Here is a 232,381-nt window from a genome sequence, read left to right on the forward strand (position 1 = left end):
GATACAAACAGGGCCTCAGGTTCAGTTCTCTTTCCATTATGCCATACTGCTCTCGGACTATCAGTAGTCCAATTTCCTGATGCATATCAACTCATGAAATTTCTTATTTAAAAAAATCATGGCAGGACTATGATGTATTTCTTGAAGCGTGGGTGATTTCATGTATATATTGCCTTGAACTTTCTGAACAAATCTCTTAATGTCTCTTAGACCCTTGGCAAAATAGAGTTGCTAGCATTGAATTTCTTGCAAAGCAACCTGAGACTTGAGGAAATAATCTATCTTGCCATTGTCACCTTCCTTTATCTTTTAAGGGCTGCACTGAAATTTAGCATTGTATAAAAAATTAGATGGAGCAAAAGATCACTCTGTATCTATACCTTGATATATCTTATCCTGGAAAAACAGACTTCTCTGGTGGGGCTTCCCCTTTGCAGGAAAATGAATGGCACACAGTGGGTGCTTAATAAATGAATGTTGATTGATTAATTGATAAAGAATTACTTTGCCAAGATTTTAGCTGATAGATTGGGTCAGGCCAGAAGAGTAAGGTGACTCTCAGATTCTCTTGAGAAAATAATATGTATTTGACAAGCAATAATATGACCTGCTGGGCAGCTGGGTGGTGAAGTGAATAGACCATGTTGTCTGAGGTCAAATTTAACCTTAGATACTAACTGTGTGACTTTGGGCAAGTCATTTTACCCAGTTTGCCTCAATTCCCTCATCTGTAAAATGAGTTAGGGAAGGGAATGGCAGACCACTTCAATTTTGCTGAGAAACTCATGAATGGGGTCATGAAGAATCAGACATAAATGAAAAAAAAACTAAACACCAAAAAATGGAACCTGTTAACATGTTGTGGCTATTATTTAGTGGGACAGGTTTGTAATGTCTAAAAAAATCATATATTATTGATTCATCTGTGCATGAACATTGGTTGCTCTCTTCTCCCCAGTGTATCTATCTTTCTCCAGATATTTGTTTATTTATTGCAAAATTGCTTATAAAGAGAAAAGGCATGATCTGTATACTGCCCTCATGAAAAGGACTTATTTGAAAACATTAAATGGCTAATGGAATCCACAAGGAGAAAATTGTTTCTGGTCTCTAATTAAGGGAAAGGGGCCATTTCTGACTGGTTGACAAGACTGGTGAAGGGGGGGGGAATATCATGGGGCTCATCTGTCATGGGGACATTGAAAGGATAAGATCTAAAATTTTAAGAAAAAAAGATTCTTGATATACAGCCAGACTGAGACGCCTGTCACATTGTGTACCCACAGGACACACATCCCAAAGTTTGTCTTCATTAATTAAAAGGATAAACCAGGAATTCCAAAGAGATAGTGATGAAGAGTATAAGAAAGATTACTCAGTGTATATGACAGTTGATTGGGAGGCCAATAACCTCCTGTCATTTTGTCAAAGGCATGGTTTGCCCAAAATTGATATTATATAAATTAAAAAGAAACAATGGATAAGTAAATCATTGGTGGGCAACCCATCTATATTTTCTCATTTGGTACCCTTATTGTCCATAGTCTTCCAGGGATCCGACAAAGAGTATATCTCCAGTGTGCTGGCTACCATTCTGAGGCTATCTTTTACTCCTAAGAGATTCCCAGAAATTTTAGTTTAAAAAGGGCTTTGGGACCATCTAGGCCAGTTACAAACAAAAAAAGATGTATCCAGTGTACTCAGTCACTGAATTCCTATAAAAAGGGGCATCCACTACTTTCTGAGGCAGCTCATTCCATTTTGGAAAGGTCTGTTTGTCAAAAAAAAAATCTGCAAATGATTCATAAAGGTTACTTTTTTTTCCTTTTCCTTTTTTGGTGCCACATCCCTCTGTTACTTTTTATTCTCCCCTCAGGGAACAAGGAGAACAAGTCTTCACTTTTTTATTTAGTTGTTATATTTTTCTGCACCAGAGCTGTGTAGGTAATTTCTCTCCACCAATATAGATTGACACCTAATTAGCGCATAATATTCTCAGAAAGTTGCTATTCAATTTCAGAAGATGATGAAATCCTTAATTTAGATCGGAAGAAGGTCTGAGTGATCATTACATCCAAGTCTCTCATTTTATACACAGTAAACTTTGTGTTTATCTTATCACATAGTTGCAAAACTATGACTGAAAACCAAATCTAATGATTTTCTACTATACATTGTAACACTAAGCTACTCTTAAGATTGTGTCTAGGAAACATATTTTTTTTGAATGGCCTCAGTTTGTAGTAATTTTCATCTTAGAAGTGTAGTAAATGGTTTGTGATGAAGCCTCTAGTTAGAAAGCAAAAACACTCCAATTATGAACTGGGATATGATGGAAAGACAGAGTTCTTAACCCTGCTAAAAGAAAGACCTTTCCCATTTGGCTCTCAGACCTTGTTCCAAGAACCATCAGACAAGGTAAAGAAAGAGTCAATCACAAGAAGCAAGCTTAGATGTCCCAAATACAATGTTTGATAGAATTAAAAATAATGGATATGGAATTAGGGAAGTGATAGGGTAAGGACCCCCATTACCCCACGTCTGTGTTTTTGTCTTAGTGTTTGGAGCAAAAGCCAAGATAAAAATTAGTCATCAACTTGTCCATTTAGTGGTCACCTCTTGTGGTTTCCTGTGGAGGTTTTATTTTAGAAGAAGAGTTCTACAGCTGTTGCTGCCATTAGTCAACAGGGTGGTTGGTGTTGCTTTCGGAGGGTGTGTGGGAATAGGGAGGGAAAAGGGAGCTGCCTTCTTCCTTTCCCCATCTCTCTTTCTCTCAAGAGGACCTCAAAATTCCCACTCTACTGGGAGAAACCCTATTTCCAGTCCTGACCTTTAATTCATTTCCTCTCTTTCCAAGCTGAGAAGAAATACAGCTCCCAGTTTTGTTTTGATGATATCAAAAATTCTTCTTTCACCTGAGGACCCTTCAAATCCTCCAAGATAATTTTCCATAAACCTTTTCCTCATGGTTCCTTTAAAAAAATTTTTTTTTAGGTTTTTTTTTGCAAGGCAAATGGAGTTAAGTGACTTGCCCAAGGCCACACAGTTAGGTAATTATTAAATGTCTGAGGTCCCATTTGAACTCAGGTACTCCTGACTTCAGGGCTGGTGCTCTATCCACTGTACCACCTAGCCACCCCTATCACAGTTTCTTTTTACCAGTCCTTGAATTGATGTTTTATTCATAGATTGAATAAGGATTGGAATGGATGATCTCGGGAGTTTCTTCTTGCTTTGAGATCCTATCAGTCTATAAGTCATGGCCATCAAGAGTCAAAAAGGCAAGTGGGGAGGGGCAGCTGGGGCAAACCAGATAGAGCACCAGGCCTGGAGCAAGGAGGACCTGAGTTCAAATTCAGCTTCAGATATTCCACATTTACCAACTCTGGACTTGGACAAGTCATTTAACTCCAGTTGCCTCATACTCACAAAAAGGGGACAAAGAGTCAATTATTTTAGGATTTAACTCAACTGACAAATGACACAAAGTAGAACAGAATGGAAAAGAAAGAGTACTATTTTTTTTCAAGTTAGGGTATTAACTTAGGATGACATTTATTATTATATAATATAAGTTCCTTTAATTAATGAATGAAAAATAATTAAGTGATTATGGAGCAAGGTCTGGGAATACAAACAGTTAGGCAAGACAGGGAGTCAGGATGGTGGAATAAGAAGAAGAACAGTGGGCTCACCTCAGTAAGTCCCCAGATATTTAGAAAATACATCAGAAAGATTGATTAAAGTAGAAATTCAAGGGGAAAAAGTAATAATAAACCATTTCCCAGGTCCACAAAAAGAGACAAAGGAGTCTGTGGACACTATGGATGACATCTGGTCAGGAGCCCAATGAGCAGTCCTATACCTATGGACTGAGAGAGGACAGAGACAATGTACAAGAGTAAGAAGAATCCCCAAACACATTACTGGAGTACCCCAACCTGAAGCTGAGAGAATAGCCCAGGGAAGGGGTATTGGTGGGACTTCTTTTATAAGTGAATAAATCATGATGGCTCTTTGACTCAGGAGGATAAGAAAAGGCTTAAATTTTAATTCACAGGTTACTGCAAAATGTTTACACATTTCTTTAGGAAAACAGCAAGAAAACAGAAAGGGAGTTTCAGTAGAAGTAGTAAAATTAAGTTAAAGAAGAAATAACCCCAAGCTGGGTTGGTGAGAACATCAAGGATAGTTAAGGAGGAAAGAGAAACAGGAACAAGATGGTAGCTGGGCTTAGATCAGTTTGGATCCAGTATGGAGAAGAAGGTGGGCAGAACTCTCTATAGGAAGCCTAGCCCACAACCAGGAGTCAGGGGGAGGAGGGGGGCGGGTTAAAGACTGACATCAGGCTTACATCTTAGAAGGCTAAGAGCCAGACCGGTGGAGGAGGGGTAGGAGAATGGGACTGAAGTTACTTTCTATTATCTTAGTGAATTTACATTTGAAAAGAGGGTTAGACTAAACATTGGGGAGGAAGTCAGAGGCCCACAGAAGATGCCAGACCAGCATGACAATAGTTCCCCAATATTGCAGGAAAGGCTAGACAACATTTCTCTAATATTTTTCCTTCATCATACCTTGCCAACTGTAGCTTTGTTGTTCACCTTCCAATCCTGAGTCATAAATCCAGGGAAGGATAAAGAGGGGACTTGTTGAAGCCTGCCCCCCCCAAAATTATCAGTCCAAGAATTCCAGATTAAAAAAAAGAATTCCAGATAAAAAGGAACCCCTGTGGGACTGTCACTTCAAATCAGTGGAGATTTCCTAGTAGCCAAGTAAAGCAGAAACTTCAAAGTATGTGAAGTATAGGCCTAAAACTCACATTCAAATCTTGAAACTTTTAAATCTCAGAACAGAGAGGATGACCAGTAGACAATTCACAGAGCAATGAAAGCTTTCAGGTCCCCAGCCTGAGATGTTATAGAGATCCTGGAATAATGGAATACTCAATATCCCCAAGAAAGCAGCAGCAGAACTAGTCCAGACTTCTGTCCTCCAGAAGTGGTCAGAGACTGGACTTAAGGTGAAGTTCATAGTAAGAGAGAAGACTGGAAGAAGGAAGAAACAAAAAAGAATTCCACTATTAAAAAAAGATATTATAGTAATAGAGATACTCAAGACACTAGCCCAGAAAAGGATATTCCCAAACATCTACAAGCAAAACCTCATAGAAAAAAACATAGCTTAGGTACAAATTTAGTTATAATTCCTATAAAAAAATGAGACTTTTTTAAAGCATTTAATTTTTTTACTAAATGAAAGGAGTGCTAGAAGAAAAAAGTAAAGGAAATGAGAGCTATGGAATAAAGATTTTGAAAGGAAAAAACTTCCACAGAATCTGAATGTATACTATGTTCACTTTTTTTTTTGAACTTCTTATGTTTTTCCTTCCTTCCTTTTCCTTCTTTTCTCATGGTTTTCTTTTTCCCCCTTAGTCCTAATTTCTCTTACACAAAATGTTAATATGTAAATACATTAAACACAAAGGTACATGAACAACTTTACTAGACTGTTTGCCACTAAGGGGAAGGGGGAAGGAAGGGAGGGTGGTAGAAAAATGTATAACTTATAAATTTCCAAATGAATGAATGCTGAAGAACTTTAAAAATTAAAAAAAGAAATAAATTAAAAAATAAAAAATCCATCTAAATGGATTTTGAAAGGAAATTGACAGTTCAGCACTGAAAAAATGAATTGACTGAATAGAAACCAATGACTCCATGAGGCAATAAGAAATGTTGAAACAAAGGGAAATGACTTAAAAAATTAGAAAGTATAGCAAAAACAACTGACTTGGATAGCAGATCAAGGAGAGAAAATGTAAAGGCTATTGGACTACCTAAAAACTACCACTAAAAAAAAGAATCTAGATAAAGTATTTCAAGAAATCATAAAAGAAAACCACCCAGATCTCTTAAGGAAAAGTAAAAATTGGGAAAAAAAACCCACACCAATTAACTCAGAAAGAAATCCTAAAGGAAGGAGGAAGGGAGGAAGGAAGGCAGGAAGGAAGGAAGAAGGAAGGAAGGAAGAAGGAAGGAAGGAAGGAAGGAAGGAAGGAAGGAAGGAGAAAGGAGAGGAAAGGAAAGGAGAAGAAAAGAGGAGAAGAAAGGAAAGGAACCAGTAAAGAAAGGTGGGGGAAAAAGAAGGGAAGGAAAGAGAAGAGAAAGGAAGGGAAGAAGGGAAAGAAGGAGGATGTTTATTGTGTATACTATGTTTTAAGTTTTGGCTAAATATTTTAGTGATATTATCTCATCTAATCTTCACAACATCCTCAGAGAGGAAGGAACCATTATTATTCTCATTTTACAGATGGGGGGAAAATGAGGCAGATAGGGGCCAAATGACTTTCCCAGGATTACACAGCTAGTAAGTGTCTGAGGTCAAATTTGAACTCAGGATTTCCTCATTCCATACCCCAAACTCTATTCACTGCTCCCCTTTACTGCTTCTAGAAAGAGTTTCCTATTGTATTGCTCTTATGGGTTCTTGATCTTTCATGGGAACTGGGCATCAAGGATGGATTTAGAAGAGACTCCTTCCAGCACCTGCTCTACTGAGTAGCACAATGAGAATTGGCATCCCCAAGCCCCCAGGACTTAGCACATAGTGGGTTTTTTGAAGGAATTTAAAAAGTAGACAACCTAGTCAATACATCACTACCCTGCCATGCTGAAAACTAGATGCATTCTTCCTCTTCCCCAAATTTCCCAATCAAATCACCCTTTAGATCTGACACAATACTAACAACCACCCAGAAGCTGGGAAGTCTGTGATAGAAAACTTCACTTTGGATGACTTCTCCAAATCAGATCAATATGAATTTAATTATTCAGACCCAGTCACTCTGGATCTTTGCACTTGAATGGATGAGACCATGGGAATGAACCCATGAATTAGAAACCACTTCATTTTTCAGAATGAGAAAGTAAAATGTAAAACCAAAAACCAAAAACCACCACCACCAGCTCTTAAGTGGAATTTCTTCTGGCCCTGAACAATTCAATTGGGAGCCAGAGATCAAGGGAAGAGAAACTGTCATAAGTGTTTTCTACCCATCAGAGAAATTCCAGATATTGAGAGGGACCAAAGTCCATCTGGTTTTGGGGACTTTAGCATCTCTTCTGCAGACTTTGTAAATTTCTGGATTTTTTTTCAAGATCTGACAAAACAAACAAAAAAGAAATGCCTTCTGGTTCCATCTTGCTCTGTGTAGCCTAACATTAAAATGACCTTCACAATGCTCTCCAGTTCTAAGATTCTTCTATGATTTTGTTGGCTTCATTACTGAGGTTCTTCATTAAAAAGTAACCTCACCTAGAGATGCTCAAACATGGTAAATATTCCATTGGCTCTGTGATTTGAATCAAATTGCTTATTTCCTCCAAACAAGCAGATTGTGACATTCTCTTCTGTCCATCCTGTGTAACTCTTAAACCTGTCTTTCATGGGTTCACCACTGGTGGTCTAGTCAATGGACTGTAGCCATCTTCAAGTTCTCTTGACATCCTAAGGATCCAGGGGACACTTTGCTGTCCATAAGTCACTGCTCACCCTTTCCACATATTTTCTTCCTATCACATGTTTCCTTGATGCCATGTGCCCTTTTCCTTTATTATGACCCATATATTTTAATTAAATTTAAATTTATTTATTCTCAAATTTAGTTGATTCTGAACTAAAATACTAAAAAATTCACTACACAATAGAACATACAGAAAATAATTTATAAACTGGGGATCTTGATTTCATACTATTTGCATTAAGATATTTAAAATAGTAAAATATGATTATGAATTATGATAGATGATAAGAAAATAAACATGTAATATAATGAAATTATAAAAATAATACATATGTATAATCAACAAAATAATTTATAATACATGCATATATATGAGTAAATACATATAAAAGTATAAATTAGACCCTTTATTTTCAGAACTATCCTATTTATCTATGCCTCCTTCTGAATTTTCTTCTGCTCCTTTTTTATTTAAAAAAAAGTTCCTTTTTTTCTTCACTATTTCATTCTCTTCCTCCCTATACCTTCCTCAATTAAAACTAAGGTAAAGAAAAAAATAGAGCTTTGTAACAAATCTGTAGAGTAGTCAAACAAGACAAATTCATACAAGGACCATGTCGAAATGTGACCTCTTTCTGAGCACTGAGTCTACTGCTTCTGTTTCAATAGGTGGGTAACATGCTTCATCAAAGGGTTGTCTGGAGACTTGACTGGCCATTACTTTAATCAGTGCTCTTAAGACTTTCACAGTTGGTTTTCTTTACAATGTTGATGTCTTTGTGTAACAAGGGCTTGGAGCTTGCACAGTGGGCATTGGACTGTTCAGCTAATTAGAGTTCTTCATATGAAGGTATCTAGGGACCCTGCCTCTGGGAAAGTCTTGATGCATAGAATGGAATTTCTTTGGAAAGACTATGGAGAATGAATAAACATTTTGTATCTGGTTCCAATTCACTGACCATGTGTTTGGGAGAAACCTTTTAAAATTTGCTGCTTACCTGGATCTGGAGGGATTGTTTACAAAAAAATTTTGAGTAAGCTTCTTTGGACATCTTTCTGATCTCTGGTGATGTAATGCCTTTGCATTTTGACACAATTTGGTCCCTGACTTCTGCATTTGTACTTTTCTGTTTTAGGTAAATGACATTAACCCATAGATCAGGAGAGGGAAGTACAGAAATCTGGGAGTTAAGATTTTGAATTGAATTTTGCAGCCAATCCACCATGAATGTCCTGAGGAGCAAAGAGTGGCTTTCAGGAGTGACTATTAGGAAATAATCCAGGAAAACTACTCAGAAAATTTATCTAGCAGTTAGGCCATAGTATCAGGACATGAACTCTAAGAGGTGAATATTTTGTGTGGACTATAGTAAGAGTGAGTCTTCTTTCTCTAGAGACTGAGATGGTGAAGAGAGTGTGTCCTTAAGGTATTGGGGAAAATATTTGTGCTGTGTTCTTCAAGTAAATATTCTTTTCTAAAGCTAATTGGTATTAACTGACTAAGTGGGACTAGAACTTAAGTCACCAATACTCACATTGAGGAACATAGCTAGTGGAGGCCAAGCCAATGACAATAGAGAAAAGATGACCTAAATCCTACAAAGTACCCTAGACATCTGAGGGCAGATGCGACTGGCTTGGCTCTGTGAAAGCCAAACCCAACTGACTGTACTTGTATGAGCTGTTTTCCTACTTCTTTCCACTTCACTTTGCAAGTTTAGAATACTCAGGATTTTTGAATATCTTTTCCTCCATAATTTCTCTCAAAAACAATTCATTAAAGGACATATTTCATTCAGATAGACCCTGAATATAGATTGAAGATATTTTCCCTTATTTTTTGGTTTGGTTGCTTGTTTTGGGGGGCTGGTGGCAGTGGTATGTTTTTTCACAGCATGACTTGGTTGGCTGGTTCTTGTCTTTATCAAAGAAGACCCAAATGACATCACTATGTTAGAGATGAGTTTCAGTGTGTCCAACTGTGGCTGAACAGACAAATATGAGCTTGGAATGCTCTGCTACAGGTTAGTCACAAATAGTCCATTTCTTTCACGGCATGTCTTACATGGAAATGTATTTTGCATAGCTACTTATGTATAACACATATTGGATTGCTTGCCTTCTCAGTGGGGGAAGGGGTGAGAGAAGAAATGAGGAAGAAGAATGGAGGAGAAAATTTGGAACTCAAAGTTTGAAAAAATGCTAAAATTGTTTTTGCTTATAATTGGGAAAAATAAAATATTAAATAAAAAAAGAGTAAATCCATTTTATTCATATACCACAGTGTTTGTCCCTTCCTCATTATGATGAGCATTTCCACTGGATTTTAATTCTTTTCTGTTCTTTTTAGAATTGGAAGTGGTCTTAAGGCCTTGTTCCTTTGTATTCCCACTACTTTGTCGAGTATCTGGCACATAGTAAGCTCTAGATACCTAGATACATACTTTTTGATTATCTCTCTCTCTCTCTCTCTCTCTCTCTCTCTCTCTCTCTCTCTCTCTCTCTCTCTCTCTTTAAGTTTTTGCAAGGCACTGGGGTTAAGTGGCTTGCCCAAGGCCACACAACTAGGTAATTATTAAGTGTCTAAGTGTCTGAGACCAGATTTGAACTCAGTTACTCTTGACTTCAAGGCTGGTGCTCTGTCCACTGTACCACCTAGCTGCCCCCTATTGATTGATATCTCTTAAATTAACCCCTCCTTTGACAGATTAGAATCCGAAGAGCTTGAGAGGTGAAGTAACATACATAAAAGCATAAATAGAATTCATAGCAGAGCCAAAATTAGAATTTAGGGATGCTGACCTTTCTATATCAGGTCTACCTGAAAACTCTGTAAATATTTGCCTTATCACTAGGGGTTAGTGCTCACCCAGAGGATGACTCAGACCAGGATGATGGTTTAAGAATTTCCAGCCTCTCCCCAAGAAGACCAACCCTGAACCCTTGGCATCAAAGATTTTTTCACCCTAATCCCAGAGATCAAGGCCCAAAGAATCAGTTTGACAATAAAAATATCTTGCTTGAATCTGGATAACCTGATTGGTGGGATTCTAGGAGTCCAAAGCAAGGGTAACCTTTCAGAGGCACATCTCATGTCTCCAATTAGAACACTCAGCCAGAGTTTAAGGGTGACTAAACAACCTAGAATCCAATTTTCCCTGGAGGAAATGGGGTAGGTATGCAAACTGTCTATCTTTTTTTTTAACTTCCTTGGAATTGAGACAATAAGATTAAACATATGACAAATATGAAGTCTTACACCTATGGGGAGCATTCCCCACTGCCATATCTTATCCATTTGTTCACTATTTAGTGTTGCTTGTTCATATGTCTGGCTTCCTATCCCTGTAACCTATTACCAAAACCACCCTACTATGACTTGTCTTGGGAATCACTTGATTTCTAATTGGATTACACTTTTCCCAGAAATTTAATCAAAGCAACCTCCTGCCTTTTATTTATCCTGGAACAGGGCACCATGACTAATGATCCCTGTAAACACTGACCTCTTTTCCTCATGCCCGATTCTCCTGAATTAAAGCACTGCTGGGCAAGGTCTGAAATCTAGACATTTCCCGATTTGCAGAACCAGTAGACTGGAGGTATTGTTTGGGATTTGGGTCAACTTGGCTATGGTAATAGCCACAAGATTTATTACAACCCTAGTGAAGTATTGTCACCCCCATTTTACAGATGAGAAAACAAAGGCTTAGGTTGATACTGTGGAAAGTGTGCTGGGTTTGGGCTTAGAGGACCTGGGTTTCAGTCCTTGCTTTGGCACTTTCTACTTATGCGATCATGGAGAAGTCATATTGTTAACTCTTTAGGCTTTCTCTCCTCATCTGGAAAATGAGTTGGTTGGAGCAGAGTGCTATTATCCATCAATGTTGCAAATACTGAAGAAATCAGATGGAATATTATTGTGAAATAAGAAATGTAGAAAAAGATGAGAGATTCAAAAAATCTTGAAGAGCAGAAGGAAACTGATGCAAATTTGAAGTGATTAGAACCAGGAGATCAATGTATAAAGTAACAAGACCAATGTATAAAGTAACAAAATAGATCTGAAAGCTGATAAGAGGTTTAATTAGGGTAAGAACCATTTTTTTTTTATCTCCGAAGAACAGGTGATGAAGCATTTCATTCCTATAGAGAGGTCATGGAGTCTAAGTGGAAAACGAGACAAACATTTTTAGAATGTGGTCACAGTAATGGTTCTTTTTGCTTTTTCTTCTTCTTTTTCAATAGATTGTAAGCTCCTTAAAGATACAAACTGTCTTTTGCCTCTTTTTGTGTCCCTAACATATAGTGAAGATCCTGGTGCATAGAAGTTCCTTAACAAATGTTTATTAATTTTTAAAATGTACATTGATTTAATTGATGTATCATTTATTATTAATTTGTTGATTGTTAAAAGATTCTTTTTTCTTTTGCAAGGTTTTAATTGAGGATTGAGGGTTTGAGAGGGCAGGAAACAATCTTTTAAAATACACAGAATAGAGAACAGAACAGAAAAAGAGAACCAAACTTAATGAGGACAGAAAGAAGCACCAAAAAAACAGGACAATTTTGGAAGTGTAGAATTTATTATATACTTTTTAAAAAACAAAACAAATATGAGATAAAGATTCATGTATTCACAAGTCTACTTTTGCTATTCTATATTTTTGAAACACTTTTATAATATTTTTCATAAATTCAGAATTTTAAAAAAATTAAATTTTAATGATGAAATTGGAATTAATGGCTTTTAAGATCCTTTACTTGGATGCTAAAGGGTGCTTTTCTAGCCCTTATCTGATAGGTTACTGTGGATATCAAATGAGGTCATCTACCCCCAGAGCTTCATGACTGCCAGGTGTTGCTCCTGTTATTGTTGCTGCTTTTATTGCTGTACCCTAAGTCTTCTTAACTCTTGGCTATGCCTGCTGATCTTTCAGCTCTATCCTTGCACCCAATTTCATTCATCAGTCAGTTAACTAGCATTTACTACACACCAATTCTGTATTAGCATTGAGCTAAGTGCTAGGGATACAAAGAAAATCAAAAACAAATCCATGCTCTCATACATACATGGAGGAGACAGTATACAAACAGTTAGGCATAAAATATATATATATATATATATATACATACATATATATATATATATATATATATATATATGTATGTATGGGGTGAATCTCAGAGGGGTCTAATTTTTGCCCTCTGGCCATTCTCTGAATTAGAAATAGCCTTCTAAAATTTGTTATTCTATTTTTTTTCTCCCTCTATTTACTGTCTTTCTTTTATCCCCATTCTCCATTTAGCTTCTATTTTATGACTCAATCAGTAATTAATCTTCTTGTTTCTTTCCCTGGGTGAAGCCCCAGACACACTTGCTTTAGTTATGACTCTTTTAGATAATTTTAACAGTCATATGATTTTAACAATAGAGCTGGAAGGGCCATGATGGATGACCTCCTCCAACTCTGTCATTTTCCATACATGGTAAAACACTTTATGTAAGCCACGTAGTAAGTCATGGAGCATGCCAGGGTTCAAATCCAGGTCCTCCATAACTTGGCCCACTATACTATATTATCTCAAAACTTTATAGAGTAAAAGCCATAACTAGGCCACACTTTAAATATTAATGTCAGGTTTAGAAATATTCAAAGGGCTGGTTTTATTTGCTAAAATAAATCTAACATTTCTCAAATGGAATAAGGATGATGCTGATGCTGATAATGGTGATGATGATGGCTATGATGATGATGATGATGATGATGATGATGATGATGGGAGTGAGGATAATGCTGATAATGGTGATGATGATGATGATGATGGGAGTGAGGATAATGCTGATAAGGGTGATGATGATGGCTATGATGATGATGATGATGATGGGAGTGAGGATAATGATGATAATGATGATGATGATCATGATAGCTTAGATTTTTATATCACTTGAAGGTTTGTAAAGCACTTAACAAATGTTATCCCATTTTATCCTCACATCAACCCAGGGTTTTAAAGGCTCCTATCATTCCCATTATGCATGTCCTGGGGGAGGGGTACAGTCTCCTGACCTAGAGTCAAGAAAACCAGAATTCAAATTCTGCCTCATAACCTTACTAGCTCTGTGACTCTGGATAAGTCACTGAAACCTCTATTTACCTTTCTTTCCTTATTTGTAAAGTAAGGATAATAATAACGTCTATCTTTTATTAATGATAATGATAATTATCTAATAGAATTTTGATGAGGATGTTTGTAAACTGCTTACATATTAGCTGCTATGTTAATGGTAGTTTTTAAGGGACATGCCCAAGGATTTGTAGCTCAAGAGTGGTCATCATTGTCCATTTCTCTTTTTATGTCTTTATTAGAATGAAAATAAAAAAGTGACTATGGTATCAGTAAGCAAGCAAATAAAATGGTGGACCTCTTTCTAGTGTTTCTGGAAAGTCTTTTACTCAAAGCACTTGGAAAATGAGGAATTCTTTGATTTCTTATTTTGTATGCACCATGAGTTTATTCACCATATCTAAATATAGTATGAAGTAGTTTCCATTGAATTAATCTCCAAAAAAAATTAGTTTTTCTCTGTTATTTGGGAAGCTGCAAAATTGTTATTTTCAACCATACTTTCAATAATTTTCATTGTACACCAATCTTCAATTATCCCCTTCTTCTCCTCCCTATAGATGGGAATGAAAGAATGTCCTTCAGCATCTCAGGCCCAAACCTATCATCTTTGCTCTATAATAGTATACAAACATTTATTAAGCACTAGTTCAAATCTGGCCTCAGACCCTTACAAGCTATGTGACTCTGTGCAAGTCAATTCATCCTGTTTGCCTCAGTTACCTTATCTATAAAATGAGCTGGAGAAGGAAATGGCAAACCACTCCAGTAGCTTAGCCAAGAAAACCCCAAACAGGGTCATGAAGAGTAGAACACAGCTGAAATGACTGAATAACAACAGGAAAATCTCTCTTCTCTTTTTCTCTGTCTCTATTTCTCGGCCTCTCTCTCCCTTCTTTGGTTCTCTGTTTTTGTCTATTTTTCTTTCTGTCTCTGTTTCTCTCTTTTCTCTCTTTGTCTCTTTTTCTACCAGTCTCTATGTGTGTGTCTCTGTCTCTTTGTCTTTCTCTCCCCCACCCCCTTACCCTTGCAGGCTTCTCAGTTTTTGACTTCACTGCCTCCTGTCATCCCCATCCAGTGGACATTAGTTATAAGGAAGTTTACATCTCTCCCTTCCAGGTTTCCTCCTGTTTCCTTTACTGCTTCCTCCATGCACAGTTTAGAAGTTAACTGTGATTTTAATTGCATAGAGATTCAGAGAAACCAAAACATAAAACATAAAACTTCCAGTCTTGGAGTGATTCCATCAGTCGGTAAAAGCCAGCAAAGTCTCAAAGTCTCAAAGTCTCAAAGTCTCTCTCTCTCTCTCTCTCTGTCTTTCTCTCTGTGTCTCTGTCTCTCTCTCTGTGTCTCTGTCTCTGTCTCTGTCTCTCTTCAAATACCTCCAGTTTCTGTTTCTCATTCGCCCCTCTTTGAAGGCTACACAATCCAGGGATGGCATGCATTCTCCACACACTTGTATGAAATTCAGCTACAATTTTTTGAGGTCAAATTTTCACCCTTGTACTTCTAGGGGAGGTCTCGCCTTCTCTAGGAAACTCCACCACCTTTCCCAAACCACCACAACCTGGAAGCAGCAGCAATCCAAAGCACCCACCCTTAGTCATCATCTGCTCCTAAGCTCTCAGCAGTTTCTGAAAAAGTTGGTTCTAAGAATCATAAGTGTATAAATCTAGACCTGGAAAGGATCCTGAGACTACTGATTCTAACATCTTCACTTTACAGATGAAGAAACTGAGACTAAGGAAAGAATTAAGATAAAAGATTTGTAGGATCTTAGATTCTGACTTAGCTAGAAGACATATCAAAGACTTTCTAGTGCAGAGGTGTCAAACTCAACTACAAATAGGGATGCCACCAAACTACACATAAGGATCCTTGTTGGCCACATATTAACTTAGAAAACTATGTATATATTGTCTAGGTTCTATTGTATTTTACAGTCCATTAGGGAAATCAATATGTAAGGGTAGAAGGTCTCATTGGTGATAAACAGAGTACAAGAGGACAAGAGACCCTATCTCCCAGGAGAATGATGCATGTGGGTGTGGGGGGATGGATTAGGAAAGCAGCTGATGAGAATGGAACTTTTCCCAGAGTCAAGGGAATTCTACAAGGTCCAGATGGACTGATTTTTTAATTCAAATTTGATTCAAAATCCCACAAAACTGTCATTTTCCTTTAATTTTTTCCAAATACACATAATTTTCAACATTCATCTTTTTGTAAACTTTTGAGTTTCACATTTTTCTACTTCCCTCCCTCTTCTTCCCCCTTCCCCAGACAGTGAGCAATATGATATAGGTTGTATATGTAAAATCCTTTTAATATATTTCCATATTTAGTCATGTTATGAAAGAAGAATTAGAACTAAAATAAAAAATCAAGAGAATGAAAAATTATATAACAAAATTTTAAAAGTGAACTCGGTATGTTCTGGTCTGCATTTAGACTCCATATTTCTCTCTCTGGATATGAATGGCATTGCCCAACACAAGTCTTTAGGATTGTCTTTTATTGTTATATTGCTGAAGGGATCTGAGTCCATCATAGTTCTTCATCACACACTGTTGCTGTTAAAGTTTTCAGTGTTCGCCTATTCTGCTCATTTCACTCAGCATCAGTTAATGTAAGTCTTTCCAGTACTTTCTGAAATCCACCTACTCATGATTTCTTATAGAATGATAGTTCTCCATTATTTTCACATAACACAATTTGTTCAATCATTACCCAACTGATGGGCATCTCCTCAATTTCCAATTCTTTGTTATCATAAAAAAGAGCTGATATAAATATTTTTGCCCATGAGGGTTCTTTTCCCTTTATTATGATCTCTTTGGGATACAGACCTAGCAGTGATATTTCTAGATTAAAGATAGTTTTATAGCCCTTTGGGCACAGTTCCGAATTGCCCTCCAGAATGGTTGGATCAGTTCACAACTCCACTAACAATGCATTAGTGTCCCAGTTTTCCCACATCCCCCTGACATTGATCATTTTCCTTTTTCATCATATTAGTCAATCTGATAGGTATGAGGTGGTGCCTCAGAGTTATTTAATTTGTATTTCTCTAATCAATAATGATTTAGATAAGCTTTGTGCAGTGGCAGTATTGTAGCCAAAAGACTATAAAGAGCTTTAATTTCTTCCTCTGAAAACAGTCTGTTCACATCTTTTGATCATTTATCAATTGGGGAAAGACTTGTCTTTTAAACATTTGGATCAGTTCTCCACTCACAGAAGTGAGTCCTTTATCAGAAATGTTGACTGTAAAAAGCATTTTTCAGTTTTCTACAGTCCTCTTAATTTTGGTAGCATTCGATTTGTTTGTGCAAAACCTTTTTAATTTAGTGTAGTCACAATTGTTCACTTTGCATTTTATAATGTTCTCTATCTCTTCTCCTTCTAAAAGCTGTCATTTTTCAAAGCATTTTTCCCACTTGAATTTTTGATGTAGAGAATGCAGAGTGCAAGAAGGGAAGAGAAAAGCATTTTCTCCCCTTCTGCCTTCCAATTCTTGCTCTGCAAGTTGCCTTGCAGGCTCATGACTCAAACTGGCCAGAGACTGTGTCCAGAACAACCTGAAAATTCTCATAGGAGAAATACAAAGGAGTCAGCTTCTCCCAGAAGCAACTCTCTGGCAGTGAGTTAGGGACCATTGATAGCCATCATAGATTGGGGACCAATTTAGGAGAATTGGATTGATGATAATGGAATGCAGATGGAATGGGAAGAATCCCTGAGATATTACAATTGGTCTTAGTTTTACTAACTAAACTTCATAATGGGGGGCGGCTAGGTGGTTCAGTGGATAGAGCACTGGCCTTGGAGTCCAGAGAAGAGTTCAAATCCGGCTTCAGACACTTAATAATTACCTAGCTGTGTGGCCTTGGGTAATCCACTTAACCCCATTGCCATGCAAAAACCTAAAAAAAACCAAACTTCATAATAACATTGTCTAAATCAAATCACTTACCTTTCTGTGCCTCAGTTTCTCCACTGTAAAATGGGGGGATGGAAAGGACAGTCTCTGAGGTACCTCACATCCATGATTCTCTAATTTAATAATCTGAAAACTTAATCCCATTTAGCTTTAAAATCCAAACTTTTCACCCGGGCATATTAGCTTAAATGAACTAGCAACTTTTCTCAGTTTCATTCTTTCATCTCCCAATCTCCATGAACATGTTTGCCTCCATATTTGGAACACCTCCCCTCTCCATGAATCAATGTTGAAATTCTTTTTTCCCTACATCATCCAATTCAGGAGTTACCTCCTCTCTGAAAACCTTTTCAGGATTAAAGATTTAGAACTATAAGGGATATTAAAAATCATCTTTCTCAATCTTCTCATTGATTTTACAGATGGGGAAACTGAGGCCCAATGATGTGACAGGATTTGCCAAAGATGGTAAGTGGTAGGGCCAGAATTCAGACTCATGTCCTCAGATTCTAGTCCCAGAAGTTTTTCACTCTATTATCCTTTTTCTTTCCTGCCATCTCTCCTCTCCTGAGCCCAGATGAAAATGACCTCTCCCATTTAATATTTTTCCGAAATATTTAGCGTGGATATTTCTTTTGCTATTGTCCTGTTCTGCCCGGTATAGCAGTTATTTGTGTGACTGACTTCTCCCTTCCATGAGCTAGCTCTTTGTAGGCAAGAATTGTGGGTTTTTTCCCCATTTTCAAGTCTTCCCCAGCCCCTAGTCTAGAGCCTACTACATTCAAGACCCTTCTTACTTTGCTGAATTGAGTCTAATTGAACTCTATGTCCCCTTCATTGAAGTCAGGAGGGAGCTTCAAATGGGGAAATGAAAGCAAGCTTATGTGAAGAGACTTTTCCAAGTGAACTTTTAACTGGGATGAGGGCCCTTGAGACACTTGACAGCCCCTCCTTCACTGAACAGACTGTTGTGCAAGCCTGGAAAATGTCTTGGCCCTGAGAGATAGACCTGGGGGAATTCCAGGACAGCCAGTCATGCAGAAAGAGAAAAGAAACACATTCTAGAGGAAAATAGGTGTGTGCCTGTCCTCCTAACTTCAGTTCTCCTCTCCCCCCACCCTTGGTTTTCTCAGACACCTTTCAAAGAACCGAAACCCAATTGACTCCAGTAACAAATGGGAAAATTTTTAAGATTTTCCTTAACTCATCTGATCTATGATAAAGATGAATGATCAAATAGGGTTGATTCATCTAACTGAAGAAATTATTCTGGCTCTAAAATTAGTGAAATTTGGAAGTCTGAGAATAGTCTTTTCTGATCTATTCCATTACTCTTTTTTTTGGATGACCAAACTGGCCTAGGAGTGAGAACTTCTGGTGTGGAGTGGCAATTCTCCTGATCTGAAGCACAATCTGGGGAAAGCCACTTTTAACTTTCCCTTTTTGACTTGGGGGCAGTGCAGTGACATGGAGACAGGCCTGGCTTTGACTCCTGCCTTTGTTTCTTGGCAACTATGAAATACCGGACAATTTGCTTCACTCCTATGTATATCAGTGTTTATAGGATCATAAATTTAGAGCCGGAAGGGACCTTTGGTGCCTTAAGTATAACTCCTTTATTTTACAGTTGAGAAAAAAGGAAAAAATTAGGTGACTTGTCCAAGTTCATGTAGGTAGTAGACATCAGAGTTGGAACTTAAACCTTGGATTCTCTGATCCCAGAGCCAGGACTCCTTCCAGTGTACCACACTGACCCACCCATCTTCTGAGTTTAGGGAGCCTGAAAGTCCTTCCAACTTTGATAATAATGTTTGTCATTCATTTTTGAAGAAGATCACATCAGGGAGGTGGTGCTATGACTAGCAAGTGAATTGGATTTGAGGAGGGGCAGGGTGGGGGGGTGCCGTGCCAAGTTATCAGCCTCACTTTCTTCTCTGGAGCCAGATATGAATCAGGATGACTGGAGATGACCCTGGATGTGAGGCAATCAGGGTTAAGCAACTTGCCCAAGGTCGCACAGTTAGTAAGAGTCAGGTCTCTGAGATGGGATTCAAACTCCCTTCCTCTTGACTCCAAGGCTAGTGCTCTGTCCACTGCACCAGCCTGCTGCCCTTCCAATGACGACATCTTGTGATTCAATGGAGATTACCCAATAGGAGGGGAGAATTCATTAACTTTCATTGATCTCTGAGAAGAAAACAAACACTAACTTCCTAGATTAAAAACTTCTGGAAGGCAGAGATCCTGGGATCTTGGATCTGAGGATCATGTCATAAAATCTTGTGGGAGAGATATTCCAAATGATTTCTTCGATTCAGGTGGTGGATTCCAGGACAGTCTAACAGTGGTGCTGGGAAAGCTTCCATGGATGGGGGGGGGGGGTGTGATAAAGACGGGAAGATGACGGTCTGGGCTGCAAGTGCTGGTAAGTAAGGGTAGGAGGGGAATGGGAAGTAGATGGACTAGCTTAACTAAATATTCTGGCTAACTTAAGTTCAATTATTTTTATATTTTTCAATTCAATTAAAAATCAACCTTTATTGAGCTCTACTATATATCAAACACCATTCCAAGCACTGGGGACACACACAAAAAAGGCAAAAGACTGTCCCTGCCTCCAAGGAGTTTGCAATCTAATGGAGAAGGAAATTTTTTTTCTGTATTAGGATAAATAGGAAATAAAAGAGGGTAGGCACTAGAATTTAGAGGAGTTGGGGACAGTTTCTTAAGGAAAAAAAAGAAAAGAAAAAAAGACTTTAAAAAAAGTCAGGGAGGTCAGTAATCAGAGGGGGAGAGGGACAATCTTCCAGTCATGGGGGGTAGTCAGAGAAAATGCCTGGAGTTGAGAGGTTGAGTGTCCTGTTTGGGGAATAGATAAGAGGTCAGTGTCAATGGCCTGAAGACGACATGTTAGGGAGTTAGTCTAAAGGATTTTAACATTTTTCAGCGACACCTAAACTCTGGCACCCAGGATAAAGTCCCAGCTGCACTACTTGTCTAGATACAGGGCTTTGCAAACCTTAAAGAGCTATCCAAATGCTATCTAGCTACATGTCTGGTCTTCCATGATCTCCTTTCAGTATTTCCTATAGTGTCTTAGCATAGCATTTGGCATAAATATCAAATCCTTAATAAAAACCCAGTACATTTTGTTTATTATCACATTTCTCTTCCTGTAAATTTCTACAACAGTTCCTATTTGTAAAGTCTTTCACCATCTCCTCTGGTCCCAGGGGTCCAAGCCAGATAAGAGGACTCTGTCAACTCTCTTGTTCCTGAATTGGGCAAGAGTTGATGAATGATCCCTACACTGGAGCTGCTTATCAGTTTAACAGGTTGCAGTTCATTGACTTACAAAGAGAACTGGTTTCCTGTCTGTATGTCTGTACCCGGAAAGAGAAGTACCCAGAATGTTTGGTACCTATCATGCCGGGCTCTCAATTTTTGAAAGCTGTTCTTTGTGGTTTACCTCTCTTCTGGGGGAAGGCGAAGAGAAGAGTACCTCATCAGTCCTTGGAGACTATCTGATTTCCTCTTATGACTTCCCCTTTCAAATAGCATACATCACAGTAGTCATCCTGTTGAAGGAGATAGACCACAGATTGAGAGCTAGTAGAGACCTTAGAGATAATCTGTTCCAATCTTTTATTTTTAAGTGAAGAAACTTTGAAGTCTAATGAGCTCAAGGGACCAAAGACATAGAGATATGATAAATTAGAGGTGGGATTTGAATCTGGGTCTTTTGGTTCCAAATGCAGGCACTTTCTATTCATCAGACTTCTTATCCCATGGGTTGGACAACCTATCCAAAAGCCAAACCTTATTTATTCAGAGAAAAGCACATGAGTAGGATACCAACTTTATTTCTACCCATTCACATTCTTCCTTTAAATCTAAGTAAAGGAAGCGACAGAATTAAGAGTTGAAACTTGAATTCCCTTATAAAGATGATCTGGGCAGACACAATGGTACATGTGAAAAGACTATAGACTTGGAAATAGAACACCTGAGTTTTTATCTTGCATCTGCTCCTTATTTCCTGTGTGATCTTGGCAGGAGTGTGCTGGTAAATGTTTGATAACTAGCTCTCCAAGAAAAAAATATAAATGATACTCTTTTAAGTTTAATCCACATTTTTTCCCCTTGCCATCCAAGTCTAAACAATCAATAAAGCAATAAATCAAACTCTGATTTATAGCAAAGATTTCCAAGAGGTAAATCCTGTCTATGAAAATCTAATGATCAGCTTGTAAAGTCCGTTCAAATTGCCTCCAGCACACCTCTGAACTTTGTGAAAATCTCTTACTTTACCCAGACTTTAGTTTCTTCATCTCTAAAATAATTAAGGTCAGCTAGGTGACCTCTAAATATAAGACCTCATGATCTCCTTTTCTTGTTAAAGTTGCTGATCACAGGAAGCATAATATGAGGATCACTTGATGTTGCTGTTGTTTGTCCTTCATTCTTGATGAAGTCTCATCAGGGAGGTGATGCCATGGCTAGTGATTTGGATTTGAGTGGGGCTGGGGGGCTGTGCTAAGTCACCAACCTCACTTTCTCCTCTGTATTTATTCATCTGGATCCAGTGGCCGGATATAAATCAGGATGACTGGAGATGGCCCTGAATGTGAAGCAATAAGGATTAAATCACTTGCCCAGGGTCACACAGCTAGTGTCAAATGTCTGAGGTCAGATTTGAATTCAGGTCCTTCTGACTCCAGAGCTGATGCTTTATCCCCTGCACCACCAAACAGAGCTAGTGATGGCTTAGCTTAACTGGAATGAACTTAGGGACCTTCTAGTCCAGACCTTCACTGTACAAATGAGGGAACTGAGATCCAGAGATATTCAGTTTCTTCCTCAGGGAACAAAAAGGCTTTGAAGGCCTGTTCCTATGAACTTTTCCCAGCACATAATGCTTTCTCCCAAGATGGCAACTCTCAGTGTGAAAGCTACTAAAAAACTCCTTTTCAGGGGCAGCTAGGTGGCACAGTGGATAGATCACCAACCTTGGAGTCAGGAGGATCTGAGTTCAAATGTGGCCTCAGACACTTAATAATGACCCAGCTGTGTGGCCTTGGGCAAGCCACTTCACCCCATTGCCTTGCAAAAACCAACCAAACAAAACAGAACCCAAACAAATAAACAACCCCCCCAAAACCTCCTTTTAAGTCCAACTGAAAATATAAAGGAATAATTATTTATCTATTTTAATGTATTTTTAACTTGTTCTCATTTCTTAGGCCTAATCCCTTTTTAAGGTAAATACATGAAGGATAAAGAACAAAAGTTAAGCCCTTAGGGAAATGGATTAAAGGTGGTAATCAAAGAGAACAAAAAATAGCTCTGGTCCAGTTAATACTCATTCCCTTTCCTATTCTGTGAAGAGATGAGAGTAAAGTCCCTGTCTCAAGTCAACCACCCATAACTTTTATTTATTTATTTTTTATGTTTTGCAAGGCAATGGGGTGAAGTGGCTTGCTCAAGGCCACACAGCTGGGTCATTATTAAGTGTCTGAGGCCAGATTTAAACTCAGGTCCTCCTGACTCCAGGGCCGGTGCTCTATCCACTGTGCCACCTAGCTGCTTCTCACCCATAACTTTTATAAATATATTCCACAATATCTTTTGAAGGAATAACATATTTTAGTCAAATTTAGCATATAGTGTCATACTGTATCTCGAGGTTGATTTGTGATGTTTGAAATTGAGAAGCAAAATGGGAGACAGAACGTTTCCAAATAAGCAAATGGTCTTTTTTTCCCCAAGATTTTAATAATTGTAATATGTGAATGAGAAATGTAGGATTAGACTAGTAGAACCAGATTTGTGCATGGGGCCAGTGTTAGCACAAATCTGAAGGCAGCACAAATGATAGATACCTAGTCCTGAGAGGTAAAATAGAGTAAAAGAAAAAACACTGAACTTGGGAGCTGGGAGACATTGTTTCAAACCTTGCCACTGGTGTCTATGTGCGGTGCAACTGGGAATAAGTCATAAGTCAGAGATTTAGGTCTGGAAGAGACTGACAAGGCCAATCTCATTTTACAAATGAGGAAACAAGTAGGTAAAGTGACTTGCCTATGAGCACACAGTGTTTAAGGTGGAATTTGAACTCATGTCTTCCTGACTCCAAACCCAGTGCTCTATCCATCCTATCACTGATCTCAACATCTAGGAGTCTCAGTTTCCTTTTCTTTAAAATGAGAAAAAAATAGTACCTGCTATTCATATATCCCCAGTTTGTGAGCTTTTAATGAGAAAATGTAGGTAAAGAGCTGGAGAAAGCTTCAAGCTATAAATGTCAACTATCTGTTGCTTGGGAAGGCACATAAGGATCTGGCAATAATCCAAAAGAAACATCAATTTTCCATTCCTAAATTAATTATATGCAGCTTAAAAGACAAAGAGAGTCCAGGTATAAGACTATCTTTTATGCTGTGACTGCAGCTGAGTATTTTAGGAAGGCAAGTAAGAGATCCAGGTGAACCCTTCCTTTCTTGGGGTGGGGGTCAGTTCTGGGGAGTCTGATTAACAGGGTGGCTTTCTTTCTGTGTCTATATTTGGTACTCCTATTTTGTGTGTCCCTGGAGAAAGTCTTGTGTCTTGCTATAAGACAGGGGAAGCATTATCATCCTGGAGGACCAGGCAGTAGTGACTCTGATTTCTCTCTCTCTCTCTCTCTCTCTCTTGCTGTTTCTGTCTCTCTGTCTCTTTCTCTGTTTCTTTCTCTGTGTGTCTGTTTCCTTCTCTCTATCTCTGTCACTCTGCTTCTTTCTGTTTCTCTCTGTCTCTCTCTCCATATATATGTATATGTATATGTATATGTATATGTATATGTATATGTATATGTATGTATATATATATATATATATATATGTATGGATACATATGGATATATACATGCAATAGCATCGATCCTCTAGAGAACACCATCTACACCAGGGAATGTCTGCATTGAAAAACACAGGGCAATGAGAGTCAGTGGGTTGAGTGACAAGGAAACCCCCACTTATAGAACTTGGCTTTCCACCAGTAGTGAGCATAAAAGAAACATCATTTTTACTCCAGAGTAGATAAAGTGTGTGTGTGTGAGGATGATGTACCCTAAGGATTCTGCTCTTCGTATGCACTTAATGATCCAATGATGTTAGCATTAGATAAGCATAGCATAAAGTCCCAGAGGTCTCAAGTGGGGGCTAAAATACACACACACACACACACACACACACAGAAAATCACAAAATTAGGAATTCACATTTATTGATGAGATATATATATATACATAAAAGATACAACACTTAGTGAAATATTGGATCTGCTGATTATTTCCAGTATACAAAGAATGTCCAGTTGTTTTATACAAGAAAAGTTACAGAAATCAGTCCTCATATTAAGAAATCTTGGAAAACTAATGGGGAAAATAGAAAACCTCAAGTACCCAAAGATATCCTTAGTCAAGAAGGCTACACTGCCTAGGAAACAGCCTCTGGGTTAGTTGAAGTTTTATTGTCTGCATTCATGTGTCTTTGAGAACTAATTGCTAGCCAATCTGTACAGCATATCACTTCTGATCTTCAACAAGCATTTGGGATCTAAGGGAAAATTCTATCCTCTCTTATATTCTGCATGTATAAGAAATGTCCCTGGAAAAACCCATCTAATTGCTGCTTCCACCTTCCCTCCCCACCCCCCAGCAGTAAGCATTTAACACTTGGGCTTTAGCAAAAATTGGAAAAAAAAGAAGAGGAATGCTATGTATATAAGCAGATGTTTGGAACTGAAACATCTGTCCCCCTTCTCCACCTCGTGGCCTCCCTCCACCCCATTCCTAGAAGCCAAAGCTCATTCACTTCAGGTGAATTTCATCTTCCACCGGGGAAATCTCTTGAATTCCTTTTCATTGGAATAAAGAGAGCATCCCTTATGTGGAACACTTAGTTCTGCATTTTCTCCCTCTGAATGGGTATTCCAGATCTATTCTTATAGATGCAGCGATTGCATACATCTCACAGTCTACTTTTCTGTGAACAAAACTCATCTGTAAATATAATCCGACCCACTCAGACCAGCCAAGCAAATACATTCTTTTGGCCACAGTCTTGTCACATATTTGGGTTTTGTGCATTTTCTTATTTCCTGTCTCAATAACATAGTCTCATTTTGCATTTGCATTTGTGCTTTTGTTGCTGTCTTTTTCAAAGACAGTTTGTGCAGAGTGATCTCCCCAGAAGGTTCAAGAGTGCAGTCTGGGGTTCAAAGGGGAAGGAGGCAGATTTGTGCTTTTAGAGGAGTTGTACTATGTGGAAGATTATTCTTTCCATTCTGAGACAGCATCTTTCCTATACTCTGAAACCAGCTAACAACCAGATAGAGTTCTGGACCATGCGTCTTGGAGTCCTGGTCATTACATGCTAAGTTGGGTTGATACCACAGCCACAACTAGTGGTTATGACATCCAAGTCAATCAAAATGATGCATATCCTCAAATGAACTACAGGAAAATAGGTTCCAAGACATCAAGAGGTATAGTGAGGAGTTAACCTGATATGCAGAGGAGTAGGAGAATGTGGGCTACATGGGAATTATCTAGTTTAACAAATTATTCTTGCTAATGAGTTTACCTGCTGCCAAAGGAGTGAAAGTATTGTTAAAATGGAAATATAGCCGATTTTTCAAATCAAACATTTATAATGACTTTAGTATTTCAGTGCCTGGAGTCATGAGTCTGATTCTTCCACTATTTACATTGGAGCTTTCTTTGAATATCATTTTTCCTAAGGATCCACTATGCCAAGGGAGCTTGAATTGTAGATTGATGAATGCAATTGTTCCATACCTGCATAAATTGATCATTGTGAAAAGCCCACACCGATGTTCTCAGTGTGTTAGATAAATATGGTAAGGTTTTTCACTAAGACAATGGAAAAGTTCACATTTGCACATCAACATCCACCAGCACCCCAAAAAACAGACATGCAACTTTTGATAGGAGAGCAGCAATATAAAGAGTTTCCTATATACAAAGGAATTGATTGGGTATAGGATTTTGAACATTAACAGCATAAAGTCTCCATTGGCATATTCTTTGATTATGATCTCATTACCAAGTGGGAGAAAGGAAGATAATATTTCACTATAAGGTAGAAAAGAAAAAAAAAGAGCTTCAAGCTATGGGTCGACATTTCTACTCCATTTCGATGCACAAATTCTCTTTCCCCTACCCCCAAATTAAATTAAATTACTTAAAGTACAGCTATACAACATTTCACTGAAATTACACACAGATACCTACATTATGTCTATGCAAAGTACAAGGAGGCACTGTCCTTCATTCATGAACAAGATGTGGGCACTGCTAAAAAAATTAAAAACCAACTAAACAAACAGACAAAGATAACAACGTATCAGCAGTTGCTATCTGAACTCAGAAAGGCAACCAATATGTCCTACACCAGAGGAGAGAACATTAGGTTTGTCTGCTGAGTAAAGAGGAGAATGGGAAAATGTACATGGATCCCAATGATCATCCAGTAGGTGACCATTTTGCTCAGAGAATCCTTGGCTGGAAACATTGGACTTAGAACCAATGTCAGAGCCTGAGTGTTTGGAACATCACCCCCATCCCAAAACCTCTTTTATTTCTTAGTAAACCATTCTTGGTTTGCCTCTAGGAGAAGAAAATATGGTTATTTACATGGGCTCAGATTCTGTCCTGAGTTGCTTCTAAAGTATCCCAAAGGATTCTCCCTACCTATCCTCTCATCCCCTCCAATGAGATAATGGTTCTTTATAGTTGTGCTCTTACTTATTCCCTGGCCAAACGTGCTTGGTTCACAAAATAATGAGAAGTGGAAACAATATTGATCTACTTATCAGAAATAAATTACAAAACTCCCTGATTCTATTCTGCATCCACCATGTTTCATTCCCTACATGTGAAACTTCTCCCAAGTCAAGTTTGTTTTAATATTAAGCAATTAAAAAAATGAGGGGATAAAGGGTGTGAGAAAGGGAAGTTCTGATATGGAATTCTTATTGCACCAACCTCATTAATATGACCTTGGCCTTTGGGATTTTTACCTGGGATCAGAAGGGCAAGAGTAAGAAGTAAAGGATCAGCACCATTTATTAAAACTAGGTCAAGTTCATTTAAAAATTCCACTGCTATGGAATTGGTATTTTCACATATTCTATTGAAGATGGCAGCATCTACTGCTCATTCAGCAGGTACTTCGTTCTAAAGTTCTCTTCCACCCCATCCCCACCCCACTCCCCCCTGTAATTTTATGCTAAGAATTATTTGAATTACTGTAAAATGTCATAAGAAAACTGTGTTCTGTTTGTAAGATTCCTTTTTCATTTATGGTCATATAGAAAATATCAGCATATGAAAATATCTGTGTCTGTAAATTACAGATACTAAATAGTTTTAACTCTGTCTACACTGTAGTTCTTTGTGGTTTCCAGAAAACAGGTATAAACTCATAAAATCACTACTAAAAAGCTAAAGTGACATAAGTATATAATATCCAAAAAAGCATAAATATATTCTATAAATAATGATGAATAGCAGGGTAGAAAGCATAAGATGACGAATGTGTTAAGACAGGAAGCTGGATGAAGCTGGTGGGTCCTGGGGTCATGGATTTAAGAGATAGAAGGAACTTTGGAGATTAGCTAGTCTGACTCTCATTTTATAGATGAGGAAACTGAATCTCAGAGGGATTAAACTACCCAAGGTCATACAGTACAAGAGTTGAGATTGGAATCTCAGTTCTTCTGACTGCCAATCTGAGCCATGAAATTGATGGATCTTAGGACTACAATACTGATGAGCATGGGTCAAGAATTGCCCATAAAAACATATATTCTTTACTGGAAAGTCAGATTAGAATGGACTGACAGCAAAAGTCAAATTTTAAACACATGCTATAAGTTGTCTCCCCTGAACTATAGAAAACAAATGGAAAAAGCATGATATAAAAATACCCACAAAGGTAGGATTCCTTATATATACAAAGATCTGCAGGTGTCTCTATTAGACAATGTACATTCTGTTCCTTATTTTCAAGAGAAAATGTCATTGCTTTCCAATGAGGGTGAAGGTTGGGAAATGCATTAAAGTGATTTCAAAATAAACCTAGATTCTATTGTCAGATTTATAAGAAAAATAATTTCTTTTTTTTTTGAATAATAGATATTCAACGAGCAGTTTTTCCTGGTTATATACTTAAAGGGCTCAGGGTTCAGGCATAACAACTCCCAAAGTTGAGATGATTTTATGTCAACAGTTGGTCTGTTCATTCCTTCTCTGAGAAAGGCAACAGACATTTTTGAGGTCCCTGGTCTTGTTGTGACGTAAAAGAGCCAACGTCCCAGAGGACTTGGATTGTGACTGCACCGCCACCATCTCCCATCAGAGAGATGAACTGTAGCAACAGTTGTTAGCTTCGGGCAACCCTTTTGGGAAAGGAAGAAGTCCTTCCTGAATAAGGGGATGTGTTTCTGGAAGCTGGCCTTGCTGTGTGCTATGGTTAACCTGGCTTGCAGCTACCTGACTGGACTCTACTGAACCAGCAATGTTCTTGCTCTGTTTGTTTGTTTGTTGTTTCTTTTTCTAGTAACTGATTTCATCTCTCACACAAAGAAGGAACCTACCCAAGAAGATGGAGGAGTTGAGAATAGGAGAACTAAATACTGGAGGAGGAGGCAATGGGAAAGTGGGACAAAAGGAGGAAAAGGGAACCGTAGAAAAGACCCGTCGATAATTTTTCAAAATATTCTTTAGAGTAAATGCGATCCTGCTATTGTGGGGAAGACCCTTCCTATCTTGATGAGTTGAGAAATGCTCTTTATCATCTTGTTTTCAAGAAATTTAATTTTGTGTTTTAATGACTTCAACTTTAAATCACGTACAAAAAGCTCCTAATGAAGAAAACTCAGGAAAAAGAAAACAATGTCTTGTGTCCTGTGTTTCCCTGTGATATAATTTAGATCAGAACTGCATATAGCTTAGGACAACTAAGACTTTGTCCCAGGGTGATAACCTATGATGATGGGAGTGGAGAGATGTTTCTCCTTCATAGCAATCTTCTGGATTTCTATCTAGTATGAATACCATCATGCTCCCTCACCTGATCCCATCACTGTCCCTCTTCTTTCTCTAATGCTGCTTTCCTTACTGTCAGGCCAATAGAGGAGTAGATTTGACCAGGGCAGACTGAATGCATCCCAAGGCTGAGCCTAGGGGTCCTCACAATATGGGGTCAACAGCACCCAAGGTATACCAGCCTCCTTATCAGAGGGCATAGAATCTCTGTCTTTCTCCAACAAAACAAAATGGCTTTGGGCCACATCTGGAATTCCTGGATACTGCTCTGATTATATAATGACTTAGTCATCTTCAAGAACCAGGGAGGCTCTTGGATAAAATCCTAAAACTTTACCTTTCCTATATACATCAGTGTTTTGATGAAGCCTGAAGACAATTAAAATAAAGTATCACATTGTAGATGTAGGACACCCTGGGACAAAGTCCTGATTTCTCAATGCTAAGTTTTAAACTATCTGTGCTCAATACAGATCTATTCCTATGGAGAAACAAAAAAGACTCACATTTGGGATACCTCCCATGAAACTCCAATTTTTCTAAGTCATCCTTTTCATGATGATTCTCCAGACAATTAAACAGAACCACAATACAAACCTCCCCAGACAAAAGAGCAGAGCCCTGGACTCTCAAGCTATTGAGACCTGCTTTTAAATGTGAATTTACAGAGGCTGGGATGTGTTTATCTGTGAATCAGCACTTAAAGGAGACAGAGAGAGCAAGAGATGCTCACAAACAACCCATCTCATTGTGTAAGCCTTGGTCACAGTTTCATAAGGGTTTTCAAGTCTTCTTGCAAAAGGCTCCTTGTATTCCCAGACCCAATTGGCAATTAGTACTGTTTTGAAAAAATGGTTTGTTTGGGGCATTAAAAGTGGGTTGTGTTGCTACAACAGGAGTGATGTAAGAGCCACAAGAGGCGGAAAATGCCTCCAAGCCCCTTACCATGACAGTAGCACATTCACATGATTCACAGGGTCAGTCACTGAGGGCAGGAAGGTCCTCTAAAGGATGTCTAGATCAACTTCCCTTCTTTTACATATGAGGAAACTGCAGAGAAATGAAATTACTCTCTCAGGGTTCCACAGCTCATAATAATCAGGAGTGGGATTTTAAATCCAAGTCTTCCTGGTGGGGAAACCACCTTCTTTCTCCTATACCACACTGACTTCTAGAAATGAGGGACTTTGGTGAAAGAAGAAATGAGTTTGTGTGCCCAAACCTGGGGCCATTGAATGGCATTCAGCACCGTCCCCCCATCCCCACTCCATCAGGTTATGAAATGCATAAGAAGTCAAACATAAAAGAGTGAGTGTAGCAGAGCTGGAGAGATGGATTGTCAGAGAGAACCTCAATTTGAAAGTGGCTCTGCCACTTACTAATTATAAGACCTTGTCAAAGTCGCCCCCTCCCCCCATTTCTGGATTTCAGTCATCTCAACTGTAAAATAATAGAATTGGATTCAGTGATTTCCAAGGTATGTTTCAATTCTAAGTCCTGTGATTTCTAGGGAAAAGATTTTTCTTAAATCTGTGTTTTTAGTGCAAAGATGCTAAACTTGAAGTCCATTTCAATCATAAATATTTTGATCCCTATTTCCATATAATTAGTTTTATCTGTACTCCTATTTATTTTATTTACTGTATTTAAAAATGTTATTCTGAGGAAGGGTCCTGAGCACCAGTCACACACACACACACACACACACACACACACACACACACACACACAGAGCAACATATTTTTTTTTAAAATGGACCCCTCCAGATATAAATCCTGCTATATTTTGTCTTCTTGGGGTGCTTCTCATTTAAACCATTAGGAAAAGTATCTATGACAGTGAAGTTTTTTTAAGTAAGAAAAAAGGGATTGTTATACTTAAATATTTGTGCTATGATATAAATAAAATGCTCTCAAGTTTCTGCCTTGTGATATGGTTTTATGTCAACAGCAGCACTAATTCAAATGGCCAGTGGCCAAATTATATCTCAAGAAACAATGTTGATCTGTGTGTGTGTACTGGAATTAGGATGTTATGGAATGGGGAAAGGGGGTTTCAAGCAGGCGGTGATGTTTCCTAAGGAAGCAAATGAGAAATGTTGACTTTTTTTTAGAAGTTGATACATAAAAAAATAACCAAAGAGAAATATAAGAACTGGACTTGTAATTCTATCAATATAGAGTATTCCTTGTTTAGGAAACTCTCTCCACCACTACAGGTTGGCCTTCTCTCTGCAACTTATGGTTTTAAAGAGTTGACTCCAGGACAGAAAGGTTAAGTCATTTGACCAAGGCTCCCATAGCCAGTAGGTGTCAGAGGTGGGACTTGAACCCAGTTCCTGGATAGATCAGATCACCTCTCAAATGAACCCCCGCCACAGACACACACACACAAATCTCATTTTCTTGGTTCCAGTATTGCATATCTAAGCATATCCAAGTCTTATTTTTTTAGGGTTCCATAAGATAGAGATTATAAAGATAAATTAAGTCAAAGTCTACCTACAAATATCTTCCCCAGAATGCCCTTCTTGTTCCATGTTTTTGTTCCAACCATTCTGACTCTTAGACTAGTTAACGGAACAAGGAATACTGTCTTAGTAACCAAAATTCTAATTTCAGCTTTCCTTCTTGGTTTGAAGTGAGTTTGGTCAAATGAGAAGCAAACTGGTGCCACAGAGTCTTATGTGGATGAAACTGAAGAGTAGGTCAGGGAAGTTACCTCTCTGGGGTGTGACTTCTAGACTCTCATTTTAGTTCAAATCAACCCAAAGCCAAAACGGTTTATTTTCTATTCCTTAAATTTTAGAAAGTTAACAGAGAGGTAATTACCAGGTTTTGGCTACTGGGAAAGAGGCAAAAGCAACAATACACTTTCACATCAACTTTTTAGTTGGGGGGAGATATTCTGGGATTTTATATGGAGGGAGGTGGCAAGGAAGGTTAAGCTCTGGCCAAAGAGGAGTTTCTCATGTGCTATCTGGTAACTTTTCAAATTTAATTAGTTTTTCTTGTGCATTTGATACTAAGTTCAGCCATTCAAATCACTTAATCTAAGCTACTCAAGGTAATAATAACACTTTCCCTACAAAAAGTGCTTTGGATGCCCCTAGAGTTCAGGACCCTGGGACAAAGGCCCCACATCACCCCTCCCTAGTCACGGTTCTGAGAAAGATTCTTTCAGAACACTACTGAATCTGTTTGGGCTTATTGCTCTGATTCAGAAGATGAGATTGGCCCCTGAAGAACCTGAGTTAGTGGATGATTGGGAGTAGAATTTGAAGCCTCTAGTGTAGAAATACTAGCAGTACGAAGCATGTTATTTTAAAAAAACATTGATGAAAATGGTGTTTCTTTTATGAATATACCAACTTAAGAGCAACAGCACATTCATAAGTAGCTCATCATAAGACTGATCTTTAGTGATCTAATGAATCTACAATGCTCTCAGAGAATGCATTGGGCATGCCCATGGTCTTTAGTCTTTTTCTCTTATAAACAAAACAACACAAAAAATTACCAGCCTTCCTTTGGAATTTGAAAGATAATGGAAGGGATCTTAGGGGTCAGTTAGTCCAACCCCCTCAATTTCTGCAATATCCTTCATTTCTAGAATCTAAGCTGGGCATCCAGCTAACTGGGTCATTCCTTAAGAACAGTATCTTCCGTAAGACTTCTTGGGTTCCTGGCTCCTATTTAGGCTAGAATGTACAGGGCATATGGGTACTCTTGTGTCAGTAATAGTAATACTAACATTCATACTCATGCCCAAATTCATAAATGTACAATATTATGCTATACTACTACTACTACTACTACTACTACTACTACTACTACTACTACTACTACTACTACTACTACTACTACTTCTTCTTCTACTGATTGGGAAAATCCAGCTTGATCTAAGAAAGAGACTGAAATAATAGATTGTTTTGGGGGGGTTAAAATTTCTTTTTCAGACAGCTAAGCTTCAGACTAAGTCTATGCACTTATGGGAAAGTATAGAATAGGAACCATTATCCACACAGTTCAGTTCTGCAACATCTGAGACAACAGTTGTTGGTTTCAATGATCTGAGTAATTGCTCCACTTTTCTGCTATCTTTTGAAGGTGTAGACATGGACTTGATGGCTTGGAACAAATAACTACCTTAACTAAGGTGGAAAAAATGGTGATCTCATATAATGGGCTTATCTCTTCCTTCTCACAGTAATACAATTCACATTTTCAAAAAAGCAGCTGAGTTTAGGTTCAAACTGAGCTTCAGACTGGGGGAAAAAAAAGCAAGAGGAGGCATTTAAGTGAGTTTGTTTTTCACCATCTCCATCCTCTACCTCCCTGACCCACTTCACAGATGGCTGAGAAGAAATTTGCATGACAGTTAAAGAGAAAAGTGGCAACAACATTTAGCTGTTCTAGAACTGACTTGGTTCACTATTCTATGAATAAGTGTTTTGGATTTGAAGCAATAGTATAATGCTGAATCTGGAGTAAAATGAATTCAATACTTTCTCTGCTGCTTAATAGTCGCTTAACCTAGTTAGACTCCAGTTTCCTCTTCTGCAAAATGAGGATAGGACTACGAGATTCCTTTTAGCTCTAGAAATTAGAGTTTTTGAAAAAGATTAAATATAACATTAATATACCTTGAAATGCCACAAGTTTCCACAATGACTTTGTATATATATGAATCTCAATAGCAAAATTATAAACATCCTAGATGGAGAGACCATAAAGTGGGCATGAATTCTGAATCTGTTTCTTCTTATGGCACATTATGTTGGGCTAGATGAAGCATGATGAAGAAAAAAGATGAGGTCTGAAAAATAGGGTGACCTGGTAGAAATCCAGATAATGTGGAGAAGAGAGAATATGAAGGAAGGAAACTTGCAAGAAAAATACTAGCAAGCAAACTTCTCAAGTGGCATCCTGAAACGTTCAACTTACACCCCTACCCTTCTGCCAATGAACATTTTCACATAGTTTACAAATAAGAAGCTGAGTCTTAATAAATCTTCCCCTTAGAGTATTTCCTAGCTAGAGCCTTCACAATGCAACCAAGGACTCTTGGGAGATCTGTCTGATTATTGTTAACCCTGTCATGTGAATAGTCTTAGCCATCTCCCTTGCTCATGAGACAGAAATGCTAGATCTGTCTGGTCCTAACAATCCTTTGGCTCATTAAGTCTCTTCCATTCCAAGGAAAATGAACCATTTTATATGAAAGAAAAAAGTATTGTTTAATACTGCTCCTTAGTATGACAGTGACTCTGCTCTAAGAAATAAACACAACCAGAATCCAGTATTCCTTTTGAGGGAATTAACTATCTCCTTTAGAAGAGAGAAGCTACAGAAAAGAGAGATGCAGAGAGGGAAGACAGATGGGTGGCCAAGATGCCCATCACAATAGAATGTTGACTTTGATAATTGCTTTGTTGGTTCTTTGAATATCTTCACCCTTGGAATCACATTTTTTATTTCCTTTCAGATAACTTCTATGTGATGTTCAAAAGTCATAGATCTTTCTGGAAGCTTAATGGGCCAGGTTCTTTGGTGATTTACTATCAAGTCCTTAGCAAATGCTAACTAGAAATTTTGGGGCAATACTGTAAGCTTAAAAGGTATTAACGAAGGAGGGAACTTAAAAAAGAGTTAGTCAAATCTAATTTTGTGCTCTACTCTAAGATAATAGTAACTATACATGGACTTTCTTCAAACTTCCATAGCATCAAAACGACTTCATAGATAGACATGGCGAGGAAATTTTCTTCTTTGTCACCCTCAAGATTTAAGGCTAAATGGATGAAACTACCAGAAATACAAGTTGGTACGTTTTTTTCCTCTATGGGATATTTTACATTCTAATTTTTTTGGTCCCCTGATTCAAAAGAAGTATGGTGGCAGAAATCATTGGTATGGGCTCACATAATTTCTTTAAATTAAATGTACTGTGTAGATTTTTAGACATTCAGTATAAGTATCCATCCCTTTTTATCTTATATGAATACTACATGGTTATAAAGGCTTCACCTGCAAAGGGATTTGATCATTTTTTTTATTGTTGTGCATCCTGAATTTCTTAGACTGTTGTGGAAAAAGTAGGGGACATGTCCCCATTGTTTGGAGTCCAAAGAATAATTCAATTTCGGTAGAAACCCAAATTACAACCTCAATTCAGGAGAATGTAACTTCCTTGGGATCAGGGACTCTTTCATTTTTGCCTCTGCATTCCTCATACCTAGTATAATAGAGCCTTGCCCAAAGTAGGAATTAATAAATGTTTGTTGAATTAAATAAAATAATGTTACTGTATATGATGAGGAGAGTGAAGCCAACTGTAAACATAGGCCAAACAATCACAATGAAATTCATTATCACAGTCAGAGGCAAAAATAGATTTCAACAAATCATCTTATTCTTGAAGCTAGATAATATTTACATTGACTGTGTCTTTGACATCTGATAAATAAAGCATCTGCAGCAGCACTGGGCAAATATTATTTCTTAATCAATGGTTAAGTTATTCAATAGAAAAAGAAACCTTACAATTAGAATGGCACAGTATTTTGTATTGTTTAAGTAATTACTATGGATGTCCTTTAAGGGAGGAAGGGGAGATTTGGATCTGTGATTTCATAAGCATGGGGAGATCCCATCGAAGAAACATCCCTTACCAAAGAAAATTGGTCATTGTCCTGGATCTTATACAATGAGGGTATTGTAACTATGAGCTGTTTTTTTAAAATTTCTTTAAATTTTGAAATTCTTGAGCATGAATAACTATAGTGTAGGTCTTAGAGGTCCAGCTTTTGGAGTCAGGAAAACCTGGGCTAAAATCTTGTCTCTGGCACTTACTGGCTATGTGACAGAGGACAAGTTGTTTAACCTCTCTATGCCTATACAACTCTATAAGACTGCAAGTTACAGAGAAGTTGCCATTCTAGATAGGTGATGGGAAATGCCTTCCAGGAAATGGAGGAATTCATGAATCTGGATCTAAAAAAACATTATTGTTAGAGGAACACAAGGGGATAGAAAATGTGAGTGTTTGGGATCAACTTTCTTGAATCTAGTTCCCTCTAAAGTCTTTTTTTAAAAAATGATTTCCAAAACACTTAATTTAAAGGGCACCTAGAAAACAAATGATCAGCATTCCCAGCAGTAGATGCTTGCTTTGAGTCAAACATTGTAAAACTTGGAAGAGGATTTTCAATTAGACGAGCTTGCTGGTAGTATCTCTAGTGCATCCCAAGAGGAAACATGGAAAATACTTTTAAGTCGGTAGCACATCCTAATTTCTTTGTGTCCTGAATCCCTGCAGTTCTCTGCACTGGCTTCACCATATTTTCACATTCTCTGTAGAAAGAACATTCCCATTCTTTCTACAGCTTGGGGGGTGGGGTGGGGAGACATCAGTGAGAGGGCATCTTTAATGCAAACCGATTCTTCCAGTTGCCTCCATCCAAACAGTCATATAACGGAGAGAGTTAAATGGTTATGGCCAGTTATTTGGCAAAGACACTGCCCTGTGCTTACAAAGGCTGCTTTATGACACCTCCTCCTAACCTCAGTTAACAAATTAAGTAAGCATATTTATATATCTCTTTTTAAGGGATGTTTTTTGTTTATCTTTACATCATCTTTTACCATTGGATAACTTCGGAGAGTTTATTCAAGGTGGAGCTCGGAGTCTGTTTCTGCACTCTAGTGATCCCGCTTCCAGGGCTCTTCCTCACCATGGCAGTCTGCTGACTTTCCATTGGTTGCCAGTATGACCTGAAAATAGTGAGCATTAACATCCAACTTACACGTCAGCAAACAAAGATTATGAATGGGACATGAGAAGAAGAAGAAGAAGAGTGCTTCAGCCATCATCACCAGTGGGAGAGGACATGCCCCCCCCCCAAGGGGTTTTTAAAAACATTGGTACATTCATGAGGATAAGGCTTTGGAAACCATTCATTGAGCTTTGTGTGACTAAAGGGAGAGGGGTATCAAACTAAACACACCTATCAACAGAACACTCGGGGAAAATGTTGCTACACACGACCACAGGAAATGCATAGTGAACTGCACAGCTATCTCTAATCATCCATGGGAAAGGTTCAGATGCAATTAGGTCAGCTGTAGTTTCTGTTACTTTCAGATTCAGTTTTAGTGAATGAATTATATCTCTGTTTCAAATGAGATTATGTTTATAAGGTGCTTTACAAATCTTAATATAAATGTTAGTTGTTAATGTCATTATTATTTGTGTCATAAACCCAGTTAAACAAATGCAAATGCACACATATACACATACACACAAAACTTTTGTAAGTGAGGTATATGAGATAGAGAGAGTAGTCTAAAAAGAGCAATACATGTGTTCAAGTCCTGCCTCTGACACATAACATCTCAGATGCCTAAGACAACTCTCTAAGACTATAAGTTATGCTGATCTGCATTGGTAGAAAGAATTCCCTTCATGGATGAAATAATGAATCCAGACCTTCAAAAATTACTTGCGCAGTATGGCCTCAGACAACTTTGTCAGACTGAAAAATTCAAAGGAGGTACCAATATTCATTGCCCAAGAGTTTCTTAACAGGCAATTTCTTAAACCAGTGAAATCACCGGTTTGCTCGACAGATTAGCCAAATTACTGGATGGACAGATAGATCAAATGAAGGATGCACATACATGTATACATATGTGATTGGTGATTTTGTCACTGTGGACATCCTCCATCTATGCACATCATAATCCATCTATTAATTTAGTAGACATGTGCTAGGAAGCTCAAGGTACAGTAGAGGTAGGAAGTTGAACCCAGGTCTTTTTGATAAGCTCAGCACTTTATACACAACACCACACTTTTTTAGATAAACATACATCTAGACATAAATACATCTCTACACAGATACATATATATATATGTGTATATATATATATATATATATATATATATATCATCTATTTTGAGTTGCAGCATGAAATTTTGGTAGATCGACTCAACTAAAGGACTTTTCACTGTTTTAGGAGAGGAGCTAGAAAAATCTACTCCTTAAAATAAGACAAATACCAAAGGGTTGTTCCTTTGAAGATATTCAATAAAGTCATATTCCCTTGGGAATGGATGACTGCATTTTCAAAAAGCTTAGACCAACACAAACTGAACCTTTACCAAGGGAGACTATCTTTCAGCTATACAGTCCTAAGAATACGTCCATTTTTCCTAGCTTACCTTCCATCTTTTTGTCCTCAACTTCATGGGGGAACCTTAAACCCAGGACTGATATTCGACAAGATGGAGAGACTGGATTTATGGAGGCATTGGGACATGGAGACATGACAAAATGCACCAGGATTTGAAACATATTTGATCTTCTCAAACAAGTGGAAGTGAGATGCATGCAAAAAGGAGACATGCTGGGAGCTAAATGCCAAACTAAACTTTTCACAAACTGAGTAAATGAAATGTGATCTCTGTCCCCTCCCCCAAACCATCTTGCCCATGCTCAAACAGTACATACAAATAGCTCATGCAAATATGGATTCCCCTCCCTAAAGATGAACTAGTTGGCAGGGAAAGAAAAGATTACAAACTCTAATGTGAGACACATGCATTAACATAAGGAAACCAAGATGGTATGATCATGCATTTGTTAGTATTTTGATCAGAGTCACAGCAAAATTGCTTTCCCGTTAGCGTAATGATGAAGAATTGTTTCATTCTTTGAATTTATTTTCCCAGATCCTGGCAGGATGCTTGCTTTGTATTAGGTGCTTAATTTATACTAATTGATTGATTGAAAAAGGACAGGGCTTCTAAGGCCTGCCCAGAAAACTTGCCTTTTTGTTGCCAGTCTGAATATGCCTATTTGGCCTTTAATGACGAATCAGACCAAGGACAGTAAAGAACCCGGAAAGGACCAGAAGGAGTCGATGTGGGTGGGAAGTTGTTCTTGCAATGAGTTTCAAGTGTTTCAAGTTGGGACCAGGAATGTAGCTCCTTTAGTGTTCTTCATTCTTTTCTGAATTTACAGTTAGGTTGGAGATATCTCCATTCTGATGAGCAAAAAATCAAGGGGAACGATGAGAAGTTATTGAAGAAATGCTTCTCAGCAATGTTGAGAAATCCCTAGGAAAATGACTGCATGGAAGAAAGTTCAAAGGAAGAAGCAAATGTGGACCAGACGATGTGGACTGATAGAACTATCTCTCTTCATCTTTGCCACTCTGCTCACTCCATTTGACAAACATGACACATGGTGAATTAGCTTGACTTTTCCACTCTCAAACAATGGTTGAATGTCAATGACTTTTCAGTCCAGAATCCTGAATTTAGAGATGAGTTCTGGGAGAAAATGCTTATCTTTAAGTCACTTCCTCTGAGAATATGGGTAAGTTAATTTTTTTGTGTTTAAGTTTTTCCATCTGTAAAATGGGGACAATGAGGCCTCCAGTACTAACCTCCTAGGATTGTCTTGAGGCTCATATGAGCCTCTATACTTTGCACTATATATAAAGCACCCTGGAGACTTTAAAGCACTATTAAAATGTGGCACAATGGTTGGAGCACCAGATTTGGATTCAGGAAGACCTGAATTCAAATCCAGCCTCAGACGCGTTCTAGTTTTATGACTTTGGTCGAGTTGCTTAACCTCTATCTGCCTCAGTTTCCTAATCTGGAAAATGGGAATAAGACTAGTACCTGCCTCCCAGGTGAGGATAAAATGAGATAGTATTTTGAAAGACTTAAAGATCTTACATAAATGCTTGAAATCATTATGTTAATTGTTTAGCGTAATATTTGCTGAATTCTGCAGAAAACTGGTAATAAGACATAAGCAGTTCATTTTTTTTAAATTTCAGTCATCTTAGCAGCTTAACCATTTAGAGTACCAGCCAACTCACTAGATATTTTGAACACTGAATCTGCAAATGATTTATTTACCAAGTAAAATGTTTGCTATGTTCATAGTGTTTTAAAGTTTGCAAAAGACCTTGTATCTCATTGGATCCTCACAAGAAGTCCATGAAAAATACTAGCGTTTCATCTGTATTTCAAAGTTGGATAAACTGGGGTACAGGGTGGATAATTGGTTTGATCATGATCTCATAACTATTAAGTTCTGGATTTGAACTCAGGACTTTCTGATTGAAGTCCAAAACTCTTCCCACTACTTGAATGAAACTGTTTTGCTGAAGTAATCATTGTAATAATCAGAAGTCTATTCTCCAGTAGTATGTAAGGTCCTAAAGGGAGTGATTCTTCCTCATTTAATTTTTGTATCCTGCATACTTAATTTGACTCCCACACATAGTGCTTGTTAGATTGAACTGGAATGGTGATGCACTATTGGAGATTAAAGGAACAATTTCCAAATGAACTTCTCAAAGTGTTAGAGCACAATACCCATCGAGTTCCAAATATTCAGAGTGGTTTATGTCTTTCCTTAAAGGAAAAGATAGAGAAATAAGTCTCATGGATTTACAAGTGGAAGGGACATAGACCTTCATCTAATTCTTTTATAAATGAAGAAACTGAGGCTCAGAGCAATCAAGAAATTAGCCCAAAGTCATACAGGTAGTCAGGATTTGAACTCATCTCCTCCAAATTTAAATACAAACTCATGTGGATACCCCTTTCCTAGAATTTGTCATTTTTAATGAAATTCATAAAACATTTTGGTAATAATATTCAGGGACTGACATTCTTGTTTCATTTTGATTGCTAAGAAGAGAAATTCATGGAGATTTTATTTCAGCCATTCTTGAGAGTTGGAATATGAGATCCTAGAGAGTGAACAAAGAAATAGAGGCACTCAGTGGCAGATTTGCTAAGTTGAATGATTGCCACATTCATTCATCTGAAATCTTGTCTTTCTTCTCTCCTGCCTTCCTTATCTTCCTGTCCTTCCTTTCTTCCCACCTTCCTTCCCTTTCTCCTCTTTTTGTCCCTCTCCTTCTCCTTTCTTCTATACTTCTTTTCCTTTTTTTATGGTAGTAAGTGGAAATTTCAATAGGTCCGGGGAAAACCGGAACATTCAGTCAACAGAAGTTTGAAAAAAAATTCCTTTCTTCGGTTTCACTTGTGTTTCAAAATGTCTGTTTCTGTCTCATTAGAGGAAGTTCCAATCTTCACCAACTGTCAGACAAAACTTTCTTTGTCAGCCTTCCAGACCAAAACCATCTGAGTAGTTTTCAGGGGGTTAAGATGCATCTTTGATTTACGATCCATAGACACCATAAGAACATAGTGAAGGGATGGGATGATAGAATAATAGATTTGGACATGGAAGGGCCTTGGAATTCCAGTTCATTCTTCTTATTTTACAGAGGGGAAGTCTGAGGCCCAGAGCAATAAAGTGAATGGCCCAAAGTCAAAGAGGTAGTAAGTGCTAAAATTTCAATCTAGGTCCTCTGATTCCCGTAATGGCATATTTTCCACTACACTTCACTATTTTGTTTTGATTCCAAGAATACAGGCCATTTGGAAACTTGGTCTCTTAGTAAGTAAGTAAGATGTGATCAATCAACCAGAAATGCATAACTCAGGAAAATGGAGCTACTTCTACAGTACTATCAGTCCCTCCAGTTGAAGTTCCATAGCTTCTTTTTTGGGAAGACATGAGGAAAACTTTCCCTGGAAGAAGTTTATATAGATACATCATCAGTGCGCCATGAATTCAAATGAGCATTGGAATGGCTTCTGACAAGGTCTGGAAAAGTCTTTTCAATTATACACTTGAGTTGACCCCTTGTCCATCTGCCAGGGATGTTCCAAGTTTGCTCTGCTCTGATCATGACATTGACCCCAGGAGTAGACATTAGTTACAGCAAGGACCAAACAGAGTCAATTGAGTTTTTCTACTTAAATATTAACTGGATTAGGAGGTAAATACAAAATACACATGCTGCATGGAAGATGGAACTGGGCATGTGGTGAATTGTTTTGTGTTTCTATAAAATACTGTCATAGATGAGGGTCTTAAAGAAAAAGAAGGTAGTTTTTGGTGAGAAAACTTTTCCTTGCTCCAGGTAAAAGGAGGCCACCAGGGTCATGTTCACACATGCCAAAATGAGCTAATATTTTACTTGGCAAATGGCTATTACTCAATATTTTACCATTGAACAATATAGAGCAAGGGGGGTGAAGCTTGTGTTCTATAACTGAATGGGCAACCTACAATTTTGGCTTGGTTTTGAATTGTAAAATAGGATAATTTAAAAAAAATACAACTAGAAACCCCAAAGGCTCACTTTGGGATGCCTTCAAAACAACTGGTCAAATTGAAGTGGGAAGAATGGGTGAAGAAGTAATTACTGGAGGTAAAGGAAGTCTCTTGTTTATATTTCCCCTCCATTGAGCAGCAAATCTTTCTAAATAGAATCATTAAGGACATCTAGGTGGGGAAACCAAGCTATTGGTATATATCATACAAATATGATATACCCAAAGGACTGAGTTTTAGACTTTGATTTTGGCATCTTGGAGAAACTTAAGTTACTCTGTGATCTTTGGGAAACCAATTTAGAAAATACATGCAAGTCGATGGGTTTCTTTTTTAAAGGAAAGGGAGCATGCATTATTTAGATACATGTCTCAATATCCAGAAATGGGAAAGGTACCTTGCACTCATCTACTATGACAGAGTTGTGTGCTGAGTAAACACACTGATTGGAGTTGTTTTCCCTATGGTTTTTCATGTCATCATAAATTGATTGAGTCTTGGTCATTTCTATGTCTTCATTCCCGCGATGCTGTGAGTCGATGCTGTCCAACTCTGCCTTAGACAGGTGGTAGACGATGCCAGCCCCAAAAGAATCCCCTACAACATTGACAGAAGTTCTCATTCGATCCCTGGGGTTAAAGAAAGAAAAAAGGGAAAAAGATGAAATTGAGGAATAATGGAAATAACTTTTAAACACAAGGAGCTGGGCTTCACAAATCCCTTTCCTTGCAGTTAATATTTCCTTTTGGTTACAAACATTGTTTAGAAAGCACAGACTTTGAATGACTTTTGCTAAGCTATTTTACCCCTTTAGTGTCTTTGCAAAAACAAGCCACCTGTGGAATTCTTTTTTTTTTTTAATTTTTGTATTTGCAAAGCAGTGGGGTTAAGTGGTTTGCCCAAGGTCACACAGCTAAGGAAGTGTTGACTGTATAAATCTGGATTTGAACTCAGGTCCTCCTGACTCCAAGGCCCACACTCTATCCACTTTGCCACCTAATTGCCCCTTGAATTTTTTTAAATCCCCAGCAGAGCCTTTTGAGAGTACTACCCTGAAATTCCTCTAAGTCCTGTGAGTGTCTGAACCTTGGAATCAAGCTATTTTGGCCATGCTAGCTGGGTTGATTAAAGAGCTAAATACAAGAACAGTTCATCTAAATCCTAAAGATGAGTTTTGTGCTCCCCATTGCAGCCTCAATTCCAAGTCTTTCCTTCTTCTTCAAGTCTCCTCTCTTCACCACATAACATATTATCAGAATTTAAAATTGGTTTTGAAGTGATCCATACCCAGTGGCTAGTGTCCAGTAAAAGAATGGAGAAATAAAGTACCTTCCCAGCCCACTAAATGGAATTCCAAAGTAGGACAAAACCAGAAAATGCATCCATTCCAATTAGTCTATAATCTATTTGACAAGGAACCATTCAACTTTTGCTCAAAGATTTCTGAGGAGAAGCTCACTGCCTCCTGTGACAACCCAGCAACTCAATCCACTTTGAGATCCCATTCATTGCTGGGATGTTATTTTTTCCCCTTATATCAAATCAAAATTTGCATCTTTTCAGTTTCCCCCCTCTTATTCCCAGTTCTACCCTCTGGGCCCAAATGCAATTCTATTCCCTCTTATTTATTGATCTTAAAATACTTGAGTTGGTTCTCTTGTTTCCATAAGTCTTCTCTTCTTCAGTGGAAACATTCCTGAGTCATTGAGAACTCTCAGCTGGCTTTAATTTCAGACCCTTCCCCATGTTCTTTCCTTTTCTTTGGATTCTCATGAACTTTTCCATAGTTTTCCAATAACAATACTATAACCCAGATGTGATCAAAACAGACCAGAGAAAATGGCAGGGTGATCCTGTTGGCTTTCTTGGTTAAGATCATACCCTCATAGTTAGCTTGGAAGGCACCAAAATCTACCAGGTCTTCTTCAGGCCCAAATTGTCTGGGTCGGAAAAACTCAGCTCCCCGCTCCTCATTGCATTCTCACATTGCAGCCCTGCCTTATTATATGTAATGAGCCATCTCTTAGCTCCCTACAGAGTTCAGTTCAGGTACCCCCCCCCCCCCAACTCCAATTCTTCCTGCTTTTCCTCTCACCAATTACTTCGTATTTCTTTTAAAACATTTGATCTTGGAGCATACCATCTGTATCCAGAGAAACAACTGTGGAGTTTGAACGAAGACCAAGGACTATTAACTTTAATTTAGAAAAAAAATACTGATATCTTATTGTCTGATCTTGCTATCTCCTATACTTTGTGTTTCTTCCTTAAGGATATGATTTCTCTCTCATCACACTCAATTTGGATCAATGTATACCATGGAAACAATGTAAAGACTGGCAAATTGCCTTCTGTGGGGGGGGAGGGAAGTAAGATTGGGGGGAAAATTGTAAAACTCAAAATAAATAAAATCTTTAAAAAATAAAAATAAAAACAAAAACATTTGATCTTCACCAATCTGTATCTATGCTGTTTCTTTGTGGACAGGGACCCTTTCATGCTTTGTCTTTATTTTTCTTAGTATTGTGCCTTGCAAATATTTGGAACCTAATGTAATTTAAGGGTATAGAACCTTGTAGAAGATATATATATATGTAATTTTTTTTTAGATTTTGCAAGGCAATAGGGTTAAGTGGTTTGCCCAAGGCCACATAGCTAGGTAATTATTAAGTGTCTGAGGTCGAATTTGAACCCAGGTACTCCTGACTCCAAGGCCAGTGCTCTATCCACTGAGCCACCTAGCCACCCCCGAACCTTGTAGAATTTAACTGAGGTCTTGTCTTTCTGGTGCATTTATGGGTCAGGCCAATCCAAATATTTGCTTCCCTACTCTTCTGTGAGCTAGGGAGCCAAAGCTATCAAAGCTTCTTGTTTTCTATAAAGCTGAGGTTTTTCTTTTTTCTTTTTTTTACTGAGATCTATCATGCCCACATCCTTCACAAGAGAGGCTGGCAAAATTCCCACAATGTCCCACACTTACATAAAATTCCCAGGATTAGCAGATGGTCACTGTCCCTGACCCTCTTCTTTACAGTTACGAATAAGAAAGTTAAAAGGGGAATGTTTGACTGCCCTCTGAACTTATCCACAAGTAGAAATTTAAGGATTTTTTAGCAGTGGTAAGAATTGTAAAATTTTATTTTTTGCAAGAAAACTGTCTCAATGGACCAGTTCCTAAGTTTTGAGAAAGGATGGGAAAGCAAAGGGTGATGTCATTCATAGTTTTCTAAAGCCTGTTCTGACTTGTTGACCTCAGAAAGAAATTCTTCAGAGACATTACAGGATATTGTAATGGCTCTGTATTTCTTTTCATCAAATAATCTTAAACTTCCCAAGTAGAGTCATGAATGACACCCTTGGGTTAAAATATAATTTGGCTTGCCAAAAAAAGAAGGTGGAAATTAAAGGATGCCAATATAGCTCTGGAATGTTTTAAATTTAGTAGAGCTATTTGAGAAGATATGTCTGCCCATCTAGGTCTAAGAGAGAGACAGGAACAAAAAGAGAGAGGGGAGAGAGAGCAGCAGAGAGAGAGAGAGAGAGAGAGAGAGAGAGAGAGAGAGAGAGAGAGAGAGAGACAGACAGAGAGAGAGACAGAGAGACAGAGAGAGACAGAGACAGAGACAGAGAGATAGAAAGAAACAGAGACAGAGAGAGAGAGACAGAGACAGAGAGAGACAGAGACAGGAGGGGGGAGAGGGGAGAGAGAGAGAGAGAGAGAGAGAGAGAGAGAGAGAGAGAGAGAGAGAGAGAGAGAGAGAGAGAGAGAAACACCCAGGCTTTCCGGCAGGAAGGAGAGGTGGGAAGGAAATTGGGCTCTCACTTTCCCATCTTACAGTTAGAATGTTTCTGCATCTGGCAGGCAAACGTCTGCAGCATTTGCAGATCCTGATGCTGATCCTGATAAGAAAGAATAGAGAAGCAGGGCACTCTATCCTTAGAGAAGAAAAAAACCCCATAAAATTGTGCCTGAATTTTATCAAAGCTTCTAATTCAGTGAAAATTGCAAGGTGAAGACAAGAAGACCTGGGTTCAAGCCTTACCTCAGATACTAGCTTTTTGGTATTGGGCAACTCACTTAACCTCTCTGGGTCTCAATTTCTATCTGTTAAATCAGTATTTTGGACTTAATGACCTCTAAAGATCCTTTCCAGTTCTCCATCAATGATTCTGGGGTTTCATTCTGGAGGACAGAAGCAGGAGGGATAGGTCCCTTGCCAAGAGACAAACAAAGGCTTGATATGAAGGTCACCCTAACAATGAGAGAGCATTGATGGGATGCATTGGGAGGTCCATGAAGGTCTTCCAACAGAGACTGGACACTCACTGATGGCATTCTGCCAAAGTCTGAAATGCTCTGATTCTCTTCACTCTGTTCTTCAGAAAGTTGGCCCTAGAGGAGCTATGATGGATTCACCTTCATGCAACACACACACACACACACACACACACACACACACACAGAGGAAATAAGCTTTTTTTACCTTGGTCTTTTTATTTTGGGGTATGGTTGGAGGTGAGATATTGGCTTAGCTATGGGGAACCTGGGGGAGAGAGCAGCAGGAAGGAAGACAGGAAGGAAGGTGGAGGAGAAGGGGATGTCTTCATGACCTGGTGCTAAAGAAAGCATGCCCCTCAGATGCAGACCTGGATAGTCTAATGCTGAGACAGTCACTCCCACTGTGAGTGCTGACTGTTTTCTTTGACAACTCTGACCTTTAGCAGCACCTTTAGTGATCATTTTAATATTTAATATTAATATTAATGTGGGGCATTGTGGGAATTTTGCCAGCCTCTCTTGTGAAGGATGTGGGCATGATAGATCTCAGTAAAAAAAAAGAAAAAAGAAAAACCTCAGCTTTATAGAAAACAAGAAGCTTTGATAGCTTTGGCTCCCTAGCTCACAGAAGAGTAGGGAAGCAAATACTTCCATTGGCCTGACCCATAAATGCACCCAAAAGACAAGACCTCAGTTAAATTCTACAAGGTTCTATACCCTTAAATTACATTAGGTTCCAAATGAGAGGGTTCAGTAAGTATATTTTGTCTAAGAGGCTCTGAACTCTTTAAAGTAGAATTTTCATTAATTAATTATTCAATCAATCCATGTCATCCATCCATCCATCCATCCATCCATCCATCCATCCATCCATCATCTATCCATCTATCCCTTCATCATTCATTCATTAATTCATTCAATCATCCATCCCTTTCTTCATTCATTCACTTACTATTTCTTTCATTTGTCCATCTGTTTCTTCATTTATTCACTCATCTATCCATCCATCCATCCATCCATCCATCCATCCATCCATCCATCCATCCATCCATCTGTTTATTTATTCATTCATCTCTTCACTCATTCACTCATTCATTCAGCTAGGTGACCCAATAGATAGAGCATTGGCCTTGTAATTAGGAGGATGGGAGTTCAAATCCAACCTCAAACACTTGCCACTGACTAGCTATGTGACCTTGGACAAGTCACTTAACCCTGACTGACTCCCATCCAGGACCCTCTCCAGTCATCCTGATTCCTGTTTGGTCACTTGACCCAAATGACGCTGGAGGAGAAAGTAAGATTGATCATTTAGCATAGCCTCTTCTCACTCAATTCCAATTCACTTGTTTGTCATGGAATCACCTCCCTTATTGTCATTGTCTTCTTCAAGAATGAAGGCCAAACATCATTCATTCACTCAGCAGGGCCAGATGCTGAGGACATGAAGACAGAAAAGAAAAACATCCTGTCCTCATAAACTTACTGTGGATCAAGGGATGAAGGTGCAGGAGCAGGGAGAATGCAACAGAAATGAAAATAAGTCAATATAAAATATAGAAAAAGGCCACTTCAGGTGTGGGACACACGCAGTTGGGTGGTAGAGTTGGTGAGCAAAACTTTGAGTGAAGCTAGGGATTATTATCCCAGGTGAAGGGGAGTATATTTTAGAAATGGAAGGGAATTGATTTTCCCTCCAAAGAAGGACTACTTTGAGCAAAGCTTGGCTCATCTCAGAGGAGATTGTGGTCCAGGTTAGTCTAACTGATCTGAAAGATGCTTTTGAGCTCTTGGGATTCTGTGATTCTGATTCCAGCCCCTCTGCCCCACCATAGGCAAAGGCAAAAAAAAAAGATCTAATCAAGAGAGTGAAATCACTCTTTTGTGTTTAAATTTAAAAAAAAAGGTTGTAGATGCCTGACTTTTGTAGCACTTCCCACCCTAGGTCACAAGAAGTAGCTAATGATAGAGTGTGTATGAGTACTGAGCTTGGCCTAGTAAAACCTGAGTTCAAACACTGACTGGTGTGGCTCTAGACACATTTCTCAACTTTCCTCAGCCTCAGTTTCCTCCATTGTAAAATGGTGATAATGATAGTGCATACCTCCCAGGGTTGTTGTGAGGATCCAAGGAGACAATGTTTGTAAAATGTTTTGCAAACTTTAAACCTTCCTACATGCATGTACCTATGCATGGATATGAATGCATCTATGGATAGATTTCTCACCCGCTGACATCATGGCTCTCTTAGATTAAGCTTTCACTTGAAATCTCATCGGCTTGGCTTGAAGATGGCTTTGATGCTCCATATCTCCTCAGTCCCCTCAGCTGCCTGGCCTCCCACCCCCTCCCATCAGAGAGCTAGAGTGGGGAGCAGTAAACTCCCAAACTTCTCTCTATAGAGATTTCAGAATTTTCCATAACTCTTCATTTCCCATCAACTGCTTTGTTTGACTTCAGCTTCAGGTTGAGGCGGGTACCCTCAAGGCAAGATATCACCCTTATGATGTCATTGGTCCTCTTCTAGAACAAAGCACCCCCCCCCCAATAAGAGCTTCTCAGGGACAGTAGATAGAGCACAGGCCCTGGAGTCAGGAGGACATGACCTCAGACACTTGAAAAATTGCCCAGCTGTGTGACCTTGGGCAAGTCACTTAACTCTATTGCCTTCAATAAAAAATAAAAAAATTTAAAAATAATGCATACAAGCTTCTCATCTCCTTTCTGCTTTTTTTTTGTATTGTCTTTCCCCATTAGATACTAAGTTCTTTGAAAGTAGGAAGGAACTTTCTTTTGCATTTTCATATTTGACACTGGTACAGAGACTGCTATTCTCCTTGCCTCCTTCCCACTCTCTCTCTCTCTCTCTCTCTCTCTCTGTCTCTGTCTCTATGTCTCTCTCTCTTTCTCTTTCTCTGTCTCTCTCTCTTCTCTCTGTCTCTCTCTCTCTCTCTCTCTGTCTCTCTCTCTTCTCTCTCTGTCTCTCTCTGTCTCTCTATCTCTCTCTCTGTCCCCCACTCCCCTCTACCAGTCTCTCTCTCAGTCTGCCTCCTCTGTCTTCCTCTCTCCCCACCCCCATCTTGATCTCCCTCTTTCTATATTTATATATATGTAAACATACAAACCAAATGTGTCCAGACACACAAGCAGACACCTGTGGGTAGGTACACATATAGACATATAACATGTATGTACTGACATGTGCAGATACTCAGACTCCTCATAGCCAGTTCCCATACAAATGCTTGGATCTGAGAATCAACTCTAGCTTGGAGGTTTTATCCATTCTGCATATCCACGGACTTGGACAGTTTTCAGGCCTCCAGACCCAGGGCCTCTGCAGTGACATTTACAGACCTCCTGAGCCACCCCATTGAAAAGCCTCCAGGGCTTGGCAGGCACGAGTAAAAACTGGATGGTTTCCAGTGGTTGGCAAATAACGTGGCACCATTAAATGTCACTGCAGGATTTTGTTTAGTTTTAAATTGAAAAATTTCTAGAGTTATAAAAGCTTGGAAACTGTGTCCGAGAAGGGGGGGGGATCCTTTTCTTTTCCTCTCTACATTATCCTTTTTTCCCTTTAGATCATCTCTGTCTGGAACCAGGTCCTTGAACTGCTTGGTTCTGAAAGTTGTCCTTTCTCACAGTGGCTTCCTGGTCACTACCGATGAGCCCAGCAACCCCTCGGCCCAGGCCTCACAAGTCCCTGCCAATGTTTCCCCCCGCTGCCTAGAAAGAATGTGGCTCTGGTTACTAATTCAAAGAAGACTGTCCCAGTTCCAAGCCCCTGTAATAATTCACTAGTACTGCTTTTTTTCCCTTCTCTCTTAACATTGGCCTCCACTTTATTGCTTCATAACCACCCCTCACCCCTAGGTTTCTGGGTCTGAGAGGTGACAATAATCTTCCAGAGTTCCTGGGATTCAATTCTAGAGCCAGAAGAATGGACTTCGAAAGTCGTCTAGTTCATTTCTTCATTTACAGATGGGTACGCTGAGGTCCAGGGAGAGTAGATTATCATGTCATGCAGCTAGTGTCATAGATTGGATTAGAACCCAGGTTCTCTGACACCAGAGTCAGGGCTCCGTCTGTCCCAGTTCTCTGCCTTCAAATTCAAAAAGTATTATTATCCTTTTACAAATGAAGCTGCTTTAACTTGGAGAGAAAGTGATTTACCCAAGGTCACACATCTGGGAAGTGAGAGAGGGACAGTACAACCCAGGTATCCTCAGGCTGGGTTCAAAGATCCAGAGAGGCTAGGACAAAAGTCATCTGATCTCTATGGATCTTGCCCATTCAGTCACAGCCATTTGTTTTTCCTATATAATTCAACTCAGATTCAAGTTAATAATCACAGATCCTGCCACCTTCTCAATTATTTTTTGGGTTTTTTTTTGTGTGGTTAAGTGACTTGTCCAAGGTCACACAGTAAGTATCAAGAGTCCATGAACCTTAGCCCTTCAAGGACTTGGGATCCTAAGCCCAGGATTCAAATCCTCACTCTGCCACTTAGTGGTTAATGGAAATAAAGATTTTCCCCCTGATCCCCTAAGATCAATCCAAGGACCAGTGTAAGATCTCCTGGTTTTTCATTGTAATCAATCCACAAGTATCTGTTATGTGCCCCCACAGCCAGGCACAGTTCCAGGCACAGAGACAAAAGTGATATAATCCCTACCCTCCAGAGGCTTCTAATCAGAAGACAAGGACTTTCTGCTGAGCTGGGGAAGAAGACAGAGGGGCATTTCCTCCAATACTCTTAACCTTTTTTTGGGGGCAAGGTAATGGGGTTAAGTGACTTATCCAAAGCCACCCAGATAGCTAGGTATCAAATGCCTGAGACCAGAATTGAACTCAGGTCCTCCTGACTCCAGGGTCAGTGCTCTACTCACTGTACCACCTAGCCGCCACCTCCAATACTCTTTACTTTAAGACAACTTTAGTTATACAACTTTTCTTTTTGTTTCAACCCCCTTGCCTCCCCACCCCCCCATTCTCAAAAAGACAACCAAGAAGCATGACTTAGAACCTCATGTGGTGTTTCAAATGGATTTGCAAGTATCTTAGATCTAATCCCCTGGGCTCTGCTTCTGATTAAGAGAAAAGCAAGGAATTAGATAAAATTCTAAGCCATGACAGAAGCAGAGATTCCAAGCTGGAAGGGACCTTTGGAAGTCATTTTATCCAGTCTCTTCATTTCATAGATGAGGAAATGAGTCTCAGGGAAGTCAGGCAACTTGCCAAAAGGCACGCGATAGCAATTATAATGCCTTTGTATAACACTTTAGGGTTGGTAAAGAATTGTACAGACATTAAGTAGGTGTTATTATCCATATGAAGAGCAACTAGTTGGTACAATGGGAAGAGCACCTGACCTCAAGCCATGAAGACTCATCTTCCTGAGTTCAAATCTGACCTCAGACCCTTTCTATCTGTGTGACTCCTGGGCAAGACACTTAATTGTTTGCCTCAGTTTCCTCATCTATATAACGAACTAGAGAAGGAAATGGCAAAACCATTCCAGCATCTTTGCCAAAAAAAAAAAATGAGTTGAACATGACTGAAATGACACAACCACCACCACCATCACCACTACCACTATCTCCAGATGAGGAAACTGAGGTTATTAAATGACTTGGCCAGAGTCACCCAATTAGTAAGTATCTGAGACTAGATTGAAACTCAGGACTCCTTGACTCCAGTCCAGAACTCTATTCACCTAGCGCCTTTTCTTTGAGGCCAAGGCCAGAGCATTTTTTTTCATTAGACCATGTTGCCCTTAAAATAACTCTACAACCTTCAAAGCTTTTCTAAATACCTTATCTCTTTCATGAACTTTAGAGATCACTCACCCCAGCCACCTCATTTTACAGAGGGAAAACTGAGGCCCAGAGAGGGGAGACCACTTTCCCAATGTCATTCAATTCAATTCAGGAATTTATTAAAATGCCTTCCATGTTCAAAGCACTGTTGATACTGGAGATTACAAAGGCAAAAAACACACTGTGCTCCTTAGGTAGCAATATGGTCCAATGGAAAGGACCCTAGCTCTGAAGTCAGAAGACCTGGTTAAGATACCTTTTCTGACATTTATCACCTGTGTGACCTTTTGCAAGTCATTCAATCTCTAGGCCTCAGTTTCCATATCTGTAAAACAAAGAGGCCAGACTAGATGGTCTCTTTGGCATCTTCCAGTTCTAGGTCCATATAGGATCTTATACTCTCTCTTAAGGAATTCATGACTGCTCCTGGAGCCTTTAGGACCTTTAGTTAGTCAATTGGAATTTACTCAGTCATGAGTTAGATGTAGGATTCAACATTCATATAAATCCATGAGTACAAAATAAATACATAGAGGAAGGGCTACAGAAAATTTAGGGATACAGTCTAACTCAGCAGGTGAGTGGTAGAGTTCCTAAAATCCTTCCAAATGATGGAATATAGAGATACTTACAAGAGCCAGTCAACAGCCACAAGTAGACTGATGTCCTGTGTCGGGAGACCCACGGCCGTTAGAATGAGAAGCATGGTGACCAGCCCAGCACTGGGGATACTGGCAGCTCCCACACTGGCCAGGGTGGCTGTAAGGCTGTAGAAACAAAGAGAGGTTGTGACACATGGAAGATAAACCTGTCTTCAACTTCTTTCTGCTCTGGGGTCATTTGCCCCCTCTGGTCCCCACCTCTCAAACACAACTTACCAGCCTAAAGGAATCAGGGGTAGCTCTAGAGACCAGAACTCAAATCTTGCTTATCAGTCCATCCAACACTAACCAGCTGTGTGAACTTGCCATCTCGGAGCTTAACTTTCCTCATCAGTAAAGTAAGGGACTTGGACTCAGTGGCTAGTAATGATGATGGTTATGATCATCACCAGAGCTGGCATTTATATGACCCTTGAAGGTTTGCAAAGTGCTTTACTTATAATCTGTGTTTGTTTTTGAGTATTTAATCCTCACAACTATCAGGGAAGGAAGATGCTATGAATATTATTTCAATTTTAAAGCTTAGAAGGGTCTGTTAAGTGGTGAATTGCATAGAATGTGGGGCCTGGAGTCAAGAAACTCTTCTTGAATTCAAATCTGGTCTCAGACATTTGTGTGACCTTGTATAAGTCATTTCATTCTGTTTGCCTCAGTTTCTTCATCTATAAAATGAGCAAACCATTCCAATATCTTTGCTAAGAAAATCCCAAATGGGGTCACAAAGAATCAGAATGACTGAAAAATACCTGAATAACAAACCCAGATAAAGAAATGGGGAAGCAAAGGTTATATGATTTTTTTGACCCTAAGTCCAGGACTCTATAGATTCCTAACTCTTTCTGACTCTCAGGTTGCTACTCACTCCTCTGAAGTCAATGACCCTAACTAGGAGAACATCCTACACATTAACAGCAACACTGTATGATGATCAACTATGATAGACTGAATTCTTTTCAGTAATACAATGATCAAAGACAGTTCTAAAAGACCTGCAATGAAATATGCCATCCACATCCAGAGAAAGAACTATGGAGTCTGTACATAGACCAAAGAATGCTATTTTCTTTTTTTTTAATTAAAGATTTTATTTATTTTGAGTTTTACAATTTTCTCCCCAATCTTACTTCCCCCCCCACAGAAGGAAATTTGCCAGTCTTTACATTGTTTCCATGTTGTACATTGATCCAAATTGAATGTGATGAGAAATCATATCCTTAAGGAAGAAACATAAAGTATAAGAGATAGCAAGATCAGACAATAAGATATCAGTTTTTTTTCTAAATTAAAGGGAATAGTTCTTGAACTCTGTTCAAACTCCACAATTCTTTCTCATTGCAGACAGCCCCAAATTGTTCCTGCTTGTTGCACTGATGGAATGAGTGAGTCCATCAAGGCTGATCATCGCCCCTGTGTTGCTGTTAGAGTGTACAGTGGTTTTCTGGTTCTGCTCATCTCACTCAGCATCAGTTAACAAAGCATACTATTTTCACCTTTATAAATTTGTTTTCTGCTTTTTCCTTCTTGTAGTTTTTCTCCCTATATTCTGATTGTCTTTCTCAGTGCGACTAATATGAAGGTATGTGTAACCTGATTGGACGTGTATGACTTAAATCATATTACTTGCTATCCTAGGGTGGGAGGACAGAAGGGTAGGAGGTAGAAAACTTAATAAAAATGAATGTTAAAAACTTTTAAAATATAATCGAAAATAAATAAAAATTAAAATCTATGACCCTAAGAATCATTCCCTCTCCATGCTTTAGTTTTCTTATCTACAAATAAGGGATCATTCTTGATCTGAATCCTATTTTTCCATAATCCTAAGCAATATCCCCTCTCCCTGCCTTACTATTCTCATCTGTTTACAGATCTGTTTATTCACTTCAGTGAGTTCTTGGACTCTGTGACCTCTGAGTTCTTTCCAGTCTAAATTTTTGGTCCTTGTTATCCTGTCGCAGTCAAGGAAATGGGGAGGGGGGGCTATAATCCAACCCCTAGGAAAGTTTACATAGATTCTCCTGAGCTCTCCTCCCCAAACTCTTAAATTCAGGGGGAGAATATCTCCTTCCCATACCTTTTCCTACTGAAACTTGTCCTGGAGTATGTGATGAAGGCCCAAAGATTCCAGAGCCAACATCAACATAAGGATCCACAATGCTGAGTTTCCATCCTCATTAGATTGGACAAGAAGAAGACAGAGCCTGCAGATGCAGACAACATTCTAGACACTTCGGACATTCCATGATTGTAATGGAAAAGGCATTATTCTAAGGGAGCCAGACAAGAAATGATATAGAATTAAAATGGGGGACTTTCTTTCTGAAGCATCTCCCATAATTGGTTTCCAATTAGCAATGTCCTGGGCACACCCAGATCTGTTATGGAAGTCTCTGTCTGGGAAGGAGGAAGGAAGGCCGAGGCTCCAAGCCAGTCACCCTTTGGGGAAATCTGGACATGAGCCATTCTGGCTAGTTTCTGAGGAGTCACAAAAGATGGATTTTTTTTTCTGCCCCAGTTTCCATTAATCAATGCGTCACTTCTAGGGAAGTGATGTTTCAAAAGAAAAAAATCAACTACTTCCAGCTGCCTTTATCAGGAAGTGAGGAGTGGGGATGCCCCTGTGGATAGTTAAATACTAGCATTAACCAAACCATCCAGAGGCCTATAAAATCATCTAAACTGGTCTACTCTAAATTTTACTGGGGAATCTTTGGCGTACCAGACTCACAATTTAGATATGGCATCTATTAATCTTACTGTTTCCCATGCCTGGGTCTAGAGATCTCTAGTCTTCATGGGCAGATGAAAAAACTGTGCTTCAGATCCAGACATCTTGGTGAGTCTCACTTTGTTGAACCCTAATTTTAAGCTCCAGAAAATCAGAGAAAAAGAGTTCTCTGTCTTTTCACTTGACCTGATTAGAAAGTTGAGCAGGGGAATCTTTTTGAAATGCCAATAGTTTTGGCAGTCACCATTGTCACATGGGTAATCAGTCTTATGAGTCATTTTATCCTCATTTTTTTTGCCCTGGAAGCAAACAGCTTTTTAAGGGCACCATTTCTTGATGTCTAATCTCGAGTTCATCAATTCTGTATATTTAAAATGGACAGTGACCTTAGGGTTGGAGTTGGGGGTTTGCATTCCTCTTTTTTTTTTTTGTAAGGCAAATGGGGTTAAGTGGCTTGCCCAAGGCCACATAGCTAGGTAATTATTAAGTGTCTGAGGCCGGATTTGAACCCAGGTACTCCTGACTCCAGGGCCGGTGCTTTATCCACTAGGCCACCTAGCCGCCTCTGCATTCCTCTCTTGACCCATTCTTTGACTCTTGCTGCCTGGAGAACTGGGAATTTTTGTGTCTGAGAATCAACAAAGAGACTGACCCTTTGTTAGGCACTTGATCCATTTTAGGTATCACACTAAATGATTTACAAATCTGATTATTTCATGAGAGATAAGGAACATAAACTACCCCCCCTTAATTAGCATCATAAAGTTGGGCCTCAGTTAAGATAAGACATTGTCCCATAGGATGGAAAGTGTGATTCTGGGACATCAGAGAATCACTGCTGAGAAGTCTGATAAATGTGGGACAGCTCAACCTAGCATGACATCCAGTAGTTTCTCATCTTAACTAATGGTTTTGGTTAAATGGGAGTTCATTTCTGTTTAATTAATCAATTAATCAATCCAAAACAAGAAGTTAATTCAACCAATGGTTTCTATGTTAGTGAAAGTCCAAAAGGACTGTTGGTGTCTCCAATTTGAGTATCTTTGGGTAAAACCCTCATCACTCCACTTTAGTTAGTACACCTAAGAATTGAGAGCTCCTGCATACTACAAATACAGTTCCTAATAGTTTGTATAGAGATCAATTTTGTTGTTATACAGTTGTTTTAGTCATGACTGACTTTCTGCGATTCCATTTGGCGTTTTCTTGGTAAAGATACTAGAGTGGTTTGCCATTTTCTTCTCCAGCTCATTTTTACAGATGAAGCAACTTTGAGGCAAATAAGGCTAAGTGACTTGTTCAGGATCACACAATCATAAGCATCTGAGGTCACATTTGAAGGTTAAATGACTTGCCCAGGGTCCCACAGCTAGTTATCTGTGGTCATAGTTGAACTCAGGTTTTCCTGATTCCAGGTCCACCACTCTTATCCACTGTGACACCTAGCTGCACATAGAGATCTGTAGTTTATTACAATTATCAATGTTATTTTCTTGTTATGTAGATTATTTTTATGATTATTAGTTTTGTTGATACCATCATTATTGAATCTTGTTTGTATACTTCTCTAGAAATTATCATTATTTTCTCACAATAATCCCATGAAGTAGATAGTGGGAATATTTTTAGCTCAACTTTTCCAGGTAAGAAACCTGAGAGGAAGAGATTTGCCCTAGGACAAGACTACATCTTGAATCTACTAAGTATTCCAACTTCTATCTAACCCTTGTTTTATCAACATTACTTCCTCCAATAAGGCAGTAAAGAACTATGTTTCCCTGTAAAGATAAATGTATGAATCTAGATTTAGCTATGACCCAGAAGTTCCTGTTTTCTTTCTCTTATTACTTATTAAGCAATTAATATTACTCTTATTACTTATTAAAAGTATTAAGTTTCTCTAGTTTTCTTACCATACATAACTACTACACAACTCGGTCCTTTGGAGTTCATTAGACAACTCTTCAGTCCCTTTAAATGGAGTACAAAATGGAGGTGCCTTGAAGCAAGGGGAACTGAGGGCAGGGTTCTTTTTAGAATTTTGTTTGAGAAATAATAATTTTAAATTTATACTATTGACTTAATTCTTTATAATGTGGTAAAAGATCACATTAGGATAATTTCTATAATTAAAGAAGACTTGCATTCTTTTGCTCACATATCACATGCAATTTAAAGAGAAATTCAAATTCATCGCTCATCAGGCTTACAACAAGGACTCAATTAGGGATTTGCCCAGGATATCAATTTGGTTGTTGGGGAGGTGGGGGGAGGGAAGGGTCCTACCCAAACTTCTCTCATTTGGGATGGCCATTCATTATGACCTTCCAAATCAAATTTTGAAAGGTGGGAATTTGAAGCAAGTTACCAAAATGGCAAATTAACATAAATTATGATCAAGTAACATTTTAAGATTGGAAGCTTAATGAACCGAAGGATGTTCAAATATTTTTGTTTGGGAATACAAGGGCTATGAGGCTTTGTGACTCAAAGTCCGAGTAGGGGTGGAGTTGTCTGTCCTCTAAATAAAAAGTTGATCAGCAACTGGATTTTAATCCTGTGGTAGGGTTTCTAAAGTGAATATCTGTGGCTTCCCGAATATTTCCTTTCCAAAATAGTTTTTTCTTTTATAATCCCAAGATGTTATATAATGAGAAAGAGTTTTATTATTGAGGGGAAGTGGAGCACTATGCTAAGAGTTTTACAAATGCTCTCATTTGATTTCTTTGAGTAAGTGTGTGTGAGAATGCAAGGATTTTATAAGTCATTGGAAAAATTACTTGGATATGTTTGATTTTCTCAAAATAATTTTGAGCTAGAAGGGACCTTGGAGGTCTTCGAGTCCAACATTTTACATATGAGGAAACTGAAACTTGGAAAGGTTTGTGATTAGGATTATAGATCTAGGATTAGAAGGGGAAATGCCATCATGGATGGTGAAAGTGAGACTCAGAGAGACAAAACATGGCTAATTCAAGGTCACATTGGTAGCATCGTGGTGCCCTATGATAGTGTGCCATCATTCTTTACATTGTACCATGCTCCTCTCTGTTTCTCTCTATCTTTCTCTGTCTCTCTCTTGTTATTGTGGACTGAAGGGTCTACAAAGTTCTTTCTCAGGATAGTCCTGAAGTAGATGATAGATAATGAAAATATTATTTTCTCCATTTGAAAAATGAGAAAAATGAAGTCCAGAGATACAGTGACTTACCTACAATCATAGAGCAAATATCAGAGCCTGTATTACAAGACCCCATTGATCTCTCATTGGCCTACTATTTATCTCCCTAAATGCTCGTGCCTTCCCTTTGAGATTGCCTCCAGGTCTAGGCTATACTGGCAGTCTTGGGAACCTCTTGAGGGCAAGGATACTGGCTTCACCTTTTTTGGTTTCCTTAGTGTTTATCACTGACCCTGGCTTAAGTAAGACTTAATAACTTGATTCAAGTCTGTAAGGGATGGAAACAACTGTACAGAAAAATGACAGAAACAAGACAGGTCAAGTGGTCAGACAGAAACAAGAGGTCAAGTGAATTGTGTGGATTTGGGATGACTGTGAACTTCCAGTGCTTACATAGTTTTAAATATTATTTCATGAAATTTTACAAAATGCAGAATTTTGTTTCCTACCCCTTTGTTTACATTCTTGTTCTGGCATTTGGGAGCTATATGACCGTAAATAAGATATTTAACTTTGCAAACTTCAGTTTGCTCAAAGGCAAAATGGATGATGGGAGCAGGCAGAGGGAAGTGACTAGATAATCTCTCAGAATCCCATGAATATCCATCACATTTATAGGGTGTTCAATAAAAATATGGAATGATGTTGGTGACAGTGATGATATGGTACAAAATCTGGAATTTTTTAAAGATGAAATATACCAGTGCTAGTTACATGAGAATCTGGGCTATTTTTCATGCTAAGCAACTGGATTAATCTTGAAATAAATTGAAACACTGGCCATTGAATTAGTCATTCAATTGGCATAAAGCTTTCTGAAATAAGGGAAGGATTACCACCATCTTGATAATAGCTTCATGATTTCCAGCCTTTAACATCTTGGGATTGTGGAGTTTTATGACTATCCAGTAATTGAAACCAGTTTATTAGACCCAAGAGATCTGGGCAGAAAGCTGACCAGATGGACTCTCTTCCTCAAAGAGGACCCTCTTAAAAAACTACCCCTTAAATTTAGGCAAGGCCTGCCAGGGAGGAGACTCATCAGTCCTATGAGGGAAATCAGAGCCAGATGAAAGACAGAAAGATTAACATCAAGGCATCTGATACTTTCTGGGGTTTGACCAATGGGCTGAGAGACACCAGTGATCAGATATCCACCAGAGGGGCCCAGTTCATTCTTTCAACCCTAGGATAATGCCCTGTCCCAGCTGCTCATTTCTATTTATAAGAATAAAATAGGAACAAAATGAGAACATGGTTAGCAATGTTTGACTACAAGAAGATGTTAGTTCTTAAAAATGTCTGGATGTTTGAATTCACAGGCTATGTTGAGTCAACTTTTCCTGTGGTGTGAATACCATATGCTTTGCTACTGTTTTCCTCACTCACATACCCTTAAACTTAGGAGGCCATCTCTTTCAACTTCTTGCATTTTACAGATAACCCTTCAGTATGAGAAAGTGTTTAGAAAATATTCAATGAATTAACACCCAAATCAAAGGTCAGTATTGCTGGGCAGTTTTTAAGTTTAAAGAGAATAAATTTTCAAATGACCTTATCAGAGTATCTGAGAAGTAGTATGGTATAGTTTAGGAATTTCCTTTTTTTTCCTTATTCTAAGAATCATTTTCACAGAGAGAGAACACCTAAGAGAGGATCTTCTCCTTCACCATCTTGGCTCTGCCCCCTCTAAGAAGCATTTTCAACAGCCATAACAAAAATGTGTGGTGAACCCCCAGGGTGATTTAATGTTTTGCTATTCTTCAATTGTTTCAATTGTGTTCAGCTGTTTATGATTCTCTTTGGTGATTTCTTGAAAAAGGATTTGTGGGGGGGCGGGAAGGGAGGCTGGGGGGGGAATTGTAAAATTCAAAACCTTACAAAAAATGATAGGTAGAAACTACTATTGTTTATAATTGGGAAACAAATAAAATATTAATGGAAAAGATACTGAAGTAGTTTGCCATTTCCTTCACCAGCTCACTTTATAGACAAGTAAGTGAGACAAACAGGGTTAAGTGACTTGCCCAGGGTCTCACAGATAGTAAGTGTCTGAGGCTAGAATTGAACTCTAGAAGATATCTTCCTGATTCTAGGCATAATGTTCTATCCTTTGTGTCACCCAACACCCAATTAAATATATTACTGATGATATTCATAAGCAATTACTTACTATTAAAATCTTTATTTAGTATGAACCACTTGAACCATTATTGTCAATGTGGATCATGAATCTTACTCTTAGCTTCTAAGAATCAGGAAGAATTGAAGTCCTGTCTTACTACTCATCCTAAATTTGTGACCTGAGCAGTCTCGCTCTGCCTTAGACCACTCCCTAGGACTTTTCCAATGAGTCCTAGATGACTTGTGATTTGTTTTGGTGTAAGGTGTTATCTCTGTTGACAAAAAATCATTGGTCCTTCCTGTATGTATCTTCACCACCAACAATGGTACCTTGCAAACTTATAAAAGTTTGTTGAATTGACTATATCATGGCACCCAGAACATTTTCCTTTCATATTTCATTATTTCTGACATAACTCCTTGATTCTTTTGACCTTTATTGTCCATCTGACCATTGTTCTTTTCAGCCTTGACTATAATAGATCGTCGTTAGGAAACTTTAATTTCTATTCATTTCTTCTATTAAGGTATTAATTACTCCAATAAGGGAACTTAAGCAAAAGCAAAAGAAACTTTCTCAGAACAAGTTACCCACCTCACAGTTACAATCTGTCCACCATCCAGGACCACCCCATTCATCTGGGCAATAAAGATGGCTGCTACGGCTTCATATAAAGCTGTCCCATCCATGTTAATGGTTGCTCCAACTGGGAGAACAAATCTGGTCACACGCTTATCAATCCCCAGATTTTCTTCCAGGCAACGAAAAGTGACAGGCAATGTACCGGCACTGAGAGACAAACAGAGAGAGAGAGAGAGAGAGAGAGAGAGAGAGAGAGAGAGAGAGAGAGACATATATTACAAAACTCTTTAAGAAAATAGAATGAGGCAGTAGTTTTATTTATCCCATGCATTTTAAAGGTTAGTCAGTAGTCAACAAAGTCATCTAATGCATTTTCTTTATTTCACAGTTGAGGAAACTGAGGCTCAGAGAAATTAAATGACTTCTCCAAGATCACACTGTTGTTAGTGGCAAAGTCAGGATTTGAACCTCAGTCCTTTGACTCTAATATACTATACTGCTTCTACTATGCTGTTTCCATCTTGGCTCTTTTTACTTTTGTTCAAGTCATGTGCCGTGTTTGGAATATGAAGTGCTAAATTCAGCAGAAGAGCCAAGTCTAAATTTTTTGTTTTTGTTTTTGTTTTGCAAGGCAATGGGGTTAAGTGACTTGCTCAAGGTCACACAGTTAGGCAATTATTAAGTGTCTGAGGTCACATTTGAACTCAGATCCTCCTGACTCCAGGGCTGGTACTCTATCCACTGTGCCACCTAGCTGCCCTTGAGGTCTAAAATTGATTTTAAACCTTTAACATATCAGCTACCAGAAATTAAAAAAAATATATTTCTGTTTGCTTTGAATTTTCATGATATATGTCAAACTCCATTGGCTCCCTTTTCCCCAGAATCTACATTGCCATCTGGATATCTCACCTGATGACATTTTGATGCACAATGAAAATCTATTTGTTTCAAAAATAAATGCTTTCCTGATTTAATTGGGTTGTATTCCTCGGGGCAGAAGAGAATCTAGTCTAGATGACATCATGGAGGCAGGGAGATTTTTCTAATGATCCCAGACTCCAGGGTAGAAAGGCTATGTATGTTCCATGGGAATGACAGAGCAGGTCAGTCCCAGGCCCTGGGAGCAGCCCCAGGACTGGCTGTTGAGATACTGAGGACACTGGACAAAGATGAGAATCGAAGCTGAGTGGATGAGCTGGCGAGAGCAGCAATACACTGGGGGAGACTGAAAGATGATTCAGCTCACTATTTCAGTGGGCTTAGACCCATCCATCATTAAGCATGCGATCTATCTCTCTCCTCATACACCCAATGGCATGACTTCACACCCTTCCCTCCCAGAGCTGAGATTATGATTTCATGACCCATTTGGGGAAATGAAGATTCCTGAGGACTTTTGGATAGATTCCTTAAATAGAAACTTTGTATTATCAAATGTTTTACTAAAAGGTTTCCAGGGGCCAGAAGAAGCATTCCCATATGGATGGAGAGCAGGGAATGACATAGGAAATGTCTCCAAGAGCAAATTACATGGAAAACAGTGCAGGTGGCTGGGGTCATGCTTTGCCTCAGGACTCCATCATTTTCTGCTTTTAGGCTTTTAGCGGGCATTACAATGACTATATAACCAAAAAAATAGGGAATTAAAAAAAATCCCAGATGCAAACAAACAAATTGACAAAACCTTTGCATTTTTTGTCTCCATCCCTTCAGAGGAACTGGACTTGTGATTTCATCAGGTTATATAGGAAACTCCCTATTAAAAAAACAAAAAAACAGAACTCCTATGGATGCAGAACAGCACTTAATTTATAGCTTCCAGTTATGCAGAGACCTAGAGATTAAGAGGTTCTTAACCTGGGATCTATGAACTTAAAAACATATAGAAATATAAAATATGGGTTAAAAACTCTTAAGTACAAATATATATTATGTTTATACAGTCCTAAATTCATGTTAAATATATTTAATAAAAGATATAAATCTAAAATATTTAAATTTTTTTTATTATAGGCACACATATATTTTTGGCTATATATTTACATGTACATATTTATAAAATTTTTAAATATAAAATATTTTAAGATTTTCATAATATACATAAATATTTATATATTGTTTATATAATTATTTATGTTACATATTAAATATATAAATTTATTCATAAAATATATAAACATAAAATATTTGCTAAAATTATAAGATATACTATCTTGATCACTGCGTTTCAATATAATTGGTTTCCTTTGTAATCCAGTGTATTTTCTTTTGTGCCCTTAAAAACCTGATTCTCAGAGAAAACTTACTGACTCAGTGGATAGAGCACTGGCCCTGGAGTTAGGTTCAACTCCAATTTCAGATACTAACAAGCTATGTGATTCTGGTCAAGTCACTTAACCCAGATTGCCTTGCAAAACAGAAAACAAAAAAAAAATCTTTATTTTGAGAAGAGCTTTATAGATCTCACCAAAAGGCCAAAAGAGTTTAGGATATATAAAATGATTAGAAATTGGCCTGAGAGACTTGTCTGGAACACTGAGCATTTAGGTGACCTATTGATGGTCATACTATCTATGGGTAGCAAAGGTATTTGATTTGCCCTTATGGGCAGCTATTTATTATACTACCCTGGTTCTCTGTTATCATGTGAAAAATAATAATTAACATTTATGGGGTGCTAAAATATTTCATATATATTTGAATCCTACAAGGACATATGAGATAGATAAAGATAGATTAAGAATCTAGGGGTAGCTAGGTGGGACAGTGGATTGACCCTGGAGTCAGGACCTGAGTTCAAATCCAGCCTTAGACACAATAATTACCTAGCTGTGTGACCTTGGGTAAGTCACTTAACCCCATTGCCTTGCCCCCCCCAACCAAAACAAATAAAAAAGAAGAGTTGAAGTAAGATAAGGAATATGAGATTATGATCTTAGGTCACAGATTATGAAATAGAATATATATTTTAGAGGCCACCTAGTGTAGAACCCTCCTTTTACAAATTAGTCAACTGAGTCACAAAGATGTCCTGAGTAGAAGATCAAGGATTGGAACTCAGCCCCTCATCTTAGGTTCCATGTTCTGTCCACTTATACTGCACTACTTTTCCCCAAAATATTTTTTGTGGAAAAAATTTCTCTCTTCTAACAATGTATCTGGACTTGGACCATCTTAGACTTCAGCTTGGTTGCAAAGGCAGAATTAAGCTTGAGGATAGAATTCCTAATGATCATAAGTGTTTACAAGGAGGATGTCTTTAGACAGTGGGCTCTTTTTCATTAGAGATCTTTAGTCATAGGCTGGATGATCATTTCTCAGATATAATCAAGTGGGGATTTTTTTTTTTTTTGGTGGGAGAATGACCTGAGCTGGAAAGGCTTTGAGGTCCCTTCTAATTCTGAACTCCAGTGATTCTTTAAGAATAAACTTAAGAATTAGAACTGGCCCCAAATGGGGAAAGATGGAGTATCTCTCCTTGGAAGTCTTCAAACAAAAGCTAGATGACCATGTGCTGGATGTATTATAAGAACATCTTGTCTAGGTGTAGGTTGGACTTCATGGTCCTTTCCTATGCTGAGATTCCAGGACTAATCACTGCATCCTTTGAGAAGATGAAGGATGCTTCTGAGGAAGGCAGTGGGGAAAGTACTCACTTTGGAGTTCATGGGCTTGGGGTGAAATTTTATATCTAGTGCCTAAGATGTGGGCAAGTCACATGTCTCCCCTAGTTTACCATCCCTTTATCTGTAAAATGAGAGGGTTAGACTAAATCGTCTTTGAGTTCCTGCTACTCCAAATATATGATTCTGGGATAATCTTCTAATTGATCTTAATGCATCTGCCAAGCCAGCTGGGAGGTTTTGCTACTTTCCTGACTTCTTAGGAGTCTCAGGAGTCAGTATATCCCTGTTTGTCTATGTTTTAGATGCCATTATAAAGGTCCATTTAGAGCTATTTCATAATGGAAAGCCTTATCCTTGAAACCTGGCCTAATTAGAATAGAGATAATTTTCTTCTATCTGTCTCTTGCTATTTTAATGAGATATTATCTTATTTCTGCAACACTCCACCCCCCACACATACACACAGTGCATATACACAAACACATAACCCATGAGAAAAAAGCTAAATGCAATCATGCAGAATGACTATCCAGAGATGGCCTCACAGCAGTGAGATTCTGAAAATATATAAGCCTGGGATCACTCAAGGACCCATTGGTATCCATTAATTCTCATTACTTCACTCACTGGTACATAGTGTCACCCAAGGGCTATGTGATGATTCAATGGACTTTGGCAAATGAGAGGTAAGGAATCAAGAGCTCTCATCTCTAAACTGGGCAAATTTAATTGAGGGAAGAAAGAAAAGAAAAAAAAATCAGTTCAAATGAGCATTTGGATGCCTTTAGCTCTTTTCTGTATTGAAGGCTTTGTGTGAGTTTAAAGAATCTCAGAATAGGGCCATTTATTTGTATCCATACATGACGGAAGAGCCGTTCTACAGAATAGCCAACAAATAGGTCTCTAACTGTTGTTTGCAGACCTCCACTGATGGATTCCAGCCTTCTGAAGAAGCCCATTTCACCTTTGACAGTAAATCTAAATTGATTTATTTATTTTTCATTTCTACTGATTACTCTTGGTTCTGAGCCCTGTAGGACTAAAGTGAGTCAGCTTAACCTTCATCTACTAGCCTGCCCCTCCCATAACTGAAGTCAGCTATTTTGTCTTTCCTATTTTCTCTTCTCCAGGGGGAAATCATGCCCAGTTTCTATATATGGAACAGTTGAAATTCTTTACCATTCCATTTCCTGCTCCAAGTTAAAAAAAAAACAAACAACAGACCATCATCCAAATGACTCCCATAGCAGGGGTGCCGTGTTGCTAATGTCTTCATGTTGTTGGGTATTCTCTCTCCCAATTTCTTTGGACAATACTGATTTTAGAAGGTCATTTCTGGTTTTCCATTCTTGTGATGTCCTTTCTGCAAAGCAGTCTACTCTCATTGAGAAAAAACAGTCAACCATACTTGATTTCCCGCTCCAGGATACAAATTGCTGAAGTGTAAAGGACACTGATCTGATTGTCTGAAAGCTTGTTTCTTTCCCCTGTGACTCTGAGGTTTAAATCCCGATGGATTGATGCTCAGTAATTTCTGACACAATAGTTTCCTCACAAGGAAACTCTAGCCAAATTCCAACTTTTTTATGAAGACATGACTGCAATGGAAACAGTGAATGATTTGGGAGTTAAAGGAACGGACTTCTCATCCTGGTTCTGTGGAACTTTGGGTAAGTTACTCCATCACTCTGAGCCTCAGTTTTTTCCTTTATAAACTATGAGACTATTGGAGCAGAGAGCATCTGCTCTAATTCCAGATCTAATTCTAGGACAGAATATGTTTGCATCATAGACCTAGGCCAATGTGTCCATTTTTACAGAAGAGGAGATTGAAGCTCAGAAAGATGATTTGACCTATTTAAGGTCCCGCAGATAATGAACACAACTAGCTTCAAAGCTTCTCTTTCTATTGTACAACTCTTTAGAAGTCCTTTTACATCTTTGAAAATCAATTAGTTTCCTCATTTGGAAAATCCCACGTCCCCTCCCTCACAAGACTATTTGGAGGATCTAATGAGAAAACTTATGTAAAGGACAGCTCTTAAAGGGGGTATTATCAATCACAGCTATGATGATGGTGGTAACGTTAATAACAATGAATCATTGCTTTATCCCCAAAAGTAATATCAGAGAAAAGGGCAAGAAATGACTGGGATCTGTGAATCAAAGAATCATTAACCAAAAGATGGTTCCTTGGAGCTACTAATTTCCTTTCAAAGGCATAACTAGAATCTTTATGGTTAGAGACATTAAGGCATATTGAAAGAAGGAAAAAAAAGGCCCAAGACATTCCTCTATTCATTTGGAACAAACAGCACAGTTTTAGATATTCAGTGTTCCATGGGCAGTGTTTCATGTTCTATTGCAGCCTTCTATTACCCCCGATCCCAAACTCCATTGATTTCAGTTTGATGGATTTATAAGAATGAAATCAGAACCAGGCTTGCTAAGCAGTTACCATTCTTGTCAAGATCTTGTGAAGGTACTGAATGATTGTCTTCCAAGTTAGTTAAGGAAAAGTCAAATGGCATCTTCTCTGGTTCACAAACTGGGGAAACTTGAACTAGACTACAAGCTTCAGTTCAGCTCTCTGTGATTTGAGTAATTAAATAATGCTGGGCCATAGAATTCTCTTCTTTACTTGCCTCTATACCTATCCTATTTTGTGATTTATCATAGATTTAGATTTGGAATGGATTCTAGAGGTGATCTCATCAAATACTCTCATTTTACAAAGGAGGAAATACAGGTCCATGGAGGTAATGTGACATCTAAGGGCACATAAATAGTAGGTGGTCTGACTGGGATTTTAACTCAACTGAATTTCTGTAGACCTACATACATCAGCAAGGAAAAATCAGCTGTGCCAGGCCTAATAGCATCACCATTTTGGAAACCCCTGGCAAAGCAAATACCTGGCAATTTAAAATACAAAATCCAACAGACAAAATGATTGACAGATTGCTTTCCTTTCATCCCCAGGAGTTCGGTTGGATTTCTTCCACTTCAGATTTGTCTGGTAATTGAAGGAAGAGCCTCTCTTCTATTAATGTCATACATACCCATGAGAAACTTGTTCTGGCTGCAAATTGGAAGTTCACATGGAGTTCAGAGAGTCCATCAGGAGGCAAACTAGTGGATAGATTCCCATTTGTCTTCAAGAGATGTCTAAATGTGTCAGCCCTGTCTCTTTATAAACTTGGAATCTGTTCTCCTGCTTTGGAAAGATCAGTCTTCACAAAGTCAAAGCAATGGGCATTCTTAACCAAGAATTTTTTTAAAAGATGAATTTAGGGAGTTTCAGAGTTAAGAAAAATAACGTTTCATGATTGGCTTTTGGAAGACTTTTTTTTTTAAAATAGGGACATGACCCAATAATTCCATTGTTGTCTCTGACAGTATTAGCGAAAACAACAAAGGAGAGCTGTCTGTTCAAAGTTTTCACGGTAGTGTTATTTTTAATTGCAAAGTCCTGGAAGCCACCAGAAAAGTCCAGAAGCAGGGAACTGTTTAACTAAATTGTGGAACTTCAATGTCATGGAATTTCATAATGTAATGAAGACCAGTACACACATGAAGAATACAAAGGACTCAGTATGGAACAGTATGTGAAATAATGCAAAGGAAAAAGAAAATGAGGAGTTTGGAACATATAGTTTTGATAGACATTTAAAAGCAAATGAGAACTTGTATGGGGTTATATTTTTCTTGCCTTTTCACTGACTGGGGAAGGAAGAGGGAGAAGGATAATTTGGAATTGAAAAAAAAGGAATAAAATCTGTGGTTTTTTAAAATAATTAAGTGAATGAAAATGAATGGACTAATAACAAAAAAAATTCACATAGGGACTTGTAGGGAAAGACTGAAAAGTTTTCAGGATATAGCTTATAGCTCCTCTCTGCTCAAATCAATCAATCAATCAAAAAATATGGAGTTTTAAATATATAATTAGAGATGGAATGAAACCTATGATTTCTTTATATAGCATGAATCATTTCTCTGGGTCAAAAAAGAACACAAGCTAAAAGCTGGTGGAAAAGATTGGTCATTCTGAAAGATATTATACAAAAGAAAGGTTGCTGTACAATCGATTATTTTAAATCTAAATCATTGCCAAACAAGTAGTTTGCTGATATTCAATGCTGCTTGTCATGAAACAATTTATAAATTCAAAAGGGTGATAAAATGAGAGACAGAGACAGAAACAGATAGAGAAAAAGGGTAGAGAGCTATATGGGAGAGCCAAGCAGTCCAAGTGAACGTTACAATTTCACTTAGAAATCTTGGTAAGAATTGAATATGGAGGGGGCAGCCAGGTGGCGCAGTGAATAGAGCACCGGCCTTGGAGTCAGGAGTACCTGGGTTCAAATCCGACCTCAGACACTCACTAATTACCTAGCTGTGTGGCCTTGGGCAAGCCACTTAACCCCATTGCCTTGAAAAATCTAAAAAAAAAAGAATTGAATATGGAAATATTATGGTCTCATATTGTGTAAAATATTAACAAAAAACTATTATCCAGAATTCATTTCTTTCTGGCGAACATTTCCTAGAAACATGCCTAAAAAGAAAGCAAAGCAGAGTGTAGATAGGGATGGTTTTGAAGTCAGGAAGACTTTGGTTTGAATTTTGTCTCAAACTCTACTACCTGTGTGACCATGGGTAAGTCACCTAAATTCTTTGATCCTCAGGCGAGTGTCAAAGATTCTTTACTAAGTTGGAGATAGTGACTCATATTGGAGTTGGATTTGACGATCCTTGTGATTTTGATTTTTATCAATGAGGGAGGGAATTCTTACATCAAAAGAACTCACAGACACTTAACTTATTCAAGAAATTGTGGATCCCTCAAAATAGCCAAAGGCCTTTGGTCTGAATCCTTGCTCAGTTCCCTTTTTACAAAACTTTCTTCTGTAATAAGAACTCTGATGAGATTTTATGACAAAAGATTGAAGAACTAGGAGAAGCCAGGGACACAGAGGTCAGGGAAAGGGACAGAAGGAGAAAGAGAAATAACTTCTTGTATCCTCTACCTGGAAGCTGTGCCCAGGGCTGTGATCCAGGCCTGAAAAATGCCAGCAAAAAAGGAGAAAGGGTTCTTCCTGGTCACCACAAAGTAAAGCAAAGGGAGGAAGATGCCTCCGTGGATGATGAGACCCACAATCACAGTGACCATGTACATCCCCAGTTGCCTGGCAACCACTTCCAAGTCCTTGATGGCGATGATTTTTCCACAAATGAGGCAGGCAATACCCAGGGGAGAATACCTACAGAACAGAAAAGATAAGGGAAAACACATTGAATAAAATACATCATGGAATTCAGCTCCTCAGATGGGTTCCCAGGATCCTGGTGCCCTTAGAGACAAATAATTTTACTCATATGACCGGCTCTTCTGGATACTATTACTATACCACAATAATAGCTAGCATTTGTGGAGTGTCTAAAAGTGTGCAGAGCACCTTACAAACATCGCATTTTTCATTCTACAATAGCCCCATGAGATAAATGCTATTATTGTCCTCATTTTACAGATGAAGAAACTGAGGTAGACCAAGATTAAGTGACTTCATCAGTCTCCAAGTTAATGACAGAATTCACATTCAGGCTGCCCTACTACTACTACTATTAATAGTTGATATTTATATTGTATATTATGGCTTGTATAGCATTTTACATATTGTTCATTATTAATTAATTTTACTATTACTATTGTGATTTGTCCACCGAGTTTAGAAAAAATAATGTACACATACCCCAAGCACAGGCTTTTATGAGTAAATAAGAATTATAGGTCACATTTATATTTTTTAACAAAACACTTTCCCGACAAAAACTCTATAATTATATACCTATAAGTGTAAAATCCTATATATGTATATATATATATGTTTAGGTGTAGTGATATTTGCACATCTATATGTGATATATAAGTGCACATGTATGTCTAGTCTATATCTATATATATCTATATCCAACATCCATTTATCTATTTATCTATTGTCTTTCTATTTGGGTCTCTCTCTCTCTCTCTCTCTCTCTCTCTCTCTCTCTCTCTCTATCTATCTATCTACCTAGCTATTTGTCTATCTACCAATCTCTCTATTATTTGATCCTCATAATAACCCTGGATGTTACTTGGTACTACTACTGTCCCATTTTACAGATGAGAAAACTGAGGCAGAGAGGCTAAATGACTTTCCCAGGGTCTACAAGTAGTAAGTGTCTAAGGCAGGATTTAAATTTGGGTCTTCCTAATTCTTAATCCAGCTTCCTGTGTTCTCCCACTGGTCGCCTCTAAGCTATTAGACTGTTAAAAGAGCTATTGATTGAAGAGACATTATTTATGCCTTGGGCTGACTTTCTAAATTAGGTCCTTGAGGACTTAGGTGTTCTTGCTTTTATAATGGAATTTTACAATAAAGTCTTCTTCCAGAATTCAGTAGAAGGAAAAAGTTATCACTGTTTCATGGAGGGAATAGAAGATTGGGAGTTAAAAAGAGAAAATATCAGTTTCTAGCTTTGTAATGGCATCTACTATGACTTGGGGAAGGAGGCTTCTTTCTCTGGTCTTTTGGTCCCTGCACTATAAAATTTGAAATGGGTCACGTCTCAACAGAGTTCACTCACTCTCTCTCTCTCTCTCTCTCTCTCTCTCTCTCTCTCTCTCTCTTTCTCTCTCTGTTTCTGTGTCTCTGTCTGTCTCTCTATCTCTGTCTCTGTCTTTCTGTCTCTCTTTCTCTCTCTCTCTCTCTCTCTCTCTCTCTCTCTCTCTCTCTCTCTCTCTCTGCCCTTTCTGTTTCTGTCTCGCCTCTCTCTTTCTCTCTGTCTCAGTCTATCTCTGTCTCTCTGTCTTTCTCTGTGTGTCTCTCTCTGTCTCTGTGACTCTCTCTCTCTGTCTCTCTGTCTTTCTCTCTCTGTGTCTTTGTCTGTCTGTCTCTCTCTCTCTCTGTATCTGTCTTTCTGTCTCTCCATCTCTGTCTCTGTCTCTGTCTCTGTCTCTCTCTCTCTCTCTCTCCCTTTCTTTCTATCTCTCTGTCTGTCTGTCTGTATCTGCCTCTTGCTCCTTGGAAGAGAGGTGGTAGTTGAACCTAAGCATAACAACAAACACAATAAAGTCATCTTTCTTTGGAATAAATGAGTCATAAAGACAAAAAAATTAGAGCTGGGAAGGACCTCAGAACATCACACATATTATAACCAGAAGGCACCGCATCTAGTCCCAGGTCTTATTTTACAGGAGCAGAAATGGGTATTCCTGATCGGGCAGAGCCAGGATTAGAATTTATTGAACTGAAATCTCTTAAAATCAAATTCAATGCTTTTTAAAAATAATCTTTGTGATCCCAGTGCTCAGCCCAATGTGTTACACACAGTGAGTACATTAAATGGCAAATGGATGAATGAATCTTCATCTCTTGATTTCTAGCCCAATAGTCATTGTATTTGGCAGTCTATAGAGGAGGGGCTAACAGAACAAGTGAATAGCCTGAATGAGATAACACTTTATTACTTCAAAGTCTGGTGATAGTATAATTGAGACATAATTCAGTGAAAAGAAGTATATATGAATCATCATTTGTGACTAGAACATTATGTCTAAAAATATAAGTGGTTTTGTTGATTGGAACCAGTTATAGATTCTCATTCCAAGTAAACTATTCCTATGTATTTATAAAATGGGGATCAGAGCATCTCCCTTTTCAATCTTGAACTGTTATGGGGATTAAATGATATAAGATATGAAAAGTTCTTTGCAAACCAAAGAGTTCCAAAAATGCTAGCCATAATTATCCTTTGTTATTAATTAATTAATTATATTATTATTGTGATTTTTGCATCCTACTCCAAAGACAGGCTTTTATGAGTAACGGATTTTAACAAATCGCATTTATGTTTTTTCTAATAAACATTTTCTTGAAAACAACTCTAGGAGATAGGTAGCACAAGATTATCTTCACTTTATAGATGAGGAAACTGAAATTCAAAGGTTGTGTTTTAACTATGGTCACAAAACTTACAAGAGTTGGTAGACCAAGCAGCTGCCTCCATGATATAATTGAAAGGCCATTGAATAGATTGCTCTGGCCCAAAACATGATACCCCTTTTCTATAGTGGTGCCTGAAATTTCACCATTAGGGATTTATTCCTTTGAGTCCATAGAGAAGTGCCATGTATTAATTTGTACTAATCACAAGCAAAACTTTTCCTAGTAATTATGATAGTCACTTATGAGCTAGACCTACTTCTAACCCAGTTTTGTAGACATTTTTTAGGCTTTTTTTGCAAGGCAATGGGGTTAAGTGGCTTGCCCAAGGCCACACAGCTAGGTAATTATGAAGTGTCGGAGGCTGGATTTGAACTCAGGAACTCCTGACTCCAGGGCCTGTGCTCTATCCACTGCGCCACCTAGCTGCCCCAATCTTGCATATTTCTATAGACAGATGCTGCCCTTTCCTTTCTTTTCTTTCTTTTTTTCTGTGTCTGTGTGGGGCAATCTGGTTAAATGACTTGCCCAAGGCCACACAGCTAGTAAGTATCTGAAGCCAAATTTGAACTCAGGTCCCACTGACTGCAGAACCAGAGCTCTATCCACTTCTTCACCTAGCTGCCCTACCCTTTATTTTCAAACATATCTCCAAGTTTTAAGCCGAGTCTACAGAACATGGAAGGTATGTGATAAACGTATATGTGGTTTCAAACTGGAGATAGCTATATAGGCTTCAGCGAATGAAGCTATCTAGTAATTTTAATCTTCATTTTCCATTCTCCAGGCACACAGGCACCAACAATATCCCCCATAGATCACTGTCAATGTCTCAAGGGCAAGGGCTTAGAAATTGTAAATAACCCAGTTGGATATACTTTCTGGTAAAGCAAAAGAGCATTTATCCTTATGAACATAAATAGTCAATTCTTTCCCAAATATCACTTGCCCTTTTAAAAATAATGGGCAGATCTACACACAAGAACTGTTTGGAGCCCCCGTTTGCTCTCCTTTCCCTTTGCCACAAACCAGGGATGAGCCATTCAGTCAAAGGGGAGAAAACAGTTTCAGGGACACAATGGCTCTTCTTCAGCACACATGTCAATAGTGAGACTAAATTGATCTGTATAAGGCAGCAGATTATGGGTTGGGGATGATACTCTGGACCTGCTCACCGGGAAAATGAGGGCTAGAATTCTCTTTGGAGAGCAGAAGATGAGGGCCTAAAAACCACTCATTATAATTAATTCTGGCATCAGTGGACCTTTGTTAACCAAAACTATCCTGTCCCTGAGGAAAGAAGTAGTCTCAGAGCTGAGGGCCAGGATGGAAAACAGGAGGACAATTATTATACAGATCTGTAGAATCTTTTTTTTAAAATTTCATTTCTCTATGAGGGATGGGGGTGAATTGGGGAGATGGGCAGGGAAACAACTCCCTTTGGTCTTGGGTAATTGAGTACTCCACCAAGAATTACTATTGAACTCATTAGCTATGTGACCTTGGACAACCTTAGACAACATTCTCAGGCCTCAGTGATCTCATCTATGCAAAGATGGCATTGGACTCAGTATCTTCTGGCATCTCTTTGAGGTCCAACGCTATAATCTGATGCCTCTATGTCATTTTCTCTTTCTGGGCCTCAGTTTTATAATCTGTAAAATGGCACTGCAAAAACCATTTTCCTTTAGCTTAGGTTTGACAATGTTACAAACTTCTCCAGCAAATTTCTGTTGCATCTAGGATCAAGTCTAAAACCCTCCATTTATCTTTTAAAGGTCTTAACTGTAATCTCTCTTTTAGCCATCTTGGACATTATTGCTCCCCTAATCTGGGGTCTTGACAAAGTGACCTTCTCACATGCAGCCCTCTATTCCTACTTGATGCTTTTGAACTGACTGTCCCTCGTGTCTGGAATGCTCCCACTCCCTATCCACACCTCTTCCTTCCAAATTCTACTCAGGGGCTATTTTTTACATGAAACTTTTCATGATTCCTCAATCCATGTTATTCCCTAACTAGCCTGTATTTATTCTCTTTATTTTATTCTGTCTCTACTTAACTTGACCCCGAATAGATTGTAAGCTCTTTGAGGATAGGATTGATTTCATTTTTTAATACCCATCCCCTCATATAGGGCAGGCGTATAGTAGGCATTTAACTCCTTGGTGATGTTTTGGGTTTTTTTTTAGGGTTTTTTGGGGGGGTTAAGTGGCTTGCCCAAGGCCATACAGCTAGGTAATTATTAAATGTCTGAGACTGCATTTGAACCCAGGTACTCCTGATTTCAGGGTTGGTGCTTTATCCACTGACCCACCTAGCCGCCCCTCCTTGGTGATGCTTTGATTGATGATGTGCATATAAATGAAATCATGGATCTTTGAATGGTTCAAATTTTTGCAGAAGTTATTCTGTTAGAAATGCTAACAGATAATAATGTCTGCCTGTTCAGAAGCATTCACGCTATTACTGTGAATTTGTGTTCTTCTGAGGAGTTCTGATTAGGCTCAGAAGGTTCTGAATGGATTGTTTTGATGTGTAACTGTTGGTTGAATTCCAGTCCTTCTCAAAAAATGAATACCTGGAGCTTCAGCTTCATCTGGGAGAGTGAACAACCAGTCTCCCAGATCCAGAGAGTCCCTTATTTGCTAAACAATATTGTTGAGACTGAGTTGACCACTATTTTATGGGGTTTTTAAGTGGATCATGAACATGGCAGACAAAATCTTCCATCTTAATGCTTGGAGCAGGTATGACTGCTGTCCATCCAACCAGACAGCAAAGGTGGTTCCTCCCCCTGATGAGACTAACAGGGCAGTTAGAGATAACTGATATCAAACCCAATGAAGAGCATATGTACAAAGTCCAAGATTGGCATGGTACACCAGTGGCCTGGGCCCCCTGGGAGACAGGATCTCATGGAGAACATGTGTCTCCCTTCCCACTGTGAATTTCTAGACTAGATTTCACAATCATTGGCTCCTATATGCACAAATCCAGTCCAATAAACATTTTTAACTTCATGTCAAATGAAAAGTATTGCATTTAAATTTAAATTGAAAACATTTTAAAATTTTAATTAGAAACAGTCTCTGCCCTAAAGGAGCATACATTCTCCTGCAAACGGTGGAGGCAGAAACATAACATGCGAATGGGTATTTACATGATAATATGGAGAGAATAATAAGATCTGGAATGAAACAGAGAATATTTCCCAAGGAAGAACAAAGACTTGAACCCCTGAGAAAGCTGGGATGCTCAGTGGTAGAGGTGAGGAGAGTTGGCAAAAATGCACAACTGTTCAAAGGGATGGTGTCAAGAAATGGAGTTTGAGGCTTGGGAAGGAATCAGTAGAATCATTTGGCTGGCACATGAAGGGCATGAAGAGAAGTAATATAAGGCAAGACTGGAAAGGGAGGTGTCAAACTGTCATAGGTGAAAATGCAAATAAAATGAAGATTTTACTTATCCTTCAAAGATGGAGATTTAACCTCTGAATTTGAATTTTTTACTTTGTAAAATAAGAAAATAGCACAAGATCAGGGGAGTGTAACCTTTTTTGGTGTCAGAGAAAAGACCTCTTTCTCAAGCAATGTTTTTAAATGCATAAAATAAAATACGTAGGACTTCTAAGGAAAGCAATTACATGAAAATATAATTATTGCCTTATCTCTAAAACATAGATACTAGGTTAGGAAGTTCTGAACTAGATCTCTCTAAAACCTAAAAACATTGAATGTGGAATCACAGGACTGGTTCAGATCCTGGCTTTGCCAATTGCTATAAAATGTTGGACAAGCTTTTTTTTTTTCTTTCTCATTTGCAAAGTGAGGGTGTTGGACTATATGACCTGTAAGACTTCAAAAATCTCCAAATCTGTTATCTCTTTCAACTTTGAAGTGTTTAGGCTCTTTTTACTTTTGTTTCTATTAACTTGCCAGTGGCGTCAGGTATCATCTTAGCTTTTTTGCATATCTCCATTCTTAATTTTACTGGTTGAGTTCCATGATTGATCCCAAGGGACATGAGACAGGAACTGTCTCAGTTTTCTCATACTCAAAACAAGTTCACTCTTTAGTCTCTGAAAGCAGAAATACTGGGTACTTTATCTGCTATCTTTGCAATATGATTGTGTTTTTCCTGGCAAGTCTGCAAAGAAGAATTTTTATCTGTTTCCTTAAGGGGTCAAGTCTCCTTTGGAGAATTCTCCTTTGCTTTGGCATGTTCCTTTTCTCTTAGGTGTGATCCAACATCCTCCAGAAATTCTCTGCTTTCCATCTACCTTTGGCCCAGTCTTGCTTGACTTTTTCCATGAATGATTTGAATGAAAACAAAGAAGGCATGTTTATCAATTCTTCCAGCTGGGAGGGAAAGCTAATGAGTTGGATGACAGCATCAGTATAAAAAAGATTCAGCAAGCTGGAATAATGGAACAACTCTATTTATTCCTACTTCATGTCATCTTATGAAAGTATTTCCTTTTGATTAAAAACATAAACTACTACTACATAAGGGAATGTGGCTAAGTAGGCTTAGGGGCTTAATTCTCCAGGCTACATTATGATGTGATAGCAAAAAAGCCAATTCAATCCTAGTCTATGCTTACTCTGAGACAGTTTCCAGAAACAGGGAGATAATAACTGTTTGTACCCTTTGCACAATAAAAGACAAGGAGTGGGTTCTAAAATCACGTCCTGTGGAAAATGAAAAAGTGGTATGTGTATTTGGAAGAAAGTATTGGGGGGGTAGGGGGACATGATTGATATGTTAAAATAGTTCAGGGCGATTGGAATGAGAGATTAGGATCATAGATTTACAGTCGGAAGTGACCTAGTCCCTCATTTTACAAGAAGAAAAACTGAGGCTGAGAAAAGTTAAGGGTTACATAGCTAGTGAGTTATTGGAGGCAAGATTGGAATTCCTGTCTTCCTAGCTTGAAGACAAATCAGGCAAAAATCCAATTCTCCATGACTTTCACCCATGGCTCCTCATGCTTGGCCCCAAGCTATAAAGAATTAGAATGAATTAGAACTGTCAAAAATACATAATGGATAACCTATATCAGATTACTTGTTATGCTGGGTAGGGGGAGGGAAAGGAGAGATGGAGAAAGCTTGACAAAAAAAGCTATTTTTAAATATAATTGAACAAATAAATAATTATTTGAAGAGGAGAAAAATGTAATGGAATGACTCTAGAATGAGTAAATTTCCTTTCCCTGGATGAAGTTGTGGGGGCCACATTTTTATTTGTTGTTCCAACTAAATATCAGCTCCCTGAAGGCAAGAATTGCTGGATTGTCTTCCTTTGTATCCCTAGTACATAGTAAAATGGCCTACACATGATAGAAACTTTAATAAATGCTTATTGAAACAAATGGAAGAAAGTAAGTTAAAGGTCAACAGTTATCTCAGCTCCATTTGGAAATTATCTTTTTAATCTCGCTCCCAAGTTGATTTGTCTGCCAGCTAGGGTCTCTATGTGGGATTAGGGTTGAAAAGGTTTTCACCCCAACTCCACTCAGCCCTTTGTGATATTGTTAAAGCATATCCTCAAGGATGATTTGAAGGGGGACTGATCAATGATTCATGAATATAAATGAAGTCAAAAATTTTGGATCACAACTCAAATTGCTTCACCTGAGGGAGCCACAGAAAGAGAAATTAGTTCAAAACAGACTTTAAAAGGAATAAGGACTTTGATTATTAGCTGACTAGGTGTGGTTGGCTGGGATTTGTATCCCCCAAGAGTTAAAGTTTCCACTATTGATTTCAACTATAGAGCCAACAGACTGTCATAATCTCTTTGGCTATCATATAAATCAATTTAGTAGTAAATTGAAAAGGTCCATGTAGATAGAGTTGGGGCTAGAAGTTTGTCCAGTTTCACATCAAGCAAAATTGCTGTACTCTTTACATATTTAACCCTAAACTATATGACTGATCATCAGAGATTTCATAAAGGTGACTTTTGCATTGGATAAGATCAGACTAAGGCCCCCTTTTGCCTTTCATCTTCTTCCATTATAATCAGGTGAATCTGCCCTTATATTTCTGGAAGAACCAAATATAAATCAGATGTGAAGCAAGTCACACTTACCACATAATCATGGTCACTAACTTCATAACAATTTCATTCAGGATGTTGAAAAAATCGACCATCAGCTTGGCCTGGTCTCCCATCTTTCCCATGGCAATGCCAAAAGCAATGAAGAAACCTATCAAACCTGTTGAATGAATCACATCACATGAAAGGACATATGACAAAGAAAGCATTTTATCCCTGTTATTGCCACTTCAGATGCTGAAGCAGGGCTAGGATGGAGCCAGCTTTAACCAGATCAGAAGAGGTGAATACTAAATTTTTAATGAGGATATTTACATCTCAAAAACTGGCAAATTCTACGAATCATCACTTGATTTATTGTTTCATTGATTTCAACACTAAAGGTAGAGAAAATATTAATAATGCAAATTAAACTAAAATGTATCATGCATATGTATGTACACATCCATACCTCTATCTCTATCTCTATCTCTGTACCTGTACCTGTACCTGTACCTGTATCTGTATCTGTATCTGTATCTGTATCTGTATCTGTATCTGTATCTGTATCTGTATCTGTATCTGTATCTTTATCTGTATCTATATCTTTATCTATATCTATATCTGTAACACACACACATGTGCATCTGCTGTAAAGAGTCTATTGTGAAAAACCGCTGCTCCAGACAGTCTGTTATCAAACACCCCTGTCTGTAAGGGATGATTTAGTTCAAAACTTGCACGTTAAAGACAAAGTAACCAATGGCCAGAGAGTTTCGGTGGTTTGTTGGGGCTAATTTTATGCCACTCTCCTTCCCATTTTTTCCCATTCCAATCAAAGCAATTAGCTAGTTATTCATTGAATATTCATATATATGCTTCTGACTTTGTGGACCTCAATACCATTCCTCTGCCTGGGTATCATCATTTCACTTCCAACCTTTGCGCTCTCGATTTTTAGATGTGTTTTGTTTATTTTATTTATTGATATCTTTTCATTATGTGTTTATCTTCTTTTTTGATTGATATTTTGTTTCCATTTATATGTTATGAAAACTGTCAACATTTATTCACTTGCATATTTATAATACACATTTTTCTACCACCCTCCTCCCCTTATCAGCAAACAGTCTGGTAATAATTGTACATGTTGTGTGTTTATCTTCTTCCGAGGAAAGTTCTTTGAGGGCAGGAACTGTCTTTATTTTTGCTTATATCTGCATCCTTAGTGATTAGCTAGCATCTGGTTCATAGTACATTCTTTTTTTTTTTTAAGGTTTTTGCTAGTCAAATGGGGTTAAGTGGCTTGCCCAAGGCCACACAGCTGGGTAATTATTAAGTGTCTGAGGTCGCATTTGAACTCAAGTCCTCCTGCCTCCAGGGCCGGTGCTCTATCCACTGTACCACCTAGCCACCCCCTTCATAGTACATTCTTAAGGAAAAGCTAATTTTACTTGGAACTCAAAGTTCTATCTCCCACCACCATGCCTTTCTACCAGTTGGTTGCTATGTCTGCTTGGAATGCTTTCACTTCCTTTTCACCTCTGTCTTTTAGAATCACTAGATTTTTGGAACATAGCTGAGGAACCATTTCTGCATGATAACTTTTTGATATTTCCCTAGTTATTTATCTTCTCTTTTCCTCTCAAAACGATCACTTTGACTATGTTTGATATTTCCTATTCTTCATATGCATTGTATCTCCCCAGTAGAATGCAAGCTCCCTGAGAACAGGACCACCGTCATTTTTATACATTACTCAACACATTGACTGGCACACAACAGGCACTCAATACATATTTATTGAACTGAATTACCTAAGAACCCAAATGTTCTTGGAACCATAAATTTAGAGGTTGGAGGGAATAGCAGCCATGAAATGTAATCTCATTTTAGAGATGAATGAAACTGGGCATAAAGATAGAGACTTTCAAAGAGTCGCTGATTAATAAATGAGAGGGTTTTGAATCCAGACTCTCTGACTCCCAATTCACCTCTCTCTTTTCCTTGTATCACATTGTTTAGAGAATTATAGCTTATGAGTCTATGTTGTTGCTGAACTGCTTCAGTTGTGTCCAATTCTTGGAGACCCCATTTGGGTTTTTTTTTTTAACCAGATACTAGAGTGGTTTGCCATTTCCTTATTCAGTTCATTTTACAGATGAGGACATTGAGGCAAACAGGGCAAAGTGACTTGCCCAGGATCACACATTTAAGAAAGTGTCTGAGGTCAAATTTGAACTCAGAAAGATGAGACTTCCTGACTCCCAGGTCTGAAACTCTCCCTATAGTACCACCTAAACCTATAATAATCATTTAAAAAACTGCATTACATTTCACAATAGAAATGCCTTTTCCCTGGATAGCTATACTTCTCCTTAACATTTTCCATATGAGCAAGATTGGGATGTAAACCACTATCAGAATTGTTAAGCAGCTGAGTTCATTTTCCTTGAAATCTGAAGGTTAGCTAGACCCTTTTCTTCTCCTCCCTGCCTATGAAATAATTTGTAATAGAAATCCATATAATCATGGCTTAATCAAGGAAAGGTTTGTTGGGACTTGGGGGTTAGATTGCAAATGTTAAAACCTGCCCTGCAGTATGGGAGAGTAGTGGGGAGCCAGCCAACAGATGTTCTCAATGAAGTCATATGACATCATTGGAGTGGAGCCAAACAGGACCTTAGAGATCATTTAGGCCCACCCTTTCATTTTACACCCAAATAACTGAGGTCAAGAGAGCTCAGGGGAAGGCTAGGATCAAAACTCTAGAGCTAGAAAGATCTCAAAAAACATTTAGGCCAAATTCCTTCATTTTATAGATGAATAAACTGAGGCTGGGGAGGCACAGCAATTTGTCCAAAGTTTCACATTGTAGAGCTGACTTTAGATTTGACTCTTCCAGCTTCAAATTCCGGGTAATGTGTCTACCATTTCTGTTGTTGAACACTATTCCAAGACCATGATTTTCTTTAGCTTCTTATAAGGGCATCCTGTGGTATCTCTGGCTATCTCAAAACCTGATGTGGAATTATTAATAAAATCCATTTTCATTCTTCTTTTGATACTAGCTCAAGCCTCATTGTGAAATTAAACAAATATTACTAAAGAATTCAAGGCTGTCTTTGGTCTACATATACAAATCAGTTTGTATAGATTTTAAACAAAAGTTTTCCTTCCTTCCTTCCTTCCTTCCTTCCCCCCTCCTTCCTCCCTTCCTCCCTTCCCTCCCTCCCTCCCTCCCTCCCTCCTTCCTTCCTTCCTTCCTTCCTCCCTCCCTCCCTCCCTCCCTCCCTCCCTTCCTTCCTTCCTTCCTTCCTTCCTTCCTTCCTTCCTTCCTTTCTTCCTTCCTCTCTCCATTTCTTTCTTCCCTTCCTTCCTTCTTCCCTTTCCTAAATAAGAAAATAATTGGCTTGACTCCATTTTTTTTCATGTTTTGACTGGTTGGTTGAGGTTTATGTATATATAACAGTTTTGCTCTCAGGTAACTTGGATTAATATCATTTCTCTAATACTAGTTCTCTGCCCCTAACCCTCCACTCTTCTTTTTTCCACCATCATCACCATTTCCATCATATCATACATGGAACAATCTCAATTGCCTTGGCATCTCTTAACATTGTTGGGGGATAAGAAATTTCTCATAAAGAGTAAAACACAAGTGCTTTAGGACACAAGCATAACCCAATGCTTACATTTGCTAACTTGATCATTAACAATTCTTATGGGGTACCCTGGCAGTAGAGCTAACTGAGTGCCTCCAAGCCACCAGGAGAGAGTGACTGGCCTAGTAAAGTTCTAGACTTTGCAAATTTGTAAACTTCCCATCAAACAGATTTCAAAACAGATATGTCCAGATGTAGGATTAGGAAGCATCAAGCCCAGATAATTTCAGACGTCATCAAGAGAGGCCTTGTGCCCAAGCTTATGTCCTCTGACCTGGCAAGATCCCAACCAGAGGACCAGGTTGAGTTCTGAGAGCCATTTTAGGTTATAAGTAAGCTGGAGAGCATACTGAACAACAGGATGGCGAATGGCTCAAGATCATTCCCATAGGGGAGAAGCAGATGAAGGAACACATGATGTTAAACCTAGAGAGTAGAAGACCTAGTGAAGGAGTTTCTAACTTTTTGTGTGTCACGAACCCCAATGACAATGCACCCTCTCTCAGAATAATCTTTTGAAACATTTGAAAGAAATGTGAAATTCCAGTAAGAGGTTGGAGAAAGTAAAGACATCACTCTGCTCCCCTTCCAGCTTTAGAGACCCTCTTCAATCTACTCTACCCAGGTTAAGAGCTCTCCACTTAGGAGGACATGAGGGCTACTGCCAAGAGTTCAAAGGGATGCAATAAGAAAGAAGGATGTGACTTTTTTCTTTTGGACCCCACAAAGGAGGAGGAGGAGTAATGGGTAGAAATTGCAAAGAAGAAAATTTAGGCTTGGCAAAAGGAAAAAATAAGTGGAGTGGATTGCTTCAGGAGGTAATAGAGATCTGTGGGCAATGTTTGGCTCCCACTTGTTGGTAATGGCACAGCATAGTGAAAAGAGGACTGAATTTGAAGTCAGAGCACTTGGGTTCAAATCCTGGCTCTTCTATGCTTAAGTAGGGTGGCTTTGGGTACATCACTTATATGTCTCTGACCTCAGTTTCCTCACTTGTTAAATGAGAAGATTGGACAAGATGACTTCCAAGTTCTACAGGGGGAATATGGGTTGGCTTGTGAGCTTTCTCTCAACTGTGAGAATCTGCAATAGCTTTGGAAGAAAACACTGTGGGAAAAATGTTGGGTTTATTCATATTGGAAATCCCAGCAGAAGTCTTCTTCAACTCCCCAGGGGAAAGTGAAATCAAAGGTCAGAGATTCCCTCTTCAGGAATGGTAGGAAGCTTGGGCACCTTTTAGTTCTCAGAGGTGATTTGTGGGATCTTTGGTGGCTGATCTATAGAGAAGTTTGAGGTAAAAAGAGTGGGTGCTCAAGAACCAGGATTCTACCTCCTTTATTGTGGGGACTTACCCTGGGATCTTTCCCAGTCTAAAAAAGAGCAAAAGAAGGAAGAAGAGAACAGGAGAAGAGGAGGGGAGAGGAGGAGAGAGGAGGGGGGAGAGGAGGAGGAAGAGGAGGGGGAGAGGAGAGGAGGGAAGGGGAGAGAAGGGAAGGGGAGGGGAGGGGAGAGGAGGAGAGAGAGGAGAGAAGGGGAGAGGATCGGAGAGGAAAGGAGGGGAAGGGGGAGAGGAGGGGGAGAGGAGGGGAGAGAAGGGAGGAAGGGGGGAGAGGAGAGGAGGGAAGGGGAGAGGAGGGGAGAGGAAGGGAGAGAGGAGAGGAGGAAGAGAAGAGAGGAGAGGAAAAGCATGTGGCAATCTTCCAAAGACAGGGCTAGGAAAGAACCGGGCTTTCTCCTGGGATTTCTAAATGGGAAATCTCTCAGGAGGCTGCTTGTGGTTTTCCCCAAGTTTTACACTGCCCTTGGAAAATAATCCAAAGCTTCTCATTTCCCTCTGTAAACATGGCATAATCCACTGGTCTCCTCTGTATGGGGGCCTGACTGATTTGAGCAATTCATCTCCAGATCTGACCCGAGGGCCAAGTCTTATGTGAATGAACTTGTGTTGCAACTCAACAGGCCCCCTCAAGGTCAGGTGGCTTCCCAGAAACTGCAGGGTTGGATGACAGCTCTGGAAACCTCTTGGGTGATTCATTCCCAAGGCTTGACCCCTTTCTCCATAAGACTGCATCTCCTCTGGGCTGTGTGGAAAACTGTTTGGGGCATTCTTGCAAATGGCCGAGTATTTCACAGAGTAGGGGCGTCCTGGTTCCACAGAGAATGGCCCGAGAAGGGCATGGAGACCCCAGCTGGGGAGCAGACCAGCTGTTTGATGGTGGGGACATAGATGTTGCTGGTCAAATGTCCTTGCCAATAGAGGAAAATTTCATCCTCTCCTCCTATTTGCTTTTATTTGTGGTCAATATTATTTATGGGGTAGAAAGAGCTCAGGGTTTGGAACCAACAACCTAGGTTTGAATCCAAACTTTCCATTGTTAACTGTGTGGCCTCAGATAAATCACTACATTGTTCTATGTTTCAGCTGCCCTGATTTGTCAAATAAGGGGGTTGGGGTAGATGAACTTTTAGGTCCCATCCAGTTCAGAATCCTATTATTCTTCCTGTTTGCCTCAGTTTCCTCTACGACTAAATGGCTAATAAGTTGTTGTGAGGATCAAATAAGACAATATTTGTAAAGCATTGGACACAGTGCCTGGCTCATCCTTCCTTCTCATTGTAGCAGGTCCTGTTTCTAGAATACTTGGTTTTCTAACTTTCCTAATTTCTTTGCATCTTAGTTTCCTCCTATAAAATGGGATAAAGCTTTTAGGAAAGTTAGAAAACTTAAAGTATTCTAGAAGCAGGACCTGTTACAATGAGAAGGAAGGATGAGCCAGGCACTGTGTCCAATGCTTTACAAATATTGTCTTATTTGATCCTCACAACAACTTATTAGCCATTTAGTCGTAGAGGAAACTGAGGCAAACAGGAAGGACTTACCCTAGGTAAGTCTCAATCTCTCTGTAGCTCTGTGAAATGGGTTTAATAGCAACTTTGGGTTGTTGTGAAGATCAAATAAGGTCACCTAAGTAAAGTGCTTTGCTACCCTTAAAAAGTAAAATAAACAGGAAGAATAGATGGCAGAAGCAGATACTGAACCAGAGGGATGACTGGACAAAGAATGAAATAATCCCTTCCTGCAAGAAGCCTCCCAAGGACCTACATGGCAAATCTTATTATTTACCATATTAAGTATTATTTTTCCCATTTCTATAAAATAGAAAGTAAGCTGAGGCTTAGGGGCAAATGGTGATTTGCCCAAATTCCCAAAGCCAGGAAATGTTAGAGGCAGGATTTGAACCCAGGTTTTCCTATCTCTAAGTCTAATATGTTATAGTCATCATCACACTGGCTTCCCTTTCCTCTTCCTGTTGAAAAAGTCAATTTAATAAAGCCACAATATTGGAGGGATGCAAATAGAAAAGGCCAAGGGCTCCCAAAGAATCCAAACCTTCTCCAAAAGTCCTAAAAATCAGGCTATGGTTCTGGGAAAGGTACAATATTATAATCAGTATAATCAACATAATGTGTAAGCCATGTCATCATTCCTTTGATGCCATGGTCTTCTTTGCTTACAAAGGACAACAAAGGTGGCCAAGCAAGAAAATAGTCATATAATATTAGGGGGAAGGGGATTCCTACCTAAGACATTCATCCCATCCTTAAACTCCAAGCCTTTCTTAATAATCAGCTGTGTTTCCTCAGGGACCTCCGTTTTACTGTCATTCAGCAGGGAGATGATGGAGCTGGTGGCATTAGCTTCATCACTGGCCTTGGGGGCAGCCATCACTTTCTTGGTCACTGTTTGGATCTGAGGGAATGAAAAAAAGAAAAAGATAATTGTAAACCCTAAGGAGGTTCATTTCACAAGTTTTGTAAAGAAAACCAAGTAACTTCCCCACCCTCCCTCCTCCTCCTCATAGTATGGGAGAGGGATTGCACTAGAGCTTCTCAATGTTTTTTTGTCATGGATCCTGGTGACGATCTGTAGAAACCTTTGGGATCCTCTTCAGAATAATGATTTTAAATGTTTAGAATGCATAAGATTTCAAAGGGAACCAATTATTCTGAAATACAATTATCAAGAGCTTTTGAAAAAAACACAGGTTTGTGGATTCTGGGGCAAGAATTTCTGGATAATGTGGAGATCGTGACCATCAGATGTTCACCATCAATGTTTCCCTTACACACACACACACACACACACACACACACACACACACACACAATCATACACACACACACACACACACACACACACACACACACACACACATATATATATATATATATATATATATATATATATATACATTCTGTTATTACAGCTACCAAGGCTAGTTCTGAATCTTCCCCTTCTCCTGCCAACTAGATATAAGATGGAAAACTGCTTTCTTAACTGGATTGGATCCATTTTCCCAGGCTTCTCAGTGAGCTGCTCCCAGTGCTCCCACTAAAAGGTGGTGTCCAGTTCCACATTCCTTAAGTATCCCTCCTGTTACTCCAGGAAAGGGTCAGATCCTGCCACTGATCCTTACTAGTTGGGGGAATATGAGCAAATCACCAGTTTCCCTAACCCTTAGCTCTCTTATCTATAAAATTATACTTTGTTGTCATTACAGAGTCAGTTGTGTTTGACTTTTCACATCCCCATTTGGGATTTTCTTGGCAAAGAAATTTGATATTTTCTTTTCCAGTTCATTTTACAGATAAGGAAACTAAGGCAAACAGGGTGAGGTCACTTGCCTGGGGTCACAGAGCTAGGAAGTGTCTGAGGCTGGATTTGAACTCAGGTCTTCCCCAAAACAGGTTCACTTTTCTATCCATTAAGCCACCTAGCAAGTCAAAGTGCTTACCTCAAAGTCATTATTATGACACCAGCTCTAGAGAACTCTCTTGAGAAATTCCTATGGTTTAAGTCTTAATTATAGTTTAGTTTGTGATCAACATGTATGGGCCCTTCTTGATATTAGGTACAATAGAGAAAAGAAGTAAAAGAAGTGAGAACAATGTTAGAGGGAAACTGAGAAACCAAATAAGGACAAACTCCAAGTTTAGCCTAGCATACAGTCGCCGCTTAATAAATGTTTATTGCATCATATCAGACGTCATCTTGAGATGAGAGATTCCCTTCCCTGAAACCATTCTGGCTTCCTGTTGAGTTTGCCTCTAGAACTGAATCAGCTTTAGGGGATTTCTCCCTCTGAAGGTTCTCCAATCTTTGCCTCAGCTTGGGGTCTCTGAGATGAGGCAGCAAACATTTCAATGTCCCTCCAGACACACCACTGTACCAAGAAGATGCCCTCTGCTAGAATCCAATAACTTCACGTGTGCCCTTACCTCCACCCTTCCAATCCATCTTCAACCCTTGGGACTTGTATTCCAAGGAATACAAAAATTGCCAAGCATGTCCTGCTCCTTCCCTAGGGGACACTATAAGACTTGAGACCTTTTATTTAAGTGATCGTGTATATTGGGATCCTGACCTCAGAAGAGGGTTCCAGTGATGCAGAGGTCAATGGGGTTAATCCTCTAACTTATAAGGTGGAACAGTCCTCTTTCATACTAGCCAGCTATTTTGCAAACACAGGCCACAGGTCAAAAGGGAGACCGGGGTCCAAGACAGTGTTTATGTCAAAACAAAAACACCTTCTTTCCCATCCCACACTCCCTTACTGGGAAAAGCACCAAACAAGTCAAAGTTTATGCCTGACTAAGAGTGGGTGATGAGTGTCTCCTTCATGCCGTAGGATATCCCAGAATAAGGATAGGAGTTAGTGTGAAGAGGAGGAGAACCCAGACATGTCCTTGTCTACTCCTTCCCCTGCCTCCACAACCGGCTGCCCCATCCAGTTCCAGGCACCACCATCCCAGGGCCCATTTAATCTGCAAAAGACCTAAGAATGGCTCTGGCAAGCCAAGAAGCCTTGGTAGGGTAAACCAAGCTATATGGCTGCCCACTAATTGCCTGGCTCTGCCTGTTTTTGCCCAGAAAGATAAACCTGCCTGAGTTGAGGGGGATTGACTGGAATCCCTCTGACACACTCCGTATTGTGGCTACCAACAAAGTGATGGGCACTTGAAAATATCTCCGCTCAGATGACAGTGCTTCTGTGGGCAATCAAATAAAAAAGATCAGAGATCTACAGCTGGGAGGGACCTCAGAGGACTTCTAACTCAATTGCCCATTTTACAGATGAGAAAATTGAAGGTAGGGTGGTGAAGGTCACATAGAGTACTCTTAAAAGTTTGCAAAGTGCTTTATTGTATATATGTATACATACATATTAAGTCACTTGAGCCTCATGGCAACCCTGTAAAATAGGCGCCTCAGATATCCACATTTTACAGATAAGGAAATTCAAGGTCAGACACATAAAGTGTCTTTTGCCAGTCACACAGCTAGGTGAGCATCAGAGGCAAGATTTGAACTCAGGTCTTCCTCCCAGTTCAGCATTCCAGACACTCTCATATTCTACTTTTCATTGAAAGGGTATTGAAGGAAAAAAGTGCCTACAGTTGGTACAGAACATGGGACCATCATGACCTTTAGAAGAGGAGATTGGGGAGCTCATAGGGAAGTGACCAGTGGGTCAAGAAAAGGAAAGGAGGGAGGGTTGGAGGGAAGGAAGGGGACAGAGACAGAGACAGACAGAGAGAAGGGAGAGACAGAGCAAGACAGAGAGAGAAAGAAACAAAAAGAGTCAGAGAAACAGAGAGACAGAGACAAGGAGACAGAGTCAATGAGCAAAGAAACACAAAGAGAGACAGGGAGAGTTAGTTATCAAATATATATATATATATATATATACACACACACACACAAAACACATATATGGAGACAGACAAAGACAGAGAGACAGACAAAGAGACAGAGATAGACAGGGAGACAGAGACAATCATGAAAAAGAGCATAAGAAATAGAGACAGAGACAGAGAGACGGACAATCACAGAAAGAGCACAAGAAATAGAAAGATAGAGACAGACAGACAGACAGAGAGACAGAGACAGACAGGGAAACAGAGACAATCACAGAAAGAACACAAGAAACAGAAAGGAAACCCAGCCAACCAGCCAGTCAGAGAGAGAGAGAGAGAGAGAGAGAGAGAGAGAGAGAGAGAGACAGAGAAACAGAGAGAGAGTCAGAGATAGAGTGACAAAGAGAGAGAGAGTCAGAGAGAGACAGAGTCAGACAGACAGACAGACAGAGACAGAGATGGAGGGAGAGAGGGAGAGGAAGTGCAACATAGATCATCCCTTGATTTTTCCTTATCAGAACCCCAGAGACAACTTCTCTTTACCTACGAAGGTCAAAGTCTTTGGGGAAAAGCAGTACTTTCAGGTACCTGCTGGAAGCATGCTTGGACGAGGTTTTCAGGGAATAGGTTTCGGATAAGGTCAAGAAAGGCATCCAAGCTGGATACTTCATCATTCTTCTTTCCGGGTCCCAGCTGCTTCTTCAGTTTAGGGTTCCCTGGGTGGATGGCTAAGACCAAAATGACTCCTAGGATGGCAGCAATGATGGTGGTAGACATATAGTAGACCATGGCTCTTGTCCCCAGTCGGCCACTGGCTTTAGCATCTAAGCCGGATAGGCCTAGAGAAAAACAAGAAATAGAGTTAGAGAACTGCAACCTAATCTATCTCTAGTTATCTGTCCTTGACTATGACATTTCCCAAGAGTAGACAGTGATCATTTGTATATGAATCAAGTCTGGGAGGAAAAATGAATGCTTTGGATCACAGAGACAGAATTAAAAAAAGATTTTGGCAGAATAATGGATTTAATCAAAGTGAAATTTAGCACCCAAACTATATCAAGTCCTCCTCTAGAGACCAACCCCAGAAATACAAGATGGGGAAGATGGCTCCACAAAAGTTCACGTGAAAAAGATCTGGAGTTCTAAGAGGACTATGTTTACTATGCATCAACAGTCTTACCTGGAAGCTACAAAAGCTACTATGGTTTTAGTCTTCATTAAGGGGTATCAGATTTAAGGCTGGGAGGCCCTAGTGCAGTTATACCCTTCCTTCCTTCCCTATTCAGAAAGCACTGGTAGCATTGTTTTTAGGAATGGTATCGACAGTAGTGGAGCTACTAAGGAAGGGAATCCATGATGGTGAAGGACCTTAAGACCATGCCATATGAGATCCAGTTGTATGATGGAGGTAGGTGTAGCTGGGAGAGATTGAGAGAGAACACAAGTTCTGTTCAAGTATCTGAAGATAGATGTCTGGTGGAATTTGGATTACCCTCAAAACGGGAGGTCAGGAGCAATCGTACCAATTGGAGCTGTACAAAATTAGAATGAGCTCAGCAGTTAGTAGGCAGAATCTTGTTGGAAGTCTTTGAGAGGCTCTAGATGCTTTCTTCCCAGAGGAGAGTCCTCTACAGGTATGGTTTGGGACAGGTGTACTCTATGAACCCACCTGTGATGCAGACATCTTTCTTCTGGGTATGACTTCACTAGTTGCACAATTTGACCTATAGCTCTGAGATGTCCCATTTCACAGAACCACTGAATGCAGTGGATCAGCCAAGTGATGTGGCTAGAATAGAGTCCCTGGCTACCATAAAGAAGACTTGAGCTCAAATGCATCCTCAGATAGTTGTATGACCCTGAGCAGATCACTTCACCCTGTTTATCTCAGTTTCCTCATTTGTCAAATGAACTGGAGAAGGGAATGGCAAACCACTCCAGTATCTTTGCCAAGAGAACCTCAAATGGGGTCATGAAAGTTGGACACAACTGAAAGGACAATACAATAAACTGAACATAGGACCCAGTGGTCCCCTATTCTCACTCATTCATTACACAGATGAGGAAATCAAGACCCAGAACATGGGAACGTCCAGTCTCTTATAACCCATGTCTTGAGATTGGTAGGATGAGAGAGCATCTTTCTAGTTGATCCAATATTCATGAATCTGAGATTTTCTTTCAGATTTCTCCTTTCATTTTTTGCTACTTGATTCAGTTTTCACCTGTGTTGGCAAATTGGCTTGTCTATCCTTCTATCTGAGGGAAGTCAGGTTGGGAGTTCAAACTATGACTCTGGAACTTTTACCTGTGTGACTTTGGGCAAATCATATCATCTGCCTGGGATTCAGTTTCTTCATCTATAAAATGAGGGGACTGGAGGTCCCTTCCATCTCTAAATCAGATTTCTATGTTAGTGTAAGATTTGAAAAATATTTACAAATACTATCCCACTTGATCCTCCCGATAAACTCTTGGAGGTAATAATAATGATAATAATAATAATAATAATTAACATTTATGGAATGCTTATGGTGAATGCTAAGTACTTTATAATTAGTATCTCATTTAATCCTCACAGCAATCTTGGTGCTATTATGACCTTCATTTTATAGACGAGGAAATTGAGGTAGATAGAAGTTAAGTGACTTTCCCAGGGTCACACTGCTACTAAGTGTCAAGAGGCCAGATTTGACGTTAAGTGCTTCTGACTGGAGGCCCAGCACTCTGTCCACCAAACCATCTAGATCTTTGATCATGTGAACTGCAATTGGGAGCAAGTGATGTTATTTTTATTTCCTAAATGAAGCAATGATCATCCAGTAGGGCAGATCCTTGTCCGCCACCTACTCAGACCAGATCTGTTTCCCTGACAAAGATAGTCAATATAAGAGAAACATTATTTTTTTAAATTTTTTTAACCTTATTTATTTAAGGCAGTGGGGTTGAGTGACTTGCCCAAGGTCACACAACTGGATAATTTTTAAGTGTCTGAGGTCAAATTTGAATTCAGGTCCTCCTGACTCTGGGGCTGGTACTCTATCTACTATGCCATCTAGCTGCCCCTTAAAAGAAACATTATTAACTGGCCGGTTACAACATTTGAATTAAATTCAGATCTTCAGCTGGTGATAAATGAGTGACTGGACCAGAACTAGAGTCCACGTGTCTGTCTCCCAGATTTATATCCCAGTCATCTCACCTGTAATTAAGCTGGAGATGATTAAAGGGAGAATGAGCATCTTTAACATCCTCATTAGGATATCTCCCGGGAATGCTATTAACATGACCACATCAGGATGGATGGGGGATGCCAAACGAAGAAGACCTCCACATACAGCTCCCAGGATGACACCTGCAAGGAAAAAGGAAGAAGAAATGAAAAAAGCTTTTATTCCCCCAAAGATTGCATTGCAAAATGTCCTGGTTCTCCTTCATCTTGCCTTGTTGTGATGGAGAGGACAGTATGTACAACCAAAACCCCAGGAGGAAACCTGCCTCATTAGTGCTTGTGGTCCAAAAGAAGCCAAATTCTCTTGTTTTAATCACTCTGGAAACCAAGGTTGAGAGAATCATGCAGAGTGTGTTCAAAAAGTATTTCTGCTAAGCAGTTATTATTCATAAATCCCAGAGATTGGAGGAGAGACAAATGCAGCTGTCATCTCCACCTCCACCATCCACCTCAAAGCAAAGAGAGGGAGCTGGGGAAACAAAAGGGAAATTATTTTTATTATTTCTCCATATTTTAACCATGTAGCAGTAAAGGCTGGGTTATAAGGAGTTGTAAAACACTGTCTCCGGAATTAGAGGACCTGAGTCTGAATCCCATGTTCAATATTTAAGAGCTGCGAGTTCCTTGGCAATCTGCTTCCCTCAGTTTCCTCCTTGTACAATGAAGGGATTGCACTAGATGATCTGAAGTCCTTCCCTACATCTCTGATCTTATGCTGATGATCTTTATAGATACTTTTTGAGTATTTTTAAATTTGCAAAGTAAGTTGCAAACATGATCTCATTTGAGATCACACACACACACACACACACACACGTGTGTGTACATGCTTATATTAATATTGCTTCCAAACCACCAAACCACACTGGTTCAAAAAAAAGATCATACTTTCTTCTTCATGGCCTTCTGAGGTAGAATATTCATCTATGTAGAAATGCATGTGTTTGTGTGCATATATGCTTGGCTATATGAATTCGCACAAACTTATAGAGGGAAAGAAAGAGACAGACATAAGGAGAGAGAGAAATAGAAAGAAGGCAAGAAAGGAAGGCATGTATAATAAAGAGGGAGGGGTCATAATTATGATTTCATTGCTATAAGGAGCTTCTTAAATGGAAATGCCCTCCATCAACCAAAACCAATATGACCCAGTAAGTACTTATTAAATTCTGACTGTATACAAGATACTATTCAAGAGACTGAGAATACAAGGCAAATGGAGAATTGTTTCTCCTCTCAAGGAACACTTATAATTGAAATTCATTTTCCCAATGAAGAAATTGAGGTCCAAAGAACTGAAGTTGCCTATCTATGGCAAATAGGTGGCATTTAAACCCATATCCTGGGACTCCAAAGTTGGGGTTTGACTTTCCACTGTGCTGCTTTCTTGATATCATGGGATGAAGTGGTATATAGCATGTGAAAAGATAATCACCAAGGTGATTATTTGAAGGAGGGAGCACTCATGGGAACGGGATCAGACAGAGTTTTCTATGGGTTCTGGAGCTGAGTCCTGAAGGAATCAAAGGGATCTCAGAGGTGCAGTGAATGTGGACATCCTGGACTGAGGCAGATCAGCAGCTGGGCAGTAATTTAGCCTCTTGGAGAAAACTTACTCAGGGTCACACCCCCACTATGTGCAAGGGACAGGCTTGAACCCAGCTCCTGCAGATTCCCCTCTTTCCACTATGTCCTGTTCTCTCTCCCTCTTTTACATCAAACCAGATTTTGTGAGTACCTGTTTGTGACTGGTGGGGTTGGGGAAAATGAATTTTGTTTATAAATTATTAAGTTGTTATTTTGGAAATAATTTGGGGGTGCCGGCATATTATGAGCCACACTTAGACATTTGGAAATAGGACTTCCCACAAACATCCAGTTAACCACCTAACATCAGAAACCACAAGAGTAGTCTGGCTGCTCTCCATGGTCAAAAAGCTCCGGCAGCAACCTCAAGAGAGGAGGTCCTAACACATTGACTTTAGAAAGGAGTTCCAAGGGGGCAGCTAGGTGGCACAGTGGATAAAGCACCGGCCTTGGATTCAGGAGTACCTGGGTTCAAATCTGGTCTCAGACACTTAATAATTACCTAGCTGTGTGGCCTTGGGCAAACCACTTAACCCCATTTGCCTTGCAAAAAAAAAAAAACCTAAAAAAAATAAGAAAGGAGTTCCAAGTCTACTGGTGATGTCCAGAACCTGAGAGGTAGAGGGAGCAGACATTCAAAGACCTTTAATTATATTCTCTTCCCTAGTCCCTTTCAATCTGAAAACTGGAAAATCCCACTTGTTCAGAGATGCAGGTAGTCCTCAGTGACCCATGATAAATCCACCCACGGGGACAAATCCAATGTCATCGTACTGAGTGAACTCATCAGAGAAAGTTGAATAGCTGTTCCCCAAACTCCTGGCCAAGGTGGCCCAGAGTAGCTGAGCTTCAGGAGGGCCAAGGAACAGATGGATGTGTTGGGCAGAACTTCCTAAGGTGGGAAATGAAACAGATGGAGAAGTTATACAAGGGCTTATTCTGGGGGACAGCAAGCATCAGCAGCCAGTGGGAGCTGATATAAGGCCATTTGCCCTGAGGTTCTCAATCCATGTTGACTAATCAAGTCCTGGTCTCCTTCTTTCTTTCTTTTTTGTTTTCATGAGGCAACAGGGTTAAGTTACTTGCCGAAGGTCACACAGCTAGTAAGTATCAAGTATCTGAGGCCACATTTGAACTCAGTCCACTGGGCCATCTAGCTGCCCCATTAATAGACTCAATGGAAAAGAACCAATTTTCATACATTTAGAGTTGGAAGGGACTTCAAAAGCCATCTAATCCAACCTCCTTATTTTACAAATGAAGAAACTGAGGCCAAGAGACAAAAAATTGATTGCTTATGGATCATACAACCAGTAAGTTATGGGATTGAATTTGGACCCAAAGGAGCTGAGAGATGGTCAAGTCCAAACCCCTCATTTTATAGATGAGGTAACTGAAACCTGGGAAGAATAAATAGTACCTTGTTCAAAGTCTCATAGGTGGTAGTCAAAAAAGGGAAGTGACCCTAAGTCCACAGATTCACTTTATCCAATTAAGACTTGACTTTGCTGCTCTAATCATCTAGTTTCCACCTGGTTACCTGAAGAGGGATAGATGGTTGTTTCAAAGGTGCATCTTCCTCAATGGGTTAGTCCCCATTTGGTAAGATGACAAGCTTATTCATGTTCATATCCTGTTTGCAGAAGGGTAGAGAGGACTTTGGCATCTCTCCCAGGGAATACCAGTATCTTTCAACAGTGGGCTTCTGCTGTTTCTCTGAGGTTTGCTGATTATTTTTAAAAAATAATTTGTGGAAGGAGCCAAAAGAATCTCATTATGAATGGATACATATTGGTATTTCAATATAGCTAGTTCTCTGCTAGCTGAAAAACTGGAAGTTGGACTTCATGATCTTGATATCTTAAGTTTTATTTTACTTCGAAAAGTAATATGTATTTTAGTCAAGTAAAAGTCTCATTACATTAGAATAGTCATCAAAGGGAATTACCTTTGCCATCTAGGTTTTGCTTCTTAATATCAGCACTACTCTATGACCATCAAGAAGATGTGATTTAACCCACTGCAAAAATGAACCCACAAATGATTACAATGAATTATGCCAGCTTCTTACCAAGCATTTCACATATTAAATTCCATGAATATTATTTAGATTTTTTTATTCAAGTCTTGGTTTTTCTTTTTTTGGACTTGGTTTAATACATTTAATACATTACATAATGCTTCTATTAAGGTTGTAAGAGAAAATTAAACTACAAAGGAATCTCCTTTTTTTTTTTTTTTTTTAGTTTTTGCAAGGCAATGGGGTTAAGTGGCTTGTCCAAGTCCACACAACTAGGTAATTATTAAGTGTCTGAGACCAGATTTGAACTCAGGTCCTCCTGACTCCAGGGCCGGTGCTCTATCCACTGCACCACCTAGCCGCCCCCAAAGGAATCTTTCTAAGCTACAGAATCAATGACAGTATTTTGAATTGTTCCAAAAGGACATTGGGTGACCATCCCTAATTTAGAGAGGAGCCATGGCTAAGAATAACTGTATGGTGAAAATATATGGCTACATATTGGTATTTCAATGAGTCAGTGATTTCATGGAGGTGGACACTTCCTCCAACAGGAAGAAATAGTGGCCCTTTTTTGACTGCCAAACCATTGGATTCTTGTCTACACCCTTCTAGGATGCTTCCATGAGGCATCAGGGACAGGGACCTGACATGCTAGGGAATAGACTTGCATATTTGGACATGGTGTAGATAGCAATGGAGTACATGGGACTATGCATTGATTGTTCCTTCTTCTTGTTTATGCAACTGGGCTGCCTCTTTTTACTCCTAACCATTCACTTCTGGGGTGACATTTCTTCTTCTCTCTCTCTTGCACAATTCTTGATGGGGAACAACATACAGGGCCTATTCCTGATTATCACATGCCTTTCCAGTACCCTTTGGGTGGCTCAAAATTTTAAAACATGTGCATAATATAATATGATTTCAGCATTTCAGGAAATGCCACATATGGAGAATTAAAGAGATTTGAGAGGAAATGTTTTTGAAATAATGATACAGGATGAAGAAAGAATTATCATAACAGAAAAAGACACAGTAATAACAGACAAAATATACATACACATAAACACACACAAAGGAACGTACAAACCCAATATAAACAAATAGCAACACATGAAAAGAATTTATAATAGGAAAAAAATTAGATGGCAACAAGAAAACAGATGAGATGCTTTTGTCATTTTTTTAATGTTAATGAACACTTTATAAAAATTGTAAGATGTCAACCAGGTAGGAGAACAAAATAACTGCCAGTTTGGAAGTGAGCAGACATATTTTGGGTCAGGTGAAACCTTTCATACCCCTGAAATCAGATCAAGTAGAAAATGTCTTCTTCATCTTTTGGCACAGGCAGCCCCATTCCCTAGGGAGAAATCTGAAGCATGAACAGATGGGACGTAGGAGCCGCCAGAGACTCACATCAATTCATTTTGAGTCAATCCAACAAGACTGAATAAAAGGACTACTCTATATGCCAATCTTTATTTTAGGGATAAAAATAAAATATTTAGGGATAAAAATAAAAGGCAAATACCCCTTATTCTCCAGGAATTGTGCCATCCCTGGGGAAAGGAAAAGAAAAATGAATCTCTACCTGTCCTCATGAAATTTATATTATACTGTACCCCTTAGAGCTAGAACCTCTAACTTGGAATCTGGAACTTAGGATTAGATGCATCTATGTGTATGTATATATAAATATATTATATATATATATATCAAATATATATTCACATTGTATGTATACACATGGACATATATATCTGTATATAGTGGTATATGTGTGCATTTATAATATTATATAATATGTGATCACACTTCATTACTATATATCATATGATTATTTTATTGCCTTTTATTATTAAATTATTAATTATATTATTATATAATATAACATCCTATTATTATATCACATAAATATTAATTCAGTGTTATGATTCATGATATATCATATATTATCATAAATATTTCATTGATACCCGATATACATTTATATATAAACATACATTTCTGTATCTATAGTCAAATTTATAGACTTCTCAGAATAATTTTTTTAAATTTCTAAAATAAAATACAGAAGATAGCAACATAAATGAATTATATTGAAATACTATTACCAATGTATGTATACATGGATAAATAATATAGCTGGGGTGGCTAGCTGGTGCAGTGGATAAAGCACCGGCTCTGGAGTCAGGAGGACCTGAGTTCAAATCTAGCCACAGACACTTAATAATGACCTAGCTATGTGACCTTGGGCAAGTCACTTAACCCCCCATTGCCTTGCAAAAAACCCCCTAAAACTAATATATATATCTATATATATATATCAACAATAGTTATAAAACATGTGTGTATACAGTGTATACTGTATTGTCAATATAATTTGTTTCTTTTGCAAGTCTCTATTTCCTTTTCTATATTTAGAAACATTATTCTAAGATCAATTAAGCTTAACTACACTTTAGAAGTGTCCATTACACACAAAATATTAAAAAATCTCACCATCAGCATCATTCTTCCCCTTGCTGATGAGGAAACTGAGTTACAGAGAGGTCAAGAGATCTGCACTCAGTCACAATGTTAGCAAGTCACAGAGCTGGCATTTAAACCCCAGAGCTCAGAATAAAAGAGCTCACCTACAAAATGGGTTATTTTCCACTATTATTATCTGCTTCTTATGAATGAGGAAACTGAAGTTAAGGAGTTTAAGTGGTGTGCCCAACATCACCATCTGAGATAGGTTTTGAATTCAGTTTTTCCTTTAGACATGGCGACTAAAGCTCTAGCCCTGCGTGTCAGTGATACCTCAGTTTAAAATGAATCTGATATTTTCGAGATGTGTGACCCTGGGCAAGTCGCTTCACCTCTGCCTGCTTCAGTTTCTCCCTCTGTAAATCAGGGACGATGATAATAGCATCTATGGCCCTCTCCCTGGGGTAGCTATTGTGATTATGGTTGTTGTTCCTGACCCCAAAGTCAGTTCTGTATATTCTATTCTCCCTACTTGCTAGGAATATAGGGTGGGAAGCATTGAACCTGGAATCAGGAGGATTTGAGTTCAACTCCTGCCTAAGACAGTAGCTGTGGGACCACAGAAGCAAGTCACTTCATCTGTATCTGCCTCAATCTCCTCATCTGTAAAATGGGGTCATAATAACCCCGACTCCCGGGGTTGTTGTGAGGAACAAATGAAAGAATAAGTATAAAGTGCTTGGCACTGGTATACAGTAGATGCTATATAAATGCTGGTCATTGTCGTTGTTGTTGCTATGACAGTCTCATGGGTGGTTAATCCTTCTCTGGACTAGTCCTCCCCCTTTCTGTAATCAGTTCTCTTTCTTTCAGAGAGGGCCACATAAGAAGGGGTGGGGGGGTTGTACCCAAGACTTACCAAATACTGTCAGAGAAAGTAGAAGGTTCTTCCCAAGACTGTCCCATATCTTCAGACACAGGTTTCTACGTTTGGGTTCTTCAGAGCTCAGGTGACTCTCATGCATCCGCACTTCTACTTGCTTGGGCATATTGTTGGCACTGGAAGAGAAATGGAGAAATTAGATGGTGGAATGACCAAAGAGACCAGGGACCAATGGGTACAAAGGGGAGGAAGAACCACTCTCTTTTTTTCCCTCTCAACCAGACATAAGCAAGAGCCTCACCTTAGGTGCCAGGGCATCCCCTAACTCATTAGGACCCAACTCACTTTCAATACTACCATTCAAAATTGTTTTTTTTTTAAATAAAAGTAATGGTCCTCAATTTAAATGGCATCCATGGTATATGAGCTCAGGAAAGAAAGCAAGGAAATGAGTATTTATTAAGTGGCTACTGTGTGCCAAGCACTTTACAAATATTTTCTCATTTAATAATAGTAATTAATTAGAAAATGATAGCAAGCAATTTAATAATAACATTTAATAATAATAGCAAGTAATTTAATGATAGTAATTTAAAAATAATAATATTTATATAATGCTTGCTATGTGCTAGGCCCGTGCTAAGCACTTTATAAATATTATCTCATTTGATCCTCACAATAACCTAGGAGGGAGGTGTTTTTATTATCCCCATTTTATGGATGAGGAAACTGAGGTGGACAGGATTTGTCTAGGATTACCCAGCTAGCAAGTGTCTGGAACAGGATTTGAACTCAGTCAGGTCTTCCTGTCTCCAAGCCCAGGGCCCTATCCAAGGTGCTAGTTGCCCCAGTACCACTTAGCTTGGGTCTAGGGATCCAAAGACAAAAACTAGTCATCCCCTGACTCCCAAAGTTTACATTTTCCTGGAGAGAAGCATTGCACACACATAAATACCAATGAAATTTTTGCAATGTATTTCTGGAAAGCACTAGCCGGCGGGTGGATCTTCAGGAAGGGCCTCTTGTAGGAGGTGGCCATACTGAAGGGAGACAGCAGGCCTGGCATGGGGACCGCTTTGCAAAGGTACAGAGGTGGGATTCTATAACTACAATGGACCAGAAATGTATAGTGTCCACTTTGAGGATTTCGACTTTTGTGCTTCACGACAAAAACTAAAAAATACTATCCTGCAATGAGCAGCTGTTCAAAAAGCAGCCCCCGGTCAGCCCTTCCAATGACTCTAGCCTCTTCCATAGTCTGTCTTCCATCTCCAGATGCCAGGAACTACCTTTGCTCAGGTAGTTACTACTCTCCCTCCTCATCTCTACCTCCAGGCTTCCTTCAAGTCCTAGCTAAAGTCCCAAGCAGCGAGTGGCAAAGAGGATAGAGCACTGGTCTTAGTTAGAGTCAGGAGGATGGCAATTCTAATACAACCTCAAACACTTGCCACTTGTGACTTTAGGCAAGTCATTTAATCCTGATTGCCTCCCATCCAGGGCATCCTGGTTCCTATCTGGCCACTGGACCCAGCTCTGGAGGAAAAAGTGAGGCTGGGCACTAAGCACAGTCCCACTCACTCAAATCCAACTCATGTGCTTGTCATGGCCCTACTTCCTGACATCCATGAGACTATAACAGCAACAGATGATGCAGTGCTTAGAGCATTGGCCGAGGAGTGAGGAGGACCTGAGTTCAAATCCAACCTCAGGCACTTAATAATTGCCTAGCTGTGTGACCTTGGGCAAGTCATTTAACCCCAATTACCTTAAGAATGAAGGACAACCATCAGCAGCAGCTAGAACCCTACCTTTGATAAGAAACCTTTCCTCATCCCCCTTAATTTTGATTCTCTTCAATTCACCCAGTCTTTAACTTGTTTGTGGGGACAGTTTGGTGGCTCGGTAAATAGAAAGCTGAGTTTAGAGTCAGGAAGATCTGAGTTCAAATCCCTTTAGCCCATTTGCCTTAATTTCCTCAACTGTCAAATCTGCTGGAGAAAGAAATGGCAAGCCACCCCAACATCTTAGTCAGGAAAAATCTCAAATGGAGTGTCAAAGAGTCAGATATGACTGAAAAATGACTTAACAGCAATAATAAATAGCTTATTTATACATAGTTAATTACAAGCTGCCTCCTCTATGAGATCAGGAGTTAGTGGAGGAAGGAACTGTCCTGAAACTTTTGGGGGTATCCCCAACACTTCATACAATGCCTGAATGATTGACTCCACCAACACAATGATGCATGGTTACACAGCTGCTCTTATAATGGAAAACTTTGAACCAGGCTATGATTTGCTCAATCTTGAGCTTCTGTGTTGCATTATTTTAACAGCTGAGTCCATTGGGAAATCACAGTATGTTTCTTCTTCTTTTTAATCCATGTCCTATGACTCATTTATTTTAACTGAAAGTTTGTTCGCAAGCAAAACTCATTTTGCAAAACATCCTTTAAAACTCCAAAGAGAAGGGGGCTGGGAGGAGGGAGCCCAGGCTGCTGCTTAGTTTGAGACTATTTATGGCTGAGCTCTAAGATTCTGCTTTTTATTACTATTCAAAGATTCCCCCTTTACCAGGAACCTCTAATAATAGGTTTATTAGATGCAGTGTCTGTTCCAGATTTCTTGCTCAAATACTCCACTCCCCCCACTGTATGCTCATTTCCTCTATCATTCCTCCAATCAGGGAAGTTGAGAAAAAAGAAAAGTAAAAGAAAAAAGGGGAATCCATCAGCAACTGATGGACTTACCCAGTGAGAGGCAAGTGGGAATTACCCACTCCCCGTCATCATCTCCCAACATCCCATAAAACTTTCCCATCTTGTAGACCTACAGCCTGGGGATGTAAGGGAGGATGGAGTTGTTGGGTCTGGCCTCATGGTTCTGTCCCAGAAAAAGTCCCAGTGAGAAAGGGGCCTGGAATGTCAAAGAGAAAAGCAGTGAAGAAGGAAGGGGGATTTGCCCACCCTGGGAAAATTGAGGGCAATTGTCAGTCGGGGAAAGGAATTCTGAAAACTCTCTATGAGAGCATGTATCCAAATAATGGAACTTCTACAGTTATAAACTTTCATCTGAAGCAATTTTTCCTCCTCCCTAAAGAATCCCCTTTAAGGATTTATAAGGGACCACTATTTTGTTAATTTTGGCTGATTGGCAACTATGGGATACCTAGAGTTTCTTGCCCTGTTTCTGTCCTTTGAAAGGATTCAACTGTCTCCTTGACCCTCTAAAACTAAACTCATGAATGTCTAATATGAGATGTCAAACAATTTTCTTGCTCTGAGAGCTGCCTGAACCAGATCAAAATATAATTGGGAAATGTATAGCAAAATTAATAGAAATAAGTGCATTGGATAGAGCATTGGCCCTGGAGTCAGGAGGACCTGAGTTCAAATCTGCCCTCAGACATTTAATAATTACTTAACTGTGTGACCTTGGGCAAGTCATTTAACCCCAGTGCCTTAAATAAATAAAATTTAAAAATGCCTAAAAATTAATAGAAATATAATAAAATATAGATAAGGATAATTTGTAGTTTTCCAAGTCAATCTGATGTTTTTGTCCTTCATTCTCAAAGAAGAAGACCATGACAACATCCGTGATATTTATGTACAGTTTGATGATCTCTATTAGTTCTGTGTGGGGCAAATAAAGTTTGATCCCACTGCAAGATTTCCTAGATACCCCCTTTCTAAACTCACTTCTATGATCTTGGGCATTGACATCAAGCAGGGGTGACATCTCTAGGCTATTATTGCTCATAAGAGACCTGATTTGTGGATCCAAAAACATCCTCCTCATTAAATAAATCAAGATCTAGCTCCTTCCAACTCCCACCACCTTCGTTATATTTCTGTAAGTATACTTAATGAATCTTTTTTACCCAACACTAGTTGAATCTTATAGGAACTATTCTCCTTGTGGGCATGGGTTGGATCATTTTTTGTCATCTAGTACTGTGCCATTAGAATGTCATAGGAAAAGACTCAATCTAATTACTTTGCCCCGTGGTTATGTACCAATAGCATCATTTTCTTTTAATCAGGGAACATAGGTGCCTAGCACTCATGGTAGGGGGGGGGAGGAAACAGACATCAGTCAACCAATCAATAAAGATTTATTGAACAATTAGTTTTTTCCAGAAACTGCCCTAAGTTCTGCAGTTACCTTCTAACCCCCAAGAAGCTTGCATTCTAACTGGGGAGTTAGATTCAGTCAGAAGACCTAGGGACCAATTCCTACTCTGTAATGACTTGTATGATGATGGGGAAGTCACTTCATTTCTTTCTTTTTTTTTTTTTGCTATTTTATTTTTCCAATTACATGCTTTGAAAGTTTTTCAACATTCACCCACTTGAATATTTTTAAGTTACACATTTTTCTACCACCCTCCCTTCCCAATCTTTCCTCTCAGTAGTGAATAGCCTAGCAAAAGTTGTCCATGTTCATTTGTATTTAATATATTTACATATTAGTCATTTTGAGTATGAGGAATTAGGACTAAGGGTAAAGAAAGAAAACCATGGAATTTGAAGGAGAAAAAGGTTTTAAAAAATGACTTCATTTCCTTGACCTGAATTTTCTCATCTTAAAAATGAAAGTATTAAACTAGATAACTCTAAATGCTCCTTTCATCTGAAAAGCTAAGGTCTTTGGATTATTTGAAAGCTCTAGAAGGGGAAATTCTGAGGTGGAAAATAACACAGGACCCATAGTTACATCTAGAGTTCCTAACTATACCTCTTAGGCAAACTGGGGACCAAAATATTTACAAAAATGATTTCACATCATTGAGGGTGGGGAGGAGAGGGAGAGTACTTGGTAAACATCAGCATGTCCTATACAAATATGCCCATATAAATGTAAGGGGCAGTCAGGTGGCGTCATAGTGGATGAGAGCACCAGGATTGGAGTCAGGAGAACTCATTTTCTGGGCAAGTCACTTAACCCTTTTTGCCTCAGTTTCTTTATCCATAAAAATGAGCTAGAAAAGGAAATGGCAAACTACTCCCTACCCCAAATAGAGTCACAAAAAAGTCAGACACAACTGAACAACAATACACATCAAATGGAATATGATTGTGCAATAACAAATAAAAAATAGGCCCTACCAGAGAAGTATAGGAAGACTAATATGAATGGATGTGTAGTAAAAGAAGTAGAACCAGAGTAATATAACCCTGGAGTAATATAAATGATACCAGTGCTAAAAAGCAGCAAAGTTCTGTACTGACCCATCTTAGTCTAGGAGAACACATAAAGGAGCATACCATCCTTGTCTCTTTATTTTATTTTATTTTTTTAGGTTTTTGCAAGGCAAATGGGGTTAAGTGGCTTGGCCAAGGCCACACAGCTAGGTAATTATTAAGTGTCTGAGACAGGATTTGAACCCAAGTACTCCTGACTCCAGGGCTGGTGCTTTATCCACTATGCCACCTATCCGCCCCTGCCCTTGTCTCTTTAAAGAGGTGGTAACCCATGGGTTTGCAATGGTGCATACACTGTTAAACATAGTTTTGGTGTATACAACTCTTGCTAAACTGTTTTTCTTTTTCCACAAGGTGATGAATATCAGTAAAGGATTGCAGTATTTTTTAAAAAGGCACAAATAAAAGTATTTTAAGGCAATAGAATTCAGATCTCCCCATTTATCTACACTAGGGGTGGGGGGAATAATTTTTCAGCCAAGGGCATTTTGCATATTTATAACATCATTTGTGGGTCATACAAATTATCAGTTTAAAAATTTGCCTAAAAAAATTGCCTGCTATATTTGGTCAAAACTTAATTAATTCACCCTTAAAAGCACCTAGATTTATTGAATTTTGAGTCCTACTGTGGTTGCCTTGGCAGCCCCAGACCAAATGATCTCACAGGCTTTATATGACCCACAAGTCAGACATCTGCTGTCCCTGGTCTACATAAAGTCTTCCCCTTCCCTCCCAGTTTTCTCTGTTAGGCTAATTCACTTAAAAAACCCCATTGTTCCCATGCAAGAGGTTCTTAGGATCATAGATCTAAAGCTAAACATGACCTTAGGAACTGTCTAGTTCAATACTCTCATTTTTACAGATAAGGAAACAGAGATCCAGAGAGATTAAGCAAATTGTCCAGTTATAGGTAGCAAGAGACAAAGGCAGGATTTGAACCCACATCCTTTAATTCCTTAGCCTTTGCTTTAGCCCACAGCACCAGAAGGTTTTGCTCAGATGTAAATCTTACTATTCTTTGCCAGAGTTCAAGGTAAATGAAAGGACCTCCAACAGAGGTTCCTCTTAAGAAGAAAGACTAAAAAAGAGATGAGGTAAGAGGTGGGAGAAGCAGAGAAAGGAGAAAGAGAAGGGGGAAGAGGAGGAAGGAAAGGAGAGGGGGAGGAGAGGAAAAAAGAAGGAAAGAGAAGGAAAGGGAAGGAGAGGAAAAGAAGGGAAGAGGAGGAAGAAGAGGAGAGGAGAAGTGGAAAAAGGAAGAAGAGAAAGGGCAAGGAGGAAAAGAAGGAAGAGGAAGAAGCTACCGTTAGGCCAGAGCTATCACTTTGAACAGTCAATGAAAAACAGGAAGGGAAGCAGGGGTAACATGGGGTCAAGGGCCACTGCCCACTTCACCTGCTTCCAGACTGCTATGATTGCCCTTTCAGGCCCAAAGAACTTCGCCCCAGGTACTCCCTGCAGACATCAGTCCAATGGCTGGTCCTTGGGCTCCACCCAGTTCCCTTCATTGACTCATGCTCAGCCAAGCTTTCTGCAGAATATCAAAAACGGATCTGGTTTGGGACAAGGACCAAGTCACTTGACTGACGGGGTCAGTTCTGGTGCTCCTATGGCTCCACATCTAAGGACCAGACTCTCCAAAACCTTTGAAACCTGCCCCTGCAGCCAGAGAATTGTGTGTTTACCTTTGGGAAGGGAACAGTAAACTTGGATGAAATCCTGTTTGTCCCAGCCAGGTTCTGAAAAGAGGAGGTAGGTCTGGAGGTCCTTCTCTTTGCCCCCAGAGCTTTGGAACCCTTCCCTCCCCACCCCCCACCTCACCTCTGATAGAGGAAGAGATACTCCCTTCTTGGCAAGGACTAAAAAAGCAGCTTAATTAGCAGTTCTCCCCTGCACCTGGCAGATGGCAAGCTAAAAAGACAGTGGCTGGAACCCTCTAGGTATGTTAGTCACACCCCATCATTCTTGTTCTCAAGTTAAATCCTCTCCTTTCACCAAGTTAAGCAAATGGAGCTAATAAAATGCCTTATTTCCCCCTTTCAGGAGGAAGTGTCCTATTCTTGCTTATAAAATCCATTTTTCTTACAAAGTTGGGTTGAAATCTGGTCACAGATTTGTTATCACTAAGAACAAAGTGAAGTCAATCGGGAGGGCCTTTGTAGGAGGAGGAAGAAGATGAGGAGGAAAAGGAGGGAGAAAGGAAAAGGAGAAATGGAGGGAGAGAAAGGAGAGGAAAAGGGAGAAGAGGGGAGTTGAGGAAGGGGTGGAGGAAAAGTAAAAAAAGGAGGAAAAAGAGAAGAAAGAAGGGGGGAAGAGAAGGAAACCAGCTATGAGGTCTCAGGGATACCAAAAAGACCTGCCTGTTCCCCAAATGCCTCTCTCCTGTTTCACTGAAGCCTGGAGTTTATTATTAGAGTTTCATTTTCTGATAATACTGTGGAGAAATCATAGAAATTTGAAGTTGGAACAGACTTCAGAATCTAATCCAATCTGTACAAAACAAGAAACTCCCTTTGCAACCATCCCAACCATCATCCAGGCTCTACCTGAAGACCTGAATGAGGGAGCTTGCATGCCCTTTGGAAGCAGCCCATCCCATTTGGACAGCTCCAGTTCTTCCCAATTCTTTCCCTTTTCTTGTTCAATTATGCCTAACTGGTCTTCAGTAACTCCATAAACGAACTAAATTTCAATAAACAAAGGTTTACTAGGGACATCCTCCAAGACCCATGTATTTTAGATAAAACATGATCCCTGCCCTGAGGAAACTTACAGTCCAAATGGTGTCACAGTTACAAACACAAAATAATGAAGGCTAGGTACTACAAAGTGTTTGGCGATCTCCACAACGGGAAAGGGAATCATAATGTTAGCCCTGGAAGGGACTTACAACAATAATTTTCTACATTAATAGCTTTGTCAAATGGACATTCAGGCTCTCCTCAAAGGAGAGTACCAAATACTGTGCTTAATGCTTTGTACAAATTTTATCTCATTTGAGCCTCACAACAACTCTGAGGTAAGTACCATTATTATTCCCAGTTTATAGTTGAGGAAATTGAGGCACACAGGTGAAGTGACTTGCCCAGGGTCACAAAACTAGTATGTATATGAGACTGGGTTTGAATTTAGGTCTCCCTGATTTCAGGTTCCACTGTGACATCAGCTACCATAGAGAGGGGGAGGGAGAACCCTCAACTTTTGAAGACTTTGGGATAGATTTAATCTTTAGGAAGTTCTCCTTTATCTCAGGCTTAATACAACTCCTATTTCTGCCCTCTGGAGCAATAGTGAATAGTCTTTAAAGATGATGATTCACCACCCAACAATAAATTCTCAGCCCAACCAAGAGTTTGAAAAGCAACCAACTGGACAGAACTCTGAGGGAAAGAGAAAGTTTTCATTCTTCAGCCCTATGCATCATGTATGGACTCATCAAAGCTGAGTCTTTAGTATGGTTAGCAATGGTGAAGCACTTGGTAGCTGCCTTCATCCTGTTTTTTGTGATCTTGGTCTTTAGAGATGGAAGAAGCTATAGAAGTCATTTAATCCAATCCCCTTATTTTACAGATAAGGAGACTGAAGTCCAGGTAAAAGATAATATCCAAAGTCACACAACATCAGAGATGGACCTAAGCCTCTCAAGTCCTATCAGATCTCTTTATATCCAGCTATCAATGAATTCCAATCTGATCTCCAATCAAATTATTCCTCTCCTTAGACTATTCCTGTTTTCAGAAAACAGCTACAGAAATTCTCAAAATACTTTCTAGATAATAGAGCTATTCCAAATGAACTTGGTTCATTTTATTGTTTAGGGACATCAATAGAAAGTAATGGAAAGTGACTTGGATTTGGAGTAAAGGGACCCTATCTGATTTTCCCTCCCTGTTTGCAAGTCAGATTTATTAAGCATGTACTCTGTGCCAAGAGACAGTTGGGTGCATAGCATGTCAGACTTGGAGTTAGGAAAATCTGAGTTCAAATCTGACCTCAGCTATGTGATGGTAGTCATTTCATTCTGTTTGCCTCAGTTTCCTCATCAGTAAAATGAACTGGAGAAGCTGCTCCAATATCTATGTCAAGGAAACCCCAAATGGGGGCATGAAGAGTTGGACACAACTGCAAAAACTCAACACCATTTGCCAGACATTTTACTCAAAGGAATTAAAAGAAAGGCAAAAATAGTCCTTGACCTCAAGGAGTTTCATTCTCATGGAAGAAATGATTTGCTAATGAGTAGGAATATCCTTGTCCCACTCCTAATTTTTTCTTTATTGCTAGGTTTGTGGAAGTTTGCTTGAACCATTTAATAATAATAATTGCTCAAAGATCAATTTGTTTTTTGAATTGTGGAAGTTTGGTTGGGCCATTTAATGATAATAATTGATTAATGATCAATTTGTTTTTTGAAAAGTGACTTTGATATGCTAATTTATAGTTCTCACAACTGATCTAAACAGAGCCATCCAACTAAGAGAGAACATTCTATTTCTCAGCATAAATAAACTCTGGGTTTAGAAACCAGAAGATCTGGGTTCAAATCCCAACTCTGCTACTTACTGCCTATGAGACCTTTCTGGATCTCAGTTTCTTCAACTATAAAATGAAGAGAGTGGAAGAATGTACTCCAAGGACCTTTCAAAGTTTTGAGCCAGGATCTTATTTTTGAACTATGAAAGAACTGATTAAACAAATAATTTCTTTTTCTCATACTATTAGTTTATCAGGATTATTTGATAAAGAATTTCACAAATGCTTTTTAATGTGGAAAAAGTATTATAAAGTCATTTTATGATGAATCTACATATATATATATTTGTAAGTATATATATTTTAATAGAAAATTGGTAGTTAATTTCATGTTTGACAGAGTAAGAACAGTGGCTCTAGAGTCAGGGTTCTGAGTTCAGATCTGACTTCTGATGTATGTATGCCATCTGTGTGAGCATAGGTAAATCACTTAATCTTCCTAGGCCCAGTTTCTACATCTGTAAAATTCTATGCACCCAAATGCCTCCTGGCACAGAGTACATGCTTCATAAATCTGACTTCACCAACATAATGAAAGAACTCTAGAGGATGGTGCACAGTTTAAAAGTTTTAGTGAGAAAGATTTATTTGAAAGAAATGATTATATTAACTAGAGTTTGATTTCTTCACTGACTGAGCAAATTGATCAACATCTTGTCCTTCAGATTGTACCATATCAAAACTTCATTATTTGTAGAGTTCTCTTTTTTCTCCTAAAGTAGCTGCAATCATGACTGGATCCTTCTGGTCCTACTGTTTTTGCTATCTATGGAAATTGGTTCAGCCCTCAATTGGAAATTCTCAAAAAGTTGAAAAGTACTTCCCCATCCCCATTAGCAAGTCTCTTAGAATAGAAAATAAAAATCCAAACAGAGTGTGATGGGAGTGTGGTATTTCTTATGCTGGAAAGCAGCCAGAACTCCATCTTACCATCCAATCCCTGCCAAAAGCAACCAATGAGTCCAGAGAGCACAAATTGTCAAGGTCTGTTTTTTTTTTAATGGACTTTCTGTGGATTTTCCAGGAGGACCACAACCCCCAAATATTCCCAAAGTGGTAAAATAATGTGTCAACTATTGGTTATCGATGCCACTTCCTGTCTGAGTGGTTAGGCTGGAAGCTGTCCCATCCAAGAACTGTGAATAGCAGTTGGATCCTAGTTAACTTGGAAATGTCTTATGAGTTCCCCATTGGGATTGGATTCTTCTTCCATTGCTGAACTATCATCCAGAATCCTAAAATAATTTAAAGGACCTAGAGCATTATGGCGGAAGAGAAGTAGACCAAGAGAGGTCCAAGTTTACTTAACCTTTGTATTGTTCTCAATCAATCATTAAACGTCAATTAAATGCTTAGTCTATGCCAGTTACCATGCTAATCGTTGAGTATTCAAATAAAGATTGGAAGGAAAAAAAATCCAGTTCCTTCTTCCAGGAAGCTCATAATCTAATGGGACTGGGTACAAACCAAGGAGGCAGGAAAGAGTCATAAAAAGGTCATTACATCTGGAGTTGAGAGTTTGGGTTCTGCCACTTTCTATTCATGAGACCCTGGCATCACACTTTTTCAAGTCCTCATTTCCTCAACTGTAAAATCAAGATTTTAACTATAGAACATGTCTGTCACAAAATAAATGTTTGTTGATTGATTAATATGGATCATGGATTTAGAACTGAAATGGATGTAGGAGGTCTTTTTGATCCATTTTTACAGATGACAAAACCAAGCACAGGGGTGTGCCACTTACCCAGTGTGTCACATAGATATTGGGATAGTCAGGATTTGAACCCAACTGCCCTGTCTACAAAGTAGGGCTGTTTCTATTATGCCAAAATGATAATTGCTACTTCCCTGCCTGCCTCACAATATAGCAATTCAACTTGGCCAGGACTGTTAGGAAGAAGGGTGTTGACAAAGAGAAGTCTTGGGACCAGGTATATTTGACCCATAATAACTACCTTCCTTTTGGCCTCTCTTTTTCCATATTTCATATTTTTTCCTAGTTGATACTTTCCTAACTCCATCATTTAATCTGTGGTTTATTATGGAATTTTTCCTATGTGTCAGAACAAGGAGTCGGGAGCACGGAGAAGTCAAATACCTCGGGGCTCCCACATCAGTATCATGTGGCATCTCCATCATGAATCACTTTGCTGCTGCTATGGGGCCATTTACATCTGCACACAAACTTTTCCAGTCATATGTGGGAAAATATAAAAGCAGAGCAATTGTGATCTCACCTTCCCCCCCTGGGTGGAGGGAAAGGCATTCATGAGTGTGATGCCTGGATACTGGGAAGGAGGAATCATCAATGACTTTGCATATCATTGGAAGCAGAGCAAGGCTTTCATCATTTCCTCTGCCTGTCTGTAGCTCCTGGCCTTAGGGACAGAATCCTCTGGAGCAATGACTCAACATGTACTAACCTACCAAGCTTTGACTCAGGTCATTGGATTTGCCTCTTCTAGCCTCAAAAAGGAAGACTGGGGAACAGTACCTAGTCACAGCATCTCTGGAGAGGGAAGGAGCATTTTGTCCAGTAAAATGATGCCTATAAAACCTTATATGTTCTAGAAATATGAATTATTATTATTATTATTATTATTATTGGTGTTCACCTTAATCTTCTTATGTTAGTTCAATGGAGTTCAGATAGAACTGCTCTTGGGACAGGTGGCCCTCTTATTCTTCTCTGATATTCTGTGAACTCATGGACAGATGGATGCAATGACTTTCTGTTATGAAGAAGAGTGAGATGTAAGCCCTGATTCTATAGAATATAGTGCTTTTGCATCACTGGCACTTTGCATTCAGAAGGAAATTAATGAATGATTGTTGATCCATCCCATAAGTTGATTGATGGTAGGTTCACAGAAAGCATCTACAAACTCAAAGAGAAACAGGACTACTAAACCATACATATACACAGATCTCCAAAGGTCAACTATTGACTCAGAAAATCACAAATTAACGTTATCTACATTTTATTACATTTTTATTATTCTGTTAGATTTAAATTAAATTTCCATTTGCATTTTATTCTAGTTCAGTATCTTTGAGTGTTTTGGCTATATAGTCAACATTTCTAATCCACATAGCCATACCACTAGCAGACAGGATGATGAGAGTAATAGATGGAGATGTAAATATATAAACACACACACACACACACACACACACACACACACATATATATATATACATATATGGATATATACACATTTATGGATATATCCATATACACACTCATAAAGATGTCCCTACATAGAGATATAGATATCTCTAATTCTTTTCCCAAATGCATTGATTTTGTTTTGCTAATCCTCGGTGCAAAGTTTTCCAAAATTCTTACTGCAGTTTTAAGCTTTAAAAGCTCTAAGTATTATTGTCTGATCTTGCTATCTCTTATACTTTGTGTTTCTTCCTTAAGAATATGATTTTTCTCTCTCATCACATTCAATTTGGATCAATGTATACCATGGAAACAATGTAAAGACTGGCAAATTGCTTTCTGAGGGGTGGGGTGGGGGGAGGGAAGTAAAATTGGGGGAAAATTGTAAAACTCAAAATAAATAAAATCTTTAATTAAGAAAAGCTCTAAGTAGCTTGATGATTGTTGATACTTTTTTTACTTAAAGATGTCAATTGTTTACAAATCAATGCTATTGTTGTTACTATTACTGTTGCTGAACTAGGCCATAAGACACATTTTTTCCGAGTTTTAGTAGTAATCACTGACAGATATCTAATATTTGATTCAGTGCAATTTCATACATATTTTCAATCACCAATTTTGTGAAAAAGCCTGTGTAGGGAGCTGGGTGCTGAGGATACAATAGATCAAAGTAATTCAGGATTGTCCTCAAGGATCTTTCCTCTTATGAGGATATTAAAGGAAGCAAACAGTAATTTTAAGCTAGGGAAAACAAATAATAATTAGTGCAAGGGGAGAATCATTTTATGAGAGAACTCATTGATTTAGACTTGGAAGGCAACTTAGAGTCCAGAATCATAGGCAACTAAGTGACTCTGTGGGTAGAAGCTAGACCTGGAGTTAGGAAGACCTGTATTCTAATCTTGCCTCAGATACTAGATAGATGAATGACCTGGATAAATCCTTTAAATACTGTTTGCCTCAGAATTCTCATCTATATAATATGAGTAATAATAGCACTCTCCTCCCAGGGTTGTTATGAGGATGAAATAAGATAATATTTGTAAAGTCCTATATAAATGCTAGCTATTTTGATTATCTCGGACCAGCTCTCTCATTTTACAAAAAGAAAATGAGGCTGAGAGTAGTTAAGTCACTTTCTCAAGGACACACAAGCCATAAGTCCATAATTTGGACTCTTCTCTAACTTCAAATTTAGTGGTTTTTCCACTGCATTAAATGACTTTTTCCCAGGGAAGCTAGGTGATAAAGTGGATAGAGGGATGAGTCTGGAGCCAGGAAGACCTGAGTTCAAATTTGATCTTCACATTTACTAGTTGTCTGGCCCTGGGCAAGTCACTTGACCCTGTTTGCCTCGGAAAATTGAGCTGGAGAAGGAGCTGGGATCCTGAAGGGCGAGACATGATTGAACAACAGAAAAGACCACAAAAATGGTGACACCTGAGCTTTTCAAGGAAGCCTTTACTAATTCTAGTTTTCTATGCAACATGTTCAACAACAAGGCCTTGGGAAATCACACAACAAACCAGTGGAAAATTAACATTTAATTGATACTTTTTTGAAGAAACCAGAGACACTTTTTGGCAACCTCACAGAAATCTGACCTTTCAAGAATAAACATATTCTCAGATAGCAGTTTGATAGAATTAGTTTTAAGGAGAGAGAAATGATGAAATAAAATGGCAGTTGGTATGTCACACAGGTAGTTATAAAATATGATCAGTCCCAGAAGATGCCTTCTAGTATATTAGGTGGAGTCACAGAGTCCACTTAGGATCAACATCTCAGAATTGGAAGGAGACATTTCAGAAGTTATCTGGTCTAAATCGCACCAGTCAAGAAATACCATCTACACTAAAACATGATAAATGGTTGTCTGACTTTCACTTAAAGACCACTAGTACAATTCAAAAGCGGTCACCCATAAACAGGGCCATTTTGAGGGTATCTTTGTAAATTTATATACTATTAAAAATACCCTATCTCTCCTTCAGAATAGCCTGGAAAGATTTGCATTGAGAGAAGTGAGAACAATCAGAAGACCCTTTTACACACCAACAGTAACATTGGGTGATGATCCATGATGATGGACTTGGTTATAATAATCAAAGACAATTCTATAAAATTTGTGATGGAAAATATCATCCATATCCAGAGAAGGAACTGTGGAGTTTAATACAGACCAAAGCTTACGATCTTCAATTTTTAAATGTTGCATTCAGTATTATGCTTTTTTTCCCCTCTAATTTTTTTGTTCTGATTTGATTCTTCTTTCACAACATTATTAATATGAATAGTCAATATGTTAAAAAAATACACTATCCCCAACAGAAATTCATGTGTTCATGGGTTCTTCTTGTCATATTGAAATGTTTGAATTAGTTGATAATTAAGTTCATATAAAAAAGACAATTATTTAAAGACCAGTAGAAAATAGAATGATACTTCTACCATGATCAATGTTATTACTGATGGTTGCTTTTATTATTGGAAATGGAAACATGCTATAATAAGCATTTACTATGCTTAATATACAATACTGACATAGTATAGTATATATTATATCCATACACATACATGCATATTCACATGTGTATATATACATGCTAGTGATAAAAAGAAAAAGCAAAAAAGTCCTACCCTTAAAAAGCTTGTGTGAATGGAGTCAATGTATAAATGAAAAGGTAAATAGAATGTAATCATCATCATGACAAATAACATCTTTAAGCACTTTCAAGGGAAGCTAGGTGACTCTGTGGATGGAACACAGGGCTTGAAACCAAGAAGATTTAGCTTCATGAGTTCAAATCTAGCCTCATACACCTATTGGCACCACTTATCAATGTTTGCCTCAGTTTTTTCATCTATAAGATGACCTGAAAAAGGAAATGAAACCACTCCAGTGTCTGCCAAGAAAATCCAAAATGAGTTAATGGAGAGTTTGAAACATCTGAAAATGGGATGTAATTTACAAAGTGCTTTGGAAAACTTAAATGCAAATGCTATTATTATTATTATTATGCATATTTTCACATGAAATACACGATGATGAAGTTTGTTCTTCATTTTCAAAGAAGACCATGACATGAGGGAGGTGATCCATGACTTGCATGTGAATTGGATTTGGGTGAGGGTTGCTGTGTTAAGTCACCAACCTCACTTTGTCCTCTGGAACCATCTAGATCTAGTGGCCAGATATGAATCAAGAGGACTGGAGCTGACCTTGGATGTGAAGCAGTCAGGGTTAATCGACTTGCTCAAGAACACACAGCTAGTAAGTGTTTGAGGTCAGATTTGAACTCAGGTCCTCCTGACTCTGGCCTGGCTCTGTGCCACTTCGATGTCCTATACATATATTAATATAAAACAAACACTTAGACATAGATAGATAGATAGATAGATAGATAGATAGATAGATAGATGGATAGTTGAATCTTGCACTACCAGTGAAAGTCTATTTCTCTATCAGTATTAGAGTCAGGAAAACCCCAAATGGATTCACAAAGAATCAGACACAACTGAAATGACTGAACAACAACAAAATTAAGTACTTAAAATATATCCTACTTAATTCTTATAATAATCTTGTTCATTGGTGCTGTTATCTTTATTTTTATATATGAGGCAACTGAGGCTGAGAGACGTTAACTGGCTTGCCTAGGATTGCACAACTAGATGAAGGCAGAATTTGAATTCAGGTTAAGCCCAACACTATGCACTCTGCCTTTCTTAGTAGGAATACATCCACACCTACCTCATCTCAGAAAACTGTTTTCCTTCTGTGTAGTACTGACAGGGTCCAAAGGTGCAAGACCAAATTTCAGCAGACTCTCCTATTAACCTTGTAGCCAAGATGGTAAGACAAAGATATCAAAACTCTGGTAAGTGGAAATGGAGCTGGTTGAATAATAGCTGGACCCAAAAAGCACTCATTAATGAGTTGATGACAACTTGGAAAAGGTCTATAATGGAGTGTTCCAGGGATCTGTGTTGCTGTTTAATAGTCTTGCCAAAGATTTGGATAAAAAGGAATGTCCAGCTTCTCTGATTTACAGATGATATATAGGTAGATATGAGAGCCAATATGTTTGATAGAATCTCCAAGGAGTTTGGGAACATTATCATCTAATGATGACAATTGATAGGATGAAATAAATCTGATAAAAGGTTGAAAACTGAATCTACAATGAGATGAGAAGATATAGATAGAAAAAGATCTGGAGGTTTTAGTGGAACTGCTCAGTCTCATAGGAGTCAATAATAGATTTGATTTTTCTAATCATAGCAAACATGATTTGTGTGTGTGCAGGTGTATTCATATAGATATATATACATGTATTTATATGTGTGTACACATATAAATCTTAGTTTCATTAACACATATTTACTTTCTAGAATGAGAGTAGTGATTTTCCTTCTGTACTCTGCACAATAATTAGCAGATAATTACACTGAATTTCAGCAGATTGAATTTAATAAAGAAAAATGTAAATCATATAGGAGGGGTTTTTCCAAAAGAAGAACATCACAAGATGGTGGAGAGTGGTTAAATGTCAATTCAACTGAAGAATTTCTCATGTGTTATAAGATTCCAAGTTCAGTGGTAATCAATAGTGTGTGATTTGGCAGCTTAAAAAGGCTCAAAAACTAAGGCCACATTGAGAGTAATGTAGAGACTAAGTCTGATTCTAGAACCATCCTCTGCTGAGTAAAGAAGGGGGAAGGGAATAAGTATTTATTAAGCTCCTACTATGGGCCAGAAAGTGTGCTAAGTACTTTACAAATATTATTTCATTTGATCCTCACAACAATCTTGAAAAGAGATGCTATTGTTACATCCATTTTTGCATTAAGAAACATGAACCCAGATAGATGGTAATTTGCCCAGGTTCACATAGGTATTATATGTCCGAAGCTGGATTTGAACTTACAACTCTAGGTCCAGTATGCTATTCATTGTGACATCAGGAAGGGCAGGAAGGAAGGAAGGAAGGAAAGAAGGAAGAAGGGAGGGAGGGAGGAAGAAAGGAAGGGAGGAAGGAAGGAAGAAGGGAGGGAGGTAATGGAAGGAAAGGAGAAAGGAAGCAAGAAAGGAAGGAAAGAAGGATGGAAAGAAAGAAGGAAGAAAAGAAAAAAGAAGGGAGAGAGGGAGGGAGGAAGGAAAAAAGGGAGGGAGGAAGGAAAAAAGGGAGGGAGGAAAGGATGAAGGAAAAGAAAGAAAGAAAGAAAGAAAGAAAAAAGGAAAGAAGGAAAGAAAGAAAGAGGAGGGAGAGAGGAAGGAAGGGAAGGATGGAATGAAGGAGGGAAAGAGGGAAAGAAATGGAGGGAAGAAAAAAGAAGGGAAGGAAAAATGGAGAAAGAGACAGACAGAGACAGAAACAGAGAGAAAGAGACAGAGGAGGAGGAGGAACAGAAAAGAAAGAAGGAAGGGAGGAAGGAAGGAAGAATACAAGGATTTTGGCTAGTTATTCTGGAAGACCAAAAACTCCTTTAGAGATTATGCATATTTTAATACCCAAGGATTTTCTCCTTCCTCGATGTAGGAAACTTTATCCAGGTAAGCTAATAGAAAACCATCTCATTTAACTGTCTCATTTTAAAGATGAAGAAAGTGAGGTTCAGAGGAACAAGGTCTTTTTGTATGTTTAAGGTCCCATGCATAGTAAACATCAGAATCAGGATCTGAACTCACAACCACACACCACAGAGCCAATTCTCTCTACTGTTACTTGCATATATTTTTATAAAGTTGAGGGAATATTTTGAGGTTCATAGAGGTTGTGTCTTGTTCAGGATCGTGTAACTGGAAAAGGTACAAGGCAGAATTTGAGTTTCTATCTACCTGACTCTAAGTTGAGTTGGATGATATAATGGTTTTAGAGTCAAAAAGACCCCAGTTCAAATCCTGCCCAAGATCTTTATTAGCTGTGTAACTCTGAGCAAATCATTTAACCTTTTCCATCCTTGGTTTCTCCCTCTATAAAATGGGAATAATAATAGCACCTACTTCCTGGGTTATTATGAGGAACAAATGAAACTATACATACATATATATATATATATATATATATATATATATATATATATGTCTCTCTCTATATATACATAAAACATTTGAGGACATTAGAGGGCTATTATATAAATGAATATTAGCTATTTTATGTCCAACTTTTTATCTGCTCTGATGCATTGTTTCATTTCATAAGGATATATGACCAAAGGCCTGTATTACTTTGCTTGATAATAGACTGACTACAATGCATATGGAAAAGGTAAGGATTTTTATCATATACTAATAATAATCATTATAATTAGTAAAAGTACCTTCATTTTTTTAATAATAACACAAGTATGGTCCTAAGAAAAGACTACCTAAAATTAAATTAGAAAAATGGTATTTATTACCCCTTTCCCTTGTCCCCACTTCCTAGACCTCCAGAGGACTGTGGGCTAACCAAAACTATGATTAGGTTTACCCAAATCATCACACAGATTCAACCCACTGATGGAATATTAGTGAAGAAGCAAACTTTCAGACCACTAAATGACCACATGTATCATTGGAGTATGAGCACCACAAGAATGGAAGAAACTTCCACATCCATAAACCAGAATAGAGATGAGTTGGTTGGCTGGCTGCCAGTGTCAACTACAATGGAGCTATTGTGGTATAAAGATGAAGAATGAGGCATTGGCTAACCCCTCTTTTCTGCCTCCTGCTTTAAAGGCTACAAGAAGCTTAAACAATTGTGTGCTAAATACTCTACTGAATCATACTTTTAGTCACTGGAGAATGGCTATTACTCATATCATGGATTTAGAGCTGGAAGAGATCTTAGGAGAGCAGCTGGTTCAACCCTTTCATTTTTCAGAAAGGGAAACTGATGATGGTAGAAGTTCAATAACTTGCTCAAAGTCAATACAGTCAGAATTCAAACCCAGGTCTTTGGATTCTTTTCAGCTGCAGGAACCTGAACAAGACACAACCTTTGTGTATCTCGAACAACTCCTTCAACTTCCTGAAATTTGGAGGCAAGGTGCTCTTTCCATCGAGCCACACCAAAATCCTGATGGCAAATTAGATTCCTCTAGAATCCAAACTCATGGCACATTTTCGGATCATCCTGGCTCCAGGCCAGTGATCCATTCACTGTACCACCTAGCAGTCTTTCATGGCATATTCTCAATGTGAACATGAGACTACCTTATCCTCTCTCTGAAACTCCTAAATGACTTTTGAGAACAGATGAGGTAGGATCACCAAACAAATATTTGTAAATGGAATTGAATGCGACTTTCAAAGGGAATCAATACTATACAAACAAGCCTGGAAAACATTCCTGGTACATCAATGAAAATTAAATCTGTGTTCCCATTCTATCAAGCTCTCTCCAAAGAAGAGGTCACATTTTTGGCTTCTCCAGGACATAGGGCTGGAATTAGCATAGGATCAAAGTGTTTCTTATTCTTGGGAGGGAGCACGCTATAATAATGCTATGATAATGAAAAAGTATATAATGCTCTAAAAATTTCAAAACATTGTTGTCTCATTTGATTCTCATAATAATTGAACTGTAGGTGCTCAATAGCACTTTACCACAATAGCACATATGGGGAAACAGAGACTCAAAGATGTTAAAGGGACTTGCCCAGAGTTATAGAGTTGGGAAGTGCCTGAGGCAGAATTGGAATTCAGCTCTTCTGGACTCCAAGTCCAGCAGTCAAACTACTACCCCTCCTAGCTGCCTAAGGCACAATGCATTTCAGGTATTTCTATGTCTAAGTTATATCTCAAATGAAAGTCAAGACATTTCTTGTTTCTCATTCATTAGAGATGAAAAGTGAGGGATTTGGAGGGTTATGTTCATTGGCCAGGCAGATATCCCCCTCTTATCTCCCATCTGAGAAGATTCAGTCATTTGAAAGATGTCTTTTGTCCTTTTCTGTGTCTTATGGCCTCTTTAAAGTTCTCTATAAATCTATCAGGCATTGTTATTTTTATGTCTGCTTCTTTTTAAAACAACATTCTTCCAGGAATGGGATATGTCTGTGAGTCATAAAATGCAAGAAGAAGTAAAGTTGGGGTCACCCACAGGGTGATAAGCAAGATCATGGTGGATGGGAGTAGATTGTAACCATTTGCAAAACCAAAATTGAGGATGTGATCAGCAGTCCATGAAATGTCTAAAGATGCAGACCTCCCTCCATGTTGGTTATGAATCTGATGGAGGATACAGCAGAGAACATGAGGAAGATATGCAAAGGATGGGCAAGCACAAATGAGCACTCTAGTCCACACAAGCACTCACCCCAGTATCGACATATTTGATGTATCAAGTAAAACATATAAACAAAGACAGGGGAAAGAGATGGTGGCCAGGATGTTGAGAGGAGGGAAATTAGCTCAGCTTCTGTGATACAAATGGATTCAGCAAATCTCTAAGCACAACCAAGAGCACAATATAAACAATGACCACAGTCATGTAAATAAAAATGCTATTAAAATACACCAGAATTAATATTAAATGTGGAGTCCAATCTTGGTTCCATTACTCTAATGATGGCAGTACTTTCTTCTGATAGCACAAGGGTGGGAACTACATAGGCAGAATGCTCCATACACTGTCATCTAAACTGCTACTGTGATTTATTTTGCTTGACTATTTTTCCTTTATACAAGGGGGAGTTTGAATAGAAAGGGAGCTTTGAAAAGTGACAATGGTTTAAGAAATTAAAAACATTAAATAAAATATTTTTTAAAATCATAGATATTGAACTGTAGGAACCTTAGAAGTTATCCAGTTCAATCCACTATTTTTATTATAGCAAGTGACTCCAAATCACCCAATTCCTCATCTAGTAATGAGGTGGTGCAGGGGATAAGAGCTCTGAAATGGAGTCAGGAAGTCTTGAATTCAAGTCTGACCTCAAGCATTTATAAATTGTATGACTTTGGGCAAGTCATTTAATCTCAGTTTTTCATCTGTTAAGAAAAGGATAATAATAGTACTTTCTTTCCAGGATTGTGGTGAGGATCAAATGAGATGATGTTTCTAAGGTGCCCTGAAATCCTCAAAGTGTAATACAAATGCTAGTTATATTATTCTTATTCAAAAGGATCAGGTAGTGGCTTCAGAGTGAAAGGACATCAATGAAAAGTTAAATATTTTACTTCTTTGAATTACAGACTTATGCCAAAGCACCCTTGTCACTGGGAGCCTTCCTTAGTCCTAATTAATACAAGAGACAAGTTTAATATCCAAGTCCTCTAGAGTTCTGAGCTCCAGAAAATGCCAGGTCATATTCTGCTCTTGGTTAATCTTGCTCAGTTCTAGGATCTGGAAATAGAGAACAGAGTTGGAGCTCAAGCTTAGTTCTCATAACTTATTGGATGACTTGGGTGAATTTAATAACCTCTCTGTGCCTCCAGTTTCCCCATGTGCAAAGTGGAACTGAAATAGAATGGGTGCCACATCATTCACCTCAAGATCCCTTCTCCAACTCTTAAGCCCACCCCCAGCTTCTCAGTAGTTGGCTCCTCCAAAAGGACAGCTATGGCTGCTCAAAGAGCTAGGGGACGCAGACAGTCACCAACTTGCAATATTTCTGGTAAGATAGAGGACCACAGGGTATTACCAACTGCCTGTATACCAATACCCTGTATCCTCTGGCCTGCGGTACCTTACCACCTGTCTGGCTGATACCCCCTCCATACCTCTGTCACTGTGATACACATGTCACAATACCCCAAGGAATCTTGGGTCTAGACATCCATATTGTAACTGAACTCTCCAATGTGCTGACTGTCCTAATTAGAATGTGAGCTTTTTGAAAATAGGGTCGGTCGTAATTTTGTCGGTATATCTCTTGAGGTCTTCTCTCCAGTCTCCAGTCATACCTTCTTTTCCTAGGTGCTACTAGCCCTTTGGACTTCAGGCTCTAAGAGGTAACTCCACCTTATCTTACCCAACCCTAGTCCACCCACTACTTCTCCACAACACTCTGTCTGAACAATTTCTCATCTCCCCCTCAAATGAACCTTGGACTCCACCCCTGGGGTGGATAGGCAAATCTTGGTCTTATCTTTTCTGGAACCAGGCTTTCATGACATCTCTACACCCTGCCATGGAAAGACTCCCCATCACCTTTCCAGCTTAGCTTCTCACTCCCCTTTAGGTATTGCCTTTCATCACTAGAATGTTAACACCTAGAGGAAAGGCATTGTTCCATTGTATTTTTAACTCTAGCCAGTACTTAGGACAGTGCCTACCCGTAAGTAAAATTTTGCTTTTGGTCATTGGTCCTATCTGCGAATGACGGAGAAAAAACAACTTCCTCTTTCATCTATCTGTCTGTCTATATTTCTATTATTCAACATATATTGATTATCTGTCTCTTTATTAGTAATCAGTTATCTCTCCATCTCTCTATTATCTATCTGTATCTCTAAACCACCTCTCTCTAGCATCTCTTTATCACTATCATCTCTTTCTTTCATTTATCTGGACTTCTCTATCATCTTTCTCTTTCTCTATCTAATAGACCTATCTAAATGAACCAGCATCATGGTGATGGGTCACAGATGAAGTTCCTCTTTGAAATTCAGTTTATATTATACACAAAAAACCTTCTCTCAGGGACTGTATTGATATCTCAGCTTGCAATGCTGAAAATGTGAAGGTCCTTCATTGCAACAGAGTTTTGGTCTCCCCAAAAATATTCAGATCTAATTACAAGACCAAGTGGGAACATGTGTTTTTAATGTTTTTTTTAAATTTTTGATATGCATTTTCTATCACTTTCATTTCTGAATATATTCCTTCTGCTTTGCCTCCCAAGAGAGCCATGCTTTGTAATAAAAATTAAAAAAGGAAAGGGGAATAAAAGAAGTTCATGAAATGTACCAACATATCCATGGATCCTGACAAACTCTAGACGGGAAAGTGTGACTTTTTAAAAGAAATACCAAGATAAGAATTTGACTGGGAAGCTAGGTCACATCATGTACAGTTCTAAAACTCTGGTCATGATGTCCCAGTGTAGGGAATGACTCATTGAGACTCTGGGCTCTGAACCCATGGATTTCTCTTCCACTGGCTCTCTCTCTCTCTCTCTCTCTCTCTCTCTCTCTCTTTCTAGGTTTTTGCAAGGCAAATGAGGTTAAGTGTGCCCAAGGCCACACAACTAGGTAATTATTAAGTGTCTGAGGCTGGATTTGAACTCAGGTACCCCTGACTCCCATGCTCTATCCACTGCCACCTAGCTGCCCCTGCTTTCTCTTTTTATGTCTGAGTAACTTGGGACATCCCTGGGGCAGGGAGACGTACACACACACTCTTCAGCCTCCCATGGGCAGCCAAGGAATTGGATTAACCAGGGCCAACATCTCTCTCTGTCCAATAGAGAGAAAAGCAGGAATTCTTTTGCTTTATACTTATTTTTCCAAATTGAGCTTTGAATGCCAGAATGTATTTTAAATATAGAAATACATGAATAGGTGGGTGGCCAACAGAGGCCCCATATGCTAAGCCATCTCTTATTAATATTTTTACCCAGAATACTCATACACTTACATGGTCATTCTTGGTGTACAAAGCCCTCTCAATTTTAAAGTTGCCACACCTAATAAATTTTGCTTAAAAACCAGACTTCCAATTACAGGTTTTCTATAAAACACTCCATAAAATGGAAAGTCTCTGGTCCCACTTTACCAACTCAACCTTCCCTTTTCTCCCTCCTCTAATACAGCTTTCCAATATGAGCGTTTCTTGAATCCCAGCCAAAAGTCTTGCCCTATTTTTCTGCTAATCCATTATTTATTCATGATTCCTTCTCCAAGTGCTACAGGCAAAATCTAGGATATACACCAAGGGTCACAAAGTCCCAGGGATCAAAAAGTCTCTGCAACTCCTATATGACCTAGCACAAAGTATTCCAGGTCAGGCAGTCTTAATTTCAGAACCTTCCCTTCCCTTATGCTTCTTTTTTTGCAAGTTTTAGCATTCTTAATTTGAAAATCTATAGGTTTCAACATGTCCACTACCATTACATATAGAGAATGTATGTTTTCCTAGATCCATGAACACATTCTGAAGTTGTGTTTGACAGTGATTACAATAGTTACAGGGGCACAAAGTTGATTCAGAGAATAAAGTTTTGATGAGCAGACCTGAGTTTTTTGTTTTTTGTTTTGAATTTTGAATTTTTTACAATTTTTCCCCTAATCTTGCTTCCCTCCCCCACCGCCCACAGAAGGCTGTCTGTTGGTCTTTATATTTTTTCCATGGTATACATTGATCCAAGTTGAATGTGATGAGAGAGAAATCATATAGTTAAGGAAGAAAAATAAAGTATTGTCCCTGATTGTGGCACTAATGGAATGAGCAAGTCCATCAAGGTTGATCATCACTGCCATGTTGCTGTTAGGGTATACAATGTTCCTCTGGTTCTACTCATCTCGCTCAGCATCAATCTATGCAAATCTTTCCAGGCTTCCCTGAATTCCCATCCTTCCTGGCTTCTAATAGAAAAATATTGTTCTATCACATACATATACCACAGTTTGCTAAGCCGTTTCCCAACTGAAGGACATTTATGTTAATTTCCAATTCTTTGCCACCACAAACAGGGCTGCTATGAATACTTTTGTACAAGTGATGTTGTTATACATTTATACATTTATACATTACTAAAATAATACCCCCTCCACCCTCAAAAAATAAAGACCCTCATGAGAAATAAAGTAAAGGAAAGAGAAAAAAATTGTTTCATTCTGTGTTCTGATGCCATCAGCTCTGTCTCAGGTGGATAACATTCTTTATAAATCCATCATAAAAGTTACTTCCACATTTTTGCACTGTTGTTATTGCTGATTGTAATTCCCTCCACCCATTCCTCCCCACTACCATAATATTATATTTTCTCTTTTCTTTCACTCTGTCCCTCTTCTAAGATGTACTGTAGGGTGGCTGAGTAGCACAGTGGACTGATCACTGGCCCTGGGGCCAAGAGACCCTGAGCCCACCCCTGAGACCAAGAAACCACCCAGCCCCATGGTCCCAGACAGGTCACCTAATCCCAGCCCCTTGCAAGAAGTAAAAAGGAAAATGTGTTATATCTGACTGTTCTCTCCTATGATCTACCCTCCCCTCTATCACCCACATCCCCATTCCCATTTTCAGCTTCTCTCCTTTTTTACTCTAGATGTCTATACCCTATTGAATGTGTATGCTATTTCCTCTATGAGCTATTTTTGATGAAAGTAAAGATTCCCTCATTCCCCCTTGCCTTCTCCCCTCCCATATCATTGCAACAGCTCATTGTACAAAAAAGGAAAAAAATCTTTTATACAAAATATCTTAGCCTGTTCCACCTCTCCTTTCTCTTACTCCCAGTGCATTTCCCTTTAAGCCATTGACTCCATTTTTACAATATATTATATCTTCAAATTTAGCTCTCTCCTGTGTTTCATCTATAAAAGCTCCTTCTACCTGCTCTATTAACTGAGAAGTTTCATATGAGTATTATCAGTATCATTTTTCTGTGCAGGAATACATGTAGTTCATCATCATTAAGTCCCTCATATTTTCCCCTTCTCCTCCACTTTCTATGCTTCACCTGAGTCCTGTATTTGAAGGTCAAACTTTCTGTTCAGCTCTGGTCATTTCAACAGGAACATTTGAAATTCCCCCGGTTCATTGAAAGTCCATCTTTTCACCTGGGAGAGAATGTTCAGCTTTGCTGGGTAGTCGATTCTTGGTTGCATTCCAAGATCTTTTGCCTTCTGGAATATTATATTCCAAGCCCTATGAGCTTTTAATGTAGTTGCTGTTAAGTCCTGTGTGATCCTGACTATAGCTCCACAATATTTGAGTTATGTCCTTCTGGCTTCTTTTAATATTTTCTCTTTGACTTGGGAATTCTGGAACTTGGCTCTAATATTCCTGGGGGTTGAGTTTTTTGGATCTCTTTCTGGGGGAGATAGGTAGATTCTCTCAATTTCTATTTTGCCCTCTGCTTCTAGGATATCAGGGCAATTTTCCTGTAGGATTTCTTCAAAAATGAGGTCAAGTCATCCAACCTTTATGGAGAGCAATTTAGAACTATGTCCAAAGGGCAACAAAAATGTGCATACCTTTTGATCCAGCAATACCACTACTGGGTATATACCCTGAAGAGATAATGAAAAGGGGGTAAAAACATCACTTGTACAAAAAATATTCATAGGAACCTTGTTTGTGGTGGCAAAAAATTGGAAATTAAGTAAATGTCTTTTAATTGGGGAATGGCTTAGCAAACTGTGGTATATGTATGTCATGGAACACTATTGTTCTATTAGAAACCAGGAGGGATGGAAATTCAGGGAAGCCTGGAGGGCTTTGCATGAACTGATGCTGGGTGAGATGAACAGAAAAACACTGTACATCCTAACAGCAACATGGGGGTGATGATCAACCTTGATGAACTGGCTCATTCCATCAGTGCAACAATCAGGGACAATTTGGGGCTCTCTGCAATATAGAATACCTTCTGTATCCAGAGAAAGAACTGTGGAGTTTGAACAAAGACAAAAGACTATTGCCTTTCATTTAGGAAAAAAATTGATATCTTATTGTCTGTTCTTACTATCTCTTATACTTTATGTTTCTTCCTTAAGGATATGATTTCTTTCTCATCACATTCAATTTGGATCAATATATTATGGAAACAATGTAAAGACTGGCAAATTGTCTTCTGTGGGGGGTGGGGGGGAGGGAAGTAAGATTACGGGAAAAATGTAAAACTCAAAATAGATAAAATATTATAATTAGAAAAAAGTGAGGGCAAGGCTCTTTTCCTGATTGTGACTTTCTGGTATCCCAATAAATTTTAAATTGTCTTTCCTGAATATGTTTTCCAGATCAGTTGTTCTTTCAATGAAAAGTGTTTCACATTTTCTTCTAATGTTCATTCTTTTGGTTTTGAAGTATTGTGTCTTGACTTCTCATAAAGTCATCAGTTTCCTTTAGCTCCATTCTTCATCTGAAGGATTTGTTTTCCTCAGAGAGCTTCCTTATCTCCTTTTCCATCTGGCCAATTCTGCTTTTTAAAGCCTTCTCCTCAATAACTTTTTGAATTGTTTAATCCATTTGACCTATGCTAGTCTTTTTAACATGTTATTTTCTTCAGCATTTTTTGGATCTTCTTGACTAAGCTGCTGACTTCTTTTTCATGTTTTTCCTGCATCTCTCTCATTTATTTTCCCAATTTTTCTTCTGTCTCCCTTACTTGATTTTCAAAATCTGTTTTTTTTTTGAGCCCAGCTTTCTGTTTTTCATGGAGTCTTTAGATGCAGGAGCTTGCACTTCCTCATCTTCAGATTGAGGAGGATTCTTGGGATCATAGACAATGTATTTCTCAGTGGTGTTCCTCTTTTTTCTCTGTTTACTCATTTCTCCAGCCTGTGCCTGAGTTTGGGGTGCTTCCTGAGCTTTTGGGTATTATTGGGACACCTGCTTTGGGTTTTTTTTTTTGTACACCCCACTGGGACCTTTATTTCTCCAAGGGCACATGCTCTCTTGCCTGTGCTTTGATATGTAGATGATCACAGGCACTCCCCTCTGCCCTGGAGCTCTGAGGAGGGTCCCTGCTATCTTAGTATGGAAGGCCAAACTGTAACTGGGATCTGAGTGTGTGCAAACATCAGAGTCCTGCCCCAAGGAGAGCAGAGAGATTTCTGTAGTCTACCTTGACCCGACCCCTTATGGTCTGTGGGCTGTGCTCTGGAGGTGCAGGCTGGTTTCCCCCAATTCTCGCTGCAGGTTATGTGGCCGGTGCTCCTCCCTCCACATTCATTCTGGTGTAACAGAGTTCTCTCATGTCCCCTTCAAACTGTTTCCGGTAATCTCTGGGCTGGGCTGGGCTAGACTGTGCTGCCACCATGGCTTTTTTCCAATCCCCAGTCCTCGTGAAACACACCTTTCTGTGGAAATCCTAAGTTATCTTGGACTGGGAAAATGTATCACTCAATTTTTCTGTGGGTTCTGCCCCTCTAAATTTTGGCTAGAGTCATTATTTGTTGGCCTTTGGAGTGTTGGGGGAAGGAGTTTCTGGGAAATGCTGCTTTCATGCTGCCATCTTGGCTCCACCCCCCCCATGCTTCTTAATTCCAGAAGCTTAAGCAGTGCATTGCCCCCTTTCCCCCATTAACTCTTCTGTATACAGTTTGCTTGGTATATATGTTTACAGGATGTATCCCCCATTATATTGTAAACTCCCTGAACACAGTGTCTGTCATCTATTGGATTGATTGAATTGGTTGGTATTCCTTAGCCTTATCACAAAGAAGCTATGAGAAGCAAAAACAGATATCGAGATCTTCCCAGGGGGGGAAAATAGAGAAGAAAGGTTATGGAGGCCGGTTCTACCCTTAGATTTTTACCCCATCAAGTGGGATCAGTGACTTAGAGCTAAAAGTTATCTCAGTGGTCATCCAATTCAACTATCTTTTTTATAGATTAGAAAAACTGGAAAAGTAAAGAGAGGACCTTTAGTCCAGTTCCTTCATTTTATGCAGAAACTGGTCACCTAAATAGTCACCCTGGGAACTGAACTTAACATGATAAGACCAATTGATCTAGGGATGAAAGGGACCTTAGAAAAATCAATTTACAGATAAAGAAACAGGCCTGGAGAAGCTCAAGGTCACATAAGCAGTAAGTATTAGAAGAGAAGGCAGAGAGATAACAGTATGGATAGAATATTATGTTTGGAATCAGGAAGACTCATCATCCTGAGTTTGAATTTGACCTCAGACACTGACTAGCTATGTGATCCTGGGTAAGTCACCTAACTCTTTTTGCCTCAGTTTCCTCATCTGTCAGATGAGCTGGAGAAAGGAATGATATACTCTAGTATCTTTGCCAAGAAACTCCAAAGTGGAGGTCACAAAGAGTCATGAAAATAACTGAAGAATAAATAAAATGAGGGTATTGGATGGGTCCACAAATTCCTTAGATTTTGGGGGGTATTTGTGAACCTGAGTTAAAAGATATGTATATATATATATATATATATATATATATATATATATATATATATATATATATGTGTGTGTGTGTGTGTGTGTGTGTGTGTGTGTTCCATTCAAGGATTTCTTCTGTCCTGACCAAGGCTTTTCCTCTCCATCTAAGAGTGTGCATCAAATCATTTATAAAGTCACAGTGTTAAAATCATATTAGGAAATCTAGATAAATATTAGTCTTTTTGTTCCCACTACTATACCTCTCATAGTCTACACCCCCCCCACACATACAATGGAGAAGAAAAAAATTCTCTGTTTTCTTCAGGAGACTGCCCACGTGTTCCTTCCCTCACCAGTCCACACTGTGGGCTCCTGATTGTGAGTTTATCTAAGGATTAGCAGGTTTAAAGCCCTGCCTCTGCTTCTAGCCCCAAATGTCAGGCTGGGGCAGGAAGCCAGTCAATGGCTTGATGCCATCTGAAGGAACTGTCTTCTCCAGATGGAAAGACTTATGACCCAGAGCTCAGTGATGCAGCAGGCACTATTTCTGGGTGGCAGGTGGACCAGGTTAGCTGTTGATCCTCTCCTGCCTCTGACCTCAGCTGGGGAGGTCACCTGGAGGAGGTATTACAGCACATGGCTCCCTCTCTCTCTCTCCTAGGATCTCCAAGGTTCTCTCCTCCTATAGCCCCCAGTCTCCTTTTACTTTCCAAAACGGGACTGAATCAGTCCCTAAACCTATCACTATCCTTTTTCAGAACACTTAGCAAGTTCTAATTTCTACAACAGAGATATCCTTTCTACTGGAGTATAAGCTTTCTGAGGATAAGTGGTAGGCTTTATTCACCTTTACATTACTCCCAGGGCAGTTAGGTGGCACCTAAGCAGACTGGCCAACCCTGGAGTCAAGGGGAATTGAGTTCAAATTTAGCCTCAAATACTCACTAGCTGCGTGACCTGGACAAGCCACTTAATCTCAGTTTCCTCATCTGTAAAATGAGTAGGAGACCAAACCACTCTAGTATCTCTGCCAGGAAAACCCCAAATGAAGAGTTGGACATGACTGAGCAACAAATTACTTTCAACACCCAGTACAAGTCTGTAGAGAGCAAGAAATAGTTCACAAAGGAGCCAAGCACCTGAAAGGATACTTTTTTGTTGTTTTTTGTTTTTGCTAGGCAGTGGGGTTAAGTGGCTTGCGCAAGGCCACACAGCTAGGTAATTATTAAGTGTCTGAGCATGGATTTGAACTCAAGTCCTCCTGACTCCAGAGCCAGTGCTCTATCTACTGTGCCACCTAGCTGCCTGAAAGGACACTTTTTAATCTCTGTTGCCTTCCATGACTTTCCATTGATGCCAAATTCAGTTCAAACTTTGGCTCTGAAACTTTGTTCATCCTCTCTCCTACCCCTGTAGTATCTGTGGCCCTCAAGACCCAGCACAGCCACCACTGCCCAGAGGAGATCTTTTTTTATCCCCATACATAGAAATGACCCTCTCTTCCTGAGAATTCTGACCCCACTTTGTACCTCTCCAGAGTCCTGATTTGAATCATAATTAATATGGTCCCTGCTCCATCTCACCCACTCCGATTGTCAACCTTCTAGGATTGGAGCCAGGTTTTGTTCACCTTTGCACTTGCCTCAGTAGCTGGTACCCTGGGCCTTTCCTAGAGAAGAGACTTCTAACACCATTGCTAACACATAGCAGGTGCTTCATTAATACAAGTTTAATTTAATTGACTCCAATTTAATACTGCTTCTATTTTACTGCACCAGAATTACTGCTCAGGATTGGAAAAATCAATATCAAAATCTCAAGCGGATGGTGGAGATTCACTCACCATGAGGAATATATATGTGATCTGTGAAAATTAAATAGCCTGGGATTCTAGTGGTTTTCTTCATTCCCTTTGTCCTCCTTTTCTCAAATTCAACTCTGTAGCAAGGATCAAAATACAACATTCTATCTCATTAATGACTCCGAAGAAAGTCAAATTGAGTTTTTATTGAGAAACTGAGTGTAGAGATTGTTTCATTTCTTCTATTTCTATTATAGTGCTTAACACACAGTAGGAGCTTAATTGATGGATTACTTGATCTTTCAGATTGGTCTTAGTTTTTGGTTTGGGGAGGGTTTTTTTTTTGGGGGGGGGAGTTTGTTTTGTTTTGGTTTGGGGATAAGAGAGTTGTATCTAATGTAGCCAATGGGACAAGGGCTCCATCCATGTTTAATATTAGGAACTTCTTCTCCAGCCTCTGCTGAAGCATCTTTAGCAACACCACCAGAGAAGGGTCCCACCTTGAGGCTAAGGTGAGAAGGCTTAGTGGGGTCTCCAGTGGTTCTAGTTTGGTCCTTGGAGCAGCATGGCTCGCTGGGATTCATCCCTGCTGCTGACCTCTGGGCAGGGCTTCCTCCCACAGCTGCCAACAGACATCTGATCCGCCTGTGCCTGCCCAATATCCTGCTCACATAAAATAGTCAATATTTGTGGAAGGATGGTCCCGGCCTTCTACCTTTTGATCTAGCCCCTTGTTAATGACGCTGCTCTAATCAGACACACCTGCCATCTGAACCCTACCCCCCCCCCCCCCCATCCCTAGGCAGGCTGGTCCCAGTCTGGCTGAGCATGGCACCTCAGCTGCCAACCTGAGGCCAGGATGCCTTTCCTACTTGAAGGGATTAATCACATCTAGTCTGAAGAACAGAAATGGGGGAAGAGAAGGGAAAGGAGGGTGATAGCTATCTCCAGACTTATCTGGAAGAGGGATTAACCTGATAGGACCACTGATTTAAAACTAGAAGTTAGCTCAGTAGCTAGGTTCCCATTTTACTGAGAAGGAAACTGAGGAACAGAGAAATTTAAGGACTTGCCTAGGTTTCAGAGGAAAGGCATTAGCAGGGGAAGGGATGGGAAGCTTTAGTTTATTTTTTTTTACAAGGCAATGGGGTTAAATGGCTTGCCCAAGGGCACACAACTAGGTAATTATTAGGCATCTGAGGCCCGATTTGAACTCAGATACTCCTGACTCCAGGGCCAGTGCTCTATCCACTGTGCTACCTAGATGCCCCATAGGAAGTTTTATAAAGAGGGTAAGATTCGAGCTGAGTCTTTTTTTTTTTTTTGCAAGGCAAATGGAGTTAAGTGACTTGCCCAAGGCCACACAGCTAGGTAATTATTAGTGTCTGAGGTTGGATTTGAACTCAGGTCCTCCTGACTCCAGGGCCAGTGCTTTATCCACTGCGCAACCTAGCTGCCACTGAGCTGAGTCTTTTTTAGGAAGCCAGGAATGTCAGAAGGGAGAAGGGAGAAAAAGAGAGATCTTTTCCAGAATGAATGGCACCAGATTGCAGAGGGGGCTTTGAATGCTAGGCAAAGAGTTCAAGTTTGACACAGAAAGGAAATCCAATACCCCTTCTCCTGTGTTCACTTATTTTGTTTGGCATCAGAGGGTAGAACCTGGCAAAAAGTAGAAGTTATAAGGAACTTATTTTAGTCTTGATGTAGGGAAAAATTCTTCTTAATAATTATTTTAATTAATTAAAACTTTCCCAGAGTGGAACTGGCTGCTTTATTAGGGTGGAGTTCACTCTCATTGGAAGTCTCCAAGAAAAGACTGGAAAGCTTCTTGTCTGATATGTTGAAGGAATGACTGCGCCTTGCATGTAGGTTAGGCTGCCTGGCTGCAGAGGTTTGAAGTTTGCTTTGGGGATATGGGAATCGGACCACAATGGCATATCCTCCCTGGACATCCCATCACCAAGGAGACATCATGCCCCAGTTAAGAATCTAGTCCTCGGAACCACAAGACTTAGCTTTATCTCACCCTGGCCCTTCCTAATTGTTAGGTTTCTCTAAACCTCAGTTTTCCTGATCTGTAAAATGGGAGTGAGAGCAGTTATTGTGAGGAAAGTATTTCATAAAATGTAATGGAATAGAAAAAAAGTTTTCTATTATTCTTCTGTAATGTATTTTATTTTCCATCAAAGGCCTTACTGTCCTTTTAATTCTATACTTTAAATCCTCCCCCCCCCCCACCCCTAACCCTTTTGCCAATAACCTGTTTCTTTCCAGACTGGGAGTTTTCTCTAGAAATTATTGCCTAAGATTGAAAACGATTAAATTCATTTCACATAAAAATCTCAGTTACTTTAATTTAAGTTTCATGTTACTTTTATTTTGATTATAGCTAGTCTGCTTTTTTCCTAAATAATTTAAGAAAGCCTAGACATATAAAATTTCCAGAGATATTGGAGCCAGGAAAAAATAAAGCAGGCTTATTTTATTACTAATATGATAGCTAGTATTCACATAGGGCTTTAGGATATGCAAAATGCATATCTATTACCTCAAAACAGCCCTGGGAGAAAGGTGCTATTCCACTTGACAGCTGAGGAAACTGAGACAAACAGAAACCAAGTGACTTGCTCAGAGTCACACATTTGCTAAATGTCTCAGACAGGATTTTAAGTCAGATCTCCCCTTATTTCAGATCCAACACCTTCTCCACTGTTCCACCTGTCTATTTTGGGGAAAGAGAGAAGTATGGAACTATCTGCTTTGGGGAACAGGAAGGATGACATTGTAAGGGAAAATTATAATGCAGGCAATATTTATTCATTCATCTACCCTTTTAAATTTTATCAGAGTATTGATAGAAGAGAATAATATAGAGGCAAACTCATCCAACTACTCGTTTTATGAATAAAAAAACAAGAAGAGCAGAAAGAATAAGCAAATCATCCAAGAAGCAAGTGAATTGGACAGGATTTGAACTCATTTCCTCTGACTATAAAAATCTGTTCATTTCACTCACTGCCTTTCAAGTTTTAAACCCACTCTGCCGATTTGGGTTCTAAAAATATATTGTGTAAAAAGTGGTTTCATTCATAAGATTCTCTTTCTCAATATATTAAGGTGATCAATTTATTTGGACAATGGTACACTTCTACCTGAATCTATCTGAAAGGCTTTTAAATTGAAGGGCAAAGAATGCTACAATGTCACTGGGACAGATGTCCTACCTAGATAAACAATTTCATAGTAGAGTCCTGTGTTCGTAAAGGGACAGAGAGATGGACAGAGCACCGGCTCTGGAGTCAGGAGGACCTGAGTTCAAATCTGACCTCAGACACTTAATAATTACCTAGCTGTGTGACCTTGAGCAAGTCACTTAACCCCTTTGCCTTGTAAAAACCAAAAAAAAAGGAATTAGAAACTGCTGACAAACACAGTCATTATTTTTCCTGTGTTTACAGATTTTTGAAACTGAAGGCTTCTTCAGAGAGAAACTAAACCAAAAGATGCATCTAAGAGATGAGGCAGACTTATTACTCCATCTGTTGCTCTTGGACAAAGAAAATGATCTGCCTCACCTTAGCATCCTGCTTCTGGAGGACTTGGTCACTCCATCCCCCTACGCCATCCTCCACAGGACCAAACACTTGAGGCTGCTCTGTCTGAGGGTGCTATCTGAAGGTCCCTTTCTGCCCTCAGGGTCCCAACTGTCCCCTGCCTTGTAACCCAGGTAAATGTGTCTTTGGAGCTCGCCTCCCTGATTCTTACCTTCTGCCTTGAAATGATGGGTTCAAGGTATTGGCAGCAATCTAAGGTGGCTGGCAATAGCATCCTTGTCCTTTCTTGGGAAGGCCCCCAAAGGACAAAAGAAAGTGAAAGAAGAGTGGGGAACACTTTGAACCCAATGGTGCACTTGGCCAGCCTTGTCTTATCAAAGGGCCAAAAGAAAAACCAGCAGATTTTAAATCACCTGACACAGTGGTTGCTGAAGCAATGAGTTGTAGTCTTGAGGGAGTTCTACAATTGAATTTGGAAGATTTCTTTCTTAGGTATAGTGTTCCATCAACTTCTAGGCTCTTACCTCTCTCTGTCTCTCTGTCTCTGTCTCTCTGTCTCTCTCTCTTTCTCTCTCTCTGTCTCTCTCTCTCTCTCTCTCTCTCTCTCTCTCTCTCTCTCCCTCCAATACTCTCTTTCATTTAAATATTTACTTATTTTTCCCCACAATAATTTCCCCTCAAATTGCACCTCCCTCTCTGAATCCTCAGTTGCAACAAAAGAATATTTAGATAAATCTGCCCAATTGAACAACAAGCCTGTCTAGTGCCGTGTCATATTCAGCATCACAGCTCGTCTACCTCTCTACTGAGAAAAGAGCATGAACAGACATTGTTCATGATGGCAATCACTGACTTTCAAAGAGCATCTTGGGGTTGTGAATGAGGGGAGAGAGAAGAATATGTTTGTTCCAGCACACTCTTTGAGACATTATTACTGTTCAATGGTAATCATCATAAGACCTCAGGTCTGGAAATAATTTGAGAGAAATAAAATTTAGGCAGCATTCATCATTTCAAAAATTACCATTCATTAATTTTGTAGTTGTTCTCAAATGCAAAGAGGCTCAACTGTGGCATAAGGGATAAAGAGCAGGTCTTGAATCCAGGACAACATGGTATCAAGTCCTGCCCCTGACAGTGTCGCTTAAAGGCTTTGTGAATCTTAAGCAAGTCACCTAATATCTCCTTGCTCCAGACCAGGAGTGTCGGACGCATTTGATCCTCACAACAATCTTGGGAGGGAGGTAACTATTATTATCTCCACTTTAGAGATGGAGAAACTAAGATAGAGAGAGGGTAAATGACTTTCCCAGCATTATAGACCTTAGGTCAAATTTGAACTCAGTAATTATATAAATGCTATTATTATCATTAATTATTATTATTATTATATGAAATATTCATGGAATCAGGAGAAGATTGCTAGTACTTTTTTAATAGAGGATTTAGGGAAATATTTTCACTAAATGATTCTAGAAGAGAGAGCAACTGTCAGTTGAAATCTCCATTCCAAAGTAGACTTTCATTCTCATAAAATCATAGAACCCTTGAGGTCCTGAGGTATAAATTTGCTTGGCAGAAGGAGCCAGGAGGGGTATTTTACATGTCTAAGCAAAACTCATTTCATAAGACTTTAACTACTTGGCAAAAGATGTTCAAAAATATTTTCTATTTTTAAAAAATTATTATTTTTTCAATTATATGTAAAGATAATTTTCCACATTCATTTTTGAAAAGTCTTCTCCCTCCTAACCTCCCTTCCCCCATTCTAGGATAGCAAATAATCTCATTTAGGTTATACATGTAAAATCATGTCACACATATTTCCATATTAGTCATGCTGAAAAAGAAGAATCAGAACAGAAAGGGAAAAACCACTTCTACCAGCCAAGACAAATCTATTTTATGAATATAATTACAAAACACTTTTCATGCAAATTAAGTCAGATATAGACAACTGGAAAAATACCAGTTGCTCATGGGTGGGCCGAATCAATATAATAAAAATGACAATTTTACCGAAATTAATCAACTTGAGTGCCATACCAAACTACCCAAAATTATTTTATAGAGTTAGAAGATATAATAATTTATTTTTATAAATAAATAAATTTAAAATTTATCCAGAAGAACAAAAGATCAGAAATATCAAGGGAATAAATGAAAAGAAAAACGCAAAGGAAGATACCAGATCTAAAAAACTATATTATAAAGCAGCACTCATCAAAACTATTTAGTGTTGGCTAAAAAATAGAGTGGTGGATTGGTTGAATATGTTAGGTTCACAAGACATGTAGTGAATAACAACACCAATCTATGGCTTGATAAATTTGTCTATGTCTCTGTCTGTCTGTCTGTCTCTGTCTCTGTCTCTGTCTCTCTCTCTCTCTCTCTCTCTCTCTCTCTGGGATAAGAACTCACTAGCTGACAAAAACTGTTGGAAAAACTAAAAAATAGTAGGGCAGAAACTAAGCATAAAACAACATCTCACTACCTACTTTTCTGCTTTTTGACAAAGACTAGCTATCAAGACAGTCTTAATCATTTGCTTTTCTGCCTCAGTTTCTCCTCAAGCTCTGACAAAATAACTTCCATGAGATCACAGAATGAGTCCCACTCCATCCCACCAATGCCTGATGATGAAAATAATGCACAAAATCCCAAAGGAATCTGACCTGATTTCTTTTCCAGATCCCATGAATACACTGGTCTTAGGAGCCAGTGATCCGCTGTAGCTGGAGAAAGCTCTTGCCTCCAAACAACAGTCTGTTTTGCTATGGAGGAAACTTTGAAGTAAACTCGTCAGGTGGATTCCGTTTATTTAGTTGGTGTTTGAGATCAAAGAAGTTACAAACTGTTCTATTGATTAATCTCTCCTAACTCTAGAACTCAAGGTTGCTAAGTGTTTGTTTGGGTATTGGGCAATTCTGAGATCATTGGGAGAATATTAGTCCTTTGATGTCCATTGAAACATGTGTTCGTAGATTTGCATCTTGCTGGTAGAGCCATTTTACATGTTGGGTACCATGTTCTGGCCATAGTTCACTGATGAACCTTTTTTAGAATTTACATCTAGTAGTATAGACTTTTCATATTCTCCACAGTGATTTCCCCTTTCAGGCTCAACACTGTTATTAGTTGACATTTAAATCCTCTACCTTTGTTAAGGTATTTTATTGGATTACTAATGGTTGATTCCTCATGAAAACTATGGGCTTTACACTATTTGATTCTAGAAAAATCCTAGTGATCCTCTGGGGTCCAAAGTCTTTTATAGTTAAAGTTTTAAATTTAATTCAGACTCTATTATGGGTTTTGTATTTTTTAAATAGATCTAAACATTAGGATGAACTTACATATTGTTGGATATTGGCAAAAATAATGAATAACTGAAATTATTAAATTTCAGTTAGAAGTTAAGGTCTATTTTCATCCAATTTAAAGCTCATGGATCCCCTGAAATCTGTCCCTGGATAAGAACCCAGGTTAAGAATCCTTTATTTAAAGGGAAGCTCTATATAATTTGAAGTCCATATAGGACATTCTCCAAGTGCCAAACACAATAAAGATTACAGAATTGTAACAAAGTCTGGGTGACGATAAATCAAAGAATCTCATATGAGCTCAACATTCACATGAGAGACTTCTTGCAGGAGAGCCTTGAAGGCAGAATTTTGGCCAACTAAGTCATATATGGTTTTGGTAATCAAAACAGAATAAACACAGAGGGAGCTTCCATTGATGTTCCTTTCAACCAAGTGTCCTCGCAAGATCAAGAGTTATAGCTAAAAATCTGCTACAGAAAATTGGTTGCAAAATGCTACCTGCCCGCTTCCTATAGAGATAGAGATAGAGATAGAGATAGAGATAGAGATAGAGATAGAGATGATATAGATATAGATATAGATAGTATATTCTTATGAGGATGGGAAATGAGAAAGTAGGCATGCAGATAAATAATTTTTGGTGGTTTTGCAAAAAGATTTTATCACCTAGAGACCCAACTGCCACAGCTGAGACTCTCCAGATATGACTGGTTTGATTAAAGCATCAGACTGGTTGTACTTGAAGTCTTTCCAAAGAGTAAAAACCAGTGCGGCCCAGTCTTCAAGGGCATGACATTCAAGAGTCCAGGGTGCCTTCTCTCTGATACTCAAACACAGCATTACATGTCTCAGCTTTGCATGGCTGTGTTCCCCTTATCTAGAATGTATTCACTGCTCACCTTCACCTTAGAGAATCTCTCTTTTCTTGTTAGACATAGTTCAATGACTGGATGAAGGAGTGCTCCCTCAACTGCTAGGTGTCTCCCTTTCTACCTACCTTCTATTTATTCATTTCATATTTATTCTGTATATATAAAACATATATGTTCATATGTGTGTAAGTAGCCGCACATATTTGTTGCTCGCCACAATAGAATGTAATTTCCTTGAGAATAGAGATTGTTTGAATTTTTGTATCCAGTGATTAGTATAGTACCTGGCTTAATTAATGTGTATTGACTGATTAATGGAGTCTTTGGAGAAGTGATATTAGCTAAGTCTCCAGTCTTATTGGGCAGTTAGGTGATGGAGCAGATAGTGTCCTGGACCAGGAGTCAGGAAAACTCACTTTCCTGATATCAAACCTGACCTCAGACATGCTGTTTCACCTGGATAAGTAACTTAACACGATTTGTCTCAGTTTCCTCAAATATCAAATTAGTTGGATGGAAATGGTAAAGCATTTTAGTACCTCTGCCAAGAAAATCCAAAATGCAGTTATGAAGAGTCATATGACTGGAACAGCCAAAAACAATAATTTGGCTTAATAATTATTTATATCATATAAAACTTTGTAGGTCACAAAGCACATTCTTTGCAAAAACCCTGTACTGAAGGTTGGATAATTAGCCTGACTGTCATTTTGCAGAAAAGGAAACTAAGTCTCAAAGGTTAAATACCTCACTCAGATTGAACAAGCAGGATTCAAACCCAAGTATTTTGACTCCTTATCCAGTTAGTTCTCTTGCCACTTTTGGTCACTGTGTGTCTTTTTTCCTCTCTCTCTCTCTCTCTCTCTCTCTCTCTCTCTCTCTCTCTCTCTCTCTCTCTCTCTCCCTCTCTTCCTTCCTTCCTTCCTTCCTTTTCTTTCTTCCTTCCTTCCTTCCTTCCTTCCTTCCTTCCTTTCTTTCTTTCTTTCTTTCTTTCTTTCTTTCTTTCTTTCTTTCTTTCTTTCTTTCTTTCTTTCTTCTCTTTCTCTCCATCTTTCTTTCTCTCTCTCCCCATCTTTCTTTCTTTCTTCCTTCCTCCCTTTCCCCCTTCCATCCCATGCCACCAACCTCCAAACATCTCTACTCTCACCACCACCCATACAATCTTTTCTCCCTTTCTTCCCATAGAATCTCAGAAGTTTAGGATTCCATCTCCAGGATACTCAATGAGAGGTCATGCCCACCCCTTGTTGAAGATGACAAGGAATCCCACAACCATTGTGGATAGGATGTTGGACTTGGATTCTGGACTTTTTAATCCTGACTACCAGCATCAGGATAATTTCACCCTTCTTTCATGATTGATGTAAGAGTCCAATTTAATACCATGCACCAAGGGTTTTCTATAGAAATCTTTATTACTATAGCTCATGGAGAAAACCCATTCCGTGTATGCCACTCTTCCATCCCCCAGTCTTGCCCCTTGAGGTCAAGTCAAATAAATTCTATTTGTCTTCCCATACAGAATGTGCTCAAAGATGTGTTTGGCTAACTTCAGACCTAAGTTTTTACATCTTCATTTCAAAAGCTCACATATATACATATATACATATATATGTATGACTATATGTATATATATATATATATACAGATATAGATATTTATATAAAATATCTATCTATCTCTATCTCTATCTCTATATGAAAGCATCATAGGTGGGATTGGAACCCAAGACCTCTGGCTCTTTGCATTGTACCACTCTGACTTAAGGCTGGAGACTGACCAAGCAAAGCATTAATAGCATGTGGACCCTGGGTTATTTTTATAGCTTCAGGGAACACTCTAGAAAGAGAGGTGGATGATCTGTTTCTTTAAAAGAAAGTCTTGGAACTGAGCAGAGACCATACATCAGTCCCTCCAACCCTGAGAACACCATGTGTGTACCCATTAAAAAAGGAAAACAAGACAAGTCCCTGCTGTTCAGAAGCAACTGTCCAGGGGGCTGAGAAACCTTTTCTCAGGGTTTTGTTTCAATAGCCTGGGGCTGGGTTGGGGTATTGGAGGGGGGAAAGCAAAGCTATTGAAGATTTTTCTTTGTGTGCTGCTCTCATTGCCATTTCTTGGAAACTTTTCGAGTGTTGGATGATTTTCTATTTGCCCCAATGAACTCGCACTGTGAGAGAGCAAAGCTGGGAGCTCCTTCATAATATAACGCTTCTTTCCCCTTCTCTTCCTCCAAGACCATTTTAGGAAGAAAAGCCAAGACTAAGTTTGTATTTACTAGCCCTTAGTCAGTGGAGAGAAAAGCACAGATCCCAGAGGTAAGGAGAAAGCCTGAAATTGAAATCATTTTTTTAGAGTAATCATGATATTTTGAAGTATTTTGCAAACCTTAAAATACCACGTAGAGAAATACAATTGTCATCATCATTATTATTATTATCATTATTATTACCATCATAATTATTTCTATAGCACTTTTGGTTTCATAATGGAACTTCCTCTCAATAGTGCTGTGAAGTAGGGAGGGCCAGGCATTGTTGATCTCTCTGGATCACAATTTTCTCTTTTGTAAAATGGGGATAAATGATTTCTCATCATACAGCTATAAGTGGAATTATAAATTTTAAGGTGAATAGGGACTGGATCTGTGATTTCATTGATTTCAACACTCAGGGGAGGAAATTCCCTTTCAATGTAGGTCACCACTTTAACTTAGGGGCATAAAGATCTTCCCAAGATACTGATGGGTTAGCAGCTATACACAAGGTTTTGTAGATGTTATATTTCAGTGGTGGGACTTGAACCCAGGCCAGCTCTCTACCCTCCCTAGCTTAAAAAGACCAAGTTCTCCCAAGGACATCTCCAGTGATCTTGATCCATATCTGGCTACTGATCCCTGATGGCCCCAGAGGAGAAAATGAGGTTGGTGACTTAGCACAGCCCCCCATCACTCACTCAAATCCAAAGCATGTGCATGTCATGGCATCAGCTCCCTGATGACATGGTTTTCTTTGAGAAAGAAGGATAAAAATCCTTCCCTACTACTAGCCACCTGTCTTGGGAAGGGAATGACTTGGGTGAGTGAATGGCTCTGAAAAACATCTGGTCTGAACTTTTCATTTTATAGATGAGGAAACAGATACTTAGAGACTTTAATGACTGTTCTACCTAATATTCAGAGCAAAGCCAAACCTGGCTCCTCTCATTTCAAAATCAATCTTCTTTCTCCTTCCTGGCACTGCCATCTATAAATAAGAATGTTCCTAATAATCTTTCACATACTTTCTCATTGGATCCTCAGGGCAATTGTATAAAACTGGAGAGTAGGAGCCAATCTCAGCCCTGACATTTATATGACTGAGTAAAAACCTCCAGTACTCTGGGGTTTTTCCCCTTCGTTATCAAACTAAAAAGTTAAATTATATCTTAATTCTCTTTGAATTTGACAGAACTGGTAATCTCATCTTCACTTAAGAGATGAGGAAACTGAGTCATTGGACCAGATCTGAGAATATGTCTTCTTATTCATTTTACACTAAAAAAAAGAGGTTTTTAAGAAATTATTTGATAGGACATGCTTTGATAGTGGCTATACAAGTTAGAAATAATAGATGGGTCTTATTCCCCTCTTATGGGGAAAGGCAGCTCTAGGCCATCTAAGTGTTTTTTAATAACAGCCTGGATGGCATTATGTCAAATTCCATCATCCACACAAGTTATGATTACCCTCTCTCCTGCTGATGAATGTGGAAATCAGAACTGGCTCTGGGCATCCCATATAAGATTCCAATAGATGGTTCAAGGGAGAAGCCTAACTGGCCTGGTGACCAAGACTTGGGTTCATGTCTGACCTCACACACTTCCAGTTATTGGATGCTGGGCTAGTCTCTCAACTTCTCTGGGTCTCAATGTTTTCATTTGTAAAAGGAGAGGTTTGGCCTTGCTGACCTTTGAGCTCCTTCCTCATTCTAAATCTACCATCTAACGTTATTTCATTTCTCTGAAACTCATTTCCCCATTTTACAAATGAGTTTGCATTAGAAAATCACTAGAATCCTACCAGTTTGACAACTATGATCCTGTGTCATATAAAAGGTTGAAGAAACATAATTTCTAGGCAATTTAATCATTTTATTAATCATGATTAATGAATAATTAATAATAGAATAGCTAGATCAGGATGGCCTATTGATGGCTATATGCCCTCAGAAGAGCAGGTATTCCAGACAGGTGGCAATCAATTCTGATTGGCTAACAATGAGAGAATGCATATTATAATGAGAGGTGGAGTTCTAAGGAGGGGTTGGGGGGACACGACTTCGAATGTGTCACTCTTACACCCAGACCACCCCAACCTTGACAATCAAGACAAAGGATCTATCCTCATCCAAGCTGAGTAAAATACCATGGACCCGAATTCACCTAAATTAAATATATTTTTATTCTTTAATCAGAACCAAACTAGGGATGGCATGTGAACAAGATTTAAGACACGCTAAAATCCAATCTCATCATCAGTTCTGTTCTTCAAGGAATGATTTGACCTATAACCGTTGGGACCAATTTGTCCCTAGCAATGTATAGGAAGGGAACCAAGACAATTCATCCTACATCTTCTGTTTTTATCCTCTGTTCTGGTTTTCTTTCTTTCTTTTTTTTTTTTTTTTACCATTTCTCCTTAGGTGATAATTTAAGGGAGAACTTAATTAAAAAATCAGGTGAGGAAAAATATAAAAGGAACATTAAAAATAAAATAAAAATCATGAGACTAGGTATTCCAGATGGTGTTCTCTCTGTCATCTAGAGACTTCAGCCTAATTCCTACACCCAACGACAGTCATCTCAGTGATGTTGAGGTCTGAAGGAGTATGAGAGAACTAATTAGTACTGAAAAAAGAAGGAAGCAGACAAGAAAATCTACTAATGACATTTTCTTTAATTATCTAATTAGTTTCCCTATCTTCTAATGTAGAACCAATATCTTCACCTATTATCTAATCACTAACCGTCTTCTAATATATTAATAATATCTCAAAAAGTTGTCACACCCTCAGCATATCCCCATCCTCCTGGAAGGAAAATGACTTTCTGGTAGATGACAGTCACTGAAGATGTGCATTCAAGTTATGTTTTAGCTAATTAACTTGCTTTATGACAAATCCCTTCTCAGTATTAGTGTCTTTTTTTGTAAGATGAGGGGGGGAAGTAGGTATGGAAGAAGGTGAAAGAAACAAAGTTTTCATAGATACCAAAATATTCACAAGTCTACTTATTACCTGTATTATCTTGTCAATTCAGCTTCTCTTTTTTCCATTTTCTCATCTGTACAAAGGAAAAGCTTGGACTAGTGTCTCTCCATTTCCTTTCCACTATGGATTTACTAACCTTTACCACTACTACAATCATGTCAATAAAAACAATAAAAAAATATTAAACTCAATAGGTTTTAATGAATAATTTGGGTTCTAGAGACAGATAATAAAATTTATTCTCCTTCTCTTGGAGGACAAGTGAAAGCCTAAAGAAAAATACTATATACTCTATCGGACATGATGGTTTGTTGAGCAAAATACTTGGGTTTTTTTTCTTTGTTTAAGAGTGGTTTAAATTGGGACAGCATTATAATATTTTTAAAGGCATCAAAAATCTTTAAAAAAGAAATAAAAACAATTATGGGGATGGGATATATCTGGGTTCAAACTTCATTAATCTTGTCTTGAGTTCAAAAGTTTTAAAATCTATTGCATACAATGGCCAGTTCATTTCAATCCTTATAATCTCTGTCTCAATTTATCCAAAGAAAATGCAAGAACGGCATGTTCTTTTGCCATAGAGGAATAGTAGAAGGGAGAGGCCAACATCTTAATTTTTCCCATTAAATCGTGCACATGGCACCCTAGAATCCTGGAACTTGAGGTCCCAGCTGTGTCCAAGGTTACATTTCTATCTATTAAAGAAGAAGCCCTAAACAACTGAAGGGAACTATGTGGCCTTTTCCAAAAAGAGAATCTTTGTTCAAAAAGATCTCAGTTTTAATGAAAGTAAATATCATCTTGGGAAACCATCCTCAGCAGGCTAAGAGAGAGGGAAATTGGAGACTTGGCAAAAATACAGCAACTGACAAGGGATATTTATGGGTTGGAAGAAAAATTGGAGAAATGGGATGAGAGCTAGCTAGAAGACATTCCTGGGGCTTAATGGAGGGTGGGGTGGATGGTAGGGGTGGTGGAATCTATATCACACAAGTGGGAGTGAGGCCAATGGCTCAGCAGGGGAAAAGATGGGTTATGAGAGCACAGGGGAGGCTTCATTTCAACTCCATCCACAGAAATGGAATGCTAACAAGCATGGGGAACCATAGGAGACAGGCAGGAAGAGTCCCAAACCCTGAGCTCAGTTCCCTTCCTTGCTATTATCTCATCACCAAGGCATCAATTAGGTAAGCCTTTCCCTAAGGGTGGGACAAGAAGACAGGAGAATTAAGGGACCTTTTTATCCAAGAGGTGATCATAGAAGCAGGAGAGAGTGTGAACTTATCTCAGAGTCACCAAGACATGAACATATGAGTCTTATATCCCAAGGTCAATCTCTAAGACCAAAATTCTAAGTCTGGTAGAAGTCTGGTCACCATCCTAAAGCCTAATTAAGATCAGAGATCTGAGGTTAGGAAGGAAGAAAATGGGGCAGAGAGTCATGAAATTCTCATTCTTCATTTTTGGCAAATCTGATCCAAAATGATCATGTACCATCTTTCCTATATGAAGATACTGGAACTAGCATCAGTAGGATTTGTTTGGGGTTGTTTATAAAATTAATTTTCTCAATGGAATTGGATTGGGTTGAGATATTCCCCACTTTCTTTTTGTCAGTCACACTCTCTCCTCCAGTTTTACTATGGGACCATCATTGATGGCCATAGAATGCTTTAAAGCAAACTCCTTACCAATATTTTCTAAGTCAGAGGTGTTAAAAAGTGGACTCCCAGTGTAGCAGGAATAAGATTAAACTGTAACTGGAAAATCTTAAGCAAAAACAAATAAAAATACAACAAAACTTAGATTTTTCTAAGTCAATATATGACTTGATAGGAATTCTAACGTATGGATTAGTGGTCTCCATTTCTATTTGAGTTTGACTACTGATGTGAGCTGCTGCTGTGATTATTCACCCAACTTGATATACATGTAACCCATATAAAGCTGTCCTGATCATTACAGTTTTGTAATAATAACTAAGCTACAACCAACCCCCAATATAAAGTCCTGTGCAATCTTGCCCTGGTGTCATCCAAACAATCATCCATTAATACATAGTATTGTTATCTGAGATTCCTGAGGACAGGGATAATGCCATTCTTTGTATTTTCATGCCCAGAACACTGTCCAGGGTTTGGCACATAGTAGGTGCTTAATAAATGCTTGGTCCTTGATCGATTGATGTGAAAATCACTGACCCCCATACTATTATTTGACTTAATGTTTATGTCTAAACATGTTGACTTTTCTTCAAATACTTCATGTTTGATCAGAAGGGGGTTATCTGTAGTGAGGATGAGTATTCCTTCAGTCAAGATTTCAGCTGATTTGTATTTATAGAACTCTTTGCAATTAATAGAACACCTATAACAGATTGAGGATGATGTTTGGCCTTCATTCTCAAAGAAGGTCATGACATCAGGGAGGTGATGCCATGATATACACATGAATAGGGTTTTATAAGGGAGTGTTATGCTAAGTCACCAGCCTCACCTTCTCCTCCAGAGTCATCTGGAGCTAGTGATCAAATGTGATTCAGGATGCCTGGGGATAGCTCTGGATGCGAGGCAGTCAGGGTTAAGGGACTTGCCCAAGGTCACATAGCTAGTAAATGTCTGAGGCTGGATTTGAACTCAGGTCCTTCTGACTGCAGGGGCATGCTCTACCCACTGTGTCTAATGACCTTGCTTTAAACACAAGAAAGCAAGAACAAAGAGGTAAAGAGATAGCCAGAATCAGTAAGTTTCAGAGCATGAATTGGAGCCTACACTTTTTCATTCTAGCAAACAGTATTAGCAGTTTTATTGCTATTGTTGTTTTTAAAGAGTGAACATGTCCCCTTTTAGAGATTCTAATCTTTCCTTTTTTACTGGTATGACAGGTATTACTTTCTATCCTTCCTTCTCAAAGAGGACCATGATGTCAACCACATTGGACTTAGGTGACTCAGTGGAGAGAATAGTGAATTTGGCGTCAGAAAGACCTAAGTTCCAAATCCTGTCTCTAATACTATCTGTGTGACCGTAGGTGAGTGACCTAATCCTATTCACCTCAGTTTCCCCAACTGTTGAATGAGTTGGAGAAGGAAATGACATAACTCTCCAGTATTGTTTCCTGGAGAACTCTAAATGGAGTCATGAAGAGCCAGATACAACTGAAAACAACTGACCAACAACAAATCAACAAAATGAACACATTTGTCACCATATACAATACGCTCCTCGGGCAGAGCCTTGCTTCTCTACTGAGAAGGGGAGGGTTTGTGTTCTCATCATTATCTGATCTCCAAGATCACGACTGATCCTTACTATTATTGAGAGGTTAATTCATTTTTCATGGTTTTTTCCCCTTGATAGTAGAGTGATCACTTTAAGGACCACTCTCCAGGTTTTCGTCCACTCATATAAGTTTTCCCAAGTTTCTCTGAACTCTTCATTTTCTCAGTTCTCATTAGTGTTCCCTCTTAAAATGCACAGTGGTCACTGTCTCCATGAACAGTTCACTACTCTATGTGTATATCTGTCCCACACAACAAACTGGAATATGAATTTCTTGGAATTTCTCTTTTTCCAGACATAAGAGGCAGGACATACCTTATTATGCAGAGAAGAATGGCAAAGTCATTGGTCCTCACAGGAAAGAACTTTTTAGGTTTATGTGCTAGATTTATGTCGATTTTTTAATCTGAATATTAGGGCCAGGGCAGACTTGAATATATGGCCAGATTTGGAATTAGGAGTCCTGGGTCTGAATCCTGCCTCTGACATTGGTGAACTGTAGGAAGAGACTACTGACCAGATTGTTGAATCCTTGGGAAAACAGAATCTGAAAAGTCCAACCTGATGAGTGGAGGGAAAGATCTATGTCCCTGAAATAAAAAAAAAGTCTGACTTCAATCAGATATAAGAAAATCTAGATCTAAATGGGAATTTTAAAGGGGAAGTCAAGAAGACCTGGGTTCAAATACCACCTCAGATATTCATTAATTGAGTTATACTGGGCAAGTCATTTTGCCTGTTTATCTCAGTTTCCTCATCTGAGAATTGAAGGGATTGGACTAAATGATCTCTCAAGTCCTTTCTTGCTGTGAATTCTATAAACCTTTAAGAATACTGGCCAAGCAGAAGGCTTAGTTGAAGGAAAAATAAAAAGGAAGGGAAAGAGAAAAGAAGACATAGAACATTTTCTTCCCCATCCCAATATTTAGTGCTTCCCTAATCCTCCTAAGTAAATGTATATAGATTTAGTATATTCTCTATTATATAAATTATATACACATTATACAAAATATGTATATTATTTACACATTAGTCATAAATTTATATGTATTTAATATATGTCTGTTTACACATACATATAGTAGCATATAAATTTATATATTAATTATATAAGTATACACATTTATATTTATTTAGCATATTCTTAAGTATATAAATTTATATAAATTTAATATATACTTCAGTATATAATTATATATATTATTAAATATTATATATGCATCTATGTATATATAAATATATTCACATAAATTAGTGTATATACTTAGTTGTATCTAATAGGAGCTATCTCAGGGAGAGAAGAAAAAAGGTCAGATGATAATTTTGTTGTATATTTGGAAAGAATAGCAAGTTGTGCATTGTAGATTTACAGTTTTATGTGCAACATGTTCTGCGTTATATAGAAATGCTTATTCTATTTCATACATCAAAAATATCCTGGAGAAAAGAACTGAACTAAAAACTGTTAGTTTTTTGAGGACAGGATCTGTTTCTGCCTTTCTTTGAATCCTCAGTGCTTAGCAAAGAGCCTGTCATAATAGGCATTTCATAAAGTTTATTCATTTCTCTATTGATATATAGATATAGCTGATAGATAGATAGATAGATAGATAGATATTTTCTTGATTTTTCATTTAATTAGTAGGTTGTCAAGCCTGCAGATAGATCACAAAGATTGTCTATTTTTCATTCTCTAATTAAACATCCCAGAATCCAAAGAGCTATAGATGTTATCTGCTATTATCATTTCATCACAGTCATTTGATTGGGTGGCCTTTTGCAAACTGTCCCTCCTACAGATGTCCATTTGCCCCGGCAGCTTCTTTGATTATGATCCCAGAGACCAAAGGTCAGCGGATTCTAAGAAACTGGGAGCTGGATTCAAGGCTGCTAGCCAATTGTATTTTGTGGGAGTATTGTTTATTTGTTTCCAGGATGGGGACCCATCTGAAATCCCAGGGCTTTATGTTGCATAGAAAGATGTTAAGTGTCTGTGCACAGGAAATGAAAGACGTGGATTTATGTCCCACATCTGATCTTGGTGAGCTGTATGACACAGAACAATGCACTCACTTCTTTGGAACTCAGTTTCCCTAGGAATCAATCACTAATAATGTTTCCCAGACACTGCACCAAATGCTAAGGATACAATGGCAAAAGCAAAAACAGTTCTGCCCTCACAGAGCTCACATTCTAAAAATATTTATATACATAAAAGGGTATATGCAAGACACATGCAAAGTAGTTGGAAAGTCATTTGGGGAGGGCAGAAGGGCTGAGGTGTATGGAAAATGCTTCTGGAAAAAAAAAAGCATTTGAAATGATTCTTGAAGGAAGTCAAAGATTTCAAAATGGACCTTTATTAATACTTGCATAGCTTGCCAGACTGGGATCATGGGTTTTAGAACTTACCTAAGTCCCCCATGAAAGAATCCCACCAGAGCTGATGCTCAACCACCTCCAAGGAGGAGAAAGAAGCCTGCCACCTCTCAAGGAATCCCACCCTACTGCTGGACAGTGCTAATTTTAGGAAGGGCAGCTAAGTAGCTCCTAGTGCATAGGATACCAGGCTTGGGATTAGGAAGACCCAGTCTCATGAGTTCAAATCCAGCTTCAGATGCTTACCAGCTGGGTGACCCTGGGCAAGTCACTTCACCCTGTTTGCCGCAGTTATCTCATTTTTAAATGATTCAGGCAAGGAAATGCCTAATCACTCCAGTGTCTTTGCCAAGAAAACCACAAATGGAATCCTGAAGAGTTGGACAACACTGAAACAATTAAACAACAACAAACAAATGCTTAGGAACATGACATCCCCCCCAAATTGTCCTCTTTACAAACTCCATCCTGATTCTAGCCTCTGGAGCCAAACAGAACAATTCAAATCTCTATTCTCATGACAGCTTTTCAGATACTTGGAGACATCTACTGTGTCCCTCCTGAATCCTTATGCTACATGCCAAAGTCCTTCAACATCCTGATTTCCATCATCTGCCCAGAGACCTTCCTTAAAAGCTGAATTCTGGAAACAGAGAACTTCCTTCCAGATGTCAATGAGTCAATAGGCTCAAGCCTTTGGCTAGGGGAGATGCCATTACTATTCCATCATGTTTAGCATTAGGAAGAAGAAAAGAGTATGTTGTTGCTAACTCTTCGGATTCTTTTCTTTTTTTTTTCTTTTTGCTTTTTTTGCAAGCAATGTGTTAAGTGACTTGCCCAAAGTCACACAGCTAGGCAATTTTAGTGTCTAAGGCTGGATTCAAACTCCCAACCTCCTGGCTCCGGGGCTGGTGCTCTAGCCACCACAGCACCTACCTGCTCCTAATACAGATTCTTTTCAAAGTAACTTGATCAATTTTCAGGTTCAATAATTTAAATAAAGTTTTTAGATAGGAAAAAATATTTTGGCCCCACAGCTGGTGCCAAAAGTAGGATTTGAACTTGGGATTTCTTTAGAAAGTCTAAATTCTACTCACTGTGTCTAAACAGAAGAGCTTGCATATGAGAAAATGGAGGGTTTAGAAAATGGTGACTGACTTTGACTAACTTCTGCAGAGTTTTGGGCAAAAAGAATCACATAACACCAAATTAAACAAATCCTGTAAACTCAAACACCAGCACGGAGAGTTTTACATTTGCAAATATAATCATGAGACCCAGAGCACTATATCCCAGAAGCCTTTTCACTTTTCTAAGGCCAAGTTTATAAATGGAAAAAACACTCCAGGTGATTTCAGAAAGGGACAGGACCAAAGAGCCAAAACCCTAGGAACTTTACCAAGGGAACTCGTTTCTCCAGTAAGAATTCATCTCAACCACAGACCCACATAATAACATTTGTTATTTTCCTTTTCTGTTCTATTAGCCAATCTAATAGGTATGAGGCAGTGCCTCAGAATTGTTTTAATTTGCATTTCTCTGACTAATACTCAATATATCAAACTGAGAACCAAAATTTTGTTTGAATAATGAACCATGGACACTCAAGGGAAATAGTCTTTTGGGAGCACTGGTGATATTGGAGCATTGACTAGGAGATGGCATGCAGAGCTATTCATTTATAACTGAAGGCAAGCACAAGGCAAGAAATAAATGGATACAGGCTCATCTCCCTTGTCAGCTTCAGAGAAAAAAATCCCCTTTCAGCACCAACCACGACTGATTTATTAATACCCTTATCTCCAAGGGGCCATGCCCTTCTTGCTTACATGATAATTTATACCTTATCTTTCCCTGAACTCTCAACAGCCAATTGCCCTAATTTTCCATGAACTCGAACTATACAAAATAACACGAAGAGTCTTTAATTTCTCAGAAATGCTGGGGCAATTCCATCTCCATAATGAGGAGACCACATAGGTCTTTTCCTCTTGACTAAAGTTCTGGACTTAACTCACATGCTGAACTCATTTCTTCATATAATAAGTCCCCTTCTTTCTATTCACATAGCCACCAATGTAGTATTTAGACTGTCTTTTTGTATTTGAATTTCCAGGACTTTACACAGTGCCTGGAACAAAATATTCCATCTATGTATTCGTCTACCTATCTATCCTATTCATCCATCGAGATAGGTAGGATAGAGCCATCTATCCATCTATCTGTCTTTCTATTCACCTAACTATCCATCCTACCTATCGACCTACCATCTGTCTTTCCATCCATCCATCCATGCCTCCATCCATGCCTCCATCCATCCATCCATCCATCCATCCATCCATCCATCCATCCATGCCTCCATCCATCCATCCATCCATCCATCCATCCATCCATCCATCCATCCATCCATCCATCTATATAGGGGTATGGAAAGTCAGTTCAAACAGTCTATACATCTACACCTTACAGATCAACAAACAGATAAATCAAAGCTTAATTGTTTTGTGGATTGTCTAAACTCAAGAAAGTGATAGAGAAAGAATAATGCAAATTAAACAATTAAACCTAAAAGTGTACCCTCTATAATTTTTCCAGACCCAGGTGTTAAACATTTACTAGCACACCTCTCTCCTCTCTCTCTCTCTCTCGTCTGTCTGTCTCTCTGTCTTTGTCTCTCTATCTCTCTGTCTCGTCTCTCTCTCTCTCTCTCTCTCTCTCTGTCTCCATCATCTGCCTATCCATCTATCTATCTTGTGCAGACCTTCATCATTTCACATCTGGACCACTGTAATAGCTGTTGGTCTTCCTGCCTCCAGTCCATCCTCCACTCAGCCATCAAAATAAGATTCTTAAGGCACAAATTTGACCTTATCAGCTCTCTAATCCAGGAGTTAGCAAATAACTGGCTTCAGTGAACTCTGGTTTGTTTTTGTACTTCTTAAGGAAGGTTTATACATTAGCAAATAAAGTTTTATCATACTTTAAAATGTGAAAATCATTCTTAGCTTGAATACATGCCAAAATCATGTGATAGATCAACTGTAGTTTGTCAATTAATTAACTCACCTAATTAATAAACTCCAACGGCTCCATTCTTACCTCCAGGATAAAATGTAAGCTCCTCTGTTAGCTTTTAAAGTCCTTCACAACCTGATCCTCCCTACCTTTCCAGTTTTTTTATACTTTATTCCATTCCCTGTATGACCCAGAAATCTTGACCTTCTTTCTGTTCCTTTGATAACTGTTCCTCTATCTCCCTACTCCAGTCATTTTCACTGGCTGGCTGGCCCCCTCTGAATTATTTCTATATTTGCAACACTCTATCTCCCTCCTTGCTTCCTTCCTTCTCCTGGATACTCTGGTTTCCTTTGAGTTTCTCCTTTTTCCCACTATCTTCCCTTTGAAATGATTTGTCATTTACATCTTATTTATCTTTTATTGTACAGTTATCTATAGACGAATGTGAACTCCTAGATAGCAAGGACTGAGTTTTTTGCCTTTCTTTGTTTCCAAAGCAATTAGCACTGTGTCCACAGTAGATTAGCAGAGTGAGCATTTAATAAATGTGACAACTCAATCATCCATACTGATCTATAATGATGGAGGGAGCTTTCATTATGGGAGCTGCTCATATTGATAAAGTCACAAGTCCAACCCCACCTCCATTTTAAATGATAATAATAACTCATATTTGAATCCTTTTTTAAAGTTTGAAAAATATTAACTAATTTACTTCTTTCTACAGTCCTGTGAGGTAGGTAGTATTATTATCCCCATTTTACAGATGAGAACATTGAGGCTTAGAGAGTTAGGGCTTGTCTTGAACTCTAACTCTCATTTTTCCATGAACTTGTACTATCCAGTGTGAGTTAAAAAGCTTTCCAATTTTTGAGGGCCAACTGAACTTAATTGAGAGCCTGCCTCATAGTAAGTACCTAAAAACCATCTATTGATTAACTGATATGGGTCTTTCCCACGTTACTGAATTTGTGGAGGGACCCACCTCTTCCTGATTCTTAGACTTAGGCTTCAGATATCTTCAGAGAATTTCTTATCTAGCTCTATATTCCTTTTACCTAAATTCCCCAAAGTTAATTCTATTTAGCTACCTTTTTCTCATAAATCTGACCAGTGTAAACAGCCAATTGGAATCATTTTAGTGAATGGATGAGTAGATAATTAAGACAACATTAGCTGCCTACCATTAGCCCCATCTACAGTATCCCCCCCCCCAACACTCCACATCATCCTACATCTTAAAACATAAGCCAAAGAATGGGAACCCCAAACCCCAGGTCTGCAAACCATATAGACACACAGCATGGAGTCTGTGTCCCACGAGCATGTTCTTAGAGATAACCTTCCCCAGCAATTTACAACACTTGGGGCTTGAGAAGAAGCCAAGGACTTTCCATGAAATCTAAAACAGGAATGACATATGATCACATGTTTCCAATGAAAAGCATATGTCCAGGGTACAGCTCCTTCTCTTGTCTCACGTATGGAAATAACAGTGAGGAAGTACATTCAGTTCAGAAAATTTGCTCGTGTTTTATGATTGAAGTTCACTTGGTAATTAAAATCACAGGATTCAAGTATAAACTAGACACCAGAAACCCTCCTATGGGCGTGCAATGGGAAGCAGACTGTCTGGTCATCACAGAATGTCAGAGTTGGAAAGAGCCAACTAGTACAACCTGTACACTCCTCCAACCCCCATTCATGAATAAAAATCCTCCCTACAACAGTGTGCAACAAATGACCATCTAGCCTTTACTTCAAGACCGCTAGTAAAGAAAATATAGCCTCCAAAAATAGCCCATTCCATTTAGAAACAAATCTAAATGTTATGAATTTATTCTTCCCATGAAGCCTCAATTTGCCTCTTCGCAAAGCTGATCCACCTTCCCCTCCATTGCCCTTCCTCTTCTCTCATCCCTCTTCTTGGCTCTTTCCTCTGGGATTGAACCAAATGAACCAGAAACTTCTACTACATCAAAGCTCTTCCAATATTGGAGAGCCAGAATCAGCTCCTCCTTGTGTCTTCTCTTCTGCATACCCACTTTCTTCAACTGAATTTTATATGACTGGATGTCAAAAGCCCTGGCAAACAACTTGGTGTTTAGTAGGTAGAGGAATGGACTTGGTGTCAGGAAGACTGCTTCAGACTACTTAGTTGTGTGACCCTAGACTAGTCACTGAACATCTTTGGTCTCAGTTTTCTCTTCTGTAAAATGAGGGTATTGGAATCAATGTTCTCCAACATCCATTCTACCCTCAAATCTGATCCTATTACTCCTCCTTTGGACTCTTACTAGCTTATTAATCATCATGATAATGCCCCATAGTTAATCCAATTGGTAATGTCAGAAAAGCTAGATGGGGAAGTAAAAAGAGCTGAAATCAAGAGGACTTGAGTTCAAGTTCAGTCTCAGACATTTGATATTTGCTAGCTGTGACCTTGGGCAAGTCAATTTTACCCCGACTGCTCCCTCCCCACAAAAAGCCAACCATATGATGGCTTTTCTCCCTCTTTATTATTCAATAACCAATAGCAAAATGTTGTTTTATAAAAATTATACACTTCCATTGAATGGTTAATTGCTAACTTTGCTAAATATACACTGGAATCCTCTCAGTCAGCAGTCTTGAAAGATCTGAGCATTTGCAACTTTCAAATCAAGTCTCTAATCAATGATCACATCAAAAATCAAATGATCACATGTCCTAGACACTGTGATGAGGAAGTAAGGGGAAAAAAGTAAAAGCTTAAAAAAGAAGCTTGTGGCCAAGAAGCTCAGTCTTCAGGTCTCTAATCCAGTTGGTTAGATCATTAAAGCCCAACCCAGTTTTATAAAATCTTCCCCCAAATTGATCCATTTCATGCTCTCCTCCAAATTTAGTTAGATTATCGGAACATCCATGTACCTATCCATCTCAGTGAATCATTGCACTATTATAAGCCTTTAAACCAAGAAAACATGGACCATCCATGGTGCATGGCTGTAGCTTGGTGGCTATCCACAATTTTTTTTTTTGGGGGGGGGATTGGGATATCTATTTTGTTTCTTTTCCAAATAACTGGGATTGAGTCTTTGGTTATCTCTTATGCACTAACCTCTGTTGGTAGTCCTTCTGCCTCTTCATGGACACCCCCAGGAGAGTTTATTCCTAGTGATTATTTTTTGCAAGAGTTTTATTTTAAATCCCAGCTAAACTTTGCTGCTCCGAGGACCATTCTGATCTCTTGATACATCTTAATTCAGATCTGGGGCCAGCTACAAGAAGCGGCCAAATAGAATTCCCGTCCCCTCCCTCTCCCAGTGAATCTTCTTTCTTAGATTCCCCCTTTTCTTTTCAGCCTGAAAAGTGGCAGACATAAACCAAGCAAGGGAGAGATGAAGAGAAAGGGTGGAGTTCTTTCAGTGACAAATCCTCAGCCAGCCTCAACAGCAGGGGTGTGTCAGCCTCTCCAGTGGCTCTTGCTGTTTTTCTGTTTTTTCCCTTAGGTATTTTTAGATTCTATAGGGAGAGATGGAGGCACACCAAGCTATTTGCTGCTTTGCCTATAATGATTCTTTGAGTTTAAAGAGGTAGGACTCAGGTACTTTCTGATTCTGGAGCTGATAAAAGGCAGAATAGAACTTGAAATGACATCCCCATCTCCCTACCTTCCCCAGACACCTAAAAACAAATGAATGCAATAAAATCCTTAGTAACTCAATATTGGAATGGAATCTCTTTTATAGAGTTCAGGTGGAAGTCACCCAATAACTTAGGAACTATCATCATTTCTCAATTTTTATTTTTTATTACTAAACAGCAATGGAATAATGGTTTGGTAGTATTTGTGACAGAAAACATACTGGAATTAGAGTCTGAGGACCTGGGTCTGGTGACCTATTTGGTTTCGGACAAATCTCTTACTCTACCTAGTCCTTGATTTTTTTTTCCTATTTTTGCAAAATGGGAAGGATGGACTGGATGGTCTCTGAGATCTCTTCAACTTAATCCTAAATCACAGAATCTCTCTAAATCTCAATTTCCACAACTATAAAATGAGAAGACTGGAATCAAAAACTTGCAGGGTCCTTGCATCTTTATATCTGTGATCATTTTATCCTAAGATTGCCTAATTGTGAGTGCTTGGTCAAAAGGCCACCAAACTATTATTCAGTGGGATGTTGCAAAGGGAGAGAAACTCTAGGCTCAGTCGACTTTTTTCTTCCGAAAGCCTAGAAATTCAACATGTGTTTTTCATAGAAAAAGATAAAACCTAAAAACACAAGTTAAAAACAACTTTATAGAGCACGATTGGTAAATCAGATGGATGGGACAGAAAATTATTTTCAAAAGTTCAATATTGTTCAATGGGTCAAATACCCTAATTTTGAGGAGAGGTTGACATATAGTAAAATACTGATAGTTGAATAAGGGAGAAAGATGAGAAAAGGGGCAGGGAAACGTCAGAAAACTTTAGTTTCCTTCTCTGTAAAGTGAGGAAGTTGGACAAGATGGTATCTGAGATCCCTTGACCCTCTATGGTCCTTCTTGGCATTGTTGTTTGTCTTTCATTCTTGAAGATGACATGATGTCAGGAGGTGATGGCAATGCAAGGACTTGAATTAGATTTGAGTGAGGGAGCACTGTGCTAAATCACCTGCCTCACTTTCTCCTCCAGAGTCATCAGGTCCAGAGGCCAGATATGAATCAGAAGGACTGGAGATTGCCTGGGATGTGAGGCAATCAGGGTTAAGTGTTTTGCCTAAGTGTAGTCTAAGCTAGTGTAAAGTGTCTGAGACTGGATTTGAAGTCGGTTCCTACTGACTCCAAGACTGGTGCTCTATCCACTGCACCACCTAGCTACCAGAGCTGAAACTAATGCAGGCTAGCCAGAGATTTGTCTCAGGGTGGAAAATAGAGAAATCTTTGAGACGATTCTCTCCCCGGCCTGCCCACTTCCATCATGGCAGAAGCAATAACCTTATCCTATTGGCATTTCTTCCCATTTCACCACCCAGTCTTTGCAGGGACTGTCTCCCACCAATTCCCATCCCTCCACTATTTGGAATATTCTGATCCAATCACCTCCACTTCTCACCTGCCTTAGTTCAAAAGGCATATATTTCAATTCACTTTCTTTTTTTTTTTTTAGGTTTGCTTTTAGGTTTTTGCAAGGCAAATGGGGTTAAGTGGCTTGCCCAAGGCCACACAGCTAGGTCATTATTAAGTGTCTGAGGGTGGATTTGAACTCAGATACTCCTGACTCCAGGGCCATCTAGCTGCCCCTCAATTCACTTTCTTCAAGGAGATTTTTTTCAAATCCTATCCCACATATATGTTGAATGCCTTCCATCTCTTCTGTATGTATATTGCATGTACCTAATTACTTATATGTTGCCTCTCCTATTAAAATGTGTGATCCTCTCTTAATCATTGACTGATGGATAAATGGCTTACAGTGTCCCAGGACATATTCTGCTATGTCTGTGTGCCCCAAGAAAACCTTACTCTGCTGACCCTTGCCCCAGGTTCAGAAAATGTCTCATTATAGCTCCAATAACAGCTGGTATTTATTTAGAAAGTGCTTTAAGATTTTCAGGGTGTTAGGGGGCAGCTAGGTGGTGCAGTAGACAGAGCACCAGCCCTGGAGTCAGGAGTACCTGAGTTCAAATCCGGCCTCAGACACTTAATAATGACCTAGGTGTGTGGCCTTGGGCAAGCCACTTAACCCCATTTGCCTTGCAAAAACCTAAAAAGAAAATTCAGGTTGTTCTATACATTATCTCCTTTGATCTTCCTAATAATTTTCTGAGTTTGTTACTAAATGCATTATTGGCCCTATTGAGCAAATGAGAAAAATGAGGCTCAGAAAAAATCTAGCAACTTGCCTTAGTGATCCAATTCCAGGACTCTTTTTGCTCTTTTCATCTAGTCCTGGCTCATGCAAGTCCTTTTGAAGTCTATCTTCTCACTCCCTCCACCCAGTCTTCCCCACCTCTCCCTTTCCTCTCCCATCTGCTCCTCTTCCTTAGGCCAAGCACTGAACTAGTCATAAATGACCCTGCCCTCCAGGAGTTTCCATTCTATTGGGTCACTTGCATTTATATAGTTCTTTAAGGTTTACCGATCAAATCCTATTCATGAATATATCATGGCATGACCTCCCTGGTGTCATGGCCCTCTTCAGATGAAGGACAACAGACAACTACAATGCTTTTTAAGGTTTGCAACTAATAACAACCCAATAACCTATCATCATCCCCATTTTTCAGATGAAGAAACTGAGGCTGAGAGAGGTAACATGAATTTAAAGGCTCATCTGTGTCACTTAGCTATTCACATAGAATTTTTTTTAAAAGTGTTTTCTATTCAATAGGCACACTGGGCTAAGTCTCAGATATAAATAAAGAAGTGAGACAGTGTCTGATTATATTGCTCATCTCATCCCACTGACAGATTTCTTGCCTAGTCAAAGGATCACGGCAACCCTGGGGGCCTTCTTTCAATTGTCACATTTAATTTCTTTTCCCCACACTCCTTTTAACATTCAGGGTCTGGAGAGTAAGCCAGCTGATAAAATAGCATTCGTTGCTCATTTGCCATTTCCTGACATTTTGCGGATGATGAGTTTTTGTCAGCATCATAGCAATGAACATTTCAAATCTCACACTCCTTACTTAGCATTCTCACACTGCTGAACTCTGGAGAGTCCCTTCCTCTTTCCTTCAAAGTCTCCCTTGTTCTCTCCTCTTTCCTTCTGTTCAGGGAGTAATAGGAGTTCTCCCCAGATAAAATGTTCCAAGGATGGAAGGATAGACTGTCAAAAGACTTGTGCTGGGCCTTGAATGCCAGCCAGCCCCTGGCTTGTTATTATTAATCCCTTCACCTAAACTCACCTATTTGTCTTTGCCTTCACTAAATGTTAGAGATTCCCCTTAAAATTGTTATATATTAATTTAGTGCATATTCCTATACATATATCTTTTCTTCTTCAATAGGGTTAGAAGCCCCCTAGGATTGTTTCATTTCTATCATGTCTATCTCTCATATGGATAAAAACATAAGCATATTATTTAATAAATGCTTGTCAATCAATTGGATTCCATTCAGCAAGCATTTTAAAAATGCTCATTGTATTCAAAGTATGTTCAGGGCCCTGAGAATATGTTTTTGAACAACTCTAATTGTTAGGAAATATTTCCTTCTATTTAGACAAAATCTTCCTCTTCATAGTTCCTCCCTGTTGCATCTAGTTCTGTCCTCTGGAGCCAAACAAATCTATCTTCATAGTCATATGCCAGTCTTTCAAATACTTCAGTTAGTCAGTCAATAAACAGTCATCATTAATCAAAGACAAACCAAGTCCTCGATATGTTTTGACTATTTTATTTTTGTGTTTGAATGTCCAATGCCTAAGACATTACTGGTGTGTAGTAAACACTTGGTTTTTGGCTCTGGGACGCTTGGTGACAGCTGTTACCTCCCCTAGTAAGCCTTCACTGGACTAGCTACTAGGGAAGAAAAAAACATCACATTGGATGGATGGGTCAGTGTAAGTGGTTATTGAAATCTGGGTCTTCACTCACGCATCTCAGTGACCATAAACTGTTATTCTCCAAAAATACAGCTTCTCTGTCTTGCCAGATGTCACTGAAATTATAGCTGCTTATGTCAAGGACCTCCCTCCTCTCCAAATAAAAAGAGCCATTATCAAATGCTGCTACCACAGAGAAGACAAATTCTGAAATGCCCTCATTATTGGGGTTTTGACCCTATGCTCACATGCCTCTTTGCCTAATTGCACTGCCACATAAAAAGGGCAGGAGCAGACTTCTGGAATGCCTGTAATGTATCCCTTCCTCACCTCTCTCTTATGGTATCACTCTCTTCCCTCAAAATTTAGCTCAAGCATTAATGAGATTTTCCTGATCGCTGGCCTTTGTCAAACTACTCATTTCCCAAACTACTTACATATATATATCTGCAATTTTTCACTTTTAATTCTTGTTGTAGACACTTATGTCTATATGTTCTTGGTGTCTTTCCCACTGCAACATTAATTCTTTAAGAGCAAGGATTATTTCACTTTTTACAGCCTAGCACATGTATGAAGTTAGTCAATGTTTGCTTATTGATTGATATAATAAATGTTGGGCTGATTGATGAGGTTTCAATGGCAGAAAAGAAATAATCCTTTACAGTAAAGAAATTCTCTGATAGCCCAGAGACGTATGGGCAAGATAATTTGAGGAGGGGAGGACATTCATAACTAGGGGATCAAGAAAGTTTTCATGAAGGAGGAGGCACCATAGGTGAGTCTGGGAGGAAGTTAGAGATTCTAAGAGATGAAAGAAGAGGGAGCAAATTACATTTCTTATAGGTCCAGAGATAGATTATTCAATTCAGGATACAACAATAAGACTACATTGATTGGATCACAGAATGCATGAAAACGAATAATGTGACATAATTATAGAAATGAAAATTGGAGTCAAGAATACCCTCCCTCTTCATTTCTGGCTTTTAGAATCATTGTCTTCCTTCCAAGATCATTTAAGACAGTAGAGGCAAAGAAAAAAAAAAGGAAATTGAAAATCTTGCCCATGACTTTTTAGACAATTTTAATTTTGTTTTGTACAAATGTACCTCCTCCCCACTCCACTCCTGCCTCCAACCACCTGCAACCCCTTTCCAGGAATCCCTTATTTTTTGGAATGACTTCATATGCCTTCCTTCATATGTCCTAATGATTTTAGGGTCAGTTTTGGGCGTGGTAGAAAAAGGAAGAGGCCTTGGAATGACTTCAAACATACACTCTCACACCCTAATATCCATATTTCAATTAAATTCAGGGCTGCCAAGAATGGTTTTAGCTAAAAAAATTCTTTTCAGAAAGCAAAGAAACAGATGTTAATTTGGGGGTGACATTTTAAACACTAATATCTTAAAGGAAATAAATGACATATCAACTCCTATGGAAAATGTGGAGATAATACAGCTTTGCTGAGTGTCTCAGAATCTCCTAAAAAAAATCACTTTGGATTTCCATCTCCCATCAATTCTCTCCTTTCTGAAGACATAATAGGAACCTTGCTGTTAATGTACTTCCAGTCTAATGAAGAAGAATAAGGAAATAGCTATAGTCACAAGAACTGGTACTTCTGTTTCTTTATGCTTTGAGGAGGGAGATAAAAACTCTGGTGATGGAGAGGTGGTGTCTGAGTTGGACCTTGGGTGAGCCCAAATAAAGTTGTTAGAATTAAATGGAATGGGAACAATAAGAATATTAGATTTTGATGACACATTTGTTTTTGGAGTATCCTTAAGAAATCACTTAATGTTGCTCCCATTCCCAACTCATCAAAATGAGGGACTGAGACAAGGTGATCACTGGGATTCCCTTCCAGCTCTAAATTTTTAATTAGATTGTAGAGTGTCTTGAAGGTCAGAATTAGAAATTTATTTTTATTTAGTAGGCAATGAGCCATAGGTTGAGTGATTGGCACCCTCTGCTGTTGGGTAGAAAGCATGGCAACCAAGGTGAGCGTGGTATTGTCATCCTGTTGGCCCCTAGCTCTGGGAAGGGTCAGGTGGTTGGGAAGAGTGACCCCTGGTGACTTAAATCAGATAATGCTTTCAAAAATAAAAATAAATTTTTTTCCTCAAAAAAAAAAGGAAAATGGAGAGCGATGAATGGACCAGACATAGATTATAGTTTGTTGCCAAATCACTCTCACTGTTAAAAATGATATTGAAAATGATTTTAAGTGATAAAAATAATGATGTAATGATAAAAATAAACAGCACGTTTACTTAATTTGAAACAAAATGCATAAAGTATAAATTTATAAAGTATAAATTAATTTGTGCTGTTGCCATTGTTTTTCATGTCCAACTCTTGAACCCATTTGGGGTTTTCTTGGCAAAGTTACTAAAGCACTTTACTATTTCTTTCTCTGACTCATTTGACAGATTAGGAAACTGAGGGAAATAGGATTAAGTGATTTGCCCAGGATTTCAGTTAGTCTGAAGGCATACTTGAATTCAGGAAGGTGAATCTTTCTAACTACAGGCCCTGGTACTTGTTAATTGTCCCCAAATTTATTCATATGTTCAGATATAATTTCTGTATATAAATATATACATGTATTTATCCATGCAAAACTATATTTAGATGCAAATTTATATATATATAAATTCAAATATTTGAAATATATACATATTTTTGAACCTGTGAGCCATGAACTATATTTTATACACACACACACACACACATATACACACATATGAGTGGGTTGACTATAGAAGATTGGCGGGGTAATGTTTCAATGAACAACTCTATTTTTGTTGTTGCTTTCTGGGGCAGCAACAACAGTGATCAGGAATATTCTGGGTTTTGAAGTCCCATGATATATCATATCCCAAGATTAATGTTGGGAAGGAATTTAGAATCATCTACTGCAGCCCTTTCCTTTAAAAAAAAGTAAATGAGACCCAGGGAAGTTAGCCTTGGATTCAAATCCAGATTCTTTGACCCTGAGCAAATGACTTTTCTGGTCTTCAGTTTTCTCATCTGTACAATGGAGGAGTGTTCTAGAATACTTCTGGGGTCACTTCCAGCTCTTATTATATGAGACTCCCTAAGACTCAGTTTCCCCCTTCTATAAAATAAAGATTTTGGACTAGATATTTCTGAGGTCCCTTTAAGCTCTGGGTCAATGAAGCTTTGAATTGCATTGAAAGAGGCACTTTCATTGAAAGGTAGGAAAACTACCTAGTAAAAACTATTAGTGAATTGAAGGGTGGGGTCTCTTTGGGATTCTGGTCAGTGGTCCACTCACTCATTCATTTCTCACAGAGCAAGACAGTTCTCACAGGGACAAGCTATTCCTTGCCACTGGAGCCCTGTAGACCCCTGGAGAACAGTGGGTGTGTTTACTGAATATAAAGTTGATGAAACCCATTAATAATTCACTTTGAATCACCAAAGTGACATTGTAAAGTTGCCATAGAAACATCTGAAAGCCCTATTCATTTATAAAAAAGGAGGAAAAAAATAGATGTGTCTGGACCATTTTCATAGGAATATTGCATTCCTGATAGAGGGTGTGTGTTGACTATGTGCTATGAGTGAATGGAGAAATAACTTAAAATATGAAGTCTGTAAGTCATTAAAAGTTACTATTAATATGTGAAAGAACTGGAAGAAGCTGCCTTTCATTCTTCCTTATAGCTGCATACTACAACCTTCTGGAAGGAAAGGGACAAAAGATCATATTGTTTGATTTTATCTGCTTTCTTCCTGAATCCATTTCAGCAAATAATCCCAATGTGTAACACTTCAATAGTGTAATTTATTTCAGAATTTGGAAAGCTTTGTTGGAGAGTTTTGCCCTTGGTTAACAAAATACACCCATTTTCTAATTAGGCAAACTATTAGCCAATAAATGTTTGTTGAAAGTTAGTGATTATTGAAATCCCAGAATGTGTTGGAAGTAGATTTCTATCTAGGAAAAAGCAAGAGGAGGGTAGGAGGTAAGGGAACAGCCTGAAAAATCACTCTTCAACTTGTGTATGATCCACACCCCCTTCTCTCCTCAAATTCTGGTCTGTCACTATGTCTACATGCAGGCTGAAAAAGAAAATTAATAAAATTAGTTGAGTTAATTGCATGACAAGATAGGTGCCAGGCTTGGAATTAGTAACCCTTCTATCATTAGCTGTGTGACCCTGGGCAACTACCAGTCATCACCTCTAGGGGCCATAAGCAACTCCCTAGGACTCATTAGCTAAGTCAAGACGGCACCCCTGGTCATCTGAGCTACTAACCAGAGTTCTCACAATGAAAGTTTCGTACCCTGAGGAAATAATATACACTCATATTCAAATTGCAAAGTCATATCTGCCTAGAATTCAATTAGTCAAACAGTAAACATATATTAAGCCCTACTGTATACCAGACACTGTTCTAAGCTCTGGGGATAAAAAACTGGCAAGAGACACTTGAGATCAAAGTGGTAGGCTGTCATTTTTTAATTCATGTCATTTGAATTAGATGATAGCTCCAGTTATTTTGATTTTGTCTTTTGTTTAGGGAGCCTTGTAGCCTCTGCTCCAGAGACCTTAAGAAGATGGTATTATACATGATATGAATATAAGCCCTAACTTGACTAGCAAAATTTGCTTCTGGAGAGGCCCATAGAGATCCCGGGATATCCAGAGGTCTCTTCTGAGTGGGGTGATCCCTGGGGTAGGAGATGCAGGGTGGGGTTGGACTGCCACCATCTGGTGACTTTCTATTTTAATGACTTATTCTTAGAAATTAGACACCAAATTCAGTTTCTATAGAAAAGCCCCAGTTGCCTTCCCCTGTTGCAGCTATAAGGTGAATCAGCTTCAAGAATCTCAGGGAAATGAGCCACGACTGATTGTCATCAATGACAAGACTTCTAAAGATTTTAATGGGGAAGTAGAGACCCAAGTTACAGTTCTATGATTTAAATCCTTCCTTTTGCTAATGGGATATAATTTTCTTCTTTGATAAATTTAATATCACTTGATGAACTGGGTTGGAAAACTGTCAACATGCAGGTTGACTCCTTCACCTTTGAAAGCACGTAGATGAAGGGCGGCTAGGTGGCGCAGTGGATAAAGCACTGGCCTTGGAGTCAGGAGTACCTGGGTTCAAATTCAGTCTCAGACACTTAATAATTACCTAGCTGTGTGGCCTTGGGCAAGCCACTTAACCCCATTTGCCTTTCAAAAAAAGCCTAAAAAAAAAGAAAAAAAAAAAAAGAAAGCACCTAGATGGTACAATAGAAAGATTGCTGTGCCTAGGGTCAGGAAGATCTGAGTTCAAATTGGACCTTAGACAATAATTAGCTGTGTAATTGCAGGCAAATCATTTAACCTCTGCCTCAGGTTCCTCAACTATAAAATAGGGATAATATATTATATTTCTCTCCCAGGGTTGTTGTGATCATCAAATGAGTTCTTCATCTCCCTCCTAATCTCAGTCAGTCCCTTCACAGTTACCTATCATCTAATATTCACACACTTAGGTATTTTATATATTATATATTTACTTATGTATTTATATATTATAGAATACTCATGAATTATAGTTTTATATATGTGGGAAATAGACATATAGATATATGTACACATCTATCATCTATCTTGTATGTATAGTTATTTATAAAACCTTCTTCCCCATTAAAATGTGAATTCCTTGAAGTTAGAGACTATTTTGTGCTTTTCTTGTATTCCAAGGGAATAGTATGGTATCTGTTTGATAAATATTTGGGGTTGTAGGCTGGGTCCCCCACCTAGTCTTGACTTTGGATCCTTAGCCCCAAAGTTATTTCATAATTGTGCAATGACTTTGTTCGCTCATCTACCCTCTTATTCTCCTTAATAATTTTCTCATGTGGACACATCAGAGCAGGCTATCTGATTTGCCATGCCACTCTGTCCCTGTGCATTCACTGACAGTCTCTTCTTATTGGATGACTGGTAGAAAGGATGGAGACAGACATGGAACCAACAGGAATCTCAGAAAGAAGAAAAAAGGATGAACAAATTAGAGACTTCGACATGTTTCCAGAGTGCTTTAGTCCTGTGCCTGCTGCTTCCCCATATATTTTTTTCTTTTTTACATTATGCTATTGACCCTTCAAGTTCTTCTAAGACTAAATCTTATCCACAAATAGATTTTTTAATTAGAAGGAGAGGTGGTGTAGTGTTAAGAGGGTTGGAACTGAAGTCAGGAGAGAACTGGATTGAGTCTTGCCTCTAATGGCAATTAACTATATTATCCTGGATAAATCTCTTAACTTCTCTGTTTTTCTTTATTCATAAAGAAGGGAATAACAGCATCTGGTTGTCTTCAAGACAGTCCCCTTAAAGCAATAGGAAATATGAGATATTATTCTTCAAATATTTTTGGAGGCAATTTGCCCAGGGTCACACAACTAATAAGTGAATGAGATCATATTTGAACTCAGGTCCTCTCAGCATTGTCTTTACTTGCAAATATAATGATAATGAAGGTGACAATGATAGTATTTGTAGACCACTTTACATTTTGCAAAATATTTTACAATTATCATATCATTTTATCCTTGCAACAACCCTAGGAGTTAGGCGCCATTTATCATTCTCATTTTACAGATGAGGAAACTGAGGTTGAGAGAGGGTAAGTGGCTTTTCCAGGGTCACATAACTGGCAAGTGTCTGAAGTCAGATTCCAACTCAGGTCTTGTATTACTAAGGATGTTATTCTTTGTCAAAATCATTGAAAAAATGTATCACATGTAAGGATTAATCACAGTTCCCTGAATTTCTCTACTGGAGACCATCTTCTAAGCTAATGCTGAATCATTAATGAATGTTCTTTGAGTCCAACCACTCAACCAGTTCTCATCTAATTATGTAATTATCTAGTTAACAGATCTTTATCTTTTCTACACGAATGTAATGGTTTTATTCCATTCTCTGGTCTCTTTCCCTCAGATCCTCTCTCTCTCCCTTGCAACCCCTTGGATGATCAACTGTCTACTTCATTCAATGAGCATTTCCACCTTCATTCTTTAAGTTTCCTCTGCTATATAGGGCCAGATCAAACCTGCCTGGATGGTTTGGACGTTGAGAGTCAGTCTAAAGCCCAGGCTGAAAGAGCCTTGCAGGTGACAGGAAGGAGAAGGAGGAAGGAAACATCTTGAAGGTTTTGGAAGAAAACTCCATGCAACTGATTACTCACATAAACTCCTATAAGCTGGTTCCTGAATAAAAAGAGGAAGAATTAAAATAATCTAGCTTTGAGGCCTTATTGTATCATAGATTCAATGCAAGGATTGAAATCCAGATGGTCTATGTTGAAATTCTACCTCTTATATTTCCTAGTGGCTTAAGCCTGGATAAGTCATTTAACCCTAAGCCAGGGGCTCTTACTTATTTTTTCCCATTGTGGACCCTTTAGTCAATTTGTTGAAGACTATGGATCCCTTCTCAGAATCATGATTTTAAAGATATAAAATAAAATTCATGGGATAATGAAGGAGCCCAAATATACTGAGCTATACCTGGTCAAAATATTCTTTTTAAAAAATTCTTAGACCCCAGGATAAGATTTTTTTCTCTGAGCAGTCAGTCTAATTCCTTGGATTCAGCAGTTTGTCATCTGTGTTGCCGAAAATACTTCATGTTAGGGGAGGAAATGCTCACCCTGGGAATCCCCCCACACTTATGATTTCCTTGATCCCTTGTGTAGAAGCAAACAGCATTTTTAAAGGGAATTGCTTCTTATTTTCAGCATGAATTCTTTCATTTTTTTATTTCCTTCTGCTCCTTGGCATCAGATGAAGGCAAAATGCAAATTTTCCCAGGAGAAAGATAGAGATGTTTCCTAGTTGGCAAAAGCTAAGGAAGATGCTGATTTTTTTTCAATTATGATTGATTTCTCACCTGCTTGCTAGGCGGATGATGGGTTGCAAGGAGCTGGTCTATGAGTTTATTTGTTTTTGAGATGACAGGTAAGACACTTTGCAAACCTCAATCTTATGTAAATGCTATTCTTGTTGTTATTGGCATCATTCCTATGGTTTGCATTATTAAATGTTAGGGGCATGGGGAAAAAAAATCTGAATGACATTTGAAATTCAGTTTCCCAATGCAGAGAGGACCTTTATAAGAGTCGTTTCTTTGTGGGAATGAGCAAAACTGGATTTGAGAAGGGTTACCGGGACTTGTTGATGCCCAAAGGCACAGGAAGAAGCCATCGAGTCTTCTGAGCCAGAGTCAGTGGCCAGAGCCCAGCTCTCCCAGGTCATTTTACATCTGGTGCAGCCTGGAGGAAAATGGGATTGCAGCTCCTCCATGTGTTCCAGTCAGGCAATGGGGCAAAGGATGCCTGGCTTCTGTATACATCCAGAGCCAGCAGTTTGGAAAATCAAGGGGAAAACCCTAGTATTCCCTCTAAATCAGTATCTTGATGAGGTCATTCTGTTACTAATACTTTCATTCTTGATGGTCTTCAATTTTTTATTTATGCTTGGTGGAACAGTGGATAAGAATATTTCCTTGAAACCTAAGTTCAAATCCTGCCTCAGAATTTTTATTAGTTATGTGCCTCTAAGCAAGTCACATAAACTCTCAGTCTCAATTTCTTCTTCTGTAAATGAGAATAATAGTAGCACTTATCTCCCAGGGTTATTGGGAAGACAAAACAAGGCAACATATAAACCACTCTATAAATGCTGGCCAGCAGGTCTGGTCATAGGTCTAAGATTTGAAAGACAATTGGATCAATCATCTCATTTTTACAAGTAAAGAAATGAAGATCAAGAGCTAATTGGCTTGGTCAGAGTCACACAAGTAACAGGTGATCAGAACGGGAATTTGAATCCAGATCTGTTAACTCTAAGGCCTCATTAAGGGGATAACCACTGTACAGAGTATGGCTCATATTCTCAGGTCCTACCTTCTCAGAGCTTGCTAGGATTCTTACAGAATATTTTTATGTCCCAAATTATTATAACAAATGAACTTGGGAGTGGCTAGGTGGCGCAGTGGATAGAGTACCAGCCCTGGAGTCAGGAGGACCGGAGTTCAAATCCAGCATCAAGTCACTTAAGCCCACTGCCTTACAAAAAAAACCAACCAAACAAATGAACTTGGACCACTATTATGAATTCCTTAAATTGTCCTTTTAATTCTAGAGTCTAGTAACATGCCTAGGACATGGGACACATTACCTGCCCCCTCAATTCCCCATCTCTTCATTCACATGACTGGCCATCACCCTAGCTTAGAACCTTGCCCACTATCACTTAGACTTCTGAACTAACAACTTAACTGGTCTTTCTGTAGTCAATCCCCCAAAAGATGCCTCCAAAAGTGTCTTTGCCTACTATCACCATATTAATTCCCTGTTCAATAAACTCCAGTGGCTCCCTATTACCTTTAGAACCAAAAGCATGTGCAGCTCTTCACACCCAGCCTATTCATCTCGCTTATCTTGTTAATCATCACTGCTCTCCATACAATGCAAAATCCAGTCTATTTTGTCTGCTTGATTAGTCCTAACACATGATACTCCGTTCTTTGCCTTTGTATTGGCCCTTTCCCACACCTGGAATGTTGTCCTTTCTCATCTCTGACTCAAAATCCCAGGATTCCTTCAAGACTCAGCTCAACCATCTCCTTCCATCACCATGCAGTTTCCCTTCCATCTCTTCTGTATGGACATTAGATATGCTTTTTGTGTGTGTAGACACACATTATCTTGCCTATTAACACAAACCCTCTTCCCCTCAAGGGGGACAGTCAATTCACACAATAGGTTTAGAATTAGGGAGATTCATCTTTATGGATTCAAATCAATCTTGGACACTTAATAATTGTGTGACTCTGAGTAAATCACTTAACCTTGTGTGCCTCGGTTTCCTCATCTGTCCAATGAGCTGGAGAAGGAAATGGCAAACTACTCCAGTATCTTTGCCAAGAAAATCCCAAATGATATCACAAAGAGTGGAACATGAAACAACTGAACAACAACAACCTTGTATGTCCAGGATTTTAGCACAGGGTCTGGCAAATAAGTATTTAATTAATGTTTGTTGATGGTTTGCCCTTGGGAATGCCTGTTGAATTGACTTGAAGTGACCCAGTCTTGGGATGTTAGTGAATTTGACAGTCACAAAGATTTTGTAGTTCTTATGGGTATCAGGGGGGCACCAAAATGCTCTGTATTATGCCCGAGGACCCAGGTTCACTTCCTTAGTCTGTCATTTATCAACTTCTATGACTTTACACTGATCACTTAACTTCTCTAGCCTGAAGTCTCTTCTTTTGAAAAATGAGAAGGTTGTTCTTAATGGTCCCTAAGATCCATTTCATTTCTAAATCTATGCTCTTATGATTCTTTTAGCTCTAAATATGTAGTAGTAATAATGATGGGAGCACTTATATCAAACCTGCTTTCACCAAACACTAAGCTAGACATGTTATAAATTTTAACATTATTGGTGACAATTTATTTTGAGATTTGTAATCACATATCATATTAAAAAAGAAAATAAAATAATTTATAAATGAAAATGAAGTTGTCACATCACAGCCCCAAAAGGCAGAGTGGATTTTTCAAAAGTTGTTTTGGCTTTAAAGTTTTAGAGGGAAAATCCCCAAATATTTGTCTCTCCTGCATTCCTTTTCTGACTTTCCTTTTCCTTTCTTTTATTGTCCCCATTTGGATAGGACTTAAAAAAATAGTCTGTTGCCTTCAACAGCATGTCCTTACACTTGGTATTTAAAGCCCCTCACAATCTGTCTAAAACTATCTTTCCAGATTTATTTCTCAATATCCTCCTTCTCCCATTCTCTGTTCCAGTGAATTGCATCTGCTCCATACTTCCTAAACTTGGAACTCTTATCTCCTACATGCTTTTGCAGATGCTGTCCCCACTTCCTGGAATGGCTTCTCTCCTCATTATTGTCTCTTAAAATCTCTGCTTTCCTTCAGGTCCCTGCCCATGAATCACTTTTTTTTTTTAGGAAGCTCTCTTCATCAAGGGTTCTTTATATGAGGTAGTCATCATCAACACCACCACCACCACCACCACCACCACCACCATCATCATCATCACCATCACCTCTACCACCAGCATCATCCATATTATCAACACCACCACCATCATCATCACTATCATCATCAAATCACCACCACCACCACCACCATCATCATCTCCTGGTGACATCTCCCATGCACTAGAAATTGAAGTAGGATCATGGGTTTTTCCATGTGATTTAAACAAAAAAAAATGCACTCGATTTCATTCTTTTAGCCTATACTATATGCAGTAAATATAGTGAGGTGGGGGTGGCCTGGGAGTCAGAAAATCTGAGTTCCCGTTCTGGTCTCTCCTACTAATCAACTGAGTCACTTTGGGCAAATCACTTCATGATATAAAATGACTATATATCCTCTAAGATTCCCTCCAGATCTAGGCAGATGATTCTATGATCTTATTACCCCTCCAGACTTTGACCAATAAATAGGCACTTGTTAAGCTCCTACTATATGCTAGGCTAGAGGATACAAAGAAAAACAAAAAATGGTCCCTGTCCTCAGGAAAGTCACAGTTTAATGGAGCTTTCTCATGTGTAAAACATCAAAGCTGCTGGGTGATCTCTTAAGTCTTTCCTTATATGAAATTCTATAGTATCAATAGGCATTTGGATAAAAAGGGTCTAAAAATACTCAAGTAACCTACTGCTGAGGCCCAAAAGCAATGTGATTCTGAAATAGAAGGGTGATTGGTTGATTGGTTGGTTAATGTCCTTTGTTCTTTTTTTCTATTAATAGAAATAACCAAAAACAAAGTGAAATAACCAAAACAATGCTTTGACCTGATCTAGTTGACCTTTGTTCTTGAAGAGAACCTAAATGACATCACCATGTTGGAGTTTCAAGGTCCAACTGTGGCTGATCAGACCAATACAAACTTCTGAAGGGTCTACCACAGGTTAGACACAAATAGTCTGATGAACATTGGGAATAGAGATATCTCTAAATTAGTGCATCTTATATTTCTTGGAAGTCAGAAAGAGCCAAGTTCGAGTCTTGCCTCTCTAATTAATTAATTAATGTGACCCTATGCAAATCTCATGACTCCCCAGAAAACTGTCTGAGATGAAAAATAATGGAGCAATTGATGAGCTGCATGGATGCAAGGAGATTCTGTATGGAAATTCCTCACAATTCCTCATTTATACATAAATCTAATTGAAGACATCCTATATGGCAGAAGAAATTGTGGGTGTCCTCTCTGTGAAAACCTGATCTGGAATGAGTCAGGGGATCATTTAATAAAAACCTGACTGGGTGTTTAAGGCTAGGATCAAGGTGCTAAGTTTGCCTGGAGGATGGCCAGGTGGCCCAAAAGGAACCCAAACACAAGATCACATTGTATCAAACGGGCCCCATGAAAACCAATAATCAAAGTCTGAAGGTTTATCTAATCATAAAAGGATTCCAATTCCAGCATGTCCATCTCAGAGAGGTGATGTAGGGCCCCTAATCTTAAGTGAACTAAATAAAGGTAAAGTCTTATGCTAAGTAGCAAAGGGCTTAGCTCAAGGTAATTCCTATTGCCTGAGAAGTTGAATGAAACAAGTGGAGACAGTGAATGATTTAGAGAACTTTCCATTCATTACGATCCCTTGAAATGAGGAGGGAAGCTCCTTCTCTTTTCTGAAAAATGACCAGGAAGACAAGGGCAGGGGTGAATTGTTCTCTGTTAAATAAATGAGGATTTCATTTAATTCATTTTGAACAGCCTTATATAGAAATCTAAGAAACTGGACTTTCAATGTTTCCATTAACTTGAAAAGTCTTATCTTCAGTTAATTACCAACAATATATCCTTTATCCTCTTTCTCTGTCTCTGTCTCTGTCTGTCTCTCTGTCTCTCTGTCTCTGTCTCTGTCTGTCTCTGTCTGTCTCTGTCTGTCCCTCTGTCCCTCTGTCTCTCTGTCTCTCTGTCTCTCTGTCTCTCTGTCTCTCTCTCTCTCTCTCTCTCTCTCTGTCCTCCTCTTCCTTCTCCTCCTTTTTCTTTTCTTCACTCCGTCTCTCTTTCCCACTTTTTTCTCCTGTCTCTTATCTCTGTCTCTATCATTCTTCCTCTCTCCTTTTCCTTCCCTTTTTCTCTCTCCCTTCTCTATCTCTCTCTCTGTCTCTCTCCCTTTCTTTCTTCTTTGTTCTGTTTCAGTATTCTCTCTCCCTTTCTCTGTCTCTGTCCGTCTCTTCTGCCTTGCTCCCTCTCTCTCTGCCTCTCTCATTGTCTCTTTGTGTGCATTTCTCGTGTTGTCTGTCTCCTTGTTTTCTCTCCCTTCCTTTGCTTCCCTACTCTGCACCTCTCTGATTCTCTCTCTTTCATTTTCTTTTTCTTCCTTCCTTCCTTCCTTCCTTCCTTCCTTCCTTCCTTCCTTCCTTCCTTCCTTCCTTCCTTCCTTCCTTCCTTCCTCCCTCCCTCCCTTTCTCTCTCTTTACCTCTTCTTTCTTTCTTTCTTTCTTTCTTTCTTTCTTTCTTTCTTTCACCTCCCCCTTCACCACATCACCTTCTCCTCCTACTCCAAAGAAAATTCAAAGATCCAGTTTAAATAGTAAGATTACTATTACTATGTTCACATTATTTCCATCTCACTTGGCCAATGGTGATTTATGAATTTCAAAAACCTTTGACAGGAACTAACCAGATGCCTGAATCACAGAATCTTGGAGTTGGGAAAGGCATTATAGGTCATCTAGTTCAAAACATATATGAACAAAAATCTCTTCTCTACATGCCTCAGTTTCTCTATTGGTAAAATGGGCATAAAATAGCACATCCCTCAAAGGATTGTTATTGTGAGAAGCAAATGAGATAATAATTGCAAGATGCTTAGCACATGGCCTGGTTTATAGTAGTCACTTCATAAATGTCTTCTTTATATCTAACAATTGGCCATCCAACTTCTGCTTAATGATAAACAAAGTAAATTTGGGATTTTTCTTGGCTTGAATTTTTTTTTTTTTGGCTTGAATTTTTTAAGAGGTTTCTTTCATTCTCCATTTCACAATGTCTTGTGACATATAAAGATGAGACAAACATCAATGAAATGGTGGACAATGTATGGAATCCCTTGTGCTTAACTGTTCATATGCCAAAAAGAATTCTGGGTAAATGTTTTTTGTTTGTGTGCATATTTTCTTTTATTCAAAGGTCTTGGGAACATTCCAATTTCCAAGTTTAATTTGGATTATGAAAGACTGCCTGGTTTAATAGATAGAGAGTTACCTTCGGAGGCAGAGGATCTGAGTTCAAAACCTGCCTCTGATCCAAACTGGTTGGGTGACCCCAGATAAATCACAGTCTCTGGGTGCTTCAGCAATCTCTGTACAACTAAGTCACTGATGATTTTCTGAACTTAGTTGGTGGAGCTATTGCCACACTGGGAAGTTCTGATACAATGAAATCTCAGTCCTAAATCCCTATTCCCCTTCCTCAGCACAGTAGTTATGCTATCAGAGAGAATCAAGAGAGATTACAAATGTAAAGGATTTTGCCAACCATAAAGCTTGATGGAAATGCTAACTTCGGAATGGGTCTTGGGATCCTATGAAAAAGCAGTCATTTATCTGGTTTCATGATTTTTCCTACCCATTTTAAAAATTGTTTTTATTTAAATTATAATTAGAGTTTGAGCTCAGTAAGATCTGGAAACTAATCTCTCTTGCATTTATATTTTTTCAGCAGAAAGTGTTTTTTATATTAATGCAGCTAAATAGTGTTGAGCAGATCACTGGGAACCATCCATGCATTGGGGACCAGTAGCCAGAATTCTTATTTCCTTTACTGGTGGGAGAAGGCTCATTTATCCCCCAGCATCATCTAATGGAAATGAAGCAGATCAAGGATATGTTGATTCCTGGCTACTGTTAAAATCAATTAATCAACAAACATATATTAAATGCTAGGTAACTGTGTTCAGTGCTGGGAATACAAAAAGAAAGATCAAAGTCCCTATCCTAAGGAGTTCACAGGATTTTCCTATTAAATATTGAGTTTGTAGGTATAACTGTCTGACTTCCTAGTTACTTAGAGGTGGGTAGGGGAGGGAAGTACAAAAACCTTGACCAATAATTGGTTTCCCCCAAAATTTTCAAGACTAAATCTATTGAGAGAGATTCGATAATCCCTGTCATTTTAGATTTTGGGATATTTTTGAAAGGACACTAGAGGCAGACTGATGTAATAAATAGAATGATGGTCTTGGAATCAGTAACTGGGTGAAGTCCAACCTCTGACACTAGATCTACAAAGAGCTTTCTTCATCAATGTTCTAGGTAATTCTCTAAAATTATAAAATACTTCCATGATGATAAATGAGAAACTTCCAGTATTAGTCTGATGATATTATTAAAAATTATAGTAAAGCATTGTAAAATATTTTATGGTATTCAATATAAAATAAATTTGCAAAAATTGCCCCCTCAAATAAAAAACAATAGCAAAAATTGCAAAAAAAAATGGAAGCAACTGAAATGTCCAACAAAAAAAGAAATGGTGGTGGTACATTGATATGCTAGAATATTAGAAGCTAAAGAATCAGGAAGTCATTAGTTTGAATTCTACCTTAGACACTAGATGTGTCACCATCTGGGCCTCAGTTTCTAAATGAGGGGATTGTGCTTCTAGACTCTAAATCTCTGATCTCATAGTTCTACAAAGTAGTTAAGATAGACAAGAATGAATAATAAAAATACGATAATGAGGGGAAAAGGCAGAATTAGAAAACGTAATACACATTAATTCTGATCTCATGAGGAAAGAGGAAATAAAAAAACAAAATCCTTATGAGAACTCAGTGGGAAGAATTGAAAGTTTTTATGATATTTTATGCACTGATATGAATTACTTTAAATGTAAGTTGCTATTAAATATACTTGCTTGGTTTGATACCAATGGTCGTTTCTAGGAAAAGTAATCAAAATTAAAATGAAACACTTTAAAATAATTATGTAAGATTCAGGTAAGTGTCCATTTGTATATGTGAAGGGGGTTTGTTTCTATATAGAGAATTACTGACCAATGAAATCAAATGTCTAGAAAAATAATTGAATTGTAGACTATTTTTAGTATCACTAAGCTAATGCAATCAATTCCCATTCTCCTCCCATCCCCACCCCTTCCAAATGCAACTAACTTCTTTCACCTTGCTCAACCTGCTTATAGAAAAGTACAGCCCTCTTGGCATACACAGAGGCTCCTCAGATTTCTGTTGGACTTACCTAAAGCTTATTTCTCAAATTCTCCAGCTGCTAGGAATTGGTTGGAATCATGAACCCCATGACATTCCCCATTCAGGGGATTGGATGGGTGGGTAGAGAGCCACCAGGTTTGAGAAGATGATTGAATCCCTGACCTTATAAAACCTCCAAGGTGGAAAGAGAGGTTAAAGACCTTAGGAGATTAACCTCAGAACAATCCTGCACTGATTCCTCTGTTCCAATGATCTTGGAGGAGGCCCAAGGTCTGCTTCTCAATCTTATCATCTATGGCTCTACATAAAGAGTTTCTCATTGTAATTTTGGACATCTGTGGGGTGCCAGCAGTGTTCTTTGAAAAGCCACTCATGCAAGAACAATGGGAGACCAGTCTGACAGGTTAGCATATAATGCAATGAAGAGAAGACATTTTTATGAAAATAATTTCATTCTGAGTAAATAGGAAGAGGTCTGGCCAGTAGTCTGGCCAGCTTTCTACAGATGACTTACTGAATTTACAAGTGGAAAGAGAGTTTCCATACCAGAAGTTCCAAGAAGAAGAAAAAGAGGAAGAAAAAGAAGAAAAGGAAGAAGGAAAAGGAGAAAAAAGAGGAAGAGGAAGAAGAGAAGATGATAAGTAAGAAGAGGCAGAGGAGGTGGAGAAGGGGAGGAGGAGGAGGAAAAAGAAAAAAGGAAGAAGAGGAAGAAAGAGGAGAAGAAAATAAGAAGGAGAAATGGAAGAAGAGGAAGAAGACGACAACAATGAAGAAGAAAGAAGAGAAAGATGAAAGAAAAAGAAAGAAAGGAGAATTTTTTTTTAAATACCAAGTAGGTACCTTGGTACACTGAGTACTTTATAAACATCTTATTTAATCCTCACAACAACTCTGGAACAGATATGTTCTCTATTATACAGCTGAGGGAACTAGGACAAGAAGAAGCTAAGAAGCTGTCCAAGGTCACACAAGAGATCTCCCTGACTCAGAGCTTACTGTGACACAGTGCATTCAGGATGCCAGAAATAGAAATGGAGGCACATGAAGAACAAAAAACTCAAGGGCTCCTGATGCACAGACTAAAACTAAAGAGTTAACTTAATTGAAATAATACAAATAGCTGACATAAAATGGGAATAATAAGAATACACTCTAGATGAGAAGGAAGGGCAGATAAACTAGATAGCTTTGAAAGTTACAAATTGATTAAAAAAAAAAAAGCAGTTTCATTTCCAGTCCTCTTTGCTCAATATACCTTAATGGTTGGTTGTAAATTCAGAATAAAAATAAAAATCAATTTTAAAAGAATCCTTCAGTCACCTTACAGGATGGTTGTGATAAAAATGCTTTGTAAATGAATATTTCATTTGATCCACACAACCATGTGAAGTAAGAATAATTTTTATTATTCTTATTGAACAAATAAGGAAATTTATACTTAGAGCGTCAAAGTCTTGTCTGAGGTGGGCAGATCATGGATTTAGTGTGAGGAGGAAAACTGAAGTTCAAATTTGGTCTCAGATACTAGCTGTGTGATCCTAGGTAAGTCATTTAACCTCTGTCTTAGTTTCCTCAACTGTAAAATGCATATTAATAACAGCTATTAATAATACCTATCTCTCGGCATTGTTCAAATGAGATGATATTTATATAATACATTGCTTTACTGTAGGTGGTTAATAAACATGTACTCCCTCCCTCACATTTTCTTCCAGGAGGTAAAGGAAACTTTAAGTCAGAACATCTAAGTTCAAATCTCTCCACTGATGCTTTACTACTTCTAAGTTATTAGGAAAAGTCCTTTAATCCTTCTGAGTCTCAGTTTTGTTATTTGTAAAATGAGGGGGGTTGGACTAGATGAAGTCCTTTAGATCTATGATCCCATGACCAGATGCCCTCTCAGGTTCCTTCTATCTCTATGACAATAATTTGATGGCACAATGGAAAGAACCTAGTATTTTCAAATCAAAGGACCTGGATTTGAATGCTAGCTTTGCCATTTATTACTTGTGTGACTTTGCGCAAGTTATTTAACCTCTGTGTGACTCAGTTTCCATTTCCATCCAAATGACAGAGTCGGATGATCACAGAGTTTCCATTCAACTCCAAATCTATGTCCCGCTTTTCTGATAGATAGTTCTTAGATAAACTACAACATTTCCCAGCAAAGAATTTGATCAGTTCCAAGTTGGCATTGCCAATCTGAAAAGCTGGGGCACACCATGTCCAAGAACTTTTCTAGGCTTAAGGGAACAGAAATATGACTCCTGGCCCCATGTGGCTGAGTGACTGTTAAGGTAAATTCATCCTCAAAGCAAAGTCTCCCCACCTCCAGATCCAGTGTTCCTCTGTATTAAAGACTGTAGGTTGTTCCATATGCTGAGCAACTTGGCACCTTATCTTCAGTATAACCGAATTGCATTTTCAGAGCAGGGGCAGAGAGAAGAACAAGAAGGAATCTAAGACATCCCCTGTGTTTTGATCCGACTACCATCTTCCCCCATGGTAATGAGCCACAAATTTAATAAATAGCTAAGTTGGAATAGGGGTGACCAGTTAGCCATTTGGGAAGGAGTTTTCCTGGTTTTTTTTTTGTTTGTTTGTTTTTTACTCTGAGACCCTTCAGGCTCTTTTGAAATTCTTTAAATTTTCAACTTCATTTTCCCTTTATTTTAAACACACTGTTCTCCCAAGAACCCCCTTAGCTTAGTTGAATGTTTATACTACAAGAGAGAAGACTCCATGAGACATACCCACTCTGTGTAATCAGCAAGTCCTGTTGGCACCCCCCTGGTGACTCTGTGAACTGTGTTAGCAGGTCAAGGAAGAAGGCACTGGTACCAGCTGCTTGCAGTCAAAGGAGGCAGTGACTGTCTTTAGTAAGACTCCGAGGCTGCTGCCCGGTTTTCCCAGGTGTCCACCTTGAGCTCTAGTGTGCTCTGTTACCTTTGTGTTGATTTAACAACTCGTGGTAACTTGGAATGTAAATAGACAAAGTGCTTGGAAATCAGCACCAAGGCTGCCAGTAGAAGTGTCCAATTCAAACCCCTAAGGCTGCAACTTCCAGGAACTTTGGGGATCAGAAAAAAACCCACCCCAGCTTTGGCCAGAAGGGAGCATTGTAGAGCCACATGAGGCACTCCCCTCTGGTTTTTCTGTTTTTTTGATTATCCTTGGTGGATTCTGGCTAAAGGTATCTCGATTTTGAAAGATGTTGGAACACAGATCAATGTAATAACCAATCTTGATTCCTGAAGAGCCATGATGAAACATGAAACCCATCTGGGGATAGACTTGACCTGAGGAAGCCTGGCTTAGTGAATCAGTCACTTAGTGACTTGGGGCTGTGAAGTTACTCATCTTCAGCTGGGACTGGCTTTGTGCGACTCCATTTGAGGTTTTCTTGGCAGAGATACTAAAATATTTTACCATGTTCTTCTCCAGTTCCTTTTACATATGAGGAAACCAAGGCAAAAAGGGTGAAGTGACTTGTCTAGGATCACACTGCTAGTAAGTATTTGAGTCCAAATTTGAACTGAGGATGATGAGTATGACCGACACTCTTTTCATTTCTACACCTCGTTGCCATAGAGTTATGAAGACATGGTTCAAAGACTGCCTTCACACTTAACTTAGTTCTATGACCTTAGGCAAGTTATTGACTTTTCTTTGCCCCAGTGTCCTCAACTTGCAAGATGGGGGAAATAATAGAACCTTCTTTAAAAGTTAGTCATGAGGATTCAATGCTATAATATATATCTAAAACACTTTGGAATCCTGAAAAGGTTATATGTTAGTGGTGGTGGTGATGATGATGATGATGATGATGATGATGATGATGATGATGATGACGATGACGACGATGATGATAAGTTCCTTGAGGGCAGGAGTGGGGTTTACCTCAGTTTGTATCATAGGATGTGGCATATTAAATATAGGCTTATTAAATGACTTAGTGATGATAATTTCTCAATCTTTTAATTTTATGATTGAGAAAATAGACCAAGAGAAAACTGGTGACTGGAGTAAGGTCACAGAGGTGGTAAATAAAGAAAAAATTTAATTAGCTTCTGACTTCAAATTCCACATTTTTCCCACAGATTCTTGGATCCTATTGATTTTTTTTTTTTGTAAAGAGGAAATGGAAGAAAAAGAGTAATAGAAATAAATCTCTCTGTGTATTGGCTCTCTTCTGTTATCTTCCTTAAGCCCAGATCTAACCATGTCCATAACCACTCAATAAACTTCAGGTCCCCCTATTGCTAGGATAAGAGTTAAACTCCCTCGATTGCCCCTCACAGTCTTTTCCCAGCCTATCTTCACATCCTGGAATGCTGCAGTCCAACTGGCCTTCTCTGTATTTCTCACTGATTGACTAGTCCAAGGTGTTCTCCAGCATTGCCTCATGGAATCATTCTTTTCCTTCAAGATCTGGTTCAAGCACCACCTTCTACATCAATTCTTTACTGATCTTTTCAACTGCTAGCACTCTTCTCCCAAACTACCCTCTTTAACTTTGTATTTTTTTTTGCATTGGTTCTCTTTAAATTGATTCCATATTGTTATTTCCCCCATTAAAATGTAAGCTTCCTGAAAGGAGGACGATTCCTACTTCGTGCTTGAATCTCAGGCCTAATCCAATGTCTGGTACACAGAAGATCCTTGCTATATGATTGAATGATTGATGTTAAGGAAGACTCATCAACAAAGACTGAGCCACAGTTGTTCAGATTCCTAAACACTTAGATGTTTTTCCACTTACTCTAGGAAACTGAAATAAAATCAGTAATTAATGGTTAATTTGGTTGCCTTGAGTATTTAGAGATGTTTTATTCCTTCCAATTAAATGGAAGACCCTTGAAGGCAGATACCTTTTCATTTTCATCCCTGAATTTAAGTGACCCAAATAGATAGAGAACTGTACTTAGAATCACTAAAAATTTTACTTTGGATACTATCTGGTTGCATGACCCTGGGTAAGTCACTTAGCCTCTCAGACTCATTCATAAAATGAGGATAGTAGCAGCACCTTCCTTAGGGAGTTGTGAAGATTCAATGAGATTATATGCAAAGCGTTTCCCCTTGAAGTCAGATTATTGTATTGTATCTTCGATAACTACTTTGCAAATGCACCAAGTGCCTGGTGATTGTTTATTGATTTTTAAACCATAATATTTTAACTGTCAGTTTATGTAATGACTGTTCAATAAAAGCAATTACTTTTTTCATTTTTTTTCTATTTTGTTTTGGTTTTTAGTTTTTTTGCAAGGCAATGGGGTTCAGTGGCTTGCCCAAGGCCACACAGCTAGGTAATTATTAAGTGTCTGAGGCTGGATTTGAACTCAGGTACTCCTGACTCCAGGGCCAGTGCTCTATCCACTGTGCCACCTAGCTGCCCCTCATTCATTTTTCTGAGTGTAAAAATTTGGAAGCTCTGATTTAGATTTAAAGGACTCTTGGAGGCCAGGGGTTGTTTCCTTTTTGTGTTCATGCTCAGAGTAGGGCACAGTACTTTGCCCATAGTAGGTGACTAATAGATGTTTGTTCTTTACACAGAGTAGGTGATTAATGGATAATTGTTGACTGACAACTCTCCAGTTCTTTCCAAATAGTAGGTGACAGATGTTTCTTATATATGTATGTTGATAGATGTTTGGTAGGTGGCACAGTGAATAGACCAATGGCCCCGGAATCAAGAAGACAGTAGTTTAAATCTAAGTCACTTAACCCCGATCGCCTTGCATCCAAGGCCATCTCCAGGCATCCTGATTCATATCTACTGGGCCCTCATGGCTCGGAGGAGAAAGGGAGGCTGGTGACTTAGCACAACCCCCCCTCACTCAAACCCAGTTCATGTACCTGTCATGGCATCACCTCCCCTTATCTCATGGTCCTCTTCAAACAGAAGGACAAACATCAATCTCCAGTTCTTTACATATAGCATAGGACTAATAGATAATTGTTGACTGACTGCTCTCCAGTTCTCTACACATGGTAGGTGCTTAATATTTGTTGACTGACTACTCTCTAGTTCTATGCACATAGTAGATGTTTGTAGTTTGACTAATCTCCATTGATTTCCCTAGATGAGCAATAGAGACTCTTAACCTTGCCTGCCAAATCAAGGGTTTGAATGCTTCCAAATCCAGGGTACTCACCTTCCTCTCTAAATAAATCTTGCCCTCCCAATATAAGTGACAGTTTTCAGTGGAAGAAATATTCTCTAACTAGCATTTACAATTTTAGACAGCTACTGCACCTATTTTCAACAGTTTGACAATCTTTAAACATTTCTGAGAAGAAAAAAACCATTTCAATAGATTTTTTGACCAAATTATCTTCATCTTTCATTTATCCAAAATGGGACTGGTGGAATTAATTTGCCATGGTACCCACATGGATCTCAAGTACTAAGTGTCTGATACAGGACAATAGAGTTACCACATTTAAGAGAGGAAGAGAGACCCCCTCAAAACCTACAAAGGTGTTCTTTCATCTTTGACTATATGTTAATATTTGATAACTGCCTGCATGTGAGAAATGTCAACATAACAGGGGTCTTAAGTAGTTCACACTGATAATATGCCAGACTTGTAGAATCAGTGGAACCAATAAAGCAGGCAGGGTATAGCAGGGTCACTTAGGTCATTCCCAGGAGGAGTCTCAAGGTAAGGACTCAGATGGAATCTCAAGGAGAGAACTAGGGGAACCATAACAGATTTTTCTACCTACCAGTTTCTTTTTCTCCTTTTTTTTTTGAGGTTTTTTTTTTTTTTTTTTTGCCAGGTAATGGGGTTAAGTGGATTTCCCAAGGCTGCACAGCTAGGTAATCATTATGTGTCTGAGGTCAGATTTGAATTCAGGTACTCCTGACTCCAGGGCTGGTGCTCTATCTACTGCACCACCTAGGTGCCCCTGCACTACCCACTTTCAAACTTTGGGGGGCTGTTGAAGATCAAACAATGATTCAGTTTCAATGCTGGTCTCTTCTTGACCCTTAGGTCCACCTAGCGGATTTACCGGAGTCCTACTCCAACAGTCATTATGATATGATTTAAGGATTAGTAGATAGTGTAATCTCCAAGCTTCAGAGAAGGTAAGTGATTGACGCTAGGCTATATGGGTAATAGATAAGTAAGATTTGAACTCTTATCTCTTAACTTCAAATCCAATATGCTATTTTAATCTATTACATCACACTCCCTCTTAACTCTCCATTATAGAAGAAAAATTAATTTACAACCTTTGTTGTTGAGAGTTGTTTCAATTTTGTCCAGATCTTTGTGATCCTGTTTTGTCAAGAAAACCCCAAATTTGCCATTTTCTCCTACAGATCAATCGAGGAAACTGAGACAAACAAGATTTAAGTGACTTTGCTCAGGGTCAAGTATATTTCTGAGGTCAGATTTGAACTCATGGAGCTAAGTCTTCTGATTCCAAACCCAGTACTCTAACCTTGCACCACCTAAGGTCTGCATTAAAGAGATCAGGGATGATTGCTTTGAGCCTCTTTCAGGGAACAGCTCCTAAGTTGAACAAGAGCTCCTATAAAGACAGAATAGCCCAGTAGGATTTCTTTCTCCTGCCCCCAGAGGTATTGGAAATCCTAGGTGGTCTTTCACATCAATATTTCCAAGTTCCAATCTCCTCATTTTTCCCTAGATTATGCCTTCTTCCTAGCCCCAGTTTTCAGTAAAACCTCCCTCCAAGATTCAAAACACATATTATAAGAAACAATCTAATATAGCAAGGGGAGAACCCTGCCATTGAAACATACCGCTTTCAAGACCTTAGCCTCTAAGATCCATGACGTCAAGGTGTCCTCATTCATTTGGGTCCATGTTTCCAAATGCCCAGAACATTGCCATATACTCCCTACATATCACTGCATCTCCAATCCACCCTCCATATTGCTACCAGGGTAATGTCACTCTTCTAAACAAACATTTCCATCACCTCCCTGTTGTCTACTGAGTGAAATACAGGCTCCTTAGCTTGACATCACCAACCTCCCAAGATCTGCTGCCACCTCCCTTTCTAAGTTTCAGACCCTTTGGAAACAACACTACCTCCCATACGAGACATGCTCCAGTTGGACTAGAAAATTCTCCCTGAACATGTTCTAATCTTTCACAGACAGCAAAGTGTCATAGAAGATGTTGGACATGAAGTCAGAAAGACCTAAATTCAAATTTTGTCTCAGATATTTATGAGCTTTGTTACTCAATGCAAGATATTTATCTTCTATGAGCCTGAGGAGGAGATTGGACAAGTGACCTCCATGGACCTTTCATTCTCTAGATTCCATGGCTGAAATAGAGTAACCTAAAGGGATAGAAGTCCAAGGTATAGCTTGGGAGATATTAAGTATATATGAAAGACTTGTAGAAAAGAATAGAGTAGGAAATAAAATATAGTAATGCTATTAATAATAACACTAATGGCAATAATTACTAGAATTCATGGAATATTGAATGTTTTCAAAGTACTTAACATATCTTATTTGCATCTTATGACAACCTTGAAAGGGAAAGCCTATGAGTAGTCTTATCCTGATTTTACAGAAGGGAAACGGGACTAGAGAAGTTAAGTGACAGCTTAAAAGTTTCAGATTTAAACTTAGATTCCTCCACATGTAGAGACACTTCAATCCAATATTCTGTTGTTCCATATTACCATTCTCTATCAAATATGTCATGTAGGTCTGTTCTTAAACTATTAACCATAAGACCCAGTCACAAACACCAAGAGATGGTCCTCTGGCATTTGGAATGTTAAAACCAGAAACAAAGGCTAGTATGGCACTGGGCTCCAGAGAATGGGGTGTCCAGCCTGAGCCACTCTGGTGTGTTGGCTTGGAATTTACAGAGGTCCTTGCTCTCCCCACAGTCAGGGTTCTGATCAAGGGAGGGAAAAGACTGACATTTACTGCCACCTGTTGGGAAAGAGACAAAGTGTTTCCTCTAGAAATTAGTCTTATTTCAAGATTTCCAACATTTTTCCTCAGGGTCATCATTTGTTTGTATTAATTGTCAAAATATGATCAGCCTTGGCCCTTCCTGGAAGGAAAGGAAGAGTAGTTGTTTCAAGAAAATCGATTACATTCAAGTACAAAACTCTCCTCCACAATTTAGAGATTCAAAAATAAAGCTAAAACATGTAAGTTAAGAACATGGGACCCTCTGGACATGCCATAAGGAACCTATTCCAAAGTTCAGGTCCAAAACTTTAGGTTCATATGGTTACATTAGTTCCAATTTCTTAGTCTTGTGTTAGTTCTAAAGAATTACTGATTAATGAGTAAAGAATTCTCTTTTATGAGACAAACATAAAGCAAAATTTTAAGAGAAATATATAATGAGAAGCAAAGATACAAATAAGAGAATAAATAGCGAAATAATGATTTATGTATAGGATATGAATACAGGAAGATGAGTTCAAAGTCCACCAGAGTCTACTTTCAAACACAAAGCAAAATTTTAAAATAAATACATAATGAGATACAAAGATACAAATAAGGCAGTACATAGTAAATGATGACCTAAGCACTGCAAATGTATTCAAGAATACCTGTGTCTAAAGTCCACCATGGATACTTAATAGCTATATGACCCTAGAAAATAATTTAATCTCTATTTCTTCAACTGTAAAATAGGATTAATAATTGTACCTATATCAAGTTAGATGATATGTCTCACTTGTAAATCTTAAAATTATAGAAATATAGCTTTTACCATTATTATTACTGTTATTCTTCTAGTCACTTTGGCTCTGGAACAATTGTATCCTTCTAATTCTCTATGACTCTACCCATGAATTAAATTATTCCTCCCTAGATAACACTCCTTTGTGTATGTTGTCTCCTTTTTTAGACTAGAAGCTCATTGAGGGTAGGAATTGGATTTACTTTTGTGTTTTAATCCCAGCATGATATCCAGTAAGTTTCTTTAAATTATTATTTTAAATTAATCCTTTTCAAAACTAACAGACAGTAATATGCTCTTTCAAGTTTGTATCAGGGATGACATTCTATTTAGAGGTTGGGGTGAAGATTAAGTAAGTTTTTCTTTGCATATAAGAGTAAAGAACTGCCAATAAAAGAATGATGGTGATGACATGACTTATTAGTGAGTTCCTAGGGAGTTACCAGGAACACTGAGTGAGGGAATGGTCCTTGTCACAAAACAAGGAAGCATCAAAAGCAAGATTTGAACTGAACGCTTCCTCTTCTGAATTCCAACAGTGAATATTCTGGATACTTTCATAAATCAGACTTTCCTGCCTGAATTTCTGAAAGCCTAATCTTGGATCAAAAGGTGGTGGAGTAGATTGAGATCTTAGAGGTCACTGAAATGGATCCTTTCATTTTACAGATAGGAAAACTGAAAGGAGTAAAATAAATGACTTAACCAAGGTCACCTACGCCATAGACAAAATCTGATATCTAAAACTAGAAAATAACAGTGGCTTTCATGGACTCTTTCAGTTCTAGGTCTAAACAAATAGACAATAGAACATTTCTTTATTGAGTAAGAATTAAAAAAAAATCAAATGAGACAATCCCTGCCCTTGAGGAACTTACTTTCTAATGGTGGAAGACAACACAAAGGTGAGAGAGGGTTTAGAGCTGGGGGTGTACCTGTGCAGGGAATCATGAGGTGACTAAAGAAAGTGAAGATGATATGGAGGCCTGTGCAATAAGATAAAACATTCATCTATCAGAAGGGGGAAGGAGTACTAGTTCCCTGATCATTCTCTTCCTGAACAACTGAAGAAAACCAGCTCAGAGATACTGAGCTATCTATATGAAACTATTCCCTAGGATTGGTTGGTTGATTGTCTGATTCTTGTCCTTCCTTGCCGAAGTCCAAAATGACATTGCTATGTGAGACAAATTACAGCATATCTGTGACTAATTAGATCCCAGTTTTTAAAGAAAGCACTTTTCCATTTATTTGATTTCAAATGGCAGTGGGTTGGTTCAATCATTATTTAAATTGAAATCTGGCATCATTGTTGTTAGTTGTTTCAGTCATATCTGGCTTTTTATAACCCTATTTGGGGTTTTCTTGGCAGAGATCCTAGAGTAGTTTGCTATTTCCTTCTCCAGTTCATTTTGCAAATGAGGAAACTGAGGCACAAAAGGGTGCTTTGCTCTGAATAACCCAGTTAGTAAATGTCTGAAATTGGATTCGAACTCTGGTCTTCTTGACTCCTGGTACAGAACTATCCACTGCACCACCCATCTGCCCCTATTGTGAATTTGGACTCTTTTTTTTTTGAAGCCCTTTTTACTGCTATACTGTCTCATAATTATTATCATTATGGTTTTATCATTATCAACAACAGAAGATATGGATATGGAAGAAAAAATTTCATAGGATAATAATGACCATTGTTATATAAAAGCTACCTCTACCTACTCTTATAACGATGATGACAATGATGACCTAGACATCTAGTGCTTTGAGGTTTACATATACTGTTCCACTTGCTTGTCCTATCAATTTTATGTGATTAATAATCCAGGTATTGGTATCACCAACTGGGCAGGCTATTAAGGCAATGCTGGTCCTTGGCTATTGACAAGCACCCCATCTGCCTCTGATCAATGACAGAGGAAGTTGAGATAAAAAATCACTTGATATTTTTAGACATGTCTTTAATTCATTCATTTCAAGGACTTGGAGCTGCTAAGAGGGTCATGGGGGGGAGGGCATCAAGCATAGCAACCCAATAAATAGCACATGTATCAGACAGATCCTTGCCTTGAGAAACCTATCTAAGAAACATCATATCCAAATCCTTTCATCAAATTGCTTCAGACTTTATTATTCTTCAGAGATTTTATTAATTATGCCTGAATTATCGGGCTAAAATTTGAAGATGCAAAGACAAAACAAAGAAACTTCCATTCTACTGAAGAATATGCTGGAAGAGGAAAGACTGTGCAACTTTGTTCACAGAGTGACCAAAAGAAAGACAAAATTTGATTTTAATTCTGAAGGTAGAGCCCTGCTAGCTTTTATTAGAGAGAATGTCAAATGATCTATCTCCTGGGTTGGGTTTAAAAAGACCATAAACACAAAATTTTGGCCTGAAGGAAAACAAAATAAATAGTTGATTCAATCCATTAAGTCAAAATAGAGCAGTAAAAAAATATGACAAACAACAGATTGACTGAGTGAATCTGTCACTTTTCAGCAAGTTCCCCTTTTCTCTTTCTTCTGTTGTGGTTTCCCATACCCCAGAATGAACATTGGTATGGACTTCTACTGAGTTAAAATGGAAAAGGCTTATGGTCTTCAGACTGAGTGAGGACTATGGCAAAAGGGACAGAAATTCTAGATTGATGTGTTAATCTTCCAATGAAATCTTATATCCAGAGGTCTTTTCTGATCTGGTATAGTTCTCAAGCCTCCTTTAGAAGGTAATAGGGCAGCTAGCCCTATTCTTCCCCATTTTTTCTCCAAAGTTCCCTTATAACAAAGAAAGATAGCCAAGCAGAATTAATCTAATGAAACATTCCATACCCATAATAGTCCAGTTCCCAATCAAAGAGAGAAATATGTTTCACTAGCTATTCTTGGACAGAAGATAGTGTGGAGGATTCTTCTGCCTGACTACAAATCTGGTCTCAGGCACTTATAGAGCACTAGCCTTGGAGTCAGGAGGACTTGAGTTCAAATCTAACCTTTGACACTTAATAATTACCTGTGTGACCTTGGGCAATTCACTTAACCCTGATCACCTTGCATTCAGGCCCATCTCCAGTTGTCCTGATTCCTGTCTGGCCACTGATGGCTCCAGAGGGGAAATGAGCCTGGTGACTTAGCATAGTACCCCCTTCACTCAAATCCTGTTCATGTGTTTGTCATGACATCATCTCCTTGACATCATGGAATTCTTTGAGAAGGAAGGACAAACATCACTGAGGGTAACAGTAGCTTCAACTCGGGTGTGTCAATGGTCACCCATGAAAACTATAGATAGCGTGTCCCCACAGTCTCAGCACAGTTGTAGACTTTACTGTTAAAAATGCACTAAGCCTTTTGGGACATCATGTATATATGTGTTTATATAGGCATACATTATAATATACATACATATATATAGCAATATTTATATTTGATATTTATTATACATAATATTTAAAATATATTTTATAAATACATTACATAAATGTATTTGTTTATATGTTTCAATTACATTTAGATAATTTCACATTGCTAATTTTTATTCTTCCATTTCTTTTTTGTTGTTGTTCAGACCTATATTTTCATTGATGTAGAGAATTTCCAGGGTGGAAATTCCTTTCATTCATGTTAATTATCCACCATCTATAACAGCATCATGGAAAGATGCCATTTGCACAGATAAATGATTTGCCCATAGACAGTATGAATCAGAAGCATTTATTATATTTCCAAGTAATAAAAACTTTCAAATGTTATTTGTAACTGTTTGAGCTGGTATCTTATTCCCTCTATTATAGTAAGTCCCTGAAAGTAGAGAGTTAATTTTGATCCACATTTTATCAATCTAAAATTTACAATTACTAAAATGATAAGTGAAAATAACTCAAAAAGGTAGCTCAATTCTAATATCTTGCAGCAAATAATTTTATCCCTGAGAACAGCTTGTGATTTTTGTTGTGTTTGGTAATTTCAGTCATGTCTGACTCTTTGTGATCCCCTTTTGGAACTTTCTTGGCAAAGATACTGCAATAATTTGTCATTTCCCTCTCCAGTTCATTTTACAGATGAGGAAACTGAGGCAAACAAGGCAAAGTGACTTGCCCAAGGTCACACAGATGGTAAGTGCCTGAGACCAGATTTGTATTCAGGCAGAACAATTCTCTACACTATCTGCTGTCCAAGAACAGCTAGTGAAACATTTCTCTCTTTGATTGGGAACTAGACTATTATGGGTATGGAATGTTTCATTAGGTTAATTCTTCTTGGCTATCTTTCTTTGTTATGAGGGAACTTTGGAGATAAAATGGGGCAGAATTATATGAGGAAGTAATCTTTCTACAAGAAGTAAAAGATATAAATAAAACCTTAAAAAAGAACTCACCCTATTTAAACTTCATCTTTCCTCAATGATATTCCACATACAGCAAAGACATAAACTTTTTGATGTTGTGGTTATTTACTAGATGTTCCCAAAGTCCCAGTTCAGTCTTAAGATTTAGAAGCTTAATAGTGTAAGCTTCAATGGGTTAAATCTGCACTAAGACTTTTGGATACCCTATATTACAAATGTAACATAAAGGGTTTGGTTTTTTTTACGGCAAATATGAAATGACTTGCATATGTGTCTGTTCCTATTTTAAATGACTTCAATTTTTAAATCAACAGAAAAGATACTGAGTGTAAAATTGGAAGAGACAATTTATAAGTAATAGGCAAACATCCCTTCGACCAAATTCCAAGGCAGTTAAAACTCTGTACCCAATTAATCGACATTTCCTAAGCCCCTACTAAGAATTCCTCACTGGGTTAACCACTGGGGGACAAAATAGAGCCTCTACCCTCAAGGGGCACCCATTGAGACTATTCCAAGGGATGAAAAGAAACTTCAACTCTGGAAGTGCATACCCTAGGGTGTCTGTCTGGTGTCGGCTTGTGGAAGCCTCATCAAAGTCTGGGACTCTCCCTGAGGTCCATCTCTTCATTCCTGAGAATCTGAGAGCAGACAGACAGGCTGGGCATTCCAAGAGCCATGGATCGTCGGAGCTGTCCTTCTCCTCCAGTAGATGATTTTTCTCCAGTAGTCTTTTTCAATGAGTCTTCCAGATGCTACAGAGCCAAAGTCAATAGTTGACACTAACCTTTCTTCCATCAACTACATATGATTCCTTTCTAATTGGAGCCAAGGACCTAAAGGCTGTCTCTGTAATTCTAGCTATATCAGGGGACTCAAAGAAGGGAAGATGAAATTACCAGGGTAGCCACAGTTTTGTAGGACTCAGGGGGAGGTGGTGGGAGTGAGAGACAGGAGCTTTCCAAGTGTTCCATCCTTCCTATATATGTTGACATTTATTAGCAAACTCCTATTTATCTGGAATCCAAATTTCCTCAGCTCAAATAATGAAATTCCTGTCAATTCTGTACACTATTCTTAATAATAATAATAATAATAACAATAATAATTTTTTGTCCTTCATTTATTTATTCATTTATTTATTTATTTGTTTATTAGATTTCAGTTTTTTAGGGGTTTTTTTGAAAGGCAATGGGGTTAAGTGGCTTACCCAAGGCCATACAGCTAGGCAATTATTAAGTGTCTGAGGCTGGATTTGAACTCAGGTACTCCTGACTCCAGGGCTGGTGCTATATCCACTGTGCCACCTAGCTGCCCTGTTTGTCCTTCATTTTTGGCATCAGGGAGGTGATGCCATGACAAGGACATGAATTGAATTTGAATGACGGGTTGCTGTGCTAAGTCACCAGTCTCATTTTCTCCTCCAGAGCCATCTGGATCCACTGACCAAAGAGAAATGTCTAGTGAATTAGCAACTACTCTACAATGTAAAGGATAGTGTTGTACTTAGTATCAGGAAGACCAGGTTCAAATCCTGTCTCAGACACTTAACTGTGTGAGCTTAGACAACATCCCTAACCTCCCTGTGCCTCAGTTTCTTCCTATATTAAATAAGCCTGTAAGGTTTTTTCCCAGCTGGATATAAGCTCAGGGCTTACTGACTCCGAACCCAGAGCTATCTGCCCTGTGGCACCACCTAGCTGCCACCTAGACCCATCTAAGTCATTCCCTTTCTGAATCCCAGTTCCCCAAAAGTCGCTCCAGTCCTTCCTACCAGATGCATTGCCCATTTATAAGTCTATCCTGCTGAAAAAGATGTTCCTGAGACATTGAAAGATCCTGGAGCACTTTCGGAATAATTAATAAGGACAGATTGTGTTCAGTTCTCAGTTTGGTTTTAATACTATTTGACCAGATATGGCTCCCTGTCAGAGTTTTTGCTCATAAGAGATATGGAAGATTGATTTAAAAGTGAACAATGTAGATAATACTGGTACCTCTGTCCTTTCACAGTTGTTTTAGGGGGGAAACTCTCGTAACCATAAAGTGCTATCACAATGGGGGCTGTCCTTCGTATTTTTAAAAGACTAGATGAGAAGTGGGATAAATATTTCTAATTCTTTGACAGTAGCACAAGAGACATTATCCTGGGATTAGAGGATTTGGAAATGAAAGCAATTTTGGGGACAATGGGAACATGAGGTAGCTAGAGCTAAGTCTGGAAAGGACCTTGAAAGCCAAAGAGCCTAAATTAACTCATATTTCACAGATGAAGCTAAGACCAAAGGGGGAAATGATTTGTCCAGGATCACAATGGCAATAACAACTAAGATGTGAATTCAGGATTTCTGATGACCAATCTTTGGGTTTAAAATTAAATTGACTGGTGGCAGTGGTCGTAGTGGTTGTACTGATGGTACTAGTCATGGCGGTGGTATATAGAATGTCAGGAAGATGAATCTTCCTGAGTTCAAATCTGATTTTAGATCCTTACTAGCTGTGTGATCCTGGGCAAGACACTTTACTCTGTTTGCCTCAGTTTTATCATTTGTAAATTGAACTGAAAAAAGGGAATGGCAAGCTATTTCAGGGTCTGTGGATAGCAAGAAAATTCCAGATGGGGATCACAAAGAGTTGGGCAGATAATGCATAGAACACTAGACTTGGAGTCAGGAAGGCCTGGGTTAAAATCCCATCACAGATACTAGCTAGATGTCTCTGGACAAGGATTAGCTCTTGCTCCATCTGAATTTCCTAATCTTTAAAACGAGGGGACTGAACTCAATGACTTCAAAGGTCTCATCTAGCTCTAAAACTATGAGCCTATGACTCTATAGAAAGCCTGCTAGTGTTTACATGATACTTGGTTTATAAATCACTTTTATACACATTCTCTCCTTTGATCTTCATAATAACTCTGTGAGGTACATACTCTAGATTTTATCTATCTCATTCTGCAGATCTAAAAAATGGTCCCTAGGAGGTTAAGTAACTCCAATTCAATCTGATAAATATTTATTAAATGTTACTCACTGTCCTGAGGCCAACATTGGACACAATTTCTGAAACAACACAACACAATTCCCTTTCATGAAATCAATAAACATTTAGTAAACATCTACTAATTCCAGCAATCTGTTTGAGGCAATGAGGATGTGGATGAAGAAGTCTGCCATTCAGCACCAGGAATTCCACAGGGATTTTCTATCCATATTGTCTCTTTGAAGGCAGGGACAGTCATAGTCCTATCCCCCTCTCTCCCTAGAACTAGTCTTCAGGATCTTATGTAATGTAGACAATCAATGAACATTTCTTGATTGAGTGAAGGAAGGAAGGGAGGGAGGGAGGGAGGGAGGAGGAAAGGAAGGAAGGAAGGGAGGAAGGAAGGAAGGGAGGGAGGAAGGGAGGGAGGGAGGAAGGAAGGGAGGAAGGGAAGAAGGGAGGGAGGAAGGGGGAGGGAGGAAGGGAGGGAGGAAGGGAGGGAGGAAGGGAGGGAGGAAGAAAGGGAGGAAGGAAGGAAGGGAGGGAGGAAGGGAGGAAGGAAGGGAGGGAGGAAGGGAGGAAGGAAGGAAGGAAGGAAGGAAGGGAAGGAGGAAGGGAGGAAAGGGAGGAAGGAAGGAAGGAAGGAAGCAGTGTTTTATCATTCATAGGTCTAGGACCTCCATCCATTCCAAGGAGCACTCACTATTGAAATGTATGTGAATAATATCAATGCAACTCCACTAATATTTTGATTTCCAGTTGGCTTGGGAGATCCTTGGGAGCACAGATTGTGTTTTTGTTTTTGGGTTTGGGGGAGGGGGTTGATCTCTTGTATCCTCGGTGCTCTCTATTTAGCACATAGTACATGATTAATTGTTGACTTAACTTGTCTTGGAAAGAACCCAGGATCTGGAGTCAGAAAATTCAAGATGGAATCCTAGGTCTGATATTGATACCTGCTTCATTTTGTGTGTGTGTGTGTGTGTGTGTGTGTGTGTGTGTGTGTGTGTGTATGTGTGTTTCTGTGTGTGTGTGTGAGAGAGAGAGAGAGAGAGAGAGAGAGAGACAGAGACAGAGAGAGAGAGGGGAGAGAGACAGAGACAGAGAGAGACAGAGACAGAGAGAGACAGAGAGACAGAGAGGAGAGAGAGACAGAGAGACAGAGAGAGGGGAGAGAGAGAGACAGAGACAGAAAGAGAGAGACAGAGAGAGAGAGAGGAGAGACAGAGACAGAGAGACAGAGACAGAGACAGAGAGAGAGAGAGCAGAGAGAGAGAGAGAGAGAGAGAGCAGTTTCAATAGTATATAGTGTTCCCAGAGAATCAGCTAGTCATCTATATCAGTCTTCGAGAAATGTGTTTGGTGTGTCTATGTATGTCAGAGAGAAAGAGAGCAGAGAGAGAGAGAGAGAGAGAGAGAGAGAGAGAGAGAGAGAGAGAGAGAGAGACAGAGAGACAGAGAGACAGAGAGAGAGACAGAGAGAGAGAGGCAGAGAGAGACAGAGAGAGAGACAGAGACAGAGAGAGAGAGAGAGAGAGAGAGAGAGAGAGAGAGAGAGAGAGAGAGAGAGAGAGAGAGGAAGAGGTATTTAACTGTGAATCTCAGTTTTCATAACTGTAAAATAGGAGGTTTGACTAGATGGTCTTTGGCAGCCTTTCCAACACTAATGCTATGGAGCTATCATGTGACACAGATGATGCTTTCACACTTCCATCACAAAGTCCTCATGATGTAGGAGGGTGAGGTTTATAGTATCCGTTTTACAAACAATAACATTATTTTCATTAGTACTTATTGTTTTGAAATTTCAGATGAGATATGGTTTTATTTGAATAGGGAAATTCTGATGAGGAAACTCCCTATACCAGCTCTACAACCCCATAGTCTTAGAGTTAACCAGAGCAGTATAAAGCTAAATGACTTGCCCATAATAAGTTAATCTGCATCAATGACAAGATTTGAACACAGTGCTTCCTGAATCCAAGGCCAGCTTTTTAGTCACTGAGTTTTTATATATAGTTGTATTTGAGTTCCCAGAAGGTACATATCCTAGAAGGGGGATCTGTGCTCATGGTCACAACACTAGAGTCAGAAACAGCATTTAAACCCAAGACTTCCTGATACCAAGTCCAGGACTTTATATACATACACTCTGTTATATTGCTGCTGCTGATAAAAATAAAAATGGTACAGAGAGATCCAACAACTTGTCTAAGGTCATTCATCTACTGATCTGCCAATCTACCCCGTCTCCCCCCATCCATCCATCCATCCATCCATCCATCCATCCATCCACCCCTCTATCCATCCATCCATCCATCCTTACATACACAAATACATCCACAGCAAGTCTCAAAGTCAGACTGTGAACTCACATCTTCTGACTCCACTGCCTATGTTTCTGACTCAACTATAAAGCCTCCCAGTCCTCAGTAATCATATCTGGTCCCTCTTTGGGGAATTATCATTTACTTATCATAAGTTTATTGACCTGTTTTCATTTCCTAAAATCATTCTCATCAAAAAAAGGTCAGATCAGCATTTTAGCTATTCTCTACAACCAAGGGAGAAACAAGACTGGTTTACTGTTGATTATCCCGCATATGGTTGGTTTGCATAATTACTCACATCTTGTCTGGATTGTGGGCTCCTCTAGAGTCGGGACTTTCTTTTGCCTTAGTTTGTATTCCCAGTGTTCAGCACAGGATCTGGCATATTTACTAAATGTTTATTGATTTACTGACTAATAGAATCAGAACTAGAAAGTAGATTCAAATCTTGGCTTTGACACATCCTGGCTGTGTGCCCCTAGACAAGTCACTTAACCTCTCAATCTCTCCCCTCCTCGCTGCTCTGACATGCATAGACACACCAAACACATTTCTCTAAGACTGATATAGATGACTAGATGATTCTCTAGGAGCACTATATACTATTGAAACCTAGGTCTGGGGTCTGAACCCCTTGCTCTTCTCCTCCAGTACAGCACACATGATAAAAACTGTATCTGATCATTTGATGGCATTATCTCCTAGATTTCAGACAACCACACCACAGTTTAGGGCAAAAAGGATCCCAGACATGCCATGACCTGGAGAAGGAAATGACAAACCACTCTAGCATTTGCCAAGATAAACCAAATCAAGTCATAAAGAGCTAGATACAACTGAAAAATGACTAAACAGGAGACAGAGAAATCCATTTGGGCTCAGAAAGACTTGAGCAGATCTTGGGAAAATCTTCAATTCTCAGCCTTAGTATCTTCATCTGGAAAATGGGCATAATAAAAGCATCTATCACACAGGTTCTTAGTGAGAACAAGTGAGATCACGGACATAAAGAGTTCTGAAAACTTAAAGTCCTATACAAGTGCTAACTAACTAACATGGACCTGTGCCCTACCTTCAGAGTGCAGAATGGAACTTGGCCTTGCTATTTGAAACATTCATCATTCATCAAAGTTCACAGATTTTTTTCCTACTTTAAAAAAATTATAACTAGGATTCAAGTTAGGAAATATCTAGAAATAAATTAATCCTGTGTTTGTATTTGTCGACAGGATGGTCCTTTTATATTTAATGGGCCCAGGAAAGGGAAGTGAGGTAGAACTGAAGAGATCACTGAGGAGTTTATTGCAGAAGCTGGAATATTCTAGTTCTTTCACTGGTGGGGAAAGCTTCATTAATCTGCTGATAACATCTCATGAACTTGTAAGAGGCTGGGAAGAGGACAATAACCTCCTGGTTATTGCTAATGGGGGGTTCTAGTAAATATCACCCTTATTGTACAGGTGTACATCTTCTTGGTTGCTTGGGGGAAGGAAGAGCTTTAGCAATAAATTATTTCCCAAAAGATTCAAAGAGCTGAATCTATTGCAAGAAAGGATGAGAAATCTGCACAGATCTCCGATCTCAAATCTTTCCTGAGAAGTACCAGTACACAAGAGGCAGGCAGATTGGCATTGGCTTTAGAGAGCTGGCCTCAGCCCTAACCTCTGCCATTTATTAGCTGGGTGACCCTGGAAAGGCAATTCTAACTTCTAGTTGCCCCATGCAATCAGTTACAAAATGGCCAAGAATCAGCCTTGGTAAAAGTTTCCTCAACAGGAATTCCCCCCAAAAATAAACTCAAGAGTTTTAACTGAAGACCTGTGACTTTTACTTTTGTGGCTATTTCTCATGTTTAGCACTGAAAATCTTCTTAATAGATATTTGTTGATTTAAAATAAATCAGGACAAAAACTTGAGAAAGGTATTTTTAACAGTAGGATACCACGAAGGTGATCCCATACTGTTTGGTGTGTGTGTGTGTGTGTGTGTGTGTGTGTGTGTGTGTGTGTGTGTGTGTTTACCTATAGATTTTGGCATAATGATTTCTGCTTCATGTCTATCTGGAGATTATGTCTCAACAAAGGAAATTGTCAGACAGAACCTTGGAAAACTCTAGAACTTTGAAGGTTGAAGAGTGTCATCCATGCCTAATGAAGAGGGTCAACACTGCTCTTTTTTAAAGGAGAAGTGGAAGATTGATTTCTATGTTGATAACCAATTAGTAACTTTGCAAGATGTCTGAAGGGAAGAAAGGCTGGGGAAGACCTCAGGCATAAAATAGGGTCCTAATCACTCATCCTTCCCTGCCCCAGGGGAGAGGTGCCCTGGTCAGGGACACCAGGTGTAGGGATTCTTCTGGGTTTGGGAGGATTCAAAAACAGAGTCTGACTGTTTTCCAGAAAGGGTAGAGAACTAGCTGGAACAAAATGTCTTTACCCTCTTGAGGGGGAAAGGTGGGATGGCAATCTCAGCTTCACCTTGACTCAACAGCCCATATCTTCCCTCCCCTAAAAAAAGGGTGCTGAAGGACAAGAAACCTAACTCCCTCTGGGAGCCTATCTGCCAATGGCCCAGTCCAAACAGATGATCCAGGGACCCCCCTAATACTAAAGGTCACAGGAAGGGATTATTGATGAGAATGAGAGGCTCCCCAGGATCTCTCTTTCTCCTTCCCACCAACCCTCCCTTTACCCACATAGATTCCCCTTGGACTTGTCTGGGTTCCCAACTCTCCTGCCTCAGATGGCATGCTGCTGGACAGGCAGTGAATATTGCTCTCCTCTTCCTTCTCCCCATCCTCTTCCTCAGCTCTCCATCTCCATCCTCAGGCTCAGTCCATTCATTCTTATCTTGCACCTGCTGCCTTCTGCCTGCTCCAAGACGCCTTTCCCCAACTGCCTTTTCAACACCCCAACGACTTTTATTTTATTCTCAAAGTAACTTTCAGGGACTTTTCTTCCTTCACCTCCCTTTCCTCCTCCCAGACTACTTTTCCCCTGAGGAGAAGCATCTACGTTCCCATCATTCAGCTGTAACTAGAAACGCTATCCAAAAGAAAATTCATCTTTTCTTAAATGTTGCTTCCCTCCCTTACCGACCCTGACCCCCCAGATCAACTCGGGTTTCTCTGAGACCCGCACCCACGGTCTGAGGTGCCCAAGGCCAGGACCCCCAACCAAAGAACCCCGGGGAAAGAAATCTGAGAACCAAAGAGCATCTCCTCTCCAAAGTCCATCACCTCCCTCTTCTCTTCAACTCCCCCTCCCCCTCCCACACCCCCAGGGTAAAGAGAAAATCCCCCCTCACCCTTCAGTGGATGCCATGGTCTTGGGGAATTCCCCCTTCCTCTTCGGAAGACTCCACGGACTACTCTGTGTTTGTGTGTGCGCTTAGAAAGGATTCTTCTTCCCTCCCCCCTTTCTTTTCTCTCTGTCCCCTGCCTCCCCCTTCTGGATAAGCCCCTTAGTATCTAAGTGGCATAAGGTTCCTGGCGGATGCAATGCGCCGCTGCGCTCGCGAACCTGGATTCCGGACTCTGCTGGGTCCTCCGGACCAGCCCTTGCCTTGGGCTTTAGTACCAGCACCAGAGACTCCCGGCGATCTTGGAATTCTGTCTAGCCTTTCGGCGCCTCCAAAGCTGCGAGCGCCGAGGGACCAGAGAATGAGCCCAGGGAGCCAAGTCTCTGCCACCTGGGTTTCCCTCTGCCCTGGACGGGGTGGGGGGGCAGCTTCTGCGGCTGGTGCTGATGCTGGTGCTGGTGCCGGTGCTTCTGAAGCTGCTGCTGGCGGCGGCGGGGGTGATGCTGTGGTGGTGGTGGTGGTGGTGGTGGCAAGGGGGTGGGGTGGCAAGCGGGTGTGTGGGTGTCTGATGTGTGTGCTGGGGAAGTGGGGGAGGGGGCTGACTTCACACTGACATGGTGTTGGCTGAGGCTGGATTGGAAGGTTTTAGCCCTCGGAGCTGTGGATTTGCAGTCTATCCCTCTCTATTTTAGTCAAGGGCTGACATCACCGGCAGCGCTGCCTGGCGTTACCCCTTTAAATCCCCCCCCCCACCCCGTAAGTCCAGCTACGCCCCCTCCTCTTTTCTCCCCCTCATTCCCCACCCCCAGCCTCTCACAATAAAGAAAGAACTCCAGATCCACCCCAGGACTCCTTAGCCATGACCCCCAGCCTGTTCCCAGGTGAATACATGCGCTGGCTATTGTTCTTTCCCGACTCTCCCCTAGGACTTTTGGGGTGTCTGTCAAGAAGAGCTCACACTCCCCAATCCAATAACCCCGCTCCCATAAATGGGTGACCATTTCTCAGCTACAGTTCTTTGAAATTTTTTCATATAAAAAAATCCCTCTTTCTGCTTTTTGGGGACCTCACTTTCCCTTTGTAGGGCCTTATCCCCGGGCTTTCTCCACCCCCCCCACCTGCTCACTGACAGGTTGGACAGAGCTGTTGTCTCAGAGATGGGAAAACCCCAGAGGAGAACTGCGAGCACCCCAGACCCCCTCTCCCATGTGCTTTGCCACCCCACTCTGGGACATAGCTCACCCAAACTTCAAGAGAGCTGAAAGAAGGGAGAGAGGGAAAAGAAGGAAAGGAGGAAGGAAAGAAAGGGAAAGGGGGAAAGAAAGGAGGGAGCTAGGGAAGCTGCAGCATCCTGGGCTCTTCCACAAAAGGAGTGAACCGGTTAATCCTGGATTGGAAGCTGGGGGGAGTGGGGGGAGGGATGGGGGAGGGGAGGGTGAATGACAGCTGTCAGGCTAAGCTGCTGTGAGAAACCTCAGTGGAAGCCCATGGGCCTCTATTGGTGCTTCTGGGTGGGTGGGCGCTGGGAACCAGAGAAACCAGGAGCAAGGGCAGAAGGGAGTGGGAGAAGAATTTGGGAAACAGCCCAGAAAGAAAGCCCTGCAAGCTGGTGAAGCCCACTGAGCCACACTGCCACCACTGCCACTCACTAGGCTTTCTTTCCAACCCGAATAAATTCCCTATCTTCAATTATTTATTGAGATTAATATTCATGAGCCTCTGGGGAGAGGGCTCATGATATTTACAATATAAGGACTCGAAAAGGGTCGGGGGTCGGACTTTGAGCAGCTTCTGAATCTCGGTGGCAGGAAAATTTGTCTGTGTGTTTGTGTGTTGTGGGCCTGTGTGGTTGCATGTGTATTTGTGCGTGTTGTGTGTCTGCCTCTGTGTGTATGTGTGTATTTGTGTGTATGTATGTATATGTGTTGTGGGTCCGTGCGGTTGCATGTGTATTTGTGCGTGTTGTGTGTCTGCCTCTGTGTGTATGTGTGTATTTGTGTGTATGTATGTATATGTGTTGTGGGTCCATGCGGTTGCATGTGTATTTGTGCGTGTTGTGTGTCTGCCTCTGTGTGTATATGTGTGTATTTGTGTGTGTATGTGTGTTTGTGAATATGTGGGTGTATTTGTGGAAATTGTCTATCTCTGTGTTTCTGTGTGTGTCTGGGTATTTGTGTGTGTGCATATGTAAATATGCCTGTGTGTATTTATTGAATATATGTCTCTGTGTCTCTGCACGTGTGCGTGTGTGTGCATGTGTGCATTGTGTCTGTGTCTGTGTGTCTATGTGTGTCTGTGTGTGTGTGTGTGTAGCTCATTCTCCTGTAATCCCTCTGATTCTCTTCAGTCCCATCTTCAAAAGCCGGAGGGCAGAAGAGGGGAGACAGATGGGCTTACTAGAAAATGCAGCTCCTTCCTTCTGTGGGTTGACTTTTCATCATCTCTGGCAACTAATAATCTCAGAATGAGAAGGGAGCTCATCTAGTGTTGCCCCTCACAGCATCCCAGATTCCTGGTGCCCCAGACTTGGGGATATCTTCTTTGTCACTATTATGACAAAAGTACCCCAAAGCAACATCTCTACGATGTGGTTCAAACAGTATTTACAAGCTCTAATGTCTTTTCTGCTCTCAATTTATCATCTTTCTTGGAAACTGAACAGGGATAGAAAGGAGGAGGGGAAGGGGGAGGGGAACCTATCTATGTTTAGCTCTTTAACTGGTCCCCAAAGGCCATCGGGGGATCCATTCCACCAGCTGTTATTTTATTTGGTAGCTGCCCTCAGTCCTGGGAGACACAGCTTGGTGAGAGTGGTTTGGATTTTCAATAAGGTCACCCCTCCCTTCCCACTCCTCATAGCTCCTCATTTTTCCCACCTTCTTGGGCTGAGGACAGAGGTTGGAAGTGGGTGGTCATCACTTCTGCTAATCCTGAAGCTTTGCTGACCTCTATTGGAGATAAAAGAAATCAGTGCTAGGAAGGGCTTATGTGGAAGAGGGACCTAGGTAAGCACCCCTTGCTCGGGGAGACTGCCATCCCTCTTCCCATGCATTTTAGTCTTTAGTTAATTTGAAGAGCCCCAAGTTAAAAGGATTGTTCATGATGAGCCTCTGAAAAGCAATGGGCTTCTCAAATGAGAGAGAGTCATTTGCCTTGGGGGAGAGAGAGAGAGAGAGAGAGAGAGAGAGAGAGAGAGAGAGAGAGAGAACTTTCATTTGTGAAGTAAATGCTTCAAATACTCTTGTCTCCATTTTACAGATGAGGAAACTGAGACTGAGGCTAAATTCGAGACTTAAGGTCATGCAACTAATGCTTGTCTGAGATGGAATTCAAATATCTTTCTGATCCTATCCACTAGCCATCCCACCCCATTCTCCACACTCTTCAGAGAATTTTTGAAACCTTTGCTCAATTAAAATTTTTTTTTCATTTTCTTGTGTGGAGGATTAGATGCTCATTTTTCCAAGATTCTTCTTAGCATCTTTGAAAAAGCAAAACAAAAAAGAGCATAAAACAAACAACAAAAAAATAGTACATTCTACAATGGAGTTATCCTCTCGGAGATACTTTTCTCCTCACCCATCCGTGCTCATTCTCTCCCTACTCCATTCTTTCTACCCCTCTTTCTCACCCCCTTCTCCTTCCATCTCTCTTTAAAGTACATATTATTATTTATTTTAAAAAAAACTTTATACAAAAAAGGGATATTAGCAGCTGGGGAGAAAGTGGGGGAGTGGAGGATTTGGATAATTTTCCTCTAGGAAGATGCACCTGACAGAGCTTTGAGGGAAACTAGAGATTTTAGGGCAAGGAGTTTCTCTTCTAGGAGGTCCCTCCCTGAATGAATGGGGTTGATTCAGTGGCTCAGATCATGAGTTTCTTATTGCAAAATTCAGAATTAAATAAAAAAAGTAGGGAAAACCATCTGTCTGTGTAGATATGACTTAAATAAATACCATCCCTTATGAATATGAAATGGGAGCGATGAATAGATTTAAGGGATTAGATCTGGTGGATAAGAGTGCCTGAAGAACCCTGGACAGACCTGAAATATTATACTGGAGATAACAGTAACAACAACAAAATATTCCAAAGGGAAAAAAGGAGCAAGAATACAAAATGACTATCTGAGTAGGTTTTCCAAATAATTGAGGAAAGGAGAAAAAAGTAAGGGAGGAGGGGAATGATTTATCCAACTAAATTTAGAATTCCAGAGATCAGCAAGGAGAGGTAACATTTTCTTAAATAAGCAATGCAAAAAAATAGAAGACAGTATAATGAAAAAGACAAGTGATCTCTTCAAGAAAATGAGAGATATCAAGGGAATGTCTTATGAAAAAATGGGCATGACAAAAGTCAAAAATTATAGTGACTTAAGAGAAGCAGAAGAGGTGGCAAGACAAACTATATAAGAAAGATCTTATAATCAATAACCACAATGGTGTGCTTACTGAGGTGGTATAGTGGATAGAGCACCAGAATGGAGTCCGAAAGACTCATCTTCCCCAGTTCAAATTTGGCCTCAGAAACTTATGACCTATATGACCCTGGACAAGTCACTTAACCCTAAGTGCCTTAGTTTCCTCATCTATTAAAGAAAGCTGGAGAAGGAAATGGCAAACTACTCCAGTGTCTTTCTCAAGAAAATTCCATATGGAGTTGTAAAGAGTCATTCATACTGAAAAATAAAATATCACATCATGGTGGTTACTGTTCATTCTAGCAAATGAAGTCAATTGGGCCTTCCAGGGTTGCCAACTGTAAGACTAGTGGAGGTAATGGAATTCCAGATGAGCTATTTCATATATATATTTTGCTTTTGCAAGGCAATGGGGTTAAGTGGCTTGCCCAAGGTCACACAGCTAAGTAATTATTTTGTGTTTGAGGCTGCATTTGAACTCCGGTCCTCCTGACTCCAGAGCCAGTGCTCTATCCACTATGCCACCTAGCTGCCCCCCACCCAACTGATCCATTTAACACTCTAAAGGATGCTGTTGTTAAAGTACTGCATGCAATATACCAGTAAATACTGAATTAGAGAACAATCAGTTTACCCTCCAATCCTAAGCAGCATTCAAATTATCAAATAGTTAACCTCATTTCACACACCAGCTAGGCTATGCTTAAGATTATGCAAACCAGGCTTCAACAATATATGAACCAATAACTACCAGAAGTGCAGGATCATTTTCAAAGAGGCAGAGGAACCAGAGACCAATTGATCATCATTTTCTAGATTTCAAAGAAAGCAAGATTGTTCCAGAGAACAATCTAGTTTTCCTTCATTGACACTGTATGGATCACATAAAAAGTGACAAGTCCTCAAAGAGATGGGAGTACCAGATCATATTTCTTGTCTCCTATGGATCCTGTCTATAGGTCAAGGAACAACTGTTAAAGCTGAATATAGAACAACCAATTGGTTTAAGATTGAGAAAGGCGTATGAAAAGGTTTATTTAGTATTTATTTAATTTATATGCCAAATGGATCATATGAAATGTCAGATAGACGAATCAAAAACTGAATTTAAGATTGCCAGGGGAAAAATATTAACCATCTTAGATGATATCATTCTGATGGCAGAAAGTGAAGAAGAATTAAGAAGTCTCCTGAAGAGGGTGAAAGCTGGCTTGAAACTTAACATGAAAAAAAAAAACACTTAATATCATGGCAACTGGTCCCATCACTTTCTGAAAAAACAGAGGGAGGAGAAATGGAAGCGGTGACCAATTTTATATTCTTGGGCTCTTCAGACACTGACTACATGAAATTAAAAGACATTTGATCCTTGGAAGGAAAATTATGACAAATCTGGATGACACACTAAAAAGCAGAGAGAAAATCTTATAAAAAAAAATCCTTAAAGTCCAAGCTATGGTTTTTCCAGTAGCAATGAATTACTATGAGAGTTGGACTATAAGGAAAACTGAGCATCACAGAATCAATGGTTTTGAATTGGGGGACCGGAGAAGACTTTTGAGAGTACCTAGGATTGCATGGAAATCGAATCAGTCAACACTAAAAGAAATTAATTCAGATTGTTCTTTGGAAGGACAAAGATAAAGCTGAAACTTAAGTACTGCGGTCACATAATGAGAAGACAGGATTCATCGGAAAAGAGCCTGATGCTGAGAAAGATGGAGAGTGAAAGGAGAAGGGGATGGCAGAGGATGAGATGGATAGATAGTACCATGGAAACAACAAACCTGAGCTCGGACAGACTTCAGGTGATAGTGAAGGACTATGGTTCATGGGGTTATGAAGAGTTGGACACAACTGAATGAATGAACAACAAACCTGAATAAATAGGTTTAGACTGCAGAGCTCCCTTTCCCTTCAAAACAGAGAGAGAATTGAAGAAAATGATTAATAATTCTCACTTCCATTTAATTAATTAATTAATCCCCCCCCCCTTACCCCCCATCCCAGAGAGATGAAGAGACTAAGCCCTCATGACAGAGGGGGTAGACAGCAGATCTGGGTTTCAAAACCCAGATCCTCCAGTTCAAATTCAGGGCTCTTACTCCTAATCACACTGTTTCATAGTTGGTGGGAATTGGAAGGGGGATGATGGAAGGGGGAAGTACAATGGGAGAGGGGAAGGGGGAATTTGGTATATGGTAGATCTTTATTTTGACTAATCAGTAGAAGTAGTAGTGGTAGTAGTAGTAGTAGTAGTAGTAGTAGTAGTAGTAGTAGTTGTTGCTATTGTTGCTGTTCCTGTTTTGCTTTCCTTCTTATTCAAAGAGGATCATAATGATGTGACTTGCACATTATATTTATTATAGTGAGGGGAGTGATGCACAAAGACATCTTTCTCACTTCCTTTCCCAGAATTTGAATTTTGCTTGACCTTGCCCTGATTTGACTGGAAACGGGACTTCTGGTGATGTCTGGTGATGTGGGAGTCCTAGGCATTACGGATATGATTTCTCTCCCATATCAGCAAGTCACCACCACCATGTTCCAGCAATGCCATAACACCAGAATGGTGGTTTTTGGCCACACCTTTGCAAAAATAGGGTATAGCTTCTGAGGTGGTCTAATGGCACAGCATGGCACATTTGCAATTTTATTGACAGTGTGGTATAGTTAACCAGTGTCTTGATGATCAAATAGTAACGTGATTGTATTATTCTACTCAGCTCTGCAATCATTCTCCCCACCTAAACTCAAAGACTTTAATTTCCTGGGAGCTCATGAGAATAATGCCATGGGATCAATAATCAGCATTATTTATGATCAAAACTATGATGATATCTGATCATTTTAACCCCCTTTCATTCTTGATAAATGAAAACATTCTTGGCAAATGCTTTCTCTCTGGTTCATCTTGTGCCAGTTCAAGAATTTCACTTCTAACAGCACAATGGAATAGGACTCCAGATCTATTTTGCTGCTTTTGGGAATTAAGGCAATGATTATGAAGTATGCTCTATAGAGAAAAGCTTGTACTGGGAGAGGATCAAGAGTTCTGATATCTAATTCCTGTTTGAGCATCCAAAATGAGTTCGCCTTTGGAGATTCAATTTCCTTTGTAAACCCAATATTCTTAGGGAGTGCTTAAAGAAAATAAAAATATTAGCAATTTTTTTTGCATTTTTGTACTCAGTTTTTTTCTTGCAGCAAACCAAGCTATTGTTAAATCTGTTATACTTTTTTTCTTATATTTTATTTTTAAAGATGTATTTGGGAAGTGAGAGAAAAGACTACCTTACATTTATCATGTTCAGACACTGCCTTCCGCGTATTCTCTAAGCCATTTGCACATTTTGACTTTGCAAAATTCATTGTCCATATGCCTTTGATTTGTGCTATAAAAGTTATAGCATCAAAAGTCTGGGAGATTTATCTTATTTTCTTTTGTTCTCTCATTTGCTGTGATTTCTGTTCTGAATAAAAGCTATCTCTATCCTTCTCTGACCTGTATGTGATTATCTCTAACAGGAAACTTCTTCAGTGATATGAATGTCTAAATATGGTAACAACTAAATTTCAATTCTTAAAGGGAGCACACTAATTCAATGCTGTTGCAGAAGACAAAACTAGAACCAAGAGTTGGGCATTACCAAGAGGAAAGTTTTGGCAGATATAACGCATATATACACAACAGCAACAGCAACAACAACAGAGAATCAGAGCCATCCCAGGAATGTACTGTCTGCCTCAGGAGGTCATTAATGACTTTTCTAATATTGGCGATTTGCCAACAGAGGCTGAATAGCTGTCTGTCAAGGGTGATCAAGAAAATCATAGATTTAGACTTGGAAAGTATTTTAAGATCATTGAGACCAATCTGTCTTATTTTATATGTGAAAATACTGAGGTAAAGTCATTTGCCCCAGGTCATGCAGCTATTCCATGTCTAAGGCAGAATTTAAAACTAAATCTCTCTGACTCCAAGTCCAACCGACTATCCATTATGTTGATAGGAAGGGTCTCCAAGCAGAATTGTTTTGATCATATATGAGATCCTTTATGATTCTATCATGCTAAATGTCCTCCTCAGGCTATTTCAAGAATACAGAAAGATTTGTGATTTCATTAGCATAGGGAACATAGAGATAAAAAAAATTGATGCTGTGTTTGTGAGGGAATTAATTTAGATTCCAAAGTCCTGGCTTCAAATCCTGTCTCAGCTATGTGCTACTTGCATGACCTTGGGCAAGTTAATTACTTCTCCAGTTTTACTTTTCTATTAGAAAACTAGAGGGTTGGACTAGAATCATTTTTTAAAATGCATGAGGGAAATTGCTTAGGTTTACAAAGGAAACCAAGACTATAGAATACAACTAACATATTTTACAAACCTCTCGAAATCAATCCAGGATCCTGGATTGAGAATCCCTACCCTAGATGGCCACTAAGATTCCTGCCAGAAGATAAGTCTTGCTAAGAACCCCTGGGCTGGGCTGGGGCTTGCCCTTTCAGAGGAGATAGCAAATTAGGTGGATCTCAGGGAGTTTCCTAAAGTTCAGAACGGTTGAATTGTATTTAGAATTATCCAAGGTGCGATCTGAAACCAGGTCTTCCTTTCTTAAAGGACAGAACCCTTCTCCACTGTGTGTGATACATTGTCTCCGACTGTTAAAAGAATGAATAAAAAGAGAATGATATGTTTAGTGAAACAATTTCCTTATTGTGTAATATATTTTTAAGGAACTCATACATTGCCTTGGTCGTCCTTTCTATGACTAGACATTGATTGTCATATAGCCAAGCAATTTGTACATTCCTAATATAGGAATAAAACCAAACCTGTTTCCCCATAAAAGGCCTATAGATAGTTCCATTCCCCACAGAAGTGACAACAATGAAGGAATGTTTCTATGGTCAAAGTTTATCAGGAAAATATGGCCTGGGGAAAAGAATAGCAGCCAAGTGAACAAAGGGTCATACCCCGCAGGGACTATTTTCAGATCATCATACTATGTTATAGAAATATTCTCTTAACCCCTTTTTATGCAGAACACATTTAAATGATTTTCTTCTCTACTTTCCAGAATTAAATTTCTTTTGTTGAATACCAACTTTATTATTTTTAGATACATGGTTTGGGGAAGTAAACTACTTGTCTCAGCTTCCTTATCTGTGAAAAATAATTGGATGCAATGATCTTTGAGGTCTTTTCCCCTGTGAGATTCTATTATCTTGCTTTGTATTCTCAAGGCTTAGAAATAAGGATATTTCCCAGCATCAACTTTTAGAAAAGTCTGACTAGAGGAAGGAATAGGAAAAAAAAAATTAGTTGTAGAAGAAAAGAAGAATACTTAGGAAATGTGAAGAAAGCCACAATTTGAAATTGGGGAGAACAGGCTATGGTCAAAGAAAGGAGATGGAGAAATGAAATTATGGGAAACCGAAACGGATAATGTCAAAGAAATGGAAAGGAATATGGGATGACTTAATTACTATCTTAGAATCCTCAGGGTCTACTTCATAGTGAGGGGCTAATAAATACTTGCTGATTGATTATTACTGATAATATAGTAGAAAGAATGTTGGATCAGGAGTCGGAGGACCTCAGTTCCTTTTCTCATTACCTGTGTGATTTTGAACAAGTCACTTGACTTCTCTTGCCACCAAAACATTCTAGTTGTTCAAGATTCATGTACACATCTCTATCTATCATCTATCTATTTATGTTATCTATGTATTTATGTATGTATGTATGTATGTATGTATCTATCTATCTATCTATCTATCTATCTAATCTATCTATGTTAGAGGTGATTTTTCCATAAGTGGGATTGGAAAGCTATTTTTAGGCTCAACCCCAAATCAAAAATTTTTGGATAAAGGACAGGTTGTGCTGTTTCACAAATCTGTTTTAACAAGTAGAAAACCTGAAAATGTTTGGAATTTGGGTCCTAAATCCATGACTATTGAACTGAATTTAAGGAACAAAACCTACTCTTATCAAGATCTAGACAGGGGTGGTAAAATTATGCCTCAACTGTCAGTCATCCACCCAATCTTGTTGCATGGGTGTCAACACTTTCCCCTCTCAAATGTGTGTGTGTGTGTATGTGTGTTTCTAGGTTATTCCACAACTCTTGTCAAATTTATCTAAACCCTGAAATCACTGGACACAATCTGGAAGTACTGTTTTCCCTCTGAAATGAATTTTTGCCAGTTTAGATATACCTTAAGTCATTTGGCCCAGTCATCAGTAGGGCTGCCCTCTCCAAACCCATCTTCTTGGTTTTGATCCCATTAGAGATTTAAGAATATTCACCACCCAACACTGATTATCCTTGAAGCAAAAAAGTAGAGAATTATCTTTTTACTCCACTGTCATACAGAAAAGAAAGTCAGTCTCTGAGGGAAATGGATCTTACAAAGTTTATAGGGTCAATGATTTAGAACTGAAAGCTCCTCAAAGGTCAGGTCTAACACCTGAATTTTGCAGACAATGAAACTGATGTCCAGCTAGATAAAGTAACAGAATCACAGACCCAGATAGATGATAAAGAGAGATAGATATAGATAATGGATATAATAGACAGGTGATATATATCTCTCTATATATAGATAGATATCTATGAGAGAGATAATATTTAGGGATAGATGAAATAGATCTAGAGATAGAGAAAAGAAAGAGAAAGGTAGAGATAAATAGTTAAATAGTTAATAGATTGATAAATATGATAGAGATAAATTATAGATGATTGATATGATATAGAAATGTGATAGAAATAGATGATCAATATAGATATAGTTAAATGAGAAAAATAAATGATAGATAGGTAGATATATAGATTATAGATGGACGGAGATAAAATTAGATATAGGTAAATAAATGATAAAGACAGATGATTAAGAGATGACAGAGGGGTGGCTAGGTGGCGCAGTGGATAGAGCACTGGCCTTGGAGTCGGGAGTACCTGAGTTCAAATCCGGCCTCAGACACTTAATAATTACCTAGCCGTGTGGCCTTGGGCAATCCACTTAACCCCATTGCCTTGCAAAAACTAAAAAAAAGAGAGAGAGAGAGATGACAGAGATAGAAGATTGAGAGCTAGATGAAAAGATAGATGAATATATGGATGGTTGAATGGAGAGTTTCATCAACTGATCAATAGATGGATTAAATGAATGGGGAAGGTAGGTGGATGGATGGATAGATAGACATGAACTTTTTTAAAGCATTTACTACATTGTGCTAAGTAATAAGGACACAAACATAGGCAAGAAGACACTCTACAGGATGGCTAGGTGGCACAGTGGATAGAAGTGCATAGTCAGGAGGACCTGAGTTCAAATCTGACCTCAGACACTTAATCATTACCTAGCTGTGTGGCCTTGAGCAAGCCACTTAACCCCATTGCCTTGCCAAAAAAAAACCCCTAAAAAAAGACACTCTACCCTCAAGGAGTTAACATTCTTGTGAGAAGAAATATATATAAAGAGGTATTGAAAAAATGATGGCTAGAGTGGTGCGTTCTGGGAAGTGTCTTGGTAGAGGCCTGACTCAGATCATTTGAATAATGGAAGCACCTTCGTGTAGAGATGACCAAGAAGAAGATCTAGAAATAGAAGTGACCCTAGGGCCCACTGAGTACAACTTTCTCAATTTATAGATTAGACATTAAGCTCCAAAGTCACACAGATAGGTAAGGAGCAGACCCAAGATTTAAATTTAAGTTCTTTGGCCTGGAAACCTCTTTCTTAGACATAAAGGTGGAAAAAAAAATTTTAAAGTAATTTATATTATCAGTCATTTGAAGTTCACTCCTCAGGGCTAATTTTCCACATAATGGAAAGTAATTTTTCAGACATCTATATACCCACAGCCATATTACTCCCTGAAGAGTTCTCTGAATAGTCTTGTCCTTTTATGGTTCAATAAGAAAACCTTCCTCTCTATAGATACTGTCCCAATACTATCTCCCAAACCTCAGAGTCTAGCAGATATGCCAAATGACCCACACATCAATGACGGCCAGGACATGGGATCAGGAAGGAGAAAGACAAAAACTTTTTCCTCCCTGGGGAGCTGCTTTGCTAGGGTGAATTCCTAGATCTAGCGATGATGATATAGTAAGCAAAATGATCCTAAAGCCCACCAATGCATTGAGCCCAGAAAGTACACTGCACACTGTTCACTTAATTCTTTCTCATAGTTCATTCTTTATTAAATGATCATTGGCATTTCTCATTGCATTTTTGCTTCATATTTGCTATGAAGCTACAAAGTGACTTGGAGAGGGAGGCCAATCCTGGAGTACATTTCAAAAATATAACCTTTTTAAAGCATAAAAAGGGAATCTGGGAGTGATATGTTGGGGAGTGAATAGAAAACTGGCCTCAGAGACAGGAAAACCTGGGTTCAAGTCCTACCTCTGACATATACTGTCAATGTTTCTGACTGAACCTGGGTAAGTTACTTATCCTCTAAGAGAACTCTTGAAGACTAAGTTGAAGAATTCACATTGTTAGAAGTCTCTCACCAGATCCCTTCACTCACCCTTCTTTCTTTATTATTATTTTGTCTCTTGGGCAGTGAGGTGGCGCAGTGGATAGAGCACCGTCCCTGGAGTCAGGAGGACCTGAGTTCCAATCTGGCCTCAGACACTTAATAATTACTTATCTCTGTGGTCTCAGGCAAGTCACTTAACCCCACTGCCTTGCAAAAAAAAAATAACTATTCTCATATAGCACCCTTGTGCCTTTGTAGTAAAATCAGTTAAGTGAAGCAGTTGACACAATGACTGTGGAAGAACTAGTGCTCTTTGCACCTTCTACATTCAACACCCTAAAGGCAAATCTGAATGCCTCCATCTTAGTCGTACATATCAAATTGAAAAATGAAAAGTTAAAAGAATAAAAATCTGTGTGACCTTGGGCAAGTCACTTAACCCCAACACCTTAAATAATTTTTTTTAATTAAAAAAAGAACAAAAATCATGAAGGACAGATGGGAAAGTGATAGATTGCTATGAGTAATGGCAATGGATTGGAAGGTGTTCCAAACGCCTTTCAGAATTCATTTACAGGTGCCTTAAAACAAGGTTTCCTTTCAATTAGACACCTCTAACTAATGTATAACAACTGAGGGTTTGTACCATAGCACTGAATTAGAGGGTGTGAAGATGGCTTGTGGATCTTTAGTGGATAGAAACAACAAAGTTTAACATCTAGTTAGCAAGAGGACTTTGTTCAAATCAGATGACGATTGGGCTCAAGATCCTCCCTGCTCTCCTCCCCTTCTCCCTATCTGGCAGGATCTCTCACAAGTATTTTGGTATTTCAATCTATCACTGTCCTTTTTCTCATTGTTTATTGCAGGTACACAGCCTATATTTGAATCAGGCACCAAATTTCCTATTTATGGTTTTCCCTTCTCCTTTGCCTCATAAGTAATGGGTGTTTTGTTTTATTAGTAAAAATCCTTGACTTTAACAGACTTTACCCTAGAAATCATGAGCAGATTTAAGAACATAATATTGAGTTTTCCCAGGAACTAAATCTCTTAATACCTTCCACCTGAGGATAAAAAGTCTAAATCACAGATCATGATTTTCCCCCACAAAGGGACTTTATCTGAACATTTCTCCCTATCAAATCTAATCCACAAGGCCTCAGATGAATATTATTGTGAACTAGATTATACATGTGAAGTGGGGCCCCCAAGTCAGTCCTTGAGACCATCCTCCATTGCTAAGCTCTGGCAGCACATCTGGCCAGGAACCCTGGCAAAGAAAACAAATCCTCCTTCCAAGAAAAGCACAAAGAAACCACAAATTGTTATCAAACAGCTCTGAAATGTCCTCCTTCCCCTAACAGACAGAGATAAACTTCCACAAGTCCTGGGAAGCCAAACTATTCCAATGGAGATTTTTGCAGGTTACTGTAAAGGAAAAAAGAAAGTTAAAATGGCAGGGGAGAAACAATCCCTTGCATTGCCTGTGAAAGATAAAATTAGATAATGAAAAATATCAAAATGAGACTTGATTATTTTCAGTCTTACCTGGTGTGGTCATTTTTGATACAAAGGACTAGTAGCAGTAATACTTACCCAGCCTCATCATTTCACTAACAATGGTACTATGTCTTCATTTTTGTCCAGTTTAAATGGACCAGATAAATAAATGTCCAGGTAAAATGTGAAAATACTAATGAGGAGGAGAATGTCTATGATTAGTATCCCTGAAGTGGTGAGTCCTGTAGGGAATATTCCTGGAAGTATGCTGTATTTTCCGAATGATTGGCCATATGGTTAGTGTGGTCCTGAATGGATCTATGAGATTATCAGTGTGATCATTTTCCCCAAAGGTACAGATTACAATTGATCCCTGCCATCAAATGCTAAGTGACTTTTATTCAAGACTTCCTTAAATTTTATAATTTGTTGGGGATTGGGAAGAAGCTTTATATCTTTTGATGTTATGTAAAGACTCATAACATGACCAGTCCATGTTCTTCTCTGGTCATATATCGAAAAGAATAAGGAAAAGGAAGCATTAGGAAGAGAATGAGAAGAGGAAGAAGAAGGAGGAGAAAGAAGAAGAGAGGGAGAAGATGGAGGAGGGGGAGGAGGAGGATGAGGAGGAGGAAGATGAAAGAGGAAAAGAAAGAAAAAAGGAGGAAAATGAAAAGAAGGAAGGAAAAGAAGAAAGAAAGGAAGAAAGAACAAAGGAAAGAACGAAGGAAAGAGAGAAAGAAGAAAAAGAGAAAAGAAAGAAAAAGGAAGGAAGGAAGGAAGGAAGAAAGAAAAGGAAGGAAGGAAAGAAATAAGCTTTATATGGTTAACTTCTATAACAAGGTGAATGTCAAACAAAAAATAAACAATGTTTTATTTTACTTTTTCTTTAATTTTACAACCTGGGCTCTTCAGTCATGTAAAAACCTGCTTTTTTTTGAGGCATGCAATGAAATCAAAGAACCATAAAAATAAACCTGGATGCACATTTCTCTATAGAATAAAAAAAAAATATGGTTAAAATCCTGCCTCTGAACATTTTAATTGTATGACTAGGCAGAATCCTCTCAATCTTCAGTCTCCATGTTTATTAAATTGCCTAGAATTCTTCCTTGCTCCCTTCTACTTTTTAATCTTTGATTTTATTAGTAAAAGTAAGCAGAATTATGTCTAATAGGTTTTCTAAAAAGAATGCTCAAAGAAAACCAAACTCTGGATTACCAGGATGATCATATTTGAACTTGAAGAACAGATCAGAAAAAGCACCTTCCTTCTTTCAGTATAGAGGTGGGAGGACTATGGGTGCAAAATATTACATACACTGTTAGATGCAGTCATTGGGTCAACTATTTCACTTAACTGATCTTGCTACAAAGGAAGACTCCTAGGAGAGGGGCACAAGGGAGATATATGAGAATAGTTAATTTTTAAAAGAAACAAAATAAATAATAAAGATTTTTTTCAAAAGCAATATGGTAAAGTAGCTAGAGAGCAGAACTTGATGAACTGGAGAACTATGTAAAAAAGCACTTTGAATGTTGACTTGTCTGATGAGTTATGATGAATTCTGAGTAATTGAGGTTCAAGGCAGGACTTTTGGGATAATCAAGGGACCATAAAATTAGATCTGGAAAGGATCTCCCAGGCCATTTAGTCCAACTCCCTCATGGCATCTTTGGCCTTCAGTCTCTTCATTTGTAAAATAGGGCGGTTGGACTCAAAGACTTTGGAGTTTCATTCCAACTCTAAATTTATGATTCTAAATAGACCTGAATTGACCTGAAGTAAAGAATAGTTTTCAGAGGTGACCATAAAGTATGTTGCAATAATTGACACTAGTGCATCCCAAACAGAGGGGAATCAGCATGTTGAATTAATACTCAAGATATTTTGAATTGACCTGAGTTCAAATTCAGCCTGAGACACTTAATAATTACCTACCTGTGTGACCTTGGGCAAGTCACTTAACCCCATTGCCTTGCAAAAACACAAAAACAAAACAAAACAAATAAAGGGTAGCTAGGTGGTACAGTGGATAGAGCACCAGCCCTGGAGTCAAGAGGACCTGAGTTCAAAACCAATCTCAGACACTTAATTTACCTAGCTGTGTGACTTTGGGCAAGCCACTTAACCCCATTGTCTTGGGGGAAAAAACAAAATATATTGAATTGGTAGGTTCAAATGCCAACCCTCATTTTATTAAAGTGTTTACAGCAGTTCAAGAAGAAGAAGGAATACATCATATGGTGCCAATAAACATGCAAGCATGCACCAGGACCAACACTTGTGCAAGGGGTTCTCTCTCTTAAATTGCTCTTGGAAACTTAGAGTTCTGGTATATTCCCTAGCAGGAGCCTCAAGAAGCCCATACCTATCCTCCCTTGATACCCTTTGTGAGCTAAATACATCCTGGACTTTTGGTCTGGGCACACCAGAACCAGAACCCAGTTCCAGCTCCTATGAAGAGAAAGGTCACCATGATGATTTCCTGTTGATATGTTATCCTTTTTAAGCAAACTGGGTAGATCCTTTTTGAAGGACTTACAAGAGGTCATAAGGATATTGCATATGATATGACAAGTTAGAATGTTAGCTCGTTGAGGGTTGGTGTTGTTTTTGCCTTTCTTTGTATTCCCCATACCTAGCACAGTGGCCCACACATAATAGATACTTTATATAAATGCATGTTAATTGGTTGACAAAGAGATCACATAGCCTTTGAAGCAATGAAGCTCATATAAACACAAGTCATCCATGAGATTTCTTCAATATGGAATATGTGACTGGAGCTGTAATCTCAAAGGCATAGACATTGCCTCCAGATGACAACCCACTCTTATCCACTCAGTTCATGTTACTCTTGTCTCATCTATGTACCACACTTGTGTCTTGTCTAATCCATCAGTCCTCCTTGAAAGATCTGCCCAATGCTTTGAAGGTCTTCCCTTATGCCTTTCAAAAGTCCATGTGTACAATACAATGAGTCCTCAGGTAGTCCAACTCTTATCCCTTACTCTTGCAGCTGCTCCATCTCTTTTATTGATCCTTTATTTTTTGGCTACCTTTCCAATCAATTCTTGTCATTTATTGCCCTTAACTTCAATACTTCAGAGACTACAGTCTTCTATAAATCACAGTTCTAGAGTTTGAAAGGTGTGTTTGTATGTCAGAGAGAAGGATGGTATCATTGAAAGCGCTGTCCAGTTGCCCAAATGCAACCCTGCTTGCTCTTTTTTTCCTTCTTAAATGTGAGTCTAGCCCATAGTCTAAACATGATTCATCTAAAATATAGGTACCGAAAGATCAATTCAATGGGCTGCTCATCATCCAATTACAGGTTATAGCCTCGGGTGACATACTTTCTTTCATACATTCTTTCAAATATTCTGTCCAATCCATTCATGATTAAGGAAGTCTTATAGGTGCCACTGCTTCTACTAAAACCCAGCTAGTACAGGGATCCTAGACTGGGTTTATGAGCAAATGAGAAAAAACATCTTCAAAACAATGTCCTTTCTCCTGATACTTTCTCTTCTCTCTCTCTCTCTCTCTCTCTCTCTCTCTCTCTCTCTCTCTCTCTCTCCCTCTCTCTCTCTCTCTCCTTCCTTCCTCATTTTATTTCTCTTACTGACCCATCCAAATACATGCATGCACACACTTTTTAATATATACAATAGGAATTATTTTACAGGCATAGGTCTTATTTCATATTTTTCTCAATCCAGTCTTTGAAGGGTAGCACCTTGGTATAGGCAGTGTAGAGGTTGAGGTTACAAGTCTTGTCATAGCCCCAGCTCACCAGTCCCATCAGGTGCCAGCTTGGTTCAGGAGAAGCTTTCCCTGGTAGAGACACTGCTGCAATGCCACCTGTCTCAGCAGGGCAAATATTAGAGGGAGCCATTGAGTCTTGTTGGGCACAGAACATGTTGTCTGTGATGCTGACCTGGATTCCATGGTCCTCATACTGCTGCTCACACAGTAGAGAGTCTACCACCTTCACGACCCCTGAGCGGAGAGAGTCATTTTTAAAACCAGGGGCCCTGATGTCAGTGAGAATCTTCCAACCTGTGATTGTGATTTGGGTGTCCTCACTGAAGTGGCTGAAGTCCCGGAGTGCTGCCAGGCAGATGGGCTGCACCCTACTGCTAACGCGAGCTTTATCGAGGAGTTTTATAACAGCAATATCAGAGTCAAGCAGGATAGGGTCATAGTTGGGATGAATAATGATGGCAGAGATCTAAGAGAGGGAAAAATAATACCCAGAATTCATATACCCTAACCCAGAATTCTACCTCACTTCGGTAGTATGATTTAGACAAGTCCTTTAACCTCTCTGAGCCTCAATTTCCTCATTTTTAAATTGGGGATAATACAGGGTTATGGTGAGGCTCACATGAGATAATGAATATAAAGTGTTTTTAAGTCTGTAAATGCTATTTAGAGTCATCTTGCTATTAATAATGATAGTTTGCTTTATGAATTAATATTATAGTTCATTTCAAACTAATATAGTAGATCATGGATAGAGACCTACCCTCAAAACCAGGAGCACAGGCTTAAACTCTATCTCTGATACCTACTGCCATCTTTGAGATCCCTTCAATCCTGCCTGTATCCCTTTCCCTCCCCTCTCATCAACTTTCCAGTGCTCTAAGAAGTTCTCTTATTCAGGATTACCCATAGGCAGTTATCCCAGAAAGTTCTTCCATGAAACCTTCCCTTTCAATGATCATTTCCCTTCCATAACTGTATAACTTAACAAATCTATCCCACTCATTTAGCTCTCAGGGTATATTATCTAGGGTCATACTTATTTTTAAGAATAGATCTTGGGGTGGCTAGGTGGCACAGTGGATAGAGCACCAGACTTGGAGTCAGGAGTACCTGAGTTCAAATCTGGCCTCAGACACTTAATAATTACCTAGCTGTGTGGCCTTGGGCAAGCCACTTAACCCCATTTGCCTTGCAAAAAAAAAACTAAAAGAAAAAAGAATAGATCTTGTCTCCCCAGATAGTTTAGAAAACCCTTCAGGGAAAATATTTCTTTAGTTCACTAGTGTTAGGGACAGTAAACTGTTCACATTACCTAATGAGTTGTAACTAGGAAGAAACTACTTAAGCTTCTACCAGGACATTGAAATTCATAGGGTTCTGAAAACAAAATCCACAGAAACAGGAGAGCTTAGAACCTGGTTATTAGTCAAAATAGAGAACTACCATCATCTTCTCTACTCCACCTTATAGTCACATTCCGGACAGTTCCAATCTGGGGCTGATCTACTCTGGTCCTCCTCCAGTAAGAGGGGTCTTCAGAGAGAGGGTTCTATTCTTTCTTTCATAGAATCTCACATTCTAGAGTTTCTCCCTACCTGCTAAACTTGTCTGCTAAATTGAATTTGAAATTGAATCCTGTATAACTGGCATCAGTCACATTTCAGGTTCCTTGCACTAAATATGAAAACTGATGCAGCTAACTGGCAGTGAATAGACTATTGAACTTGGAGTCAAGAAGAACCAAGTTCAAATTCTGCTTCAGATATTCATTATTTGTGTTGTCCTGAGAAAATTATTTAAATTCTCTCAGTTTTCCTTTGGCAAAATAACAGTACCTACTTCACAAGAGTTATTACTCCACATCTGACTCTATCCAAAATAGCATACCATGGCCAAAAAAGAGGGGCTTAATAAATGTTCAATGAGAAAGAAGTTTGTCTCTAGAGTATTCCTAAAAATGAAATGGAAGGAAACTGACTCTATGAACCTTCCTTGTCTTTACCAACCCTCTTTTTATATCCCTCCCTACTGAGTTATACAGATACCATTAACAAACCATTCTTGCCTCACCCGTAAACTCTGAATGGTCTTCTCGTCTCTGTCATCATCTCGGTAGAACTTTCCTAGGACCACTTTGAGTTCAGCTGTCTTGATCACGATGCTCTTGCCCAAGTCAGTGACACAATGTGCAGCCACTACTACTGTCCTCTCATTCACCAGGGCTCCACTGCAGATCAAGAACCATGTACCCTTATGGAGGCTGCTATCTTGTAACCCACTGGTCCTCCTGTAGATGGCCGCTTGCCATGGCCAACGGGTCCCTGGTGTCTTTGGAGATGTTACATTCTCAATCTTCCCACAGACTAGAGGAGAAGCACTGGTATAAGATCTGCTATCCATGAACATGGTTCATCCCAATATAAGAGTCAACCTAGAAGGTTTCCCTTTTAGGTTGTCTGTCACATGGCTCACTTTGTCTTTATTTGCCACTAGTCTCCCCCTCTGTCAAACTGACCCACTACTGTCTTACTGGGTAGAGGCCTTGAAGGTTTGATTTCTGAATATTTCAGAAACCTGGGAAAATACTAAAACTTCTGCCTCTTGGTATCTCTAACTTTCTCCAAGACTCAATACAGGCAACACTATCTATAGGAGACTTTTCCTATTGAATTAATATTAATGAGTGAAAACTTAGTTTATAGATACTACATAAGAAGCACTGTGCTAATGTAGTATAGATGAAATGGAGAGAAAATCAAGTCAGTCCCTATTCTCAAGGCCCTCCCATTCTAATGGGATGGACAACACACATATATAGGAAGTTATCAGATGAAGGTTAGGCATCAAAGCCCAGGGATTATTAGGGTCCAGGTCACATGACAATGCCTGAGGGATTGGAGAATGTAGGAGCAGAGCATATAGCGAAGCCCATTATTAGAGTTCTTCTTGAAGATGAATTTGTATATACTGCTCTTGCATTTCCCCACCTCCACCCAAATAGAATATAAGTTCCTTGAAAACAAGGACTGTTTTCTTCTGTGGTTTTTCTATCCCTTTGTTTACCTAATCCAAGCTAGACAGAGCACTTAATAAATATTTATTGATAGATGGTTGAATTGAGGTGACAATGGAAGGACTTGGAGGAGGAAAGAAACTTCAGTGAATGAATTTGAGATGAAGGAGAAAGGAAGAGAAGTCTGTTCAAGATGACTTTGAAGCCAATATAAAAAAAAAGAGAAAATGATCAATGTTAGAGGGGATATGATATGGGAAAAATGGAAAAGTAATGAATTTGGTTTGTGGAGTTGTGAACTGATTCAACCATTCTGGAGAACAATTTAGAACTATGCCCAAAGGACAATAAAAATGTACGTATCCTTTGATCAAGGAATATCATTACTAGGCCTGCATCCCGATGAGATAAAAAAGATAAAAATGTACAAAAATATTTATAGAAGTTCTTTTTGGGGCAGCTAGGTGGCGCAGTGGATAAAGCACTGGCCCTGGAGTCAGGAATACCTGGGTTCAAATCTGGTCTCAGACACTTAATAATTACCTAGCTGTGTGGCCTTGGGCAAGCCACTTAACCCCATTTGCCTTGCAAAAAAAAAAAAGCCTAAAAGAAAAAAGAAGTTCTTTTGTGGTGGCAAAGAATTGGAAATTGAGAAGCTACCCATCACTTGAGGAATAGCTGAACAAATTGTGGCATATGAATGTGATGGAGTACTATTGTTCTGTAGGAAATCATGAGAAGATTTCAGAAAAGCCTGGAAAGAAACGCATGAACTTGCCCTGAGTGAAGTGAACTGAAACAGAACACTGTACACATTAACAGCAACACTGGGTGATAATCATCAATGATGGACTTGCTCTTCTCAGCAGTGCAACCATCAAAGACAATTCTGAAGGAGTTGTGATGGAAAATACCATCCACATCCATAGAAGGAACTGTGGAGCCTGTATGTAGACCAATATATGCACTTTTTCAGTTTTTTAAAATTTGCTTAATGTTTTATGCTTTTTCTTCCTTTTTGTTCTGATTCTTCTTTCACAAGATGATTAATATGGAGATATGTTTAACCTAGTTATATGTGTATAACATTTATTTGATTACTCAATATCAAGGGGAGTGGAGAGGGAAGGGAGGGAGAAAAATATGGAACTCAAAAACCTTCCAGAAAAAGATTCTCAAAACTGCCTTTGCATGTGGTTAGAAAAACAAATAAAATTTTAAAATATAATTAAGAGGGGAAGCTAGGTGGCGCAGTGGATAGAGCACGGGACTTGGAATCAGGAGTAGATGAGTTCAAATCTGACCTCAGACAAATATTACCCAGCTGTGTGGCCTTGGGCAAGCCACTTAACCCCATTGCTTTGCAAAAACCTAAAAACAATTGAATTGAGGAGATATTTAACAAAATAAATAAAATAGAACACAAAAATGACTATGCAAAGGCATAAAAAAATAAAAGAAGGCAGACTGAAAATAGGTGAAGGAGGATGGTCCAGTTGGAGTGCAATTAATTCAGCTTGTGTGAGGAGGAATAGAATGAAATAGCTGGACGGGAAGTCCCATATGGAAGTCATTGTTTTTCATAAGGGTATTTGTATTTGCTAAGGGTGCTGGGATTTTTCTATTTTACTTTAAAAGTGATCAGTTAGTTGTATAGCTGGATCAGGTGGAAACAGAAGACCAGCCCTCCTCTAAAGCAACTCACTTGGGATACAGGAGGGAGCCCTGCCACTCCACTTCCCGGTCTTTAAACAGGTCCTCCGGCTGCTCCCCAGGCGGCGGTAGAAGGGTGAGATGCACTCGTATTGGATCTGAGTGTGTAAATGCACATACCCAGTAGGTAACTCCCCAAATGGAAGGGCTGGCTTCTTGGTAGGGTAGCTGTCCAGCTTCTGCTTGCTGAACGTTGAAGAGTAGAGCTGGTGTAAAGGTGTCTCCCTGGGGGTGATCAGAGAAACAACACAGCAAGGAACAGTCAGCACAGATTCTGCAGCACTGGCTCACAATGTAGCATTTATAGCTAAGGGTTTTATTACTTATTAGAAGAAGCTTATAGAGCTAGATCTGGAAGAGATGTCTCATCAAATCTGACACCGTCATTTTACAGATGAGAAAACTGAGTTTCAGAGTCAGAAAGAATCTTAGAGGTCATATGGTTTGATGCTTTCCTTTTGAATATGAGGAAAATCGAGGATTAAAGAAGTTAAGTCACTAGTATCTGATGTGGAATCTGAATGCAAGTCTTTGTGACTCCAAGGCTAGTCTCTGTTCACTGTAACACACTCCCTCAAGGACAATGACTTCACACACACAGATTTATATATACACAACACATATGAGTACATATATGATTATATATGTGAGTTGTATTTGTGATCCTATACACATACATGTACATAGAAATACATATACATGTATGTGTATATATGATCATAAACATAACATAAAAATCCAATAATAATACATAATAATCCAAAATGAATATGTCATCCAATCCCTGGTATTATGGAATAGAACCCTTCTCTATACTTCTCTCTTAATTTCACTTCTGAAATTCCCTTTCTGGATGGCCTCCAGTTGCCTGGAAATATAGGGAAACAAGATAAAAGGCAATTATTATCACTGTTAACCAGAGATATGATAAACCAAAAATAAAAGTTAATTATGAAATTACGCTGGAAGTGGGCGTCAGGGTGATTAATTCTCTCCAGTGGAAACTCAGACACATCCTTTGTCTAAATGTCATAATTGGGCAATATTAGGAACATACTCAAACTAAGTTGTGTTGGTACGGGAGCTTGATGAGACAATTAGGCAATGTAATTAGCACACCTCAGAGAATAGAACATCTCTTAAAGGATAAAGATGGAGCAAAATGCAAGGATATTGTAAGCAGATTGAAGACATATATTCAGTGAACCTTGAATTTAAAACATGTCAGAAGACCACTTGTGGACTCTGCCTGGAACCAGGCTGTGATTATAGCTCACACATTCATATGATAGTTTTGTTAGTGCTGGTCATGTGAAGAAGCATTGTGGTGTTGGAGTTAAAATGCTGAAGTTGGCATAAAAAACACAGGGATTCAAATTCTGACTATATACTAACCGTGCAGCCATAGGTAAATCCCTTAACTGTTCTGATAATCAGTTTCCTTATCTGTAAAATGAGGAAATTGGACCACATGACTTCTAAAGTTGTCTTTGTTTAGGAATCATTCTGATCACCCTCAATTTGAAGAGGAAAGATCATGAGACCTCTGCAAGGTCACAGAGCATGACCTCAAAGTCAACATGAGTCAGCACTCTCATCCTCATGATAAATGGCACTTATCTATGTCCATGATTGTCTGCATCCATTCTCACTTTCAATTTGTTTAGAGAAGTTTTCCTGTGCTTTCTCAATAAAAAAGGCACATAAACCTTCCCAAGTCTAATAATCAGTGAGGGAACATTGCTCAGGGGAATGACCAGGAACAAAGAGCTAAAATCTGGGCAGGTTTGGGAGTACTGAATGAAGTGATCTATTTAGCATCTGAGGAGTCAAGACATCTGAGAGTTAGAAGGGTGGTCATTAGGGATGATCTGATTCAGCCTCCTCTCTGCCTTCATTGAGTTTAAAAGTCTAGATTCTAGTACATGGAATTACAGATATGGAAGTTGAAAAGATCTCAGAAGCTGTCTAGTACATTCCCCTAATTTTACAGACAAAGATACTGAGGCTTTGGGAAGTTATGTGGTCTCCTTGGGGTTATAAATACAACTTATTGGTATAAATGAACACATTCTTTGTTGTCATTCCCAGAATACCCTAAACAAACATGTCCTTTGGTTGCCACTTCTACCTGAAGCCTGAGTCTGTTTTATGTATTCTAGGACAGTGCTTGGCAACACACAGCAGACAATTAATGGTTTGTTTTGTTCTTAAGACACATAGACAACTAAAACCTTGTTACCTAATCTCTATATATTTTTTTTTATTGCAATAGCTCACTGATATTTCTGGGTGATTAGGTACCTACCAAAGTAGAATTCTCATAGGATAATAGATTTAGGACTGGAATGGACATTCTTTTATAGGTAAATACACATAGGGCTAGAGGTGAGGTGATTTACCAAAGGTCACTGAACTCTTAAATGGAAAAGTTGGAAGTGGAACTCAGAATTCCCTATTCTGTTCTTTCTATTATATCATACGATATCTTCTGCTATTGGGGAAGACTTTGGCTTTATTTAAGGGGAAAGTCATTTGGTCATATTTTTGGAACTGGAAGGCATGTGAAAGGTTATCCATTCCAATCTCTTTGCTTTACAGATGAAGCGATTACAATAACCTCAGAAAAAAGACATTGATATTGAGGGGGACCAGTAAAAATCTAGATGGTTGGGATTTGGGCTGAAATTCAAAGGAAGTTTGGGAAAATCAGGAGACAGAGATGAAGTAGGAAAGTATTCTAGACATGGAGAACAGTCAGTGAACAAAATGTGGGTTCCTTGAATCCTCCCCCCAACATGTTCCGCATTGTTTTATTCCCCCTACCCTTTACCAACCCCTAAGTTCTCTGAATTCTTTCTAGGCCAGTCACTTGTGTTCAGCTACCCCAGGGAACAGATTCCCAGACTTAACTACTGCCAGAAATGGGCTACTCATCACCCAGTAGAAGACCCTTGCTTTGTTATTTACTCATTTCTGGCAGGCTCAGCAATGAAAATTCAGGCTCTTGAGGCTGCTGCAGGAGGCTCATCATTCCAGTTAGTTTCCTTCTCTTTCCTTTCAATCATTTTACCCAATTCAAGGAAGCTATGGAATAAGCCCTCAGGAGTTGTCAGTATTTAGTATCCTTAGGAAGACCCAAAGAAAGAAGGTACCTAAGAAAGAAACTCTCTCTCTCTCTCTCTCTCTCTCTCTCTCTCTCTCTCTCTCTCTCTCTCTCTCTCTCTGTTCTTAAAAATAAATTTCAACAATTTCAAGCTCACCTTGACTGGACTTGGATGGGAAGAAGTCTCTGCCTCACTAGGTCAGAAATCTTTGGTTCTCTGCAGGCTAAAAAAATGAACACACGTTTGTATAATTCTCAGAACATTCACTTAAATTAGTCAGGCTGAGATCTAACCTCTCCCATTACTAAAAGAAGAGCTGAAGATACAAAGATATCTGTGACTACACCCAGCAGATAAATAGATAAGGATATTCTGAACTTGATCTATGAGAAAAATTTTCTTCTCGTCTCCTCAACACAGAAAACTCTCTGGAGAATATGGTCATAAGATCATTAGTCTGAAGCTGAACAGAACTTTCAAAAGGTCATTTTAACAAATTCCATTTAATAGATGAGGTAGATGAGACCCAGAGATTAAGTGACTTGCCCGAGGTCATAGATTTAGAGACAACTCAAGAGACTCAAAGTCAACATTCTTTACACTATACCACAAGAATCATACACAAGTCATATCTTGCAGGCTTACCTGAGAAATTTGGGAAAAGTTAGTTCACAAATTAATGCTACAAGAATGTAATGCTTTCTTAATAGAATGTAAGCCCCTTGAGGGCAGGAAATGACTGTTTCATTCTTGTCTTTGAATCACCCATACCTAGACCTGTACTGTGACATGAGATTATATAGATTTATAGAATCATAGCTCAAGGGCAGGGCATCCTAAATTTTTATGGAGAGGAGTCACAGACACATTTGGGAGTCTGATAAAGACTACAGGCATCTTTTCAGGAATACTATATGCCGTCTATATTCGTAATGGAAGGAAATACTAAATTTTGTTTAAAGGTTAGTGAATATGAATGTATTTATACATACATATGTATATTTTCTATTCAGGTTCTCTGACCTCCTAAAATCTATCCAGAGACTTCTTGGGGAGTCTGTGGACCACAAGTTAAGAACTCATGTTTTATAACTTCATAGTGCTTATAATTTTATAGCTTTATGTTGCTTCATAGTCCAGAAAGGACTAAAAAAAAGGTATCTTATCCCAACAGGAGGAATCTAGAGACATCTCCAGTCACCCTGATCCATATCTGGTTACTGGACTCAGATGACTCCAGAGGAAAAAGTGAGATTGATGACTTTTTATAGTCCCCACCCCCCCATCCCCAATCTAATTTACTTGCCCATCATGTCATCACCTCCTCAATGTCATGATATTCTTCAAGAATAAGGATAAACAACCACAGAAGAAGAAAATGAGGTCTGAGTGTGGAGTTCGATTAAGTGAATTGCCCAGAGTCCCATAGATAGTAACACTGAGGGCAGAGACCCCAATTCCATTTCCAAATTCCTGAATGCTTGTAGAGTTAAGTCACAAGTATTTTCAAAGCACCTTTCATATGGCAGGCACTTGGTTGAGGATTGGGGATACAAAGAAAGGGGAGAGTTTTTGATTTCAGGGAGCTTACCATATATTGGACTGATTGTAATCTGTTGGTAATGGAATGGTTATTTATATCAGTGCAGTATAAGAAAAGATGGAAATGAAGAATTGTTGGGAGCCAGGGTCTCTAAGCTGTTTGATACAGTCGCAGCAAGAAGACTCAGGGCAGTCACACTTCCTGATGGAACAACATTTCCTTCTTCAATATATATAGGGATTCCATGTATACCCATATTTATAGGTCTATTATTGATTGCAAAACTTACTCATCCTAATAGTGGAATGACTATAAAGGAAGGATTTCAGAGAAATTCCTTGAATAAAACAGATTGTGAACTTTGTCCAAATTTAACAGGACTGCCTCTCCCTGAGACATACAAAAGGCTTCAGCATTATGAAATCTTTGGAAGACACAGCACTGGGAGTTCCAGGGAGATGTCAGAATATATATAGGGAAACCAGATACAAGATGGGTCAGATAGAATTCCAGGGAAATTAACAGTTTTGCCCCCCTTATCATACACAGGAATATATGATAAAGATGGTGAGAGAATAGTTAGTATAGGTAACCAATATGTGAACTCTAACAGCCTTAGTTTATTGGCAAAGAATAAAAAGTCACAGAAACTGTAGCATCTACCAACAAGGGCTGAAAGGAAAATTAGTTATTGAAGGAGTCAACGGACAGGTGGACAAGCATAGCTACCCTCACTATAGGTTGTTAAGGGAGCATATCGAAAACATTACATATGCGGTACAAAATCATAGAAGCATTCCATTAAACAAATTATATCGAAGATTATTCTAAGGAAAGTTCTGTTTAATCAATAACTTTACTATGCAGCAACAAACTAGGCAGCAGGCAAGTTGAGGTCATCACGGTCTGAGCAAGGACAAGAAAATTAACTACATGATTGATCATCACACTTGTAACCACTATATGATCAAACTTGTAACCATATGAACTATGTGATTAATGATGAAAATTGTATACTTTTGTAACCAAGGAAATGATTTTGGTTTGCTTGTTTCATATGATTCTAAAAGTATAAAAATAAATCTAAGCAGCTGACAGTCAGTCAACCTGCTCCTGCCTTTACCCACTTGTTGACTCAACTCATTTCGCCGACTCTATCCCTCCTGTCAAGTTCTAAGGACCCCTCGGAGGCTGGACCCCTGCAAAGAATACCAGACATCTTGGGAACAGTTGCTAGAAGGGAGAGAGAGTTCATGGACAAAGAACAGGATGATCATTTGTACATAATCCAAAATCATGTAAAGGAAAACAGTAATGAAAAATCTCAGACCTCTGAACTAGGCAATGACTGATCACAGTTTCCAAAGACTGATGATATAAAGCATGCCTCCTACCTCTTAGCAGAGAGGTTAAGAGATATAGCTATAAAATGAGGTACACACTGGAAAATATAGTCAATATGTTGAATTTTTTTTATTTAGTCAGTGCTTTTGTTACAATATAAAATTTTCAGTGGAGGGAAAAGAAGAAAAGGGAAATCAATGGGAAGTTACAGCAATGTAAAAAAATCTATTTAATTAAAAATGTTAGTTTATAGATTGGGGTCAACCAATCACTTGAAATACCAGCAAGTTTAGTTTAGTTTAGTTTTATTTAAAGGCATTTAAATGCCAATTTCTAAACAAAAAACAAAACAAAAAGAAAACAAAAAACCTGACCTTCCAGGCATGGGAAACTGAAAGGTTCTCACAGTGGCAAAGCCCAGAAGGCACTCTCAACTCAATGGAAGCCTTGGGGTGAGCAAACCAGCTTCTTTCACTCAGACTGAGGACTCTCAGGATAGCTTTGGGTCAACTTGAAACCCAGTTTGATTTTCCTTAATACTTTCTTTTTTCATGTGAGAAAAAAAATCCCTTTTATCCCACTTTCTAGACCAAGTTGCCCAAATTCTGTTAATTAGCCATTTAAAGAACTTTGGTCTGTTTTAATTATTAGGAGGGGAGCTCATGGAAATCTTGAAGGGCATCCTCTCCATATTTAAAGTCACCAAGGCACAACCCATCTCTTCTGGTAGGGACCAAGGCCATTTGTCCCTGGCTGAAATCAAGAGTGGTTTGTTGCCTTCACCCCCAAAATAAATAAATAGGCAAGACTTTCCCTGTTTCCTTTTCCTATGGTTCAGACTGTTTACAAACACAGTCAAAAGAATGTGGAAAACTGAGGCAATTATCTGGGTGATGTAAGCCACGAGAAGGTTTTTCTTTTTCCCCTCCCTTAATATTGTTGACATTTAGACAGTTGTGTAAAGTTCCCAAAGGGTTTTACATTCATTATTTCACTGATCTCATCACAGTTCATGAAGTAGTAATTAGGTCTATAATCACCCCCACATCATCCTGGTCTCTGCCATTTGAAAATGAAAAAAAATACCTGAGACAAATAGAGGTTAAAGTCATACAGCCAATAAATGTCTGAAGTGAGATTTAAATTTAGGTCTTTCTGACTCCAAATCTAACATTTTTGCTCTATAGAACTCTTAATGTCTCTCCACCAAGACAGATAACTCACCGTCCTGCAAGTTCAGGTTTGAAAAAGTTGTAGCAAAGAAGAAGTGACATGATCAGTATATATGAGAGGCAGGACAGAAACCCATATTTTACTTAATCCAAGGTCAGGTCATCCCTCTCCACAAAAACCAAGCTGCCTTTCTAATTCTCTGACATCTATTACTAAATAGTAACAAATGTTGACTTGAACTTTGTAAATCACTTGATATATATTCTCTTATTTTATCCTTAATGCCCTTCAACACTACCACCATGATGCAAGTGTTATTGCCCCCATTTTATAGCTGAGGAAACTGAACCTTAGAGAAGTTCATTGATACTCAGGATTGTCTAACTGGTATGTCTTGGGGGTGCGATTTATTATATCTTTCTGTCATGCTTTCCATGACCACAATATTAAGGTTTACTGGAAAAAATGAGTAAGAGAAATGCAAATCCTAATGGGAATTCTAAGGAAGGAAGGGTGGTGAGAGAATCAAGGAAAGATTTATGGAAGAGAGGCCATTTGAGTTGGAATTTGGAGAAAGGTTAGGAATTGGGTAGACAGAGCTGGGAGAAATAAACAAAGGTAGAATTTTGGTGGAAGTCATTCAGGTAACTCAACGTGTATCTCTTCCTAAAGAAATACTTTGATCATAGCTCTCTTCCCCTCTCCTCCCAAGTCTCTAAAACCATTTATCTAGTTTCTTTAGGATGAGGTCTATATGCTCAACTAAATTAAATTTCCTTAGTGTTTTACAATGTATGATAGGTACCAGGAACTTGAGATACAAAGACAATAAAACAAACATGGTTTACTCCTGGTGGAAGAGAATCTTGAGCAATGGAAGACAGGGGGAAGAATAAAAGATAGATTTCCTCTAGGAGGATATACCTCAACTCAGGTTTAAAGGAAGCTAGAGATTATACAAGGTATAGGTAAGGAAGGAGATAGCTTGTAGAGATGCACAGAGATGAGATATACAGCAAGTGGGTAGTTTGGTTGGAATATTGATTGCATAAACAAATCAATCAATCAGGAAATAAGCAATAAATATCCCCAGGCTTCCACACTGTCTTGGACACTGGGACTCTCCTTCTCCATGTTCTTCCAGTCATTTAGCTCAGAGCCTTCACATTTTTCCCTCTTGGAGGAATTCCTATAAGACTTTATATGTAACTGAGTTCTGAAATGTGTTGTAGAAATAATGTTTTGTCATTTCATTTTAATGCTATCTGACATTTGTGAAGCACCTAAAGGTGGTGAAACACTTTGCATTCATCTCCTCTGATCCTCATGGAAACTTGGAAATGTAGGGACTACGAACATTCTACCTTACATGAGTCCTGCCTCTGACACTTTGGGCAATTCTCTTATTTTCTAAGTGTCCAGGAACAACTCCCTAAGATTATAAATTGAAGAAAACTGCCAATCTGAATGAGTAGTTTCCTTATCTGAGAGTTCCCTATATCCATGCTTGTTGAATGACTCATTGCTTGAAAAGATAAGAGTTAGAAAAACTCATACTTCTATTTATCCTTAGAAAAATATAAAGTCTCCCCAGGGATGGTTATATAGTGAAGTGGTAAACCTAGTAATATCAGAAGACCCCCCCCCCAAATAACTTTGAAAGGGAAAGTATCATTTTGCTAAGAGACAAAAATAAACTTTTAAGAAAACACTCATCTATCTCGAGATGGGAGAAGAGAATAACCTGGAGCACCCCAACCCCCCACCCACCCCAAATGCTCTTCTTTGAACTTTAGAAGACTTTTGTGAATTACCTTTTATACATATTGGCTGTTTCCCTGACCATTCTCCATCTGGTTGGCAAGTTCTTTGCTCATTGCCACTTAGAACGTATGAGTGGTTGC

The 232,381-nt window shown here is 38.9% G+C and overlaps 2 protein-coding genes across 4 annotated transcripts in view; both read right to left on the minus strand.

The window, feature by feature from the left end:
• Positions 1–31,379: 31,379 nt before the first annotated feature.
• SLC1A2 (solute carrier family 1 member 2) lies at positions 31,380–180,653 on the minus strand. Of its 3 annotated transcripts, none has more exons than XM_074230479.1 (11): positions 180,477–180,653; positions 100,574–100,713; positions 93,540–93,692; positions 90,923–91,173; positions 87,218–87,386; positions 80,025–80,151; positions 70,971–71,204; positions 62,321–62,515; positions 53,663–53,797; positions 43,327–43,558; positions 31,380–37,485 (listed from the first exon to the last, which is right to left on the minus strand). In XM_074230479.1, exons 2-11 carry the CDS (start codon positions 100,701–100,703, stop codon positions 37,414–37,416), a joined length of 1,698 nt encoding a protein of 565 aa, XP_074086580.1. In that variant the 5' UTR covers positions 100,704–100,713; positions 180,477–180,653; the 3' UTR covers positions 31,380–37,413. The 3 variants fall into 3 exon arrangements, with proteins under 3 accessions (XP_074086580.1, XP_074086579.1, XP_074086581.1); XM_074230478.1 differs by lacking the exon at positions 180,477–180,653 and adding an exon at positions 138,484–138,599; XM_074230480.1 differs by lacking the exon at positions 180,477–180,653 and adding an exon at positions 123,491–124,511.
• A 32,257-nt stretch (positions 180,654–212,910) lies between these two features.
• The window catches only part of PAMR1 (peptidase domain containing associated with muscle regeneration 1), a 60,745-nt gene continuing 41,274 nt past the window's right edge, over positions 212,911–232,381 (minus strand). Inside the window, exons 4-8 of the mRNA XM_074230481.1 lie at positions 232,292–232,381; positions 226,574–226,640; positions 223,303–223,535; positions 220,655–220,947; positions 212,911–219,047 (exon numbers count right to left, since the gene is read on the minus strand). The exon at positions 232,292–232,381 is cut by the window's right edge and continues 123 nt beyond it. Of these exons, the coding sequence (XP_074086582.1) occupies positions 218,511–219,047; positions 220,655–220,947; positions 223,303–223,535; positions 226,574–226,640; positions 232,292–232,381 (1,220 nt within the window). The 3' untranslated portion in view covers positions 212,911–218,510. The remainder of the gene's footprint in view (positions 219,048–220,654; positions 220,948–223,302; positions 223,536–226,573; positions 226,641–232,291) is intronic.

This window comes from Macrotis lagotis, chromosome 3, assembly GCF_037893015.1.
Source record: "Macrotis lagotis isolate mMagLag1 chromosome 3, bilby.v1.9.chrom.fasta, whole genome shotgun sequence".
Lineage (NCBI taxonomy): Eukaryota > Metazoa > Chordata > Mammalia > Peramelemorphia > Peramelidae > Macrotis > Macrotis lagotis.

Coding starts and splice junctions, on each gene's coding strand:
- SLC1A2 (XM_074230478.1), bottom strand. CDS start 138,506: ATGGGATCTGGAAAAGAAATCAG. Junction 100,714..138,483: donor GGATCTGGAAAAGAAATCAG/GTCAGATTCCTT, acceptor TTTCTCTTCCAG/TGCCAACAATATGCCCAAGC. Junction 71,205..80,024: donor TTAGTGACCATGATTATGTG/GTAAGTGTGACT, acceptor TCTGTTCTGTAG/GTATTCTCCCCTGGGTATTG.